The following is a 226,123-nucleotide window of genomic DNA, read 5'->3' as shown; positions in this document are numbered from 1 at the left end:
TCACTGGGAGTACCAAAATAAAATCTCATTGACACATTTATTCAGGCGGAAGGACTCCGCACATCATTGAGATTTAATATTTAGCATTTAGATTTAACATTTAGATTATATTTTTACGAGAAAAGTAAATATCACATTTCTCAAACATTGCTGTAAATCTGGTCAAAAGTAATGTAAAAAAAATCACATACGTTTTGTAAACGTGGTTTGTTGCTAAATGTTGCGTAAAGTAACTGTACAATAATGAATTTATAGGTATGTGTTTTTCAGTATTTACTGTACCTAATAATACAATTTTAAAAAATGTCCATCACGCAGTTCTGAATTTCTTGCTGGTATATACAAATTTTATTCTTTAAATAAATTTGTGAATTATATTTTTTGAAATACATTACTGCACTGTAGGACAAATTTTTTCTTTATTATCTTTATCGTCTCCTATAATTTTGGTTTCTCGTTAAACTTAATAATATTCAGCACTACACCAGCTTTAAACTGCTTCCTCATCTCATCAAACACACATCAGAGGTTATGGGAGACATGTCCTTGTATTGGGTTGTGGCTTTTTTGGGAAGCTAAGCTAATAGTGGGTCTTGAAGCCAAAGCATTTGAGAACCTCGGGCTTTGCTGACCACGTGTTTCTGTAAGTTAAACTAGCTCCATTTCTCTTTCCCAGCTCTGTCTGACCAGGTCTGCAGGACTAAACCAGCCAGCTTTAAGCGTGAAATGCAGCTCTCTGTGAATGTGAGACTATAAAACATCACGGTGGTCTTTTAGCTTGACCTTGTTGAAGACTGAGAATATACCTAAAAGAACATTTTTTCTCCATAATTCTTTTGTGTGTGTGTGTGGAATAGAAATCCCCACTTTGACCAACACATAGAGATTTAATTTCCCTGAAAGCAGACTTATTACTTTACTTCAATAAAAGGAGCAAAGTAATGACATGTTCTCTACTATTCCTTGACAGCATGTAGTAAAAACCTTTATGGAGATCCAGTATAAATGAATAGTATTATTTCAGAGTAATGTCAGTTGTGAAATCTATCTCCCTGACTTTTCCTCTGGGGGCTGAAAAAAGGGTCACGTCTTAATATCTGTGGTTTCCCCACTGAGGAGCTTCACTAACATGTGGACTAGAAATATTTCCTCCCTGGTCTTTGCCTTTTTCTCTATTAGAGAACAATATGTATTTATAAATGGGTGTTTATCTAAGCAATCCAAAGTTCTATGTGGTGTCCCTCAGGGATCAATCCTGGGACCTTTATTATTTTTAATCTACATCAATGATATGACGATGTCTTGTACTGACCTCTTCCCGGTGTTGTTCGCTAATGACAGAAACCTCTTAGCCAGGGTTAGGGTCATTTATAATTGACCATGTCGGGTAATTGGTAAATAATTACAATTATAACGTGATTACAATTTAAATCGTAATTGAAAAATATCTGTTGCTGTTCTAATCGTAATTGATTTGTAATTTAGTTCAGATAAGTGAGTTTGTAATTGTCATGAACCTTTAATACAAACTGTCATTTACAATTTGATTAAACGCAAAACTGTGGCACCATGTTAAAGTTCTGTGGCTTACACATAGGCCTACGTAGGTAACTTAACAATGATTAAAATATGTTTGTTTTTAAATCAGGTTTATCTGTTAGTTTTCTTGAGGATCATTGTACCATTTAAACATTTTTTTTCTATGTAGGGGTACAGTATAACCCTAGATTTAATTGTTTTAGGTATACTGACAGAAAAAAGGCTCAGATGCCCACAGCAAAAAATATTATAACCAATATTTTGATGATTAGGAAGCATAACAGGGTAATCAAGAGATGATAGATATTATTATTTATTATTAAGACATGGATCAAAACCCACCCGTTATAATAAGAGATGCTAACAGAAGAGGAAGGTTACGATTTATGGGGTTATTTATTAAAAGCTCAGTAATTGTGACTAATTGTAATTAAAATTTAGCAATTGAGAACATAATTGTACTAACTGTTTACTAATTGGAAAAAATGCTGGTTAACATAATTGTAATTGAGTTGTAATTGAACATGGATAATTGAAGACGTAATTGTAATTTCAAAATGTAATTGACCCGAACCCTGCATCTTAGCTACTCACTTGAATTTTAACACATTGATTAAAAATGCGTATGATGAATTATCTTTTGTTGCTCAATGGTTTCTGTCAATGTGAAACGTGAATAAACATTATCCAAATGATCAAAGCTAAAATCTTGGTTAACAATATATACTGAAGTTGAACTAATCCACCATATTTTTGGGTGTTATTATAGACAACGTGCTAAAGTCGACCATTTTTGTTTCCATTTATTAATTTCTGTAGTTGGGCGGCGACTTATCCCTCATATCTCAACAAATTCATACAATTCAGAAGAAGTTTTGGAGAATCTCATGGGACGAATAAAGGATATCTTAAGTAGATATGCATCATCCGCACCACTATCAAAAAATATATATCATTTAATACCTATAAATACAGTAAATGCCTATCAAACAAGCTTATTCATTCATACGTTTATATACAGGAAACAACATCATCCGTAACCTCTTTATCTCCACCTCAGAGCAGAAGATCAATAATAATATATATTCTGCATTTTTACCATTTTACCACCAGAGGTCAGACTACTCCTAGTCCTGGCATTTCTACAAATGTAGCAGTAGGATATAGTGAGTGTGTATTTGGTGACCTAATAATGTCTTGCCTTAGGACAGAAATGCTGAAAGTGTCTTCCAGAGGATGGTCAGGAATATTTGAGGCAATAGTGGTCAGTCTGGAGTCTCGTTGTGGGTTTCTAAAGAGACTTTTGGGCACCCAAACTGTTTCAGGGATCACTGGATGTCTCCAAGAGACTCAGTGAAATTAGACCCTGATTTATTGAGGATTTTTCTTTCTTTAAGCATCCTTCAAGTGGATAATGAAGGAATTCTGGCATGTCTTTCTTGTGTCTAAAGAATCACAAACATGTAATAGCTCCTAATCGTGGTTTTAGGTTTCTGTGAATGTTTCGGAATGTCCTGAAAAAAAAAAAGTATTCGCAATCCTAAAAAGCTTTCTAAACATTTACATGAGGTTTTGGGGTATGAGTTTGACCTCAAAGAAGGATTTAAGAAATTTAGTCTCAAAGATGCCTGAGGCTGATTGACCTTTGGAACCGTAAGAAACCCATGTGAAATGTTTTTATAAAAATATATTAAATTAAACAACATAAAATACTCAATATATTCACTCCCAAGTACCATCAATATGCTGTACTTAACCCTGCTATTATCCTCAAATTAACTATTACACACGTTACCCTTGGGGTCAATCTGACCCCAGGGATATTTGCCTCCAGAAAATATATATTTTTTTGAAAATTGTTGACCAAGTTTTTGTGTCAGACACTTCGTTTATCTGTTGAATAAATAAATAATCCCTTGAAAATGAAACCTTGACCTGTTCTCTAGTGCCACCATCAGGCCAAACCTTTTAATTAGAATTAATATATCTTGAATAGTTCATCCAAATCTTCTCAAATTTACTGACAACATTAATGACCACAAGAGTACGAACAATATTGATTGCAGCGATTATATGACCTTTGACCTTTCCTGCAGTGCCACCATCATGTCAAACTTTCAGTTTTAGAGGGGTTCACATTCACGACACTCACCGAATGAACCATGTTGATTAATGTTGGTGACCCTTCTTTCCTCTCACAAAAATATTTCACTTATTTTTAACTAATATTTTAGAGTTATTCATGATAAAGTCCTCTGTCTCAGACGCATTCTCCTCTACGTCACTTTCACTGTGAAAGAGCTGTTCAGAGAGGGAGAGAGAGAGAGTGAGTGAGCGAGAGCGTGCAGATTGCAATACACACAGAGCACAATGAGGAAAAATTTGGATTGGGGCTGCCAGCCATGCAAACTTTTATATGTTTGCTCCTCCCTTAGGGTGCTTTCACACCAGTACTATCTGGTCTGCTTGAAGTGGACTCGAGTTCGGGTCACCTGCAAATTTGGTTTGTTTGGGCTGGTGTGAAAGTGGACCATTTGGTGATTTGGTTTGAACTAAAGAACCACCTCCAGAGGTCAGTCTCGGTACGGTTTCAAGCGGAGTTCAGTGCGGCTCGCGTATAGCGAGAGCACTGACCGGCCTAGGTTCGACCCAGCGCTGTTATGTAGCAGCTTTTTTGGTCTACGAAGGATTCCGTAGCATGCCGCGCTATGTATTCTGGGAAGCGCTAACTTTATTTCTTAGCTAACTAGAGATGAATTGGGGACAAACGTGGTCGAAACAGGACGTACCGTGCCTCATAGAAATTTGAGCAGATGAGCACATTAGTGCTCAACTGTTGAGCACCCACAAAAACGCTGAAATATTTGCAATTTTCGAAGTTCATTCATAGTAGTTGGTTCCTTTGCAAAAACACCGGTCTGAATGAGAACTAATTGAGAATCACAATTATGTAACAACTTTTGAACCCAATCGAACCAGTCTACCCGACTAACAGGTGTGAAAACACCTTTCGTTTGTGTGAACGACCAATGTCCTTACAGGAATACCCCACCCTCCACAGTGCAGGAAATATGAGTGAGTAGTAGGTCACATGTGGGTCACACACAGACAAGTTTTACGCAGCTAAAATAGCTTGGGGTCAAATTTAACCCAGAACAACAGCAATGCGTTCAGCAGATAATCATCATGATAATTTCATGCTTCATCAATCATACCCATCAATTTAGAAAAAGTCATGAAATATGAATGACAAGCAATGAATGGGGTTTTGCTTGTTAAACCTTTACCAATTGGCGATGGTATCGTAACGGTTAAGGAAGCGGGCTTGAGGGGTGTGCAAAATTAAACTGTAATCTTGTAATCTTCCAAACACACTTCCAGCAGTTTTCGATCATTATCATATTGCAAAAGAGGAGCAATAACACCCATCAGGGATTTCTCCTTTCACAACTGCTTCAATTGAAAATCTGTTATGTTCCGTGGAGTAATTTTGAAGGACTTTTCTGCTGCCATAACAGAGCCTCAGGGGTCATATACCTCAACAAATCATTGAAGCAATCATTGGAGTCTCTTGAAACTCGAACACATGCAATTATGTTGTGTTGAAATTACTCTTTCTAAAGGAATAGAAATGCTCTCCTAGTCAGCAGCCATTGTTTTTCGAACATCATCAGCAGTACGGTGTACATTATAGGACATCCTCAGGTCTCAGAATGAGCTATCAGGTATCAGGAAAACTTCTGTCATTTATCAGACCAAACGGACTCATGACTCAGCAAATCTTCCATCAAACGAAACACTGTCAAATGACACGGCCTCAGGCTTCAAAATAAAAGTTGTCAGACTCAGTGAGAAGGGTCTAGCTTTACAAACCACACTCCTTACTAACCACACCCCTTTACGAAATATGCCCTATCGATCGCCCTGAGCCAATACCTTTCCACTAACCTCAACTGCTTCCGCCTTCTTCTAGTTCTTCTATTCGATTTAGTGCATCACTGCCACCCACTGGAAGACCAACTACCTCTTCCGCCTCCGCGGTTCTGGCAAATTTGGAACTTTGCAATACATAACTTCCTTTTTTTACTAACCCTAAACCTAACCGTAACCATTACCGCCTCCACTTCTTGGCTATACTTACATTTCTTTTTTACTAACCCTAACCGCAACCGCCGTGGGCGTGGTTTGTAAGGGGCGTCACTTGTAAGGGGCGTCACTTGCACTGTACCTGCAGCTGCAGTTGGATATACTTGGACTTAGCCTCAGGACGTAAAACACGACATGACGTTGTATTTTGAAGAAACTGAAAATACACATGACGTCATCAATATGAGCCGCTTCGGATACGAGAGTACTTTGTTTTTATTATTGAACAAGTACAGATACAAACAAAAAGGCACCTTTCACATTAATTGACAAAGTTGAAAGACAAAACAAGTCAAAAAAATAACCAAGGTGGCTAAACAATGCACTCAAAACAACAAATTGGGCTATTGAAAAATATCATATATTTTTTAATTAATGAAACACGTCTAGAGGCATTTCTGCTGTGAAGAAGGGATAAAGAAATGGCAAAAAGTTTAAGGGTGTTCCTCCAGTGGGTAAAGTTAGGCTTAGATTAATACAAGAGTAAGTTGAAAGCTGTTATTTTCTATTTGTTTTTAAAGGTTAAGATATTTAACTATGCATTTATTAGTCAAACAATACATGCATATGTCTTAACTTTTAAAAATAAAAGGAGAGAACGGCTTTTTCAACTTACTTCTTCATGTGTACTTCCAGTTCCTTCAAAACAAAACGCAATATCCTGAGGATGTCCTAAAATGTCCACCGTACAGCACCTTTTTTTTAAATAACCCACCTCCGCCTGTAGACATTTGTCCTAAAACATGGAGTGAGGCGGTTGCCATGGTAACAGGATCATCCCCAACAATGAGGCAAGGGCACTGTAGTCTCTGGTGATGTCAGTAGAGCCCTGTGCTCACTGACAGCACCATTGTTCGGTAGAGAACCACAGATAAAGAGCGACAACAAGAGACAAGGTGGGAATGGTGTGTCTCAGGAAGAATCTAAAAAAGCTGCAGATGTGTGCATGGATTATAGAAGGAACACAACATACTGTAGCACATTGGACATACAAACATGGACTTAAAACTTGTTTCCCACTGATTAAAAAAAGCATTTTCTTGATTATTTTGCCAAATAGGGGAAAAAAAAAAAAAAAAAAACAGTTTTAGTGTCTGTTTCGTCTGGCCAGTACTTTGGAAATTAAACTCTTTTATTCATGAACTTCTTTAGCCGACTCACAATCAATGCAACTTTCATTGTGATGTTCCAAATTAGAACAATTGACCCATGAGAGCACAATTCAGTGTTGAAGTGCAACAACAAAGCCAGAGACCAATCATCATTTGTGCTGACTGAATGATCAAAACAACTAAAAAATCAATATAGACAAGAACAGAAAAGCAAATGCAAAACGAGATTGATAGACAACATTTGAAAACTGAAATCGAGTTTAACGCTGGTTTACTAAAAGTGGACAAAGTAAAGTAAATATGTGTAAGAGCCACCAGATTATAGAGAAACAAGCAGGTGGGTAGGACAGGACAGAAGAAACAGTCAAAAACATTACGATAGTATGAATGTAACCGTGAAGAAACTTAAGTCCACTTTTGTACACTATGGTTTAACAGGTGATAATGTACTCTCAGAGGTTCCAAGTACATGTGGCACATAGTTGTTTTAATTTTTTTTAAAAAGGTACATTATTAATTAATATAAGGTAATCAATAATCCAATTTGTACATAAGGGTACAATGAACAATGTGAAGAGGACTTCCTGTTCCACAAGAAGTTAGTTAATAATCAATGTCCAGCAAGTTCCTTTTGTCTTCTTCTTGAATAATATGTTATGGTTTAATTTTTGTTTTTGAGGAAGTTTATTACGCAGAATTATGATAACATACATTTTGGATTTATATTTAGGTATTTCAAGAGAGTGCTGGGACCGTTAAGCCACCACTACCATATTAACAGGCAGTGGCTTCTATTGGCTAAGCTTCTTATCCCATCTTTTGATGATTTACATTATGCATGCACACATGTCAAAGTTGCTCTGGATTGGCCTTTAATTAAGGTAGTGGTTATCCGTACGGTAGCCATATCAATATACTGATATTCTATCCCTACGCAGCGCCCCTCATTGGCCAGTTTAGGTCATGTGACTAAGAGAGTTATAACCTAACCCTAACCCGAGTCCTATTTCGAACCCTAACCCTAAACCTAACCTTAGTCCTAGTCCTTACCCTAACCCTAAAACGCTACGTACGTGTACTTCGGTAAACGTACCAATAGCACCGGGGGTTGTCCGTACGGCAACCGTGCGAATAGACACTTTCTTTTAATGAAACCAGGACAAGAAATAAATTTTCAGGCACTCGACTTAAATGTTAACCTGAAAAATGGGGATTGATGTATGTGAATAATTTTATTTAGTTATTTAATTTAGTTTTACAGCTCAATAATTAATAGTGTACTTTGTTTTTTTTTGTTTTTTTTAAAGATATATAGCAATTGCAATACTAGTTTATATTTAAATGTTAATAGGTTTTTTTTTATTAATTACAATTTTTAAATTTAACATGAATAAATGTATTGACATCTTTTTGGAAGATTTTGTATTGTATTGGGGTACAAAGGGTTTGTCACTGGGGCTGTACCCTTAAGAGCAGTGGTCCACAACCCCCGGGCCAAGGACCAATACCGGCCCGTGAGTCAATTAGTACCGGGTCGCACAGAAAGAATACATAACTTTATTTCCATTTTCTTTATTATCCGAGAACGATGTTTTATTTTGGAAAATTGCCGTATTCTCTCTGCTACATCTGTCTAACCGTCTCATTGCAGAGAAACAAGCTCAGGGCTTCCACATTATGGTGAGTTTTATTTTTATTTTTTATGAACTTTTTATTTGTTTTTGTGGCATATCCTATGATGAAAGCATGTTTAACCTTGACGCTGCTAATAAATTTTTATACAGTGGTTTCACGTTTAATATTATATTTATAAAATTACGTTTTTTAATTTTTTTTTGCCACATCTTAAAGGCCGGTCGGTGAAAATATTGTCTGACATTAAACCAGTCCATGGGGCAAAGGACGTTGGGGACCACTGCTCTATAGAGAACAAATTTACACCATTTCCCAGGGTACATAATCATCCGTCGACCCCCCCGGGACCCTGAAGTAGCAAGTGATTCAGAAAATGGAAGTATGGTCATTATCATCCCCAGAGTGATTAAATCCAATCCCACGGTATAAAAATGTTCCCATGAGGAAATAAAAGGAAGTCTACTAAGATGTTCCCATGTTAAACGGTACAATAGTGAAGGACAGAGGTTCTCCACTGATCTCACCCTGGGATCCACATTTTGCCACGGTCTTAAATCACGACCCACATTTTTTTTTTTTTTAAATTCAAAAAACCAAATTTAGTTTTTTTTAAAACAGCTGTTGAAAACACACATATATAATGTTTTTTTTTAAAACATACATTTATATATTTTCCTTTGCAACATGTATTTCACAACATGAAAAGTTTCTTTCAAAATAAAAGAATTGTCCAACATGAGAGACAATAAGTATTTATTTTTGGCCAGCTGTTTGCGGCCCACCCAGTACAAGTCCGCGACCCACTTTTGGGTCCCGACCTACCAGTTGAGAATCACTGGTGTCGGGTATACAAGTGATGTTGTATTTTCATTTCATGTTCTAATCACGATCATTTCTATCATCATTTTGTGTGTTTTTCATTTGTCATTTTGTGTATTTTGTTGTTGTTTGTCTGTTCTATTTAATATTCAGTATATTTTTTTTTAAATTTTGTGTTTTTGTTGTCGTTTTGTGAGTTGCTAGTAATATTCAGTGTGATTATTAGCTTTAACTAAAACATTAAATAGCCTTAGGGGTACGCGTACCCCCATTTTAGAAACCCTAGTGTAGAGGGTACAACAGTGACTAGTTGTACAGATTTAACACATTATTTACAAGAGCTGGTGTTTGACTGGCTCCAGATATTGGGACTAAACAGATTTATGGATATTTGCTGAATAAATTATTAAAAGCAATAAATCAAACGTTATTTTTAGTCATTCATAGTAGGAATAGAAATTTAGCTTTGAAATGGTCACCGTACCATATAAAATGACCATCCTGTATCTGTATGAAGGGGATCTCCATCCTATGCACACCACTTGTTTATTAATAGCTCCGTCAACAAGTCATTCATTTGCAGTCGGCAAAAGGATGGAGGGAGATAACAAAGTGGGAGGAGGAGAGGAGAGGGGAGGGGGATCCAAACATACATTGATGTTTCTGCCCCCCCCCCCCCCCCCCTCCACACTTTATATGTCTCTCTCACCTCCTCCTCGTCTCTCTCGTATACAAAGAAGTCAGCCCAGTGCACGAGCCCTCGTCTCCACTGGGACGCGCTCTCACTCTCGCTCTCACTTTCCCACTTCTCTCCTCTCTCCTCTCTGCTCACTGCTCCTGTTTTTCCCTCCTCCGCTCATCCTTCTCCTGGTCGCTCCATCATGGGGAACAGATGACCGCTCAGCCGTCCTGAGACCATGGGTGCCTGTCTCTGCAGAGGTCACAAAGGTCAGTACCTGAATAATCAGCCTGAACCTGCACATCTGCTGCTGGAACATCTGGATGCAGCTGCTGAGCATCCATAGAGGTCCATGCTTTACACAAAGTTACATCATGTTATTAAGGTGTGGGTGTGTGTGTGTGTGTGTGCGTGTGTGTGTGTGTGTGTGTGTGTGGGTGGGTGTGGGGGGGTGGGTGTGTGCGTGTGTGCGTGTGTGCGTGTGTGCGTGTGTGCGTGTGTGCGTGTGTGCGTGTGTGCGTGTGCGTGTGCGTGTGCGTGTGCGCGTGCGTGTGCGCGTGCGCGTGCGCGCGTGTCAGGGTCAATTACATTTTTCACCTACAAATACATTTTCCACAATTACCCATATTCAATTAGGATTACAGTTACCAGCAGTTTTTCCAATTACAATTAAATTATAATTATTTTTGTGTCCTCAGAAAGTCAATTACTAAAGTTAAATTACAATTAATCACAATAACTAAGCTGAAATAAAAAACCTAATAAACGTTAACATCACTTATGATAATGTATTCTGCTGTAAAATACAATAAAAACAAATAATGATCTAATTTCTCTCCTATCTCTTGGTTACCATGTTAGGCTTCCTAATCAATGAAAATGTTGGTTTATTATTTTTGGTGTGGAAATCTGAGCCTTTCAATTATTATTGTAATCGCATATAATTGATAATTAATTAAAATGATGGCATGATTACAATTATAATTGTGATTTAAAAATCTGTTGCTGTCCTAATAGTAATTACATTGTAATTTAGTTCAGATTATTGACTTTGTAGTTGTAATTGACATGAAAAATCTATAAAAATTGTCAACTATGACTTATTGCAAAACTGGGGAACCATGTTGCAATTCTACACATTTTACCATTAAAAGAAAAAATGAAATCGAGGTGTGTACAGACATAAAAAAGGCTTGGACGCCAACATCAAAAATATTAAAACCTATATTTTAATTGATTAGGAAGCCTGATAAGGTAACCAATGATTAGGAAATAAATTAGGCGATTAATATTTGCTTTTAGTGTATTTTACAGCTGATTTAGGACCCGTTATCATTAGAGATGCTAACAGAAAGCTAACACAAAAGAAGGGCACGTTTATATGTTTTATGCTTCTTTTTTTAAATAAAGGTTCAGTAATTGTGATTAATTGTCATTGAACTTTAGTAATTGAGAACATAATTGTAATTGACTTTTTGAGGATAAAAAATAACTGCATTGTAATTGAAAAATGTTGGTCACCATAATGATAATTGAGTTGTAATTGAACACGGATACTAATTGATTATTGAATCTCTCATGTGGTTAATGTTGAATGAATAAGTATGAGGTTTAGAGACTGATTTGAGATGTGACAGATTCCCATGAAGCTCATCTTCAACTTGATGATTTGATGATGTGACTTAGGGTGTGGGGGGTGGGGGGGTGACGGGGGTCTCACTGATTGCTTCAAGGTGAAACAACAGGACCTTGGGGCTGATGGACCTCTATGTGACTGTATTCACTGTATGATGGTCATCAGTGTGAAGGAATACATGAAATATTAGGAAGTTTACTGACATCACTTTAACATTAACGTGTAGATCAATTAGTTAAATGTTTCCATATGAACTTGGTAAGGATGTCTTTGTATAGGGCTATATATTTACTTAAATGTTCTTCAGTTAAACCAGTGGTGTCAAAGTCATTTTAGTTCAGGGGCCAAATACGAACCAGTTTGACCTCAAGGGGGCCACAGATTTTAGGATGGAAAAATGAGCAAATTCAACATTAATGTGCCCTTATACTTGCACGTATAAATGATAAAGTATGTGTGTATATCAGTCCCTGGAGGATCTTCACTTAAATTTCTAATTTTGGGGGAATCTGTGGAAATTTTGTGGAAAAATTTGAGGAAAATTTGTCAGATTTTGAAAAAATTTGTCAGATTTTGAAAAGAATTGTCAGATTTTGAAAAAAATTGTCAGATTTTGAAAAAAATTGTCAGATTTTGAAAAAAATTGTCAGATTTTGGAAAAATTAAGAGTTATTTCAACAATTTGAGATTAAAAATGACTGCCGTCATGTGATATAAAGACTGGAAACACGAGCTCTACGAATATTGTGCATTTTGATTGATTTTCTGTATTTAGAAGAGCTGAGATATCTACAACTGATTTATTTGGTCATTTAAAAATGCTTTCATGTTTTTTTCAATAATTTTTACTTTATCGAGCAGGCCAAATTTTATGCTCTAAACCAGTGGTTCCCAATCTTTTTTGTCCCGTGTACCTCTTTCGCATTTTTGTCGAATCATTTGTACCCCCTTTTCATATCAGTACCCTCTCCATGAATTGGAACAGCAAGCTCTCCTAAACCCCTAAATGTGGTTTAATTTTCAAATTCAAAACAATGAGAGTAAATAGTAACCTTTGTTAAGGTCACTTAGCTAATTATTGTATCCTATTGTCAGAAGTGTGATAAAATGGCCTCTACAGCATAAAATAATCATGTTTCAAGAAATTACAATAAAATATAGTATTTTATTTGGCAATCGTACTGTTAGTTTGTAGTGAATTTGACCAAAAAGTTGTCTTAAAAGGAACATTTCCCGATTATTTCGTACCCCCAGCAATGTGTTCCCGTACACCTAGGGATACATGTACCCCTGTTTGGGAACCTCTGCTCTTAACAGTTACACTATTTAATTTGATATTATCCTGTTCTATTGATATTGTTTTACATGTTTTGTCATTTTTATGGTGTGCTAGCACGACTGGGATGTTTATTTTGTGTGACTTTGCACTTTGAAGTGTCCTGTACATGAAAATGGCTTTACAAGCTTGAGCAGACATGACAAACGCAATCGATCTAATGTGAAGACCGAATTTTTTTTTTTTTGCAAATTTGTGTCATTTAAACATCATGTAGTGTGTGATTGAATTGTTATTTGAATAAAGGAATATTGTGTGTGCCGTGCAACCAGCAAATATTTGGTGAGGTAAAAACAGCTGTGGTTCAGGAAGCTTACATTTGAACGAGATGAAGCGAGTTGTGCACTGGTTTATAAGCTGGAGAGATGAACAAAAGGCAAACAGGAGGATAGTGGACGTGTGCAGATACCAAACCACCACAGGATTCATTATAAGGGTTATTGACCTTTGAATGACATCTACTGAGGCCAGAGATCAGACAAAGTCCCTGAGCTCCATTCATTGTGTCCATGAGTCCATCCATGACTGTGAGCGTGAGCAAGAGTATCTACATCCTGTTAGTGTTGAGTTTCCATAGCGACGGCCAATTGTCATGACGACACTTCCCTAGGGAAACCCCCCCTCAGCAGAATGTGTGTGCGTGTGCGTGTCTTTCTAATGATGTTAAATCTCCATTGACCTGCCCTTCATTTCTTCTCCTCATTCAGATTGGGTTCATCTCCTCTCCAATTATGAAGCAAACACACAGAGTAGCTAAAGTAATAGTAACTAAACTCACAATCTCTCAGGATCAAATCAGGACTCACAGCATCTCATCTATTATACATTAGAGCAGTACTGATATATTCTATTCAAGTAGAAGTACTGTTACTTGATGGACATTGTACCCAAGTACAAGTAAGTCATACATTAAATACTCAAGTACAAGTAAAAAGTAGCTCAATTAAATAGTACTCAATGTTACTTTCACTCCCCATGTTTATTTTTGGTAATAAATCTTGCCACAGTTGCATACAGTAAACATCTCATGTATAAACTTAAAAAGGAAGAAACCTAATCTGCCACAATTGAAACTTAATTTATTTTCCACAAAGGCATCTGTATAAAATAAAAGGATGTATTTCTGTACTCGTCCTGTGTATTTTGTGAGTAATGTTTTGTATTTTTGATGTTCTATTGTGTTTTTGGAGTCACAAATGTGCATTCTTTGTATATTTTTTGGTCAATTTGTGTGCAATTTTTTTGTTTTCTGTTTATTGTGAGTCAACGAGTGTGTTTTTTGCACTTTTGGAGTCACAAATGTGTATTTCTGCAGTTATATTGTATATTTTTCTGTCATTTTGTGTATTTTTGCAGTGATTTTTTTTTTGTGTTTTGTGAGACATTTCACTTTCACCCCCCATGTTTATTTTTGGTAAAAATATTGGAAAATAAAATTGGAACTTAATTTATTTTCATCAAAGGCATCTGTATAAAATAAAACCTTTGTCAAAATGCACAATTCTTTCTTTCTTTCTTTGTTTTCTATAAAATAACACCAATGGATTCATTAAACAATAACTTAATCCTCAGTTTCTAAGTATAGACACATTTATAAACTCTAAAACTGAGAAAATATCATCCAATCAATGCTGTTTTGGTGCCGTACAATACGTTTAATCTGATTGGTCGACTATGATGTTATGCATTTGATTGTTGTCTGGTTTTTCACAATGTCCGTTGATCATTTGAGAACAAAAAATATGCCTTTACTCTGTAACTGTTAGGTGTGGAAATATAATGAATTACTTTACTTCTTTTAAAACATACTTAAGTACAAGTAAATATAAAAGCAACTCAATTACAGTAACGTGAGTACTTGTACTCTGCTGGCTGTTATACGGACAACATGTATGAAATATAAAAATTCCAGCCTGGAGACACACACACACAAAGAAAGAAACAAACAAACACACAAACAGACTCACACACCGCTTCCCTTTCATACACCATAAATCTGACAGCAGTATTTGTGTGTGATTCCCCATAGAGCTCCACCTGGCTCTATCCACTCTGCACCAGACCGAGGAGGGCCAGTCGTCCCCCGTCAAGGTGAGCAACTTTCACTTTTTTCTTATTTGTTCAGACCTGAAGACAATCAAACAGGGATGTTGTTAAAAACACTCCTTATCTGTATTAAACATGGATGCAAGTGGGGGCACAAGGTGGCTTAGTGGTCAGCACGTTCACCTCACAGGTTCAAGGCTTGGGGTGGACACTTGGGTCCTTTTTGTGTTGAGTTTGCATGTTCTCCACGTGCTGCGGGTGTTTTCTCCGGATACTCCGTCTTCCTTCCACAATCTAAAAACATGACTGTTAGGTTGAATGGAGTCACTAAATTAGTCATAGCACTGAATGTAACTGTGAGTGGTTGTTTGTCTGCGTGTCACCCTGTGATGGACTGGCGCCCTGTCCAGGGTGTACCCCCGCCTAACGCCCAATGAGAGCTGGAGATTGGCACCAGCGGACCCCCGCAAAGCTGAATAAAGGAACAAGCGGGTCAGAAAATGGATGATGGATGAATGCAGGTGGTGTTGCAAACAAATGCATATTGCATTAGTTTATTTACATTTTCTGCATTTTTGACACAAAAATATATTCATATCATATTGAACCCCTGCAGTGAGGAAAACCACTGACTGTGGCCCCAGTAACTTCATGTGAACCATGAAAAGGAAAAGATTGCAGCTCACCTGCTGTGGTCTCACATGGACTCTCAAATTGTGCGTAATCAAATGTTTCAAGTGGGTTGGCTGCATATAGAATAATTAGCAAATGTCAAGAGATTCTGACTTTTACCTTGAAAAAGCGACTTCTCGCAACTTTTTTGATGTTGTTCTGGAGGCTTAATCCACGCACTGCTGCTACACTAGAGACTAGAATTATTAGCGCTACTTCAGCCATAGTTTTGAAATCTAGGAACATTTTCCCAAGTGATGTGATCAGAAGTCGGCAAAACTTGGCAAATAAAGGGATTTGCTGATCCCACAATCACAAAAGGAAGACCTGGGGTATGTTCAAAATCGCAAACTAACGTATTACACACAACACACTCAATGAGTATACTGTCTACTGTATACTACTATTATGATTAGGATGATGAGCGTTCCCACTGGAGTATACTTCCAAGTTTCCCAAGATGCTTTTGGAAGCTCCAAGGACAAAAACCTTGTTCACACTGAGGATAAATATCTCTGTTAATTCATCACCTTTGAAAGTTCTAAAAACATTTTAAGTGAGAAAGTGACCAAGTAGAATATCAACATGTGCTCATTTGATCCATAAAACTCACAGAAACACATTTCATGTCGACATTTGGGTGATTTTTGGAGACCCTACATTGTGCTACTGACTAAACTTCTTAAAAATAAGAGAATATTTTCAAAAGGGTTCAAAACTAATGGAAGACAAGAAGAGATGCTTTTGTTTTGAAAGGAGGATGTTTGATTTTTAGCTTGAAGTCGGTCCAAGGACCATTTTACATTCCGCTCGCAATGTATCATGAAGTGGCAGGGGTGGACTGTCCATCTGGCATACTGGGCATCGTCCCAGTGGGCCGTCGACCTGAAGTGGGCCGGTCTGCTACGATTTTTTGATGTGTGAGCAGAAGCAGACATGCTAACAGGTGGCCAAAAATGACAAAAACATGGCAAGAAAAGAGTGTAAAGTGACTAAAATACACCAAAACAAAGTGGCCAAAACATGGGTAAATAAAGAGGAACCAGGTGGTGTGTAATGGCAAAGGGTAGCTTTAATGGGCATAATGTAGCAATCAATAGTGAAAAAGGGAAAAATGTGGAACAAAAAAAGGCATAAATGAAGGGAAAAAGGGAAACAAGTGGTATTTATTGGGCAAATGTTAGTTTATTTGGATGAAAAGTTGTCCAAAAGAATAAAAGGAAGGACAAAAATTGGATAAAAGTGTCGAAAAGAACATGCAAAATTGGACAAAAAATAGGAAAAAGGGGATATTTATTGGCAAAAGGAAGCTAAAGTATGAAAAAAGTGTCAGAACTTTTTGAAAATGGGACAAAGGAAGTTGCAAAATGACCAAAGAATAATGGTAAAAAGGGGTTAAAAAGTTATGTATGATTAGTGTTCCCACCATGCATACTTTAAAAATGTCCTGATATCTCGCGTACTCAACCTTTCCATACTATCTAATTGGTCCAAGGCTGAAAAACCATGCTTTAAGTCCTCTGTGATCATTTTGTAGAAACCAATTCCTCAAATTAGAGCTTCAAATTTCTCCGTAGTTAAGCAGTAAAATTCTGAAAACCTTAAAGATGAAAGAAGATAATAATAAAAAAAAAACTGCATAAATCTGTACCACTATTACAGTAACTTCTCTTCCTAAAGTGGCTTCAGCAGCTTAGGTTTAAAATACCTCCCTTTGTTTGTGTCTCACTGAGGCTGAGTGTGAACGCGTCAGGATGTCTGGGTTTTTATTGTCATTATCACAATGTTTCTTCAAATGGTGAAAAATGTGTTGGTTGCGTCATCTCACATATTGCGTGAATGCATCAGAGGCGTGTTCAATGCTCATATGTGTGTGCGTGCGTGTGTGTGCGTGTGTGTGTGTGCGTGTGTGTGTGCGTGTGTGTGTGTGCGTGCGTGAGATGACAGTGAGATGACAGAAAGATTAGCAGCTATCTCACCAAGTTTAGTTCTCAACGTGAGGTGATGACGACTTCTATTATTGTTGTTTGTCCTCCTCAACAGGATGGCCAAAATCCATCCAATGGCAGTGTGGCAGATAAATCCAACCGCTATGACATCGGTCAACTAGCCACATCCTCTTTAATAGGTGAGACACACACGTACGCTGCACAAACTCTGTATTTCATGGTGTGTGTGTTTGTGCGTGTGTGTGTGTGTGTGTGTAGGCTGGCATTTGTAAATGGAAAACATACAACAATCACAATTGTGTTAACATCCATGGAGGGTTGGTAATGTAATTTTCTTTCCCTTTATGCTTTCTCTCTGTCTCACACACACACACACACACACACACACACACACACACACACACGCACACACACACACACACACACACACACACACACACACACACACACACACACACACACACACACACACACACACACACACACACACACACACACACACACACACACACACACACACAGGCTTCTTGCTCTCTTGCCGTTTTCGCTTCCTTTTCATTTTTCTTTCTTCCTTCAAAGTCGGCCTCATCTCCACTGCCTCCTGCTCTCTGTGGGGTTTCATGATCTCAGCTAATGTGTTCTGTATTCATGAACTTTTCCAACCCAGCGTTTTTTCCTATTCATGGACAACAAAATCAAGCTGTCCAATTATAAACGGAACAATCACAGACATGAAGGCGAGGGGTGTAAGAGGGGTCGATAACTGCTGTAGAAGTGACACAGTTTGTCCAATCTTGGAACACACTGTTCAGTTTTACTCAGCTTACAAGTACTCATGTTACTATAATTGATTTGCTTTTATGGGTATTTGTACTTTTTATCCCCCCGCCACAAAGAGTGGAAGGGGGATGTATGTTTGAGCTCCGTGCGTCCGTCTGTCCGAGTTAAAGGGGACAGCTATTTAAGATAGGATAACCGAATTCGGTGTATGGCATCAGGATATGAATACCTTGATGGAGTTCGAAAATGAGAAGCACGCAATTATTTTTTTTTAACTCTGCTCTAGGTATCTTCAAAGGGGACTGCTTTTCTCAGAAACTGTTTGAGATAGGATAACCAAATTCGGTGTGTGGCTTTGGGGTATCGATACCTTGCTGGAGTTCAAAAATGAGAAATGCGCAAATATTTCTTTCCGGAGTTATTGCCCTTGTGTTGTTTTTTTTTTTATTCTGCTCGAGGTATCTTCAAAGGGGACAGCTTTTCGTAGAAACCATTTAAGACATTTACTAATGTTATATTCTGATATGATAATATTTTCTTAGGTATACATCTAAGTTGTGAGTTATAAAGACAACAAATCTGGCAGGGGATGTTCATGACTATCACTTCTTGTTTGACTATATTTCTGAATCAGTCATTTTACCTCTACTTAAAGGGGACATATCATGCTAAATCCACTTTTTTAGCCCTTAAATGCATTTTGATGTATATTTAGAGTGTTTAGAAGTACAGAAAAGTTCAAATTAATCTCTTCAGGTGCTCCGTTGATATCTTTATATTCTGTTTTGGTCATATTTTTCAATCTTTTTCGATTTTTCAATTCTCTATTACATTTTTTGAACAATAACGTCAGCAGAACTGCCAAATTAGGACATCGACTCCAGGCCCAACACTTCGAGCAATCCGACATTTTTATTTCTCGCTTTTATTTTGTAGTCCAAGCTCCAGGATGCAGAAGTTACGAGATGAGAAATCAAAATGTTCTGTTGTTGGATGTAGTAACCCACACGCTTCATTACACCGTCTCCCAGCATCAGAACCTTTTTAAAGTGCCTGGTTGAGTTTTATTTTTTATAGAAATGTACCCACATCTGTGGGTAAGATCATTTTTGTGTGCGCGAAGCACTTCAAGGATGAATGCTTCATCAACCTCCACCAGTATAAAGAAGGATTTGTCAAAAGACTTTGTCTGATTGAGGGTTCAATTCCTTCTATCTTTGCAGATGATGAACAAAGCACTTCGGTAAGCTGTAAATAACGCTAAAAAGCGTGACGATAAGACGTCCCTGTCATTGTTTTGTTAGCATTAGCAGTTGCACCGTCTTCATATGTTAGCGCTGTGTGCTCGTTTTAGATCCTTGATGATATGGCCTACGTGATTTAATTTAAGTCTAAAGTTTTCATTAGTCATTTCATTTTGCCGTTTTTGTCTTTGAAAAGACTATTAAAATGCATTTCGTGACGTTAACTTGGCGCTAGCGTTAGCTCGGTGCTTGTGTTAGCTCACTTGTTAGGGTTCTGCAGGTTCATCATCTTCATTCTCATCTCGCTCCGCTGGGTCAGACTCTGGCTCGAACATGTAAAGCTGGATGGTCAAGTCTTCTGTTGTTGGCATTGTGTAAATAACGTGTGAATAAAAAGTTTCTGCGCCGCTACATAGCCATATCTCTTCTATCAAACTACAAAAATGGCCGAGCAGGGTGGAGTTGAACCTGGAGAGGGGGCGGGGTATGAAGTGTCTCATTTGCATTTAAAGAGACCGCACCAAAACGAGTTGCTCTTAGAAGCACATCAGAAAAGGGGTAGAAAAGGGGTGGAGCTATAATAATGAGGAATTCAGACCCAAGCAGTGCAGTTCTGCTTTACATAGACCACAACTGTATGATTTATATCTAAAAAGGAAGGATTTAAAACCATGATATGTCCCCTTTAAATGTGTTTTAAAATAGGTAATTTTTTTTTTTTTTTTTTTTGGTTTTAAAATGATCAATGAACATTGTGAAACTATAAAAAATGAAATGACCAGACAACAATCAAATGCATCACATCATAGTCGACCAATCAGATTAAACGTAATGTACGGCCCCAAGACAGCATTGAATGGAGGTTATTTTCTCTGAGAAATGTTTTCTTTTGAATTTAAATTGAACATTTTGACAAACATTTCATTCTATACAGATGCCTTTGTGGAAAATAAATTTAGTTCCATTTGTGCAAGATTTGGTCTTTTCCTTTTTAAGTTCATACATGAGATGTTTACTGTATGCAAGAAAACTGTGACAAGATTTATTACCAAAAATAAATGTTTAAACACAAAAGATCAGTACAAAAAATCACAAAATGACTCCAAAAACAAACAAAAAAACTGCAAAAACAACAGAAAACAACAAATTCACACAAAATGACCAAAAAATATACAAAACGACAACAAGAATAAACAAATGTGACTCCAAAAACGTGCTATTTTTATTTTAGAAAAGAATTGTACATTTTGACAAACTTTTATTTATTTTATACAGACGCCTTTGTGGGAAATAAATGAAGTTCCAGTTATGGAGTAGACATGAGATGTTGAGTGTACGCAAGGGAACCGTGCCAAGATTTATTACCAAAAATAAACGCGGGGGTCGAAAGTAACTGGTAACTAATTACTTGTGTTACAGAGGCTCGAGAAATATTACAAATAAGAAGAAGAAACACAAATTAGGATTAAATATGAGTGCACACATTACAGTAAACAAATAAATAAGATAAAATAATAATCATCATTATACAAATGTACAAATATAATACAAATGTCTACAACAATCAAAGCTGTCAGGGAACCATGGCAAGATTTATTACCAACAATACACGTGGGGGTTGAAATAACTAGTAACTTTTACTTTGAGGACTATTTAAGTATCTGAGCTACTTTTTGAGTATTTTCTGTATGACGTACTTGTACTCCAGTACAATTTCAATCAAGTAACAGTACTTCTACTCCTCACCTCACCTACATATAACATTGGTATTTTAATATTTTGAACTCACTATTTCATTGTTTGAAATAAGATGATTTTTTTCTTTCAGGCCATTAATAACACCTGGTGGAAGTGTAAACCAGGTGGAGACCATCAGTCCAATCAGACAGAACCATGTGGCCCAGAGGGAGGAGAGTTTAACGAAATATAAAGCTTAAATTAAACGGCTACAGTATCAATAATACATATTTGGGAAATACTAATGATAAATAAATAAAGACGTATTTTTTTGTAAATGTTTTTGTTGAATCTGTAAATATTGATTGTGGGTGTCTAAATGGGCTAAACGTGGAACTCACCCCCTCCATGTTTTAATGGATTAGTCCATTGTCTATTTAGAGGCTGTAAATGTGAGGTTCTGTTGGTTCACCTGTGGCTTGTGAAGGGGAAACACTGTTTATTCTGGTGTGGAAAAGTAAATGTTCAGTGCTCTGACATCTGCTGCCTTCATCAGTTTTATTTATTTTTCACTGGAATACCTCCCTGAAAGATAACCATCTAAATCACGTGGAAAACTCAAGGCTCGGGGGCCAAACCCGGCCTTTTGGAGCATCTATGATGACAAAGAAAACACGAGTCATTGTGTAAAGAAACTCACGGTTATTTGCAGGGGCTCACAGTTTTGCAGGTGCTTATTTCACATGATTTTAATGTTAAACTAAATTCTTTCAAAATCCTTCAGTTTCCACAAATTACATAATGTCTTAATTAAATAGAAAATCTAGTAAACTTAAAGTGAAGATCCTGTTGGTACTGATATCTATCACTTATTGCTTGAACATTGTCAGTTTCCTACTGTATATATTTTGTATTATCTGTAAAGTGTATACTTGTTTAACAGCATAAAATCTGTGGCCCACTTGGGATCAAACTGCTCCGTATTTGGCCCCTGAACTGAAATTAATTTGAAACCTGATCTATATCTTACAGTGTGGGCGCACAATGCAAGTTCTGAAGCACAACTGCTCAGACTAGATCATGCTTTGCAGGACAAAATATTAAACGCATGCATTTCATCTTTAAAATGATGCCCTGCAGAGGAGGCTGTATTTTCTCTACATGTGTTCAGCTTCATTCACAGTCAGGGGTAAAACCGGTTTGTTTACAGCCATATTATGTAAATATAGTGTTTTTTTTTTTTTTTTGCATTATCGCTTTATAGCCTTTTGTCACACAGAAATGAACAGTGTGTGTGTTTGTATAAGGTGACCTTTCCCTGACTGACTGTGGCTTTTTAAAAAAGCTCTTTCACAGTAATCAAGGCTGAAGATTACAGTGAACAATGTGAAAGAAAAATGTAATCAGTGGCTGTGTTCAAAATTGCAAACTATTGCACTATACACTACATACACAATAGTATATACTGTCTACTATATAATGTACTATTAGTAGAATTAGGATGGTGACCGCTCCCACTGAAGTATACTTCCAAGTTTCCCAAGATGCATTTCAAACCTACAACAAACCGGAAGCACACTAAGGCTAAATAGTTGTATTTTCCACCTTTGAAAGTTCTGAAAACATTTTAAGTGAGAAAGTTACCAAGTAGAACATCAACATGTGCTCATTTGATCCATGAAACTCACGTAGACTCATTTCCATTTGCTGTACTTTTCTTGGACTCTTATGTAGACTAGATAGTCAGACGTTTTATGTTCTTTTTGTTTCTGCTAGACTTAGAGGTTGATAGGTTGTTTTTTTTGTTAATTTAATTTATTTGGCACAACCTTTAGGTCCCTACCTACCTCCCCTAAATCATTATTAAGTGCTCTGCGTAAAACTAAAAGGCTTATTTGAACAATTTCTTTGTTGTGGCTGTTCAGTTGTGTCTTTGTTTGTCCAGAGGATAGATGAACGATCCTGGACAAGCCCCCATTAGTTATGTAATTATGCAGTCATGCAGCCTTCTACCTCTGATCGACAGCTCTTCCATTATTGTCCACCTTATTTTGTTTTTGTATTTTTTTGTTGTTTTTTACTGTTTGTTTTAACCTGTTTTATTCTCGTGACCTCGGGTACCTTGAAAAGCACCTTTAAATAAAATGTATTATTGTTATTTTTACTAATAGTCCTTTTTGTGGCTGTAACAGAAGTCAGGACTGAAATGTGTCAGATGATATCCAAGCTACACTGAGACTAAATATTTCCGTTGATTCTCCACCTTTGAAAGTTCTGAAAGCATTTTAAGTGAGAAAGTGACCAACTAGAATGTCAACATGTGCTCATAAAACTCATGGAAACACTTTTCATGCCATTGTGCTACTGACTAACTCTAACTTCTAAACAAGAGCCTTGATTACAAAAGTGTTAAAAACTAATGGAAGACGAGAAGAGATGCTTTTATTTTCAAAAGGGGATGTATAATTTTTAGCTTGAAGCCAGTGTTACATTCTGAGTTTACCTCCGTACTAAGATTCTCTTACAATCTCAGTATGTGACTGCTACGTACTGAGATGTACCCGTGCTGGATTAGCCATGCACAGAGATTACTGTACTGACTTTAATAAAAATGCTTAAAACATCACATCAGTCAATCGTCAATAAAAAACCATCGATAAAAAACCAACCAATGATGAAAAAATGATTGTCACGATCAGATTTATATGAATACAACAGCTTATTATTGTAAAGTTTCAGTAGGTTAACTGTTATTTATTGCAATGTATATTATAATACGACTGTATTATAATCATGTTTTTTTGGCAAATAAATGACCCTTCACCATCATTTCTTTGTGGCGTTGGAACCTCTCCTGCCTCGTATATTGAGCAGTTGTACATTTTTCCCTAAGAAGATAAGGAGCCATTCAGCACTCATCAAATATCATTAGCTTTGAAACTGAATTTTCAATCTCAGCACGGCGGAAGTAGCAAAACTCACAGCGTAACTGGCAAAAATTCATTTTCCGGTAGTGGGCATGCTCATAATCGATCTCAGTACGAGGTAAACTCAGACCGTGACACCGGTGCCAGGATGATTTTACATTCCGCTTGCAATGCATCATGGGGCGGTTGGTATTAATACTGTGCCCACTGTGCATACTTCAAAAATGTCCCAATAAAGTCTAAATCCGGGTATTTCTTAAGTACTCAATCTTCCCATACTATTTGATTGGAACACACTACATACTGATGAGTGTGAGTAGTATGTAAGTATGTGATTTCTAATACTGCCAAAGTCTTTTTGTGACATTACACAAATGGTTATTGATACATTTGTATAGTTTTTAGACATGAGGTTTGTAATATTTGCAGAAGACTAAAATATATATCATAGTTAAGTTTGAAACTATATGAGGTATTAAAACGTTCTCTGCCAATACAGTACTACAACATTGTATTTGTTTTCCTGCTTTTACAACTTTAATTATATTGATTTACCACTAAAAAGCATAGACTTTTAACAATCAATTTAACATTTTCTGGGGTAATACAGAGAGAGTAGAAATAAACAAATTTCAAGCAATACTAAATGAAGCCTCAGATGAAGCCCTTCCAGGTTTTTCTCTTCATTCATATTTGTCCTTCTGACCTGTATTTAAATATCAACACATTGTCACCAGAAAGACATGCAAAAAGAAATGGGAATGAAAACACATAATTCTGTGCAGTTTGCACATAGGCCAAGTGGATACAAACATGTCATAGTGGCCATCATCAGTCTGTGCTGTGAGATTAGTGTGTGTCACAGATGGCAGGACAACAATGTCAAGGAGTCACTTGGTCCTCAAATGGAAAATATCATTATTGTTCCTTCCATCCTTTTCTCATCTAGTTCCGTTTTTATTTTACATAGTCATTTCAGACTTGATACTTCACTTTACATCATGCTGTTCTCCTCCCCACGTCTCGTTCATGTCTCATTTTCAACCATTTTCTTAGCCATTACCATACATTTTACAGTCCCAGCATAATTTAGTCACATATACGACTTTGTCCATTTCTCAATGGCTTTCTTCCCTTGTAATAGCACAAAATGACTTTGTAGGTCTTATCTAGTAATGTGGTAGATTATGTTAAGCAGGGATGACTCATTGATGGCAAAAGGTTTTCTTGTGAAAAGGTTTTCACTGAACTTTCACAAACAGAAGCACCTCTTAGTGCCAGATAGAGATTAGACATGCGAGGGTTGACGTTCACACATTTTCTGACCCACTTGTTCCTGTTTTTCAGGGTCGCGGGGGTCTGCCAGTGCCTATCTCCAGCTCACACTGGGCGTTAGACAGGGGTACACCCTGGACAGTGCGCCAGTCCATCGCAGGGCAACATTCATTCATTCATCTTCGTTACTCACTTTTTACTCACTTCAATTAACCTAAAATACATGTTTTAGATTGATAAAATCATAGTCATTTTTATAGGTCAATGAAAATATAAATGACATTTTGAAGATATTTTCAGGACATCCCATGCACTTAGGTCACATTTTTAGTATGGACATTTTATTGAGGTTTGTATGTGTCGATTTTTGTGCGTCCTTATTTAACCCTTTGTTCTTTCCTTTGTTAATGTACAGGCCCTATTCAGCATGGATATAATGACAATTTTATTCAGCAATCATTTGCAAACAAGTGGAAGTGAACTATATTGAGTCATATAGACCCATTTCGTGTGTTGTATGCATACTAAATTGGGTGCATGCGCGCGCAGGCTCTCTGCGAAACACCCGGAGAACTGCATTGTACTAGCACCGGCACGTGATTGAAACACTTTTGTTTTCATATGAAACAACACGATGCCCTCATGTTGCGTTGTTGATTGCACAAATAAGAGCCCAAACAATCCAGGACCTAAATTTTACAACATACCGGCTGGTGGGCACCCTTTTCTGAAGAATAGACGAGACTTATGGTTGCGTTCTATCAAACAGAGGCTGACAGCTGACCTATCTGACACACACACACACGCACACACACACGCACACACACACACACACACACACACACACACGGAGAGAGAGCGCTGAAACATTCCAGATAAAGTAAAAATCAGCAGTTTATGATAGAAATAAATGGCAGAAAGTTGCCAAATAACCACGTTTTGTTTGTTCAGAAGTAATCGGATCAGTTTAAATGGATGAAACTCGTCCATTTAAACTGATCAGAATACGTGGACATCTTCGGTAACACGAGTACAGCAGCCCGCCTACCTGCCCGTTCATAACAAGTAAGTTATCAGCATCTAGAGACTTAATGCTTTTAGGTTTTCTTTCATATATACACTGGGTTTTTCTATCATATGTATAAATAATCTGGCCATTGAACATCGGATAACCACTAATTTTCAGGAATGCTGCATGTGTCCCACAATCGTTCACCTGTACTTAAAGTGAGTTTCCTTAAATAAGCGGCCGCGTCCTCAGCTGACAAGATTTCTACGTACTACAAACTGTTGTCGAGCCTTAACAGCGGTTCATTCATTGGCGTTTTTCAAGCGTCACATATGTAAACAACATGGTTTCTGCACCGAGTATGCGCGCACACATTATTCATGTGTCTCATTATTGTTCGCATTGAAATGGGTCAATTTATTATGCTTTATTTTGATGTCATTTACTGAGTGTGAAAACATGCAGCGGGTCGTATTGGATACTTAACTGGATTCATTTGGCTCATGGATTTTAACCCTAGGTGCAAAATCAAAGAAGATTAAGATATTTGATTATGTGTCGAGATTAAATGCAGACATTGTCTTCTTTCAAGAAACTCACTTACTTAAATTTCAACAAAATATATATTTCTTGCTACAACTCCAGGCAAAGAGAAGTCTCTGTCCTTTTCAACATTAGGTTATTTTTTAACATAATCAACTCCACCATACACCCAGAGGGTAGATATATTATTATCAGTGTGGTAGTCTTTAATAAATAGTTTGCAATTCTAAATGTCTATGCCCCTAATAATGACGACCCTTATTTTTTATACAGTTGTGCATTACTTCATGTTCTCCTTGTACTCTTATTTTCTGCTTTTACCAGAGTTTGTGAAACTCCATATAGTTGTCTGTCATAATCCTATTTACCAAGATGCAGTTTATTTTTCTATTGTACAGGTCTGGTGGCTACGATAAAGGATCATATCACCAAGCCTACAGCAATGGCCCAGGGCAGAGTTGCTCACCTCATTGAATGGAAAGGATGGGGTGGAGGTGGTGAGGCTGCCGGGGGTGGGGCTTGGGGAAAAGGTGGAATGGGACTGCAGGAGGATGAGCAATTTTACTCTCAAATGACGGACGAGATCAAGGAAGCTCGCTTCGCTGCAGGTGAGACAAAGTGATTAAGTGAAATCATGGAAAAACAAGACGTGGTCAGCAGTGATGAAGTAACGCTCTGATGCCTCTGATAGTGCTTCACGAGGCTTACTTAAACCTGCTGCTGTTATTTGATTTTCCGTTCATTTGTCAGCCCAGAAGTGAAAAAACATGAGATCATCTTCTGAAAAGCTAAATAAGCCTGTGTTTGTCCTGGTTTTTTAGGTGTAGCAGAGCAGTTTGCTTTGGCTGAGGCAGCCATGAATGTGTGGTCGTTGACTGATTGTTTTGAGCAGCCGTCCACCAGCTTACAAGGTTTGTCTGTTACTGTGTTTTTTAACCTCAATTTCTGCCCTGTGTTTATTCGGTAGTGGTTTCTTCGTGACTCAGCATGTGAATGACTCATCTTTTGATTTGTTTTTAATAGTTGAGTTTAATGGCATTGTTCATTTTGACGAGCAATGATAGAACATTAGTCTTAATCCCCTTCTTTGTGTATTATATTAAAGATTATGTAAGAACAAGGTAATATTTTCACTGCCATTTATTTATTTGTTTGTCTGTTAGCAAAAGTACTTAATGGATTTAGACAAAACTTCAACCAAAGATAGAAATTACACCATAGAAGATTCTATTGAATTATGAAGGGGATCGCTATCAATACACTGATTCTGTATCGGTTTCAACAATCCAAAATCCCTATCTTTCATTATTGGTGAAACTACAAAGATGCATATCACAGTTTGTAATTGTTGTGAAATTTGTTATGTTGGGTTTGTGCTTCAATTACCAAACAAATTTCATTCAAATTGGATCCGGATTAAGTATTTTTTAAATGATCATGGTACCATTATCAGGATCACTTATCTAGATACTTGCCAATATAAAAGAGGATATTTGGAGCTTGGCGGGGTTTGCGCTCTTAGTAGTTTTTACACATGGTCCTCATTTATCAACCTTACGAGAAAACGGGTGCATATTGGTCATATGACAGAACCAACGTGTGATTTATGAAACATTTGTATTTGACCAATCCCAGAGTACAAATGAGCGGGTGACGATAAATCAAGCGACTTTCGGAGGCCCCACCCACTGAGGTCAAACAAGAAAATAAACTTTTCCTAGACAAAAATCAGTATCCTCACATCTGAGGTGGAGCAAAACAAAGAAGTGCTTTTTGAACGTGTGAAAACTGGAATTAAAGAAGTGCATTTAAACTCTGTGGATGAAGATCAGCTACTGAGCAGGTGACATCTGCCCCCCTGTGTGCGCTGAGAACAACTCCACAGCAGAGATCCTGGAGACACACGGATATGACGTTTATAATGTGACCTCAGTCTCTATGCTTTAGGCAATAAATATCACATTAAAAGAAATCAACAAAGCACTTAAAAAAGCCTTAAAAATGACTAAATGTTAGCGGGGTTATATGGGATTCCTTGAAAGGAAAACCAAAAAAGTGGTATCAGTCAAAACTTTTTAAATTTAATTTTATTTTGTTTAATTTGTTTTAATAATTTGTTTTGATCTGTTAATGCATTTCTGCTTATGCTTAAATGACAGCTGAGGCTTGTTTCATATTTTATTTGGCTGTTCTGAACCACAAATCCACTCAGATTTGCGTACACGAGCTCAGACCTGACGTGAGATCTGATCGTAGCATATGCTCACGTCAGAATTGATAAATACTGAAGCTTGCGTGAATATGATCTGAACGCACGTCGTACGTTCAGATCTGAACGTACAGACGGTTGATAAATGATGGCCTTTGTGTCCAGCTACATGTTTTTTCTTTTAATTAGGACTTCATGCAGCAAGGTCTTGCTGATTCGTGGTTGTTGGATTTTTTTTAAATCAAATATATCTTTGAGTTCGTTTTCATCTTGTCCAAACTAAGGACTTTTCTATGCGTCCTCAGCTCCACAGAGCCACTTCATGTCTCAGTTCCTGCTTGATGGCGGAAGCGTTGGAGTCCCACAGCACCTATACAGCATTCACGGCCCGACGCCTGGCAGCAGCCTGGTTCTTCCTCTGCAGACCAACTCCACGTCTCCAATGAGCAACACTCAGCAGGACGGAGAACCGTCTTTTGAGAACAGATGTGCTACGACTGCACAGGCTGAAGTCCGACACGTGGACAGTAGCTCCCTCTCTGAGGATGAAGTGTTTTATAACTAACCTTGGAAGAGAGAACTAAGCCACCTGCAATATCTTAAATTAACTTCAGTTTGAGTCCTTGAGTCTCAAACCCAGATGTTTGTAGTTTTCTCCAGAGGATTTCAATAGTTTCTCCTGAAGGATTTCTAAACCTGAGGCTTCGATCACAAAGACTCAAAATAGTATTTTCTCATTGGTGGAGCCCAAAGCTTTGCATATGTACAGAATCTGTTAAAAGTTGTTTTTTTTATTCAGTGTGCAATGAATTTCATGGTGTCAGTTTGTGCCTGTTGGAATCTTTGGTATAAAACATCAGTTTGAATACTTTGGTTCTGTGTAAGCTCGTCCTATTGTCTTTTTCTTCTCATATCCATCTCTATCACCGTTGACACTCCTCTTCTAAATCTAGGAACACAAAGATTGAAGCATCCAATTAAGTTTTTGAGCCTCGGCTGTGATTAGTTCCAATTCACGCTCCTCAGTCTCAGAAGAGAAGGGGTAGAAGAAGAATAGAGCGGGAAGAGGAGCTTCCTGCTAGTCTGTGCAGCTCTGTCTGAGAGGTTTGGAGAATGAAGGATTTGGTGCTACCGGCCACTGTGTGCATAGTGTTAGCAGATGCTCAAACAATGAGCTGTGGTGGTTTCATCCATCAGTGTTGCCAAAGTGACTTGTTTGGTGGAGTGGTGGCTTACGTTGAGCACATTGGGTTCTTTTTTAATAATTTGAACAACAAATGCAGTTGGATGCTAATCTGAGGGAAATCTGACGTCAATATTTTTTAAATCCAGTAAATTGTTGGAAAATGTTTCAAAGCTGAACATAACATTGAAGATATGCACACCACAAGATTGCTTCCCCACACAGAGCCATTGAATGTTTTAACTCGGGTGACTATACATCCGGTTTTACCCAGACATGTCCTATTTTTACATCTTGTCAGATTTTAAAAACTGTCCAGGTTTCCCAGGGACCATGAATGCATCTCAGGAACATGTTATTTTAAAAGACCTTAACTCCGCTAATATTTGCTCTAGTGTATATCCTTTAATAGAAGAAAGTGTCCAGAGATAGGTTAAATGTAGTCATAGCCCCCGGGACTATTGGTACGTTTCCGGACCTTTTCTACATAAGCGTAATGTGACTGTGATTTCACTGTGTCAGGATGGCTGAGTGGTCTAAGGCATGGGTTCAAATTCCACTTTTGACATGTACATTTTTCCATCTTAACATATCTACCTTGGCAAATTCCACCTTTAAAAATACATATCCGACAAAAATAAACCTTTTAGGGTTAGGGATAGGGCTACAATAAAAGGGTTAGCGGGGTGGCTAAAAATGAATGAGCTAAAATACAACTGATGAAACTTTAAGTCATGTGATGCACCTATCACGTGATCTAAACTGGCCAATGAGGGGCGCTGCATATGCATAGAGTGTCAGTCTATTGATATGTTTAACTTATCCACAGAATGGGACTCCCTTCTGAGAAAGACACTCAGGGGGGAGTTATGTTGAGTTTACACACTCCAGTACAGTAGGTGGTGATATACACCTATTCAAGATGGTTGCAACACACCAATAACCAAGAAAGAAGAAGAATATTTGCTCTATCTAAGAAATTTCAACAGTTTCTGAAAGCTAAGAAGTTGCTCCTTACAACTAGAATTGTGTCATTACGCTAATTTTACGAGCACGTGACGGAAACCATAAAGATGCCAATTTTGTTTGACAAAAAGTTCAGTTTCTGGATGAATAAATGTTGTTCAGTTTTTCTGTAGCTAGTCTTTACGTGTGTACAATGCACATATGTTGTATTTTGCCTTTACAAGGTAGATTCAAGAAAACGTTGTACTTTTTTAGTATGTCGAGGTCGGCCCAAGTTTCCTTTTTGTTTTTGGAAGTCAAAATATGGTAACCTAATTTGAACAGAAATGGTATTCATTTTGAAATCTTCGATTTTGTTTTGCTTTGTTAACCACGGGATGGGCCGCCAGTTTTTGACATGGTTAAAAACATTGAGATTGACACATTATTCTCTCTTACCCAAACTTAGAGGGTCTGCACAAGAGCATAACAAAAAAATAAAACATGATTTTATTTCATGAGAATGTAGCTAATAAAGAAATTAAGCTAACCCATTATCTTAATTTTCAAATATAAATATTTTACCATTATCTTCCACAAACTTTTTTCTCTTTCTCATTTTGTTAAGCATGGCATAGTTGAAAATAAAAATAAACTAATTTAATTTGTCATGTATTGTCATATTTTGACTATAAATACCTGGTCATAGTGATGGCGTTACTCATTTTAGTGACATAGTGTTCTAGGGTTAAATAAAGTTATTTTTAATAATTTGCTTGAATTGTAGACATATAGATTTGAGGACGATCCATATTCTTTGACATCCAGCAACACATCTATGAGCTGACAGTGTCGTACACTTCCTGCTGTGGTGGCAGTTCACAGTTTAACGTGAGCGTCTGTTTCTGTGAGAGCTTGTTTGTTATAAACTTCTCTGACTGTGAATGTGTATCAGTGTATGTAAACCGTTCAACCAGAAAAACCACAGCAGACATCCCTGTGCTCACTCTACTGGTTCTATAGGCTTTTGTTTTTATTGGTGGAAATACATTCTAAAATGTTACAAGAATATCATCCATTAATTAATAATGTAAAAAAAAAACAAAAAAAACATCTTCCTAACTGTGTAGTTTCAGATTGGATCTGATCGTTTGATGTGAAATTTTTAACACATTATCACACAGTTAATCTCTCAGTACTTGATTAGAACTATAGTCTAGGATGAGACGTTCCTTCTGTGATGTTCACATGTCTTGGACCAAATCCTCTAATATTCTCTTCATCTGAAAGGAAACATGGAGAAAGACAGAGGGAAGAGAGAAAAACCTGCTTAGAATCTAAAATTAGCCACTCTGCCTCCTACAATCTGCTTACATTTACCAGATCCTCACTATATCAACTCCCTCTGCTCCCAAGTATATATCAGTGAAACCCTGTTTTGCTTCCAGAACAGCTCTGACTTTTCTTGGCACTGATTCAAAAAAGAAGAAGAAAAAAAAGGTGCTGGAAACTTTCCATCTGAGATGTTGTTGTTAAAGGTTTGAAAGCAGCAGCAGTCTGAACCTCTGATGCAAAGCAGGATGGATCCCAGAGTTTCATTTGTTTACGTCAAAAGTCTTATTAAATCAACTAAAGGGTGCAGTAGAAAATGAGCCACATCTAACCAGGAATGTTCTAATCTTGTGGAAATCTTTCATTAGAGTTGTTTTTCCTCATAGTTCTGTAATCTGATCTCAAGATTACTGATCTCCAATAAAATCCCAAACCCTATAGCAGTGGTTCCCAGCCTTTTATTAGGTCATGACCCCATTTTGATAACACATTTCTGGAGACCCCAAAGACCTTTTCTTCTTCTTCTAGAATTAGTTTTAGATCATGTTTGTGATATTGTGATATGAGCAGCCTGGATTGGTGCACAAAGTGACAAGATACACCAACTCAGATATTTTTATACTGTATATTTAAAGAGTAACTAAACCCCAAAAACCACTTTTTTCTGCCGAATACAGATGTATTTGTGTATGAAGTAGTGCTGTTGATTAATCCTCGTCCAACTCTCAACATTTTAGTCAAAGTATTTCAATTTGGCATATTTAGCGTCAGAGTGACTGCCCTCTATGGGTTGAAACCAGGCTATTACAATTGATTTTTGCTATTGGCTGAGGACAAGATCATGTGACGTTTTGAGACCATCTTGCCAGTGCCGTTTAGAGAGAGAATTATGACATCTCCGTTCACGTGAATGGTGGTTCATGGAGCCTCACAATAGTTCCAGGAAGTGAGCAGATGACTTTTGCAGAGCAATGGAGTTATAGCGGAGTAGACAGTTTGCGATGCACTTTTGAACAGTAAGATGTTTAAATAATCATATTGGATTATTATTATCATCAGCGTATCTAAATCCATTAGCATTTAAAATAAACTATTTATTGAACTGCATAAACATATATTGTATCTACACATACATGATGGTGTACTGTATAAATAATGTAAATCAATGCAGTTATTGACAACAAATTACTGAAAATCCCAGTTATCTCACTCGGAATCAATGGATTTGAATTACCCGCCATTAACTACTGGAATATATTTGAGTCTACATGAATTACGAGATGGCCAAGCATTTCGAACTTCCGTCATCGTAAATTTCTCTCTCAACGGCACTGCATCTTGAGTCACAAACGGGCAATGTGAGCCCCGCCCCTTTTCTAAAAACTAGCACCTGTGGACTCTACAATCTGTGGTGAGTAGGTTGGATTCAGAGAATAATCAAGACATTTTTTGTATTTCCCTCCTACAAATTTTAGGCGACCCCATTTGAATTCCGGTCATGACCCCGAGGTTGAAAAACACAGTGACTGCTAAAATGAACACATAGCTTATTTAATAGCTTCATGTTCTTTAAATGTGGACCAAACATTCTAGGTGGGCTCTTACATGTTTCCTGACTGTGAGGGGAAGGGACCCCAGGTTGGGAACCACTGCTCTGGATAGTTTCTGAAATGCTAAAAAATTACCCACATACACACGTCTTACCTCTGTCTGTGTGATATGTCCAACGAGCCTTCCTCTGTCTACAACGAACAGCGTTTGATTCCCCAGTAGACTCAGTAAGCTGTGAGCCTGAAGGGACATGAAAGTTATAGAGAATTGTTTTTTTCCCCAAATATTTGTCAACCAACCGTCTGATTTCAGATAGTTATTGAGTGTAATCCATTCACTGAGGTGCAGAAACACCTGATGCTCCTTTAAAGTGTCTCTACCTGCTGAACAGTGCTGTGAGGCGACACTACCACTGATGCTGGATGCATGCTGCACAATTCATTCAGTTTTCCCTGCACAGAGGAGCACATTCATTTTCCATCCATGACCCCCACATTATGATCCACAGAAGAGCTTTCAGCGTCTCTATTACCTGAAAAAAACGAAAGCAATTTCAAATATTTACAATTGGTCAGTGCTGCTGCCTCACACCTCATTTATTCAACACGTAGCTTTATTAACAACTAATGTTTTATTTTAATGGGTAGAAAAGATTGATGTGTGTAATCGTGAAACTAGATTTATGTCAGCCACTAACTTCATCTGTACACCTCCAGTTTTCAGCAGCTGTTTTATGATCAACCAGGGTTTACAGAGACACAATCTGTTTGTATGCTTAGACTTCTTTCATCCCTTCCCTTTTCCCCTCCATTAATCCTTTTACCTCAGCCGCGCTGTGACGCAGAAGGTCGGATCGAAGCACAAATCCCACAAAAACCTGTGACTCTGTCAGGAGAAAAGAGATGAAATCAGCAGGACTGAACAGAGCTTTCAGAATCGTCTGAGACTCTCCAAAGGGTGATTCATCCTCTCCACTCAGAAAAAAACACAAAAAACCTCAGCCATGTAATTGCCCACAGCTGCCCTGTGTTTTCTTTATTAATTCTTGTCAAATGTATTACATATTTGAAATGCTACGGTTCTGGGTATATACTGTATATATATTTATCTACTGATGCACGGCCACTGAAAATTTTCAGCCGAAAAAGGCCTAAAAGTGCATTTTCAGTCATTTTCGAGCATCTGCACCATTATTCCGATTTCTATCAGTCTGTCAGCGTACATTTTACAGAGATCTTTATCATTTCTTGTATAGGACTGAAGCAGCTCACATTAGAAATGATGTACGCCGCAATCAAAGCACACAGAGCGTGTGCATCTCTAAGAACTATAGTTCTTAGAGATGCACACGCTTGGTAAATCAATGAAGCAGAGAAGCTGCATTTCATCAATAACTTCAATGCACTTTGTGTTTTGATAAGAGAACATATTTTATTTCACTCTCTTCCCGCAGCTCAGTCACTTATAGGCCTGTACAATATTATTTATTGTATTGAGCGTGGTTAACTTACTTTACTTTATATTGTGTATTGTTTGAATGTCAGTGATAATTTTTAATTAATTTATTCTTTGAAGCATTAATATTAATTTGCACATATGCAATTTTTTCTTTAGTTTTAGTGAAGTTAGTACACATTCAGAGCCATAAATGCAATGGGACTAAAAATCAGCATAATAATTTCTTTCGGTTTGTTTTGGTTTTGGTAAGAATTTTCATTTTGGTGCATCCCTAATAAATATATATATATATATATAGATATAGATATATAGATAGATATGCAGAGGTGGAGCGGCAATTTAAATAGTGAGGGCAATTGTCGACTCTAAATTTAGTTCAATAAATAGATTTACCAAAACCATGATACAGTTGTTAAGTCAGTGATGCTCAACATGTGGTTGTTTGTCTTCATTTTAATTATTATTCCCCCAGAAAACCTTAAAAGGGGAAACTTTTTAACCCCTTTTACCTTTCTCTTTGGGTATTTTGAAACTTCATTTGTCTCATTTTTGCCCCTTTTCCAAAAAAATTGACATTTTTTTATTTTTCAGATCATAGCTTCCTTTTGCCAATAAATATCCCTTTTTCCCAATTGTTGTCCATTTTTGCAAGTTCTTTTTTCCAATTTTTGTCCATTATTAAACCATTTTCGCCACATATTTATCCAAATAAGCTACTTTTTGCCCAATATATACCACTTGTTTCCTCTTTTTTTGTCAATTTCTTTTGCCACTCTTGACTGCTTTTGGCCCATTTTAGTTACTTTTCACTCTTTTCTTGTCATGTTTCTGCCTCTTTTGGACCATTTTTCACCTGTTACTAATTTTTTGTCACTTTACTCATCAAACTTGCATCAATGCGTTTTCAACAATGAATCGCTCTGTGAAAAGTGAGGGGGATTCATTTTTGTTTTCATGAAAGTGCATGTGTCGCATCCCCCACGGGTGAGACGCGCCTGCATATACCGTATGTATAGATTTTCATCTCCATTTATTCATGGCAGTCTACTACTCTGAATGCATTTGCATTTTTTTTAATTTTTTTTTTTTATTGTTATTTGTTATTTTGCACTGCACCATGTGAGTCCACCACAGGAATGTGTGTGTCCATGCTGGTGCTGAGGAGATGCTGAATCTCCACTGGTCCTGCTGCTTTTTCAAGCTGCACTGATTGTCCTCTCAACACCTGTCCCACTGGTCTGAGGAAGAGCCTACGAACAAAGATGAATCAGTCACATCTGCAACCAAAACGGTTCCTCTGAAATTAAACCATCAAATCATATACATGATTGTGCCATGAGGGGCTTATCCCTTTTAGGGTGACCCCCTATGGCAGTAAATCTGTGCCATCCGAGTTTGAAATCGGATGTTTAAAGTTGTTTATTTTAGCATCAAAACCAGACTTTGAATTGCAAAACCCTCAAATTTGTAGCATATTTTATTATATATAATTTGATTTAATATATACAGTATATTGTATTAAATCATGTTCATGAGTGAGTATTTCAGGTGTCAGGTAACATTTATTGTTAATTCTTACAAACACAAATGGCAAAAGAAGTAAACAATTTTACCGAAGCTCCATTGCTCCCTTTGACCGACATCGTTACTTTCTCTTCCTGCGTCGGTGTCACATGACCAATGGAGCGTGACTTGATTGGCTGGACGTTGGATAATTGAGGAGGGGATCTATTGCTTTTCCTTGGTCGTTGTCTTGGAATACAGTCGGATTGTTTGACACCGAATTCTTTTATGTAGATTTTTTTTTATATAGAATTTTTAAAAACTTTTTAAAAATAAGTGTCAGGAATAAAAAAGCATGCTAGAACATGGATGGTTTTGAAATTTATACTTGAACGTACCCAGGATAAGCCCTGTTCAGAGAGGGCAGGTGTGGGAGCCTCTTGCTGATGGAGATTGCATCGTAGAAAGATGGCCGCCGCCCACAGCGAGCCACGCCATTGGCCAGAAGCGTAGCGATGAGTACGGGTACGGCGTGGGTGAACTGACCCGTTAACTCCACCGCCACCAGTACTGGGGACAGTGTGTGTGTCACTGCACCAGAGAAAGCAGCAGCACCTAGTAATCACATTATAATGGACAGTTAAAATGTCATATGTGTGAGTTGGGAGATAAACTTCTAGTCAGGTAAAGAAGATGCTGGAGTCATTCAGCACACCACCTTGTGGTACAAAGTGGCATCACAAGTTAGTTCAAAATATTTTAGTTTCAGTTTTACACAAAAAAAATTGACATTTCAATTCCTACAGTATTAATATTTAGGATTATAGATTTTTTTTCCTTAAATCTTTCTTGGTTCATCAGAATTTTTTTATTTATGCTTTCTAATAAGTCCCAAAAAGACATTTAACGTCACTGAAATACAGTATTTTAAAAGTATTTTTTTCAAAACAATTTCTCCCCTTTACATGCAAACACTTATTTAAAAATTTCAAATAAAGATTTACTGATTGTATTTTAAAAATAAATACTTGACTTTTTTGCTATTTTTCTTTTCTTTCTTTTATTCCTTATTTTTTATTTTTTATTTTGGGAGCTACTGTCTGTTTTTTTTTTTTTATTTGTGGTGACAGATTCCCTTGAAATCACCGCTGAGTCATGTATTAGATTATGTGTTAAGGGCCATGCATCAAATTTGACACTTTTGTATTAAACTCAGTCCAATGCATAATTCTGCAATAATTAAATGTTAATATGTTTAGATACAAAATACAGTTCTGTTCCAATTGTTTGTGTCTGACTAGTTTGCAGATTATCTATGTGCTGTAACAAGTAATATGTACTAAGGGGCGGATTCACTAAGATCTGAAATAAAGGGTGGTAAACCGTTGCGTCGCTGATCATTTGCACAAACATTTAATAATGTAAAAGACTAAATAAACAAATAGAAATGTTTTTTTTTTTAAACTTTTGAAACCTAATGATATTTTTTTTCCCCTAATTGAATGTGGCTGCTCCGTTTGCTCTGATCAGTCCATGAAAACACACACAACACGGTCTATCAATCAATCAGCACCATTTGAAGATAATCTTCTGACCATCATCCAGCAGGTCTGAGCAGCGCTGTGTCACGCACACTCTCATTTGTGAACATTGGTCCATCACTGCGTAAATCACACATATGATCAGATGATTCTGGCCTGATATCAACACGACATGACACGTTTGATGGTCAAAACATGGAGAGAAAGACAGAAGCTCACTCGATGTGCGTTCGAAGCGGCATCCAGGTCCACGCACAGCGACCCTCTGACTCTGCACCGCAGTGGACACACACGTTCCGGACTCCACACGCGCTTCAGGCGTCCAGCTTTTTCTCTCCCTCACATACACACTTAACTCACACTTTATTTTCTCATTCATTCATTGACTATAGTTTTATTTGAATTATTTTTTCATACTAAACCTATTTTTCAATCTCCGCCCTGTTTTGTGTAAACATTTACTGCAGCGAATCTCTGCGTGTGCGTCTGCACCTGCTTGTCAGTTGTACTATTTTCCTGTGCTAAAACAATCACCGCAAACAGTTACAGATTTGATGAATTGCATTGCATTGGATAGAGGGCGCATTGTGACGTGCAGCAGCAGCAGCAGCAGCAGCGCACTCCTGATTCCCGAGGATTTGTACGGCTTATTAGCGCATGGAGTGACATTTTAATACCCCTAAACCTTTAGTGAATCCACCCCTAAGTACACCTGTAAATGAGAAATTTTGCCCCATAACAAGAATAGGTTTCACATATCTGTTCATACCAGAACAGGCCTCTCTATGTAACCAGGTGTCTTAGAGCAAGGGTTTTCAACCACTGTTCCACAGCACACTTGATTGTTGGGTGTGCTGTGGGAAATTATTCAATTTCACCTAATTGGTCTAAAAAACATTTTAGAAAATGAATTAATTATTGTGTTCCCCCTCCACCTCATAAAACTAAACACCATGTGATATTTGCTCGCTATAAGCAAGCTTTGCTGTGTGTTAGGACTGTTCTCACTCTGAGGAGGAACAGATGAGGAGCTCGTGTTGGCCTCTGTGTGAAACGCAGCAATAAAAAATAAAATAACTAAAAAGAATGGCACACATCTGCCACTCGGTTCTTATCGTTCACGTTAATAAACAAGATTTGGTTCATTTTTTGACATCACATTCCTCCATAACAGCCTTTGGATCAAACCTGACACTCTGAACATTTAACAATACAGAACAAAATGTAATTATACACTTTGATATGAATGACTATATTGTTAATATAGGCAACAAACTTTCGTTTTTTTTTTTTACATTTTCTGTTAGTGGTGTGACTTGGCTCAAAAAAAGGTTGAAAAACAGACTTAGAGTATAGATGTGTCTAAATGTAGGACACAGGCTTCATTACAGATTTTGGATGCTCTTGGTCTACAATGGTTACTGGGCTGAAGCCTTAAATCTATTTCTAGTTTTAATTCCTGATGCTTTGTCTGGGATGCACATGTATAGTTTAACAATGACTAAGAAATGGATCCTATCAGCTTTAAAAATGGATGAAAGGACCTTTTTTTGTCCCCAAAGTGTCTGGACAATTAGTCACAAAAGATCACAGATATATAGCTGCCTATCATTTCTGCAGAAGTAATTATTGAATAAGAGATTTGATCTTTTGTACCAGCGAGTGCATAGCCTCCAGGGTTTACAGAATAGCCTGAATTCATCATCATCACAGATACTCCTTCTCCCAGCAGACGACCCATTGCTGCTCCTGGAAAACACACGATCCAACAAATGAAACCTCAGAATTTAGTTTGCCACAGGAACTGGCTCACATGATGTGTTCCCAAGAAGAAAAACTGTATGTTTGATTTCGTCAGGCTCGCTCACCCCAAATAAACACAGGCATGAAGTATCCAGCTGGAAGAGGCAGCGAGCAGGTCAGAACCAACATCCATATCTGAGTCAACAACAGACTGTCAGTCCTGCCTAGCTACACGGGCATCTGAAGCTCACCAGATAAACAGAAATAGGATCTCAGTTACATGCAAACAATCAACCACTCACACTCATTAATGACATTTAAAAAGAGATGAAAGTAATGGAGTACAAGTACTCATGGTACTGTAATTGAGTAGCTTTTATGTGTACTTGTACTTTTTGAGTATATTCTAAATCAGTCATTTTACTGGTAAAGTAATTTTTTACATTCTGAACCCAGCCGTTACTGAGTAAATTATATTTATTTTTTGTTTTACATTGGGAAACTACAAAAAATGAAATGACCAGACAACAATCATATTAAACAAAATGTACGGTGCAAAAACAGCATTGAATGGAGGTTATATAAATATATAAATACAGCTATACTTAGAGCCTGTGCATTTATTTATTTTTATTTGAATTCATTGGTGTTACTTATTTATTTATTGATTTATTTTAGAATTGTGCATTTTGACAAACCTTTTATTTTCTACAGATGCCTTTGTGGAAAATAAATTAAGTTTCAGTTGTGCAAGATTTGGTCTTTTCCTGTTTAAGTTTATACGTGAGATGTTTACTGTATGCAAGGGAACAGTGGCAAGATTTATTACCAAAAATAAACGTTGGGGGGGGGGAATGTGAAATGACTCTCAAAACACGACTGATCACTACAAAATAACACAAAATGACACAATATGACTGCAGAAATACACAACATGACTCCAAAAACAAACAAAAAAACACTCATTCACTCACAGTAAAGAGAAAACAACAAATGCACACAAAATGATAAAAAAATAAATAAATAATTGTTCTCCAAAAACACAATATAACATCAAAAATACAGAACTTCACTCACAAAAAACACAGGACAAGTACATAAACACATATTTTATTTTATACAGATGCCTTTGTGGAAAATAAATTAAGTTTCAATCGTGCAAGATTTAATCTCTTCCTTTTTAATTTTATACATGAGATGTTTACTGTATGCATAGGAACCGTACCAAGATTTAATACCACAAATAAACGTGGGGGTGGAAAGTAACTAGTCATTTTTAATTTGATTACTATTTAATTGAGCTATTTTTTACTTGTACTTCAGTATTTTATGCATGACTTACTTGAACTTGAGTACAATTTCAATCGAGTAACAGTACTTCTACATGAGTAAGATTTATTAGTACTCATTACACATTTTAATGGAAGAAAGAAAAAAACTCTTAAAATGATCCTGTTTACTCAAAGTGTTCCTTGTATTACATTAAAGGTGAATTATATGTTACATATCAACTAGGAAATGAAAGTGGGAGACCGAGTGGTTAAAGTTAAAATAAGAAAATGAGATTAGTGGATCCCCGAGAATCTTAATCAATATTACGTGGAGCTTTTCTCCGGCTGCTCCAGAAACTCTTCTCTCAGCCTGAAATGCTGCTATAACCAAGCATCAGGTTTCGTCCTCAAAGGTCAACCTTCCTTTCATTTGTTTGCTCTAATGTGAAAGAGTCAATTACTGTATGTCAGGTATCTATAGGTCACTCTGACCTTTGTTTGTTTGTACCTTCATGAGCAGAAAGAAACACAATGAGAGCCAAACAGAACTTTCTGAGGTGCTCCATTCCAGCAAAGGCTCCGTCTGCACTGATGCATTGTGGGATTGAAAGCTCCACTGTCTGCTCTCCAGGAGCGAAGTAAGGAGTTGTTTCATCGTGTACTGTTTAATAAAGTGATAGATGGAGAAAGTGAGATATTTTCAGTACAAGGTTCTGTTATAATGGTGAGCCATTATAATCCATATTAGAATATCATGAAGCTTGGACAACAGTGACTCAGCTTTTCAGGCCTGTACTACAAAGCTGGATTTCCTCTTGTTGTGCTAATTTCTGGGATTTATTCGGTATGTGGTGTACTAACCCTAACCCCTAACCATGGTAACTTAGGTTGAACACCTACCCTGGATCGGGACCAGGTTATGAAGTGGATAAGGTCTGAGCGAGTACTAAGTATACACAAAGTCCTTTCTTCATTAACAATAAAGATATTTAACACTAAACAAAAAACGCCTACACACAAAGATAGTGGTAATTCAATTCAACTTTATTTATATTGCGCAAATTACAACAAAGTCATCTCAAAGCCCTTAATAAAATATAGAGTCCATAGTAGGAAAGAAAGAACGCAACAATGAGAAGCCTAAAAATGTAGCAGAAATTAAAAGCGTAATGCGTGATTAGACTGCATTAGATATGTGATCGGAAACAAAATGTAACGTAGAACTAAAGTGCAAAAACAATGATTTTTGTATTTCACAATAAAACTTTCAATAGCTGACTTAAAAAACAATTTAATCACTTTTACGTTTGTTTTTTATGCAGGTTATTAGTTTAAGGCAGTGGCTATCCGTACGGTTGCCATATCAATATACCGACATTCTATCCATTCTATCCGCCCCTATTTGTCCAGTTTAGGTCACGTGACTAATACTAAACTTTACCCTAAACCTAACCCTAAAAATTGTTGCGTTATTGGGTCATAACCTAACCCTAACCCTAAGGCTCTACGCACTTTGGTTAGCGAGCTTCGTAGGACAGCACATATTGATTAAATCCCAGAAGTTAATGCAATAAGAGGTAATCAAGCTGTGTAGTATCGGCCCAAAAGGGGGATTGGGATCTGTTTATTTGTCCATAACTGATTTCTGATTGTCTTAAAAAAACTGTCTGTCTGGCATAATGCCAGATGTATGCCCCGCCCCCTTCACTATTTATGCAGCTAGCTTATGGGTTCCTTTCTAAAGGCTAATTCTGGCATTTTCTTACATTCACAATCAGATTGAACTGTTTTATTGGAACTCTTTTGTTCCTAAAGGTTGATAAAAGGCTACAGACTGTGATTTGAAGGTTGTCTCATTCTCACCTTGGACACCATGAATCTACCAACAGAGTGGGGAAATGTCAGCGATGCCAGGAGGAAGACCACCAGGCTGGAGTACAGACCCCTCCTATAGACAATTAAAAAAAAAAAAACAAATTCACATTTAGGTTTATCCATGCTGGGTTGTTTTATTTCTATTATTATTATTTATATCAAAAATGCGGTATATGTTTGGATTGAAGATGAAGCGACATCCACACATGAAGTCAGTGCAGCTTTCACAATAGACCAGGCTTTTATTTAGTTTGGTTTGACTTCAGATAACTTTTGCTAATCATTGCACTGTTATTCTTGTATTTTTATTGTATTGTTTGCATCATCCACCGCCAAAACATTTTTTTGTGTAAATACCTGGCAATAAACCTTTTTTCTGATTCTGAATACACAAATCTACATTCCTGATTCCACTTATAAACCTTTGTATATACCACATAGACACAGACAGCATGTTATGTATCTTGAAGACCAGATTAAGTTTGGATCTAAATTAGGTTTTTTTTTTCTGTCTGCCCTGGAAACGACTCCACTTCACCTCTGTTAAAAACTACAAACTTCATTTCCCCTCTGCTCCACATGGTGGAACAACTTCTTAAATCAACCCTGTCCCTTCCTTCAACCAATCATTGCTTCCACTATAAATACAGCCCTGAATGTGGAGGACTTCCTCTTTACCTGCAGTTGGAATTATTTGGTGGTGTGTGCCATGTGTCTTACTTCATTGTAAGTCAAGTTTCATTTATTGATGAGGATTATTTTTTTGATTAAGCTAAGTTAATGGTTGTTTCTTCTTTTAAGTTGTTTGTAATGAGTTTTGATTGGTAGCGATGGTCAGATGAAGCTTCATGAGGCATCATAACACTTTAGCCAATAAGTTCGAGTCGTGGTTCATTTCTTGATGCTTCATATGCTCATACAAACCCCTACTGGCCACATGTATAATTACAGGCAGCTCTATCCCACAGAGTGTGATTTGTTAAAAAAAATAGTTATGGCTCTTGGGAATGGCTATGAATTACAAAAAAACTATAAATAAATATATTTCTCTACATAAATATCACATGTAAATGAAACTCTGAACCGCTTCCCAAAGCAGTCACATGGTACAGCTGGGCAGCGAGGCCTCGCTCGTTATCATTTTAGCTCCTCCCCCCAAATGAAGCAAGCCTCGATACGCGCTTTGCGGAAACGCCCCCTCCATTACTCGACACATGCTTCGTAGCCTCGTATTTCTGAGATAAGGAATGTTTGGTACGTTTTGTGGACGCCAACAAGGGCAGTATATAAAATACAATCTGTTTCAACATTTGTAAAAGTGTTTTGCTATTTGTAATTTTTTGTCAGCTAATTATGTAAATTTGTTATCAAAATAGTACATTTGTTGTGGTATGTGTAAAAGTGTTTTGCACTTCTCGGCCCAAAAGGATCTTCACTTTAAATTTCCTAGATTTTGTGACTAAATTCTATTTAATTAAAATAAATATTATGTAAGAATGTGGGGAAAATTGAAGATTTTGTAATGAATTTTGGGTTTTTTAACATTTTAACATTAAAAATGACTGCAATCATGCAATATAAGCACTGGAAAAACTTTTGTCATTTTAACTTTTTCCTGTGGGCCAAATTGGATGCTCTAAATGGCCGGATTTGGTCCCCGGGCCATGAGTTTGACACTTGTTTTAGAACCGTCAGCACTCATCAAATTCTGTCCAAAACAAATTTGAAAGAAAATAGATATGATGCAGAAGTGAGTGCAGACCTTTTTGTGGCTCCAGTTGAACCTCAATGACCTGAGGAGTTCAGCTTTTAAAACTCACTGTGTCGTCAGCATACTGACGATCGTTGGGTTGGTTTTGGTGAAAGAAAGGATCCATCGATGGCAGATGAGGTAGCAGCAGCTAGCAGCTCCACACAGGAGCCTATTTTTAAACGGCAACGCAAAAGACAGCTAACCAGGAGAGGTTAATTATGATCCAGGCGGCAGACGCCGACTATTGAAACTCATTACACTTGTAGACGTGATTAGAGGAAGGAGAGCGGAAGCACATTTTAAATAAGGAAATTGTTTAACAATGCAGATGGTGTAAGAACCAACTCACCCCAAAAAGGCAAACAGCAGAATTTCCAGCGGGAAGAAGGGTAACGCAGTAGGGAAATTAGTTTTGAACAGCGCCTGAAAAGTCTCTGGGGACGTAGAACAAATTAGAGTCAATGCCTTGGATTCTCCCACAGCCTTTTGAAATCTAATACTGCATTACATTATTGTCAACAGGCTTGAATGAAATGTACAGTCTGTCAGTTTAGATGGGGATGTCTCACTAGTTGCTGCGGTTCATAATTAGATAGTCTGTCAACATTGTTTACAGGTAAATTGATTAGAGCAGAACACTGACATGACCTCCAGACGTCATAGAGCATGTGGTAATTCCATAAACAATGAAAATTAGGCCTCGTGTTCATGCATGAACATTAAGCTCTCAGTTTGAATATGATTAGAATATAAAAGAAAACCGAAAAGTGAATAGAAAAAAACATAGACAAATCTCACAAGATTTATTCTGATGTGTCGGGTGTGTATCAGTAAAATTTGCTGATAATTGAAATTTTTGACAGTCTAGTAATCTACTTACAGTATGTACAGCACTCAAAAAAACCCCACAAAAACATTACATGATATAAATATACACAAATAGACCACAAAAATAACATAAACATGTATAAAAGACAGCAAAATACAAACGAAATACACAGAATTAATCAAAAAGACATGTAAAAATACACAAAAATAACACACATTTACACAGTGACAACAAAAACACACAAAATTATTCAAAGAACATACGAAATGACAACAAAATAGCAAAAACACATGAAAATTATATAAAACTGACAACAGAAATACGCAAAATTAAACAAACGTTAGACAAGAAGAAAAAAAATCACAAAACAAATACAACATTTACTACATGACGACAAAAGTACTCAAAAATAATATAACTACATGAAATAAAATCAAACGTTGCACAAGACTAATAATATACATAAGTTGACATCTAAAATACACATTACTCCAAAAACACACAAGACGACTTTAAATAAAACTACAACACAAATACGACAATGATAATGATAATGTGGCCCTCGAATACAATAATCACATTTTTGTGGCCCCCGCTGTGATAAAGGATATCTTTTCTTTATATGCACACATCAGGACCAAGTTCAACTGATAACACTCAGACAGGTTTAGACTAGGTAAAAAACTAAAAGATAAAAAGCAATGAAAAGCTTTATTAATTCATTGATTTTACCATCGCCGACACACGTTTTCCTACATTACATTATTTCTAAATATTTTTTAGAATAATCTTACAAACCCTTTTTCAAATTAAAGAAGAAATACAACACTGTCCCATAATAATAAATGGCATTAAATGGTCATAATTAGATTTCAAATTTGCCGGAAAATAAAGTGCTCAGGACCTAAATCTGACATTTTTTATACATGAGGAGATCAGACCATCCATCACCTGTGTTTCCACTCCAAACTGACAACAGGTTAAAGGTCACGGCGCCACAGGCGGCCGCGAAGAAACACGGGCAGTAATATCTGAGAGCAAAGTGAGAACTCATGATCTCCATGCTGAACAGAACACCTGGAAAAATGAGGACGGAACAACAGTTATAGACAAAACTGTGATGAATATTTTTTGCGTTTTATTTAAGGCAGTATTTCTTTGTTTATTGGTGTTGTATTCAGGCTTTTATCGTTGACTCGCCACTGATTGGAGCTCCAAAACAGCTGGACACTCCAACTGCAGCTGCTGCAGCCAACATTTCCTCTGCTCCTTTGTCCTGGAGCGGAAACACAGTATGATATTAAATATTAAGTAGAAAGAGTAACTAACACTATTCAAAATATGACATTTGTGTTCCTCAAGAGTTTAGCCGCAGGTAGTTTCTCTGCCAACTAAAACTATAGCTTCTCAAAATGTTTATGGTATATTGTATATAAGGCTGTGCTCGAAATCACATATAAACGTACTATACACTGCACACTCAATGAGTATATACTGTCAACTATATACTATAATAGTGTATAGCCATAATGGCGCGTTTCCATTGGGGGTATCAGCTCTACACGGCTCCGCACTTTCGCTTTCGGGCCCTGATACTGATTTTCCGGAGAGTTTCCATTAAGCAACAACCTGACACGCGAAACTGCCAAATCCCCTTGATTGAAGAGCCTACGTCACATTTTTAGACCAGGGCTGCTTTTTTTGAAACCTCAACAAAGGAAGTACTAAAGAAAGCAGCACCAGGTACCTTGGAGGAGGGACTTTTTCCCAGTGGAAACGCGAAAAATAGAGTAGAGCCAGTGGAAACGCGCCACTAGTGTGGTTAGTTCGATAAGGATAGTGAGCGTTCCCACTGAAGTATACTTCCAAGTTTCCCAAGATTCATTTGGAACCTACAACGACAACAACCTGAAGCACACAGAGGCTAAATATCTCAGTTGATTCGCAATCTTTGAAACTTCTGAAAACATTTTAAAGGTAGGGTAGGCGATTTTCGAAAGGTAGCATGATTTTGAATGTAGCCTCCCCGATGGCTCCGCCTTTAACCCCCTCGCCCCTCCCCTCTGTGCTCTGTCTCACTCACATGCATATGCACAGCTGCTGCAAAATAAAATTGCTCCCTTCGCTGTCTCATGTTTCATTGATTGAGAATGAGCGGGGAGACAGGGAGACGTGATTGGTTAAAAAAAACGGTTTGTTCTTTTCCATTGGTCGAAGTTATTACAGATTAACAGCTGCTACAGTTGATGGATATTCTTCGTTCCTTTTTCAGAGCACAAAAGATCTTAATTTCTGTCAGGACATAAAGACAATTTCAACCAAAAACTCAAAAAGTGTATCTGGAGAAAATTACCTACCCTAGCTTTAAGTGAGAAAGTGACCAAGTAGAATATAAACATGTGCTCAGTTGATCCTTAAAACTCATGGACATCTCAGAGATTTTTGGAGACCCTCCATTGTGCTATTAACTAAACTTCTGGCTAACTTAAAAACAAGAGCCTTATTTACAAAAGCGTTAAAAACTAATGGAAGACAAGATGAGATGCTTTTGTTTTGAAAAGGTGATGTTTGACTTTTAGCTTGAAGCTCGTCCCAGGACCATTTTGTGTTCTGCTCGCAATGCATCATGGGGCGGTTGAGTATGAATATTGTGACCACTGTGCACATTTGTGTTTCTCATGTACTAAATCTTTTCATACTATCTAATGTGAACACACTGCATACTCATTTTGACGTCAGACTCAGTATGAGTAGTACATTAGTATGCAATTCCAAACACAGCTTGGTTTCTATAAGATGATTTTTAGTGTTTAGGGTTTTAGTCACTGGTATAACAGCTGCCTCCAAGTTGGTTATATCTCACACTTCCTCATTCTGTGGAGTATGCTTGTGTTACAACATCACTAGTTACTAAAACTTTATTTATATATTTATATGGGTTTTTACTTTCTCGGAATTTACCTTTTCTTTGCACAGTTTGTTCAGATAGGCACCGAGCATGGTGGAGAGATGGACAAAAGGGCCCTAGTGAGAAAACACAAAACGTGCTTTCAGACACACATACGTTGGGTCTCTATCTGTTTCTAATGATCTCTCTCTCACAACTTTGCCCAGGAACACAGTGCTGCCGGCTGCCAGGGTACAGATGAGGCCCAGGAACTTAACAAACATGTTAGTGAGAGACAAATACTGTGGCATTTCAATTCCAGCCAGCATTGCTCTCACCTCTGGAATCCCCGAACCTAAGGCAACACAAATAACACAGTTACTTTTCTTTTCAAAGCAAAATGCTCCAAAGCAGTGGTTCTCAAACTTTCTCTTACTTTTGAATACAAGAACCCCTTTATGTCCGACTAACACATTTTGCTCAGAATTCTGTGAAAAACCAACTATAGACCATAATGATGAATTCATGAGTGTTAAAACACAAATAAGTGGAATTAAACAGAATTTATTTTCTATAGTTTTTATCATTTACGATGATCTCCCTCCTGATGTGGGACCAAGACTGACCTTTGTATTTTCAGTTAATGTTTTAATCAAGATCCTTTATATCATCATTTTGTGTATTTTGCTGTTGTCTGTTCTTTTTATTATTCCATATATTTTTCTCTTATTTTGTATGTTTTTGTTCTAGTTTTTGTGTGTTGTTGGTATTATTTAAATTATTGTCTGTGTGTGTATTTTTGTATTTTTTTTTAATGTCTTTTTGTATGTTTCTTTTGTTGTTGTTTCTGTTATTTTTATTTTTCAGTATATTGTTCTCGTTTTTGTGAGTTATTATTTAAATTATTGTTTCTCTAAGTGTGTGTATTTCTGGTGTTGTGTCATATGTTTCTCTGTTATTTTTGTGTATTTTGTAGTGATCTTGAGTGTTTTTTTTTGTGTCATTTTTTGTATTTTGTTGTTTTTGTTCTCTTTATTATTCAGTATATTTTTCTCTTATTTGCTGTTGTTGGCATGTTATGAGTTGCTGGTAATATTTAATATGATATATCATTTAGAAAACCTCATGTTTTTAATGCTTTCATTTGTTAATTTCCCTCTCCCTCTCAAGTTGTCATTGCGTACCCCCATTTGAGAAACATTGCTCTAAAGCTATTAAAAAAAAAGATAAAGTAAGCGTTTCTGAGTATGCAGGGTTGATTTAAGATAATGAAATAGCCATCGCAAGAAAGCCAAAGACTTTCATGGTTTTTCAATACCAATCAGCTCCAAACAGCAAAAGCTGAAAAAATACAATTTATTTTGTGATTGCTGAGGCTGTAATGTCTATATACTCATTTTTTCTTTACTTTACTGAGAGCATTTCTCTCAGCTGCAGGCATTCAAAGCATTTTTCATTTTATGGTTAATCTAAGAGACTGACTCTAGTCTAGCTGTGAGAGTCTGGATAGATGAGTGTTTTTCACAAGTGTGGAGCTATAAATGAGCTCTGTGAAGGAAGCTGCTGCAGGAGGGATATTGTCATGCATATGCATGAAAAGTAATCTAAAAAAATGTGTTTTTCCTCCAGCGTTTGTCTTAACCAACATCAGAGCTACAGAATAGATTAACGATTCCTGGAAAAATACCAGATTTTAGTACTCATTTTTGAGTCAGTGTACCATTGAGATATATTTAAACTTGAGGGTCAAACAACAAGCTCCCTGTTTCACTGATTTATAGGTTGTCTTTTTCTCCAACTATTTCTAGAGCAAGGTGATTCTATATATGGTGATGAGCTCAGGAACTCAATTTATTTTCAACAAAGGCATCTGTATAAAACAAAAGGCTTGTCAAAATGTGCAATTATTTTTAAAATAAAATAACATAATAAATGAGTAAAAAAGAATTAAAAAAAAAGATTTTCAGGCTCACAACCCTAAAACTGAAAACCCTCCATTCAATGCTATTTTGGTGCCGCGTATTATGTTTAATCTGATTGGTTGAATATGATTTTGATGCATTTGATTAATTATTTAATTTTTTTAATAATTTACTCAGTAACCGTTGGCTGTAGAAATGTAAGAAATGACTTTACTAATTTTAATATGTACTTAAGCAGACTGGACTATTGTAAAGGTCTTCTAACAGGAATCCCCCAAAAGAGCATCAAACATCTACAACTGGTTCAGAACGCTGCAGCTCAGGTCTGAACCAGAACAAACAGGTCAGAACACATTAGTCCAGTTTTAAAGTCTTTACACTGGCTCCCAGTCAGCCTCAGAATAGATTTTAAAGTTCTGCTGCTGGTGTATAAATCTGTGAATGGGTTTGGTCCAGAATACATCAGTGAGATGCAGTGTTTGGAATAACGGCGTTTTGTAACGGCGTTTGTTTTTCAGTAACGGGGTTATCTAACTAATTACTTTTAACGCAGTTACAACGCCGCTATCGTTACTGAACGTTAAATGCGGTCCGTTACATGCATTGATTGAATAAACTATTATCCGAAAGCATCCCCGGCTTCTGACTCAGCTGTTGTGAGGAGGTGGGTTAAAAACAAGGTGAGCGATTATGATTGGCTAAGGCGACATGCCAGCACACGCAGCACACACACACACACACACACACACACTGCAGATTGGATGAAACAGCAGAGATGGTGAGCGTGGAGCAGTCTGATGAAAAGTTGTCATTTTTAAGGTGACGATACAAACACTACTTTATATTAATTATGGTCAAAGTCAAGAACATGTATGTGAAGTGTTCATTATATCCAGGAGAGAAGACTTTGTCCACATCCGTTGTAAGCAACTCAAAATTAATGAAGCACCTCACGATACACGCATCTAAAAAATGGGAATTATTTGACATTGAGCAACTTTTTTTTTATAATAGAAACACAAACAGTTACTTTCCTTGGTAATTACTTTTATTATAGAGTAATTTAGTTACTAACGCAGTTACTTTTTTGAACAAGTAGTGAGTAACTATAACTAATTACTTTTTTAAAGTAACGTTCCCAACACTGGTGACATGTTCGTCAGGTATGAACCCAGCAGGTCTCTCAGATCTATGGACACAGGTCAGATAGTGGAGCCCAGAGCTCAGATTAAACATGATGATGCTGCTTTTAGTTGTTATGCTGCAAAGAAGTGGAACAAACTGCAGCAGAGCTGAAGTCAGCATCACATGTGAACATTTTGAAATCTATAATTGAGAGGGAGATGATTTTAAAAGGTTATGTTTAAGTGTTATCTTTATTGTTCTTACAGAATTTAAGCAGTTGAATGTTTTCTGTTACACTTTTTGATCTCGTAAAGCACATTGAGTTGCCTTGTGTATGAAGATACAAATACAAATACATTTACCTTGCCTTGCCTTAGTACAATTACTGATTTAGAAATATATTTAAAAAAGTGCAAGTACCCATAAAAGCAACTTAATTACAGTAACGTGAGCACTTGTAATCTGTTACTTTCACCTCTGGTAATACCTTACTGTTTTCATGCCACTCACAAGATTTCAAGGACGGCATCAAACTTTAATTTTGAAGTGTCATTTAGGAATTGTAATTGAGCTTGACTGTCCCTTTAAGGGAGAAACCATCATTGTTCACATTCACAATACTTTTAATCGTCACCCCAATTAAGAAAATACACAGACCGTGGCCTAAACCATTTAAAAAGTGATGTTTTTAAGTGTGAAACAGTGTTTTACGTAACACGTTTAAAAAAAATACATATATATATATATTCAAATGGTACATCGAGATGGAGGTCTTTATAGATCAAAGGAGCATTCATGTATATTCAATGATTCACCATTGTTAGGCGCTTCTTCAAAGAGCGACAAGACATGAAAGCTTTAATGTATATTGAGTTCGGAAAATACATAGCCATGTTTTTGATCTTCTCTGATCAAGTGCAGCCCACCACTTCACACTGTCTATAACAAGCATAACTTAGGAAATGAAAGACAAACACATATAAATGTAATAAGGCCCATGTTTATGTGCAGCACCAGAAAACAGCTTCAAAAGATGGATTTGTATCTGTTATTTTTAATTTACTTGAGAGTTAAATGAAGAGACCTTAGCTTTATCCAGGGATGGACTGGGACAAAAAATCAGCACTGACATTTTGTGTCCAGACCAGCCCACTACATTTATGCATTTATTGATTTATTTACAAAACGTGACAATTTATGTCATTCAGTTTTGTTTATATAGATGTAGTAAAATTGTAAAATGGGACACCCAGAAGCACAAGCACTTGTGTAGAGACCCACAGTTAAAATACAAATGCATTCAAAATACAGAACAACCAAATACAGATTTACAAAAGAAAAACAAAATGTAACAAAACTGTTGGTAAAATGAATATAGTTCGATAATTTTGCAAGTTGTTTTCATCACCAGCTTTGTGAATTGGTATAATTTTTGCAATCTTAGTCATTTTAGGTACCGCTGCACATTATCAGTGGACACCATGTATTAAGTCAGTAATGCTTAACATGTGGCTCTTTTTAAAAGAGGAAAACTTTTTTAATCCCTTTTTACCTATTGCCTTTGTTCCATTTTCCCCATTTTCAAAAGGTTCTAACTCATTTTTCAGACTTTTGCCCAATAAATATCACTTGTTTTTTTTTGCCCTTTTTCAATGTTGTTTGCCACATTTTGCTCATTTAAGTTCGCCTTTGCCATTACACACCACCTAATTCCTCTTTATTTGCTCATTCTTTTGCCACTCTTGACTGCTTTTGGCCCATTTTTGTCACTTTTCACTCTTTTCTAGCCATGTTTTTCCCTCTGTTGGACCATTTTTGGCAACTACCATGTCTGCTTTCACTCGCTTCTCAAAAAAAAAAAAATTTATAGCAAACCCCTGTAAGGAAAACAGCTTTGTTGACTTGAGCCCTGAATAGAACTTTCCCGGTTATTTCTGTCATTGTGTTTGAACAAACCTGTGGAGAAGGGGCAGATGTTGTAGGAAAATGATGATGCAAAAGCACAAAGGCATGCTGGGTAAAGAGTCCAGCAGAGAAACTGCAGCAGTGTGTTTCCATGCAGCTGCACGTAAAGCCACAGATGAGCTGCATCATGAGACATAAAAACATAACTGCATCTCTTTATGCACTGAGAACAGCCTTCAGTGTGTGCGTACAGCATGTGTCTGTGTGTTTACCTTTGATCAGTTTAGTCACACTGAAGTCCATAAGGAAGCTGAGGATCGCCGTTGAAATGCCCAGAGTGGCGTAAGCGTACCACCGCCCCCCACATACTGCTCCAAGTCCTAATAACCACTCTAGTAACACACACACACACACACACAATTTCAACATTTATAAATAAAGCTGTTGTTGGAATGAAAGCCTTCTTGACTTCCCTCTTACAAACCTCAGCCCACACTGGATAAAAGCCACATTCACACTGATCTTTGCTATCTGATCCAACCTTTTGGGCTGGAATAATTAGCAAAGCTCTCAATTTTAGAATCCAACAAAGCACACCTTACACACTGTTCACCCATCTACGGAATTATCAATACAAGTCATGAAAATGTCCTTCCTTTTTACTACTAAAGTTAGTTTTTTTTCAATATTGTTTTTCAGGAACTTAAACACAAAATTAAATAAAAAATATAATTTGGAGTCCAAATGTTTTTGTTTTTTTTTCTATAGGTTTCCTTGAATCAACAACCCAACATATATCCATAATTTTTGTTATTGATTTACCATTGAGGCACATGTGTCAAATCCAGTCCTTTGGAGCATCCGCATGAGAAAGAAAATTGACCGAGAAAACGTGAATCATTGTGTAAATGAAACTCAACAATATTTGCAGGGACTCACAGTTTTACCAGTGCTTATATCACATGATTGTAGTCATTTATTACTTATTGCTTGGATATGGTCGGTTTCTTACATATTAACTATTTTATGTCTACGTAGAAGTGCAAACTAGAGCACAATAACTTCAACATTTCTCATTTTCCCGCATAAAAGGTGTGACCCACTAGAGATCAAAATGTTCCCTATTTTTAACTGTATGAAAAAAGATGGAAAAGAATAAAAAAGAAAGAAATTTGAATGAAAGAGTAAAAAGGGGGTAAAGACAAGCTAAAGAAGATGAAGGAAGAGAGAGGAAAAAAGATAAGATTCTTGGATCTTTGCAAGGTTTTTTGAGATGAAAAATATCAATTTCAGGAAAATGAGTCCCTACTGTATACACATGTTCTAATGCTCTGAAGTTGTTCAGTGTTCCTCATTATCCTGATCAAAGTTGTTTTCTTAACCTAAAAAGTTCAGTATAGTCATAGACGTCAATAACATAGAACAGCGGGTTGTGTACTTTTACATTCATCATAATAACAGTTGCCCTGGAGGCAATGATTGGTTTAACATGGATCTTATTCTAATCATATACTGTACGTCATGTCACTCTGACCTTTAGCAGTAACACATGATGAGCTGCTTGGCCTCCATGAATCAGACAAGAATGGATGGTTCTGATGGGATGTTTTTGAGGGCTTTTCCTGCTCCACGTCAGTGTTTTCATCATTTGTTGGAGTTTGATGGGATTCTTCCAAGTTTCTCATTGTGTCCTGAAACGCTTGCATTAAATCACACTCAACAATAACAAAAGAGTTTAAAACTTACCTTATGGTGCGTTTGCATGGTAAGTGACCCCTGTCTGGATATTATGGTGCATTTGATAGAGCAGTCATGGTTGGAGAAGCAGCGTTGTTAACCCATTACAGCCAGGATCCTTAGTTTGTGCCCTTCATTTGTCTGCCATGAAAATATCTGAATATGTCCGAAACAAAAATATATTTACAAACAGCTGATTATAGAAGATTATTGATATTTTAAAACATTTAATTCTATAACTCAGTGATTCCCAAACTTTTTTGAACCAAGTCTTTTCTCTTATTTCTGAATGCAAGTCCCCCCTTTTGTCCAACTACAACATTCTGCTCAGAATTCTATGAGAAAACAACTATAGAACATAATGATGGAACAAACACACACTTTGAAAATTCTCATTTTGTAAATTTAGTGGAAATTTTTGGATCGTGACTCCATTTCTGACGACCCCCAAAGATAATTTTTTTCTAGATATTTTTTATTTTGTTATTGCATTTTAGTTTAACTAGATTTATATTTCACAAAGTGAAAGTATAGAAATACAAGATTGTTTTAATAAAAAGTCTATATTAATTTTTACAAACGATCAGGCGACGTCACATGAGGTCCCGACCCCAAGGTTGAAAAACACTGATTTAATGGTGTTTGAATAGATTTATTTCTATTTTGTTTTATATTTTATTTTGAAGTTGAGTTACTATAAAACCCTTTAACTGTCTGTTCGACCAAATAGTTAAGGACATTTTGAGTCTCTTAATTGTTATTGGGAGAGTGCCTAACTCAGTGTTGTTCAACCTTGGGGTCATAACCCCATGTGGGGTTGCCTTAAATTCTTTTTTCAAATAAAAACACATCAGACTATGTTAAATTACAGTATTTTGTACTTTCATTTTCTCAAATATAAATCTATTTAAATAAAGAGCAGTGTAATGAAAAGAAGAAAATGAATAAATAAAATAAAGTATCTGGACTGGTATAAATATTGGTTACACTGTATATGTAACGCAGTATAACAAACATGATTAAAAACTAATTGTATAAAATAAAAGTCTTTGGGCTCACTAGAAATGTGTAATATAAGATTGGGGTAATGATCCAAAAAAGGTTGGGAACCACTGGCCTATAACTTAACTCAATGTTATTTAACCATCTTTACCACTTTGTTTAAGTATGTAATACTAAAAAGATCCACCAGAATGCAGTGTCTTTAAATGGAAGGTCATTCTTCTTATCCTCCCATCAGCAAATTAGAAACAAGAAAATAACTCTAGACATTTTTTTCACCTTTATTGTCATTTTTTATTGTTTTTACACATATTTTATAAAACAGAATTATGATTGATGATCTTCCAAAAAAGTTCAAATTAAATGTCTAATTCTAAAAAATGTTTTGGTTGATTTGGCGCTTTATGGTAATTGTGAGGATACTGGATTGATGGAAGTTAAATTAGCTTTTTGCTACAAACTAACATTTATTGCTGTTGATATGACACATGAAGTACTGTTAGTGCAACATAAATATGGAGCAATAAGTTCCTTTCTAAATTGATATTGATACATATAGTAAAGCTGTGAGCTCTGCAAATATTGTGGACTTTAATTGAGTTAATGTATATGCAAGGGCTGACAAATTTACAACTGAATAACTTTGTATTTCGACTTTATCCACTGCGGCCCGAATTTGATGCTCTAAAGGGCCAGATTTGGCCCCCATGTCTTGCATTTGACAGATGTGGTCTGTGGCATTCCACCAGTATTTTGTTAAACTGTTAATAAATGACAATTCTGTTTCACTTTTTGTGACAACTCAACCATTTGGTAGAGATTAATATTTAAAAAACGACAGGGTCAGTTAAAAAGAAAATAATTGATAATGATTATTACTCACACAAGGACATTAGAATGGAAATAAAATTAAAAAAAAAGTTTTGTTTTTTTTTTTCCCTGGTGGTGTTGTTAAAGGGTTAAGTTAAAATATGTGGTTCCAGATTTGAACCTGATTATCTCTGCTTTGTTATTACATACTCCACTGTTAGGTGGGATAAATGTTTTACAGCTAGAACTGGGCCAGTACAGATATTATCGCGTTGACTTTGCCCAATGTCACTAATTTACATTTGAAAAAACGTTTCCTGAACAATCCGTCCTCAGTTTGTCACAAATGAAGATTTACTCTCAGCAAAAGGTTAAACAGTGATTAACCAGAACCTGCTGAACACATGAAGTACACACATACTGTATGTGCACACGATGTCTGTGATGTTTTCTTTCAATCAGTGTTGTAATCATAGGTAATTAGCATGCTAAAAGCATCAGTCGCTCCATCTTTCTCAAACATGGCTTAATGAATATGCATATTATACAGACCACTTTTTGCATCATAAAACCTGTTTCCATGGTAACGGGACACCGAGGTGACTGCAGAGTCAAAGATTACTTTTGTTAACACCCCTGGAGCGATGTTTGGAAACAGCTGGCACATAAATAAATTAAAAAGTTGTGCAAAAAGGTGTAATTATCTTAGGTCAATATAACAAAAGTGTAACAAACCAAAAATCTGCCTGCAAGACAAACATGTTTATTATTAAACATGAGTTTTTTGTTTTTTTTTTGTTTTTTTTTTTGCAATAATCTTATAATCTTTATTATTTTTCTGGAAGTTCAAAGTGCTTCATCTTTCCAATATCGTGAATTTCCAGTGCATCATAAACATACACAAACTTTAATTTCTTTCTCTTTTTTTGATCCAACTGAACTACTTGTTCTACTAGATGTATTTTCTCATGCTTGTTTGGAATTTTAAGGGTGAAGAATGGTTTTATCATCAATGTTCACTGCAAATGAGATCAGAAATGCCCCTGGAGAGAGGCTGAGATACTGATGGTCTAACCTTCAGGCTATTGATTTGAAATCCAATTTTTTTTTTATTCCTTTTAGAAATACATTCTAAAAATTCTCTTTGTTTAATGTGAAATAACTGCTTGTTTATCATGTGTTTTAACCTTTGTTCTTTAAATGGTGCTTCACATCTCTGTGTGACAGCTAATCTCATCATCACATATTGTGTCGATTCACACACGAGACCAGGGATGGGCAGTTTAATCACAGCGGGGCCACAAAAATGTGACTGTCAGATCCGAGGGCCAAGTTATGAACATTCATGTCTGCATTTAGAATGATGATCAGTCTGAACATTAATACATGGGGGGAAAAGGGTTTTTGTGGTTGTTTTGTACATTTTATTGTTATTTTTGTAATCATCTTGTGTGTTTTTGGACTCCTTTTGTGTATTTTTGTTGTCATTATATCTTTATTTATTTGTGTTTTTGTTGTTGCATGCAGTTTTGGGAGTCACTATGTGTATTTCTGTTGTCATTTGTGTTTGACGAGTCATTTTATGTGTTTTGTTGTGGTTGTATAGTTCAGTCAGGATCACTTTTGTCAAATAGCTTCATTTAGCATGATTTTCTCTCATTTTTGATTTCAGTAATTTTTCAGTATTTTTGTGGTCGTCTTCTGAGTTTTTGGTGTAAATATTTGGCATTTTGCATGTTTTTTTAAGTCATTTTGTGAATTTATTTTTGGGGGCCGCACAAAATTAGTACACCCAAACGACTTAAATGTAGATTTTGACATGAGTGCATTTTTATAATATCTAAGAAGGTTTTATGGCACCGCATTTTATGTCGGTCTGCCTGATGTGTATGCACATTGTCCTCATCCTTTAATGTTATGTATTTGTTCTATTTTCATACTCTTTATTTGTGTATAACATTAGTTTTCTCTCTAGTTTAGTTGTCCTTATGTATGTATTCTGATGGATATCTATTACTTTACTTTATTCATCGCTGTGCAGTCAGGACTACAAACTCCTCCTCCTCCTGCTTCTAAACTACATCTCCCATGTGATCAGAAGTGGTGTAGCAAAGGTGTGACTGATTGTTTGTTTTATATAAGCTGTAACATGCTGTTTGTTACCCTGATGAAGGTCCTCTGAATGAAAGCTTGGAAATGACATGTTTTTACTTGCATTGATCAAAGTATAGCAGATCATGTTTTAAACCCTGGCACCTTTTCAGATTTGGTCGTGAGTGTGGTGATTCTACTTCTGACATCAAATCTCTGATATTCAAATTGTAAACTTGAACGTGAAATAATGTTTGTGTGAGCAAACCTTCAGGGCTTTGTGTGATGGTTTTAGTTCAAACTGGTGAAATAACGTCCTTTGAGCCACTTTTGATCAAACACACATATATCCATATAATTAGGCTTATTATAAATCATAAAATAGTCGCTGTAGCGTGACCTTCTAGGCCAGTCTCTGGCTAATACTGGGGGATTCTATTCTATCTCATGCTTATGTAACATCAGCAGCTGAAGCAAAGCAGTGTGTGTCCCTTTGTGGGTACGACACACACTAGCCAGTGGGTTTAACATACCAAACAGGAAGCAGCATGAACACACACATACAGACATAGGGGTGAGTCAAAGTCACCAATGTTTTTGTTTTTGTTATTTTTGTGGTGATTTATTCACTTTTCTTTGCTAATTCTTGAATTAGTTTGAGAAACAAAGCCAGCTTGTTTGACCTTTAATTCATTTGATTTATGGAACAGTCTCAATTGTTTCTTGTAACACTGTGAATCATTGCCCCTGATTTGTTTTTTTCTTTGTTTAGCTGCTAAGATGATTTAAAGCTAGGGTAGACAATTTTCTCCAGATACGCTTTTTAAGTTTTTAGTTGAAATTGTCTTTATGTCCTGACAGAAATTAAGATCTTATGTGCTCTGATAAAGAAATGAAGAAAATCCATCAACTGTAGCAGCTGTAAATCTGTAATAACTTTGACCAATGGAAAAAACAAACTATCAACAAACTAACAAACAATCACATCTCCCTGCTCGTTCTCGACCCCTCGCATGCACGAGCTCACACTGAAAGTGCGTCACCGCTGACTAGGGATGTAACGATTATTCGTAAGGCAGTTAAAAATCGATTCATAGGTATCACGGTTCACATCGATGCTCTGAAAATTGAATCGCAGTACTTTTTTTAAAGTATATTTATCCCTTCTCTTGTCCAGAAGTGTAAGCAGTGGGCGGAATCTGCTACTACTTTCTTTCTGTGCCGCCTTCTACTCTTAAACATGTTCATAAATGATTCCTTACCCATTTAGCACCGAAAGAATATCTGTAATATTACGTGAATAGTCACGTTTTTCTATTAGCTCTGTCTGCTACCGCATAACATCTCTTCTTCACTGCACTTAGCTGCATGCCAACCGATCACTGGGTTACCAGCGCCCTCTGCTGGTCCAAACTAATATCTGATATAAATACAGTGCATTGACTGTTTTTTTTTTTTTTTTTTTAAAGTCCAATTGTTAAGGCACAAAATACATTTTTTTGTTGCACTTTTAAAAAGAAAAATAACTATTATGCAGTTTTGCATTGTTTACTATAGAACCAGAATTTTAATTAATAGGCTTCTTCTTCATTTGTATTATTCCTGTATTTATTTCTTTCAAGATTTATTTTTAGTTAAATTGCATTGTTTTGAATAGTTTATCATGGGATTATTTTGACAATGAAAAATGAAGAAAAAAAAACAGTATAGTGTTTTTTAGTCTTTTTCTTCAAAAAAATGAAGGAATATTTTTCAGTCATCATTTGTCTACAGTCCCATTTTGTAAAATAAATTGTGAGAGGATCGTATCATGAACCAAGTATCGTGAATCAAATCGTATCGGGAGTTGAGTGAATCGTTACATCCCTACCGCTGACAGAGTTAAAACAGAGTTTTTTAACACATATAATGGTAAAGTTTATTGTTTACTTACTGCTGAATGAGACATGAGACAATGAAGTTTCTACACAATAAGCGATGAGATGAGCTCCTCTTCTGCAGCAGCTGTGCGCGTGCATGTGAGTGAGACAGAGCACAGAAGGGAGGGGCAAGGGGGGTAAAGGCGGAGCAATCGGGGAAGCTACATTCAAAATCTTGCTAGCTTTTAAAGATACCTTTGAGCAGAGGTGAATGTGAGGAATCACAAGTAGCAGTCATGTTACTGTAATTGATTTTCTGTTATGGGTGCATTTTAAAAGATGTAGCCATATTAGCATTTTTACACCCAACCTGATCAAACGCCACTTTCTTTGTTCAGGTTTTGGTTTCAACCATGTCGTTTCCCACATGGCACATTTGGCATGGCACTGTTTTAGAGTTCATAAATGTATTTTATTTTGAATTGAAAGAGATGGTGTTATTTTAATTAAAAAAATGTAAACTGTAATTGTAAATGAATTGTAATTGAACACGGTTAATTAAAAACGCAATTGTAAGTGAAAAATGTAATTGACCCTAACCCTGGTGAGTACCAAGAGAAACTGTAATTAGATCCAACAGGGAAATAAATGAGCACTTCACAGCATAGCCATTATTTTATAAATAACCTTTGTTCTGATGATGCCCACCAGCTTTTGGCCTCCACCACAGTTACAAAACTCCCCACATTACCTCTGCTGTTACCAGGGAGAAGGGTGGGGGGGCTCTTTGTGCCCCGGCGTACGGAGGTGGTGAGTTGCTGGGCTAGATTTAGACCTTCAGTGGGGTGCTTTGTGAGCTTACTGATAAAGTGAAGCAAATAATAACAAGGATGTCATTGTCACCATCAAACTTCAGAATCAAAGACGACCACATGGTGAAGGTGACCCCCTCGACGCCATAGATCAATTCACATGGCAGATAATAATAAGCCCAACTAAAGGTTTAGTGACAAAAAATAAAATTAGCATTTGTCTCATATGCCACACACATACAAATGACCACGCAGAAGAAATACACACGGCACCAGAGACGCCTTTAATGACTTTTTAATGGATTAACTGTCAGTAACTCCAATCAAAGTGAAGAACCGTGTGTGTGTGTGTGTGTGTGTGTGTGTGTGTGTGTGTGTTTTCCAATCAGGATGGGCTGCAGTCGCATGTTGGTATTTATAGCCACAAAGCTATGTCACTACTAAGCCCTCTGCAGACTCACGGCTTTGTTTTCAACAACATTCTTTCCAGCTTTGTTTTGTTCTTAACTTATCCACTCAGATAGGAAACTTATAATATAATTATTCTAATAATAATAGTTCTCTAAATTAGAACCGAGCAATATATCATGATTCAAGATATATTGAGTCTTATATATATACTGTATATATACATATATATTGATACAATCCCACAGTACAAATCACATCATACAAGTATTTAATATTATTCATAGAGTCCAGTTAAACAGTGTCCTTCAAAAAAATGTTTACATTTAAATGGATTTCTGAGTGCGTCCTAACTCAGACCTTCATCTAAACAAGCCACACTACAGAACTCACTCACACGTGCTGTCTTTTATAGGAGAAAAAACCAAAAGTGTCACATATTGTGCAGCTGTTTGTTAATAAATGTGCCTGTGTGGCATTTTTCACCTGCAAATTTAACCCAGAATTGGCATTCTGGTAATACTTTATAGAGTTGAACACATCAAGATTTATATGTATCATATATTGCTATTTTGAGAAAAAAATATTCAGATATGAGTTTAGGTCCAAATTGCCATGCAATCCTACTCTAAACTGGACGTTTTGTGAGCTTATTATTTTTCAAATACACAGCAAGAAAAAGTTTCCATTTGTTGTGACACATGATATGAAATAATTAAAAAGAAAATAGATCGAAAAAAGAAGAAATAGATTAAGGTCACTCTCAGAGATTGCAAGTTCAGGTCCCAATGGTGGCCCCCCAAGCCCAACTTGTCTGTATTAACCTCTGCGATAGAATACGTTCTATCATTTAATGGCCAAGGGTTCTGGGTTTGGAATTGAGGAAAAATATTAGTTAAATCATGTTGCAGAAGTAAAAATAACAGTTTTTCTAGCTTTTTACATCGTCCCCATCTTCACAGGTGAAAGTAATGGATTACAAGTACTCGAGTTACTGTAATTGAGTTGCTTTTATGGGTGCTTGTACTTTTTTGAGTATATTTCCAAATCAGTAATTTTACTTGTACTTAAGTACATGTTTTAAAACAAGTAAAGTCATTTGTTATATTTCTACACCCAACTATTACTGAGTAAATTCTATTTTTTTGTTTTAAAAGGATCAACAGACATTGTGAAACTACAAAAAATTAAAAGACCAGACGACAATGAAATGCATCACATCATAACCGACCAATCAGATTAAACGTACAGCACCATAACAGCATTTAATGCCAGTTATTTTCTCAGTTCATAAGTGTAGCTATACTTAGAGCCTGCAAATTGAATAATAGTAATAATTATAATAATAATACATTTTATTCAAGGCGCCTTTCAAGGTACTCAAGGTCACCGCACAATCAGAGATAGGAACAAGATAAAAAAAAAAAAAAACACAGACAAAGTAGAAACTATTTTTGAATTTAATTAATTGGTGTTATTTTATTTTATTCTTTAAAGTTGTACATTTGGACAAACTTTTTATTTTATACAGATCTCTTTGTAGAAAAATAAATTAAGTTCCAATTGTGCAACATTTGGTCTCTTCCAAATGGGGAAAAAAGTAGAACTAACATCTGTGACATGAAACGTACAGTAATGCGTTAGAATAAAGGCAGCAGAAAACTATTATTTATTTATGAATATATTAAGAATTGACAAAATGACCATAAAATACATTTATGGTTCTGCTTGGGAGCATTTCACTGCAGTGTATTTTACAGGCAGATGATTGATGATTTATATGTACTTGTACTTGAGTATCAGTACTTCTATTTGTGTAGGATTTATCAGCAATCTTTACACGTGTGGCCATCTTTCATATCTATCTTTCAATCTCTCTCTCTCCCTTTCCTATGTTTGTCTCCTTTCATACACAAAGCCTTCCCAACGCCTGCGTATGTCTACTGGTAAATATAGAACCCTATAATAACCCTTTGCCAAAGGGTTGGGACACACGTGCCACCACTCAACTATGTTTGGGACGTATATAAGGGCCAGTGGGTTGGAAGCTGTGTGAGCAAAAGAAAGAAGAAAACTTAACATAAACCAGTTTAAAACTAAAGGACTGAACCCAGACTGAAGAACATCAGGAAATCTGTGTGTGTGTGTTTGACATCTGGAACTGAAGACTCCCTAAATAAGACCCAAGGAAAGCCTTGCTCCCTCCGCCTCCTTCCTTCCTTCCTCCTCTCCCTCTCTTCATCTTCCTCACCCAGCACTCACACACATCCATGAGTGTGACCAACTCCTCCGCCTATCGATCGGAGCACAGTTTCCATCAGACTTCATCATCAACCTCGTCCTCTAATAACCCATACATGGAGAAGAGCAGAGGACTGTTTACTGAGGACTTTGGCTCCTTCATGGGGCCCGGGACCGACACCTTAGGAGGATTTTCCAGTAAGTTGGAGACAAATTTGTTTTTTCATAAACACTGTCAATTGGTCATATGGCCATAAAATAGAATTATGGCCATATGGAATTACGGTTCAGCTTGGGAGCATTTTACTGCAGTTTCTTTTTTCCACTCTCACTATGAATATAACAAACAAACAAAAAAACATCCACTCAATTTAATGGTACATTACATAACACAGATAGATATTTAACATGTACTTACATTGTGAAAAAGAATTTTGCAACAGAAGACGAACCAACCTAAAACCTCTCAAAAGTTTGGGACCAAATCACTGAACACTACGACACACCTAAGACAGAACTAACATCTGTGACATGAAACTAACAGTAGTATGTTAGAATCAAAGCAGGATGATCGTGTGGGACAGAAGTATAGAATAGTTCATCTTTTCTGCAATTATGTAATTGCATAATCTACTTAGTCTATTTTTTGGAAACGTTTTATTGATTGTTTGCAAGTTATCTCAAATTTTTAATGTTATTTTTTTCATCATTTAAAGTTTATCTCTCCCTTCTCAACCAAAGATTTATTTTGGGTAAGATTTGTTGTTTCTATGATTGATTCTAAAACATAATGTTGTACTATTAGGATGGAAAAGCAGAATCCTGACAGGAACAACCACTCAAATCAATGTTGCAAATTTGATTCAAGACATTACATTATACAGATAGATTATATTTAACACGCATTTACATTGTGAAGAAGAATCACGCACTAGAAGAAGAATCAATCTAAAGTGTCAAAAGAACTAACATCTGTGACATGAAACCAACATTGGCAAAATGGCCATAAAATTGATTTATTTTCATTTTTGGGATTGTGTTGGTTGGGACCACATGCAGATAAGTGTTGAAGGCAGCGTGATAGTGTGACACAGAAGTGGAGAATCATACCTTAGCGTTTGGTGCATAGGTGCAGTTTGAGATTCTTGCCAGAGGGGGACAAATTAAAAAACAGAAATAAATATATAGACCGTCTTGAGATTCGCGCCAACTACAATGTGTGTAACATATACAATAATGCAAAAATGATAAGTAACATAATTGATTATGTTGCTGCAGTACCATACATGAGCTGCTGGGTGCAGTGTTGCTTCACCATTTACATTGTGAAGAAGAATTGCGCAACAGAAGAAGAACCAACCTAAAGTCTCAAAAGTATGGGACCATTTAACTGAAAACGTATACGACACACCTGAGGTCGATATGTCTTAAATCATCTGTAAAATACAGGAAAAAAAAAATGTTGTCTGTCTATCATCCAATTTTTTCTGTCCAGACCAGCCACTACATTATCAGCGACACCATAAAGAAGCTGTTATTAAGTCAGTGATGCGGAAAATGTTGCTCTTTATGTCTTAATTTGAATCATTATTTCCTCAGAAAACTTTAAAATGGGGAAACTTTTCAACTTTTTTTACCTATATTCTTTGGCCATTTTGCAACTTCCTTTGTCCAATTTTTGCCCCATTTAAAAAAGTTATGCACTTTATAAAGACTTTAGCTACCTTTTGCCAATAAATATCCCGCATTTTTGCAGGTTCTGTTTGACACTTTAATCAGATTTTTGTCCTTTAATTTTTCTGGCCACTTTTCATCCCAATAAGATAACTTTTGTCATATAAATATCAGTTGTTTCATTTTCCCCTACATTTTGTCTCTTTTTGTAACACATTTTTGCCCTTCTTCACTATTGTTTGCCAAATTTTTACCTTTCTTCACTATTGTTTGCCACATTTTGTAGGTAGGATTTATAAAGGAATTCTGATTCTGATTCTGCCCATTGAAGCTACCCTTTGCCATTACATACCACTTGATTATTTGCCCATTTTTGGCCACTCTTGACTACTTTTGGGCCATTTTAGTTACTTTTCACTCTTTTTTTGCCAGTTTTTGCCATTTTTGGCCACCTGTTACCATGTCTGCCTCCACTTACACGTCAAAAAAAAAAAAAGTAGCAGATCAGCCCACTTTGGGGTGATGCCCGGTATGCCAGAACGCCAGTCCACCCTTGCTACTCACCTGAGGTAGAACTAACATCTGTGACATAAAACTAAGATTAATATGTTAGATTCAAAGCAGCAGAAAACTATTATTTATTTATATTTATTAAGAATTTTATTTTTTTGTATGGAATTTGGGACAACTGTAATGAAAACCGGGCGTATGGTTTGGTGAAGTATCGAGTGTCTCAATATTATCAGACTTTATGAAATATGTTGTGTTGCAGCCTTATTTGTTCACTTTACAGCCCTGTGTTCATCATCTGAGGTTCAGCTCAACGCTGGAGCACACAGGAGTGTGAATGCATGACATCTGATCTCTAAATGGACTCAAAGCCTCATGGGCTTTGTGCACGTACAGCAAAAATGACTGGCACTTCACAGGTGTCGTTACCAGGAAAGTGAGACATGCAATAACTGAACATTTAGTACAAACACGTAAGCCTGGGAATGCTGGACGGACTGGGAGTACCGTGACCTCACACACCGAGTATCTGCCATGACGCTTACATGAGGAATGAGTTAGCTGGTTGCCCAGTGACAAGTGCACGCAGACACACACACATACAAGGACACACACACACAGCTGAACGTGTGAAGTCAGAGCTAATATCGCACGCAAACTCATCTCCAGTCAGAAGAACGGGACATATCACAGAGTGTGTGGTGAGAGCCTCGAATAAGAAGGAATTAAAAGGTCAACTCTGAAAAGACAGGCAAGGCAATTACAGTTAAGTGCAAAAAATTAAAATTGATCTACTGATTTCATGAATAGAAATTCACCAGGATATTCCATTATTCAGATTCCTCCAGGTCACTTTTTGACAGAATTGAGATGATTTGGTCAATTATCAACACATCACATTGCAAGCTGGGACTTAAAGAAAAAAGCTCTGTGTAATCCTTGTTTTTATTTCTCTAAAAACCTAAAAGAAATAAGATAATTGAAGGCTTCCCACCTAATATGTATAGTCAAAGTGTAAAAATAAACTGTTTACCAAAAAAATAGGTTTACAAGTACTTAGTTACTGTAATTTAATTGCTTTTATGGGTACTTGTACCTTTTTGAGTTTATTTCTAAATCAGTAGCTTTTCCTGTACATAAGTACGTCTTAAAAGAAATAATGTAATTCATTACATTTCTACAACCAGCCGTTTCTGAGTAAATTATAACTTTTGTTTTTAAAATGATCAACTGACATTGTGAAACTGCAAAAAATGAACTGACCAGACAACAATCAAATACATCACATCATAGCCGACCAATCAGATTAAACGCAATGCACAGCGCCAAAAAAGCATTGAATGGAGGTTTATTTAAACATTTAAAATCATCAGTAAAAACATTTAAAATCATCAACAAACATCATCAACAATATGACGAAAAATTTCCCTCTCAATCATTCGCAGTAGAGAAAAATAGTTCCTTTAACTTTGATTCAAAAATGTTCACATGTGATGCTGACTTCAGCTCTGCTGCAGTTTGTTCCACTTCTTTGCAGCATAACAACTAAAAGCAGCATCACCATGTTTACTGTGAGCTCTGGGCTCCACTATCTGACCTGTGTCCATAGATCTGAGAGACCTGCTGGGTTCATACCTGACTAACATCTCACTGATGTATTCTGGACCAAACCCATTCACAGATTTATACACCAGCAGCAGAACTTTAAAGTCTATTCTGAGGCTGACTGGGAGCCAGTGTAAAGACTTTAAAACTGGAGTAATGTGTTCTGACCTCTTTGTTCTGGTTCAGACCTGAGCTGCAGCGTTCTGAACCAGCTGAAGATGTTTGATGCTCTTTTGGGGGATTCCTGTTAGAAGACCATTACAATAGTCCAGTCTGCTGGAGATAAAAGCATGGACCAGTTTCTCCTGATCTTTCTGAGTCATTAAACATTTTATATATTGTTTATTATTCTTATTATTTGTTATTTTTTTCATATGCAAGATTTCATCCCTTTCTTTTGAAGTTTCTACATGAGATGTTTACTGTGTGAAAGGGATCCGCGGCAATATTTATTAACACAAATCAAACGTGGGGGTGAAAGTAACAAGTAACTTTTACTTTAAGTGCTATTTAATTCCAATGAGCTACTTTTTACTTGTACTTCAGTATTTTATGTATGACATATTTGTTCTTGTACTTGATTACAATACTTCTACTTGAGTACGTTACATCAGTACTTTTTACACTTCTGCATGTTTGTTTTTTTCCAGGTGGGTCAGGAAATATCAAAACCTTTGAGGATTCATATCAATTTACCGTTGACGTGAGAGATTTCTCTCCTGAAGACGTCATAGTCACCACATCCAACAACCAGATAGAAGTTCGTGCAGAAAAGGTGGGAAAGTTCTCCACTGAGGTGGACTGAAAACACGTGCATTGTTTTATATAATTTGGTAACACTTGACTTGAAGTTTTATACATAAAGGCTGAAGTTACGCTGTCATCATTTTGACATGAGGATGAATAAACTGGCCGTTTTTTAACACTTTTCATTTTACTTTTATATCTCACCATATATATATATATATATATATATATATATATATATATATATAAAATATGCCTTGTTTGGTATATCACTTTTTCATCACAACTTCAGCTCATTAAACTTATTGTTAATTGTTCATTTTGACATACAGTACTCTATGAAAAGCACCAAACCTGAGTCGAAAAAATATGGGTCTTTTTAATGTGAAAACCACAAATATGTTTAACAAACCGATTTGTTGAATGGGAATGCAAATATAAAGTGTAATTTTCAAAAATATATACAAAAAAAGTTTTATGACATTTTTCCCAAATCATCTAATACAACTTTTAACAAAACCTCACAATCAGATGCCACAAATTATTTGTGCTACTGCAAAAAACAGTTCCTGTCCACTAATAAGAAAGAGGGACACATCACAGGCCTAACATGTTCCACCAGTAGGAAAGAGTTGTATTTTTTGCTTGCAATCACTTTCGATTTTGCAAGAGAAGGAAGAACGGTCTGTCTTATTGGTCGTTTATGCACCGAATGCGACAAAAATAAACAGTAAAAGTGTTTTTAATCTATCATAATATTGTCCTACTTAGACTATCAAGATCATTTAAAAACTGTTATATAGTTTTGAGTCCTCCCTTAAATGGACACTGTGAGGCTGCATCTGGCCGCGGGCTTGTCTTAAATTGGTCATGTGATTAGGACGCCCTGGCGTGTCCGTGGACTCCTGATGCTGCGTTCACACCGAATGCGTCTTCTGCGGCACTGGATGCATCTGCTGCACGAAACGTTCCGCAGGTTTCACAGGATCAAAAAATGTCCGCATTCGCTTCATATGCGCGTTTGAAGCGAAGCCCCGCCCACCAGCGACACATCCAACTTGTTGAGTTTCACTGCCTGCTGAGGCGAGGAGTTGCGCTCCTTTTTCTCCTCTCATAAACATAAACCACCAGTGAAAAAAGACGGTGTGAGTAGCGGCTAATGCTATCCTAGCTCAGTGCTACAGAGATAACTTTTACCTGCTACTACCACCTCCTCGCTGATTCTCCTCCACGCCAAATCCTTCCTAGTCTGTGTCACACAGCTCCAGGTGGTCACACATAGATTCTACTCCATGGTTGAATGGGTGAACAGGCCGGTGTTCGTGTTGACGGCCTAATGTTATCGTCAACAAAGACTCTGATTGGCTTTAGTCATGTGAAACAGTAGCAGGAGTTCAATATATTCAACTCTTGCAAATATGATAAAAAATCGAGAGCGCTCTCGCACAGCCAACACTCTTGACGCGCGGATCGGACCGCATCGCTGCACAGGAAAGATTTCACAACTGGGGCGCATCTATCCATTGACTTTGTATGTAACCTGGTCATTTCGTGACGCATTCGGTGTGAACGCAGCACAAGGGTTAAGTGTCATTCATTACCTTAACCCTAACCCTTTGTTACCCTAACCCCTTACCCTAATCTTAACCCTAACTGTACCTAACCCCACTAGATCCCTCAACCTAAGCCAAAAAATACCAACATAGCTCCAAAGGGGTCATAATTTTGCGAACAACACATAATTATTGATGCTAATGACAGATAATGACAGCGTGATGTCAGCCTTATGTATAAAACTTCAAGTAAAGTGTTACCTATTATTTTTATATTTTGTAGCTATTGACCTTTCTTAGTCGATCAAACAAATTTCTCATATGACTTCTTCTTTTTTGCAGCTGGCACAGGACGGTTCAGTGATGAATACTTTCACCCATAAATGCCAGCTACCTGATGATGTAGATCCCACCTCTGTGACATCATCGCTGGGCCCTGAGGGGACCCTCACGGTCCGGGCTCGACGACACCCCGCCAAACACGAGCTTGCGCAGACCTTCCGCACCGAGATTAAAATTTAAAAATTCCTCACATACCAAAGCTTCTCACTTTTTTCCCCGCTGTCATTATTCCACCTCAAACTGTCACTCTGAGTTTGCTCTAAAAAAGAATCATGACACGCTTCCGTTCCTGGACTGCAGTGCTCCCCGATGATGCTCATTTATATTCAGTGTGCATTCCGTCTGCACAGGAGTGATACTCACTTATGCCATTAAGAGAAAATGGGGCAGAACCTGATGCTTTTCCATATATAGAAAGTAGGGGTGGACTGGGACTAAAACTCAGCCCTGGCATTTTATATGCAGACAAGTCCACTACATAATCAGCGACACCATGTAGAAGCTGTTATTAAGTCAGTGATGCTCAACATGTGGCTTTATGTCTTAATTTGTTTTATTATTCCCCCATAAAACCTTAAAAGGGGAATGTTTTTAACCCCTTTTTACCTATTTTGGTCATTTTTTAACTTCCTTTGTCCCATTTTCAAAAACTTCTGCAGACTTCATCTACCTTTTGCCAATAAATATCCCTTTGTTCCTATTTTTTTGTACACTTTTGCAAGTTCTTTTTGACACTTTTATCCAATTGTTGTCCTTTCGTAATTTTTTTTTTTACGACTTTTCATTCAAATGAGCTATAAATACCAATAAATAGAACTAGTTTCCTTATTTCCCTTCATTTTTCCTCTTTTTCTTCCACATTTTTGCCACTTTTGGACCATTTTTGTCCACCATTTACCATGTCTGCCTCCATTCACATGTCAAAAAAAACAACAAAAAAAACCGTAGCGGGCCCACCGTTACGGTGCCCGGTATGCCAGATGGCTCGTCCACCCCTGATAGAATGTCATTCTAAATTCACATTTAACTCTTGTCCACTAACTCAGCACTAAATATGGTTAGTTGTTAGTGATGATAGTAATTTATTTTGTCTATGTGTGAATAAAATGGTTTATCATTATTAAACATTATACTCTTTGACTTTGTTAAAGTGCTGTTGTATACATATTTTAAATGGTTTCACTTCAATGTTGTCCAAAAGAAGAGGAACACAACTTTTGCTTTCAGGACATGAACAAGGAACATCACACAGAGAGAGCACAGATGCCAAAATAATCCCAGCAGCAGGATTCCACCCAGCACCTGGGAGGCTTTTACAGAGAAACAAAAATGCACTGAAAAGAAAAATACATTTGAAGAAGGCATGAAAATAGCACATTTCAGATCCTGTCACTATGCTGGATTTTATTATACCAGAGTTTGGTCTATTGGGCTGAATGTAGCTCTGAAACTAAAACAAACGTAGCAGACTGTAAAGGTGAATTAACCACTTTTTCACAGGTTAGCAGTAGTTGATTGATTCTAAAACATAATATAATATTAAGAGATGGAAAAGCAGAAACCTGACAGGAAATGAAATCCTGTTTTGAAATTCAAAAACACTTCAAAAACTACAACAAAAAACAGCCACTTTTTATGTCAGACATTACATTACATGGATAGATATTATTTAACAGTTTAAAAATTATTTTTAGCCTTGGAGTTATCCATAAACACAAATATCTCATCTGAATATTTTTTACAGTATTGCCTAAGGCAGTGGTTTCCAACCTTTTTTAGATTGTGACCCTATTTTGATATCAAAGATTTCTGATGACCTTAAAGGCATTTTTTCCCTCCGAGAATAACTTTTTGATCATGTTTGTCATACAAAATGTATTACAAAAAATGCAATTCATTATTATCATCATCATCATCATCATCATTTTTTACTACATTTATATTTATTTTATTTTTATCAATTACTAGACATTTCAGGTGACCCCATTTAAACTCCAGGTGACCTCACATGTGGTACCCGACCCCAAGGTTGAAAAACACTGGCCTAAGATATATTAAGCATTTCCATTTTTGGTTATTTACACACCCTAAATATATCTCTGTATTTTAGTTTTTATTGGTATTTCACAAATATTAAAGCATACGGAAGAATTAAAAAACTGGATTACAAAATAAAAAGTATTATTATTACCATCGTCATTATTATTAACTACATTTATATTTGACAAAGTGAAAGTACAGATTACAGTTGTTTAAGATTGTGTGTTTTGCTTTGAAAAAGAATAACACAATTTTTTTTAAATATATTTCTGTATTTTATCAAAAACTAGACATTTACATGGGGTCCCGACCCAAAGTTGGAAAAACACTGGCCTAAGGTGAAAAATATATATTTAACATTTTCATCTTTGGTTATTAACATACCCCAAAAAATAATGTTATTTTATTTGTATTTCACAAATATTAAAGCATACTGAAGCATATATACACACCATATTTATGTATTTTTCTCTCATCACGCTTACAAAGTTATAAACCAATCATTATTGAGTGAACTGACGAGACACATTTATTGTCCAATAGGGCGCGAGGTCTCCTAGCTGAGCCTCCAATCAGAGGCAAAGGAGGGCGGGTCTAAGCGGTATGTGGTTGTGTAATAAAACTGCTCGGCCGGTCCCTATCAATCGATCAGAGAGAGGAAGATGGCGCTGGGCGGAGGAGGATCGATCACCGAAAAACTCGATTGGGTTTGCGTCCACTGACTGTGACAAATAAATACACCGCGAAACCGCTTCGTCCTGCCTAGAGAATTCAGAGCAAAGACGCATCAACGACAAGGTAAACCAGGAGGGATTCCGTGTTAAAATGGCGCTTGTTGCTATCAAATGAAGCAAAAACAGAGCTGGTGGTTGGCCATCTTGTCCCTACACACAGCAGGCATGTAGGCAAACTAAATTAATCCCTGATAACAAAGATGCAAGGATGGAGGAATTATAATCGATTGAGGACACGGTCAATCCGGGATGTCAAAGTTTTAGAGCAACACAAGCATCGTAAAACATGGTTATAAACTAAGACGTAAAGAACATCATACGTTCTCTAGGGTTTGGGTTTGGCTAGTCATTCTGCAGTTTATTTAAAGGCATAGATCTGCTGTAGTTGCATCCAGTTTTAATGATAAGATTAAATATTATTATTATATTATGTTCATTAATATGCAATAATGTAAACACAGATATAACAGTTACTCATATTTTCCATTTTTTGCATTATATATTAGTCACCAACCATCCTAATACCAACTATCTTTTTTTTTTTTAGAGCTTTTAACTTATGGAACACACGCCTAGGGACCCGAGAGACATTTCAACATTATGCATATTTAAAAATTCTTTAAAATCATTTATTTATTTATTTACAAATTTTAATGTATAAATCCTGTGTTTTTTTTAATGTATTTATTATGTGTAGTGAAAATGTGTCTTGATGTACCTTTTTATGTAATTTTTCTGTATATTTTTAACTCTCTTTAATTTTTTTGTTCTTATATGTACTATAATCTTTTTTTATGGACCCCAGGAAGATTAGCAACCACTATGGTTTAAGCTAATAGAGATCCAATTAACAAATAAACAAATTATTATAATCATTTTTTTTAATTATTATTATTATTATTATTATTATTATTATTATTATTATTATTATTATTATTATCTTAAATTGTTAGAAAATCAACGTTTGTGTTGTAATTTAGGAATTTCCATTTGGTCCCAAGACACACAATTATACAAATAGAAACAGTGTTGAATTACTCATTTGTGTGTAGCGTAAGCTATAATCGAGATTTCTCTTTTGGCGATATAGAAAATTACAATATTGCCTATATCAATATATACATTTTGTATTAAAATACTCGTTTTATGAGTTTAGGATTTAAACAAGCCACACTACAGAACTCACTCACACGTGCTGTCCCTTATAAGGGAAAAAGCCAAGAGTCGAACATATTGTGCAACTTGTTAATAAATGAGCATATGTGGCATTTTTAATCAGCAAATTTAACCCAGAACTGTCTTTCTGGTGAGACTTTTAATTAAAAATATCCAGATATATATCATATATCGCCATTTTTGGATCATATCCTCCAGCCCTAGTGTAGCAACATGTTCTCAGATTGAAGTGGTCTGCACATTTCTTGGCTAATCAGCATTAATTTCTGTGCTTCATTGTTATGTATTAGACATTTTATTGATGTTAATATGTCTGTCTTAGTATTTGTAGTCACTATGATGTTCTCCTAGCCTTCTCAAGGCTCAGACCTTCAGCTTTGGTGAACGATGGAGTTTCCGTGGCACAGCACAACGGTCCTGGAGCAGCTGAACCGGCAGCGTAAGCAGGGTCTGCTGTGTGACTGCACCTTTGTCGTTGACGGAGTCGACTTCAAGGCCCACAAAGCCGTCCTGGCAGCATGCAGCGTCTACTTTCGCACCCTCTTCCTGGACCAGAAGGACGTGGTTCACCTGGACATAAGCAACGCAGCCGGTGGGTTCCACTCACACCAGGGTTTGGGTCAATTATAATTGGAATTATGATTCACAATTAATCACAATTGTCATAATTCTTATTTTAAAATCTGTTGCTGTTGTAATTGAGTTTAGATAATTTACTTTGTATTTGTAATTGCCATGAAAATTCTATAAAAATAGTCATGTTACAGTTCTATAACATATGTAGTTAACAATTATTAAAATATGTTTCATATCAAGCTTTCCTACATTTTAACATTAAAAATGATATAAATCAACGGGTATACTGACACAAAAAAGGCTCAGACGCCCACACCAGAAACATTACAACCTATATATTCATTAATAATGAAGAATAACAAGGTAACCAATAGATAGGAAAGAAATTAGATGATAGATATTTGTTTTTACTGTATTTTACAGCTGATTTAGGACCCGTTATAATTTATTATGTAATTTATTTCAGGCTCAGTAACTGTGATTTATTGTGATTAAACTTTAGTAATTGAGAATGTAATTGTAAAGAACTTTCAGAGGATAAAAAATAATTGCAAATGGAAAAAAATGCTGGTTACTGTAATTGTAATTGAATTGTAATTGAACATAAATAATTGAAGATGTAATTGTAACTGAAAAATGTAATTGAGCCCAACCCTGGCTCACACTATTATCTCTATTACATCTTTCCTTGTTCCTATTTAAATGTCCCGTAACTGATGATGATTTTTACGGCTCACACTCAGATGTTTGTGCTTCTCGTGGCAGGTTTGGGTGAAGTGTTGGAGTTCATGTACACTGCCAAGCTGAGGTTGTTTCCACAGAATGTGGAGGACGTGCTGTCGGTGGCTCATTTTCTACAGATGCAAGAGATAGTGAACGCGTGTTCTGCCTATCAGACGTTGTCCACTCCTTCTCCATCTCTGATGACGGTAGATGTTGCTGTCGGTGAGTGTTGAATTTAGCACAAAGGTGATAATCATACAGATTACATTGAGTTAATGATAAGTTAATGAATATCAATAATGACTAGGGTTGGGCATCGGTTGAATTCCGGTTCCGATTCCTTGTTTTGATTCCAATTCCTAACGATTCACAATTCTGATTCTTTTAAAGGGATCCTCCACTGTTTTTACAAATGTGGCCTGAAACCTTTGTAATGTCATTAGACATTATTTTGCACCATATTTGTTTTATTAACTTTTAAAACTGGGACTACTTTACTCTGTGCGCCGCCATGTTGAAAGCAGCAGTGGATTCACTGTTTACAATCAGTGGATCCATTCCCGGTTGCTTTTATTCAGGGGTGCCCAATCCTGGTCCTCAAGGGCCCCTATCCAGCATGTTTTAGATGTTTCCCTCTTCCAATACACCTGATTCAAACAATTAGATCACCATCAAGCTCTGCAGAAGCCCGATAACGATCCTGGTCATTTCAGTCAGGTGTGTTGGAAGAGGGAAACATCAAAAACATGCAGGATAGGGGCTCTTGAGGACCAGGATTGGGGACCCCTGCCTTTATTTAATGCCCACGGAGCTCTATGAAACACCAGAGTGGGAACTGTCGCCCCCTTTGGCCACAGATTTTTCAGGTCACGGTTCTCAGTAAACGAGAGGTTTACATTGAATTTTTTAACTTTTACTGATTTTTAGAGCAACTTAAAGCAGCACACGTTGTCATTTTGACTGAAAAAGCTGCTAATTAAAGGGGCTAATCACGTCACCAATGTCGTCATTTCAACAATCGCTGCTCTAAATTGTTCACCTTGTCTGTGTATTCTAACCTTGTAATGAGTGTGTGTGAATTCCTCACTCAGATCATTATTGAGTTCTACAATGGTTGCGTATCTTCTTTAAGAATCTGCTTTTTGACCCATGCTTTTTATTTCCAAGATGTTAAAAACCCCACATTTTCTTTGACAAACCAGGTGAAAAACCAGGTGAGCTGGAGCCAAAAGAAGAACTTGACAATCAGTTATCTGAAGTTGCATCACAAGTAGAGGAGCTTCCCACAGAACCTCCCGTAGAGAAGATGGAGGTCTCCCAGAGCGAGGAGATTTCAAATGAAGAAGTTTCTACTGAAGCTGAGTCGACCGTTTCTCAGACTACTCCAACCAAAACCCCCGTGGGCCGTGGACGACCCTCCAAGAACAATGATCAGCCCGCTTCAAAAAAGATGATTTGCAAAAAAAACGAAGCGTCATCCGTAAAAAGTGCTTCTGCGTTTCAGGACAACCCCTCAGACTCGGACTACACTCCCAGTAAAGGTATGATATCCCCCTGTTCTGTAACGTGTAGCCCTGTGGTTGTGATTGCTAGACTATTGCTAACGCTAGGGAAATGCTAACGCTAGGCAAATGCTAATGCTAGGTTAACGCTATTGTTAGGCTAATGCTAATACTAATGCTATTGCTAGGCTAATGCTAATACTAACACTAGGTTATTGCTAATGCCAACACTAGGTTAATGCTAATGCTAACACTAGGTTAATGCTAACGCTAGGCCAGGGATCTGCAACCTGCAACCCTGGAGCCTCATGTGGCTCTTTGACTCTTTTGCAATGGCTCCCTATAGCTTTCAGATGATTTTGACACCAAATAAAATCACAATATAACAATTTGTAATGACTCGTCTATCTTCCTACTTCACCTCCTGCAACATCTACAGACCATCAACTTTTCCTTGCACATGCAATTCAAGTTACTTTTTGTAGCCCTTCAAATACATTAACTAATAAAAAAACGTATTTATAAAATTGTGCTCATGTAAACTGAGATGCTTAAGATCTTGAAGATGGAAGATAATGTTTTGTTATTTCTTAATGTGAATTTATTTTAAACTGTTTTTAAGTTGCCATTTACATGATCAATGTAAATCAAATCAAATAAAAAAAAAAAAATCTAAATAATTTTAATTTTATATAATTCAATACACTGTATTGTCTTCATTTTTTGGCTCCAGGAGGACTTTAGTCCAGATGAGATGAGGGAAAATGGCTCCTTTAAGAGTAAAGGTTGCAGACCCCTGCCTTACGCTAATGTTAATGCTTGGCTAGGCTAGGCTAATGCAGTGCGATGCAGTCCAGCACCTGCATCCTCACTTGCATTTTCTTCATGAAAGGCAAATATTCTAGTTATTATTATTGTTATTATTATTATTCAAAGATTAAAGATTCAAAGTGTTTATTGTCATGTGTACAGTAAGGAAACGTGTCCTTGTGAATTTGCTGTCCACACTGGATGCAAAAAAGAAAAACAAAACAAATTTGAAACAAAGAACAAAACTCAACAAAGAAAAGTGTAATCACAACAATTATAATAAGTTAAAAAGTAATGAAGATATATATTATATGTACAAGTTAGAAAATATAGAATAATCAAATATAAAGTGTATTGTGCATTATTATTATTATTGTAATCATTATTATAGGTTTGTTTTTTTGTTCTTCGCACCATCCACCAAGTTAAAATCCTTGTGTTTTTTTTATACTGGACTTGGCGAATGAAACGTTTCTGATTCTGATTTATATTTATTCCATCATTAAAGCTGTTATTTGTATTAACAGAATCTGAGCTAAAATCTGACGGCGTATCCTCGTACATGAGCTCTCGAGGCAGAAGAATCAGAAAACCACCCAGACGAAACTTCCCTCCTGGTGAGCAGCAATGCATCTCATTTTTACAAACCATTTACCATGTCAGGGATTGGAAATTTCTGGAAAATATCATTTTTTCACTGCATATACTTGCATTTAAGTCCTCAGGTGTTTCGACATTACTCCCCTTTTATATGGAGGTAGATTTGTGTCTTTATTATTCAATCAAAAAAATAACTTTCCAATAACTAAATTTAAAAAAATAATAATAATAATTAAATCAAAAAAAGATTTTTAATCAAAGAAAGATTTTTTTCCTTTTGAACAATTGAAAATCTTTATTTTGGATTGAAGTTTTGATTGAACAGGGTTTTTTTTTTTTTTTTATCATTAAAGTGATTATATTTTTTTATTTGAATTATAAAGACACAAATCTACCTCTATACCTTCATTAAGTTTAGTTTGTGTCCGGATTAGGAAGATAAAGTTCAGCCGAGAGTGTCAAACTTCTGTTATTTATGTCAGTGGTTCCCAAACTTTTCCCAGTCCCGTACCCCTTCACACATTTAACCTGAAGTCATGCATGTACCTCCTACTCCTGCACACTTCATATAATAATGTAATGTCACATACAATGTAGCCTTACAGTGAAATTTGTCTCATAATTTTACCTATCCTGTTGAGGAATAATATATCATAATAGAAAAAGTAAAAAAAAAGGCTGTAATCACACAATAAAACATTTTATTTAGAATTATGACTTGTTTGCTTTATTCAATGAATTAGCCTACTGACCTTTTCAGTGAGAAAGGATCTTTATTTTTTTATTTTTGGAAAAATAAATCTACCAAACATGTGTTGATTGATCATATATCAGTAAAGCTACATACTATACGTTACAAACGGTCCATATCAATCTACTGGGTCCATGTACGATCGTAGTCTTAAAACAGTTCATATTGAGCAAATCTATTGTTTCCCGCACAGATGAGTCAGAAGATGAAAGTCCATCAGTGTCAAAGACTGAGAGTGAAGAATATCAGGCCTCCAAGGATGTTCAAGAACAGAACGAAGACTCGGTGAAGCTTGCTGATGAAGAGACGGACGATAAAGAGGGAAGTGAAGTGGAGGATGACGAGGGCGAAGAGGAAAGTCTCAGTGGAGATGGAGAATGCAGACAGAATCAGTCCATGATCATCCGCTCAGAAACAAAGTCCTACAGCTCAGTGACACACAAGTGTGAGGTGAGACCAAAAAACAATCGTGGCAATCAGGGTTGGGGTCAATTATGATTGTACTTGTGTAATTGATTATTAATTACAGATATGTCGTAATTGTGATTGTAATTTAGAAAATCTGTTACTGTTGTAACTGTAATTGAATTGTTACTGAGTTCAGATATTTGACTTTGTAATTGCCATGAAGATTCTATAAAAATGGTAATTTATAATGTAGCACAAAACTGGGGATATTATTATTATTATTATTATTATACATTTACAATTAATATATAATTATTAAAATATGTTCCAGATCTAGCTTTTCCACATTTTACCATTTAAAAAAAATTTAAATCGAGGGGTATACGGACAAATAAAAGTCTCAGATGCCCACACCAAAAATATTAAAACCTATATTTTCATTGATTAGAAGTCTAACAATGTAACCAATAGATAGGAAATAAGTTAGATGATATTTGTTTTTTAGTGTATTTTGCAGCTGATTTACTACCTGTTATCATAAGAGATGCTAACAGAAATCTAACACAAGAGGAAGGTTAACTTTTATTAAGTTATTTATTTCATGCTCAGTAATTGTGATTAATTGTAATTGAACTTTAGGAATTGAGAACATAATTTTAATTGACTTTCTGAGAATAAAAAAAATATTCTAATTTAATTGTTGGAAAAAATGCTGGTCACTGTAATTGTAGTTGAACATGGGTAATTGAAAAGGTAATTGCAACCTAAAAATGTAATTGACCCCAACCCTGGTGGCAATATTTGCAATTCTTCGCTACTAGTTGTAATTTCTATGATTTGTCATAATGGTGAAGGTCAAATCTTATTCTAGTTTGTTTGTATTTTGAAATAATTTATAGGTCTGTCAGTTTCCAATGAAACATTTGTATCTGACCAATCCCAGCGTACAAATAATCGGGTGTTGATTAATGCGGCGGCTGAATTCTATCATCATTAACTTGTTGCGGAGGCCCTGCCCACTGAGGTCGAACAATAAAATAAGTTTTTCCAAGATGAAAATTTGCAATCCTCACATCTGAGGTGGAGCAAAACAAAGATTTGCTTTTTGAACGTGAGAAAACTGAAATTAAAGAAGCTCATTTAAACGGTCTGTGGAAAAGGATCAGCTACTGAGCAGTTGACGTCTGCCCCCCTGTGTGCACTGACAACAACTTCACAACAGAGATCCTGGAGACACACAAGGATATGACCTTTATACAACCTCAGTCTGCATGCTTTAGGCAATAAATATCACATTATAATAAATTAATGATCAAAACGCTTTTGGAAAAAAGGCCTTAAAAGTAACTGAATGTTGTCTCTTGTCTGTGTTTATTATGCCTTCAGCCAATTTCACATGTAATTAATTACATTACCGTGCGTGCTGGGTGAACCTATGTGCTCCTACTCTGTAGCAAAGTTTATTAGTGGGGTTATACAGTATTCTGTTGAAAGAAATCCAAAAAAGTGGTATCAGTGATGGGCTTATTTAAAATTGAATTTGTTTTAATAATGGGATTAAATCTGTTCTGAATCTGTGGCTGCTTATACTTAAATGACAGCTGAGGCTAGTTGAATACTTATTTTGATAACAAATCCACACGATTATCGTACACAAGGTCAGACCTGATGTTGAGATCTGATCGTAGCTTACAATCGTGTCACAATTGATAAATACCAAAGTTTGCGTGAATTTGGTCGAGCGCACGTCGTACGTACGAACGGTTGATAAATTAGGGCCTTTGTACTAAAACCAATGGACAGTAATGAAACTTTCACCTCAATATTCCTGATAATGTTCCTTTCATGCAGGACTGTGGGAAGAAATTCACCCACACAGGAAACTTCAAGAGACACATGCGTATCCACACAGGAGAAAAGCCCTTCAGTTGCAGAGACTGCCACAAGGCTTTCTCTGACCCCGCAGCGTGTAAAGCCCATGAAAAAACACACAGGTGAATCACCTTCATTCTCTTCCTGAGCTCCATCCCTTTTGTTGGTCCTAACATGAGTTCTGTGCCCTCCAGCCCCCTGAAGCCGTACTGCTGCTCCACATGTGGGAAGAGCTACCGGCAGATCAGTCTGCTCAACCTGCACCGCAAGCGTCACACAGGAGAGGCACGGTACAGCTGCGAGGTGTGTGGGAAGCTCTTCACCACCTCGGGAAACCTAAAACGCCACCAGCTGGTGCACAGCGGGGAAAAGCCGTACAACTGTGACTTCTGCGAGAAGGCTTTCTCCGACCCCACGGCCAAAATGAGACACCTGGAAACTCACGACACGGAGAAAGGCAACAAATGTCCACACTGCGACAAACGCTTCAACCAGGTAACGCCAACACACTCCAAAACACACACACTCATCAGGCAGGTGCCAGGGCACCTCTCGATCACTGCCGAGGTGCCCTTGAGCAAGACACCGAACCCCAACACTGCTCTGGTGCACTCCCTAGGAAAGCAGCCCCTCTTTGACATCTCTTCATTGATGCATGTCCACAGGTCCTGTTTGTGCATGTGTGTGATTCATCTCTAAAATAAAAGCGTGTAAAAACCCGAATTTCCCCCAGGGATTAATAAAGTATTTAAAAAAAAAATAACATTAAATTTTTCAGAAATTTCTGGTGACCCCATTTAAACTCCAAGTGATCTCACGTGGGGTCCCGTCCCCAAGGTTGAAAAACACTGATTTAGTGGCTCCTGAATAGATTTATTTCTATAGTTTTTAATTTCCTGTCATCTCACACCTGGGGTGGGGGGGACCAGGGCCGGCCTTCCCCCCTAGGGCGCCATCTGCTGGAGGGGCTCCAAACTTCACCCCCTAAATTTGTATTTTTTTTAATAATAATTTAAAAAGGTATAATAAACATGAAACACACCCATTACAATCAATGTACATGTTTTCTCTTAATTGAATATTAATATAAAAAATCTGTGACTATACCTGCTAATGTTCTGCCCTTATTTATATTTATTTTATATAAATTCTTGTTCTATTCTATATAATTATATTGTGTTGTTTGCACATTGTGTTCTTTGGTTTTAAGATTTGTGTTACTGACAAGTAAAACAGGAAAGGAGAAATGTTCTTGTACTGACACTTTTATATCTTATTTGAACTTTTAATTGCACTGTTTTGCATTGCTTTTGTATTTTGCACCATTTTTGTTATTATACCTGTAGGTGTTGTATTGTTTTATAGTGCATTATTCAACATTTTTGAATCGGTTGTATTTTTTTCAACAGTTTGTTGTGTTACAGAATTGCATTGTTATTTCTCGATATTTAAAATAAGTAATAATGTGTACACACATGAATAGACAGAAAATAAGTTTCCTCTGTAGTGCCATCCCGTACTTTCATTTGGGAAAAAAATGAATTAAACAACTTACAAACTTTGGATTGTTTTGTTTATATTCCTTCTTTGGTTTTCGCCAGATAGGAAACCTAAAGGCTCACCTGAAGATCCACATCACTGATGGACCTCTTAAGTGCAAAGAATGTGGCAAACAGTTTACTACTTCAGGTAAGAAGAGAAGAAATCCCTGTGTTGTTGTACATTGACATCCCATATGAAAGTCACACTGAGGGGGTTTATGATGAGATGAATTATTTAGATCAAAAAACAGTTGCATGGAGGGCTGCATGGGTTTCTTAAAGTTGAATGTTGCTTGAAAAACCTTGTCTCTCTGACGCATTTCAGTTTGGGGATCCAACTTTATCAGCCTTTATTCCATGAGGGCTATAGAATCATTAAAACAAAAACATGTTTCAGCCTAACAGGCCTTCATCAGAGCAGCAACAAAATGGCGGCCAAGCTGCTTCCTTTGAAGATTTTTAACAGGTCACATGACCAAGTGAAAGGTTACACAATGAAAAACTGTAGAGCAGTCCATTCAATGATGTTTAAAACATGAAAAATCACGTAACACTGGATTGATACACAGACATTTTCTAAACAAGTATTAAATTAGGGCCCATAAAACCCAGGGTTGGGTCTTTAAGGCATTAATTGAGATTAATGAATTACAGAAAATTAATGCACTAATGGAAATAATTATGTGATTTAATAATAATCTAATTTTTTTACACTCCAAACAGCGCAAAACTTTTCTCACTGCATGCGTTCCCAGTATGCCCATAATACCGATGCACCGGCTACAACTGTAGAACCTGAGGAGCTGTCGTCATCGTCGTGCTTCTTGCACGTTAGCTTTAGTTAAAGAAAAAAAACACCGGATGTAAAACAAAAGCCCAGTTGTGTGAAAATTGTGCAAGAAAGAGTTCATGGACCAGCGCAGCTTTTCCTCCTCAATGCTAAACGTTTTTTGTCGTTATTTAATGCAAAAAACAATTAAAGCTGCTTTCTGTAAACACATCACAGATTTAGTCAGTCAGTCTCTCTTCTATATTATTTTCTTCTCCTTAGGAAATCTGAAAAGACACCTGCGTGTTCACAGCGGAGAGAAACCGTACATCTGTGTGCACTGTCAGAGGGCCTTCAGCGACCCTGGAGCTCTGCAGAGACACGAGCGCATCCACACGGGTAATACTGCATAAGAATAAAGGTTTAGGTAGATGCTGTTCTACATGCATCATAATGAGGTATTTTACAGGTGAGAAGCCGTGTGTGTGTGTGATCTGTGGAAAAGCCTTCACGCAGGCCAGCTCGCTCATCGCTCATGTCCGCCAGCACACGGGAGAGAAACCCTACGTCTGTGATCGCTGTGGGAAAAGGTGAGTGAGTACTGGGAAGTAAAAATCATAATCTGTGGACCGTTTGTTTTTTGGTTATTCCGTTTTAAAACCAAGTCAAAATAACAAATAAACGGTGTGGCTATTTTGTTTTACAGAATTAACACCAAAACAGAAATACAGAAAAATTGAAAACCAGAAAGGCAGCGTTTTTCTTTTTAAAAAGAACAAATATTCGGATATTTACGGGGAAATTAGAGCAAGAACTGAAGTCCACTGTGCCTGGTTTCCCTCCACAGGTCCTGGACCAGGTCTCTGCACACATTAAAACTGTTTAGGATTTATTTAAGCAGTTTTCTGGTTCTGGTTATGTTTTCATACCGTCTGTGGATGTTTTAGCTCGTAAAAAGCTGCTCACGTTTATGTTTAGTTTTGTGGTGTTACGATCCAAATAGTATTCAAATTAACAGGTGACTGACTATCGCGTCTGAGGCTGGTGTGAGGAACAGTAGATGTTAGAACTTCTACCATCTGAAACTTTGTCTCTCAGTTTGGGGATCCAACTTTATCAGCCTTTATTCCATGAGGGCTATAGAATCATTAAAAAAAAAACATGTCAACATTTGTACAACAATTATACAGATATTTTGAGGGCAGTAAACATATTCTTTTTGCATTTTTTAATACTGCCAGCCACTAGTGGCAGCTGTCAACAAACACGAGAGTTGATCACAAGAAACGAGGAGCTCCAGTAGATTCATTACACCACTTGTTTCCTTTAATCACATATCATGTGCATGCTTTTCGTAAAATCCATTTTTTTTATTAATGTATTAATGACGTTTCAATTCACCAGTTCATCAGTAATGTGACTTATGCATTGCTCATTTTTTTGCCCGGGAGAAAAAATCCGCCCCCGTATATGGGTCTTCTCTGTGTGGTGAACTTAAAACGTGAAGCTCTCGTCTTAGTTTAATTTGATTCTCCCGTATTTCCATATGAACAGATTTGTTCAGTCGAGCCAACTGGCCAATCACATCCGCCATCATGACAACGTGCGCCCACACAAGTGTCAGATGTGCAACAAGGCGTTTGTCAACGTGGGAGACCTGTCAAAGCACATCATAATACACACAGGTGAGTGCAGAATTCATTTCATACACTCAAGTATGGATTAAAAAGTGCCGCTTACCATGACATCAACATCCACAGCAGCTGATAACATCTTCCTATGTTAACGAAATACTTAAGGCTGCGTGAGATGAAAATATATTTATCAGCTAAATCTATATTTTAGGCCTGAAAGATCAATAATTTAAAGATCATTTGCTTGGAAAAAGATTGAAAAGGTGATAAATGTCGCTCGAAAGTTTGTTTTCATCTGCACTTTAAACACTCAGTTTATTGACAATCTCGGAAAAGTTTCACGCATTGCATTATGGGATGTGGAGTTCCACAGACGGATGCATAGAAGTGTTTTTATTTCTTTCTGATATCATGGGGAATACTAGGTAAAACCTACAAAACAAATGGAGTCAAGCAAATCATTGGCCTCCTTTTCTGACAAAGAAACACAAGAAATCACAGTAAGAAAGAAATAAAAACACTTTGCGTGCGTCCGAATAGTCCCTCCTATCTCCTTTCTGATCCACTGTTCATTAATCCCTGGAAGTGTTTAAGTGGCGGCCATGATAAGGAGCGTTCCAGTTCTCTAAAACCTAAGTAAAGGAAGCTCAATGCTTCCTTTATAACCTCCTTTAGCTGAGGAAACACTGATGCATCCTTTACCAAAGCAGACCAGATAATGCTGACCAACAATTCTTTGTGGCGACATTTTAAGGGACCCGCACATCAGAGTGTTCACGGAAACTCCCAAAGACTGAAAAAGGACGTTCTTGTGCTATGCAAGCCATATTATCAGATTATAACTGACATAAAACAGACACTCTGTCGTTCAAGAAAAAGGGATCAGAGACATTTTTAGCCACATTATGTTTTATTCAACATATTTCATTTAGCCTCTTTTCCTTTGATTTACATTCAAACCTTATAATGTTTGATATTCTATTAGTGGTTAGAGGCACAGGGGAAAGTGTTATAAATGCGTTTTTAGTCCATTTTTGGAAATGTGTAGTTTTTTCACCACGTCAGACGTCACTAACCTTCACTGCCGTCTGATTATTACGTCACCGAGTGGAAGTGTGTCTTATTGTCAAAACAACGTGATGGCCTTTCCTTAACTCCTTTAGGAAATCTCCTAACACCTTTCCTTATCCATGTGACGTCATACACGGGATTTAGGAAAAGTGGATAGGAAAGGAGAAAGGAGGGAATATTCAGACACAGCCTTCTGTTTACACGTCTACACCGGGGACTCCACATCCCACAATGCAATGTGTGAAACTTTTTTGACGTCAATAAACCAAGTATTTACTGTGCAGTGAAGCTCAAAACAAACTTTGGAGCGGCAATTTCATTTTCTTACATTATATTTTTTGATCAAATTATCTTTGATTTATTGACCAGTTTGGCCTACACTGTGTCTTTATCTAATGAAACCTTTAATGTTAATACTAATATCTGTCTGTCTGTCTCAGGGGAGAAACCGTTTCTGTGTGACAAATGTGGCCGAGGTTTCAACCGTGTGGACAACCTTCGCTCCCACGTTAAAACCGTCCACCAAGGCAACGCTGGCATGAAGCGGCTGATGGTGGCAGGAGGAGAGGACGGGGCCGAGGACTGCGCTGGAACCTCTGCCTCTGACAGCGAAATCAACATAGTCACTGTCTCCACGGATGACATTGTTACCCTGGCAACGGAGGCCCTGACGGCCACGGCTGTAGCTCAGCTAACAGGTGCGACATCTTTAAGTCGAGAGGTTTTTGATATATGAGCTGAGAGCGCTGCCAACATCCAATGGCTTTTGTAAGGTTATGTTGAGGAAATACAACGTTGTGTAATGATATGTGGGTCTATGCGTGTCTCACCCGTGGGGGATGCTGGGTATGTGACACCTGCTGTTTCATAAAAACAAAAATGTATCCCCCTTACTTTTTACAGCGCAATTCATTGTTGAAAATGTACTGGTCCAGTTAGATTGATCGAATGGTGACCAAGCCAATCACATCCAGCTATTTGACGAAGCCACCGTTCCGAGAAAGTAAACAAAGAGTTAACAGTGATGAGTAAAGTGACAAAAAATTAGAAACAGGTGGCAAGAAAAGAGTGAAAAGTGACTAAAATTGGCCAAAAAAAGGAAACGGGTGATATGTAATTGCAAAAGGTCGGTTAAATGAGCAAAATGATGAAAACAATGGTGAAAAAGGGCAAAAATGTGGAACACAACAAGGCAAAATGTAAGGAAAAAGGAAACCAGTGGTATTTATTAGGCCAAAGGCAGCTCATTTGGATGAAAAGTGACAAATAAATGGTTAAAGAATCAACAATACGCACTTCGATCTCAAAAACTTGTCCTGAAATGACATGGAATAACCCATGTGTGACTTTTGTTTTTCTTGTATCTGTTAACAGTCGTTCCAGTGGCTACTTCTGTGTCTGCAGATGAGACCGAAGCTCTAAAGGCTGAAATCACAAAGGCAGTCGAGAAAGTGCAAGAAGCAGGTAACACTGCACGTTTACATGAATTCAAACATCGGTTAATAATCTTAAATCAATAATATGTCATCAATTAAATCATTCAAATATGTCAGTCTATATTTTTGCTTCAGTGAAAATACTACAGATAATATTTCAGCTTTTGCTGAAATAGAATAGAATGTTATGGAACACTGAACATGCATCACAATCATCCGTATTTGGAAAACCCATTTTTTTCTATTCAGGATCACGTTGGACTGGATCACCCTGAATTTCAGACTTTTTAAGGGTTCCCGCTAGGGATGTAACGATTAATCGTACGGCAGTTAAAAATCGATTCATAGGTATCACGGTTGATATCGATTTTCTGACAATTGAATCGCAGTACTTTTTTTAACCAGCAGAGGGCGGAAGTGTTGGCGGCGGGCGTAGTCTGCTAATACTTTCTTTCTGGCCGCCTTCTACTCTTAAATATGTTAATAAATGATTCATTACCCCTTTAGCACCGAAAGAATATCTGTAATATTACTTGAATATCTGTAAAAGTCACGTTTTTCTATTAGCTCTGTCTGCTAGCATAGCTTCTCTTCTTCACTGCAAGATATCTGCATGCCAACCAACCACTGGGTTACCAGCGCCCTCTGCTGGTCCAAACAAATATGATGTAAATCAGTGCAATGACGGGTTTTTTTTAAAGTCCAATTGTTAAGGCACAAAATACATTTTCAGTTGCACTTTTAAAAGAAAAAGAACTATTATGCAGTTTTGCATCGTTTATTATAGAACCAGAATTTAAATTAATAGGCTTAATTTTCATTTGTATTATTCCTTTATTTATTTAATTCAAGATTTATTTTTAGTTAAATTGCATTGTTTTGAATAGTTTATCAAGGAATTCTTTTGACAATGAAAAATAAAAGGGAAATAATACAGTATTTTCTAGTTTTTTTCCCAAAAAGAAAATTTGTCTACAGTCCCATTTTGTAAATGAAAAAATCGTGAGAGAATCATATCGTGAACCCAGTATCGTGAATCGAATCGTATCGGGAGTTGAGTGAATCGTTACATCCCTAGTTCCCGCGGATCCTTAAAAAGTCTTAAAGGGCATTAATTTCGTGAATCTAAAAATAAGGCCTTAATTGTCATAAAAATGTCTTAAATCAATGTTTCAAAAGTCTTGAACTTTTAACACATAAGTCTGTTTTTATGATTCTAATTAGTCTCACATTACAAAATAAATGGTAATATTTGTTTAAAAAAAATAAAAATAAGAAAAGAAAAAAAAAAAAATATATATATATATATATATATATTATTATTTATTTTATTTTTTTAAATTACCCTAACCCTATGTAATTGATGTTGCGTTAAATTGAATTTCAAATAGCAATAAAAAAATCATAAAAAGTCTTGAATTGAATTTGACTAAAGCTGTAGGAACCCTGGATTACCAAAATCTGATCAGATTACCTTTGAACAACTGGCCAATCACGATAACATAATTTAATTACAGCCATTGACTATTTATAATGTACCAAAGCATTGTTGGGGCTTCATTAGTTTACATTGTGTTGGTTTGTTTCCAGATCCTAACACACAGATTTTGTACGCCTGTGACTCGTGTGGAGATAAATTCCTGGACGCCACGTCTCTGGCTCAGCACGTACGGATCCACACAGCCCAGGCCCTCGTCATGTTTCAGGCAGATTCAGATTTCTACCAATACGCCACCGTAGAGGGGGGCGACGCCACCACGTGGCAGACCACATCCGAGCAGGTCGTTCAAGAGGGAGAGTTGATTTTCCGTGACCAAGTTAAAGAAGGAGAAACAGAGACTGCAGGAGGAGAAAGAGAAGGAGGAGTAGAAGGAGAAGGAGAGTGTGTGCCTGAAGACAAAAAAGAACAAGAAGTGTCAGAAAGTGTGATTGAAATCTCTGAGATGACTGTGGAGGAGGAACCAGTGGAGAGTGAGATTCAAACTGGAGCCAAAGATGCAGAAGAGAAAAAGTAATTAGCCTAAAACTCAACAGTTGAGGTGGAATACAACAGTAGGTGTTGCTAAATATTGGTATTTCTTCCTGTATTTCAGTAAAAATATAGCTGTTTTTAGTATTTTTGGAGGAAATAAATTCAGAAATTATTGTAAATATTTGTATATGTCCCACATTTTGACTAAAATGTAGACTTATACTTTAGTGTTTGTAAAGCATTTAATCATATTTCTGTCCAACCTAAATGAAAGACTACTTTGTGCTATTTTTCAATTGTAAAATCTGTACATTCTGCTTAATTATTCAAAAATATTTCATAATTTATTGAAGCATTTTAAGTGTATTTAAGTAGCTTATTTTGGGTATGTTTGAGCACTAAACATGTAAAGAAAAAAAGCACAGTTTTCAGATGAGTTGAGGTGTCTTTTCTTTGTGTGTGTATATATATATATATATATATATATGTGTGTGTGTGTATACAGTGACGTGCCGTGACCACTAGGGTTGGGTAGGCACGTTGCAAATCGAGTCCACCAATGACAATTTCATATGTTTCTGCTGTCAAGTGTTGATTCAATTCAGATCAATTTTATTTGTATAAAGCAATTTCCAACATCTCAATGCGCTTATCAAAATATAAAATTCATAATAAGAAAGAAAAAACCCAATAAGATCCACATGAACAAGTGTTTAGCCATCTAACAAAATCAACACCATAAACACCATTAAAGAAACATAAACAATTATTTAATATAGCCTCCATACTCTCCCAACAAGATATATCTCATGACACGGCAGCACATCTGTTGTTTGTGTTGGAAACACAGAAAAAATGACAACTTAGAACAGCCTCAGTGAGGAACATCCACAAAGTCAATCCTTCCTTTTGTACCATTCACTGTGAAAAGTATGAAACATGTTCTGACCTTACCATAGCTGGTATCTCAGGTGTTGGTCTCCATCTTTTAAAAGCTGTCATTTTTCCTCAAAACAAAGTTTCTCTATCATCTCTATCGCTGTCATCCTGACTGTAGTGTTATCCCGCCCACTAGCTAGAGAACGTAGCAGCAGCGGTCACGTGATATCAATTCACTAATGCACTGTGAACTTACATATAGCATTTAGCATAGCGCGGTTACGTGCAAAGGCAGCTCTCTACACTGCCTTTACACGTAAGTGGTTGTCAGCTTGGGGACCTGACTGCGCATGCGCAAACACGTAAAATCACGCAATGAGAACGGAGGCAGAGGAGGGGGTGTGGCCTCCCTCTGCCTTACAGCGGAGCGAAAAAAAAAAAGACAGCTGTTGCAGGAAATGGCGTTGTTTAGTCATTTGGGCTATGAAACGGACAAAATGCGGACACTTTCAAACTTATAGGTACTGTAGGCTATTGGAAATAGAAAAATAAATAATTTATAATTATATGATAATTAAAAATAAATAAATTATAATTAAATAATCAAAATATCAATTCACCCTTGAGTAGGCACTGCCTACCTTGCCTACCCTGACGGCACGTCACTGTATATATATATATATATATACATATATATATAGGTGTCAAAATTGTTATGTATTTCTCTACCAGTCGTTCTACTTTTACAATTGGATTTTAAAAAAATTGATTTGTCAAAATTTAGCAGAGATTTTGAACTAAAAACAATATTTCTGGTGTAATATTTCGTTCTGTCATTTCTGAGCTGGTGTGGTTTTGTATAATTTGTCTCATGTCTGCCACCTGATTGGTTACATTTATCCATGTATACACACACACACATACACGAACATTTAGAGCTGGACAGGAATAGAATGGTTTAACTTCATTTCTGGTTGGAACAACCTGCATTAGCACATAAAGTCCTAAACATTACACGCACTGATATTACCTCATGATTTATGAACATCTGTTACTTTGCTTGGAAGTTGAAGTCCACTAAATAAAAAAACATCTCTCCCTCTGAACGCCCTGTGTTGTGTGAATGAATGTATTAAATCAGTGTTAGTGCACAAAGTGATTATTTTTTATACTGCATTTTGTTTGAACTAGATTTATAAGTGAGAATCTTGCACAACTGGAACTTAATTTATTTTCTGGTATGAAATAAAATAAGATTGGTCAAAATGTATTTAATTTTTTTCAAACATAAAACAACACCGATGAATTTAATTCATAATTTAAAAAAAAAAAAAAAAATCAGGCTCTAAATATAGCTACATTTATGAACTCTAAACTGAGAAAATAAACCAGCATTCAATGCTTCGGTTTAATCTGATTGGTCGGCTATGATACGATTTATTTGATTTTTTTTTTTTTGTAGTTTCACAATGTTCGTTGATCATTTTAAAATTAAAAAATATAACATTTACTTAGTGAATTTTAAAACGTAAAATTACTGATTTAAAAATAAAAGTACCCATAAAAGCAACTGAATTACAGTAATGCGAGTACACCTCTGCACAGGATATATGTTTAATTTTGAAATGTGTTTCTTTGAGTATGATAAATATACCAGTAATAATCACTGTACTCGGTTACAACAAAGCCTTGATCCCATTGGTTGGGCCGCCATCCTGGCGACGCGTCCTCCTTTCTGATTGGTCCATCGCTGGGGGTCAAAGTTCACCATCACTGCTAACGCTGACGTCCACTTCTACAGGGAAAATGGCGGCGCAGGCACCGACAGTTCAGACAAACCAGTCCATTTCATCTGCTTCACAGAAAAAACGCAGCGAACCGATGAGTTTAAGGAGGTCCAGACTTCTGGACAGCAGTTTGTGGGTGTTTGTTACATTAGTTTGTGTGCTACATTGTGCTGTGGCTGACGGTAAAACGTTGGTCCTGCTCGACAACCTCAACATCAGAGACACCCATTCAATGTTCTTCCGCAGTCTGACAGGTCAGTAGAAAATAGAGGCTTATAATTGCATTCTCACATTTATATATACACTCACACATACCTACATGTAAATGGACTAACCAGCAGATGAAACTGAGCTAATTCAGGATGCTAAGGTTAGCCTAGCTGTACATGCACTCTTCTCTAAATAACTAAATAAGTAACTGTTTCATAGCCGACAAATTTTAAACATTTAGCACATTTTTTTTCTTCATTTGAGACAAATTCATGTAAAACAGCATGTACTTCTATTGCATTGTTTTAAAAAAAAAAAATCTAAATGTTAATTCTAAATCTAAATGTTTGAGTCGCTGATTATAAAGTTGTGCATACTGAAATAAACTGAAACATTTAGCAACAAAACACGTTTAAAAAACATGTCATTTTTTGTGTTATTGTTAGTTTTAAGCAGATTTACATCAATATTTGTGATTTTTTTTTTTCTCGAAACATATGTCATTGTTAAATCTAAATGTAAAATATTAAATTTAAATGTAAAATGTAAATGTCATGAGTAAAACTAAATATTTAGCTAATATTCATATTCACTGAAAGTACCAAAATAAAAGGTCATTAAAAAATTTCACAAGTATTGCTGTAAATCTGGTCAGAAGTAACATAAAAACATTTCACAAAGGTTTTTTTTTAAACGTGGTTTGTTACTAAATGTTGCAAAGAATTGCTGTTTATTTTACCATGCGGGACTTTAATATCACCGCCCCATAAATGTTAATTCTAAATCGAAATGGTTACACAATCGGATGGAATCTTTGTTTGGAAAGTTAGACATTAAATGTGTTTACAAATACAATACCAGTGCAATACAATAATATTACATCATTGTATCAGACAAAGTTCTCTATAGATTTATTTCACTAAAATCCTTTTGAATTCAGAAAAAAATCAAACAAAAACATACTTATGTCTAAAATGAATACTTTTCATCTTCTAACAAAAAATCTGACTAAATCCTCTCAGTTGTCATTTTATGTGTATTCCAAGAAGGTTTTTGCTTTGTTTATTTGTGTATGAAATGTACGAGTACTATTTAAATAAAGTATGCTGAAACAATTGTATACGCCCTGTTTTCATAGGTGATCCCACCTGACAGTTTAGATGGTATTTGCTCACAAACAGAGATCCATCAAACCATGGAGATATTATGCTCTTAAACCATAAAGACACTCCCACACATGCATTGTATTTAATGACTTGTTCTTTCAGATCGTGGCTTTGACCTCACATTCAAGACGGCTGATGATCCCTCCCTATCACTAATCAAATACGGCCAGTTCCTGTACGACCATCTGATCATTTTCTCACCATCGGTTGAAGGTATGGAAAGAGATAAATGGATTTTTGTCATAAAGTTTGTTTAATTGAAGCAAAATCTGAACTGATTCTCTCTTGATTTTCCTCAGACTTTGGTGGAAATATAAACGTGGAGACGATTACGTCCTTCATTGATGGTGGAGGAAACGTTCTGGTGGCTGCTAGCTCCGATATTGGTTTGTTCAATAGCTTCAATTTTCTCCCCATGTTTTATTTTTGGAATAATCTTAAGGCTGTGTTTGAAATCATTCTACAAACTACACACTCAGAGTATATACTGTCACAGGGGCGTCAAACTCATTTTTGTTCATGGGTCAAGTACACAGTGGTTAGATCTCAAGTGGGCCACAGATTTAATGCGTGAAAAACGAGTATTTTTAACATTATTGTGCCCTAGTTTGCACTTGTACGTAGACATAAAATACAGAATATGTAAGAAACCGATGATATTCAAGCAATAAGTGACATATCAGTCCCAACAGGATTTTCACTTTAACTTCCCTAGATTTTTGACCAATTTCTATTTAATTAAGGAAAATGTTGTGTAATAATTTGAGGAAAATTAAAAGATTTTGTAAGAATTTGGAGATTTTAAAAGAATTTCAACATTAAAATGACTGGTATTCCTGCAATATACTGTAAGAACTGGGAAAACTGTGAGTCTTGCAAATATTGTAGTTTCATTAACAAAATTATTAAAAAAAACAACTCATTTTTACTTTCTCCTGCAAACCGAATTGATGCTCCAAAAGGCCGGATTGGGAACCCGGGCCTTGAGTTTGACACGTGTTATCTACTATATACTATTAGTATGATTAGGATGGTGAGCATTCCCACTGAAGTATATTTCCAAGTTTCCCAAGATGCATTTGGAACGTAAAACGTCAAAAACCTGAATCACACTGAGGCTAAATATGTTGATTCTCCACCTTTGAATGTTCTGAAAACATTTAAAGTGAGAAAGTGACCAAGTAGAATATCATGCATTTCTACATATAAATGATAAAGTATGTGTGTATATCAGTCCCTGCAGGATTTTCACTAAAGTTTCCCTGATTTTGGGAATTTGGGGAAATTTTGTGGAATAATTTGAGGAAAATTTGCCAGATTTTTTTTTTGGGAAAAATGTGAAATTTTTTCAACAATTTGAGATTAAAAATGACTTCTGTCATGTGATATAAGAAGTGGAAAACAGCTCTGCAAATACTGTGGATTTTCATTGAATTTGTATATTTGGAGGGACTGAGATATCATTTACAAAATGTTTCATGTTTTTTCTATCATTTTTACTTTCTTGAGCGGGCCAGATTTGATGCCCTTAAGGGCCAGATTTGGCTCCCAGGCCTCGAGTTTGACACATGTGCCATATATTATGCATCCGGGTATTTCTTGCATACTCAATCTTTCCTTACTATCTAAAGTGAACTCACTACATACTCATTTTGACATTATACTTAGTATGAGAAGTACGTTAGTTTGAGAAGTACGTTAGTATGACATTTCTAACACAGCCTAACGCTGTGGTACAGCTCATGACGTCTTCATGACATCATTTTTTTTTCCGTCTTCATCCTCAGGCGATCCTCTGAGGGAGTTGGGCAGTGAATGTGGCGTTGAGTTTGACGAGGAGAAAACTGCCGTCATTGATCATCACAACTATGACGTTTCTGATCCTGGAGAGGTGAACTTCATGGTCCTCACTTTGTAGTAACACCGTTTGTTGTAGTTCCGTCTTTCACACAGACTTGGTGTCGGTGTGAACCCATGCTTCTTCTTGCAGCACACCCTGATTGTCGCTGACCCAGAGAACATGCTAAAAGCTCCCACTATCGTTGGAAAACCCAGTAACAAACCAGTTCTGTTCAAAGGTGTTGGGTAGGTGAAATCACTCTTTATTAAAGCTAAATGAGAGGATGTTTTCAAGTCACCCTAGTTTGGTACTAAAGGCTCAAACATACATCACCGGACTGGAGGCCAATTATCTGCAAAGCTCAAATTTTACTGCTGCTCGGAAGTGGTCCTCGAACCTGGTGTCAGGTTCGATTGTTTCTATTTGTATAGGGGTCTATAGGACGAAGGAGGGACTTATATACATTAATGTATATAAATGACCACTAGCAGTAGACCATAGTAAAAGACTAGTTAGGTATTTTTTTGCATTTCAAAAGAATCATACATAAACATAGATTTCTCAGAAACTCCGGATATCAGCTTTAAGTCTCCTTATTGTTACTAGGCACCTGCTGTGGACATTTATTTCATGTGTAATCTGACTATGTTTCAACCATTGATTGTCTTCTAGAATGGTTGCAGATCCAGAGAACCCTCTTGTTCTGGACATCCTCACTGGGTCCTCCACTTCCTACTCCTTCTTCCCTGACAGGCCCATTTCTCAGGTAGCTTTGTCCTGTCCATCACAATAATGTGATGTTTGAAAGGCATTGTCATTTTCTCTCTCAGTAAAAGCACCTGTTAGGTTCACCTTTGTCTACACAATGCTGTGCTACTAATAATGTGTTTGTGATTGTGTTGCTCCAGTATCCTCACGCTGTGGGTAAGAACACGCTGCTGATCGCTGGCCTCCAGGCCAGAAACAACGCTCGGGTGGTTTTCAGCGGCTCTCTGGATTTCTTCAGTGATGCTTTCTTTAACTCTGCAGTGCAGAAGGCCACACCAGGTTCACAGAGGTACACTTTACAGCTTACATTTGTTATGGTAAATCATTTGAAACAGCAATAACACCCTGGTGATTGTGTTAAAAAGCATCAATCAGCTTCAGCCGGTTCAGAACGCTGGAGCTCAGGTCCTCAGAATAGACTTTAAAGTTCTGCTGCTGGTATATAAATATGTGAATGGGTTTGGTCCAGAATACATCAGTGAGATGTTAGTCAGGTATGAACCCAGCAGGTCTCTCAGATTAATGGGCATAGGTCAGATGAAACACGCTATACAAATACATTTGCCTTGCCTTAAAATGTGATATTATTTATTATTTGCGGCTCCATCAGGCATGAGTTGACTGGGAACCTGGAGCTGGCCGAGGCCTTGTCTCGCTGGGTGTTCAAGGAGGCCGGAGTCCTCAGGGTTGGAGCCGTTACCCATCACCCTGTGGGGGAGTCCACTCCCCCTGCAGCCTACACCATCACAGACCTAGTGGTGAGGTTGAAAATAATAATAATAATAATAATAATAATGGATTCATAGCACGTGATGGTTAATGTTATTTAATGACTAACCTTTCCTCTGCAGGAGTACAGTGTAGTGATTGAGATGCTGTCTGAGGGTCGCTGGGTTCCCTTTGATGGAGACGATATTCAACTGGAGTTCGTTAGGATCGATCCCTTTGTGAGGACGTATCTGAAGAAGAACGGTAGGTTGTTTATTTCATTTAAAGACTAAATCGTTAATATGCGTTTGTGTTTAGGACACCATCACTGTTAAAATAATGTTTTTCCACTAGGAGGAAAATACAGCATCCAGTTCAAGCTGCCAGATGTTTATGGAGTGTTCCAGTTCAAGGTGGATTACAACAGACTGGGATACACACATCTGTACTCTTCTACTCAGGCAAGTTAATGGTGACCACGTATAGCATCCTCGCTAATAAACTTTATTATAGAATAGATTTTTGTTTTACTGATCATGGTACCCACTGTACTAAACATAGAGAACACTCCTGTTTCTGGTGCTTTTGTATGTTTAGCAATTATTGATTATTTGGCAAAATTAAAATTTGATTTTCCCATTCAAACCTATTGTGAGGGTGGACACATCGCCCCCCGCAGTTATTCTTTATTAATACAGTTTACTGTAGTAATAATAATATTAATACTGGCTCAGAAGGGGTAGTTCTGACTCTGAGGGGGTTGTACTGACTCTGGGTTGGTTTATACTGATGCTGAGGGGGGTTATACTCACTCTGAGGGGGGTTTATACTGACGCTGAGGGTGTTATATTGATTCTAATGGGGTTAAGTTTATTTAACCCCACAGTTTGTCTGGTTCAAGTTGACGTTACTGGAGTAAAATCAATAAACTCGTCTCATTTCTTTCTACTGGAAGAAATGCATTGAGTTGCGATCGTCCGATATGGTTCTATAAGTTCTGTCTGTGTGTCTACCACAGGTGTCGGTCCGCCCCCTGCAGCACACGCAGTACGAGCGCTTCATCCCGTCAGCCTTCCCCTACTACGCCAGTGTGTTCTCTATGATGGCTGGCCTCTTCGTCTTCAGCATCGTCTTTCTACACATGAAAGAAAAGGAAAAGTCAGAGTGAGGCACAAATGCTTCATGGAAGAAACAAAAAAAGATGAACAAGAATAGCACGTTGAACTTGTTTGGGGTTTTTTTTTTTATGCAGGGACTGTTTTCTGTTCTCACTGTGGCAGTTGATAATCTAACAATGTTTGGAAATGAAAGTTTGTGCAGACTGCATTACACCGTTTTATGTTCCACTTCAACAGTCAAATGTCTTCACTTCTTTAGCTGTAAAACTTTTCTATAAGATTACTGAATATTCGATCACATTATGACCAGAGAGGAGTATTTGCATGAAATAAAAGGTATGTAAATTGGGGGAATAAAACTATGGTCACTGGATGCACTGATTAAACCAACGGCTCGTTTGTTTTTGATATAACTGAAGTTTTCTCATGAGAAAGTTCAACAGTAATTTTCAGAATAAAATGCTGACATTCCACTCTTCAGAAGTTGCGGTTGTTTTCTTTAAACATTGGGTTTCCCTGACATACCCGTGCCTTTTAGTTTACATCAAGGGTTTCAAACTCATTTTAGTTCAGAGGCCAAATACGGAGGAGTTTGCACTTCCACCTATAAAGTATGAGTATATCAATCCCTGTAAGAACTTCATTTAAAATTCCTTGATTTTAGGAATTTGTCATGGAGTAATTTGTAAAAAAAATTGCCAGATTTTAGAAAAATTCTTTCATAGAAAAGTTCTTTCAACAATTTGAGATTAAAAATTATTTTGATTGTTTTTTTGTGTGTGTGTGTGTATTTGGAGGGGCTGATATTTACAACTGGATTATTTTGTGATTTACAAAACGTTTCTTTTCTATAATTTTTACTCCCTCGAGCGGGCCACATTTGATGCTCTAAAGGGCCGGATTTGGCCCCCGGGCCTTGAGTTGACATGTCTTTTACATGATGGCAGAATTTGTATGATATCAACCCTCAAACAAACAAAAAAAAAACAAGACATCAGATTAACAGTAAAAAACAAACAAATTCAAAAGAATTCCTAAAGATTAAAAAATTTAACATTTACACACTAGTGTTTCCATTTGGTGCAGTTTTCTTACAGTTGGTTAAAAACTGATTCCCAACCTTTTTCGGGTCGTGACCCCATCTTGATATCACAAATGTGCAGCTACCATAAAGACATTTGACAAAGTTATAAGTTAAATTACAAAAAAAAACAGTTGTTTGATATGTATTGTGTGTGACATGTTCATTTGAAAAATAATTTAAAAAATAAATAAATTAAAAAAAATCCTAAGCAGTTTTTCATTCCCTAAGTTTATTTTTTACACCAATTTCTAAACATTTCAAGTTTTAGGAACATTTTAATCAAGAATTGTGTTTATAATGAGTGCTAAATTATCCAGGTGTTCATAAATGGGAACAGATTTAATTCCATGTACCAGTTTTCTAAGTTCTCAAAAAATATATCAATGGAATTTTCTGTTTTAAAAACCCTGTTATGTTTTACTTTTTTTTTTAAAAATACTTAAGTACATTTAGTAGCATGTACTTTTATACTTTCAGCCAAGTAAGGGAGCAACTTCAATACTAAGTCGATTTTTTATTTGCGAGTCAAATATTATGACAGTTGGTGGTACCGAATCCTTGACACATACCAATATATGATTGGGGGCACCGGGGGCCCCATTTTTCAAGGAGGAGACATAAGCGGTGTGATCAGAAGCAGGAGCGGGGCTAGCAACCAAGCTAAAAGCTAATCCTCAGAGAACGCCGCTTCCTTCCATCCTGTGTTCTAATGTCCGTTCCCTGGAGAACAAACTGGACCTGAAGCTGGATTTAAATGCAAGATGGGAGATGAGGGCGGTGGTTTTCGCCTATACATTAATAACAACTGGTGCAACAATGGTGAGCTGGTCTCATGTCACTGACTATCAAACACAGACATTGTTCTTCCCTGATCTGTTCTAACGTTTGTCTATAAAACTCCATGTATTTCACGTTCTGACTGATTAGTACAGCCAAAAACAGCAATATTTCACTATTTCCTCTCAAAATTCAGGATTTGTTCATTTGTGTGCTGTTTGTTTGTAAACCTGCTGCTTATCTCCAAGATGGCGACTTCCGGGTTGACGCGCTGTGAAAACCCTCTATCACCCAGCCCTAATTCCTAAAATATATTACAACCTAAATTAAAACATAAATGGATATATTAAACACATGTGTTTATTTAGTATACTTACAGCTTATATACAAGTCAACACATTGCATATTTACTGTTAATTTCATGTTGCTTGTTAATAATAATAATAATGATAAATTAAAACAATCAAAAACACTTAGAATTTTTAATTTTATTTTACTTTTCCTAGTTGTTTTTTTTTTTTTGCTTTTACTGGCAGGAATAGACTTTCATAGATGTTTGCATATGAATGTTAAAATACTTGTTTATAATAAATACAAATAAAAATGTACACAATGTCATCATTATACCTGATAGATTATTATTATTAATACTTTTATTATTATTATTATTTTAAACAGTAAAAACACTGGACTGCGCCCGCGGTTCGATCCCCTGTTAGGAGGATGAACGACAGTAACTTGGAAGGTAACTTATGAACCGAAGTAACCGCTGAGCTAAACCAGTGCGGACGTGCAAGGCAGTATTTAGTCATAAAACGTAACTGCATTATACTCAGTGACCAGAAGGGGGCGGTAGTGGACTGCTAGGTTTGTCAGCTGCTCCCTATCATTGATGCAGTGAAGCCTCTAAACCAGTCCTGTACCCCTTCAGACATTTAACATGAAGCCATGTACCCCCTACTCCTGCATACTTCAAAAACATAATCATGCAATGCAAATTTTCAACCTTGGGTCGTAGCCCCAATGTGGGGTCGGCTGGAATTAATATGGTGTCCCCTGAAATGTCTAATAATTTTTAAGAATAATAATAATAAATACTGGTTAAAAAGTGTTTTTAAAATGTTTTCATTATTATTCTTTTTTTTTCAAATTATAACATCACACACAAAATATTCTTAAACAACTGTATTCCATACTGAATATAAATCTAGTTAAAATAGAAGATGCAGTATAAAAATATCTGAGCTGGCGCATCTTGTCACTTTGTGCATTAATCTTGGCAACAACAAACATTATTTGTATCTGACAGCTGGTTTAAAAATAAAAAATAAAATCTGTTTACACATGTATATATACTTTATTTTTAATGATTAATATCATTTTTATTTTTTACTTATACATAAGCATTTGGTACCTTATCATTCATTTGCACCTTGTTATTCAGTTTATTAGGGGGCCAAGCCCGCGGGCCAGGCACCGCTGGACCGCTGGTCCTAGGAACCGCGTATGTAAGCATACGCGGTTCCTAGGACCAGCGGTGCTAGGAACCCTATTGTAATCGTAAGGATTATTATTATTATTATTATTATTATTATTATTATTATTGTTACCTTTTATAGTTCCGTTGGTAAAAGTGGTGCTGCAGAATAAACCGTGCCTAGGTAGGGCGATGCCCTTTGGTGGTTGGGTCCAAAACCCCCAGGGGACCTTGGAACAAAAATTCACAAATATCCGCCAGCAGGTGGCGCTATAACAACGGTCAACGCATTTTGGCCAATATCTCCCACACCGTTTGTTGCAAATTTAAAACCTTCATATCCACAGATTCCTTGAATAGCACTGAATCACCTGGGCTAGGCCACGCCCATTTCCGCCTAAACTTTTCTCTGAGTAAAATCGCAAAAACTGGAAAACCTACTTTTGCAAAATCCTGCTTGGGGTTTTGTCCAATCAGCGTGAAACTTGGCACGTAGAGTCTTCAGTTGGATGTGATATCCAGTTATCAAAATGAGTTTGTTCAAGTAAATTATGCGCAAATAATTAACAAGTAAAATTTTCTAGCTAGCAATAAAAATGCGAACTGGCGCATATCTCAGTCAAAATAAATGCTAACAACACCAAATCTGAGATCCATAGTTGGCATGTGACTGTGGGTGTATGAGCCAAATTTGAATAAATTAGGCCTCTAGGGGGCACTGCAATTATGAGGAATGTATATCTCCTAAATGGCACAACCGATTTTTACCAAATTTGTTGGGTATGACCTTATGTCGCTCCTGGGACCGTATCTCGAAGTTAATCGCGATTGGTCAATGTGGGCATGGCTTATTACTACATAACATATAAATAAACAAACCTTTATTTCAGCAGAAGTAATTTGTTGAGGGCTGTGAAATTTACAGGGTAACTATAGAGGAGCACACAGATCAACCATACTAAAAAGTGCACCACTTGGTGGCGCTATAATGGGTGCAAACACATTTTTGCCTGTAACTTTCACACTTTAAATCACATCTTCCAAAACTTCATATCCACTTGTTCACAGCAAATGGCACATTGGACTGTGTCCTGACGCTCACCACGAGCCCGTCATCCTTCATGACGTACTTCCACGGGCTCCACGAAACCTGGGGGTCGAGTCGCTCGGGAAGGCTTGGCCCCCTTTCATAACTGCTTGCAGTTCTAGTTATTATTATTATTATTATTATTATTATTATTATTATTATTATTATTATAATTGCTGTTTTCATTTATTATTAGTATTATTGTTTCTTTAATTTTCTTTATATGCCGCTCTTTACCTTTCTAATAATAACCTAATTTCTAATAATGTTTTTTCTGATTCTGTTGAAGATTTTCAAAAGCTAATTCTCGAAAGAAAGAAAAACGTCTCCGAGACGCCAAAAATGTATGATATTAAAATGGGGTCAAGACCCAAAAAATTTGATAACCACTGATGTAATGTCACATACAATGTAGCCCTACAGCAAAATTTGTCTGGAACAATATATGATAATAAAAAAAAGAATAATAATCAGTAACCATGGTTAATATTACATTGGTAATGTGTAATTTGTGGCAATGCATGTAGGCTCCTGACTGTTGGTTGATTTAGATAGTTTCTGATTTTTATTTTTTATTCATGTACCCCCATGACAATTTGTGTACTCCTGGGGATACCCGTACCCCACTTTGGGAACCTAGGCTCTATATAAAAGTTCAATCAGAAGTAGAATATTTGGGGATTAATATTTCAAAGGAGCCGATTATAAGAGCAGAGGTTACTATAAATATGCGTATAACTAATATGAAAACATCTTTAAACCACTGGCCAAAGATTTCAATTTAATTATTAACTGTTTTATTGGCATAAGAAACAAAATTACAAAGAATGATGTAGACTCAAAAAGAATAAATATTTAAAAAAAAAAAAAAACCTACATTTGTGATGTGTAAAACTATTGAAGCCTGTTTCTGCCACTAAATAAATAAAAAATCACTATGGAAAATCATAAATATGAGTTAGAAAATGTATAATTAGGAGAAATAAAATCATACTTATGAGAAATAAAGTCATAATTATGAGAAAAAGTCATAATTATGAAATAGAAATGCATAATTATGGAAAGAAAGTCATAATTATGAGAAAAAGTCATAATTATGAAAAAGAAAGGCATAATTATGGAAAAAAAGTCATAATTATGAGAAAAAGTCATAATTATGAAATAGAAAGGCATAATTTTGAGAAATAAAGTCATACTTATGAGAAAGAAAGTCATAATTATGAGAAAAAGTCGTAATTATGAAATAGAAAGGCATAATTATTGAAAGAAAGTCCTAATTATGAAATAGAAAGTCATAATTATGAGAAAAAGTCCTAATTATGAGAATAAGTCATAATTATGAAATAGAAAGGCATAATTATGAGAAAAAGTCCTAATTATGAGAAAAAGTCCTAATTATGAAATAGAAAGGCATAATTATGGAAAGAAAGTCATAATTATGAGAGTAAATTTACAATTATGAAAAAGAAAGTAATAATTACGAGTTAGCAAATTTATAATTATGAGAAAGAAAGTCATAATTATGAGAAAGAAAGTAATAATGATGAGAAAAAGTCATAATTGTGAAATAGAAAGTCATCATTATGAAATAAAAAGTAATAATTATGAGAAAGAAAGTCATAATTTCATTTTTTTTTTTCTTCTGTGTTCTGTTCTCTCAGAAAAATGTTTATTGTGGAGTGATTGTCTGGCTGACCATATATTATTTGTAAATACTGTTTGTACATCTGTAAATGTTTCTGTAAAAATAATAATAATAACAATAATAATAATAATAATAATAATAATAATAATAATAATAATAATAATAATAATAATAATAATAATAATAATAATAATAATAATAATAATAATGCACGGTACCTTAGTGGTTAGCACGTCCGCCCCACAGCAAGAAGGTCCTGGGTTCAAGCCCTGGGGTGGACTTGGGTCCTTTCTGTGTGGAGTTTGCATGTTCTCCCCGTGCTGCGTGGGTTTCCTCCGGGTACTCCGGCTTCCTCCCACAATCCAAAAACATGACTGTATGGTTGATTGCCCATAGGAGTGAATGAGAGAGTGAATGGTTGTCTGTGTTGCCATGTGATGGACTGGCGCCCTGTCCAGGGTGTACCCCCGCCCAGCGCCCTATGAGAGCCGGAGATTGGCACCGGCAGACCCCCGCGACCCTGTTAAATGGGAATAAGCGGGTATGAATATGGATGGATGGATAATAATAATAATGATATGAATAATATGAATATGAATTTGAATTTCGTGGCCGTCATGTCTGTGTACAGTTGTTCTACTGCTATTACCTCTACGTGACATTGTATCCTAAAAAAAATAAAAAAATTAAAAAATTAAAAAATAGTATAGCTACTCTCTTCTAACTTAAATTATTTTTATTTGTTAATTGTAAAACTGTATCATGACATAATTTTATGTACACAATGTCATAATAAAAAATAAATAAAAGCACTGGACCGCGCCCGGGGTTCGATCCCCTGTTAAGAGGCGTTTCACGTTGAGTAAGGAAGTAACCGCTGAGCTAAACCAGTACAGGTGTGTTAGGTACTGTTTAGTTATAAGACCTTTGATAGGTCGCAGTACTCCATAGCGGTCGGGTGGTGGCGGTACTGCCAAACAAATTTACCAAAGAAGAAGAAGAAGAAGTCGGAAATCACGTGATATTTGTAGTTTGACTTGGACTCCAACAATCTGAGGGTCTGTGGACAGGCTGTGGGCTTTTTCTGTTGTTTGTCCACATTTACTGAATAACCTATTAATTAAATATAGATAATTAGATTATTAAAGTCGGACGCTAATGGCAGTGCTACACTGCTAACCAGTTCTGTGTATATGGTCAGACATTGGGGAGTCACGGCCTGGTCATCGTAATGTCATGGAGGTAAATCGCCGAAGAAACAATGAAAGACGGACCAGCTGAAGTGTAACTTGTCTTTCGGTTCCTGGATATTTGGACTGTAACGTCTGCTAGCCTTAGCAAGCTAAGGTGTTAGCATTAGCAAACAAACCAGCTCAGTGCCTTTGGAGTCAGCTGACTGAGAGACTACTGTGATGGATCAGCTCAAAGTGAAAGACCGCATACTAGAAAACATCTCTCTGTCTGTGAAGAAGGTGAGCACTTATAGTTTATATTATTATGAAAACTGCTTTTGTCTGCTTAAGTTCAGTGATAGCATCATTTTGCCCTCATTAGGAGTATTAGCAGAGGTGTAAAGAGTACTGATATATCCTATTCAATTACAAATACTGCTACCTACTTGTAAACCATACATAAAATACTCAAGTACAAGTAAAAAGTAGCTCAATGTGATAGTACTCAAAGTAAAAGCTAGCAATTACTTTCACTTTTTGTTGATTTTTGGTAATAAAACTTGGGCCGTGGCTATTCATACGGAATAGACTGCCAGTCTGTTTATACGGAACGCCCCTTATTGGCCAGTTTAGGTGACGTGATAGGTGCACCACGTGACTTTAAGTACCGTCAGTTTTATTTGAGCTCATATTTATTTTTTTAGCTACCTCGCTAACCCGTTTGTTTTAGCCCTAAACCAGGAAATACCCTTTTTCCATATATATTTATTTTTAACTCTACCTAACCATATGCTTAATCCTAACGTTAACCCAGGAAATACCCTAAAATGTGATTTTTTTTTTCTTTTCTCATTTGTCTTTTTAAAGGTTGAATTTGCTGTGTTAAATATGTTAAAATAAAAAAAAAAAAAAAAAAAAAAAAAAAAAAAAAAATATATATATATATATATATATATATATATATATATATATATATATATATATATAACAAAAGCGGGATTCGAACCCACAACCGCAGAAGGAAGAATTCTTGAGTTAGGCGCTTAGATAATTAATTCTGTAGATAGTAAGGGTGTAGGGGGAAAATTGAAGCGAGGTGATATATCGCAATATTTCACCTCACGATTATCGTATTGATCCAAAAAAACTAACTCACTCCTCAATGCATTTTAGATGTAATTTGATTCCACTTTATTTTCATAAAACTCTTTTATAGATGTATGTGGTTAGTTTTTTGTTTTGTTTTGTTTTTTAAATTTTTTTAACTGAATTTATGAACTGATCAGAATCTGTTATAGAAGCAAAAGTTTAACTTTTTTGATAATTTGAAAGTTTGATAAACATACCACTTGTATTTGATATTGGTACTTGAATTACAGTTAGTTGCCATTTACTTGTTCCTGCAAGTTTAAAAAAGTGAAATAAATTGTATTTCATACCATTTTGTACTTTTAAGGGTGAAATTTTTAATTATTGATATTGTGATTTATCGCAATGTATATTATTGTATTGTTTAGTATCGGGTATATATCCTATTGTGACATGCGAACTGTGAATTGTATCATATTGTCAGATTTACAGCAATGCACACTAGGCCTGGGAAATATGTCACGACTCAAGAGAACCCACTCACATATGCTGTCTTTTAGAGGAGAAAAAAAGACAAAAGTGTCACATATAGTTTATCGGTTTTAAGATACTTCCTGCTCCAACACACCTGGATTTGATCATATCATCTAAAGTGGAGGAGGGGCCCCCCAATATTGGTATCGGCCCTAAAAATCCCAAATCAGTCTTGCTTCCTTTGAGATATACGACCATACGGTTACCATATAAATAGACTAATGAAAAATAACTTTGTAGATAACTTTGGTAAAAACAGAACAGTATCATATTAAATTGGCTATAAATAAAAGGACACCTTCCCATGATCACAACCTCAAATCATGACAATTGATCCAACTGATCAACGTCAATATTTTCCTATTATTAGATTAATCAAAGATACATTGTGTGAACATGAACAACCTTTGACTGTTGCATATGTTTTCCCTTCAGTCTTCAGTCAGGCCTTAAGGCTTGAATCACATGCTTTGAAGGATTGAGGGCAGCTCATTAATCTGAGCCACGCTACTGCAGCTTCACCCTGAATTCTTAGAATACTTTGATATTTATATAATGTTTGTTTTGCTCTCTTGTTCCCTGGGCCTAGTGTGAATGGTAACACCTTTTAAACCAATTTCTGAATAGTTTTATACGTTAATCTGCATAATAGAAATGGTTAGAGAATCAGGCATTGTTGGTTTTGTCTTTTTTTGTTGACCAAAGAACATGAACTTGTATTGTATGTACTGTAAATATCATTTGTTTTGGTTAATACGGACGTTTTATGCTTGATTTGAAAGAACACGGCTAATTAGATCAGATGATCTGATCTGCTTCCAGTTGCAGAGTTACTTTGCAGCCTGTGAGGATGAAACCCCAGCGATCAGAAATCATGACCGAGTGCTGCAGCGTCTCTGTGAACACCTGGACCACGCTCTGCTGTACGGGTGAGTCAGTGAGTTATTTAAGTTCATTTCAGTAGGAAATGATGAAACCGACAGTGTTGTAATAACACAGATTAGCCCAGTGTTTGTTAACCTTGGGGTCGCCTGAAATATCTAGTAACTGATAAAAAAAATATGTTATTGATTTGTTATTGTTATTGTTATTATTATTTTCCAGACACAATGTCAAACAAAAGTATTCTATACTTTTGCTTTCTTAAATGCTTTTGTTCAAATGTATTAATTAAATAATTGTTATTCAATTATTTTTTACTATTATCCATCCGTTTTCTGACTCGCTTGCTCCCCTTTTCAGGGTATTATTATTATTATTATTATTATTATTATTATTATTATTATTATTATTATTTTCCAGACACATTCTCAAACAAAAGCATTCTATAACTTCACTTTCTCAAATACACTTTAGTTTAAAATTATATATATAAACTTTTTCACTTCCGATATGATACCGATATTGCAGCCTTGAGTATTGGCCGATACCGATATCGATCCGATACAATATCAGCACGAATCATACATACTTTGACTTATTTTGTAGTGTGGAATGTTAGAAAAGGCTTGATAAAGTGACGTTACTCAAACAGAGAATAATATTCAGCAATAGCAAGTAGGAGAAAAACTGACCTATTTATTATTAACTAATTGGTACATACATTTTAACCTTCAACATGATATCTACAGTATTCTACAATTGAATAAATATAATATAATATATTGGAAATTTTAGATGCAGTCCAATAAAATCCGATATTCTTTTTCTGGCTGATATCGGGCCGATATCAATATCGGATCAGGACACCCCTAATATGTATAAATTAGTATTCAATTATTTTTATTATTATCCATTTTTTGACCTGCTTGCGCTTCTTTTCAGTGATGTGGGGTATTATTATTATTGTTAATAATAAATTGTCATTCTTTACCACACACGATCTCAAACAGAAGTATGTGCACTAACCCTGGTTACTGTGTATTTTTAACACAGTATATCAAACATGATCAAAAAACTAATTCTAGACAAAAAATGTCGCCAGAAATTTGTGATATAAAATAAATATCGAGATATGACTTTCGGTCCATATCGCCCAGCTCTAATCAGGATATATTGTACATTGACATGCAAATCGCGTATCGCAGTGGTTCCCAAACTTCCCACAGTCCCGTACCCCTTCACATCTTTAACCTGAAGCCATGTAAATATAATGTCATATACAATGTTGAACTATCGTGAAATTTGTCCCTGAATTTATGTAATAATAATAGCCAGAATATTTGTATTTCCTGAAGAAAATGTAAGTGAGGATACGGGTGTTGGCTTGTTGTCCTGCCATAGCTTAGCATTAGCCTTAGCTAGCATTAACATTAACTTAGCAATAACATTAGCCTAGCATTAACATTGACCAAGCATCAACTTTAACTTAGTATTACCATAAGCCTAGCAATAGCATTAGCCTAGCAATAATAATAATCTAACATTAGCCTAGCATTAGCATTAGCTTTAACCTAGCATTAACCTAGCATTAACATTAACTTAGCATTAGCCTAGCAATAGCATTAGCCTAACATTAACATTACTGGTACTTAGCATTAGCTTTAACCTAGCATTAACCTTACAATAGCATTAGCTTAACATTAGCATTAACCTAGCATTAACTGCTCCATTTATATTCTCGTTTCCAATGTTGTCACAGTGTCTTTCATTTTCATTCACATACTCCTTTTGACAGTTTGCGTATTCTTGGGGGTACCCGTACCCCACTTTGGGAACCTAGGTTGTATCATTTCGTCAGATTCATGGCATTGCACACCCCTAGTGGCAGTGTTTGTTTCTGTTTTATATTTGTTCTCTGGGATTTGCAGCTGCAGTTTCTTCAGTTCCAGTTGTTTTTTTAACTGCAGGTTGCAGGACATCTCTTCAGGCTACTGGGTGCTGGTCCTCCACTTCACCAGGAGAGAAGCTGTCCGTCAGATAGACGAGCTCCAGCACATAGCCACCAACCTCGGCCGCAGTGAGACGTCAATCTTACCCGTGCTGTGTTTTCACGGATCAAACATAGATAGTAAATCTAAATAAACAGATTCTATATGGAAGTGAGACATTCCCTCTGGTGTTTTTCAGGCCGTGCGTGGTTATATCTCGCATTAAGCGAGAGCTCTTTAGAAAGCTACCTGCGACTCTTCCAGGAAAATCAAGGTCTACTGCAGAAGTATTATTTCAAGTGAGTCATTGAGTGACTTTGTTGAGTTTTAAATGGAAGACAGAGTAATGTCATTTTATCCATCCTGTAGGAATGCACTGGTGTGCAGTCATGATCACCTCACGCTGTTTCTCACCCTGGTGTCCGGCCTGGAGTTCATCCGCTTCGACCTAGAGCTGGTATGTAAATGTCTGTCACACTCAGTGACCTGTTTATTCTTTTAAATACGTCTTACCATAGCTTTAAGCCAGGGTTGGGCTCAATTACATTTTAAAATTACAACTAGGTCTTCAATTATTCATGTTCAGTTAGAATAGAATAGAATAAACCTTTATTGATCCCCATAGAGGAAATTCACACATTGCAGCAAAACCATAGAATAGCAAAAGTAAACAATAAGAACAAAAATAAATACCAATATAGGGTAATAGTACAAATATACAACTGTAGGATGGACATAAATTAGAAAAAAAAGATACAAATTAAAAGAAATACAATGCAAAACAACAACAACAATGGCATAAAAAAACACACAACAATGTGCAAATGTTACAACTCAATTATGATTATGTTTTTTTTACAATTATTATTTCCCCCTGAAAGTCAAGTACAATTACATTCTCAATTACTAAGGTTCAAATTCAATGAATTGCAATTACTGAGTCTTTAATAAATAAGCCTATAAAACGTAACCTTCCTCTTGTGTTAGCTTTTCTGTTAGCATCTTCTATGATGTCAATTTTCACCCATGTCTTAAATCAGCTGTAAAATACACAAAATATAATTTATCATCTCATTTGTTTCTCATCTCTTTTTTACCCCTTGATTTATATATATTTTAAAAAATGCTATATTGATCCTTAAGAGAACTGACAGGTAAACTTGATATTAAACATATTTTAATTATAACTAAAACCCTGGGTCCCGAGTTTTGCGTTTAATTAAATTGCAAATTACAGTTTTTATATAATTTCCATGCTGATTACAAATACAAAGTCAATTATCTGAACTCAATTACAATTCAATGTGATTATGACGGCAACAGATTTTTCCTGTTAAAATTGTAATTTAATTATGTCATAATTGTAATTAATTATTGATTACTGTTGGCTCTCTGTGCTGCAGGATGTGCCCTATCTGGACGTGGCCCCCTACATGCCAGAATATTACAAACCCCACAACTTGCTGGACTTTGAGGAAAGGCTGCCCAGCTCAGACAGCCTGTCCCTCCACTCCTTCACTTCTCTCACCTCCACCAACCTGGAGTGGGACGACAGTGCCATAGCCCCCTCTAGTGAAGGTAGGACACACAGTGTTCCCCTTGGACACCTTGTTCTGTGTTTGGTTTTTTCTCTTATCAGAAAAACTCCAGAAAAACAGACAAAATTATTTTAACATTCACACATTCTCTATTATCAGTCAGAATTTTCCACTTCTAAGCCTTTTAATGCCTTAAAATTATACTTTATTTACCCTCTAGGCTGAAAACAATAGTTTGCATAAATGTATAACATCATATTTTTTGTAATAGTCTTACTTTGCAAAAGTTTGTTTAGAATTCAATTACCTGGCTTAAGTTTTCACAGCTTTAACCTGTTAAACACCAGCCTCATCGCTGAAAATCACATACCCATAATAAATAACGTTTTTAGAAGCTTCTACATGACCTGGCTACATGGCTCATTATTTTAATCAGATTGAAGTTGGACCCTTAGTGGTTATAGTTGATGTAAAATTTTGAAAATATATAATACTGAGTGACAATAAATCACATTTTAAATACAGAAATCTCTAGTCTGCCTAAAAAAAAAAACTAGAGATTTACATCAAATATGAAGACAATTCTCATTAGGGAAGGCTATAAACCAGGAATTATTGAAGTAATCTATGGACATCAACTGCAGCAAGTTTGGTGATAATAATGAATAATAGACCAAAGATTCACATGTTTTTGTAAAAAAAAAGTGTGTAATATGTCAATGAAATGGATTCCAATCATTTTTAGTTATATGTTTGACCACTACATTTTGGCTTGAAATAGAAATGTATCAACTCAAACAAAACCACATCTGAAATGTCAAACTATGATGAAATAACTATATGAAAACCTTGATGTTAATTATAAAAACTATTTGTTTTGTACCTATTTAGCTAAATACACACATACTCTCACACGTAACTATGTTTGATAGACCTAATAGTAATCTAGAATTATTTTGATTGAAATCATGTCTGTGCAAAAACATTTTCTCTGTAAGCATTAAAATACCTTCAGGTTTCTTCTCTGTCCCATAGACAATTATACTCGCACATACTGTCCCCCGAGGTGGTTCTTGAGTTAAATAGAATCACTTTGTGTTAATTTTGTGTCATATTTATAGCTTTTTATTTTTTATTTTTATTTTTTACTATTAATTGACCAGTCCTATTCTAGTAATTTGTTTTTTATACATAACAATTTTCAAATTTCTGGGAAAACTGACTATAATTTTTGTTAACAAGGCAGAAAAAACTTTTAGGAACTTATTAATACCTGCATATTCTTTTTTCCCTTAGTTTAAAGTATAAGCTTGTTCTCTTTTTTAACTTTTAAATTTGGCTCAATTTCATACAGGGAAGCCGATCAAAAAATAATTTTCATTGACTTGATTGTTCTCAACTCTCTACAAGGAACAACAGCATTTCATTTAAAAAAACATTTTTTAAATTTCCTTTACATTGATTCACATTGATTTCTTGATTTAAACTGTTTGATTTGCACATCACATTGTTCTGTTGGTTCATTGATTCAATCTTCTTTCTTCTGTATCGACTCCACATTTCTCTAATGATGAATGTCATTCCTATTTTTTGTTTTTTTAGATTATGATTTTGGTGACATCTTCCCCGTGTTGCAGTCAATGCCCAGTGCAGACTGGGAAGGTGGGACATAAGTTAACCATTTCCTTCCTGCCCTGCCAGCCCCTTTTTCATTCTTTCATTCTTTCTCTCTTTCTTTCTTGTCTGGCATGGCCATCCCACAGTCCCTGCATGCTGGATACAACACTAAGTGCAAAAGCTATTGCTTTAATGAACACAAACTAAATGCAATGCTCCAAAAAATAAGGGAACACTGAAACAACGCATCCTAGAACTCAATGACGGTCATATTCCAGTTGAACATCATGATCCAATGGATGTCTTTAGCTCATACTCATTTTGACATCAGACTTAGTATGAGTTCACGTTGCACACTCAATGAGTATATACTGTCTACTAAATACTAAAAGTATGATTAGGATGATGAGCGTTCCCACTGAAGTATACCTCCAACTTTCCCAAGTTGCATTTCAAACCTACAACGACAAAAACCTTGATCACACTGAGACTAAATATCTGTTAATTCTCCACCTTTGAAAGTTCTGAAAACATTTTAAGTGAGAAAGTGACCAAGTAGAATATCAACATGTGCTTATTTAATCCATAAAACTCACGGAAACGCATTTCAGAGATTTTCGCAGACCCTCCATTGTGCTACTGAAACTTCCGGTTAACTTCAAAATAGGAGCCTTATTTACAAAAGCGGAAGACAAGAAGAGATGGTTTTATTTTGAAAAGAGGATATTTGATTTTTAGCTTGAAGCCAGTCCCAGGACCATTTTACATTCCGCTCGCAATGCATCATGGGACAGTTGAGTATGAGTAGTGTGCAAACCGTGCATATTTGAAAAAGTGTCCTGATATAGTATACAGTACATCCAGGTATTTCTCACGTACTCAATCTTTTCATAATATCTAATGTGAACGCACTACATACTTATTTTGACGTTAGACTTAGTATGAGTAGTACGTTAGTTTGCGATTTCGAACACAGCCATTGTCCTGGTTTCATGACAGGTGAAATTGATTCATAATCAGTGTTACTTCCTAATTGGACATATTGTTTTCACAGAAGTGTGATTGACTTACAGTTACATTGTGTTGTTCCAGTGTTCCCATTATTTAATTTTATTTTTTGGGGGGGAGGGGGCTAGTGTAATTATAGTTTGAACTTGTGTACATTACTTTATGTTGCCTTACGTTATGTTACTATCCACTCATTTTTATTATATTCTAATGTTACAGATTGATAGTAAAGGGATCATAAATGACAGACAAGTATTTTAGATTTTTCTGTAAAAGTTTGAGCCTCAGATAAATGTGTTCCATGCCACCTGTGCATCACAAATATATCATAAAAATATTTATTCTAAATCATGTGTCGACTCAAGCCCTTTTAGACCATCTAATTTGGCCCACAGGAGAAAGTAAAAAATTACAGAAAAAACATGTATTGCCGAGTAAATTAACAAATAATTCAGTTGTCTATATATCTCAGCCTTTTCAAATACACTAATTCAATTATACTCCACAATATTTGGAGAATTGCAATTTTCCCACGTTTTTTATCACGATGTTAGTCACAAAATTAATGAAATTTAAAAGAAAAAATCCTGCAGGGACTTGGGGAAATTATTGTTGAGTTTGCTTGTTTTCCCGTCTAAAATCTGCAGCTCACTTAAGATCAAACTACTTTATATTTGGCCCCTGAACTAAAATGAGTGTGACAGCCCTGTTCCAAATGATTAAAGTTGATGTTCTTCTCAGTCATGTAGTTCTAAAACTAAATCGAACATTTAAAAAATATTGTTATAAACATTTATTTTGAACGCATTCTGTGTAATAACAAAAATGTTGGTATCTTCTATGTTGGCTTCATCTGCAGTTTCAGCGCTTGATGGGATTTCTGCTCCTTTTTACACTGTGCATGTGCCACTCACCATGTGATTAGTGCTTTATTCTATACTTTATTGGCAAGTAAAATGCTTTAAGAACAGTAACTGGTCCACACTTGGTGCAGTTTGTCTGTGTGCAGCTTATTGTTTGCCATGACGGTGCAGTTTAGGGTTTCTACAAATGTTATTTTACAACCTGTTTACTATTAGAATTTGTGATCAGAATTTCCATTTAGGTCATAGGTAGGGCTGAGCGATATGGACTAAAACTCACATCTCAATATTTTTTTATCAAAATGACGATATATGATATAAATCTCAGTATTTTTAACTCAATAAAGTCTTACCAGAAAGACAATTATGGTTTAAATTTGCTGATGAAAAATGCAACACAAGCATCTTTATTAACAAACAGCTGCAGAATATGTGAAACTTTAGTATTCTTCTCCTCTAAGGGACAGCACGTGTGAGTGAGTTCTGTAGTGTTACTTGTTTAGATGAAGCTCTGGGTTAGGATGCACTCAGAAATCCATCAAACTGCTTTTTCAAATGCTGTTCTGTAAAGTAACAAAAACAGCAACTAATAAAATGAGTATTTTAATACAAAATAAGCTATAAAAATATATTTAAAAAATTTGATTTAATTGTAAAGAAGGACACTGTTTGACTGTACTCTATGAATAATATTAAATACTTGTATGACGTGATTTGTACTGTGATTGTATAAATAAAAACAAGTTAAAAATATATATATCGCCAAAATAGAAAACTCGATATATGAATCACGATATACAGTGTGTGTGTGTGTGTGTGTGTATGTGTGTGTGTGTGTGTGTGTGTGTGTGTGTGTGTGTGTGTAAAAATCCAGTGAGTCAGATGAAAACATGTGGTCTATTACTCTGTTTGCTGCTTCTGCATTGAGTGGACTTTTGGTTTGTTTTTTTTAAACTACAGATAAAAAGATCAAATGACTGTGAGGCATGGGACAATATTAAAACATCTCAACATGTCACAAGAGCTGGCGTTACATCAGCATCTTTGTGCTTTTCTATGTAGAAGGCGACCTGACGGACCAGGCCAGCTGTCCACAGTCCAGTGGTTCCGACCCGCAGACCGTCATCAGTGAAACGGCGCTCCTCTCTGTCCCTGTGAAAGAAAAAGAATCCACTCGTCTTTCACCCCCCAGCCCCACCCTCCGACACAACCCCTTCAACGAGGAGTCGGACACCAACACTTCCACTGACGTCACACCGGTCCATGTGGCCAATCATCACACCACCACCTTCATCACCATTGGAGATGATGCAGAAAATACCACTAATGAGCTGGAAGTCATCAGGTAGAGTTTAGTAATGATCATGTCATGTCTGAATAACAGGGATGAGGTCAACTATAATTGGAATTGGAATTTTAAAAATCTGTTACTATCGTTATTGTAATTAAATTGTAATTGAGTTCAGATAATTGACTTTGTAATTGTAATTACCATGAAAATTCTATAAATTGTCAATTATAATTTAACGCAAAACTGGGGAACCATGTTACAGTTCTATGTACAGTTCTACACATATGTAGTTAACAAATATTAAAATATGTTTCATGTCAAGCTTTCCTACATTTTACCATTTAAGAGGTATACTGACACAAAAAAAGCTCAATAAAACTTATATAATCATTGATTAGGAAGCACAACAAGATAATCAGTAGGTTGGAAATAAATGAAATGGTGGATATTTGTTTTTAGTGTGTTTTACAGCTGATTTATGACCTGTTATCATAAGACATGTTAACAGAAAGCTAACACGAGAGGAAGATTCACTTTTATTAGGTAATTTATAGCGCTTTTCAAAAAACTCAGACACTTTACATTGAAAGTACAGATGATTAAGAGAAAATAGTACATATATACATCCAGATTTACCCGGACATGTCCTCTTTTCACGTCTTGTCTGAACTGTTAAGGTATATTTGACAAATTAATGACATTTTCCAGGTTTCCCAGGGACCTTAAATGCATCTCGGGAACTCGTTAATATAAAAGACCGTAACTCCGCTAATATTTGCTCTATCTGAGAAATTCCACCAGTTTCTGAAAGCTAAGGAGTTAAGATTAATCGGGGCTTTCGCCTTTAATTGGCCATGTAATGTTAGTACATTAATGGAATTCGTCCTCTGCATTTAACCCATCCCTGAGGAGCAGTGGGCATTTAACCCATCCCTGAGGAGCAGTGGGCAGCCATTTTGCGGCGCCTGGGGAGCAGTTTGGGGTTAAGGGACTTGCTCAACATCCCACAGTGACAGCCCAGGTGAGGCTTGAACCGGCAACCCTCCGATTACAAGCCCAGCGTCCTTAACCACTAGGCCACCACTCCCCCTAGTTGTCATTATGATAAAAACACATGACAGAATCATTAAAGATGCCACTTTTCACGACAAAATTGTCACGAGAGGGGGAGGCGGAGGGAGGCAGAGAGAATGATTGAGAGATTTTAAAAAGATTTATGAGATTTTTGAAAAGCAGACTGTTAAAATGCGTAATAAAGGTGATTGACATGAGTCACCACTGATTTCAGATTGTTTTTAAGGCTTTGTTATAAAAATAAATTAATTTTAAAACATTATTGACATTAAAAACCTATTTATTTATTATATTAAATTCAATTTTATTCATATAGCGTAAATTACAACTAGTCATCTCAAAGCGCTATATAAAGGAAGTTGGCGTGCATCCAGGATCTTATTGTGAGATAATCATCAATTGTAATTTCATCCTTTGGTTTTCCTAAGGTTGGCCAAAAGGCGGAAAGCATCAAAGAAGCGTCGTGGGAAGGGCTCCACAGATTCCAGCAGCAGCATCCAGAATTCCTTCACCTCTGAGCACATGGACTCCTCCATCCTCACCCCGGAGGACGCCGATTGCCCAAATGGCGCTGGGTTCATGGATTTTGAAAGTAAGTCAAGGAGAAGTACTTTAGGGTCCGAGGTTGTGGAGGAAGGCATTGCAGATGTGAACGGAGAACATCTACGATTGCCAGAAATGGTGGACACCTCCATGGACAGCGTGGGTCAACCACTCAGTGACGTCATGGACCGACTCAATGGGGCTTTGGACAGAGAGGAGGCCTGGGGGGGCGCTGAGGGGGGAGAGGGCAATCACAGGCCATGTGAGCCTCCTGCGCAGCAGCCCTTTCGAGAGGATTCGGGGGGGAAGCCCCCTGATCCAGGAACAACAGACACACCCGGCTCCCCTCTCCCCAACACCCCCAACTTCCTGCAGGCCTCCCCTCCACCTGCAGACTTTTGCTGCTTTGCCCCCAACGGTCCAGACTCTGCTGCCACAGGTGGTGGCCACAATGACTCTGCAGAGCTTAGCCGCTCACAAACTCTTTCAGGTAGCTTCAAAGATGAAGGAGAAGCAACGGCGTCGACAAGACAAGAATCCAACATGAAGGAGGAGGATGAAGGACAGGAAACGCACAACGCTACTCGTACGGCGTCGGAAATGAAGCAAAAGCAGGAGGAGAAAGAAAGTGAAACGGAACCTTGTCATCCTGCTGAGTTTAAGTAAGAAGTCTGAACGACGACTGTCTTTGTGGTGGTGTTTTCTGTTTGTCTAAACCTCATCTTTGTCTATATTTTAGGGTGGATAACAATCACTTACTACTTCTAATGATCCATGTATTCAGAGAGAATGAAGAGCAGCTCTTTAAGGTGACGTACAAACATTTTCATTAGTGCCGCTAGATTCTGAAAAGTTGAAACACGAGTAAAAAAAGAATAAAACAGCAGAACACTGACTTTAACACAGTTTTTTTTTTTTTTTTTTTTTAAACAAAAATGACGTTTGAATTAGGGCTGGACATTATGAACCAAAACTCGTATCTCAATATTTTTTCTCAAAATTACAATATACGATATAAATCTTGATAATTATATTTCAAATGAAGTTTTCCCTGAAAGGCAATTCTGGGTTAAATTTGCTGATGCAAAATGCCACACAGATACATTTATTAACAAACAATTGCATAATATGTGCCAGTTTTGGCCTTTTCTCTTCTAAGGGACAGCACGTGTGAGTGAGTTCTGTAGTGTGGATGTTAAGGGGAAGGTCTGGGTTAGAACGCACTCAGAAATCCCTGCTTTTTATGCTGTTCTGAGAAGGAAAGAAAGCAGCAACTCATAAAAGAAGTATTTTAAAACAAAACAAACTATAAAAAACATATATATTGATATAGGCGATATTGTAATTTTCTATATCACCAAAATAGAAATCTCGATGTATCGCCCAGCCCTAGTTTGAATTCATCTGTGTTTTTGACAACAAGCGTAGAGTGGTTTGTTTTTCCTGTTGAAAATTTCTAATTAGTAATGTTTTCAGACATTTCAAATTTCAGTAAATTAAGTTTATTTCAAAACTAAGACCAGTACTAATCTCAGTTTCAAAACATGATATAAACTATTTTTCTTTAAAACACAATTCTCACACGAGTAATTATTAATATCTGTAAATCAGTATTTGGATGTTTTGCAACCTGGGTTAGAAATGATTTATTAGTCTAAAAATAATAAATCTGATGTGTATCTAATGTTAAAACCATACCAATAACAAATACAAAAAAAACATTTCAGCTTACTTTAATAAAAACAATGTCCCTGTAATGTAAGAGCTTATAAATAGACATTTGTGGATAGATTTATATTCTTATATACAATCACACATAACAAACACACATCATACAAGTATTTTATATTATTCATAGAGTACAGTCAAACAGTGTCCTCCTTTACAATTTTAACATATTTCTGAGATGTGTATATATATATATATATGCTTATTTTGTATTAAAATACTCATTTTATTAGTCACTGTTTTCATTACTTTTCAGAACAACATTTAAAACACAGTTTGATGGATTGCTGAGTGTGTCCTAACCCAGACCTTCCCATAAACAAGCCACACTACAAAACTCACTCACACGTGCTGTCCCTTAGAGGAGAAAAATACTAAATTGTCACATATTGTGCAGCTGTTTGTTAATAAATGTGCCTGTGTGGCATTTTTCACCTGCAAATTTAACCCAGAATTTTCTTTGTGGTAAGACTTATTAAGTTAAAAATATCTAGATTAATTTCGTTTTTCGCCATTTAAAGAAAAAATATCAAGAAATGCCTTTTTGGTCCAGATCGCCCAGCTCTGTTATATAATGTAGATGTTTGTTTCATAGACAAAATAACTTTCTATGAGTGTAATTTCCATATTTATTCATGCATGTTTTCAACTCTTTCTCTGTGTTCAGATGGTGAGGATGAGCACTGGACATATGGAGGGAGACCTGCAGCCTCTTTTTCTGCTGCTCACCGACTGTTACATTTATCTGCTCAGAAAAGGTAAAACTCCTCCTTCTCTGAGTTTATCCATCAGAGTGAAGCTGGAGGCAGTAATGTTGTGGGTCAGAAACACCAGTTTGCAAAGAAGTATAATGCATATGTGTCCAGTGTATTCAAAATAATCATGGTTTCAGACAAGAATAATGGGTAAAATAAATACACACCTGTTCTGTAAACATTACAGTCGTCACTATATAAGTAAATAAATCCCTCTGTGATTCTCCTCTCAAGTAAAATAGTTTGCGTTACTAAACTCAAATCAACCAAAACACTGAATTCCACTCAATGAAGAAGCTGTTCAGTGCATATTTTTTTGCAGTTATTTTCGGTTTGAATAAACCGATAAACAACAAAACTTGACTTACATTAAACTAGTTATGTTAATCTAAGTAATCATTATTTCAGCAAGTAAGTTTAGGCGATATGTGCATTTTAATCCATTTTCAAGGCTGTAAACCAGTGTTTTTCAACTTTTTTTGAGCCGTTTTCAACCCTTTTCATTGGAAAAAAATCCCAAAGCACACCACCATCTAAAATAAAAATAAAAAATGAAACTTTGTAGCCCATAATAACAATATACTCATTCTTATCAAGGAGTCTTGAATAGGAATCAAATAAACACAATGAAAAAAAGTTTTTATGATAGTTGTATTTCTAATTTCTAATAAAAAGTGTAATTAACATTTTTATTAGTGTTTTTAATAGGAATCAAATCAAAACAACAACAAAAAATATTTGATCATCTTTCATATTTTGAATACTTGATTCACATCATGGGACGGGATAAAAGTAAGTAAAAAATAAATAAATATAATTACAACTTTATTCTGTTTAATATTGTTTTGTTTTATATGATATATTTTTTATATGATACTTTTCTATACAATGTATAAAATATATATATTTTATTGTTATGTCTGTGGCTTTGGGACAGGGAGGGGCTCACAGCTGCACAATGGCATATTTGTAGATAATAATTAATTTGTTTTAAAAAATGTTTTTTAGACCAATTTTGTGAAATGGAATAATTTCCCACTGCACAATGGTTAAAAAACTACTGTAAACCATTGTTTTTTTAACGTCAAAGTTCCATAGACTGAGAACAACATCACAAAAGTTAAAAGAGAAGGTTTTAATATTTTTAAACTTGATGCTGGTGTTTTTAAACACATTAATACAGATTTATATTCATGTAAAAGTAAACTTTTCACTGCTTTCTTAGGAGCAGCTGAGAAGCCCTACACTTTGGAGGATGCCGTTTCCTACAACGAGCTGGACTATCTTTCAGTAAGCAGCAATAATGTAATAATGAACCTGCTCAGTTTTTATAAATATTTATCCTAGTTTTGTGTTATTTACATTTACATATTTACATTAGGTTTATTAGATTTTATGTATTATTTGAACAGTCTTTAAAGCTTTGTCATTTTCTGAGCACTTGATGAAGTCGTGTAGTATTTAAATTCTGAAATAAATGATTCAAAAACAGGCTTTGAGCCAGTATAAATAAAAATATTAATAAGAAACATTTAATCTCTGTCCTCTGTGATTTAAAAATACCAAATGATATGAATGTCAAAATGGATTCATCTGTGTACCAGCAGCAATGCAATACTTTAATTAAATACTTAGATACTAAAGTAATAATAATTTCTGATAACAAAAACAAAAAGTATTCATAATATTAATAAAATAATAATAAAAACTGAAATGATGCACCCAACGAGTCCATTCTTTCATGTATCCAACCAGACACTGGTTAACACAAAAGCTAGAGATTGAAATGGGCGGTATTGTGAATTGATGTTTTTGATGTAAATAAAGTAGTAAAAAAAAAAAAAGACAGATTACATTATTTTAAAAAGGAATCATTCACATAAACAAAATACACAACATTGATGATCAAAAACCAAACAAAAATTAAAATAAAAGCCTTAATAAATTGGAATTCACCTAAAACATAATTTTCCAATAATTGTGGAAATTTTGGCAGCAGGTTTAGAATGCACAAACTAATTCTTTTTAAATGTTATTTTAAGTCATTAAAAAAGTGACAAACATGGCTTTGTTTTTTTTTTATATACATATATCTGCATTAATTAATAATACGGATAATTAAAATAGGGTTATACAAAAAACTTTACTTTTATCCTTATATTATATATATTTAAATCAAATTTAATTTAAGGTAGATAGATATAAAGGAAATTATGATGTGATTTTGTTTTAGGTGGGCCTCGACCAGCAAACAGTCACTATAGTTTGCACCAACAGACGAAGGAAATTCCTCTTGGACACCGCTGATGCCTCATTGACTTGGTGATTATAATCAAGTTATCAATATGCAAGTTTTTATGTAACGTGCAGTGTTTTCAATCTTTATTTCGGCTGCTTCCATGTTCTTCTTCTTCAATCTGAGTGTTGTTTTTCTAGTTGTGAGTTTATACATGATCACATCTGTTAAGCATGTATTGATAGTTTATTCCAGTTGAGATGTAAATGATCATTTTTCTGATACTAGAAACCATGACATCATTGGAGTGCTTTTTGGTGACACTTGTCAAACTATATACAGTATTAAGGCTGAACAACTTTGGAAAATAACCTATTTACAATTTTATTTCCTCAATATTGTGATTATTTTTTAAGGTCCTCTTCTATGGGGAGAGATTTGTCTCAACATTATTCACAAATAGATTCATAATTTTTACATGTATTTTTCCATATTTTCACATTTTTTTCAGATTTTCACATGCATTTTTTAGATCTACAAATATATTCACAACGTACACGTTTTATCATTTGTGTGTGTGTATTTATTATGTGTACATTTTCAATTGTGTGCATTTGTTTTTGAGACAAACGTAACGCAGCATCCCTCAGATTCACACACACACAGCTCCCGACCCATATGTCTGTGTCTCAGGTTGGGGGTTCTATCCCAGTCTATACCTGTATATGTGTCGAAGTGTCTTTGGGCAAGACAATGAACCCCAAAGTTGCTCCCAGTGGTCGACTAGCGCCTTGCGTGGCAACTTATTGCCATTGGTGTGTGACTTTGAGTGAATGGGTGAATGAGCTGATATGTAAAGCGCTTTGGGACTACTTCAGTGTAGGAATAAAGAGCTATATAAATCAAGCCCATTTACATGTGTGGAAAGCTACACCCCTCCACTAGGGGGCAGTATTGAAGTCTCTGCTTTAGATTAATTCAATTTACTGATACAAGCTACAGGAATATATTCACAAAATTTGTCCGTCAGAGGGTTATACATATCCAGCGGTTCTCGCTCATACACCTCACAATTTTCCTGCGCTGTGAAAAAATATTTTGTGAGAACCCTGTATTGTACCTGTATTTGTACATATTTTGACAAATAACCCATCTTCGCTCAAAGCTGGTTCCTGTCGGTTCTGAAGTCGGCCATGGTGAAAGGTTGTCGAGAGCCTCCTTATCCGTCTGTTCTGACTGATGCCACCATGGAAAAATTGGCTCTCACTAAGTTTGTCTCCCAGGAGTCTCACTGTGAGGTGAGCGTTGAGTTTTACACTCGAGAATTGTTTTGCTTTCACAGACACAATGAAATTGACTTATTAGGTAGATTAAATCCCCTTATGATCCTAACCTGCTCAAAAATGTAGCCTTTCCTTTTTGGACAATTTACAAAGACAGTTGTAAACGCAGGTGTAAAATTGTCTTGACATAATTAACTCACTAATAGTAAATCACGTATTAATTTGTGTATTTTCTTGCTGCTTTTTCTTTATCCCTGACTTTCCCATCAGGTTTCTGAAGTTTCAATTCACCTGTATTCTTTGGTTCACTGGGAGGATCCAATGGACGTGGTTTTATCTCCCCAAGGCGGCCCACAGAGCTCTACGGGTCTTTCCAGCACTAGAGAAGGAACGCTGCAGTACCGCGCAGGAACCACCTACCTGGGTAAAGAGCTGTGGAAAGGCTGCTACCTGGTTCTCAGGTAAAATAACTCTGATCTTCCTTTATGGTCATTTGGTTCACTTCGAATTTTCTTTGAACATGAAGCTAAGCTTTGTGCTAGCTTCTGAATGCCCATTAACCCTTCTATTATCCTCAAATATTACTAATTCTGCTGGTGGGGGGGGAGGTCAACACTCTCCTTATCAGGTGAGAATGTATCAAAATCAAGGACCTCTTCAAGACAATCCTCTGTCTCAGACACATTCTCCTCTGTCACTTTTACTTTGAAAGAGCTGTTCCAAAACCTCATTGTCAGTAAACCTTTTCCTAGAGGAAATTTTCAAGAGATAGAGGGAGTGAACGTGCATGTCATGCCCCCCCATGTCATGTATCAACTCAAAAGTATCTCAAAAGAAAAAAAAAAAAAAAAAAAAAAAAAAAAGTATCTCTTTACCTGCAGGTGTGGGAATGTAAGGTCACACAGGGGTCACACACAGATAGAATAGTTTTACACCGTTAAAATTCACCCCAGAGAAACACCAATGTGTGCAATACGCGTTCAGCAGATTGTAAAAATATCATCATGATAATTTTACAATTAATTGATCGACCCATCAAATTAGTAAAAGTCATGAGGTAAGAAGCAAAAAACAACAACAAAGTCAACTGTTATTATTTGAATGATAAACATTGAATGGGGTCAAATTGACCCCAAGGATAATAAGAGGGTTCAATTCAAAGATGCACAGGACACATTTATGTCATTCATATCTTTCACTGTCAAACAAAAAGACTAAATGTGCACTGAAACAGATCTGAGTAGTAAGCTTAACATACTGGAATTTTTAAACGTGAATATTTGGAATTTATTGCAAAAATCATATGATTAATTCAGTTAAACAGCACTAAATGTTATTAAACCCTTAAAGTCATTCATGTAAATGATCATGTATGTATGTAGCAAAATATCTTTGTGTTTTCTGATCATATTAACCATTCGCTGTGTCCTCTTTTGCTGCAGTAATGGGATTCTCTACCTGTATGCTGAGAGAACAGATGTGACTCCTCTGCAGTCGGTCACAATGGGGTAAAATCCTCAACAAATGTGAAAAAAACAAAACAATATAAAACAATTTACCTGAATGTATTCTCTTTCTTCGCTCCTCTTATCATAGAGGAGAGTTCTGCGGCGGTTGCCGTCGGTTCAGCAACACAGAACGTCCACATGCGTTCCAAGTCATCCTGACAGAGCGCCCCCCTCTGGTGCTCTGTGCCAACAATGAGCAGGATATGGCCGACTGGATGCAGCTACTCTGCCAGTCTGTCTCTAAAGGGGTGAGGATGGGGGTCAAACATATTTCTTACAAGCCAAAGGGCCCAATCCAACAGAGAATGATTTCATTTTGACTTGAAAAATCATAGAGGATGACTTTGTTATTATGTCACTGTGTGTCCATACTGTCTATGTCCCTAAGTGTGCTTGAGCAAGACAATGAAATCTATCTGGATACTAGAACTGGGTGATATGTACTGAAATTCATATCTCGATATTCTCTTCCAAAATGGCAATATTCGATATAGATCTCGATATTTTTAACTTAATAAAGTCGGTAACACTTTATTTATTAAATAAAATAACAAAAGTTAAGATTTGAGTTTGATATTTAATCTAAAGGAGTTTACTTGTTTTATATTATACTATTGCAGTGCCCGTAGGAAGTGGAAGGTTAAGTACCTTCTTCTTGGATGGCCAAATGAGGTTGTGTTTGAAGGTGGGCTTTTAGCAAGGACACTGTAGGGAGTTTAACCCCATATGTTCTGATTCCAGTTTGTTGTCTTCGCGGATACGGATCTCTTCAGACTGGAACAGACTCGGTCTGGACTCGTTTAGTGACATTAATCCACAACAGTCAGTTTAGATGCACAGAACGGGAGCCAACCGCCGGCTATATACCACTCCAGCTCGCGCCGCTGTGGGTACAAATCCGCAGTCACGTGAATCACTGGTGCGTCCGTCAACTCAGGAGGTGGGGCGTGGGGGTGGGCTCTCCAGTGATTGGCTCTGGTGTGCACGTGATTGTGGTGGCTCCGGTGGACAATGATTGCAGAATTTGTGAAGCATTTATTAAATAATTTATTGACCGTATCATTGCATTCCTAACAAATTCAACGTTGCACACCCTTGAACCAAGCAGCAGCCATGTTGAAACTTTCAGTTCAGTCTGAGCTACACACACACACACACACACACACACACACACACACACACACACACACACACACACACACACACACACACACAGACAGCTTTTATAGAGAGATTTGTATACAGTAGTATAGTAATAAGGAACATTAAAAATAATAACGAACAGACTTTTACATTTTTTTGTTAACACTTTACTGGAAGTTTTATACAAAATGGCTGACATTACGCTGTCATTAGCATGAATAAGGTGTCATGAAGGCTGTCGTTAAGTGTTCGTTATCCTAATTCCACTAGATTCCTCCACCTAACCAAAAAATGCCAACATAGCTCCAAAGGTGTCATAATTTAGTGAACGACACTTAATGACTTCATAATGTATAAAACTTCAGGTAAAGTGTGACCATAAAGTCTTACCAGAAAGACAATTCCAGGTTAAATTTGCTGATGCAAAATGCCGCACAGGCATATTTATTAACAAACCGCTGCACAATATGTGCAACTTTTGCCTTTTTCTCCTCTAAGGGACAGCACGTGTGAGTGAGTTCTGTAGTGTGGTTTGTTTAGTGTTGGGACACACTCAGTAATCCATCAGATTTTTCATGCTGTTCTGAGAAGTAGTGATAGCAGTGACTCCTAAAATGAGTATTTTAATAAAAAATGAGCTATAGAAGAAAAATATATTGATATAGGCCAGGGGTCTCCAACCTGCGGCTCTGGAGCCTCATATGGTTCTTTGACTCTTTTGCAATGGCTCTTTGTAGCTTTAAAAATAAAATAAAATAATTAATTGTTATTTCTTACAGAGGGTGTTGATGATTTGACATTTACGTCAAATAAAATTATGATAAAACAACAATAACCTAAAAATAAATCACATCGTGCAATAACTCTGCCACCTTCCTACTTCAAATCCTACAACCTCTATTGACCATCAACTGCCCTTGCACCTCAGAATCAGAATTCCTTTATTAATCCCAGGGGGAAATTGCTGTAGCTAACCTTAAGTTTTAAATCCCTTGTAAGATAACTAAACTAACAAAAATACTATTTTGGAAGAAAATATAGATTATATCTGTGTGGGGAATAATGTATTTCATTGCCAACCTGCCACCTTAATATGCATGCTTTATGTGTTGCAAGAAATGAGAAATTAACGTGTGTTGACTAACATGATCATGTGTTATCAAATTCAAGTTATTTTTTGTAGCCTTTCAAATGTATTAACTCATCAAATGATTTGATATTATTTTAACTGTGTCTTCATTGAGAAGGTTTTTTTTTGACTCCAGAAGGACTTTAATCCAGGTGAGATGAGGCAAAACGGCTGCATTGAGAGTAAAGGTTGCAGAGCCCTGATAGAGGAGATATTGCAGTTTTATTTATCGCAAAAACAGAAATCGCAATATATCTTGACTCTTGATATATTGCCCAGGCCTACTGGTTACAGATTCTTACTACTTTAATGGGTGAGTTATAGCTAACCAATGGCTGCTTGTGTTAGGTCATCCCTCAGGGTGTTGCTCCCAACCCGTGCATTCCATGTTGCCTCGTAGTGACGTCTGAGAAGCTGCTAACCTGCCATCAGGACTGTCAGACCAGCTTCTTTCGTTCTCTGGGCAGCGTCGATATCTGTGACGTCATCGCCGTCTGCCTGGAGGCCGACAAGCAGTACTGCGTTATTGTGAGTGCTTTTATTTCACTACCAAAAATTTATTTTAGTTTAATGACATCAGAGGTAGGAGGTGTACGCCTTGGTGTTTTTTAAAAAATCATATTATGGTGAAGTTTTAAAATCAGATCTTGGAAAGATTTAACTTTTTCCAGAATATGGGTCTTTTTTTACACATATTTGAAAGAAGAAAAAAAAAAGTAACAGCACAAACTCTTAAGTTGCCTTTAAAATCATTAAACTGTATTTATTCTGTGTATTAAATAAACATTATTCAGTGTGTGGAATTGGCAGATGTACCATCAGGTTCTGTCAAACTCAATACTAAATAAAAACAAAGTGTGATCATGACAGAATTTTTATCCATCAACCATCTGTGTCTTCAATAGGAGTTTGCAGAAGATCGTAATCACTTCCTTCCTCCATGGGTTCTGTACTTCAGTGGGTGTGAAGCCAGAGATCATCTGCTGAAAGCTCTCGGCCATGCATGGAGGTCCATTTATCAGGTGATTTATGAGCAAATAAATGTATGGATGGATGGAATATTATCAGCAATTCACTATCAGTGGTTATAATGGATACAAGTTTGATCCCTCCATCTGTTTAGAGTTTTACAACCTTGTGGTCGCCTGGATTTTTCTGAAAAATGAAATTACATTTTTGAAATGTTTTACTTATCTATGTTTTTTTTTTTTTCCAAATTAAAACAAAGCACAATCTTAAACAACTCAATTCTTTACTCTCACTTCGTCAAATATAAATGTAGTTCACAATTAATAAAAATAAATCTAATACTGTGTATAACAAACAGGGTTGGGATCAATTATAATTGTAATCGTGTAATTGATTATTAATTGCAATTGTGGCATAGTTATAATTGTAATGTTTAAAATCTGTTGCTGTTGTAATTGTAATTCAATTGTAATTGAATTTAGAAAATTGACTTTGTAATTGCAATTGCCATGAAAATTCTATAAAAATTGTCAATAATAATTTAACGCTAAACTCTGGGAGCATGTTACAGTTCTATGTACAGTTCTACACATATGTAGTTAACAATTATTAAAATATGTTTCATATCAAGCTTTCCTACATTTTACCATTAAAGAATAAATAAATAAATTAATCGAGGGCTACACTGACACAAAAAAGGCTCAGACGGCCACACCAAAAATATGAATACCTATTATTAACAAGGTAATCAATAGATGGGCAATAAATTATATGATATTTGTTTATTATTTTACAGCTGATTTAGTTATCATAAGGGATGCTAACAGAAAGCTAACACAATAGGAAGGTTAACTTTTATTAGGTAATTTATTTCAGGCTTAGTAATTGTGATTCATTTTAATTGAACTTTAGTAATTGAGAATGTAATTGTAATTCACTTCTTAAGGATAAAAAATAATTTTAATTGGAAAAAAATGCTGGTCAGTGTAATCGTAATTGAATTGTAATTGAACATGGGTAATTAAAAAATGTAATTGACCTCAACCCTGATGACAAACATCAAAAACTTGGTTGTAAAAAATGGGGTCGAGATCCTAAAAATGTTTGGAACTACTGGTTTAGAGCTAGAGCAGGGTTGGGGTCAATTACAATTGTCATAGATAATTATTTGCAATTATAACATAATTGTAATTGTAAATTGCATTGTAATTAAGCTGAGAAAATTAACTTTGTAATTGTAATCAGCATGGATGTTATATAAGAACTGTCATTTACAATTTAATTAAACACAAAACTAGGAAACCTCATTATAATTCTATGTCTCACACTAGGGCTGGGCGATATGGCCTTTTATAAATACCGCGATATTTTTAGGCCATGTCACGATACACGATATATATCTCGATATTTTGCATTACCCTTGAATTAACACTTTGATGCACAAAATCACACCAGTATGATGATTCTATATGTCTACATTAAAACATTCTTGATCATACTGCATTAATATATGCCAATTTTAAACTTTCATGCAAAAAAGGGGATATCACAACTAAGTCAAAGTTGACATAACTGTATTTATTAAACAGTGAGTGGCTCAAACATAAAATTGTCAACAGAAAGTGCACGTTCTGTGCAAAATTGTCACAGAGACATTTCAAAACAAGACATTAGTGCAGGATGCAACTCACATGGCATTTCAAAACACAAAATTAAAGTGCACTTTTTGTACATAATGCCACTACAATATTTTAAAACAAATAGTGCCCTTTTGTGCATGTTGTCATTAAGATGACATTTCAAAAAAAAAAAAAAAAAAGTCCGTGAGTTTAACGGTATGGTCATTTTCAACACCGCACAGACTACAAGCTGCGATATATCGAGTATATTCGATATATCGCCCAGCCCTATCTCACACATATGTAAATAACAACTATTAAATTTGTTTATTATTGAGTTTATCTGTCAGTTCTCTTAAGGTTCAATAATGCATTTAAATAAATATATAAATTGTGGGGTATAGTGACAGAAAAAATGCTCATACACCCACACCAAAAACATTAAAACCATTATTTTCATGGATAAATGAGTCTAACAAGGTGACGAGAAACAAATTAGATGATGGATAATATTTTTTTGTGTATTTTACAGCTCATTTAAAACATGGGTCAAAACTGGCTGTGTTATCGTTTCATGGCACATGAGTCAAACTCACGGCTCTGGGGCCAAATCTGGCCCTTGGGAGCATCCAATTTGGCCCGCAGGAGAAAGTGAAAATGACAAAGAAAACATGAATCATTGTGTAAATAAAACAAAACAATATTTGCAGGGGTTCACAGTTTTCTCTGTGCTTAGAGTATATCGCATGATGGCATTTTTAATGTTAAACTGTTGGAAAAAAAAACAAATTTTTACTCAAATGATCACATAACATTTTCCTTAATTAAATAAAAATTGGTCACACAACTAGGAAACTGAAATCTGTCACTTGTTGCTTGGATATTGTCGGTTTCTTACATTTTTTGTATTTTATGTTTACGTACAAGTGTAAACTAGGGAACAATAATGTCAAATTACTCGTTTTCCTGCATAAAATTTGTGGCCCATTTCAGATCAAACTGCTCTGTATTTGGCCCCAAACTAAAATGAGAGTGACACCCCTGTTTTATTGGCTTACTTATTAAAGTCTCAGTAAATATGATTAATTGTAATTGAGAATGTAATTGTAATTGATTTTCAGGGAGAAAATAATAATTGTAATATTAATTTTAATTGTAAAAATTTTTGTTCAACGTAATTGTACATTAGTTGTAATTGAACATGGATAATTGACGGCATAATTGTGATTTAAAAATGTAAATGAGCTGAACCCTGGTTTAGAGTGTTTGTCTTGTTGTACACAGGTGGATCTTCCCCACAGAGAGATCTGTGAGCGCTTGGTGCAGAAACGCTGCAGCGAGGCTTTGGCTCTGATCAGGAGTGTGTGGCAGAGAGCAGACAGTCTGGCTCGAGGCAGAGCTCAGCGTGAACCTTGGTGCTGACACGCACACGCACACACACACACACACACACACACACACACTCTCTCACTCATTAGCCGACTCTGAGGAGACCCAATCTACTCCTAGCTCAGAGCGTATCTGAACATGCTGGTGAGCAGTGACTGTGCTCAGTTCTGAAACACATCCAGCAGATTTAGTGTCGCAGCAGCTTTAGAAGCGTTTCATCCCTGCTGAAGCACCAAGTGCACATTAATATAAAGTGGTCAGATAGCCTACAGCAGGGTTGGGGTCAATTACATCTTTTCAGTTAGAATTACTTCGTCAATGACCCATGTTCAATTAAAATTACAGTTACCAGCATTTTTTCCCTAATTACCATTAAATTCCAGTTATTTTTATCCTCAGAAAGTCAGTTACAATTCTGTTCTCAATTACTAAAGTTCAATTCCAATTAATCACAATTACTGAGTCTGAATTAATAACCGAATAAAAGTTAACCTCCCTCTTGTGTTAGCTTTCTGTTAGCATTTCTTATGATAACTGGTCTTAAATCACCTGTAAAATACACTAATAACAAATGTCTATCATCTAATTTTTTTCTCTATCTATTGGTTACATTGTTTGGCTTCCTAATCAATGAAAATATAGATTTTAATATTTTTGGTGTGGGCTTCTGAGGCTTTTTTTGTGTCAGTGTACCACTAGATTAATTTTTTTTAATTGGTAAAATGTGTGAAAAGTTTGATATGAAACATATTTTAATAATCAACTACATACAGTATGTGTAGAATGTACATAGAACTGTATGGATTTTTTTTTCTCCCAGTTTTGCGTTAAATTATAATTGACGGTTTTTATTGAATTTTCATGGCAATTACAATTACAAAGTCAGTTATCTGAACTCAGTTAGAATGTAATTATGATTACAACAGCAACACTACACATTACATTACACTTATAATTGACCCCAACCCTAGCCTACAGATTACTAAGGTTCCTGCTCCATCACCACTACAGATTGTTTTGAGTGAATGTCGCTCCATCACCAGTCATGGCTTTAGCTTCAGTGGGATATCCTGAAAAATCCTGTTAACATGAGAAGCCTTTGAAGTTCTCCATGTTACACACTTTGCACTGTTACATCAGACCCTCTAATGCTTGTACTATCTCAGATCTTTGCTTTATTTTGTAAACTACAACATTGATTGGGAACGGGTCCTGTCAGGAAACGCTACAAACTTGCCTTTTTTTTCTCCACTTTGTTGATGTGAGGGGGAAATTCCATGCAGAGTTGCACATAATTTCTTTGCATTAAGTGTGTGTGTGTGTGTTTAGTTTTTTTTAATGCACCATCTGTAGCTTTCAGTGCTTTTTTTCCTGCTAATGTCTGATGAAATGACCATCAGTTGTTACTCTGTAACTCTGCTAAAAGGATTTCAATGGGTCAAGTTCTGCTATTGACCAATACTTCATAATTAGGCTCATGTTGCCTTGCCTTGGTATTTCATAATTTGCACCAGTGCTTTATTGGTTGTTTGCTATGGAGGACGAGCAGTGCCACAATTAAATAAATAAATGCACCATTCAGTAATTAATTAAATGTGTCAATAATTAGTTAAAAATCCATTTTACATTTCATTTTCATTCTGAAAAGTAGGAAGTATAAATATTTTACTATTTATTTATTTCATGGTCTGGTGTTGCAGCACGTCATTGATTATTTTTATCTGTCAAACTCGCTCGTCAAAGACTGTGGGGGCGGGGTTAACGTCAATCTAGTCAAATCCATTGCTTTGGTCTTCACTCTTTCCAATCATGGTGGCTACGACAATGAAGGATGTGCATGGACTTTCCAGGGAGTTGGTGAGAGAGATTTTAGAGCTCGTGAAGAATGTAGAACAAAACCAACATTACAGATTGTATAGCGCCACCCAGTGTATCAGAATAATGTTTACGAGCTCTGCCTTAATCCATTATCAGGGATCGATTTAGCTTGACTTGATGTGAAGGTAACCAATCAAGTGTGAGCAGAGGTGGTAAAAGTACTAGTCTTCAGTACTCATGTAAATGTATCCATATTTCAATTAAAAATGACTCTGGTAAAAGTATTGAAATTTCTCCCTTACTTGAGTAAAAGTAAATAAAGTACATGCTACTAAATGTACTTAAGTAAAAAGTAAAACAAATGTCAGTTCAATAATAAGTCAGGTGGGTTTTTAAACCCATTTTTTAACCATAAGACTAAGGGACCTGCCTAACAGAAAAAAGGTCAAAATACCAAAATGTTTTTTTTTTATTTATTTTTTAATGTTGTGACTCCATCTTCAAAGGTCTTAAAAGTAACAAACTCATTTCTAAAATGTAAGGAGTAGAAAGTACAGATATTTGTTTAAGAAAGGTAATGAGTCAGAGTAAAAAGTCACCAAAAAAATAAATTAAAGTTACAGACACCAGAAAAAACTACGTAAGTACAGTAGAAAGTATTTGTACTTCGCTACCTCTGAGTGTTAGGAAACCTCCCCTACAGACTTTGACGAGCAAATATGACAGATAAAATTCATTCCTGAAGTGCTGCAACACCAGACCATTGAATAAATACATTGATAGTGAAATATTTCATACTTTTCAGAATGAAAATGAAATGTAAAATGTAATTAATTAATTATGAACACATTTATTTAATTAATGAACAATGTATTTATTTATTATTTAATTGTGGCTCGTCCTCCATAGTTCTCCGCCTTCACCTTTAATTGTCAACCAATGGCAGCGCATGTGCTGTATTCTGACTTGGACGCCTTTAAGTTTTTGTTCCTCCAGATGAAACCGTTGCCATGGTCACTGTGTCTTCATGATGAACAAGAGCTTTTCGTTGCAGTGATAATGTTGCCTTAACACGGACGCCAATGCAATTTGAAGCTAAAACCAACGCTTCCTTTTAGTCGATACCTCACGTTTCTGTAATTAATGGACTGCACTCCTGTTTTTATCATGTTTTCTTTTTGTCCCCTTTAACAATACAAAGTCTGTGATGTTTTATTTCCTCTTTCTCTTGTTTGATTTGTTTTATGTGGTTGAGATTTTTCTACATAAAGGCTGATATCACACTGTCATAATCTGTCATTAACATTAGTAAGGTGTCATAAAGCCTTCATGACACCTTATTCATATTGATGACAGGTGTCATGTCATAATAATGACGGCGTAATGTCAGCTTTTATGTATAAAACTTTAAGTAAAGTGTTTTCTTTATTTTATACTGTCTTTATGCAGTTCCTCAGCCAACACTCTACAAGGTCCTTCAGTGTCACCCTCACTTTTTCCTCAGGCACATAACAGGCTTCCCCTAAGCTTTTCATTGAGCACTGCAGAGCTCAGACTGCTTGTAATTTGACACCTCACTCGTTAGCTGGGTGCGTACTGCTGCGCCTGGAGCAGAAAAGCACATGAGCTTTCAGCCTCGGTCAATTTGATCACCCAAATACTACGAGTATTTACATGGGACGAAAAAGAAAATGTACAACAACAAAAAATGATTTAAGTCAAATTTAATTATTAATATTTGATTTATTCATTAAAAAGCATTAAAATGTAATATCCAGGGCTATTTAAGTGTTCACAGTGTTTTTTATGAAACAGTTTTGGGGAAAAGAAAAGCTGCTCAGTCGGTGTATTAAAAAAATTAAATAACTTGTGAAAATATGTACAAATACTGTCCAAATATTTTATTCACTCCGATGCCTTCGATGATGACAAAGATGATGGAAAAATATAAAATGTTTTTCAAGCATCAAATTATTTACTCTAATCCCAAAGCTGTTACTTTAAAGAACCTAATGAACCAATGAATATTAATGAAAATATTTTTTCCTTCAGTTTTCTGAGATATTAAAGCAGAAGTCACAATGGACGCTCTAAAGTGTAGAATAAGGGTGTCAAACTCATTTTGGTTCAGGGGCCAAATACGGACCAGTTTGACCTCAAATGGGCCACAGATTTTTTTGTGGGAAAAAGAGCAAATTCAACATTAATGTGCCCTGGTTTGCACTTCCACGTATAAATGATAAAGTATGTGAGTGTAACAGTTCCTGTATGATTGTCACAAAAATGTGCCTGATTTTTTTGGAATTTGGGGAAATTTCGTGTAATAATTTGAGAAAAAGATTTGCCAGATTTTTGAAAAAATATACAGTTCTTAATAATTTTACATTAAAAATGACCGCTGTCATGTGATTTAAGAAATGTAAAAATGAGCTCTGCAAATATTGTGGATTTTAATTTATTGTTTTATATTTGGAGGGATGAGATATCTACAGCTGAATTAGTAGTTCATTTACAAGATGTTTAATGTTTGTCTCTATAATTTTTACTTTCTCGAGCGCACAGATTTTGATGCTCTAAAGCCGTGTTTCTCGAATGGGGGTACGTGTACACCTAGGTGGAAAATTAACACGTTAAATAATTAAAAACATGGGATTTTATGTTTATTTTTATTTAAAAATAATAATCATACTAAATGTTACCGGCAACTCACAAAATGACAATAAAAATACAGAAAAGAGGAAAATATACTGAATAATAAAAAAACAGACAAACAACAACAAAATACACAAAATGACCCCAAACATACTGTACTTACACAAAACGCCAACAAAGACAAACTAAATGAGAGAAAAATACACAACATCACTACAAAATACACAAAAACAACAGAGAAACATACAAAACGACACCAAAAACACACAATGAGATAGAATAATTTAAATATTACCAAGAACACACAAAATAAGAGAAAAATATACTGAATAATGAAAAGAACAAACGACAACAAAATGACAGCAAAAACTTACAAAATGATAGAAATAATCTTAATTAGAACATGAACTGGATGACAGGAAATAATAAAAACTATAAATAAATCTATTCAGGAGGCACTAAATACTGTTTCATTCCACTTATTTACAAAGTTAGATACTTTAAAACGTGTATTATCACTCATTCATGCCATCATTATGCTCTATAGTTAATTATGCTCTACACTTGCATTTACTTGGATTTAAAAGTTAAACAAAGGAGTACTTTAGCCAAAAACCACTGCTCTAAAGGGCCGAATTTGGTCCCCGGGCCTTGAGTTTGACACGTGGTGTAGAAAGTGTTAAAATGAATCAATCGTTGTACCCTGTGACCCTGATGAGGAGCAAACATCAGAAAGAGGATGGAAGTCATTGCTGTGTATCCTTGTTTTTACAGGATTCATGTGCTATGCCAGTGCAGCACTTCTATCTGCTTTTTAAACATATTCTCGTCGTATAAAAACTTCACGCGCAAAAACCACAAGTTCTCATTTGTGTGTTTAACTGCAGGGATTCGGCTTATTCCAGTGTTTCCATTTGCAGGCCCTTCCTTTGTTCTTTGGGCACATGGAAAAGATCAAGTTTTAAATCAGGGTTTACCAACTGTTAAAAAAAACCTTGAATTATTCAGTGTTTTCCAAAATATCGATAGGTTGAGTTTGTAGCTGAAAGCTTTTCCCTCTGAATTACTAAGACGCTTACTTGAAATGGTGTTTGTAATAATCAGTAATTAAATGGTGGCCTATGTTGTATATAAAGACCAAGCAAGGGTGCACAGTGTAATGAATGTGGGCGGGGCATTGCTGGCCAATGTAGGAGGACATCTACATGACTTGTTGCATTAGTATGGAAGTGTATTGCATTCACTTGAAAAAACTAATCTGATTTTTCTGAATAATTCTTTTTTTTGGTTTGTTTTTTTGGCTATTTTTTATTTATTTTTTTAAAATTCTTTTCTGTTTTTCATGCTAAAACACGTTTTTTCTGAATAATTAATTTTTTTGGTTTGTTTTTTGGCCCATTTTTTTCAGTTTTTCCGAGTAATTTTTTTTCTTCTCTTTTTTGAGGTAATTTTCTTTTGTTTTTCTTGCAAAATATTTTTTGACAAATTTGTTTTTCTGTTTTTCGTGCTAATTTTTCCCTGTTTTTTTGTTCTATTTTTTAATCTGAGCTTAGAGGGCATTTAAAACGAACATTGCATTCATATCTTTATTGTGAGCAAACATGGCCGACTTGTTTAATTTGATAAATAATTTACTTTCAACTTGGTTTAAGACAATATACAAAACGCGCTACATTGAGCGACCGGCTTAAACAATAGAAGGATATAGTCTCTAAAACATAACTTTACAGTTATTGACCTGGAATGGATCATAGAATGGAAGCATGTGGTAAGGAGTCGCCATAGGATGCAGGTTCTTGCTGGATTTCCGAGTATGTCGATAATTCAGAAAAATATTTAGCGTGAAATACAGAAAAATTTACTCCGAAAAATAGAAAAAAAAAGTTACTCAGAAAAACGTGAAAAAAATATTCTAAAAAACATTTTTTAAAAAATTCCAAAAAACTGAAAAAAAAAACAAACCCAAAAAATAAATTAATCAGAAAAACTGTATTTATTTATTTTTTTCAAATGAATGCAGTACGCTTCCGTATATTAGGATAAAAGTGTTTTTTTGTTTTTGTTTTTTTTGTAATTGTTTATCCTTGTACTGCATGTGTTAACATTATATGTTTAGCTGTTTTATTGACATGTAAATAGCACACAATCAAAAAAAAAAACAAACATTTTAAAGGCTTCTCACTGACATACTGTGCATGTTTTATACTGTTAATAATGTTATGAAGTGATAAGACAGCTTAATAAATACATTCACAAAACAGTTGTTACTCTGTTTTTGTTTTCTTTTATATGTATTACTGTTCATTTTAGTTGACAATGAGGCTGAGGAATCATCACATTTACAGAAGCAACTGTCTCAGAGCTCCACATTTACATAAAGTCATAATTCATGGTATGTTTCAATGAGTTATTTATTCATTTTAATCTTGTAGTACATGTTTACTGTTTATGAGAGCAACGTCCTGTGTGATGAGTAGATAACTGTACAAATGGTTTAACTGTCTTTGTTTTTGTAAAATGTTAAAACCCACACACATAGACTTTCTCCATGCCTTTCACAATAAAAACACTTCATAATTGCTATGCAATGTCAAAATAATGTTATGTAAGCATTATAAAATGACAAATAGCTCAGTTTAAAACAAAAATGAAACAAGCATAACTATTATCATTGGTTTAAGAAATAAATAAATACAACTTGTTGGCATAAATTAGTTAATTAAGGTCTCAATTTTAATCACAGTATCGCGTCACATAATGTTGTAAAAAAAACAGCTTTATGCAAAAAAAAAAAAAGAATCCATTTATTGAAGAAAGTATACCCAATTGTTGTTTTGGGGAGAGTTCAAAAGTTTAACTTTATGAATAAATACAGATTGAGGAAATTGCGGAAGGAAGAAGAAAAGCAGAAGCCGATTCCACCCGGAAGTCCTCCCAGCGCGACGCTGTGCGTTGCTATGACAACGCAAACAGTGGGTAAGCTCGGAGATTTTCTTCTTCGTTTGTTTTTTTTGTTGCTACTTCGGTTCAGTGTTTGTTTTAAAGTCACAATGAGCCGACCTGAAGAATCTCTCATGAAATACGACAACCTGGTTTTGATCAGCAATGACACAGACTCAAAGGTAACTTTACGTTCACCACATAAACATATTATTAAACAGGGATTTTATATGTATATGATTTATTTGTTTACAAAATATTCACAATTTCCACGTGTTTTTCAAATCCACAAATGCAACCACGATTTCCACATGTTTTCTTTAGGTTTTCACATGTTTCTAAGATTTTCCCATGTATTTTTTACATGTTCACTTGTTTTTTCCCACCTTTTTTAGATTTACGTGTTTTTTAGATTTTTACAAAACAAAATACTAAAATAACAGCAAAAAAATGCAAAATAAAAAAACAAAAATTATCACAATACAAAAAAGGATCTTTTTTTTTTTTTTTTTTTTCATTTAGTTTTTTTGATTTTGAAAATACACAAAATGACAACCAAAACCTTTGTTCTTTACTATATCAATGTTCCAATTGGTCTTTATTTTTTGTGGTTCTCATTGTGATAACAGTTGCTCATAGTGTTTTGGTCGTTATTTTTATTTCTTTCAACCTAATATACCCAAAATATTTAAACTTGTATTTGATGGTAAAATAAACTACATTTCTCTTACTCCAGGGAAGAGCTTTGAGGGTGAGCATGCAGCAGGTTTCCTCCTCCAGACCTGTTCCACCTCCTCCCAAACCAAAGTCACCGTCCAATAAGACTGTACAACAGAAGAATGATGACATTCTGAATTGCATTTTTCCACCCAGGTATAAAAATTTTATTTGTATTTATTTATTTATTTTTTTTATTACAGTTTAACAAATAGATAGTATACACTTATCTTAGGGTGGCAATATTTTGATTTAAAAAAATAGGACACTTGGGCCGACCTTGGTATATACTTAAAGTACACAACGTTTTCTTGAATCTACCTTATAACGGCAAAATACAATATAATAAATAAATAGGTTGTAAATAGGTTTAAAAATTCATTTATTTCTATAACAAAGATTTGAAAACAATCTTTATTTTTTTTCTTTCTTTATTTCTTTTTTTTTTTGTTTTTCTTTCTCTTTGTTGTCCATGTAAATTGTAAATAAAAAGTATATATATATATATATATATATATATATATATATATATATATAAAACAATCTAAAATCAGTGGTACCTCAAGCCAATCACCTTTATTATGCACTTTAATAATCTGTCATTAAAAAAAAAAAATCATATAAACCTTCTTAAAATCTCTCAATCATTGAAACAATATGAGAAACATCGCCCCCTAGAAATTAAAACTACAACAAAAACCTCAAAACTTACAGAACAGTGAATAATCAGTGAATACACACTTCAATAAATAACCATCTCAATTAAATACACCGTTATTTGTTCTCTTTTAATGTCTCTCTTGTACTTTGCTTCTCTTTCTCGTTTCAATTCAACATTATTTATATAGTGCAAATTACAAAAAAGTCCTCTCGAAGTGCTTAACAAAATATAGAGTCCATCGTAAGAAAGAAAGTACCAAACAAAGCAACTCTTAAGCTTTCAGGAACTGGTGGAATTTCTACGTAGCGTCTACTTACTTGTACTTCGGTAAACGTACCAATAGCACCGGGGGGTTGTCCGTACGGCAACCGTACTAGACACTTTCTTTATATTAACGTGTTTCCTGGTGTTATGGCAATTATTATATTCATCATCATATCGTCAAATGTATGTTCATGTGTACAATTTGTCATGTTTTAATACATGATGACTCCATTACTCTTTGCACTTTTGAACAGCTCAGTCATGTTAGATTAAACAGTACAGATCGTATTGTACTGCAACACAGAGTCTCTACTGAAGGCCAAACTCAAACTCACATGCAGATATACATGCACACACACACACACACACACACTATCAAGGATAGATAAGGGTGGCGCCCAACCTTCCTCATAATATACACGTCTTCATCATCCTCAAACGTTTCCACTGTTGGGCATCTGACCCCCTCCTTCTCCTCACCTCAGGGTGGAACGTTTTCTGTTATCTGTATAAAAGCTTCAGCTGTGAAACTGTTAGTTAGAGTGGGTCTTGCCTTTTTGCTCTGCCACAAGCCTTTTGCCTTTCATTCTTTCAGGATGGAAGCTTCTTTTTTACTCCTTTTTTATTTTATTTTATAATAAATCTTTTTTACAAAATCATCAATGCTTCGACTGGACTCCATCATTTAACCAGAGCAATAAATCATGTCTCCAAATGAGGTCAACCGCAAATTTGCCGTGACACTGGGAAACCTGGGAAATATCAATTTATAAAATATTCCCGAACAAGACGTGAAAAGAGGACATGTCCAGGTAAACCTGACGTATGGTCACTAACGCAGCATTTCTCAAATGGGGTACGTGTACCCATATGGGTACGCAATGGTAGTACAGGGGGTTTTTGAGAGAGCGTTTGAGTGGAAAATTAACAATTACAGTGTCAGTCTTGGTCCAATCCCAGGCCTGAAATGACCGGAAATGATAAAAGCTATAAAAATAAATCTATTCAGGAACCACTAAATCAGTGTTTTTCAACATTGGGGTTGAGAGCCCATGTGGGGTCGCCTGGAGTTTAAATGGGGTCACCTGAAATTTCTGAAAAATTAAAGTAGACTTTTGAAATGTTTTAATTATTATTCTTTTTCTTTTAAATTAAAACAACACACAATCCTAAACAACTGTATTTTTATACTTTCACTTTGTGAAATATAGATCTAGTTCAACAAAAATGCAGTAATTTTTCATTTTCTTTTCTTATCTAAAGACATTTGTTTAAACTACTTCATACTGTTACTCAGTCCGGCTTTAGGTTTTCTGGGGGAACAATATTTAAAATGAACACATAAAGAGCACATGTTGAGTATCACTGACTTAATAACAGTTTTATCATGGTCCCGGACCCCAGGTTGGGATCTAATGAATGAGGAATTTCTCCATCATAGTTTTGCAATAGAGGCTCCCAAACACCAGGACAGGATTCTTGTCCCAGTCCGTCTCTGTTGGGAACCACTGAACTAAATACTGATTCTTTCCACTTATTTAAAAATGAGAATCCTTAAAATGTGTCATCACTCATTCATTCCACATTATGCTTTATAGTTGTTTTTAAATGGTTTTCTAAGCAAAAAAGAAAGGGGGAACTTGAGGCAAAAAAGTTTGAGAACCACTGCTCTAACGTATCTGCCTTTTGTTCTACAGGAAATGGAAGGAGGGAAACCAGCTTTGTGTTCAACAGGTTTCTTCTGTTCCCTGCACGCGGTTAGACGTGGTCAGTCTGGAGAACTCTCTGGATACAAAGCTGCAGCAGAAACAGGCCAGAGCCACAGGCATCTGTCACGTCCGCAGAGAACTTTACACTCAGTGTTTTGGTATGAAGGATCCTTCAAAGTTCTTGAGCTATGAATCTCCATAAACATTTTATTTTTTTCTTATTACAAATTGTGACTCACTAACCTTCTTTGTCTTTAAGATGAATTAATCAGGCAGGTCGCTGTCAGCTGTGCTGAGAGGGGTCTGCTGCTGTCTCGGGTTAAAAATGAAATCCAAATGACCATCGGTGCCTACCACACACTGTATGAGAGCGCTGTGACTTTTGGCTTAAGAAAAGCACTGCAGGCACATCAAGACAAGACTGACATGGAACAGAAAGTAAGATATGACAAAGACAAATATACTGGTTGAGTTAATAAAATATAAATAAATGAAATGAAACGTCTTTTACCAAACCACAATTATTGTTTTTTAACCCGAGAGCACCATTTGTCTGTATTAACTTAGCATTAGCATAGCATAGCATTAACATTAGAATAGCATTAGCATTGGCTAGCATTAGCCTAACATTAGCACAGCATTAGCCTAATATAAGCATAGTATTAGCTTGCATTAACAATTGCATGAGCTAGCATTAGCACTAATGTAACATTAGCATTCAACAAGCAATATCATTAACATAGCATTATCATTAGCTAGCATAGCGTTAACATAATATTAATTTAGCATTAGCTAGCATTAGCATAAGTTAACAATAACATTGGCTAGAATTATTATTAGCTAGCATTAGCTTAACATTAGCGCTAACCTAGCATTAGCACTAACCTAGCATTAACATTCGGCATACAATAGCATTAACCTAGGATTAGTACTTACCTAGGATTAGCATTAGCATTCGTCTAGCAATGTCGTTAACCCAGCATTAGCACTAATTTAGGATTAGCATTTTTTTAGCAATAGCATTAGCCCAGCATTAACTAAGCATTAACCTGGTAATAGCTAAATATTAGCAATAAGGTTGAAAAAGTTGAAGGTAGTAGCTGAACATGTTATAGGTTCAACGGAAGAAGGGCTTAAAAGTTGAAAAAACTGAAATTTCCAATGAAATGGATGGGAACGAAAAATTGCATGTGAAATAACTTTAAAAGTTACAAATTATAAAAATAAAAGCATAAATAGCGGGAATTTTCTGAAGCCTCCTGCATCCTCACTAATAATACACAAAGTTAATAACATAATTGATAATATTTACTACACAATGACAGAATACGGGTCAAAATGCATGTTCTCACTCATTCACGCTCTCAGGGATTAAATGCTTCTCAAATACAGCAGCATTTCACAAGTATCATATACTGTTTGAAATCTTAGAATCTTCTGTTTTAACCATATGAACCATTCTAAGACACAACCATCACAGCAAACACAGTCAATTATTTTGTCAAACTTTGGAAAGAAAATGGCAACATTAACAAGCCAGCACTCCTCACCTTTAAAGTGATGCCATGTCTGACTGAATCCATATATTCCATCATTCTTATGACATTCAAATATCTAATGAATCCCAGCATTTAGTCCAAAACACAGTAAAACCGCTGTAAAATAATAAAATGTAACATCCTATTTACAAGAAGAAAGCAGCTCCGCCCTGATTTATTCTTACTTTTTTTTTTTTTTTTTTTTTAGCTCTGTGAGGCTGACCATGTCAGTAAAAATCCTTATTTTTAGACTCATGTCGTAAATTCATGATAAAATCAGGCCGGCTGATGCTTTTAGCCTCATTTTTGCTGCAGTACCATCCATGAACTGCTGGGTGCAGTGTCGCTTCTCCATTTACATTAATGAAGAAGAATTGCGCAACAGAAGAAGAACCAAGTCACATGACTCGAGCACCAAAAAATAACTTGTATTTTTAAAAGAACAAATAATGTGGTCATATATATTTTGTACGGTCATTGTGTTTTATGGCACTTAAAACATTTTTATATTATGGACATTATATTAAAAATTCTATTTTTTCAAATGAATTTGGGAAAACTGTAATGAAAAGTTTTTACCACTGGAGGGGGCTAATACTCTCCCTGCCTCAACCCCACGTATGAGGTAAAATAGTTCAACATTCACAGTTTGAGAACTAATCTACAAGTGAGTTTTCTTATTTTCTAGCTTTCAGATCTGGAGGATGAGATAAAGGATCTAAAGGAGCAGCTGGAGGAACAGAAAGCTAAATGCAAATCACTTGAAAAGAGTGAAGCTGAAAAACGCCAGCAAGAGGAAATGAAGCACCTCGAGGAAATTCAGTATCTTAAGAAAGCCAACCAACAACTGAAGGTGCCATTTTATATTTCATAGCAGAGCCAAACGCTAATTGGTTTCATATTTGATAAAACTAGTCATTGTAACTTTCTAAATGTACAAACGTCTTTTTTCAGGCACTACTGGAAGCATTCATGAAATCAAATAAATGAAAACTCAAAATGTTTTTTTGAGAGAGAGAAAACTCCTGGTCTACTATCACCCAGTGGATGGACTATTTAAGTCAGATCCTCAGGCTTTTCATTTTCTGCTTCATTCTGGTGGTTCCCAGTCTTTGCTTTAGTTTGGTTTAGTTCTTATGGTTTATTGTCATTAAATCCCATAAACTTACTTTACTCTGTACCTCATTTTTTGTCATGGCTCAACAAGTTCATAGCAGTAGTATTTAAACTAATAACTTGGTATGTAGAGGATGTTTCCTATTAAATGCACACGACCATTTAAGAAAAAATGTTTTGCTCTCGTTGAATCTCCATTCAGCGCTCTAGCCCCGGGAAAGGGGCGGAGACTGTGAGCAACAGCTGTCAGACAGTCCATCAAACACAATCCTGGCTCTGATTGGTTCTTTTTGCTCGGTCGCGGTGCATTCTGGCAATCTGCCAAAGGCAGCAGGAGCAGCAGGGGGCGGGGCTCATGAGCCTGTTTTTTCACAAAAACTACTAGTTTCATGTAAAACTGTCCTTACATAGTGACAGCTTTAGCAAATATGACAAAAAGTCACTTTTGCACCTTTAACCCCCAGAAGTGTTTAATTGGAGGCCATGATAAGGAGCGTTCCAATTCTCTAAAAGCGAAAGAAAGCAGGTTCAGTGCTTCCTTTATAACCTTCTTTAGCCTAGGAAACACTGATACATCCTTTACCAAAGGAGACCAGATAATGCTGACCCACAATTTCTTGCGGCAACAAAATTTATCGGGACGGAAACTCACGATGTCGTTCAAGAAAAAGGCATCAGAGACATTTTTAGCCACATTATGTTTTATTCAACTTATTTAATTTACCTAGGAATGCTTTGTGTGGTTGTACATGTGTATGTCTACAATGTTAAGTAGGCCTATATATTACATAAATGTAGCAGTTTCATAAAATCATACTTATTTTGGATTAATGTTGATTAGTGTGTGGAAGGTGAGTGTGAGCATCCATTCTCAATGTGACGTTCTTTTAGTTTCACTTTTTGTTCCTTGTAGCCTGGTAGCCTTTTTTCCTTTGATTTACATTCAAACCTTGTGATATTTGAGATTATATCAGCTGTTAGAGGCACAGGGGAAAGTGTTATAAATGCATTTTTAATTTTTTAGAGGAAATTTGGAGTTTTTTCACCACGGCAGACGTCACAAAGACAACATTTTAAGATCAAAACCAAAACATGAAACAAAAATAAATAATTCTTTGTTAATTACATTTAATTTTATTCATCTTCACTTGTTCTCAGTGAGCTCAGATCTCAGTTAAAGAATGTTTGTTTCTCACATTATGAAAAGCAGGTGACCACTGAAGGTGTTGTGGTTATTATTATTATCTCCTATCTTGGTGTTCTTCCACTGACGCAAAAACACAACATCTCCCACCTCCAGCAGCAGTGTAGCACCATTAGCACTATTTACCCAAAGAGAAGTCTGTTGCTCATATGCAATACAAATCAGCTGTTCGTTCTTCATCAGAGCAGCCCCAGAGCCATGTGAAGTTTCTCCAGGTCCATGAATGTAGAACTCAAAGTGATAGGCCCCCCTCACTGGTGCAGTAAAGAGTCCTGTGGGACAGATTGGTCAATGAATGGATTCATCTTATCATCTTAATATTCATTAAACCAGTGATATTTATACCTGTCTGTGGGTTGTAGGCATTTCCAATATTTTCAATCACATTTTTGAAGATCAGGTTTGTGTCTGTGTTAAATGGTCCAATGATTTCACCTCCAGAAACCAGCAGGGCTGCAGAGAAGGCAACCTGCCTCACTTTAAGAGAGAAAAGTCCTTTTACAGCAGCTGATGGTCCAGGAACAGGAATGCTGTGGTACTGAGATAAAATCACAAACCTTCTCTGTCCTTCCTCAGAGCTTCCACCTGCTTTTCACTGATGTTTACTTTGGTTTTAATGGTGACCAGCTCTGCTGCCTGTGCTGAAAGAAAAACCATTGCACTTATTCTCTATTGAAAGAAAGCAACACTGTTTTTCATACAATTATTCTTCATCACTTCAACTTTTCTAAAAACTTAGTGACTTTTTCAGCTGAACATCAGGAAACTCTTCAAAGGACCTTAAACCAGTGGTGGCTGCTGCTAAAACTGGTGAGTAAGTTCTCATGGTTGAATATTAGAGCCAGTCAGCAGCTGTTAAATATAGCCTGTTGGTTTGAAACTGTAAAAATATTCAATACAAAATGTTCAACACATGTTTTATGTGTTTAAAATGACTTCAGCGCTCTAGTTTTTTTTATTAAGTTGCAGAAAACTTTAATGTAATTTTTAGGGGCATTTATTTATATATTTTCTTTTATAAAATGATTCTTTAGCAGCCGAATGTATTTATATTTATTTGTAATTCATATGAGAAGTTATAAATAAAATGATGTTTTGTATCAAATATTTATCAAATCTATGCAGATATCTGGAACACTTTAACAATTCTGTCATTGTAAATGTTATACTTACTTTGAATTTGTTGTTGTTGCTGTAGTTGCAGCTTTTCCAGCTCATTTTTTTGCAGTTCCAGTTCTTTCAGTGTGGTTGATTGTTCTAAAATATAAAGTAAATGTTGAGAACATGTGAGATAAATCCACCCTATAAAGCAGTGGTTCTCAAACTATTTTCGCCCAAGTTCTCCTTTTGTCCAACGACAACATTTTGCTTAGAAAACTATTTAAAAACAACGATAGATCATAATGATGGAATGAACGAGTGATAACACACATTTTTAAGAATTTCATTTTGTAAATAGGTGGAAAAAAAAGTGCAATGGTTCTCAACCTTTTTTGGATCGTGACCCCGTTTTGATAACAAGAATTTCTGGAGACCCCAAAGACATTTTTTTCTCAAATTAGTTTTTGATCATGTTTGCGCTCAGATATATCTTTTTTTTTTTAAAAAACTGCATTATAGTTGAACTCAATGTAATTTTCATAAATTACAAAATGTAATTTTTCAGAAATTTCAGACAACCCCGTTTAAACTCCAGGCAACCTTGGGGTCACGACCCCAATGTTGAAAAACACTGATTTAGTGGCTCCTGAATAGATTTATTTCTATAGTTTTTATCATTTGCAGTCATCTCACGCCTGGTGTGGGACCAAGACTGACACTTTGTTAATTTTTCTCTCTCTCTTTCTCTAGTAGCCCCTCTAGTGCCATTGTGTACCCCAAGGGATACACATACCCCCATTTGGGAAACACTGCTATGAAGGACAGACACAGTTTATTTTTATATACCAATGCCATGCAGTCAGCGTAGACAAGGTAGGCAGTACTTACCCAAAGGTGAATTGATATTTTGATTATTTGTTTTATTTAAAACATAATTATAAATGATTTCTTTTTTAATTTCTGATAGCCTACAGTACCTATAAAATTGAAAGTTTCAGCATTTTGTGCTTTTCATTTCCCAAATTCCTAAACATTGCTATTTCCTGGTACGGCTGCACAGTCTCACTCCAGAGGAGGCCACGCCCTCTCCCAAAAACATATTTCTGCTCTGCCTCTGGCCCCATAGCGTGTTTTTATCAGTGACGTGCCGTCAGGGTAGGCAAGGTAGGCAGTGCCTATCCGAGGGTGAATTGATAGTTTGATTATTTAATTATAATTTATTTTTATTTTTATTTTTTTAATTATCATATAATTATAAATTATTTATTTTTCCATTTCCAATAGCCTACAGTACCTATATGTTTGAAAGTGTCCGCATTTTGTGCGTTTCATAGCCCAAATGACTAAACAGCGCATTTTCTAGCTAGTGGGTGGGATAACACTGCAGTGTGGATGACAGCGCTAGAGATGATAGAGAAACTTTGTTTTGAGGAAAAATGACAGCTTTTAAAAGATGGAGACCAACACCTGAGATACCAGCTAAGGTAAGGTCAGAACATGTTTCATACTTTTCACAGTGAATGGTACAAAAGGAAGGATTGACTTTGTGGATGTTCCTCACTGAGGCTGTTCTAAGTTGTCTTTTTCTCCGTGTTTCTGTGTTTCCAACACAAACAACACATGTGCTGCCGTGTCATGAGATATATCTTGTTGGAGAGTATGGAGGCTATATTAAATAATTGTTTATGTTTCTTTAATGGTGTTTATGATGTTGATTTTGTTAGATGCTAAATGCTTGTTCATGTGGATCTTATTGAGTTTTTTCTTTTTTATTATGAATTTTATATTTTTATAAACACATTGACATGACTTTGTTGTAAATTGCGCTATACAAATAAAGTTGAATTGAATTAACACTTGCCAGGAGAAACATATAAATTGTCATTGGTGTTGACATTGGTGGTCTCGATTTGCAACGTCCTGCCTACCCAACCCTAGTGCTCACGGCACGTCACTGTCATATACAGAGCATTAGTTTCTGTTTCAAAGTCTGCTTTAATATGTTTATAATATCTTATAAAGTCTTCAAACACAAAGCTTTAATTCATCAGAGATTTGTTACTTTTTTAATCTTTTTTGAGGAACTATTACATTATAAATGTATGTTTCCAATGTGTTCCAATGCTGAGCGATGTGCATCACATTACCTTCATTCTGTCTTTGCAGGTGCTTCACCTCCACCTTCACTTCAGCCAGCTGGACGCTGATGTCTCTCAGCATAGAGTTGATGTCAGGGATGAAGTTCTGCTGTTGGTTCTGAGGTTTGTTTCCTGCAGGTTGGGTTGAAATGATTACTTTCTCAGCCTCATCTTGGGGTTCAGCTGCAGAGACACAGCAGATACTGAGCAGCACTAATGGAAGAATCAAAGCCATCTCTATTCTCTGTCTGTGCATCTCAACTGTTAAACCAGCCTTAAATATAATCCTGACTGTAGAGCAATGATCAATGAGTTACCAGAAGAGTTTATCAGACACACATTCAGTACACAAAGATATCAGTGAATTATTGCCCAGACATGGACTGGCCATCTGACATACCAGGCAATGCCCGGTGGGCCGTCGACCCAAAGTGGGCCGGTCTAATGCACTACGTTTTTTTTTTTTTTAAATGAGTATTTTGACATGACTCATCAGACGGCATATGTGGGGCGGTGCAAGTTTCTTCATTCCCTCCTTGTGGGCCACTTATCATTGGCTAACAGTGTGGCCAGCGTCCATCAACACATGTTTTTGGTCCATTGTTTGTCATTGTCAATCAATCATTGGCTCAGAGAGCCCTGACAGTGCTGTCAATCACTACATGAGCCAAGCGGGGGGTGGGATCTCATTTGCCCGACAAACAAACTATCTGCTAACTTTACCTAGTAGTCAGAGAAAAATGTACAGGAGGGAAAACGCACAGGGGACACTGAGAAACAGCGAGTCAAAAAGATAAACTCACTAAAGTCATCACCCAGCAGTGATATGGAAAGTCCTTTTAACATTTAATAGCTAGTCTGGATATGTAATACAGATATCTGAAATTTAATTCTTCCTCGTCTAAATGAACATTTTATATATTTACAATGACATTCTTCCTATCTACAATTGTAATGTCAGATATCCACAAAATATTTCCTCTTAGGATAAATGATGTCATTTACCCCATTGATGTGTATGAGATTGGTCATTATGATATATTTAATTCAGTTATGGATAGGCACAATGTGATATGTGGATATCTGCAACTAAATTATGACTATCCATAGCTACATTTAGAGATATCTACAATTTAATTCTGACTAGTCATGATTCCAAATCAAGATATCTTCAACTCCCATCCATTATAGATTTCTTTAATCACATTGTAACTAGTCAAAATGACATTATTGATATATTGAACTGGTCAGAATGCACTTGTAGTTACCCTAAAATAAGTTATGGATAGTCATAATTTAGTTGCAGATATCAATTATCGAGTTAGAGATATCTTTCAATTAATTGTGTTTAGAGATATCTCAAATTATTTTACAAATACTTTATTTGTAGCTCGTCAAAATGTAATTACAGATATCTTAAACAAGAGTTTTGACGAGGTGAATTTATATTGCAGATATCTGTAATTGTTCTGACAGGTAGGAGGAGGGGCTAGTGGTGCGCGGGAGGCCAGAGCGGTTAAGCATCATGTCCGAGCAGCCTGCTGAATACAGAGCTGTACTGTTCAACAGGGTTTTTAACTCTGCAGCCTGTGCTAGACAGGAGCTATCATCCAGAACTTTAGACACTTTTCTGTCAACGACAACACAGCTATTTCGCCGTCGTTTTCTCTATTTTCCGAGTAAGCTAACAGGCTGACGTTAGCTTGGTGACCATAATTTGACTTTCAAAACAGAGTTCACTTCTCAACGTTTTATTTAATTGAACTTGTAACGGCAAAATATAATATAGTAGATAAATAAGTTGTTATTGTCCACAAGGTTTGAAAAAGAATGTCTCTCTTAGACGTTAAGGGATACGCCTCAAATATGGATGAAAATGCATTTTCTCACAGCATCTAGAATCATTGGTGGCTCAAGTCAGTCATGCCTATTATGCATTATTACAGTGGTTTCTAACCTTTTTAAGATCATGATCCTATTTTAAAATCACAAATCTTTCGTGACCTCAAAGTTTCTAGTTTAATCGTGTTTGTTATACTGTGTTACAAATACAAAGTACCCAGGATTAGTGCAGAAAATGATGAGATATGCCAGCTCAGATATTTTCATACTGTATTATATGTATTAGTTTCATTTTTTATTTTTTTGTTCTTCTTTTCTTTATACTGCACTTTATTTAAAATAGATTTATATTTGAGAAAGTGAAGTTACAGAATATATTTGTTTAAAACTGTGTTGTGCTTTATTTTGATAAAGAATAAAGAAGAAAAAAAATCGTACATGCCAGTAAATAATAATTAATACTGTAACATATTGATACACCTTAATAAACAATTGGGAGAGTTTGCATCACATGGTCCCATGCTGACTCTGAGCTTTATTCTATATTCTATATTCATTGAGACGGGAGGTGATTTATTTATTTATTTATTTATTCAGTTTTTTTCCGACATGGTTACATTCAGTTTTTTTTTTTTTTTTTTTGTACATGCCGAAAAAGGAGACGAGAGAAGCAGTTTGCTTATCTGGGTCCCGTCCCCTGTTTTACCATCGCAAATTTACATGGGTTTACATGTCTCTCTGGTCAAACATTCTTGAGTTGTTCTGAACAGTCCTTTTTTGTGTATTCTCATCTGTAGTCAGTATTGTCTTGTTTTTATTCCTCCTCCTCTCTATCGTTGTTCGTGTTGGCCTTGTTCCCTGCCAGACGTTGTTAGCATTCCTCCAGTTCAAGAATAGTTCCTCTTTCGAAGGTGTTTGGAAGGTTTTTCCCTTTTCATCCATAATGTCACCACTCGGGAATGTCTCTTTTGGACACACAAGTTTGCAGCTTGTTTTGTCTCTACTTCAAGGTTAATCCAGCTGTTGTTAATTCTATTGGCAGTGTTGTATTTTCCACTGTTAGATTTAACTTGTATAAACACATTATTATATCTTAGTTCATAAGCAAGGTAGTAATTTCATTGTACAGGAAAACATGTTTCTAACTGCACATATGACAATGAACACTTTGAATTTAAATTTAATGTAATCCTTAATTACCCCACCATCTAGCAATTGAAATGAATAAATGACAGACCTTTTTTACTTTTGGTTTCCACATTTAATTCAGTCTCCGTAAAATAATCACAGTGAGTTTTGTTTCCAGTGTTTATATAGATCTGGGTCCATATCCATGATTACCATCAGTAATGTTGTTTTTTAGGTGGATCCTTCGTTTTTTTCCGTCTTCCATCGTTTTGATGAGGATTGGTTTTGCGTTCTCTTCTCCCAGTGGTGTGATATAAATCCTGCAGTTTCTTGTCCACGTCCTCACAATTTTTCCTCCTTTTTTTATTTGGCGTGCCTTTCTTGCAATGCTTGCATTTTGTTTCGTCAGGTTTTCATTGATGTACACCTTCGTTCCCTTCAGTTTTTTTCCTTGCTTGAGTATTTCTCCTTTGAATTTCATATTCATGAAGGTTATTTTTACAGCTCTGTTATCATTTTTCTTTGGCAGGAGATGGCAGGAGTTGATGTTGTCAGGGTTCAGGACAATGTCCTTCGACTCCAGGTAGTCAATGACCTGTTGTTCAATCGATTTTGTTTCTTCGTGACTCGCGTAACTCCTGGGTTTTATCTTTAGACCTGTGATGATGACATCTTTCTCTCTTTCCTTTTGTTCCAGCTGTTCAACCCTGGCGTTCAACAATTTTATCTCTTCAGCATTTCTTTCATTCTTTTCTTTCAGTACCTTTGCTTGGCTTTGTAGGTTTTCCAGTGAGTTTTCCAGCGTCTTTTCCAACGACTTTATCTCGGCAGATAGGTTTCGTAGACCCTCGCGTAACATCTCCTTGACCTCTTCCAAACCCGAATTGGGTTCTGAAGGGCCTCCCTGCGGTTTTTTCACCATTTTCCTTCAGTCTTGGGCCCAATTTTTCAGGCTGTTCAGCTGTAGCCAGCTGTAGCCAAGGTCGTGTTATCGGAGCGAATGAAAAACACGTCTGCCCTCTCCAAAGACCAGAGACTCATGATGGAGGGATGAGGTCTATGGAAACTTTACCTTAACTTCCTACATTCTAACTTTCTCCCAGTGGTTCCTTTGTTTTCTAATCCCTCTCTGAACCTCCATGGAGGTTTTATCATCCAGGAGGATCTTCCTGCTGATATTTCTTTCATTAATCGACCAGTATTTGGTCTCTTTCAATCCATCTTGGACTTCAGTCTCTCTTCTCTCTGCCTGTGTCTGTCTCTGACGATTTTGTCAAAACAAATCGGCATCTTTAATAATTCTGTCACATGTGAATAAAACTACCGTAATGTAAAGAACAACTCCTTAGCTTTCAGAAACTGCTGGAATTTGTCAGATAGAGCAAATATTAGCAGAGTTATGGACATTGCACACTGTAAGTTACAGAACTCACAAAATTAAAGGCAATCGATTGCCTCAATTTTTTGATTAACTTAAAAGTCATAATTTTCAAGAACTTAAAATGTTGGATGACTGGCTACTTGTACTTTTTGATAACAGTTAAATTAAAGTGCTTTATGAATTAAGTTTATTCTTAAATATTATCTATTTGAAAGAGTAGAACTTCATCATTCTTAGAATGTAATTACATAATTCTATTAAGTTGTACTTAAGTTATGTTTTTAAGTTATGCTTACTTATGAACAAATATGGTTCCATTTACTCAAAAAATCTTAAAGTTACTCAAAAAGGAAGAACATGTTTCACCAACTTGATATAATTAAGTTAGAAGAACTTTTTCTTTCACTTTGAATATAAACTACTTCATCTATTTAATTATTTTGAACGTTTGGGTTTACAGTGCATGTAAACTTTTTCCTTCTCCCAGGGCTTGAGACTGAGATTCTCCATGCTACATCTGCTCTGACTGAATTTGCCAAACATGGATTAGGTAAATGAGATTTTGAAACGCACAATAGTTTAATGTTATTTTTTACATTGTCAACCTTAAAGTTATGGCTGAAAATGTTATTGATTCTTTGGTTTTATTTGTATTTTTTTTGGCTTATTAAACACTTCATGGAAGCCAGACTTACAAAGTCCAAGATCGATTTAAACTGGAGTTCATCAGAGTTGAACAACTTTGTTTGCCAAAGCTACCCTTGTGTCAGTTTAAATTTGATAGGCTCAGAAGTGAGTTTTCTTATTTTCTAGCTTTCAGATCTGGAGGATGAGATAAAGGATCTAAAGGAGCAGCTGGAGGAACAGAAAGCTAAATGCAAATCAATTGAAAAGAGTGAAGCTGAAAAACACCAGCAAGAGGAAATGAAGCACCTCGAGGAAATTCAGTATCTTAAGAAAGCCAACCAACAACTGAAGGTGCCATTTTATATTTCATAGCAGAGCCAAACGCTAATTGGTTTCAGATTTGATAAAACTAGTCATTGTGACTTTCTAAATGTACAAATATTGTCTTTTTTCAGGCACTACTGGAAGCATTCATGAAATCAAATAAATGAAAACTCAAAATGTTTTTTTGAGAGAGAGAAAACTCCTGGTCTACTATCACCCAGTGGATGGACTATTTAAGTCAGATCCTCAGGCTTTTCATTTTCTGCTTCATTCTGGTGGTTCCCAGTCTTTGCTTTAGTTTGGTTTAGTTCTCATGGTTTATTGTCATTAAATCCCATAAACTTACTTTACTCTGTATTTTTTTTTTTTTGTCATGGCTCAACAAGTTCATAGCAGTAGTATTTAAACTTATAACTTGGTTTGCAGAGGATGTTTCCTATTAAATGAACACGACCATCTGTCTGTGTGTGTGTGTAGAGTGGTGTAGGTCTTTTAATACAATACCCACCAACTATTCTCACACCAAAACATTGGTACTAATGGGGGGATTCCAGGTAATGAAAAAACATTCTGGTCGGTCAATTTTTGGCAAAAAAACAACGTTTTTGAGGATTTTGAAAAATGTTTTGTCATGGACTGATTATAAAGAAGGAAAGGGGGCGGAGCATTGATACATTACTGTAAGGTGACATTCACTCAGGGCTTTAGATTAGTGCTAAAAGTTTTCCAATCTGATAATTTTTAGTGAAAAAATTGCATTTTTTTAAAAAAGTCTCTGTTTTTGGACTCTGATATTTTATGTAGTTGTAAATCTGAATTCATAACCCAACAACAATTCATGCATCAAATCATTGGTACTAATGTTAGGATTCCAGGTAATAATAATTAATGGAACTGTGAGGGCTGATCCCGCCCACACACTGGAGAGCTGTCACTCATTCAGCTTTAGGGTGTAACTTCCAGGCTCCACCCCTATGGCCTGAACCATAGCAGGCCAAGAGGGGAGATCTGGGATGTTAATTTAAGTTGATATTATTTACAGTTTATACATAATTTGATAATATTATTATTTGTCAATGTAATAAATCTTATTTGCCTATTATTTAGATTTAGCTAATTTACTTAATGTTTGTATCTAATTATGTCTGTAATGTGTCAGTCTAGTCCCCCCTTCATGTTTGGTCTGATCAGCCAGCTTAAATGTTCCTCCTGTGTGTCATTTGGGAGGTTTGTTGGGTGGGAGTTCACTTTGTTCCTTCTGTTAACATTTTGTTACTTTGGCCTCATTTATTTGTTCATTATTGACTATTTTTGGCTAAATAAAAGCCGTAAACTTGAACTGCTTTGGTGTGTTTCCCACTTTGACCCTCGGTCCCTGACAGGAACTATTACGATTATGAATACTTGAGTAAATTTGAGTTAAGGTTGACCTATAATTACACTTGTTGTATCACTAATAAGGTGTAAGTGTTGTATTGCATACAAAATAATTTCATGAAACATAAGATATAAATTGTGAATGCAAATATGTAACTGTGAAAATATTTTTTTCAGATGAATAGAGTTTGGTGAGTATAATGCTTGGTATTGCCACTTCATTTTAACCCTAACCTTAACCCTAACCTAATCCAATGAACTAATAAAACACATGTCCGTTCGCTTTGAAAACCAAAATAATCAAAACTGAATTATTATTTTTTAGCAAAAAATCATTATCCGGTCGTGCACATGCGTATATACTCTATGCTCATAATGGAGTACTAGGTAAACTCAGACCATGACACCGGTCTAAGCTTGTGAATCATGAAACATGTTGTGGGTACTATTAGTTAAGGGTAAACTTCAAAAGAAGACCAGATAATGCCAACCCACAATTCATTGCAATGACAACATTTAAAGGGACGCGCACACCTGAACTTTCACAAAGACTGAAAACAGATCACTGTGTCGTTCAAGAAAAAGGGATCAGAGAAATTTTTAGCCAAATTATGTTTTATTCAATATATTTCATTCACCTATGAATGCTTTGTGTTGTTATACAATGTTATGTAGGCCTATATCTTACATAAAGGTAAACATTTCATAAAATCATACTTATTTTGGATTAATGTTGATTAGTGAGTGGAGGATGAGTGTGAGCAACCATTCTCAATGTGACGTTCTTTTAGTTTCACTTTAGTTTCTCATAGCCTGGTAGCCTCTTTTCTTTTTATTTACATTCAAACCTTGTGATATTTGAGATTATATCAGATGATAGAGGAACAGGGGAAAGAGATATAAATGTGTGTTTTACTTTAGCAGTTTTTTCACCACAGCAAACGTCACTAACCTTCGCCTCCATTCAGGCTCCACTTTGGGTCACTGCTATGGACCCATGAGCAAAGCCGTTTACCACAAACTCTAACTGCTCCTCAGAGCTGCAGCTTTAAGTTTGGCTAAAGCCAGTGTCCTTCCTGATATTTAATGTAATTAGATCCTGGACGAGCCCCCAAAGCATTATGGGATTTGTGGAGACAAACTCAGAGTTGAAGAGGAGGAGTCTCTGGTCAGATGCTCACAGTGTTTATAGTTTATAGAAACAAACAAACAGGTCTGGAGCTCTGTAGCTTCACCAAATGTTCCAAAATTATTTGATCAAAACCAAAACATGAAACAAAATAAATCATTCTTTATTGATTAAATTTAATTTTATTCATCTTCACTTGTTCTCAGTGAGCTCTGAACTCAGTTAAAGAATGTGTGTTTCTCACATTGTGAAAAGCAGGTGACCACTGAAGGTGTTGTGGTTATTACAAGTATCATATATCTTGCTGTTCTCCCACTGACGCACAAACACAATATCTCCCACCTCCAGCAGCAGTGTAGCACCATTAGCACTTTTTACATAATAAGAAGGCTGATGGTCATATGCAAAACAAATCTTCTGTTCGTTCTTCATCAGAATGGCTGCAGAGGGATGTGAAGTTTCTCCAGGTCCAAAAATGTAGAACTCAAAGTGATAGGCCCCCCTCACTGGTGCAGTAAAGAGTCCTGTGGGACAGATTGGTCAATGAATGGATTCATCTTATCATCTTAATATTCATTAAACCAGTGATATTCATACCTGTCTCTGGGTTGTAGGCATTTCCAATATTTTCAAACACATTTTTGAAGATCAGGTTTGTGTGTGTGTTAAATGGTCCAATGGTTGTAGTTTCAGATCCAGAAACCAGCAGGGCTGCAGAGAAGGCAACCTGCCTCACTTTAAGAGAGAAAAGTCCTTTTACAGCAGCTGATGGTCCAGGAACAGGAATGCTGTGGTACTGAGATAAAATCACAAACCTTCTCTGTCCTTCCTCAGAGCTTCCACCTGCTTTTCACTGATGTTTGCTTTGGTTTTAATGGTGACCAGCTCTGCTGCCTGTGCTGAAAGAAAAACCTTTGCACTTATTCTCTATTGAAAGAAAGCAACACTGTTTTTCATACAATTATTCTTCATCACTTCAACTTTTCTAAAAACTTAGTGACTTTTTCAGCTGAACATCAGGAAACTCTTCAATGGACCTTAAACCAGTGGTGGCTGCTGCTAAAACTGGTGAGTAAGTTCTCATGGTTGAATATTAGAGCCAGTCAGCAGCTGTTAAATATAGCCTGTTGGTTTGAAACTGTAAATATATTCAATACAAAATGTTCAACACATGTTTTATGTGATTTAAATGACTTCAGCCTGTTGTTGTTTTTAAAGTTGCAGAAAACTTTAATGTAATTTTTAGGGGCATTTATTTATATATTTCCATTTATAAAGTGATTCTTTAGCAGCCGAATGTATTTATATTTATTTCTAATTCATATGAGAAGTTATAAATAAAATGATGTTTTGTATCAAATATTTATCAAATCTATGCAGATATCTGGAACACTTTAACAATTCTGTCATTGTAAATGTTATACTTACTTTGAATTTGTTGTTGTTGCTGTTGTTGCAGCTTTTCCAGCTCATTTTTTTGCAGTTCCAGTTCTTTCAGTGTGGTTGATTGTTCTAAAATATAAAGTAAATGTTGAGAACATGTGAGATAAATCCACCCTATAAAGCAGTGGTTCTCAAACTATTTTAGCCCAAGTTCCCTTTTGTCCAACGACAACATTTTGCTTAGAAAACTATTTAAAAACAACTATAGATCATAATGATGGAATGAACGAGTGACACAATTTAAAGAATCTTATTTTGTAAATAAGTGGAAAGAAACAGTATTTAGTGCAGTGGTTCTCAACCTTTTTTGGTTTGCGAAGCCATTTTGATATCAAGAATTTCAGGTGACAACAAAGACATTTTTTTCTAGATTTTGTTTTCGATCATGTTTGAGCTTGGGTATATATATATATATGTATAATTTTTTTTTTTTTTTTTACTGCATTTTAGTTGAACTAGATTTATTTTTTTACAAAGTGAAATTTTTGAAATGCAGTTTTTTCAAGTTGATGTTTACATTTAAAAAAAAAAAAATAATAATTACAAAATTAAATTTTTCAGAAATTTCAAACGACCGCGTTTTAAGTCTCTCTCTCTTTCTCTAGTACCCCCTCTAGTGCCATTGCAGACCCCTAGGACAGGGGTCTGCAACTTTTACTCTTAAAACTTAAGGTTAGCCACAGGTGAAAGGACAGTTAATGGTCTGTAGAGGTTGCAGGAGGTGAAGTAGGAAGGTGTCCAAGTCATTGCACAACTTCATTTATTTTTAGGTTAACAAATTGTTATATTTTGATTTTATTTGTCATTAATCAAAATTAGCCTCTGTAAAAAAATAAATAAAAAAACTAAACATTTTTCTTCAATAGTTTTTTTCTAAAGCTATAGGGAGCCATTGCAAAAGAGTCAAAAAGCCACATTAGGCTCCAGAGCTGCAGGTTGCAGACCCCTGCCCTAGGGATACACTTACCCCCATTTGAGAAACACTGCTATGAATGACAGATAGAGCTTATTTGAATATGCATTGCATTTGTTTCTGTTTCAAAGTCTGCTTTAATGTGTTCATAACATCTCATAAAGTCTTTAAAGACAAAGCTTTAATTCAGCAACGATTTGTTACTTTTTTTTAATCTTTTATCTTGAGGAGCTATTACAATATACATCTATGTTTCCAATGTGTTCCAATGCTGAGCGATGTGCATCACATTACCTTCATTTTGTCTTTGCAGGTGCTTCACCTCCACCTTCACTTCAGCCAGCTGGACGCTGATGTCTCTCAGCACAGAGTTGATGTCAGGGATGCAGTTCTGCTGTTGATTCAGGACACTCTGAGGTTCGTCTAGTGTAACTTCGGCTAAAATGATTTCATCTTCAGACTCAGCTTGGGGTGTGCTGCTCTGTCTGTGAATCTCAACTGTTAAACCAGCCATAATTATAATTCTAACTGTAGAGCAATGATCAATGAGTTACCAGAAGAGTTGATCAGACACACATTCAGTACACAAAGATATCAGTGAATAGGACACTATATATGCACGCATTATTTCCGCCTTTGGATGTGGCGTTTTGAATGTGAAAGAACCGGTTTTTGTTGTTTTTTTTTTTTTAATAATAACAACAACTAGCATGGGCGGGGCCAACAGGGTGGCCAAGTGCCACCCCTAAAATCTAATTGGCCACCCCAAGTGTCACCCCATCCAGATTAAAAAAAGACAAATGAAAAAAAAAAATTAAAAATGTTCTATTGCTCAAGTCTCAAATTTCACTCATTAACCTGTTGAGGATATACCATTGTTCTCATACTAAATGCAAACAGAAAGAGTTATAAACAATTTCAGATTCATTGTTTAATTCATTTAACATCTAAAGTCAGTCCTGAACCAAAGATTGGGAATGTACACAACAGGCTAAAGTGACTGAATCCAATATTTTGCTCCTTTATGATTCTTATCTGATGTTTATGTGGTATTTATTGAGTGGTGCAACTCAAATCAGGTCAGGCCACTTTAATATTTTTTCACTTTCCGAGCTGTTGTCGTGGCATTAATTTTACATATTTGGATTTTAAACATGTTTTTAATTTCAGGAAAACATTTATTTGTTATGTAAGTTGTTGCAATGAGGAGCTGGCATTTGATCTACACACACATAATCAACTATTTTATTGCATTAACTACAAAACACAAACAATTTTTTTTTTTAATGTTTAACATGTTTTTTTCTTTAACATATAAGGGAAATGCCCATGTTGCAAATAATTATATCATTAGGTTAAAAAGTATTATTATCTGTGATTTTAAGTGGTTGTTTTATTATTTGAATCAGCAGTCAGATCAAATCTATCACTAAAACATCTTCTAGCACCTAAAGAACATCTCCAGAGTGAAAGGTTTAATGACTCAGAAAGATCAGGAGAAACTGGTCCATGCTTTTATCTCCAGCAGACTGGACTATTGTAATGGTCTTCTGACAGGAATCCCCCAAAAGAGCATCAAACATCTACAGCTGGTTCAGAACACTGCAGCTCAGGTCTGAACCAGAACAAAGTGGCCAGAACACATTAGTCCAGTTTTAAAGTTTTTCCACTGGCTCCCAGTCAGCCTCAGAATAGACTGTAAAGTTCTGCTGCTGGTGTCGAAATATGTGAATGGTTTGGTCCAGAATACATCAGTGAGATGTTAGTCAGGTGTGAACGCAGCAGGTCTCTCAGATCTATGGACACAGGTCAGATAGTGGAGCCCAGAGCTCACAGTAACCATGGTGATGCTGCTTTTAGTTGTTGTGCTGCAAAGAAGTGGAACAAACTGCAGCAGAGCTGAAGTCAGCATCACATATGAACATTTTTAAATCAAAGTAAAAGGCACTTTTTTCTCTACTGCATATGATTGAGAGAAAGATTTTTGGTCATGTTGTTGATGTAATGTGTTTGTTGATGATTTTAATTGATTTCACTGATGATTTTAATTGATTTTACTGATGATTTTAAATGTTCTTATTGATTTTAAACAATTGAATGTTTTATTATGTAAAGCACATTGAGTTGCCTTGTGTATGAAATGCGCTATACAAATAAACTTGCTTTGCCTTGCATCATTTCTGCCTTTGGTTGTGGCGTTCTGAATGTGAAAGAACCGGTTTTTGTTGTTTTTTTTTTTTATAATAACAACAACAAGCATGGGCGGGGCCAACAGGGTGGCCAAGTGCCACCCCTAAAATCTAATTGGCCACCCCAAGTGTCACCCCATCCAGATTAAAAAAAAACAAATGAAAAAAAAAAATCAAAAATGTTCTATTGCTCAAGTCTCACATTCCACTCATTAACCTGTTGAGGATATACCATTGTTCTCATACTAAATGCAAACAGAAAGAGTTATAAACAATTTCAGATTCATTATTTAATTCATTTAACATCTAAAGTCAGTCCTGAACCAAAGATTGGGAATGTACACAACAGGCTAAAGTGACTGAATCCAATATTTTGCTCCTTTATGATTCTTATCTGATGTTTATGTGGTATTTTCTGAGTGGTGCAACTCACAAATCAGGTCAGGCCACTTTAATATTTTTTCACTTTTCTAGCTGTTGTCGTGGCATTAATTTTACATATTTGAACTTTAAACATGTATAAAGCTTTGAGTTTTTTATTTTAGGCAAACACTTATTTTGTATATAAGTTGTTGCAATGAGGAGCTGGCATTTGATCTACACACACATAATCAACTATTTTATTGCTTTAACTACATATCGCAAACAATTTTTTTAAATTTTTTAACATTTTTTTTTTCTTTAACATATAAGGGAAATGCCTATGTTGCAAATAATTATATCATTAGGTTAAACAGTATTATTATCTGTGATTTTAAGTGGTTGTTTTATTATTTGAAATTTAGTGTTCCACCCTAATCTGAGTCTGTGCCCCTGCAGTGCCCCCCTAACCAAAATTATCTAGACCCGCCCCTGTCCCTAGAGATACACATACCCCCATTTGAGAAACACTGCTATGAAGGACAGATACAGTTTATTTGAACATACAGTGCATTTGTTTCTGTTTCAAAGTCTGCTTTAATATGTTTATAACATCTTATAAATAAACACAAAGTTTAAATTCATCAGAGATTTGTTACTTTTTAATCTTTTTTAAGGAACTATTACATTATAAATCTATGTTTCCAATGTGTTCCAATGCTGAGCGATGTGCATCACATTACCTTCATTCTGTCTTTGCAGGTGCTTCACCTCCACCTTCACTTCAGCCAGCTGGACGCTGATGTCTCTCAGCACAGAGTTGATGTCAGGGATGCAGTGTTGCTGTTGGTTCAGGACACTCTGAGGTTTGTTTCCTGCAGGTTGGTTTGAAATGATTACTTTCTCAGCCTCATCTTGGGGTTCAGCTGCAGAGACACAGCAGATACTGAGCAGCACTAATGGAAGAATCAAAGCCATCTCTATTCTCTGTCTGTGCATCTCAACTGTTAAACCAGCCTTAAATATAATCCTGACTGTAGAGCAATGATCAATGAGTTACCAGGAGAGTTTATCAGACACACATTCAGTACACAAAGAATTCAGTGAATAGGATACTGTATATGCACGCATCAGCAATTATCTTGAGTCTGGATCTTTAAAAGCTAAAGACCAAGTCAAAAACCTTTGTGTTCTGATTGACTCAGATCTTACATTCAGCATCAGATCAAATCTATCACTAAAACATCTTCTACCACCTAAAGAACATCTCCAGAGTGAAAGGTTTAATGACTCAGAAAGATCAGGAGAAACTGGTCCATGCTTTTATTTCCAGCAGACTGGACTATTGTAATGGTCTTCTAACAGGAATCCCCCAAAAGAGCATCAAACATCTACAGCTGGTTCAGAACGCTGCAGCTCAGGTCTGAACCAGAACAAAGAGGTCAGAACACATTTGTCCAGTTTTAAAGTTTTTCCACTGGCTCCCAGTCAGCCTCAGAATAGACTTTAAAGTTCTGCTGCTGGTGTCGAAATATGTGAATGGTTTGGTCCAGAATACATCAGTGAGATGTTAGTCAGGTGTGAACGCAGCAGGTCTCTCAGATCTATGGACACAGGTCAGATAGTGGAGCCCAGAGCTCACAGTAACCATGGTGATGCTGCTTTTATTTGTTATGCTGCAAAGAAGTGGAACAAACTGCAGCAGAGCTGAAGTCAGCATCACATGTGAACATTTTTAAATCAAAGTAAAAGGCACTTTTTTCTCTACTGCATATGATTGAGAGGGAAATTTTTGGTCATGTTGTTGATGTAATGTGTTTGTTGATGATTTTAATTGATTTCACTGATGATTTTAATTGATTTTACTGATGATTTTAAATGTTCTTATTGATTTTAAACAATTGAATGTTTTATCATGTAAAGCACATTGAGTTACCTTGTGTATGAAATGCGCTATACAAATAAACTTGCTTTGCCTTGCATCATTTCTGCCTTTGGTTGTGGCGTTCTGAATGTGAAAGAACCGGTTTTTGTTGTTTTTTTTTTTTATAATAACAACAACAAGCATGGGCGGGGCCAACAGGGTGGCCAAGTGCCACCCCTAAAATCTAATTGGCCACCCCAAGTGTCACCCCATCCAGATTAAAAAAAGACAAATGAAAAAAAAAAAAAAATCAAAAATGTTCTATTGCTCAAGTCTCAAATTTCACTCATTAACCTGTAGAGGATATACCATTGTTTTCATACTAAATGCAAACAGAAAGAGTTATAAACAATTTCAGATTCATTATTTAATTCATTTAACATCTAAAGTCAGTCCTGAACCAAAGATTGGGAATGTACACAACAGGCTAACGTGACTGAATCCAATATTTTGCTCCTTTATGATTCTTATCTGATGTTTATGTGGTATTTTCTGAGTGGTGCAACTCAAATCAGGTCAGGCCACTTTAATATTTTTTCACTTTTCTAGCTGTTGTCGTGGCATTAATTTTACATATTTGAACTTTAAACATGTATAAAGCTTTGAGTTTTTTATTGTAGGAAAACACTTATTTTGTATATAAGTTGTTGCAATGAGGAGCTGGCATTTGATCTACACACACATAATCAACTATTTTATTGCTTTAACTACAAATCACAAACATTTTTTTTTTTTTAACATATAAGGGAAATGCCCATGTTGCAAATAATTATATCATTAGGTTAAACAGTATTATTATCTGTGATATTAAGTGGTTGTTTTATTATTTGAAATTTAGTGTTCCACCCTAATCGGAGTCTGTGCCCCTGCAGTGCCCCCCTAACCAAAATTATCTAGACCCGCCCCTGTCCCTAGAGATACACATACCCCCATTTGAGAAACACTGCTGTGAAGGACAGATACAGTTTATTTGAATATACAGAGCATTTGTTTTTTTTTCAAAGTCTGCTTTAATTTGTTTATAACATCTTATAAAGTCTTTAAACACAAAGCTTAAATTCATCAGAGATTTGTTTCTCCCAGTGGTTCCTTTGTTTTCTAATCCCTCTCTGAACCTCCATGGAGGTTTTATCATCCAGGAAGATCTTCCTGCTGATATTTCTTTCATTAATCGACCAGTATTTGGTCTCTTTCAATCCATCTTGGACTTCAGTCTCTCTTCTCTCTGCCTGTGTCTGTCTCTGACAATTTTATCAAAACAAAGCGGCATCTTTAATAATTCTGTCACATGTGAATAAAATTACCGTAATGTAAAGAGCAACTCCTTAGCTTTCAGAAACTGCTGCAATTTGTCAGATAGAGCAAATATTAGCAGAGTTATGGACATTGCACACTGTAAGTTACAGAACTCACAAAATTAAAGGCAATCGATTGCCTCAATTTTTTGATTAACTTTAAAAGTCATAATTTTCAAGAACTTAAAATGTTGGATGACTGGCTACTTGTACTTTTTGACAACAGTTAAATTAAAGTGCTTTATGAATTAAGTTTATTCTTAAATATTATCTATTTGAAAGAATAGAACTTCATCATTCTTAGAATGTAATTACATAATTCTATTAAGTTGTACTTAAGTTATGTTTTTAAGTTATGCTTACTTATGAACAAATATAGTTCCATTTACTCAAAAAATATTAAAGTTACTCAAAAAGGAAGAACATGTTTCACCAACTTGATATAATTAAGTTAGAAGAACTTTTTCTTTCACTTTGAATAAAAACTACTTCATCTATTTAATTATTTTGAACGTTGAACTATTTAAGTCAGATCCTCAGGCTTTTCATTTTCTGCTTCATTCTGGTGGTTCCCAGTCTTTGCTTTAGTTTGGTTTAGTTCTTATGGTTTATTGTCATTAAATCCCATAAACTTACTTTACTCTGTATTTTCTTTTTTTGTCATGGCTCAACAAGTTCATAGCAGTAGTATTTAAACTAATAACTTGGTTTGTAGAGGATGTTTCCTATTAAATGAACACGACCATCTGTCTGTCTGTGTGTGTAGAGTGGTGTAGGTCTTTTAAAGGGGACATATCATGGTTTTAAATCCTTCCTTTTTAGATATAAATCATAGAATAATTCTCTCATCAAACAAAATAAAACAATAAAAAATAGGCTTAGGAACCATGTTGCAAACAACCTGTGCATCTTGATAATTAATGCTTTTGCTCAGGTTAGCATTTCACAGACACATTTCTTAACAGATCATAACTTCAATTTTAATTTCATTGTTTTTATCAAAATCAATTTCATCAATATATTTACTTTCATAGATATTAATTGCTTATATATTTTCACAGAAACTACTATGTAATAAAATTCTATCCCTAAACAGGTGAGTAATTATAATTAATGTTTTATTCTCCTACCGGTATTATAAATATAATGGATGAACCATACTATAACTATAAATTCACTGTAGTGCTTAGCTTGGTCACAATAAATCTATGTAAATTTTTTTTTGTGACAGTTAATATTTTGAGGATTTTTCAAATGTCAGGCTGAGGGTTTTCAAGTGCAGACATGTTGTGTTTAAAACAATGTTTTGCTCTTGTAGAATCTCCATCCATCCATCCATCCATCCATCCATCCATCTATTTATCTTCTGGCACTTATCCATAGTCGGTTCACAGGGTGCGTCCAAATATTCCCTCCTATCTCCTTTCCTATCCACTTTTCCTTAACCCCCAGAAGTGTTTAAGTGGAGGCCATGATAAGGAGCGTTCCAATTCTCTAAAAGTTAAAGAAAGGAGATTCAATGCTTCCTTTATAACCTTCTTTAACCTCAGAAACACTGATACATCCTTTACCAAAGAAGACCAAAAAATAATTTTCCGGTAGTGCACATGCGTATATACTCTATGCTCATAATGGAGTACTAGGTAAACTCAGACCATGACACCGGTCTAAGCTTGTGAATCGTGAAACATGTTGTGGGTACTATTAGTTAAGGGTACACCTCAAAAGAAGACCAGATGATGCCAACCCACAATTCATTGCAATGACAACATTTAAAGGGACGCGCACACCTGAACTTTCACGAAGACTGAAAACAGATCACTGTCGTTCAAGAAAAAGTGATCAGAGACATTTTTAGCCACATTATGTTTTATTCAATATATTTCATTCACCTAGGAATGCTTTGTGTTGTTATACAATGTTATGTAGGCCTATATCTTACATAAAGGTAAACATTTCATAAAATCATACTTATTTTGGATTAATGTTGATTAGTGAGTGGAGGATGAGTGTGAGCAACCATTCTCAGTGTGACGTTCTTTTAGTTTCACTTTAGTTCCTCATAGCCTGGTAGCCTCTTTTCTTTTTATTTACATTCAAACCTTGTGATATTTGAGATTATATCAGATGATAGAGGAACAGGGGAAAGAGTTATAAATGTGTCCATTTAAGGACTTTAGCAGTTTTTTCACCACAGCAGACGTCACTAACCTTCGCCTCCGTTCAGGCTCCACTTTGGGTCACTGCTATGGGCCCATGAGCAAAGCCGTTTACCACAAACTCCAACTGCTCCTCAGAGCTGCAGCTTTAAGTTTGGCTAAAGCCAGTGTCCTTCCTGATATTTAATGTAATTAGATCCTGGACGAGCCCCCAAAGCATTGTGGGATTTGTGGAGACAAACTCATAGTTGAAGAGGAGGAGTCTCTGGTCAGATGCTCACAGTGTTTATAGTTTTTAGAAACAAACAAACAGGTCTGGAGCTCTGTAGCTTCACCAAATGTTCCAAAATTATTTGATCAAAACCAAAACTTGAAACAAAATAAATAATTCTTTGTTGATTAAATATAATTTTATTCATCTTCACTTGTTCTCAGTGAGCTCTGAACTCAGTTAAAGAATGTGTGTTTCTCACATTGTGAAAAGCAGGTGACCACTGAAGGTGTTGTGTTTATCATTATTATCATATATCTTGCTGTTCAACCACTGACGCAAAAACACAACATCTCCCACCTCCAGCAGCAGTGTAGCACCATTAGCACTATTTACACTATGAGAAGACTGATGCTCATTTGCAATACAAATCTGCTGTCCGTTCTTCATCAGAATGGCCGCAGAGGGATGTGAAGTTTCTCCAGGTTCATAAATGTAGAACTCAAAGTGATAGGCCCCCCTCACTGGTGCAGTAAAGAGTCCTGTGGGACAGATTGGTCAATGAATGGATTCATCTTATCATCTTAATATTCATTAAACCAGTGATATTCATACCTGTCTGTGGGTTGTAGGCATTTCCAATATTTTCAATCACATTTTTGAAGATCAGGTTTGTGTATGTGTTAAATGGTCCAATGGTTGCAGATCCAGAAACCAGCAGGGCTGCAGAGAAGGCAACCTGCCTCACTTTAAGAGAGAAAAGTCCTTTTACAGCAGCTGATGGTCCAGGAACAGGAATGCTGTGGTACTGAGATAAAATCACAAACCTTCTCTGTCCTTCCTCAGAGCTTCCACCTGCTTTTCACTGATGTTTGCTTTGGTTTTAATGGTGACCAGCTCTGCTGCCTGTGCTGAAAGAGAAACATTTGCACTTATTCTCTATTGAAAGAAAGCAACACTGTTTTTCATACAATTATTCTTCATCACTTCAACTTTTCTAAAAACTTAGTGACTTTTTCAGCTGAACATCAGGAAACTCTTCAATGGACCTTAAACCAGTGGTGGCTGCTGCTAAAACTGGTGAGTAAGTTCTCATGGTTGAATATTAGAGCCAGTCAGCAGCTGTTAAATATAGCCTGTTGGTTTGAAACTGTAAATATATTCAATACAAAATGTTCAACACATGTTTTATGTGTTTAAAATGACTTCAGTGCTCTAGTTTTTTTTATTAAGTTGCAGAAAACTTTAATGTAATTTTTAGGGGCATTTATTTATATATTTTTTTTTATAAAGTTATTCTTTAGCAGCCGAATGTATTTATATTTATTTCTAATTCATATGAGAAGTTAAAAATAAATTGTTGTTTTTTATGAAATATTTATCAAATCTATGCAGATATCTGGAACACTTTAACAATTCTGTCATTGTAAATGTTATACTTACTTTGAATTTGTTGTTGTTGCTGTTGTAGTTGTTGTTGTTGTTTGTATTGCTGTTGTTGCAGCTTTTCCAGCTCATTTTTTTGCAGTTCCAGTTCTTTCAGTGTGGTTGATTGTTCTAAAATATAAAGTAAATGTTGAGAACATGTGAGATAAATCCACCCTATAAAGCAGTGGTTCTCAAACTATTTTAGCCCAAGTTCCCTTTTGTCCGACTACAACATTTTGCCTAGAAAACAATTCAAAACAACTACAGATCATAATGATGGAATGAACGAGTGACAACACACATTTTGAAAAATTTCATTTTGTAAATAGGTAAAAAAAAAAGGACAGTGGTTCTCAATCTTTTTTGGATCGTGACCCCGTTTTTATATCAAGAGTTTCTGGTGACCACAAAGACATTTTTTTTCTCAAATTTGTTGTTGATCACATGTATATATATATATATATATATATATATATATAACTATATCATAGTTGAACTAAATGTATATTTTACAAATTACAAAATTTTCCAAAATTACGCCAAATAACACAAAACAACAACAAAAATACCACAAAATGACTCAAAAAAATATACAAAATTACAGAAAATTTAAACGAAAGTACACAAAAAGACGAGAAAAACACACACAAAAAAAAAATACATTGAAAAACCAAAGTACTAACAAATAAGCAAAATGAAAACAGAAATCTACAAACATTTCTCTAAAAAACACAAAATTACAACACACATACACAATATGACTCCAAAAAACATTAAAAAGACATTTTAAAAAAAGGCCCAAAAGGACAACAGAAATGCACAAAAAGCACACAAAATTACTATAAAAAAAACAAACCCCCACAATGAGTGAATGGATAGACACAGTGAACGACATACATCAAATTAAAAACATTACTTATTCACTTAACTTACAAATGGACAAAATTACAAAGATGTGGACGAAATGAGTTTCCTTTATGGATAAGATGAAAAATACTGAGAATAGGACTGACGGACAAAAATCATAGGATGTCTCCGTCATTGGGATTGGAAACAGCGAGCCTGCCTGTAGCACCCGAAAGGCAACACCTTAAAAATATCAGAATGTTTCCCTCGTAAGGTGTAGAACTTTGTATATTTCTATTCTAATTTTGTTGCTACTATAGTTTTTTTTTTTTTGTTTTGGTTTTATACATCCCCATTTTGAAAAAAAAAAAAGTAAAAAAAAAAAGTATTGAGATGTTGTTGTATTTAAAATGGATCAATCCTCTTGTGATTGTTTTACAACTAAGATGTACAGCAACGAATATAAATGTGAAATGTATATATGTAAACATATATGAAACAGGCCTTACTGAGGGCAGGGTTGGGGTCAATTACATTATTCAATTACAATTGCGTCTTCAATTATCCATGTTCAATTACAACTAATTTAAGATTACAGTGACATTTATTTTTTCCATTTACAATTAAATTTACAATTATTATTTTACCCTGAAAGTCAGTTACAATTATGTTCTGAATTACTAAAGTTCAAATTTAATTAACCACATGATCACAATTACTGAGCCTTTAATAAATAAGCCCATAAAACGTATTATTCCTCTTGTGTTAGCTTTCTGTTAGCATCTGTTATGATAACAGGTCAGTTTGACCCATGTCTTAAATCAGCTATAAAATACACAAAAAACATTATATCATCTGATGAATGGTTAAATGTTAAAAGCAGAGTGAAACAGGTGTGTTTTGAAGATGTAGTTACAGTGCAGTTACAGATGTGTGTTTGGAGGGAGTTCCAGAGGGTGAGGGTGTCCCTCCAGGTTTGGTGCTTTTTCCTGGGGGACTGTGAGGAGGTTGTGATCAGAGGAACAGAGGCAGTGGGAGGGTGTGTATTCAGGGGTGGACTGGGACAAAAATTCAGCCCTGGCATTTTGTGTCCAGACCAACCCATTACATTATCAGTGACACCATGTACAAGCTGTTATTAAGTTAGTGATGCTCAACATGTGGCTCTTTATGTCTTGATTGTAATTATTATTCCCACAGAAAACCTTAACATGTGGAAATTTTTAACCCCTTTTTAAATCTTTTGGCCATTTTGCAACTTCCTTTGTCTCGTTTTTGACAAGTTCTGACTAACTTCTGACACTTTTTCAGACTTTAGCATCCTTTTGCCAATAAATATGCCTTTTTTCCTATTTTTTCTCTATGTCTGCAAATTTGTTTTGACACTTTTATCCAATTATTGTCCTTTTTTTAATTTTTTTTGGCCACTTTTCATCTTATGTGTCACATCCCTGTTCACGGTTTGGTTTTTCCCAGTTTTTTTTTGAGACTTTCTATTTTGGTTTCGAATTTTCTTTGGGCACGCAGCTGCGTTTGCGTCCGAATATTTACTCCTATCTCCTTTCCTATCCACTTTTTTTTTTAACCCCTGGAAGTTTTTAGGTGGCGGCCATGATAAGGAGCATTCCAATTCTCTAAAAGCTAAAGAAAGGAGGTTCATTGCTTACCAATGCAGAATTTGAAATCTGATTGCAGAATTGCTGAGCGTGAATGGAGATTAACAAAACTCCAAATTCATCTAGAACTGTACAAAATAAGTCTGCGTAAATTAAATGATGGCTTGTTCAAAGCGAAGCAGCAATACTTGTCTGAAATTATTGCTAAAAATGTCAACAACTCTCGCACATTGTTTTCTGTAATTGAAAAGCTCACAACCCCCCCAGCACAGAAACTGCTCTTATCAAAATGATCAATGACATAAGGTTGAACACTGATTCAGAAAATCTGTTCTCATTCTATTGGATCTAAGTGCTGCATTTGACACTGTAGATCATACAATTTTGTTGCACAGATTGCAAACATGGGTTGGACTAAATGGAAAAGTAATGCAATGGTTTAAGTCCTACTTGACAGATTACCAATGTCCTGTGGGGTTCCTCAGGGCTCTGTTCTTGGACCCCTTCTGTTTAGCCTTTATATGCTTCCTTTAGGACAAATTTTACAGAACTGTAAGGTTGATTATCAGAGCTACGCAGATGACACACAACTATATCTATCACTGAACCCAGATGACAATGGTCCCATAGAGGTGTTGTGTGACTGCTTAGAAAAAGTAAACTACTGGATGAGTGAAAACTTCCCTCAACTACAGTAAATCATGACAAGATGGAGGTGATTGTCTTTGGTAACAAGGAAAAGAGGACTGCTGTCAGCAATTATCTTGAGTCTCGATCTTTAAAAGCGAAAGACCAAGTCAAAAACCTCGGTGTTCTGATTGACTCAGATCTTACATTCAGCAGTCAGATCAAATCTATCACAGAAACATCTTCTACCACCTAAAGAACATCTCCAGAGTGAAAGGTTTAATGGCTCAGAAAGATCAGGAGAAACTGGTCCATGCTTTTATCTCCAGCAGACTGGACTATTGTAATGGTCTTCTGACAGAAATCAAACATCTTCAGCTGGTTCAGAACGCTGCAGCTCGGGTCTGAACCAGAACAAAGAGGTCAGAACACATTACTCCAGTTTTAAAGTCTTTCCACTGGCTCCCAGTCAGCCTCAGAATAGACTTTAAAGTTCTGCTGCTGGTGTATAAATCTGTGAATCGCTTTGGTCCAGAATACATCAGTGAGATGTTAGTCAGGTCTGAACCCAGCAGGTCTCTCAGATCTATGGACACAGGTCAGATAGTGGAGCCCAGAGCTCACAGTAAACATGGTGATAATGATTTTAGTTGTGTGTGTAGAAGTGAAACAATCAAAAGTTAAATCAAAGTTAAAGGCACTTTTTTTCTCTACTGCATCTGATTGAGAGGGAGATTTTTGGTCATGTTGTTGTTGATGTAATATGTTTGTTGATGATTTTAAATGTTTTTACTGATGATTTTAAATGTTTTTTGTTGTTGTTGACTTTAATGTTCTTATTGATTTTAAGCTGTTGAATGTTTTCTGTTGCACTTGTTGATCATGTAAAGCACATTGAGTTGCCTTGTGTATGAAATGCGCTATACAAATAAATTTGCCGCCTTGTCTTCATAACCTCCTTTAGCCTAGGAAACACTGATGCATCCTTTACCAAAGGGGACCAGATAATGCAGACCCACAATTCCTTGTGGCGACAACATTTAAAGAAAAGGAAACTCACGATGACTGAAAACAGATCAAACAGAGATCAGAGACATTTTTAGCCACATTCTGTTTTATTCAACATATTTCATTCACCTAAGAATGCTTTGTGCAGTTGTACATGTGCATTCTTACAACGTTATGTAGGCCTATATATTACATAAATGTAACAATTTCATTAAATCATACTTTTTTTGGATTAATGTTGATTAGTGAGTGGAAGGTGAGTGTGAGCATCCATTCTCATTGTGACGTTCTTTTAGTTTCACTTTTGTTCCTCATAGACTGGTAGCCTCTTTTCTTTTGATTTACATTTGTTGTTTTTCACCACGGCAAACGTCACTAACCTTCTCCGCCGTTTGATCTCCACTATGGACCACTATTTGTGGAGTCAAATTCATAGTTGAAGAGGAGGAGTCTCTGGTCAGATGCTCACAGTGTTTATAGTTTATAGAAACAAACAAACAAACAGGTCTGGAGCTCTGTAGCTTCACCAAATGTTCCAAAATTATTTGATCTAATAAAACAACTAAATTACAGCTGCTGCTCACTTTGTTAGTCACTGTTATTTATCTACATTTTAAGATCAAAACCAAAACATGAAACAAAATGAATAATTTTTTGTTGATTACATTTAATTTTATTAATCTTCACTTGTTCTCGGTGAGCTCAAAGCTCAGTTTAAGGTCCAATGGTTGCAGATCCAGAAACCAGCAGGGCTGCAGAGAAGGCAACCTGCCTCACTTTAAGAGAGAAAAGTCCTTTTACAGCAGCTGATGGTCCAGGAACAGGAATGCTGTGGTACTGAGATAAAATCACAAACCTTCTCTGTCCTTCCTCAGAGCTTCCACCTGCTTTTCACTGATGTTTGCTTTGGTTTTAATGGTGACCAGCTCTGCTGCCTGTGCTGAAAGAAAAACATTTGCTGAAACATTTTATGTGTTTTAAATGACTTCAGCCTGTTGTTGTTTTTTTTAAAGTTCAGAAAATTTTAATGTACTTTTTAGTGGCATTTAGTTATATATTTTCTTTTATTAAGTGATTCTTTAGCAGCCGAATGTATTGACATTTATTTCTAATTCATATGAGAAGTTATAAATAAAATGTTGTTTTGTATCAAATATTTATCAAATCTATGCAGATATCTGGAACACTTTAACTATTCTGTCATTGTAAATGTTATACTTACTTTGAATTTGTTGTTGTAGTTGTTGTAGTTGCTGTTGTTGTTGCTGTTGTTGCTGTTGTAGTTGTTGTTGTTGCTGTAGTTGCAGCTTTTCCAGCTCATTTTTTTGCAGTTCCAGTTCTTTCAGTGTGGTTGATTGTTCTAAAATATAAAGTAAATGTTGAGAACATGTGAGATAAATCCACCCTATGAAGCAGTGGTTCTCAAACTATTTTAGCCCAAGTTCCCTTTTGTCCGACTACAACATTTTGCTTAGAAAACTATTTAAAAACAACTATAGATCATAATGATGGAATGAACGAGTGATAACACACATTTTTAAGAATCTTATTTGTTAAATAAGTGGAAAGAAACAGTATTTAGTGCAGTGGTTCTCAACCTTTTTGTTGATTGTGACACCATATTGATATCAAGAGTTTTTCTTTTAATTTTTTTCTAGATTTAGTTTTCTATCATGTTTGAGCTCATATATATATATATATATATATATATATATATATATTTTTTTTTTTTTTTTACTGCATTTTAGTTGAACTAGATTTATATTTTACCAAGTGAAATTATAGAAATGCTGTTGTTTAAGTTGATGTTGTTTCCATTTTTTTAAAAAAAGAATAATTACAAAATTATATTTTTCAGAAATTTCAAACGACCCCATTTAAACTCCAGCCGACCCCACATGGGGCCCCGACCCCAAGGTTGTAAACCCCTGATTTAGTGGCTTGTGAATAGATTTATTTCTATTGTTTTTATCATTTCCAGTCATTTTACGCCTCTTGTGGGACCAAGTCTGACACTTTATTTGTTAAATTTCCTCTCTCTCTTTCTCTGCAACCATTACTCTTAAAACTTAAGGTTAGCCACAGGTGAAAGGACAGTTAATGGTCTGTAGAGGTTACAGGAGGTGAAGTAGGAAGGTGTCCAAGTCATTGCACAACTTCATTTATTTTTAGGTTAACAAATTGTCATATTTTGATTTTATTTGTCATTAATCAATAATAGCCTCTGTTAAAAAAAACAACAAAAAATGATTCATTTCAATAGTTTTTTTTTAAAGCTATAGGGAGCCATTGCAAAACAGTCAAAAAGCCACATTAGGCTCCAGAGCCGCAGGTTGCAGACCCCTGCCCTAGGGATACACATACCCCCATTTGAGAAACACTGCTATGGAGGACAGATACAGCTTATTTGAATATACAGTGCTTTTGTTTCTGTTTCAAAGTCTGCTTTAATATGTTTATAACATCTTATAAAGTCTTCAAACACAAAGCTTTAATTCATCAGAGATTTGTTACTTTTTTCTTGAGGAGCTATTACAATATACATCTATGTTTCCAATGTGTTCCAATGCTGAGCGATGTGCATCACATTACCTTCATTCTGTCTTTGCAGGTGCTTCACCTCCACCTTCACTTCAGCCAGCTGGACGCTGATGTCTCTCAGCAGTTGATGTCAGGGATGAAGTTCTGCTGTTGGTTCAGGACACTCTGAGGTTTGTTTCCTGCAGGTTGGGTTGAAATAATTACTTTCTCAGCCTCATCTTGGGGTTCAGCTGCAGAGACACAGCAGATACTGAGCAGCACTAATGGAAGAATCAAAGCCATCTCTATTCTCTGTCTGTGCATCTCAACTGTTAAACCAGCCTTAAATATAATTCTGACTGTAGAGCAATGATCAATGAGGTACCAGAAGAGTTTATCAGACACACATTCAGTACACAAAGAATTCAGAGAATAGGATACTGTATATGCACGCATCCTTTCCGCCTTTGGTTGTGGCGTTTTGAATGTGGAAGCACCGGTTTTTGTAGTTTTTAAATTTGTTTTTAATAACAACAACCAGCATGGGCGGGGCCAACAGGGTGGCCAAGTGCCACCCCAAAAATCTAATTGGCCAACCCAAGTGTCACCCCATCCAGAATCACAAAACACAAATGAAAAAAAAATAAATAAAAAATGTTCTATTGCTCAAGTCTCAAATTCCACTCATTAACCTGTAGAGGATATACCATTGTTTTCACACTAAATGCAAACAGAAAGAGTTACAAACAATTTCAGATTCATTGTTTAATTCATTTAACATCTAAAGTCAGTCCTGAACCAAAGATTGGGAATGTACACAACAGGCTAACGTGACTGAGTCCAATATTTTGCTCCTTTATGATTCTTATCTGATGTTTATGTGGTATTTATTGAGTGGTGCAATTCACAAATCAGGTCAGGCCACTTTAATATTTTTTCACCTTCCTATAGTCATGGCACTATTTTTACATATTTGAACTTTAAACATGTTTTTTATTGTAGGAAAACACTTATTTTGTATATAAGTTGTTGGAATGAGGAGCTGGCATTTGATCTACACACACATAATCAACTATTTTATTGCATTAACTACAAATCACAAACAATTTTTTTATGTTTAACATGGTTTTTTTGCTTTAACATATAAGGGAAATACCCATGTTGCAAATAATTATATCATTAGGTTAAACAGTATTATTAACTGTTATATTAAGTGGTTCTTTAATTATTTGAAATTTAGTGTTCCACCTTAATCTGAGTCCGTGCCCCTGCAGTGCCCCCTAACCAAAATTACCTAGACTCGCCCTTGTCCCTGGGGATACACATACCCCCATTTGAGAAACACTGGTATGAAGGACAGATACAGTTTATTTGAATATACAGTGCATTTGTTTCTGTTTCAACGTCTGCTTTAATTTGTTTATAACATCTTATAAAGTCTTTAAACACAAGCTTAAATTCATCAGAGATTTTTTACTTTTTAATCTTTTTTTTTAAGGAACTATTACAATATAAATCTATGTTTCCAATGTGTTCCAATGCTGAGCGATGTGCATCACATTACCTTCATTCTGTCTTTGCAGGTGCTTCACCTCCACCTTCACTTCAGCCAGCTGGACGCTGATGTCTCTCAGCACAGAGTTGATGTCAGGGATGCAGTGTTGCTGTTGGTTCAGGACACTCTGAGGTTTGTTTCCTGCAGGTTGGTTTGAAATGATTTCATTCTCAGCCTCATCTTGGGGTTCAGCTGCAGAGACACAGCAGATACTGAGCAGCACTAATGGAAGAATCAAAGCCATCTCTATTCTCTGTCTGTGCATCTCAACTGTTAAACCAGCCTTAAATATAATCCTGACTGTAGAGCAATGATCAATGAGTTACCAGAAGAGTTTATCAGACACACATTCAGTACACAAAGAATTCAGTGAATAGGATACTGTATATGACGCATTATTTCCGCCTTTGGTTGTGGCGTTCTGAATGTGAAAGTACCGGTTTTTGTAGTTTTTTTTTTTTTAATCACAACAAGCATGGGCGGGGCCAACAAGGTGGCCAAGTGCCACCCCTACAATCTAATTGGCCACCCCAAGTGTCACCTCATCCAGATTCACAAAAGACAAATGAAAAAAAATGCTAAATGCAAACAGAAAGAGTTATAAACAATTTCAGATTCATTTTTTAATTGATTTAACATCTAAAGTCAGTCCTTAACCAAAGATTGGGAATGTACACCAAAATATGCTAGACCCGCCCCTGACAACAAGTATACAAGATGTATACAAAAATGTACAAAAATATGCCAGGGGGTAGATTACAATTGTACAATTAAACAATTTCAAATATATTGTATTTTGAACAAATATTGACAGTTTTCAAAGCCTTTTTGTTATCAGAGCTTTCCAAAATCTTCATATAAGAGAGAGTATCACTATAAGAATGTGTAAAATTAGGTTTCTGCTTGGTGTATTTGTATTTATGAAGATAAAATGTTGACAAAAAGATGAGAAAATCAAAATTAAAATAAAACATTTTCCCATTTTCTGATAAAGTCCTTGTATATATTTCCAATTATGAAGCTGCAGAAGTCCTTCCAGAAATTCTTCGATTAAGAACATGTCCCAAAGAGGTGTTCTATTGTTTCTAGATGATCTCCACAAAAAGAACAGGTCACATCAATATCCCTTTAGAATGTTATCATAAAATGATTAGCAGGATATATTTATGGATGATTTTATATAAAACCTATTTCACCTTGTTTGCTGTCAGATTCTTATTACAACTTTTTGTGATGTGCAAAAAATATTTTCTCTATTTCCAAATTCAGTGCATTGTGGAGAGAAACAGATATATGTGAAGGCTAATGTACTCTTCTATACAGCGTGATCATTCCAACAGGGATTGCATAGAAAAGTATAGCATATGGTTTGAGTGTAACTGGAAAATGATAAGTGGTTATAAATTTTGTGTAAGACATCAGTTGCCCACTGCTGTTAAAAAGTTGAGTTACCAAGACAATCTGTTTCTCTATCCAACTATTAAAGGATAAAGATTTATTTTAGTACAAAATATTTTCATTGTTCCAAATTATGTATTTTTGGGGTGAGAAGTTATGTTTATATATTAAGGACCATGCTAATAACACTTGTTAGTGGAATAATTAAAGTTTTTCTGGGAGTTAATCTACTTTGTAATGACATCCTAATATAAAGTTGAGGCCAGCAAACCTAGCAAAAATGTGATGAGGAATTAGGTTCCATTTTGGGAACATTTTTAAGAAAATCTTTGGCCTAATTAATTTGAAAGGTATTGTTTAGTGTGGTGAAGTCTAAGACATTAAGCCCTCCATTATCATAATTATTCATTGCAACATTCCTCCTGATATAGTGGGTTTGATTCTTCCATAGAAATTTAAAGAGCATTTGGTCAATTTCCTTACAAGTTTTATTATCTACATGAAGGGAAAGAGCAGTGTAAGTCAACTGGGAAAGACCTTCTGCTTTAGAAAGTAAAACTCTCCCTTTAAGAGGTAAATCTCTTTACAACCATTGATTCAGTTTGGTTTGTGTTTTCTTGATCATTGGGGTCAAATTTATTGAGGTTCGATGTTTTGGGTCTTTACAACTGACTAAACCTAAGTAAGTAACTTCCTCTACAACACTTATATTACAGATACTTAAATCATTACAATCTTTTATTGGTAGCAATTTGGATTTGTTTAAATTCAGAGTCAATCCAGAAGCCTTGGAGATTTGCAGAACAATAGGCACCTGGCTAGCATATTTTAGAAAGACTGTGGTATCATCAGCCAGTTGGCTTATAAAAATGTATCTGCCAGCTACTGTTATTTCTCTCATTTCACTGACATAAATATGAGACGCTAGAATTTGAGTACAATGCAAGAAAAGATACGGGCTTATCGTGCATCCTTGACCGATACCGCGTTTAAGATTGAATCTGGATGTTGTACCATTTTTCATTCTTATTGAGCAGTTTGCATTTGTGTAAAGAGTCTTTATGGTAATAGAAAAATAAATTCATGTTTGATTGAGTAGAAGGCTTTATCTAAGTTTAGAAAGAGGATAAGAGATCCTTTCTCGGCATGTACAAAGAGAAAAAAAGAAAAAAAAGTGAATGTAACCATGTCGGAAATAAACTGAATAAATAAAAACAAATAAATCTAAAACCAGTTCCGAGTAGTCTAGAATATCTAGCACAAGTCTGATTAAATAGGCTGTTGCTATTGGTCCAGACCCGGACCTCAGACAAACCTGACTATTGTTCCAGCACTTCCTGTGCGCCTGTGTCCACATGCGCAGGAAGCCGGATGCCGGTAGTTCCTTCACTGCCGGACCCGTGTCCTTCTAGCTATAGTTACATAAGTTTGTTTTAGCCCTATCCTTAACCCTAACCAGGAAATACCCTAAAATGTTGGTTTTTTTTCATATATGTATTTTTAAAAGTTGAATTTGCCGTGTTAAATACCTTAGAATGAAAAAAAAAAAAAAAAAAATGCATGTCAGAAGTGGAATTGGAACCCCACATCAGTGGAAGGAAAAATCCTTGACCCTAGTGCCTTAGACCACTCAGCCATCCTGACACGGTGGTATTACTGGCACGTTAATCTTATGTAGAAAAGATCTGGCAGTGATGGAAATGCGCATGTGCACAGGAAGTGCTGGAACTATAGTCAGGATTGTCTGAGGTCTGGGTCCGGATCCATAGACACTTTGTATTAGATATTTGTCTGTTTTTTATAAAGCCAGACTGTGTCTCATAGATGACTGTATCTAAGACATCTTTAATTCTTCTTGCAAGCACAAGAGTCATCATTTTGTAGTCGTTATTCAGTAAACATAATGATCACCAACTATCAATAAATAGTGAATCTTTGTTGGGTTTACGAATCAAAGTAATTAGGCTTTGGGTAAAACTTGGCGGAAGAAAACCTTTTTCAATGCTTTCTAAGAATACTTATAGTGAAAAGGGTGCCAAATAATCTGAAAATCCTTTTATAAAATTCTGCAACCAACCCATCAGGGCCTGGATTTATTATTTTTTGAAGAGGGCAATGGATTTAACAACTTCTTCTTCTGTAAGCAGACGATCACAATAATGCCTATTGGAATTTTCAAAGTTTTTAATGGTTTTGACAGATTCTCATTGTAGCAAAATTTATATACATTTGTGTAAAATTTGTAGCAGAATTGTGAGATCGATTTAGCATCATCAGTTACGGCACCATTTCTGTTAAACTGAAGGACTAAGTTGGTTTTTGAGCGATGTTTTTCTAAACGAAAGAAATATGCAGAGTTCTTCTCTCCATCCTCAAGCCATCTTTTTCTAGATTTAACAAATGGCTTCATGAGAGTAGAATTCATCTAGTTTTACTTGAAGTTCACTTAGTTGTAATTTATCTTTATCTAGAGTTCATCTGGATGTCGCTGGTATATTGAGGTAACCCTTAAAGATGCAGTTACGGATGTGTGTTTGGAGGGAGCTCCAGAGGGTGAGGGTGTCCCCCCAGGTTTGGTGCTTGTGTCTGGGGGACAGTGAGGAGGTTCTGATCAGAGGAACGGATGTATTCAGGGGTGGACTGGGACAAAAACTCAGCCCTGGCATTTTGTGTCCAGACCAGTCCACCACATTATCAGTGACACCATGTACAAGCTGTAAAGTCAGTGATGCTCAACATGTGGCTTTTTATGTCTTGATTGTAATTATTATTCCCACAGAAAACCTTAAAATGGGGAAATTTTCAACTACTTTTTAAATATATATTTTGGCCATTTTGCAACTTTCTTTATCCCATTTTTGCCCCTTTTCAAAAAGTTCTGACACTTTTATCAGATTTTAGCTTCCTTTTGCCAATAAATATTCTTTTATTTACTTTTATCCAATTTTTCTCCTTTCTTTAATTTCTTTTTGCCACTTTTCATCCAAATTGTCACATCCTCGTTCACGGTTTGGTTTTTCTCAGTTTTATTTTGACATTTTCTGTTTTGGTTTCTAATTTTCTTTAGGCACGCGACTGTGTCTGTGTCCAAATATTCCCTCTTATCCCCTTTTCTATCCACTTTTCCTTAACCCACGGAAGTGTTTAAGTGGCAGCCATGATAAGGAGCGTTCCATTTGTCTAAAAGCTAAAGAAAAGAGGTTCAAAGCTTCCTTTATAACCTCTTTTAGCCTAGGAAACACTGATACATCCTTTACCAAAGGAGACCAAATCAAACAGAGATCAGAGACATTTTTAACTACATTATGTTTTATTCAACATATTTCATTCACCTAGGAATGCTTTGTGCAGTTGTACATGTGTATGTCTACAATGTTATACTGTATAGACCTACAGTATCTTACATAAATGTAACAATTTCATAAAATCATACTTATTTTGGATTAATGTTGATTTCTGAGTGGAAGGTGAGTGTGAACAACCATTCTTAATGACATTCTTTTAGTTTCGCTTTTGTTTCTCGTAGCCTGGTAGCCTCTTTTCTTTTGATTTACTTTCAAACATTGTGATATTTGAGATTATATCAGCTGTTAGAGGCACAGGGGGAAGAGGACATTTGTAGTTTTTTTCACCACAGCAGACGTCACTAACCTTCGCCTCCGTTCAGGCTCCACTTTGGGTCACTGCTATGGGCCCATGAGCAAAGTCGTTTACCACAAACTCTAACTGTTACTCAGAGCTGCAGCTTTAAGTTTGGCTAAAGCCAGTGTCCTTCCTGATATTTAATGTAATTAGATCCTGGACGAGCCCCCAAAGCATTATGGGATTTGTGGAGACAAACTCAGAGTTGAAGAGGAGGAGTCTCTGGTCAGATGCTCACAGTGTTTATAGTTTATAGAAACAAACAAACAGGTCTGGAGCTCTGTAGCTTCACCAAATGTTCCAAAATTATTTGATTAAAACCAAAACATGAAACAAAATAAATCATTCTTTGTTGATTAAATTTAATTTTATTCATCTTCACTTGTTCTCAGTGAGCTCTGAACTCAGTTAAAGAATGTTTGTTTCTCACATTGTGAAAAGCAGGTGACCACTGAAGGTGTTGTGGTTATTAGTACTATCTGATATCTTGCTGTTCACCCACTGACGCAAAAACACAACATCTCCCACCTCCAGCAGCAGTGTAGCACCATTAGCACTTTTTACACCATGAGAAGTCTGATGCTCATATGCAATACAAATCTGCTGTCCGTTCTTCATCAGAGCAGCCCCAGAGCCATGTGAAGTTTCTCCAGGTCCATAAATGTAGAACTCAAAGTGATAGGCCCCCCTCACTGGTGCAGTAAAGAGTCCTGTGGGACAGATTGGTCAATGAATGGATTCATCTTATCATCTTAATATTCATTAAACCAGTGATATTCATACCTGTCTGTGGGTTGTAGGCATTTCCAATATTTTCAAACACATTTTTGAAGATCAGGTTTGTGTGTGTGTTAAATGGTCCAATGGTTTCAGATCCAGAAACCAGCAGGGCTGCAGAGAAGGCAACCTGCCTCACTTTAAGAGAGAAAAGTCCTTTTACAGCAGCTGATGGTCCAGGAACAGGAATGCTGTGGTACTGAGATAAAATCACAAACCTTCTCTGTCCTTCCTCAGAGCTTCCACCTGCTTTTCACTGATGTTTACTTTGGTTTTAATGGTGACCAGCTCTGCTGCCTGTGCTGAAAGAAAAACATTTGCACTTATTCTCTATTGAAAGAAAGCAACACTGTTTTTCATACAATTATTCTTCATCACTTCAACTTTTCTAAAAACTTAGTGACTTTTTCAGCTGAACATCAGGAAACTCTTCAATGGACCTTAAACCAGTGGTGGCTGCTGCTAAAACTGGTGAGTAAGTTCTCATGGTTGAATATTAGAGCCAGTCAGCAGCTGTTAAATATAGCCTGTTGGTTTGAAACTGTAAATATATTCAATACAAAATGTTCAACACATGTTTTATGTGTTTAAAATGACTTCAGTGCTCTAGTTTTTTTTAAGGTTGGAGAAAACTTTATTGTAATTTTTAGGGGCATTTATTTATATATTTCCTTTTATAAAGTGATTCTTTAGCAGCCGAATGTATTTATATTTATTTCTAATTCATATGAGAAGTTATAAATAAATTGTTGTTTTTTATGAAATATTTATCAAATCTATGCAGATATCTGGAACACTTTAACAATTCTGTCATTGTAAATGTTATACTTACTTTGAATTTGTTGTTGTTGCTGCTGTTGCAGCTTTTCCAGCTCATTTTTTTGCAGTTCCAGTTCTTTCAGTGTGGTTGATTGTTCTAAAATATAAAGTAAATGTTGAGAACATGTGAGATAAATCCACCCTATAAAGCAGTGGTTCTCAAACTATTTTAGCCCAAGTTCCCTTTTGTCCGACTACAACATTTTGCTTAGAAAACTATTTAAAAACAACTATAGATCATAATGATGGAATGAACGAGTGATAACACACATTTTAAAAAATTTCATTTTGTAAATAGGTAAAAAAAAAGTGCAATGGTTCTCAACCTTTTTTGGATCGTGACCCCGTTTTCATATCAAGAATTTCTGGTGACCCCAAAGGCATTTATTTTCTCAAATTAGTTGTTGTTCACATGTGTATATATATATATATATATATATATATATATATATATATATATATAAAACTATATCATAGTTGAACTAAATGTATATTTTACAAATTACAAAACGACCCCGTTTAAACTCCAGGCAACCTTACATGGGATCTCGACCCCAATGTTGAAAAACACTGATTTAGTGGCTCCTGAATAGATTTATTTCTATAGTTTTTATCATTTGCAGTCATCTCACAACTGGTGTGGGACCAAGACTGACACTTTGTTAATTTTCCTCTCTTTCTTTCTCTAGTAGCCCCTCTCGTGCCATTGCGTACCCGGATACACATACCCCCATTTGAGAAACACTGCTATGAAGGACAGACACAGTTTATTTGTATTTACCAATGACATGCAGTCAGCGTAGACAAGTTAGGCAGTACTTACCCAAAGGTGAATTGATATTTTGATTTGATGTGTTTGTTTTACTTATAACATAATAATAAATTATTTATTTTCTGATAGCCTACAGTACCAATAAGTTTGAAAGTTTCAGGATTTTGTGCTTTTATTATCCCAAATGACTAAACATTGCTATTTCCTGGTACGGCTGCACAGTCTCACTCCAGAGGAGGCCACGCCCTCTCCCAAAAACACATTTCTGCTCTGCCTCTGGCCCCATAGCATGTTTTCATGTGTTTGCGCATGCACAGTCAGTTCCCCAAGACGAAAACCATTTACGTAAAAAGTTCAGCTTTCTACGCTGCCTTTGGACGTAACCGTGCTAAGCTATATGCTATACGTACCTTCAGAGTGCATTAGTGAATTTTAAGAGCGTGGCCGTTGCTACGTTCTGTAGCTAGTGGGCGGGATTACACTACAGTCAGGATGACAGCGTTAGAGACAATAGAGAAACTTTCTTTTTAGGAAAAACAACAGCTTTTAAAAGATGGGAGACCAACACCTGAGCTACCAGACCTTCAGCAAAGGTAAGGTCAGAACATTGTTCATATTTTCCACAGTGAAAGGAAGGATTGGCTTTGTGGATGCTCCTCACTGAGGCTGTTCCAAGTTGTTGTCATTTTCTCCGTGTTTCTGTGTTTCCAACACAAACAATGGATGCGCTGCCGTGTCATAAGGGGAGAGTATGGAAGCTATATTAAATAATTGTTTATGTTTCTTTAATGGTGTTTTAGGTTTTGATTTTGTTAGATGCTAAATGCTTGTTCATGTGGATCTTGTTGGGTTTTTTCTTTTTTATTATGAATTTTATATTTTTATAAACGCATTGACATGACTTTGTTGTAAATTGTGCTATACAGATAAAGTTGAATTGAATTAACACTTGCCGGCAGAAACATATGGAATTGTCATTGGTGGTTTCGATACGCAACGTCCTGCCTACCCAACCCTAGTGCTCACGGCACGTCACTGTCATATACAGAGCATTTGTTTCTGTTTCAAAGTCTGCTTTAATATGTTTATAACATCTTATAAAGTCTTCAAACACAAAGCTTTAATTCATCAGAGATTTGTTACTTTTTTCTTGAGGAACTATTACGTTATAAATCTATGTTTCCAATGTGTTCCAATGCTGAGCGATGTGCATCACATTACCTTCATTCTGTCTTTGCAGGTGCTTCATCTCCACCTTCACTTCAGCCAGCTGGACGCTGATGTCTCTCAGCACAGAGTTGATGTCAGGGATGCAGTTCTGCTGATGGTTCAGGACACTCTGAGGTTTGTTTCCTGCAGGTTGGTTTGAAATGATTACTTTCTCAGCCTCATCTTGGGGTTCAGCTGCAGAGACACAGCAGATACTGAGCAGCACTAATGGAAGAATCAAAGCCATCTCTATTCTCTGTCTGTGCATCTCAACTGTTAAACCAGCCTTAAATATAATCCTGACTGTAGAGCAATGATCAATGAGTTACCAGAAGAGTTTATCAGACACACATTCAGTACACAAAGATATAAGTGAATTATTGCCCAGGTCATGCTTTACAATTACTCTAATCCAGACATACAGTAGGCAACAGGCGGCCCGGGGGCCACATACGGCCCTCTGTCTAATTGTATGCTGCCCCAAAGTAAACATATAAAATGACAGAAAAATACACAAAACAAAAGCAAGAATACATTAAAAAAAATACAAAGCATTACAACATTGCAGGAAAATACAGTAAAAGACAACAAAAACACAGAAAATACTCCAAAAACACAGAAAATACTCTAAAAACACACAAAACTACTACAAAAATGTACAAAACAACAACAGTAATACACAAAAATACGCCATAGAACACAAAACAACAAAAATACACAAAAGGACTAAATATAATATACAAAATATCAGAAAATGAAAACAAAAGTTCCCAAAAAGACAGGAAAAACACAAAAAATACTCTGCAAACCCACAGTACTAACAAACAAGCAAAACAACAACAGAAATACACAAAATGCGAAATGACAACACACATACACAATATGACTCCAAAAAAAGGACAGCAACAATGCACTAAAAGTACACAAAATTACTATTAAAAACTCTGTTTTTTCCTGTTAATGCTCAGATTGGTAATTATTCTAAATGCTGACATTAATGTTGATCATGTGGCCCTTTGATCAAACCCCGCTGTGTGGAAGTTTCCCACCTCTGCTCTAATCTTTCCGTATCTGAATGAAACCAACAGCATCAAAGCCCTGTTGTCCAGCTCTCTATCAGTGTTTGCTTTAGTTATAATAGTTATACAAGCAACTTTTCAACTATGCATGTGCAATAATATGTTTGTCTAAAGTCACTCCACACCAACGTCATCCCTCCATTTGTTTTACATTGTGACTGTGAAGCTTTTTCATTCCTTAGAACTCCTTAAATCAATATTCCTGGCCCACATTGTGCCATTAAGGACTGCTCAAACGACATGTAGGCACTTGTGAAATGGAAGCAGGAGAAATGTGATGCACATGGCTGTGATTAGGTTGTTTTTAGATCCACGTGATTCAACATTTGTATCGTATACAAAGTTTCAGACTTTAGCTTCCTTTTGCCAATAAATATGCATTTTTTCCTATTTTTTGTCCATGTCTGCAAATTCGTTTTGACACTTTTATCCAATTTTTGTCCTTTCTTTAATTTTTTTTTTTTTTTGTGCCACTTTTCACCTAAATTGACACATCCCTGTTCACGGTTTTGTTTTTCCCAGTTTTATTTTGAGACTTCCTGTTTTGGTTTCTAATTTTCTTTGGGCACGCCACTGTGTCTGAATATTCCCTCCTATCTCCTTTCCCATCCACTCTTCTTAAACCCCTGGAAGTTTTTAGGTGGCGGCGATGATAAGGAGCATTCAAATTCTCTAAAAGCTAAAGAAAGGAGGTTCAATGCTTCCTTTATGCAGAATTTGAAATCTGATTGTAGAATTGCTGAGTGTAAATGGAGATTAACAAAAATCCAAATTCATCTAGAATTGTACAAAATAAGTCTGCTTAAAATAAATTATGGCTTGTTCAAAGCGAGGCAGCAATACTTTTCTGAAATTACCAAAATTCCTGAAAGTAGCTGCTGTGAAACCTCTGTTAAAAAAGAGAACACTGGATGCCTTTATACTGGTTAATTATATATTGATTGTCTTTGGTATCAAGGAAAAGAGGACAGCTGTCAGCAAGTATCTTGGGTCTCGATCTTTAAGTCAGATCAAATCTATCACAAAAACATCTTCTACCACCTAAAGAACATCTCCAGAGTGAAAGGTTTAATGACTCAGAAAGATCAGGAGAAACTGGTCCATGCTTTTATCTCCAGCAGACTGGACTATTGTAATGGTCTTCTGACAGGAATCCCCCAAAAGAGCATCAAACATCTTCAGCTGGTTCAGAACGCTGCAGCTCGGGTCTGAACCAGAACAAAGAGGTCAGAACACATTACTCCAGTTGTAAAGTCTTTACACTGGCTCCCAGTCAGCCTCAGAATAGAATTTAAAGTTCTGCTGCTGGTGTATAAATGTGTGAATGGGTTTGGTCCAGAATACATCAATGAGATGTTAGTCAGGTATGAATGCAGCAGGTCTCTCAGATCTATGGACACAGGTCAGATACTGGAGCCCAGAGCAGTAAACACAGTAACCATGGTGATGCTGCTTTTAGCTGTTATGCTGCAAATAAGTGGAACAAACGGCAGCAGAGCTGAAGTCAGCATCTCATGTGAACATTTTTAAATCAAAGTTAAAGGAACTTTTTCTCTCTTCTGCGTCTGATTGAGAGAGAGATTTTTGGTCATGTTGTTGTTGATGTAATGTGTTTGTTGATGATTTTAAATGTTTTTACTGATGATTTTAAATGTTTTTACTGATGATTTTAAATGTTTTTTTTGTTGTTGCTGACTTTAATGTTCTTATTGATTTTAAGCTGTTGAATGTTTTTTGTTGCACTTGTTGATCATGTAAAGCACATTGAGTTGCCTTGTGTATGAAATGCACTATACAAAAAAAATTGCCCTGCCTTTATAACCTCCTTTAGCCGAGGAAACACTGATGCAGCCTTTACCAAAGGGGACCAGATAATGCAGACCCACAATTCCTTGTGGCGACAACATTTAAAGGAAAGGAAACTCACGATGACTGAAAACAGATCAAACAGGGATCAGAGTCATTTTTAGCCACTTTCTGTTTTATTCAACATATTTCATTCACCTAAGAATGCTTTATGCGGTTATACATGTGTATGTCTACAATGTTATATAGACCTACAGTATATCTTACATAAATTTAACAATTTCATGAAGTCATACTTATTTTGGATTAATGTTGATTTCTGAGTGGAAGGTGAGTGTGAGCAACCATTCTTAGTGACATTCCTTTAGTTTCACTTTTGTTTCTCGTAGCCTGGTAGCCTCTTTTCTTTTGATTTACTTTCAAACATTGTGATATTTTATATTATATCAGCTGATAGAGGCACAAGGGGAAGAGGACATTTGTAGTTTTTTTCACCACGGCAGACGTCACTAACCTTCTCCGCCGTTCGATCTCCACTATGAACCACTATTTGTGGAGACAAACTCAGAGTTGAAGAGGAGTCGTTTCTGGTCAGATGCTCACAGTGTTTATAGTTTATAGAAACAAACAAACAAACAGGTCTGGAGCTCTGTAGCTTCATCAAATGTTCCAAAATTATTTGATCTGATAAAAACACCTAAATTACAGCTGCTGCAATTGTTTGTTAGTCACTGTTATTTATCTACATTTTAAGATCAAAACCAAAACATGAAACAAAATAAATCATTCTTTGTTGATGACATTTAGTTTTATTCATCTTCACTTGTTCTCAGTGAGCTCAGAACTCAAAAAGTTAAAGTTTTCACAATGTTTCTCACATTGTGAAAAGCAGGTGACCACTGAAGGTGTTGTGGTTATTCGTATTATCTATTATCTTGCTGTTCAACCACTGACGCAAGAACACAACATCTCCCACCTCCAGCAGCAGTGTAGCACCATTAGCACTTTTTACAGTATGAGAAGTCTGATGCTCATATGCAATACAAATCTGCTGTCCGTTCTTCATCAGAGCAGCCCCAGAGGGATGTGAAGAGTCTCCAGGTCCATAAATGTAGAACTCAAAGTGATAGGCCCCCCTCACTGGTGCAATAAAGAGTCCTGTGGGACAGATCGGTCAATGAATGGATTCATCTTATCATCTTAATATTCATTAAACCAGTGATATTCATACCTGTCTGTGGGTTGTAGGCATTTCCAATATTTACAAACACATTTTTGAAGATCAGGTTTGTGTGTGTGTTAAATGGTCCAATGGTTTCAGATCCAGAAACCAGCAGGGCTGCAGAGAAGGCAACCTGCCTCACTTTAAGAGAGAAAAGTCCTTTTACAGCAGCTGATGGTCCAGGAACAGGAATGCTGTGGTACTGAGATAAAATCACAAACCTTCTCTGTCCTTCCTCAGAGCTTCCACCTGCTTTTCACTGATGCTTGCTTTGGTTTTAATGGTGACCAGCTCTGCTGCCTGTGCTGAAAGAAAAACCTTTGCACTTAATCTCTATTTAACGAAAGCCATTTATTTGTTAATTGTTTATTTAGGATTTATGCATAAGGCTGCCTTTGCACTGTCATTAGCATGAATACGGTGTCATGAAGGTTGTCATTAAGTGTTATTTGCTCAATTATGGAGCTATGTTGCCATTTTTTGGGTTAGGTGTAGGGATCTCATGGGGTTAGGGTAACAAACGACACTTATTGACAGGCTTCGTTACACCTTATTCATGCTAATAACAGGTCATGTCATAATAATGACATCATAATGTCAGCCTTCATGTATAAAACTTTAAGTAAAGCCACTGTTTTTATTCATCAAATCCATTCAGAGGAACCCTTTAACAGTTTTTTTTTGTGCAAATGCTATACTTACTTTGATATTGCTGTAGTTGCTGTTGCTGCAGCTTTTCCAGCTCATTTTTTTGCATTTCCAGTTCTTTCAGTGTGGTTGATTGCTCTAAAATATAAAGTAAATGTTGAGAACATGAAATACCCCCAAGGTTGAAAAACACTGATTTAGTGGCTTGTGAATTTCATTTCCAGTCATTTCACGCCTGGTGTGGGACCAAGATTGACACTGTATTTGTTAATTTTCCTGTCTCTCTTTGTCTAGTACCCCCTCTAGTGCCAATTCTTACCCCTAGGGATACACATAACCCCATTTGAGAAACACTGCTATGAAGGACAGATTGAGCTTATTTGAATATACAGTGCATTTGTTTTTAGTTCAAAGTCTGCTTTAATATGTTTACAATGTTTGTTGTAAAATTATTACAACAATGTTTAGGGGCGACCGTGGCTCAGGTGGTAGAGGGTCGTCTTCTGATCGAGAGGTTGGGGTTTTGATCCCAGTACCTGACTATGTGTCGAAGTGTCCTTGGGCAAGACACTGAACCCTAAGTTGCTCCCAGTGGTCGACTAGCGCCTTGCATGGCAGTCCTGTCCCACTGGTGTGTGGATGTGAGAGTGATTGGGTGAATGAGCTGATATGTAAAGCTCTTTGCGACTGCTTCAGTGTGGTGATAAAGCGCTATATAAATCAAGTCCATTTACCATTTACAACATCTTATAAAGTCTTTAAACACAAAGCTTAAATTCATCAGAGATTTGTTACTTCTTTTAATCTTTTTTTTTAAGGAACTATTACATTATAAATCTATGTTTCCAATGTGTTCCAATGCTGAGCGATGTGCATCACATTACCTTCATTCTGTCTTTGCAGGTGCTTCATCTCCACCTTCACTTCAGCCAGCTGGACGCTGATGTCTCTCAGCACAGAGTTGATGTCAGGGATGCAGTTCTGCTGTTGGTTCAGGACACTCTGAGGTTTGTTTCCTGCAGGTTGGGTTGAAATGATTACTTTCTCAGCCTCATCTTGGGGTTCAGCTGCAGAGACACAGCAGATACTGAGCAGCACTAATGGAAGAATCAAAGCCATCTCTATTCTCTGTCTGTGCATCTCAACTGTTAAACCAGCCTTAAATATAATCCTGACTGTAGAGCAATGATCAATGAGTTACCAGAAGAGTTTATCAGACACACATTCAGTACACAAAGATATCAGTGAATTATTGCCCAGGTCATGCTTTACAATTACTCTAATCCAGACATACTGTAGGCAACAGGCGGCCCGGGGGCCACATACGGCCCTCTGTCTAATTGTATGCAGCCCCCAAAGTAAACATATAAAATGATGGAAAAATACACAAAACAAAAGCAAGAATACATTAAAAAAAATACAAAGCATTACAACATTGCAGGAAAATACAGTAAAAGACAAGAAAAACATAGAAAATACTCCAAAAACACACAAAACTACTACAAAAATGACCAAAACGACAACATTATACACAAAATGACGCCAAATAACACAACACAACAACAAAAATACCACAAAATTACTCATAATATACATAATTACAGAAAATTAATACAAAAGTACACGAAAAGTCAAGAAAAACACACACAAAAAAATACTCTTAAAAACCAAAGTAAAAACAGAAATACACAAACATTTCTCCAAAAAATGCAAAACTACAACACAAATACACAATATGACTCCAAAAAACATTAAAAAAAATTGAAAAATATACCCAAAAGGCAACAGAAATGCACAAAAAGCACACAAAATTACTTTAAAAAAAACCAACTCTTTGTTCTTTCCTGTTAATGCTCAGATTGGTCATTATTCTAAATGCTGACATTAATGTTGATCATGTGGCCCTTTGATCAAACCCCGCTGTGTGGAAGTTTCCCACCTCTGCTCTAATCTTTCCGTATCTGAATGAAACCAACAGCATCAAAGCCCTGTTGTCCAGCTCTCTATCAGTGTTTGCTTTAGTTATAATAGTTATACAAGCAACTTTTCAACTATGCATGTGCAACAATATGTTTGTCTAAAGTCACTCCACACCAACGTCATCCCTCCATTTGTTTTACATTGTGACTGTGAAGCTTTTTCACTCCTTAGAACTCCTTAAATCAATATTCCTGGCCCACATTGTGCCATTAAGGACTGCTCAAACGACATGTAGGCACTTGTGAAATGGAAGCAGGAGAAATGTGATGCACATGGCTGTGATTAGGGTGTCGTGAGATCCACGTATCGTATACGTACCCCACTGAAAGACAAGAACCTGATAAACATCAAATGTGGACAAAAATGGTAATAAATGTGTGTGCGTGTTAGCTGGCAGAGAGGATCAGAGGGGAGGTGATTCAGGGAACGATTGTTATTCATGATAATTACATTAATAATACAATACAATGATGGAAACATAGATATAAATCCATCCATCCATTTTCAGACCCTCTTATTCCCATTCATCAGGGTCGCGGGGGTCTGCCGGTGCCAATCTCCGGCTCTCATTGGGCGCTGGGCGGGGGTACACCCTGGACAGGGCGCCAGTCCATTGCAGAGCAGAAATATATCTCAGAGTGGGAAAAAAGTATAACAGTAAAAAAGGCAAGAAACATGAGTGAGTGAATGGTTAAATGTTAAAAGCAGAGTGAAACAGGTGTGTTTTGAGAAGTGATTTTAAAGATGTAATTACAGTGCAGTTACGGATGTGTGTTTGGAGGGAGTTCCAGAGGGTGAGGGTGTCCCTCCAGATGTGTTTCTTGTTCCTTACAGTGAGGAGGTTGTGATCAGAGGAACAGAGGCAGTGGGAGGGTGTGTATTCAGGGGTGACCTGGGAAAAAAATTCAGCCCTGGCATTTTGTGTCCAGACCAGTCCATTACATTATCAGTGACTGCAGATTTTCACTGTTTTTTTAGATTTTGTGTGGGTTTTTTTTTTTTTAGATTTTCACATGTTTTGTTTTTAGATTTGCACGTGTTTTTTCAATTTTTACATGTGTATTTTAGATTTTCACGTTTTTTAGATTTTCACATTTTTAGATTTTCACGTGGATTTTAGATTTTTACGTGTTTAGATTTTTACGTGTATTTTAGGTTTTCACCTATTTTTTAGTATGTTGTTTTTTTTAGATTTTCACATATGTTTTTTTAGATTTTTACATGTGTATTTTAAATTTTCTCATGCGTGTTTCAAATCCACTTGTGTACAATTTCAATGAAGTAACAGTACTTCTACTTGAGTAGGATATATCCTCTGAAAATCTTTCCTCTGTTTTTAAATTTTTATTTCTATCCTCAAAGTGAACAATGTTTTTTTTAAATAAAGTCAGTCATGTGTTTAAATAAAGCCAGTCTTGTGTTTATTCAGGATGGATGTATATATTATCCATGTTTGTTCCTGCTCTCCAATGATGATGTGTTTTGACTGCAGCACTGCGGTCTGCTGCAAAATAGGAAAAGCTCTGGCTCCCAAATGGCTGATGCATTAACTCTGTGTCAGATGGGAAGATTTATCACTCCAGGCTCGATTCAGTCCATAAAAACATGACAATATATTGATAAATAAAATGCTCCTTGTGATGAATACATGTTCTTATGAATGCAGGTGAATAAAGTCTGCTAAAAAGCTGAGTAGTAGACATTTCCAATAGTCATCAGTGGCAGCATAGACACAGTGCTGTATGAGGATGATGTGCCCATGTGCTACATCCATTACGGTATTTCACTGCTGTTGCAGAGAGAAAGAGGAGCCTGATGGATTTAGAGATAAAGAAGAGGAAGAAAACAAGGGAAGCACAGATTGTTCCTGATTCAGATGATGGCAGCAGTGGAACATTCCTCTCTGCGGTAAAGGCACAGTATGAAGCTTTCTTTCTCTTTTTTTTTATTTTTTTCATTACTTTTTAAGTTACTGTGTAAGTTATTTCTCTGTAAAAGGCTTATGGTGCTGTATTGTGTGCATCTACGCAGATCATCTTCAGTCTGAGCTCATCATGTTCAGGAAAAGCTCTGAGAAGCAGAGGGGAGACCGAGAGGTGCTGCTGGATTTGGGCTCAGATGGTTTGGAGACACAAACAACAGAAAGCTATGGGAGTCTGCAGGACAGAGGGTATCTACCACCACGCTATGTAAGCCCTGCCTCCCACTGCACACAGTCTGTGCACTATAGAGAGAGATCGGTCTCAAAAATACTGTTTTTAAGATTTTCACAAGTGTTTTGTAGAGATTTGTCTCAAAAATATTCACAAATGTATTCACAATTTTCACGTGTTTTTCAAATTTTCATATGTTTTTTTAAATTCACAGTTTTCACATGTATTTTTCAGATTTTTACAAATGTTTTTTTTAGATTTTTACATGTGTAATTTAGATTTTCACGTGTTATTTTAGATTTTATCATGTGTATTTTAGACTTTCACGTGTTATTTTAGATTTTCACATGTTATTTTAGATTTTATCATGTGTATTTTAGACTTTCACGTGTTATTTTAGATTTTCACATGTTATTTTAGATTTCTACAAGTGTATTTTAGATTTTCACGTCTTATTTTAGATTTTCATGTGTTTTTCTAGGTTTTCACGTTCTTTTAGATTTTCATGTGTTTTTTCTAGATTTCTACATGTGTATTTCAGATTTTCACATGTGTATTTTAGATTTTCATGTTTTTTTGGTTTTTTTAGATTTTCACGTGCGTTTTTCAGAGAGATTTGTCTCAAAAATATTCACAAATATATCCACAATTTACACATTCACATGCAGTATTTTTGGGATTTTCAGATGTGTTTGTAAGAGAGTTTTCTCTCAAAAATATGCACCAATATATCCACAATTTGTACATGTGTTTTGTTTTTAGATTTTTGTGAATATTTTTAAGACAAATCTTTGTGAAAAACACATGTGAAAATCTGAAAATTGTGGATATGTTTGTGAATATTTTTGAGACAAACCTCTCCATAGTTCAGAGGTTGATAAATCCTCAGCAGATCTACCTTCACACCACACTGGCTCCATGTAGCAATGGATCCAGAGAGTTTTCATCCTTTTATTAAACATATAAAGCAACAACATGGAAGGTATCCAGAACATCACTTGTTAAAGTTTGATTTTGCTGATGTAAAACACAGTTCCTATATGTTTCGGCATAGTCGGTCACTATTGAACCCCTTTTCTTTGTGTTTCCCTAAACTTGTCCAAACCTTTTCAGCTTTCAACCACAGCTCTGGATCCTGAAGGTTCTGTTCACCAAGACACAGAACGTAACCAACCCGTCCCACAGCTGGGGAATTACTTCAGGGATGGAAAGACGAAAATTGGTATGTGCGTTGTAGCATCATCTCCTCCATAGTCAGTGCTTAGTGCACATGTGTCAAATTCAAGGCCCGGGGTCCATATCCGGCCCTTTAGAACATCTAATTTGGCCCACAGAAGAAAGTAAGAACAACAGAAAAACCATGTATCATTGTGTAAATTACAAGCTAATTCAGTTGTAGATATTTCAGCCCCTCCAAATACACATTGTATACAAATTTGCAACTTTCCCACACTCATTTCACATGATGACAGTATTTTTTATTCTCAAATTGCTAAAAAAACAAAAAAATAATAATAATTGAATAACAATTGTTGATAATATCAAGGAAATGTAAGTGAATCTAAGTTTAAGGTCACTTATTGCATGGATATTGTTGTTCTCTTATATACTTTGTGTAATTTCTACCTGGAAGTGCAAACTAGGGCACATTAATGTTGAAATCTGTCTTTTTCCTGCTTAAAATCTGTGGCCCACTTGAGATCAAACTGGTCTGTATTCATGGGGTGGACTGGGACAAAAATTCAGCCCAGGGTCCTCATTTATAAATCCCACATCACTATTCATCAGACTTTGTGCTGGTGTGGGAGATTCGGTTGAGGAGGAAGCGACAAAAGAAGAAGGAAATGGAGGTTCCTGGTGAAGATGGAGGAACTGACACCACTGAGCAGATCAGCAGGTCCGAGCGGAGAAAAGTCCAGCTGGGACAGTGGAGAGAGACCTTTGCTCAGAACCTGGAGAGTGCAGGTCTGCTAATGGAAGAGGTACTGTTCATCCAGTACATTGTCATTCATTGGAAAAATCATTGCACCCACAATTATATGAAAAAAATTCATCATGGATTGTTTTTCCCTCAGGAAGAAACATCTAACGAGAAGAAAACCATACGTTTCCTCAAGATTAGCGCTCCTTGGGATGTGTTGGTGTATTATGCAGAGGAAATGTGCCTCAGAGCTCCATTGCAGGTCATCACATAATCCTAAATACATAGTAAAAGAAGAAACAGGTTTTCTTTTTACATCCAACATTTGTATCTATTTTTATTGAAAGGGAGTTGGCCATCCAACCAGCTATTGTTGGACATTCCCAAGACAAGGCTCTGGAAGTTCACCACTGGAATTGCATATTACCTCTGAACTGGGCCTCTTCCAATCAAAACTTGAATTACATTTATTTAGGATGGCTTTAAATATTCAGCAGTGTGACATTTATTTTATTTTATTTTATTTTATTTTATTTTATTTTATTTTATTATTTTTTTTAATTTAATTTAATTTAATTTAATTTAATTTTATTTTATTTTATTTTATTTTATTTTATTTTATTTTATTTTATTTTATTATTCACTGGGCTCCTGGGCCTCTTCTAATCAAAAGCTTTTAATACCCATAGGGTGACATTTATTTTTTTATTTATTGTGCATCTGTTTTTATATATAGTATGTAATTTGTTTTTATGCTGTGTTTTGATTGTTGACCATTGGTTACCTGTGAGGGTTGTTTTAAAGTTTAAAGCGCTATGTAAATGGGGATACGTGTACCTCTAGGGAGTACGCGATGACACTACAATGGCTACTTGAGAGAGAGAGAGGAAAATTAACAAATGAAAGCATTAAATATATGAATGTTTATTTTTTAGTTATAAATGATAATCATACTAAATATTACCAGCAACTCACAAAACCACAGCAAAAACACATAAAATAAGAGAAAAATATACTGAATAATAAAAAGAACAAACAGAAACAAAATACACAAATCGACACTATAAACACACACACTCACACAAGGGGAAAAAGACTTACCATTACCAGCGACACACGAAACAACAACAAAGACTAAATGAGAGAAAAATGCACAAGATTATACAAACTACACAAAAATAACAGAGAAACATACAAAACGACACCAAAAACACTCACACTGAGAGAGAATAATTTAAATAATATCAACAACACACTAAAACAACAACAAAAATGCATAAAATAAAAGAAAAATATACTGAATAATAAAAAGAACAGGCAAACAACAACAAAATGACATCAAAAACCACATGAAATGATGATAGAAATGATCAGAACACGTCTTGGTCCCACACCAGGAGCGAGATGACAGAGTAAATGATAAAAACTATAAAAATAACTCTATTCAGGAGGCACTAAATACTTTTTCTTTCCACTTATTTACAAAATGAGATTTTTTTAAAATGTGTTTTCACTCATTCATTCCATAATTCTGATTTATAGTTGTTTTTTCACAGAATTCTGAGCTAAATGTGGTAGTCGAACATACTTATGTCTTATTTACATTCAAAAGTAAGAGAAAGGGGTGCTTGAGCCAAAAAAGTTTGAGAACCACTGTTTTAGTCGACTATATCTACAACAGATTTAATAGAATAACATCTTAAGTTGACTAAAACTAATAAATAGTCCCGATGACTAAAAGTAAACTAAACTAAAACAAAATCCAAATGTGTTGTGAAAATTAACACTGCTTTTAGGAGGAATAATAAGATTCTTCTATCTTTTTCTCCCGCTATCGTGTGTTTTGCCTTTAGGCACAACCACATCTGGACCTAAACACATCTGCTCAGGTGCTGAGTCGACTATGCATACCCAACGTACTGATGGAGTCCGTCCCAAACAGGCCTCTGGACTATTACACATGTGCCTTTCGCAAGTCAAAAATGGACAGGTGAGCGTACGTCCGTTTTACTCCTTACTGTCAGGACGTGCTCCATGTATCACTGAAATAAACTCTCCTCTTCAGATTTCTTGGTTGTGAAGACAAAGACACGTACTTCAGTAACACACAGAGACACCGTGTGGTGAGTAACCTGAGTGGATTCTATTCTAGATTATGGGTGGGGTTTGAGATTCTTTCCAGGGGGGTGGGGCTAAATAAAAAATAGAATTAAATTTGTAGACCGTCTCGAGATTGGCGCCAACCACAATGTGTGTAACAGTAATGCAAAAATTATTAGTAACATAATTGATGACGTTGACTACAAAAATTCACTATTTACATTGTGAAGAAGAATTGCGCATTAGAAGAAGAACCAACCTAAAGTCTCAAAAGTCTGGGACCATTTCACTGAAAACTTATACTACACAACTGAGGTAGATATATATTTTGTACAGTCACTATGTTTTATAGTACTATTTGTATATTATGTACATTATATTAAGAAATTTGGGAAAAGTGTAATGAAACTCCTCATATGTTCTAGAGCAGGGGTTTCAAACTCATTTTAGTTCAGTGGCCGGATACGGAGCGGTTTGATCTTAAATGGGCCACAGATTTTATGCATATAAACGAGTACTTTCATCATTATTGTGCCTTAGTTTGCACTTCTACGTATACATAAAATACAAAATATGTAAAACAATATTTAAGCAACAATTGATAAATATCAGTCCCTACAGGAGCTTCACTTTAAAGTTCCTTTTTGTGACCAATTTCTAATATTTTAAGGGAAAAATTATCTCATAATTAGATGAAAATTAAGAAATTTTGTAAGAATTTTGAGCTTTTTTCAGCTGTTTATCATAAAAAGTCACTGCAATCATGTGATATAAGCACCAGGAAAACTGTGAGCACCTGCAAATATTGTTCGATTTTCTTTTAACCCTTTAATACCTCCAGTACTGCGTCGCCGGGGACACATTCTGGTATGAGCACATTAAAATTACCGTAACTCTGTTAAAACTTGCGCTATTGGAAGAATTCCAACTGTTTCTGGAAGCTAACATGTTGTGCTTTAGTGACAAGTTACAAACTTTACGATAATCACGTCTCCTACGTCGTTATTGTAAATAGTTCTGTACCTTCTAAATTTTAGATATTTGTTGAAAAAAATCTGTTATTTGTGAGTTTTCATGGTTTTCTTCCTACTAAATCTCAAAAAATCTATTAAGTTTTTGTGTTTTTCTTCATTTTAGAACATGTCATAAATTCTTTAAAAAAGGACAATAATTGTAAGTCCAAAGTGTTATGGAAAAAGGGTAAAAGCACTTCCTCATAGGACATTTACTGACTATTTTATAGACAAAATAAGAAAAGCCAAGGCGAAGACGTCAATATTACAGGTGTTAAAGGGTTAAACAATGATTCATGTTTTCTCTGTCATTTAAATTTTCTCCTGCGGGCTGAATCGGATGCTCTAAGGGGCCGAATTTTGTCCCCGGGCCATGGGTTTGACACATTTAATCTAGATGCTTTCACTTCTAGTTTTCTTTGATAGAGTTATTCTCAGCGTTTTGTTTCAGGTGTATGAGATCCTTTCCAGGACGGTGTACGGTAAAAGGAAGCGAGCTGAGGTTGGTGTGGAGCGACTGGTCAATGAAGGAGCTTACTCAGCAGCTTTCCCTCTGCATGAGGTGAAACGTTATCATCTGCCGTCTAACCACTGATCCTTTCTGCATCTGCATTCACTTACCGGGCAACGTTTGTTTTCTAACAGGGACCCTTTCAGCTGCCACAGCATGAGATTCATCCTGATGAGCTCAACCACAGGCAGGTTCTCTACCATTACTGGGCACGCTGGTGCAAATTGTACAAATATCAACCTCTGGACCATATCAGGGAATACTTTGGAGAGAAGATTGCACTTTACTTTGCTTGGCTGGGTAAATATGCAGATTTCTCTCTAGATATTAGAGTATTTTATTAGTTTAATGAGTTCATGTTAGCAGAAAACCAAAGCTCTCTCCTCACTTGATGCTTGTTAGTAATGCTGAGCAATATAATCATATATATCATAGTGCGATATAAAAACATCTACCGTACGATATAACCCTCTATTGTTTATATACATATATGTAAAATTGGTATGTGCAATAGGTGGACGTGTTAGCAGCTAATTTGTGGTGCTTGCAGCTTGGAGTCCAAAACAAATTTCCCTAAATGGATAATAACGTGTATCGTACCATATAATGCCAATTTAATGTGTGTGGTCTTGGTCCCACTCTGTTGCTAACTCATCAACCAGGCTAATCTACTCACAGCAATGCTGCTACTTTGCAGTAGGGGTTGAACGACTACATAATTTTAAAAGTCGACTCTATATGCATACTAGTCAAGTCGATGTCGAGTAGTCGATGACGTCACCAAGAGCCGCAGCCGAGTGCCGGTGTCGTGCCAAAATCTGTGACCGCAAGTGGCGACAGTTCCAACCCCTGCGGCTTCTGGGCGGACATTTACTCCCCCTTAAACATGTTTGTAATTCTTCTCCAGCCTGCATTTACTTCACCCACTGGAACGTCATGTTTAAGGGGGAGTAAATATCTCCTTAATAGCTACAAAGAGGTTTGCACTCTTCTTCTCTACCGCCGAGAAGCCGCAGCGATCAGATTTTTTTGGGTCACAGACGGGTCCTCCTTGTGCCCACTATCAACCACCAGAATGGGCTGGTCAGATCCAGCCTAATTCTACATAATTTAACACCGGTCGGGCCGTGCTCAGACATGAGTGTTAAGTGTTTAGTTTAGAGCCACAAATACGTAGAAAATGGATACTGTGGTATGTGGCGGTGAAACGCTACTTTTTTTCCGGCCAGATTGGTTCCCCCGGTTACAAACTGCCAATATGACTTTTCCAAACAAAACAGCTGCAAACGTGTCTCACTAAATGGAAGTGTTAATGTATCTCCTGCTGCCCTTGAAGGACTTTTAAACAAAAATAACCTCTTCTGTCATATATGAACTTTGATGGAGCTGGTGAGTACAATTCACTACAGGTACGGTTAAATCAGCAGTGGCCATTATTGTTGGTTTTTGCACCTCCTGTTGGCATTTCCACATACACATTTACAAATCAGAACACATTACAACAGCATACAGTATGTGGCAAAAGTCACAATTATTCTTTCATTGAGAAGATTATTATAGGAGAAGTACCATTTATTTATTTATTTATTTTTTTGTTGTTTTAAACACTTGCACAACCAGTGATACTCTGTGTAATATTCTCTACGCTAGACCTTTATGTTGTGATGGAAATTATCCATATCTTGGTAAATTGTTGTGAATCTGCTCTTTTCTGTATTGATATGAAAAACTTGAAAAGTAATCAGGTCTTTTTTTGGGAAAGTGACCAGTCTATACAAAGTTCTAAAAAATATGAAAGCCTTATTACAGAAAATAAGTACCCTTTGTCACACCTTTTGGAATAATATTTGGAAAAAGCTACTGCAATATCAGGCGTTTTAGACCGTAACAATCACAGAAATTGGTCCCAAAATCCGAAATGTATTGATTATAGGAAAATATAATTTTACCAATTTATTTATGAAACTATTTAAAAATAATAATAAAATATATAATGAATAGCAATTTTCAATTATTTTCTATCTATATCGTCATTTAAAATATTGCACAGCACTACTTGTTATTGGTCCAGGTCACATTGTCCTGCAGAAAACACAAAGAATAAAAATCATCATGTATACATCTCAGCATCTAACGTTCACACTCCTCAGCTTGGATAGTTGCACAGCAACACACGCCTTAATCAGCATTAAAGTGAAGCCCTGAGCTTTGTGTCTCTGCAGGTTTCTACACAGTGTGGCTTCTCCCAGCAGCTGTTGTGGGAACATTGGTTTTTGTGTGTGGATTTATGTCGATGGGCTCCAACGCACCAGCGTGAGTCAACACAAGCAACACAACTTTACTCAAAATCACTCACTAAAACACAGCTAGACGGACATCAGAGCTGGGCAATATATCGTGATTCATAATATATTGAGTTTTCTATTTTGGCGATATAGAAAATGACAATATCATCAAAACTGAAATATATCTATATATATTTTTAATTTGTTTATATTTATACACAGTACAAATATATATTTTATAGCTTATTTTGTAATAAAATACTCATTTTAGGAGTCACTGCTTTCGTTACTTCTCGGATCAGCATTAAAATCACACATGCTGTTGTTTTAATAATAATAATAATAATAATACAAATTTACATTTTTTCAGAAATTTTAGGCAACCCCATATGAAACTCCGACCCCAAGGTTGAAAAACACTGATTTAGTGGCTCCTGAATAGATTTATTTCTATGTATTTTTTATAATATTTGTTAATTTTCCACTCAATCACTCTCTATCTCAGTGACCCCCTGTAGTGCCATCGCGTACCCCTAGGGGTACACGTTGCCCCATTTGAGAAACACTGACTTAGTGTATAACTTTAGTAGGTCTTGTTACTCATTCAGTATTTACCGTAAGTGTCGAGCGGAGGGTTATATTAGCATTGCGAATGGAAAAAAATTGACTTTCTGATCTTAGGTTTTTGTTTTTCAGTCGCTTACCAGAATTTAATTGGTTTGAGCAACATTTTCTTTCTTAATGGCAGCTAGAAGTGCACAGAAGACAACAAGTAAGTGTGTCAGAGTGAAGTTGAAGTTCATTACTTCACACCGAGCAGATAAAAGCATTGATCTGTTGAGAATGGATGGAGAGCAGTTAGAGAAAATACGGGGTTGTCTCCTGTGATAATGGACTTAATTGCTGGGGAGTAAGAATCATCAACAAAGCTTGAGTCATGTGCACTCAGAAATTTATAAATACCAGGAAATGCAGAGACTCTGTAATACCCAGCATTTGTATCATTATAATAAACACATTTTTTTTGTGCCATAGGCGGAGTTTCAGATTATTGCCAGGGCGGGAAAAATTAAATAAATAGATTATCTCGAGATTTACATGTAACATATACAATAATACAAAAATAACTAGTAACATAATGGATTTTTGTTGACTACAACAATTTTCATCGACGTGTCGTTTATTGTTATAATTTAATGTTAAAATCAGGCCGGCGGCCGCTTTCTGCTTCATTTCTGCTGCAGTACCATACATGAACTGATGGGCGCAGTGTCGCCTCACCATTTATATTGTGAAGAAGAATTGCGCAACAGAAGACGAACCAACCTAAAGTCTCAAAAGTTTGGGACTGTCAGTGCCCGATTCTTTCACAGGTCTGATCCTTTCAGATCCTTTCAACGCATGCACGTAGCTTATACGTCACTTCCTTCACTCTAGATCTTTACAACAGAGCTCCTGGCACGTGATATTTGAATGTAACCCGACCATACAACGTTTGTTAAATATTTTTATAGTGCACATGTCAATATGATGCTGTTTTTGTGGTGTTTCAATTGTTCATTTAAAAAAAAGACAAAAAAAAAAGAAAAAACACCGCATGACAATGTATACAAAAAACAATCAAAACACAATATTGACAATCAAAAACCAAACAGAAAATAACAGAAAAAAATTAAATAAATCGAAATTCACACAAAACAATTTTCTAATTATTTTTAAAAAGCAGGTTTTCAACCTTTTAAATAGTACACAAACTGCTGTAAAATAAGCCGACCGGATGTAGATGTGTTTCTTGCAAGCGTTGAAAGTATGTCAGGGCACTGACAGGGACCATTCAAGTCACATGACTAGAGTGCCAAAAAATAACTTGTATTATTAAAAGAACAATGAATTCATATATATTTTGTACAGTCACTGTGTTTTATGGTACTTAAAATATTTGTATATTACGTACATTATATTAAGAATTTTTTTCCAATGTATTTGGGAAAAATGTAATTCAAACTTTTGACCACTATGCAGTGTTTTCCCCCCCTGGAAACTCTGCGTATTTAGTGCATTTCATACATTATCTCATCCATCATGATGTAAAAACCAGTTTGAAACCTACAATTAAAGCTAAAGCTGCTCGATTATAGAAAAAATTATAATCACAGTTATTTTAGTCCTGATTGAAATCACAATTATTTAAATGATTATTTGTCAACCAAAAAGTTATTTTTTGAACAAAACAACGTAAACTATATTCTTTAAACATAAGTAAAATCCTTGAAACTCTAAAAACAAGTATGTTCACTTTTGCACAAAACACTTCTTGCACGTGATGTGTCTTTGCTGTTGGTCTTCATCATCAAATCCAAAGTGTTCCTTATAAGAGAATTTGACTTGCCTTGTTTGTTTACCAAGAGTTTTTGCTGCATTTCTCATGCCATGTTTCAAGATGCTAGCAACAACTTTCTTTCCTCTTGTCAGCCTGCAGGCTAGCTTTAGCTTTAAGCTTTGAGAGGGGTGGGGCTTAGGAGCTTGCATACATGTGCATTAAACAATTCAAAGTTAGTATTAATGGTCCCATATCATGCTATTTTTCACCCATTCACCCATTCACTCCAGTATTTGAGGTTTATTTTCCCAAACTCGCCTGTTTTCCAGAGTTTTAGCCTCTGAAAAATCACTTTCTGAACAACTCTACACAAACAGGCTGATTTGCGGCCTACTTATTCATATTCATGAGTGGGCGTTTCTATAGACGAGACACTGACTTCCTCCTCCCCACCAGAGGACGGACCGCCCTCCTCCCACCCACTCCGTAGCTGAGCTCATGCTGCTTTATAAACACGAGACAGAGCGTGGGGGCGGGGCGTTTGCTGGTACATACATAGACTGTAGAAAATACATACACAGCACTGCGCGAAGGACGCTGTTTACATGTCAATCACGGCAGAGAGCTTCCTGGAGCTCAGTGTCGCGTAAAATTCGTCATCAAAGTAGGAACGCGTCATCAAATTGGAGTGAGGTGTTTGTGCTCACCCTGCTGTAAGAAAGGAGCAAATCACCCTCTAACTAACAATTGAGGGAATCAATGAAAACAGTTTGGACATGTGTATGAGGCCCTAATAACACTTTATGATGTTTAAAGCACAGAAAAGTTGATTTAGCTTAACATGGGCTCTTTAATAATCAGTATTTGCCAAGCTTTGTTGTTTGTACATATCCAAAATCATGGAGGTTTGTTGTATTTAGCAAATAAAACATATGTAAAATTAAAAAAATCATAGTCAAATTTTTCATAATTGCATAGTCTTAGCTAAAGCCATCATCGTCATCATTAAGACTAAAACATGTGTTTTGTTTCCCCAGTAAGGAAATCTGTGACAGCGGTGGCAGTTATCTCATGTGTCCTCTCTGTAAAACATGTAAGGCCTGGAACATGTCTGAGATCTGCACCATGGCAAAGGTAAAGCCTCCTTCACTCCTTCATCTGCACTGTTTATTCTGTGAAAGTCATCATCACCAATTCACACAATTAATAACATGCTTATATTGCAGGTGGGTTACTTATTTGACCACCCGGGCACGGTGATCTTCAGTGTGTTCATGTCTTTCTGGGCTGTAACCTTTCTGGAATACTGGAAGAGAAAGATGGCTACATTGGCTCATCACTGGGACTGCATGGACTTCCATGAAGAAGAGGTTTTATATTATGGTTATTGTTTTGCAGAGGGCTCCATCTGAGGAAACACTAAATAATTATCATAAATTAATCCTAAAACTATAAAAACAACAGAAAAAGCAACAATCCTAAAACCAGGGTTAGGGTAAATCATAATTATAATCGCGTAATTGAAAAAATAATTACAATTATGACGTAAGTATAATTGTAATTGTAATTTAAAACATCTGTTCCTGTCATAACTGTAATTAAATTGTAGTTGAGTTTAGATAATTGACTTTGTAAATGTAATTGCTATGAAAATTCTATAAAAATTGTCAATTATAATTTAACGCAAAACTGGGGAACCGTGTTCCAGTTCTTCACATATTTAGTTAACAATTATTAAAATGTGTTTCATATCAAGTTTTTCCACATTTGACCATTTAAAAAAAACACAAAAAAGGCTCAGATGTCCACACCAATACTATTAAAACCTTTATTTTCATTGATAAGGGGGCTTAACAAGGAAACTGATAGATAGGAAAAAAAATTAGATTATCAATATTTGTTTTTAGTGTATTTTACAGCTGATTTAGGACCCGTTATCATAAAAGATGCTAACACAAGTGGAAGGTTTAGTTTTATTAAGTTATTTATTTCAGGCTCAGTAATTGTGATTAATTGTATTTGAAATTTAGTAATTGAACTTTCTAAGGATACAAAAAATAATTGTAATTTAATTGTAATTGGAAAACATTCTGGTCACTGTAATTGTAATTGAATTGTAACTGAACATGGGTAATTGAAATGTAATTGTAACTGAACATGGGTAATTGAAATGTAATTGTAACTGAACATGGGTAATTGAAATGTAATTGTAACTGAAAAATGTAATTGAACACAACCCTGCCTAAAACTAAACAAACATAAAAGACAACAATCCTAAAATGAATAAGTAATTAGTTAAAAGCTAAATTAAACAAGTGGGTCTTGAGCATGTTGTTGAAAACAAAGGGGTTTTACTGTAGCCCTGAGGTTCTCCTACAGACTGTTCCACAGACGGTGGCCGTAAAACTGGAACAATGCCTCACTGTGAGTGTGTGTGTCCTGACTGTTGGGATTTCTAAAAGGCCAGTGCCGGAGGATCATTAAGACACTTAAAAACCAGTAATAGAACTTTAAAATTGATCCTGAAACACACGGGGAGCCAATGCAGCGTTTCTAAAATGGGGGTAAAGTGTTTCCTCCTCCTGGTCTTTGTCAGGACACGTTCTGCTGAATTTTGTATTAATTGTAAACTTGAATTACTCTTTTTGGGAAGAGCAGAAAGCAGGGCTTTACAGTAGTCATTTCGACGAGTGATAAACACATGCATTAGCATCTCCATGTTGGCCTGAAAGAGAATGGGGTGGACTATGTTCTTTAAGTGATAAAAACATAATTTTGTTATATTTTTAATGTGAGGGATAAAAGTGAACTCAATAACGCCAATAAGTTTTTAACATGTTTAAAGAGAATTAAAGACACTGCTTGTAGTTTAGGTAAAAGTTTCTCTCCCTGGGCCTCAGGACCGAGAACTAAAACTTGAGTTTTGTCCTGATTTAGCTGGAGAAAGTTTTATGCCATCCAGGATTGGATATCTAAAATACAGTTTTGATGTGGTTCTGCTTTGGAAGTTTTCTAGTCATGAAACCATCATGCAAGAGTTATGCTGTGTTCACACTGGATGTGGCTCCAAATGTTTGCGTGACCAGATTACATACAAAGTCAATGGGAAGATGTGGTAAGAGGCAAATTCTTCTCTTGTTGGTCGGCGCGGTCAGGCAGTCTTTTCACCCATTTTAGCACGGAGGAGAAAATAATCATGGCGGTGTGTGACCACCCGGAGCTCTACAGGAAGGATTTGTCTCAGCTCCTGAAAAAAATGTGAAACTCACCGAGTTGGACGAGTCGCTGGTTAACCTGGTGAATCCAGGCATTGAGCATTTTGACGGCTCTTCAGCTTCCACAGACAGTAAAGAGCATCAATTTTACTGGGGTCCTCCGTAGTTGATGGTGAGAAGAGAGGGAGTCTGGTTTTTTTGATATTATCTTCAGAAGCGCATATGTGGAAAACTTTTTTCGATTCTGCGGAAGCATTTGCACGGTTAATGGTAAATGGACTTGATTTATATAGCGCTTTATCACCACACTGAAGCAGTCTCAAAGCGCTTTACATATCAGCTCATTCACCCAATCACTCTCACATTCACACACCAGTGGGACAGGACTGCCATGCAAGGCGCTAGTCGACCACTGGGAGCAATTTAGGGTTCAGTGTCTTGCCCAAGGACACTTCGTCCTGACACATAGTCAGGTACTGGGATCGAACCCCCAACCTCCCGATCAGAAGACGACCCACTACCACCTGAGCCACGGCCACCACGGTGCCCGTGTCTCAAAAAATCACGCCACGTCCGGTGTGAACGCAGCATTAATCCAGAGTTTGCTTCATTGTTTTAATATACCAACTAAAAATGGGTCTAATTCACAATACATTATGTGAATTTTCAGGAGATAATTTAGTAGGTCCAGAACTGAACATTCCTGATTATGAACTGTAGAATTCAGGAGATTAGCGGTTATTGCTGCTGATCTCTGACGTGTATCCAGGAACGTCCTCGGCCAGAGTTTGCAGCCATGGCCCCGACGATGGAGCAGAATCCAGTGACGGGAGTCAAAGAACCCTACTTTCCAGAAAAGACCAGACTGTCCCGTATGTTCACAGGCTCCATGGTCATCATAATGATGGTGAGTCACAAAAGAGAATTAGATACATTTTAGGTTTTTGATTTAAATGGAATGCAAACTTTTTTTCAACTACAAATAAATTACAATTATTCTTTTTCCCTTGAAAGTCAATTACAATTACGTTCTCAATTACTAAAGCTCAATTACAACTTTACTAACTTTTGTTTTTAGCGTTGTGATGATTGTATGTGGTACGAGTTTTTTGGACTAATTTTTTCTTCTTCTGTTTTTTGGAGTATTTTTGTTCTGTTTTTCGTGCTAATTTTTCCCCCTGTTTTTTATTTTTTATTTTTTCTGAGCCTATAGGGCATTTAAAACAACAAATGCATTATTTCTTTATTGAGAGCAAACAGCAATCACGAACCACTTTCTTTTTTTTTTTTTAAGAATTCAACCAACCAAATTTCATCTTATTAATCTATATAGTCTTTTTTTAAAAACATAAACCTTTTTATTTGCAACAAGCATTTCACAACAGACCTGTCAAAAGAAAAGTTTCTTTCAAAATAAAAGACAAGTCCAACCCAACATGAGAGACATTAAGTATTTATTTATTTTTGACCAGCTGTTCGCGACCCACCCACTTTTGGGTCCCGACCCACCATTTGAGAATCATTGCTGTAAGCCATAATATTGATGGCATTAAAAATAGCCTATCGACTTTACACAGGCACCTGAGCCCATTCAGATCTGAAGGACATAGCGATGTTTCTCCATCATTTGGACAGATCTGGCATTGTTCCATGGATATAAAACGATGCATTTGAAGTGCATTCTGGCTGGCTACGTGGTCACTTAAGATACAATCAGGAGACTGCTGAAAATACTGGATCTGTACGGTGAGCAGCAAGGCAAGGGATCACTATAGGATGGATGTTCTAATTATTTTAAAATTTCAGAAAATAAATTAGCACGAAAAACAGAAAATAAATTTCTCTAAAAAACAGAGAAAACATTTCTCCGAAAAACTGAACAAAATGAATCTGGAAATCAGAAGAAAAAAAAATAGTCTGCAAAACTGAATAAAATTGCCCAAAAACAAACAAAAAAACAAACAAATTATTCAGAAAAGCTGTTTTTTTTTCTTTTTTTTTTTTTCTGAAGTGAATGCACGTAGGGGCCACCTTCTGATCTCACTGTTACGTTTTCCTGTTTTCTAAAAAATAACAAAAAAAAAAACGTATTTTAAAAATAATTGTTCTTGCTCTGTCAGCTATGTGTGGTGATGATCTTCCTGGTCACTGTGGTCATGTGTCGTGGTATAATCAGTGTGATGATGTTTCGCACTGGGAGTCCTGTGCTGCGTACGGAGGTAAATTAAAGCTACAGAATATACATGAGTTTTGTCTCTATTTGATGAATTTATGATGATTTATTTTGGGTGCCTGTATTTTTTCACATCTGTGTGTGCGTGTGCGTGCGCATTATTTTCTTCCAAGGCAGGAACCATAGCCAACATCTCCAGCAGTATTGTGAATTTGGGCCTCATCCTGCTGATGGGGAGAGTCTACACTGCTTTGGCAGAGCAGCTCACGAGATGGGGTAAAAAACAGTAATATTGGTCAATGTTAATCATGTTGAACTTGTTACTGCAGTGACCAATAAATGCCAAACCCAACATCCCATCTGTAGTGGATTTAAAAAGATATTATAGAGTTATGTTTTAGGCCAGGGGTGTCAAACTCATTTTAGTTCAGGGGCCAAATATGTAGCAGTTAGATCACAAGTGGGCCACAGAAGAAGAACCAACCTAAAATCTCAAAAGTTTGTGGCCATTTCACTGAAAACTTATATTACATACCTGAAGTAAAACTAAGTAACTTCGTACAGTCACTGTGTTTTATGTCACATAAAATATTTGTATATTATGTACATTATATTAAAAATAAAAAAAAATTTCGAAGGAATTTGGGAAAACTGTAATGAACACTTTGAAGCGTATGCTTCAGAAGCAAAATTAATAAAACTTTTCTTGAACTTTTTTATATTTTATGATTGGCACAACTTTTGTTTCCGTCTTGCAGAAATGCACAGGACACAAACCCAGTATGATAACGCCTTTATCTTCAAGGTGTTCATCTTTCAGTTTGTCAACTTCTACTCCTCCCCATTCTACGTGGCTTTCTTCAAAGGAAGGTGAGCTATCCTACTCTCAACAAACCTGTGAATACAAAAAGCAAAGTAATGAGTTATCTTAGTCCTTTCTCTCTGTGTGATCAGGTTTGTGGGGTACCCCACTAACTATGGGACCTTGTTCGGGATGAGAAATGAAGATGTAAGGTTTTACCCTCCCCTACTTCTAATATTCCAGACATTACTAAGCATGTGAGAAGTGTGTCACTGTGCTTTTCTTCATGCTACAGTGCGGTCCTGGGGGCTGCCTCATTGAACTGGCTGAACAACTCTTCATCATAATGGTGGGAAAGCAGCTCATCAACAACATTCAGGAGTTCCTTTTACCGTATGTCGCTGCACCTTTGACTGACAGAATAGAACAATGTTTTCATATTTACACAGCGTTGATTTTCATCCTCATGCTAATAGTAGGCTAATGCTAGGTTAATGCGAATGCTAGGCTAATGCTAATTCTAGCAAATATGAATGCTAATGCTAGGTTAATGTTAATTCTAGGCTAATGCTAGTTTAATATTAATGCTAGCTAATCCTAGTTAATGCCAATGATAGGCTAATGCTAATGATAGATAATGTTCATGTAAATGCTAGGTTAATGTTAATGCTAAACTAAGGTTAATGCTTGGCTAATGTCTAGGTTAATGTTAATGCTAGGTTTATGTTAATGTTAGCTAATGGTTGCTAATGCTGGTTTAATGCTTGGTTAAGGTTAATGCCAGTTAATGCTAATGTCAATGCTAGGCTAATGCTAATGATAATGATAGCTGATACTAATATTAATGTTAATGCTAGGCTAATGTTAATGTTAGGTTGATGCCAATGCTAGTTTAATGCTAGTTTACTTTAATGTTAGCTAATGCTAGTTAATACTAATGCCAATGTTAGCCTAAAGCTAATTCTAATGATAGCTAATGTTAATGTTAATGCTAGGCTAATGTTGATGTTAGGTTTATGCTTATAATGCCAGTTTAATGCTAATACTAGCCAATGCTAGTTAATGCTAATGTCAGTGTTAGGCTAATGGTAATGCTAATGATAGCTAATGCTAATGTTAATGCTAGGGACACATTGCATCAAATTATACCTTGCGTTGCAACAAAGGGATGTCATGTATATCTAGCCTCTAGTTCTCCTGTTTCTCTGTGCCAACAGTAAAGTAAAGGCCTGGAAACAGAGGAGAACGTTGGAAAAGGTTTTGGGGGAGTCGGCCTCTCGTAAGGCTCGACGCTGGGAGGAAGACTATCAGCTGGTGGAGTGTGAGGGCTTGTTTGAAGAATACCTAGAGATGGGTGTGTAAGCGTCTAAAGAACTGAACATCAGCATGAACAGCTGAGTTAGGAGTACATTACATACTGTTGTCCTTCTTCAGTGAAAGTAAAACTGTCTTTGTGCTGCAGTGCTGCAGTTTGGGTTCATCACCATCTTTGTGGCGGCGTTTCCACTCGCCCCACTCTTTGCTCTTCTTAACAACTGGGTGGAGATCCGCCTGGACGCTCACAAATTTGTGTGCGAGTACCGCCGTCCGGTGGCTGAGCGCGCCCAGAACATCGGAGTCTGGTTCAACATTCTAGAGGCCTTGTCCCACATGTCTGTCATCGCCAATGTGAGTCAGTCGACAAACACAGGAATACCATTACCACAGTCAGTCATTAGAAGTGATTTATTTTCATTTCTTTTTTAGGCTTTCCTTATCGCCTTCACATCTGACTTCCTACCTCGTCTGCTCTACCGCTACAAGTTTGAAAATAATCTCCATGGATACGTCAACTTCACCTTAGCCTACGCCCCATCCAACTACACCGACTACCCCATGTGCAGGTATCAGGGTTGGGGTCAATTACATTTTTAAATTACAATTAGGTGTTCAATTATCCATGTTCAGTTACAACTCAATTACATTTACGTTGTGACGTTATTGTACGTTATTATTGTAATAATAATTTACAATTATTACAATTATTATTTTTTCCCCTGTAAGTCATTTACAATTATGTTCTCAATTATTAAAGTTAAATTACAATTAATCACAACTACTGAGCCTTTGATTTAAAAAAGCCCTTGAAACGTAAGCTTCCTCTTGTGTTAGCTTTCTGTTAGCATCTCTCATGATAACGGGTTTGTTTTAAATTCAGCAGTAGAATACCCTAAAAAACATTATCAATAATAATAATAATAATAATAATAATAATAATAATAATAATAATAATAATAATAATAATACATTTTTTTTAAAAGTGCTTTTTTAAGAAACTCAAAGACACTTCACAGGTTAAAACAACAACAGCAAATACAGTGATGAAAACAACACAATAAAAATCAGAAAAAAGAAAGAACATCAGTGAAAACAATCTAATTAGTTTTTCATCTCTTGGTTACCTTGTTTTGCTTCCTTGTCCATGAAAATATTTGTAATATTTTTGGTGTGGGCGTCTGAGCCTTTTTTCTGTCAGTATACCCCTAATTTTTTTAAATGGTAGAAAGATCATCAAGAGAACTGACAGGTAAACTTGATATGAAACATATTTTATTAATTGTTGTAAATGACAATTTTAATAGAATTTTCATGCTAATTACAATTACAAAGTCAGTTATCTGTACTTAACATATTTGCAACATATTTGTTCAATTACGATTACAATTATAATGATACCATAATTGTAATTAATTATCATATCAATTAAGTAATTATACTGATAATTGATCCCAACCCAGGCAGGTATACTCAGACGCACCAAGACAAAGGTGTAGCTTTTCTGCCTTAGGATGCTTTCAGATAAAGGACAAAGTTTATGCTGCTGCCGTGAGAGTTTGTCCCAGCACATTTATTCACTACTGTCAACTTTTATTTTTTAGGTATAAATCATTCAGGGACAACAATGGAAACTACACATTGTTCTACTGGGAACTTCTCGCTGTCAGACTTGGTTTTATTATTGCATTTGAGGTAAGAGGATAGTCTACATTTATTGAAAACAATTCAATTTTATTTGTATAGAGCAATGTATAACAAAGTCATCTCAATGCGCTTATCAAAATAAAAAAATCATAATAAGAAAGAAAAAACCCAACAAGATCCACATGAACAAGCATTTAGCGAAAGTGGGAAGAAACAACTCCCTTTTAACAGGAAGTAATCTCCGTTAGAACCAGGTTCAGAGGTGGCAGCCATCTGCGTTGACTGGTTGAGGTTAGTGGACAAAAGGACCAGCAGAACAGGATAGAGAGATAGAACATCAGAGTGTCCCAGACTAGTTGAGCCGTGATCCACAGATCAGGAACTGCCATCATCAGCTTCACGACACCTGAAACAGAGCAGAGAGAGAAGGACGAGGAGAAGGCACTGACTGCAGAAAAACATGATACAGTGTTATCAAGTCAGCCTTGGCCTTGGACCTCACTCCTAGTGGCCTAGTCAACACTTATTATAAAGGTGATGAATCTCTTCCCATTTTTTGGTAAGCTAACAGCGACTCCAAGGTCTGTAAATGTGACCGTTTATAGATGAGCGCATGTCTGCTCTAGTGGTTAGGTTATGTAATGATTCAGTCCTGTTTATGCAGACTGTAAATCATAATCAGCTACATCAGAATTTGAATCTCTTCCCATTTATTGAACCAGTAAATGCAACCGTTTACAGACGAGCCCATGTCCTCTCTAGTGGTTAGGTTATGTTGTGATTCATCTGCTTTGTTTTTCCTCTCTTGCTTTTAATGTTGCTGTTTTTAACCCTTCTGTCTATGTTTCTGAGAACTTCATTATTGTATTTTTCCTCCCCAGCACGTGGTTTTCTTCGTTCTGCGAGCCATTGACTGGGTAGTACCTGATGTTCCTGAGTCACTGGAGCTGAAGATCAAGAGGGAACGTTACCTGGCTAAACAAGCTCTGGCAGAAAACCAGGAAGTCCTATTGGTGAGTCCAACTTGAACAGCACACCAATTAGTATTTCAGTAACATTAGTATTTTCAGCCAGGTCATAATTGAGTTTTCAGTGCACTGCTACTGTATGTCAATGTAGCACGTTGTTTTTCAATCCAGGCCCATAAAGTTCTCTACTGTGCAGGTTGTTTTTGGTTTTTTTTTTTAGCTCTCGTAGTCATGGTGATAAGCAGTGAATGCTTATTGCACCACATCATATATGAATACACGTTCTACAGTTTATCAATTTTGCTTGTTTATTGTACTCTACCCAAACCCAGTTGACATAACACACACACACACACACACAAAAACAAATTAACAAAAGAAGTGAATAAACATATAATCATTCACCCACATTTAAGCAATGAGACAGTACTGATACTTCATATAGTAAAAAACAAAACAAAACTACTACTATCACTGCAACCATTTAAAACCTCTGCATCTGATAATAACAAAAGTTAAAAGGACCTCTTATAAAGTTATTAGAAATACAATTACTTGGTGAAATACAAGAAACCAGCATACATTAGTATGGGGCGCCCATTGTAAAGTTGCACATGATAAAATAATCAGCAACTTTTCGCAACATTTAGCAACAAACCACATTTTAAAAAACGTATGTGTATTCTTTCTACGTTTAGAAACTTGTGATATTTACTTTTTTATTTTGATTAGTTTTTATTTTGGAACTTCTGGTGACTACATATTAGCTAAATATTTAGTTTCACCCGTAAAGTTTAGATTTAACATTTAGACTGAACTTTTAACATTTAGATTTATCATTTATACTTAAATGTAACATTCAGATTTAACATTTAAATTTAGATATAACATTTAGGTTTAACATTTTGATTTAGCTTTAATATTTAACATTTAGATTTAGATTTAACAGTGACAAGATATGTTTATGAGAAAAGTAAATATCACAAATTTTTCAGATATTTCAGTAAATCTGTTCTAAAGTAACACAAATAAAATTCACGTCTTTTATACGTAGTTTGTTACTAAATGTTGCAAAAACTTGGTGATTTTTTTTTGCATGCCCCATACATTATATGTAAAAACTAGTGCCCCCTAGTGATGAAATGGCCACTGCGCAATGTGGGGATCTTTCATGTTTTCTTTCTATCAATAACATTTATGCTGATAAACGAATAATATGAGTGTATATGTATGTGTGGGGGATACTGTTTCTTTTGTCAGGATTTGAAGTTTGTGATAATTTGGCCTCTTATTCCAAAGTCACTATAAACAAGCTTCTATGACGAGCAAAAACTGAGGTACAGATGTTTGCATTGACCTCACGATAACCACCCTTTGCTTCATCACGCATCCTAAATGCCACTTACAGATATCTGTAACTAAGTCTTGACTAGTTGAAACTCTGTTTAAAGATATCTGTAATTACATTACATGACTAGTCAACATTGTGTTCACGACTCTGGTCATGCGAGGCTTCTCATTGGATACTGACCCAAATGACCTGGAGGAGATAAGAGGAAATTCTATCAGTGTTGTTAGCAGAAGAAATGGCAGTTGTGGTCATTGATAAGATAAAAGTGCTGAAGTAGCAAACCGCTCTGGCCTCTCTGGTACCGCTAACCCCTCCTCCTTCCTGTCATAATTACAGATATCTGCAATATCAATTTGCCTAGTCAAAGCTCTCATTCATGATATCTGTAATTACATTTTGACTAGACACAATTAAAGTTAAATATATCTCGAATGTGAGATATCTCTAAGCACAATTAATTTAAAGATATCTCTAACTTGATCATCGATATCTGCAAATAAACATGACTTTCTGTAAATCTAGTTTGAGATATTTGCAAGTTCATTCTGACTAGGCGTAATTCCAGTTCAAGATATCTATAACATCAATTTGACAAGTTAAAACACTATTAAATATTTCTAGAAATGTCATTAAAGATATATTATAAGTTGAAGATTTCTTGATTTTGAATCATGACTAGTCAGAATGAAATAGTAGATATCTCTAAATGGTGTTATGGACAGTCATCATTTAGTTGCAGATATCCATATCTCACATTGTGCCTATCCATAACTGAATTAAAGATATCTGTAATGACAAACATCATACACATCAATGGGGAAAATGACGTTGTTCATCCTACTTTGTGGATGTCTGTATTACATCCAGACTACAGTAGCTATTAAATATTAAAAGGGCTTACCATAGAGCTCCAACATACAGTACAGCACTGCAGAGATCGTTTGAGGTCTTCTACAAAGTCACCACCAGAGGTCACTAAAATCCTTACATTGATCAGACAATGAGCCGTGTACAGTGTACAGTACACACATGATTTGTGGATCCTTGATGTCTTTTCATGACAGCACATCAGAGACCATAATAAAGAAAAAGAAGAAAGAATAAATGCTCATGTGAACATGTGAGTTTTATCATCATATAACTATAAACTGAAACCACATTTAAATAACTCCAACAACTCAATAAATTGGATTACATTTTTAAAAAGTATTACTTTACTTTCATGTTGGCTTTACTCCAGAGGTGGGCAACTAGTATCACAGCGGGGGCCATAAAAATGTGTTTGTTTGATTAACATGGATGTCAACATTTCGAATAATGACCAATCTGAGCATTAATACAGGAATAAACAAAGGCTTTTTATAGTAATTTTGTGTGGTTTATTTTTCCCTTTTGTGTATGTTTGTTTGTTGTCTTGCTTGTTAACATTGCATTTTGTGTGTTACTGTTTTTTGGAGTCATATTGTATATTTATGTTGTTAGTTTGCATTTTTTGGAGTAATTTTTGTGCATTTCTGTTGTTGTTTTGCTTGTTTATGAGTACTGTGGGTTTGCAGAGTCATTTTTTGGTTTTTTTTCTCATCTTTTTGCATACTTTTGTTGTCATTTTCTGTAATTTTGTATATTTTTTGAGTAATTTTGTGTATTTTTGTTGTCATTTTGTGTTAATTTGTGTATTACTGTTCATTTTTGTAGTAGTTTTGTGAGTATTTTAGTTTTTCTTGTATTTTCTTGTTTTTTTTTTATTTACTTGCTTTTTTTTGTGTGTATTTTTCTGTCATTTTGAACGTTTAATTTGGGGGCCACAGTTGTCCATGTCTGCTCTACTCTAAGCTATTACTCTCTGTGGTTTCACTGAGGTGTTATGGTGCACTAGTCCCAATCAGAGGATGTTAAACCTGTCACTGACTCTTATTGTGTCACATGATCAAATGTCTAATCTGAAGGCTGTTAAACTCACCCACTCAGCCTGACTCGGGGAAAGTGAACGTATCAGCTCCTGAAAGCCAACGAGCTGTCATGAACTCGTGAGAGTGCAAAGCATGATTATTAAAGATAATCTATGTGGGATTGGCGCCAAACCAGGTAGTCTGAGGAGTTGGGTCATCTCCACTGACTGATGTCTGTTGGCGCACAATTAATGTGTGATCTGTCAACGCGTGTGTGGTATTTCAAGATTGTGGAGGGAAAAGTCAGGGTCCAAACACCTTAAAAAAATAAAATAAAATCATTACGCTAATGAAAAGTCAGTAATAGTAGTAATATAATAAAACGGACTAGAAAGCTTTATTGTCATTATACAAATATAATGAAATTTGAATATGATGAATTCATGTTGGGTGTGGGATACATATGTATGTGTATATACGTATATATGCATATGTGTGTATCCATAAAATGAAGAGTCCGTCCTTAAGACTGCTCTACTGTAAAGTGCCTTGAGATACCATTGGTTATGATTTGGCGCTATACAAATAAAGATTGATTGATTGATTGATTGAATATAAAAAACATGTTATAAAAAAGCACAGGTGACACTTTACTTGAAGTTTTATACATTACACTTTCATTATTATGACATGAAATCTGTCAATAGCATGAATAAGGTGTCATGAAGGCTGCCATTAAGTGTCTTTTTGTTACCGTAACTCACATGTGTCAAACTCAAGGCCCGGGGGCCAAATCTGGCCCTTCAGAGCATCCGAAGAGGATCTATTTTTTTTTTTTTCAAAATCCTCCAAATCTTCTGAAATTATTCCACAAAATCTCCCCAAATTAAAACTGTGAGTAGCTGCAAATATTGTTGAGTTTCATTTACACAATGATTCATTTTTCTCTGTTATTTTTACTTTCTCCTATACGGGCCGAATTGGATGCTATAAAGGGCCGGATTTGGTCCCCGGGCCTTGAGTTTGACACATGTGCTGCAGTGTGTAGTACATTAGTATGTGATTTGGAACACAGCCACTGTCTGAGATTAGGAGGGGCGTGGGAGGTAAAGCGTGAACCAGTGATTTTAAGTACTAATGCAGCTGTGTTTCAGCCACATGTTGCAGCAGAGAAACTCAGCGTCAGCTTTTTACTTGTTTTTTTTTTTTTACCTTCATACATAAACCTCTCAGACAGGACTGACTCTCTTTTCTATTTCCTCTCTCCTCATTTCCCTGCACTGCCTCCCCTGAAGCAAGTGGCACGTCCTTTGGAAACATGAGCTCGGACATCTGTGTAGAAAAGGAGTGGCACAGCAGGATTCCTTACACCTCGGACAGCACAAGGGGGAATTTGCAATACTCGCTTCACAATGGGAATGTTTTTCTTTCAATAAATAAATGCAATATGACAATTAGCCTTGAGCTCACCTCAGTAAACCCTGTTTCCAACTGGAGAACATCTGATCTCTCATGCTAATGTTACTACTTGCCCAGGGACGTGAGCTTATAACACAAGTCATACAGTTAAACCTAATATTGAATCTGTTTCTGACAGCTGCGATGTCTGCCTTTCATTTTAAATCAAAAGTGAGCATGAGTCACAGCATCAACTCATAAACATTAAATTCATTCACATGAATAAAACAGGGCTGGGGTCAGTTACAATTACATTTCCAATTACCCATGGTCAATTACAATTCAAGATACATTTAAATTACAGTTATTTTTTATCATCAGAAATTCAATTACATTTACGTTCTCAATTTCTAAAGTTCAATTACAATTCATTACAATTACTGAGCCTGAAATAAATAACCTAACAAAGGTTTATCTGCCTCTTGTTAGCATCTCTAATCATAACTGGTGTAAAATCAGATATAAAATACACTAAAAACTAATATCTATCATCTAATTTCTTTCCTATCTATCTATTACCTTGTTAGGCTTCCTAATCAATTAAAATATAGGTTGTAATATTTTTGGTGTGGGCGTCTGAGTGTTTTTTGTGTCCGTATACCCCTCGATTTCAATTTTTTAAATGGTAAAATGCAGGAAAGCTTGATATGAAACATATTTTAATAGTTAATAACTACATACTGTATGTGTAGATCTGTACATAGAACTGTAACATGGTTCCCCTTTTTTGAGCTAAATTATAATTGACAATTTTTTATAGAATTCTCATGGCAATTACAAAGTCAATTATCTAAACTAAATTACAGATTAATTACAGTTACAACAGCAACATATTTTTTACAATTACAATTGCAATTATAATTGCACCATAATTGTAATTAATTATCAATTACTCAATTACAATTATAATTGACCCCATCGCTGGAATAAAGATATCATCCATTCTTTCATTGTGCTGCTTTTTCTTGTTTTATTGTTCCAATGAATAAATAAATATATTTCTGTGTTTGTTTTATTTTCATCAAACCTCTTCATCCTTCAGTTGATGATTGTGTCACACCAGGGGTGTCGAACTCCTTTTAGTTCAGGGGCCAAATACGGATAAGTTTGATCTGAAGTGGGACACAGAGGTTGGGAACAGAACAATTCCAACATTAGTGTTCCTTTGCATTTCCATGTTAAAATTATATAAAAGTATGTACTATATAAGGCACCAACCATATTCAAGCAAAAAGTGACAGGCAGTGACTATATTTAATTAATTTGGGGAAATCTTGTCAAATAATTTGAGGATTGAGCAGAATTTTTGAAAAAATTTGGTTTCTTTTAACAATTTGTGACTAAAAATGGCTTTCATTGTGTTCTACAAGCATGGGAAAACTGGAAATCCCTGCAAATATTGTAGTTTCATTGATTTTTTGACAAATTCAATGAAACTGTACTTGAGTGATAGTAAAGTTCTACTTCCAAATAAATTGTTGAAATGTGTTTTTTTTTTAAAGTGTATTATGTTGCATGGATTCCAGTATTAATGTTTGGATATGATACAGTTACTCCCATTTCCTGCTTAATTTCAATAAATCATTCCCATGAAAAGTTTCTATTTTTTTTAATATTGCCAAAATCCCTGAGCTTTAGTTCCTTTGCAAACCTACTGAAATATACACAACTTTGTATTTGCAGCCATTTTTACTTTCCTCTGTGGGCCGATTCAGATGTTTTAAAGGGCCGGATTTGGCCCCTGGACCCTGACTTGGACATATGTGTGTTACACAGACCATTTGCATGCAGCAAACAGTGCTGAAATCTGTGAAAAAGCGACTTTACTTCAAATATTGTTTACTTTCCTTTTAAGTTGACCTCTGAATTGAGCTCAAAGTGCGTTTTCCTTTCACCCTGCACTGATACTGTAAGATGTCAAAGAGCCGACGCTCTTCTTTTTTATGTTTTCTGTTAATTTTTAATAGGCTGTGATTGTGCTCTTGCTGTCATATAGTTTATCTTCTGTTTGCACTTAACACCTGGCACACTGGTCTTTTTTCTTATTTTTTTTACCTGAATGCTCATGTAAGTTATTGAACTTAGTAGCTAATGTATAATAGTTATAAGCAGAAGTAAGTTCTCATGGTAGGATGTATTTTATCTGACAGATGTTTTTGCTTTGTAGACCTTTTGGACCCAAATAAATCTAGTTTGATGAATGCAAATGTTTCTTTCGGCTGGGCTGAGTCACTGATTACAGTTTTTAGGATTGACTGCTAAATGAATGACTGCATGCTAACGTTGGCCTGCTCCCAGTCCCACACTTGTCAGAGAGCGTAACCCTCTCCAAACAGCAGACAGAAGAAGAAGAAGGAGCTGATTTATTAGGAGTCAGAAACAGACAGGTGTTGCTTAATGATTTCTCTCTTCCTTTCACTCCCACCAACCAAAAGGCTGCAGCCTCAGGCAGATCCTGGCTTTTATTTTAGCTCCTCGCTTTGCACTTTCTACTGCCCGTTTCCTACAGACACTTATCCTGCACAGCTATCTCATCCCTGCCTCCTTCTCTTCTTCTTTTTCGGGCCACGTTCATCTTCGTGTTGTTATGTTTGCTGTGCGTTCCTGTGCCATTGCCTGCAGGAAGAGTGAGTTAGTACATGTCAGTGAGCACAGGTATGCATGCACGCATGGAGTGAAATGGGAGAGGCTTTCAGACACGAGCTGCAGCTTCACATCAACCGCAACCATTAATGTGGCAAAGAAGACAATGATGGGAGTTCACCTGAAAACCTTAAAGGAGGAACTTTAAAACCTCAAAAGGAGGAACTTTAACCCCTTTTTTTCTTTTACCTTTTTCCTTTGGCCATTTTGCAACTACCTTTGACAGTTTTTTCAGACTTTAGCTACCTTTTGCCAATAAACATCGCTTTTTTTCCAATTTTTGTTCATTTTTGCAAGTTCTTTTTGACACTTTTATTCAATTTTTGTCCTTTCTTTAAATCTTTTGGCCACTTGTCATTCAAATAAGCTATAAATACTACTTGGAATAGAATAGAATTGATCCCCGTAGGGGAATTTCACACATTGCAGCAACACCATAGAAGAGCAAAAGTAAACATTAAGAACAATAATAAATACCAACATAGGATAATAGTGCAGTTGTTTCTTTTTTTTCTTACATTTTGCCTCTTTTTGTTCTACATTTTTGCCCTTTTTCACTATTGTTTGCCAAATGCTACTCATTTAAGCTACCCTTTGACATAATATACCACCTGGTTCCTCTTTAGTTGCCCATTTTTTGGACACTCTTGACTGCTTTGAGTCCATTTTAGTCACTTTTCACTCTTTTCTTGCCATGTTTTTGCCACTTTTGGACCATTTTTGGTAACCGGTTACCATGTCTGCCTCCACTCGCTTGTCAAAAAAAAAAACACAGCAGACTGGAACGGCCCACTTTGGGTAGATGCCCAGTATGCTATATGGCCAGTCCACCCCTGTCTGAAAAGGCACCAACAGTAGAGTGATTCTCAATATTTTGACCATATATATAAAAAATTGAGCCAAAAATATTCGTAAAGCAGAGGTGTCAAGTCATTTTAGTTCAGGGGCTAAATACAGGGCAGTTTGATCTCAAGTGGGCCACAGATTTTATGTGGGAAAACGAGTAGTTTCAACATTATTGTTCCTTATAGTGTGCACTTCTTGTCTACATATGCATTAAATACAAAATATGTAAGAAACTGACAATATGCAAGCAATAAGTGACAGATTTAAGTCCCAACAGGATCTTCACCTTAAATTTTCTAGATTTTGTGACCAATCTCTATTTAATTAAGGGAAATTTGTAATAATTTCAGGAAAACTTCAGAATTTGTAAGAATTTTGTGAGTTTTTTCAACAGTTTAACATTAAAAAATGACTGCCATCATGCCCTATATACAGTAACCACTGGGAAAACTGTATAAATATTGTTGAGTTTCATTTACACAATGATTCACGTTTTTCGTCATTTTTACTTTCTCCTGCGGGCCGAATTGGATGCTCCACAGGGCCGGATTTGGCCTACGGGGCCATGACTTTGACATGTGTGCTGTAAAGGGTGGCACAATTTGTATTGCTCAATCAAAGAATTAACAGATATCAGAAACCTGAACAATATAAAGGTAAGTTTGGTCATTAATAGTTTCTCCCTGTATTTATACTAAATGAGTAAGAACATTAGAACAGTTCAAACGCTATTCCTGAAAAAAGAAAAAACGTCAACATTGTCAAATAGTGTGTAACCCCTAAATGTGCAGCAATTTACTCCATTTTTTTGGATTCTATAGTTATGTTATTCATCAGCAGTCTTTGTGAATGTGACATTACATATCATGGACATTAGATTACTGACACAGGATTGTCTTTGAAGCAAGTTGACCCTTTAGTCCCATTGAAATACATCCCTTTTATCTTATCTGTGTTCAGAACTTGTGCTGCAAAACTTGTAAACATGACCTCTCAAATTCACTGGATCTTACCTGGTCTGATAGAGACTGAATATATTTACATGCAAAGCAAAGACTGATTTGACTAGTCAATAAATGATATACTAACTCTGTTCGATAAAAAATAACAATGAATTTATAGAACTTTAACAATTATTTTAGAATTTTTAAAACTTTGAAATCCTAAGGCAAAAATCTGGGCTTAAACGCAAAAAAGGAAAACTCTAAATTCAATTGTAAAGCTACAAAATGAGTCTGTTTAAATTGAACAATTGTTTAAACCAGCGATTCTCAAATGGTGGGTTGGGACCTGTATTGGGTGGGTCATGGACAGCTGGTAAAAAATTAATAAATACTTGTACAATAATAAATGTGGACTGGTCTTTTAATTTGAAAGAAACTTTTCCCTTGACAAGCATGCTGTGTAATACATGTTGCACAGGGAAATATATAGAT

At 36.0% G+C, this 226,123-nt stretch overlaps 11 protein-coding genes and 1 long non-coding RNA gene across 25 annotated transcripts; 8 read left to right on the top strand and 4 right to left on the bottom strand.

Annotated features, from left to right (window-relative positions):
• Positions 1 to 10,038: 10,038 nt before the first annotated feature.
• Positions 10,039 to 29,839, top strand: fam131c (family with sequence similarity 131 member C). Its single transcript, XM_028453631.1, has 6 exons — positions 10,039 to 10,199; positions 14,932 to 14,993; positions 17,664 to 17,748; positions 27,423 to 27,632; positions 27,846 to 27,935; positions 29,539 to 29,839. Exons 1-6 carry the CDS (start codon positions 10,169 to 10,171, stop codon positions 29,796 to 29,798), a joined length of 738 nt encoding a protein of 245 aa, XP_028309432.1. The 5' UTR covers positions 10,039 to 10,168; the 3' UTR covers positions 29,799 to 29,839.
• A 2,912-nt stretch (positions 29,840 to 32,751) lies between these two features.
• clcnk (chloride channel K) lies at positions 32,752 to 61,690 on the bottom strand. The gene is made up of 21 exons (XM_028452818.1): positions 61,630 to 61,690; positions 55,803 to 55,949; positions 55,591 to 55,747; positions 54,329 to 54,448; positions 54,108 to 54,236; positions 49,320 to 49,459; positions 49,179 to 49,241; positions 47,418 to 47,493; positions 47,169 to 47,294; positions 45,738 to 45,822; positions 45,456 to 45,557; positions 43,624 to 43,708; positions 42,269 to 42,421; positions 40,615 to 40,684; positions 40,403 to 40,495; positions 37,604 to 37,820; positions 36,819 to 36,952; positions 35,068 to 35,129; positions 34,625 to 34,696; positions 34,398 to 34,484; positions 32,752 to 32,832 (listed from the first exon to the last, which is right to left on the bottom strand). Exons 2-21 carry the CDS (start codon positions 55,818 to 55,820, stop codon positions 32,752 to 32,754), a joined length of 2,070 nt encoding a protein of 689 aa, XP_028308619.1. The 5' UTR covers positions 55,821 to 55,949; positions 61,630 to 61,690.
• Positions 61,691 to 64,780: 3,090 nt separating this feature from the next.
• Positions 64,781 to 71,641, top strand: hspb7 (heat shock protein family, member 7 (cardiovascular)). Its single transcript, XM_028453493.1, has 3 exons — positions 64,781 to 65,214; positions 69,456 to 69,580; positions 71,448 to 71,641. Exons 1-3 carry the CDS (start codon positions 65,046 to 65,048, stop codon positions 71,625 to 71,627), a joined length of 474 nt encoding a protein of 157 aa, XP_028309294.1. The 5' UTR covers positions 64,781 to 65,045; the 3' UTR covers positions 71,628 to 71,641.
• A 2,486-nt stretch (positions 71,642 to 74,127) lies between these two features.
• On the top strand, positions 74,128 to 91,622 carry zbtb17 (zinc finger and BTB domain containing 17). Its single transcript, XM_028453982.1, has 15 exons — positions 74,128 to 74,285; positions 75,749 to 75,989; positions 76,739 to 76,918; positions 77,899 to 78,237; positions 79,536 to 79,625; positions 80,553 to 80,809; positions 82,619 to 82,761; positions 82,834 to 83,134; positions 84,241 to 84,328; positions 85,232 to 85,348; positions 85,419 to 85,539; positions 86,504 to 86,634; positions 88,095 to 88,352; positions 89,029 to 89,118; positions 90,681 to 91,622. The coding sequence occupies exons 2-15, from the start codon at positions 75,785 to 75,787 to the stop codon at positions 91,103 to 91,105; spliced, it is 2,745 nt and encodes a 914-aa protein (XP_028309783.1). The 5' UTR covers positions 74,128 to 74,285; positions 75,749 to 75,784; the 3' UTR covers positions 91,106 to 91,622.
• Positions 91,623 to 93,705: 2,083 nt separating this feature from the next.
• Positions 93,706 to 100,308, top strand: ddost (dolichyl-diphosphooligosaccharide--protein glycosyltransferase subunit (non-catalytic)). Its single transcript, XM_028452995.1, has 11 exons — positions 93,706 to 93,982; positions 95,207 to 95,317; positions 95,404 to 95,490; positions 96,892 to 96,995; positions 97,095 to 97,189; positions 97,617 to 97,710; positions 97,853 to 98,001; positions 98,323 to 98,470; positions 98,564 to 98,684; positions 98,775 to 98,881; positions 99,439 to 100,308. Exons 1-11 carry the CDS (start codon positions 93,748 to 93,750, stop codon positions 99,586 to 99,588), a joined length of 1,401 nt encoding a protein of 466 aa, XP_028308796.1. The 5' UTR covers positions 93,706 to 93,747; the 3' UTR covers positions 99,589 to 100,308.
• Positions 100,309 to 106,617: 6,309 nt separating this feature from the next.
• On the top strand, positions 106,618 to 133,572 carry plekhm2 (pleckstrin homology domain containing, family M (with RUN domain) member 2). Of its 2 annotated transcripts, XM_028453434.1 has the most exons (20): positions 106,618 to 107,080; positions 109,226 to 109,332; positions 111,253 to 111,362; positions 111,473 to 111,572; positions 111,643 to 111,730; positions 112,677 to 112,851; positions 114,414 to 114,473; positions 117,362 to 117,644; positions 119,093 to 119,869; positions 119,947 to 120,016; positions 121,603 to 121,693; positions 122,916 to 122,980; positions 123,924 to 124,012; positions 125,092 to 125,224; positions 125,480 to 125,670; positions 126,652 to 126,717; positions 126,806 to 126,965; positions 129,338 to 129,517; positions 129,895 to 130,011; positions 132,862 to 133,571. In XM_028453434.1, the coding sequence occupies exons 1-20, from the start codon at positions 107,021 to 107,023 to the stop codon at positions 132,997 to 132,999; spliced, it is 3,060 nt and encodes a 1,019-aa protein (XP_028309235.1). In that variant the 5' UTR covers positions 106,618 to 107,020; the 3' UTR covers positions 133,000 to 133,571. The 2 variants fall into 2 exon arrangements, with proteins under 2 accessions (XP_028309235.1, XP_028309236.1); XM_028453435.1 differs by lacking the exon at positions 114,414 to 114,473 and having other exon boundaries at positions 132,862 to 133,572.
• Positions 133,573 to 140,447: 6,875 nt separating this feature from the next.
• Positions 140,448 to 146,349, top strand: dnali1 (dynein, axonemal, light intermediate chain 1). Its single transcript, XM_028453436.1, has 6 exons — positions 140,448 to 140,558; positions 141,113 to 141,249; positions 143,716 to 143,885; positions 143,987 to 144,165; positions 145,954 to 146,118; positions 146,220 to 146,349. Exons 1-6 carry the CDS (start codon positions 140,487 to 140,489, stop codon positions 146,253 to 146,255), a joined length of 759 nt encoding a protein of 252 aa, XP_028309237.1. The 5' UTR covers positions 140,448 to 140,486; the 3' UTR covers positions 146,256 to 146,349.
• A 1,224-nt stretch (positions 146,350 to 147,573) lies between these two features.
• Positions 147,574 to 151,155, bottom strand: LOC114466940 (uncharacterized). The gene is made up of 5 exons (XM_028452817.1): positions 150,834 to 151,155; positions 148,759 to 148,842; positions 148,143 to 148,226; positions 147,931 to 148,062; positions 147,574 to 147,857 (listed from the first exon to the last, which is right to left on the bottom strand). Exons 1-5 carry the CDS (start codon positions 151,078 to 151,080, stop codon positions 147,574 to 147,576), a joined length of 831 nt encoding a protein of 276 aa, XP_028308618.1. The 5' UTR covers positions 151,081 to 151,155.
• Positions 151,156 to 155,678: 4,523 nt separating this feature from the next.
• Positions 155,679 to 156,489, top strand: LOC114467264 (uncharacterized). The gene is made up of 3 exons (XR_003674503.1): positions 155,679 to 155,725; positions 155,989 to 156,153; positions 156,258 to 156,489. It is a non-coding gene; the product is annotated as an uncharacterized LOC114467264 (long non-coding RNA).
• A 2,285-nt stretch (positions 156,490 to 158,774) lies between these two features.
• LOC114467343 (uncharacterized) lies at positions 158,775 to 164,568 on the bottom strand. Of its 2 annotated transcripts, XM_028453545.1 has the most exons (5): positions 161,283 to 161,622; positions 160,061 to 160,144; positions 159,448 to 159,531; positions 159,230 to 159,367; positions 158,775 to 159,156 (listed from the first exon to the last, which is right to left on the bottom strand). In XM_028453545.1, the coding sequence occupies exons 1-5, from the start codon at positions 161,500 to 161,502 to the stop codon at positions 158,873 to 158,875; spliced, it is 810 nt and encodes a 269-aa protein (XP_028309346.1). In that variant the 5' UTR covers positions 161,503 to 161,622; the 3' UTR covers positions 158,775 to 158,872. The 2 variants fall into 2 exon arrangements, with proteins under 2 accessions (XP_028309346.1, XP_028309347.1); XM_028453546.1 differs by lacking the exons at positions 160,061 to 160,144; positions 161,283 to 161,622 and adding an exon at positions 164,281 to 164,568.
• A 10,242-nt stretch (positions 164,569 to 174,810) lies between these two features.
• On the bottom strand, positions 174,811 to 193,313 carry LOC114467484 (complement C1q tumor necrosis factor-related protein 3-like). Of its 10 annotated transcripts, none has more exons than XR_003674516.1 (7): positions 192,983 to 193,313; positions 187,356 to 187,538; positions 178,736 to 178,918; positions 177,244 to 177,422; positions 175,874 to 176,011; positions 175,508 to 175,591; positions 175,376 to 175,427 (listed from the first exon to the last, which is right to left on the bottom strand). XR_003674516.1 is itself a non-coding variant. In XM_028453809.1 (6 exons), exons 1-6 carry the CDS (start codon positions 193,236 to 193,238, stop codon positions 184,193 to 184,195), a joined length of 1,023 nt encoding a protein of 340 aa, XP_028309610.1. In that variant the 5' UTR covers positions 193,239 to 193,313; the 3' UTR covers positions 184,086 to 184,192. The 10 variants fall into 10 exon arrangements, 5 of the variants coding, with proteins under 5 accessions (XP_028309614.1, XP_028309612.1, XP_028309610.1 ...); XR_003674519.1 differs by having other exon boundaries at positions 177,244 to 177,371; XR_003674518.1 differs by lacking the exon at positions 175,874 to 176,011 and having other exon boundaries at positions 175,387 to 175,427.
• Positions 193,314 to 195,871: 2,558 nt separating this feature from the next.
• ano11 (anoctamin 11) lies at positions 195,872 to 221,513 on the top strand. 3 transcript variants are annotated; one of them, XM_028453807.1, is made up of 24 exons: positions 195,872 to 195,997; positions 196,110 to 196,267; positions 197,345 to 197,453; positions 198,020 to 198,213; positions 198,307 to 198,414; positions 200,006 to 200,142; positions 200,218 to 200,275; positions 201,717 to 201,827; positions 201,911 to 202,076; positions 203,999 to 204,089; positions 207,419 to 207,515; positions 207,608 to 207,751; positions 210,366 to 210,503; positions 211,717 to 211,815; positions 211,943 to 212,045; positions 212,636 to 212,639; positions 212,724 to 212,778; positions 212,867 to 212,964; positions 213,789 to 213,925; positions 214,034 to 214,239; positions 214,318 to 214,454; positions 215,490 to 215,580; positions 216,414 to 216,545; positions 221,036 to 221,513. In XM_028453807.1, exons 2-24 carry the CDS (start codon positions 196,133 to 196,135, stop codon positions 221,060 to 221,062), a joined length of 2,577 nt encoding a protein of 858 aa, XP_028309608.1. In that variant the 5' UTR covers positions 195,872 to 195,997; positions 196,110 to 196,132; the 3' UTR covers positions 221,063 to 221,513. The 3 variants fall into 3 exon arrangements, with proteins under 3 accessions (XP_028309608.1, XP_028309606.1, XP_028309609.1); XM_028453805.1 differs by having other exon boundaries at positions 212,528 to 212,639; XM_028453808.1 differs by lacking the exons at positions 214,318 to 214,454; positions 215,490 to 215,580; positions 216,414 to 216,545; positions 221,036 to 221,513 and having other exon boundaries at positions 212,528 to 212,639; positions 213,789 to 213,929; positions 214,034 to 214,234.
• The last annotated feature ends 4,610 nt before the right edge of the window (positions 221,514 to 226,123 follow it).

This window comes from Gouania willdenowi, chromosome 7, assembly GCF_900634775.1.
Source record: "Gouania willdenowi chromosome 7, fGouWil2.1, whole genome shotgun sequence".
NCBI classification, from domain to species: domain Eukaryota; kingdom Metazoa; phylum Chordata; class Actinopteri; order Blenniiformes; family Gobiesocidae; genus Gouania; species Gouania willdenowi.
The sequence above is the reverse complement of the archived record's forward strand: the minus strand, read 5'-3'. Positions and strand labels throughout refer to the sequence as shown.

Bases quoted from the DNA above. Each gene is read 5' to 3' on its own strand.
- LOC114466940 (XM_028452817.1), bottom strand. From the start codon at position 151,080: ATGCACAGACAGAGAATAGAGATGGCTTTGATTCTTCCATTAGTGCTG. The intron at 148,843-150,833 runs GTAATGTGATGC...TTTATATTTTAG, and splicing joins CCTGCAAAGACAGAATGAAG to AACAATCAACCACACTGAAA. The intron at 148,063-148,142 runs GTTTGTGATTTT...TCTCTCTTAAAG, and splicing joins TCTGAGGAAGGACAGAGAAG to TGAGGCAGGTTGCCTTCTCT.
- ddost (XM_028452995.1), top strand. From the start codon at position 93,748: ATGGCGGCGCAGGCACCGACAGTTCAGACAAACCAGTCCATTTCATCT. The intron at 93,983-95,206 runs GTCAGTAGAAAA...TTGTTCTTTCAG, and splicing joins GTTCTTCCGCAGTCTGACAG to ATCGTGGCTTTGACCTCACA. The intron at 98,685-98,774 runs GTAGGTTGTTTA...TTTTTCCACTAG, and splicing joins GACGTATCTGAAGAAGAACG to GAGGAAAATACAGCATCCAG.
- LOC114467343 (XM_028453545.1), bottom strand. From the start codon at position 161,502: ATGGCTGGTTTAACAGTTGAGATTCACAGACAGAGCAGCACACCCCAA. The intron at 159,532-160,060 runs GTAAGTATAACA...TTTTTCTTTCAG, and splicing joins GCAACAACAACAAATTCAAA to CACAGGCAGCAGAGCTGGTC. The intron at 159,368-159,447 runs GTTTGTGATTTT...TCTCTCTTAAAG, and splicing joins TCTGAGGAAGGACAGAGAAG to TGAGGCAGGTTGCCTTCTCT.
- fam131c (XM_028453631.1), top strand. From the start codon at position 10,169: ATGGGTGCCTGTCTCTGCAGAGGTCACAAAG. The intron at 17,749-27,422 runs GTGAGACACACA...TCTATTGTACAG, and splicing joins AGCCACATCCTCTTTAATAG to GTCTGGTGGCTACGATAAAG. The intron at 27,936-29,538 runs GTTTGTCTGTTA...ATGCGTCCTCAG, and splicing joins GCCGTCCACCAGCTTACAAG to CTCCACAGAGCCACTTCATG.
- clcnk (XM_028452818.1), bottom strand. The intron at 40,496-40,614 runs GTGAGCGAGCCT...TGTGTTTTCCAG, and splicing joins CATGCCTGTGTTTATTTGGG to GAGCAGCAATGGGTCGTCTG. The intron at 37,821-40,402 runs GTACAAAAGATC...TGTGATTACTAG, and splicing joins TGGAGGCTATGCACTCGCTG to GTGCTGCTGCTTTCTCTGGT.
- LOC114467484 (XM_028453809.1), bottom strand. From the start codon at position 193,238: ATGCACAGACAGAGAATAGAGATGGCTTTGATTCTTCCATTAGTGCTG. The intron at 187,539-192,982 runs GTAATGTGATGC...GTGTCTCTGCAG, and splicing joins CCTGCAAAGACAGAATGAAG to CTGAACCCCAAGATGAGGCT. The intron at 184,682-184,761 runs GTTTGTGATTTT...TCTCTCTTAAAG, and splicing joins TCTGAGGAAGGACAGAGAAG to TGAGGCAGGTTGCCTTCTCT.
- dnali1 (XM_028453436.1), top strand. From the start codon at position 140,487: ATGAGCCGACCTGAAGAATCTCTCATGAAATACGACAACCTGGTTTTG. The intron at 143,886-143,986 runs GTATGAAGGATC...TTTGTCTTTAAG, and splicing joins ACTTTACACTCAGTGTTTTG to ATGAATTAATCAGGCAGGTC. The intron at 146,119-146,219 runs GTGCCATTTTAT...GTCTTTTTTCAG, and splicing joins AAGCCAACCAACAACTGAAG to GCACTACTGGAAGCATTCAT.
- zbtb17 (XM_028453982.1), top strand. From the start codon at position 75,785: ATGGAGTTTCCGTGGCACAGCACAACGGTCCTGGAGCAGCTGAACCGG. The intron at 75,990-76,738 runs GTGGGTTCCACT...TTCTCGTGGCAG, and splicing joins GGACATAAGCAACGCAGCCG to GTTTGGGTGAAGTGTTGGAG. The intron at 85,540-86,503 runs GTGAGTGAGTAC...CCATATGAACAG, and splicing joins TGTGATCGCTGTGGGAAAAG to ATTTGTTCAGTCGAGCCAAC.
- plekhm2 (XM_028453434.1), top strand. From the start codon at position 107,021: ATGGATCAGCTCAAAGTGAAAGACCGCATACTAGAAAACATCTCTCTG. The intron at 126,966-129,337 runs GTGAGGATGGGG...TGCTTGTGTTAG, and splicing joins GCCAGTCTGTCTCTAAAGGG to GTCATCCCTCAGGGTGTTGC. The intron at 130,012-132,861 runs GTGATTTATGAG...TGTTGTACACAG, and splicing joins CATGGAGGTCCATTTATCAG to GTGGATCTTCCCCACAGAGA.
- hspb7 (XM_028453493.1), top strand. From the start codon at position 65,046: ATGAGTGTGACCAACTCCTCCGCCTATCGATCGGAGCACAGTTTCCAT. The intron at 65,215-69,455 runs GTAAGTTGGAGA...GTTTTTTTCCAG, and splicing joins CACCTTAGGAGGATTTTCCA to GTGGGTCAGGAAATATCAAA. The intron at 69,581-71,447 runs GTGGGAAAGTTC...TCTTTTTTGCAG, and splicing joins TAGAAGTTCGTGCAGAAAAG to CTGGCACAGGACGGTTCAGT.
- ano11 (XM_028453805.1), top strand. From the start codon at position 196,133: ATGTTCAGGAAAAGCTCTGAGAAGCAGAGGGGAGACCGAGAGGTGCTG. The intron at 207,516-207,607 runs GTAAAGCCTCCT...CTTATATTGCAG, and splicing joins AGATCTGCACCATGGCAAAG to GTGGGTTACTTATTTGACCA. The intron at 212,046-212,527 runs GTAAAAAACAGT...TCCGTCTTGCAG, and splicing joins AGAGCAGCTCACGAGATGGG to AAATGCACAGGACACAAACC.